The 254,532-nt window shown below is 41.8% G+C and overlaps 2 protein-coding genes and 1 pseudogene across 18 annotated transcripts; 2 read left to right on the top strand and 1 right to left on the bottom strand.

Annotated features, from left to right (window-relative positions):
* Positions 1–5,341: 5,341 nt before the first annotated feature.
* Positions 5,342–53,524, bottom strand: ASCC2 (activating signal cointegrator 1 complex subunit 2). Of its 5 annotated transcripts, none has more exons than XM_053588000.1 (20): positions 53,395–53,519; positions 48,606–48,703; positions 41,979–42,137; positions 41,444–41,614; positions 38,929–39,058; positions 33,304–33,371; positions 32,465–32,575; positions 30,964–31,076; positions 25,559–25,633; positions 24,812–24,919; positions 24,517–24,585; positions 24,240–24,314; positions 22,626–22,818; positions 21,093–21,307; positions 19,534–19,653; positions 12,611–12,704; positions 12,394–12,524; positions 11,488–11,590; positions 10,097–10,176; positions 5,342–8,924 (listed from the first exon to the last, which is right to left on the bottom strand). In XM_053588000.1, the coding sequence occupies exons 2-20, from the start codon at positions 48,684–48,686 to the stop codon at positions 8,753–8,755; spliced, it is 2,268 nt and encodes a 755-aa protein (XP_053443975.1). In that variant the 5' UTR covers positions 48,687–48,703; positions 53,395–53,519; the 3' UTR covers positions 5,342–8,752. The 5 variants fall into 5 exon arrangements, with proteins under 5 accessions (XP_053443975.1, XP_053443976.1, XP_053443977.1 ...); XM_053588001.1 differs by having other exon boundaries at positions 41,979–42,131; positions 53,395–53,508; XM_053588002.1 differs by lacking the exon at positions 41,979–42,137 and having other exon boundaries at positions 53,395–53,524.
* A 35,322-nt stretch (positions 53,525–88,846) lies between these two features.
* On the top strand, positions 88,847–250,781 carry MTMR3 (myotubularin related protein 3). Of its 12 annotated transcripts, none has more exons than XM_053587991.1 (23): positions 100,888–101,103; positions 123,593–123,654; positions 175,373–175,429; positions 180,211–180,295; positions 194,523–194,612; positions 195,199–195,315; positions 198,176–198,208; positions 203,988–204,070; positions 208,532–208,698; positions 222,772–222,868; positions 226,155–226,268; positions 230,417–230,622; positions 231,714–231,845; positions 232,835–232,946; positions 236,119–236,314; positions 237,077–237,262; positions 240,150–240,320; positions 241,509–241,654; positions 242,316–243,717; positions 244,989–245,099; positions 245,569–245,657; positions 246,411–246,437; positions 248,569–250,781. In XM_053587991.1, exons 4-23 carry the CDS (start codon positions 180,293–180,295, stop codon positions 248,738–248,740), a joined length of 3,654 nt encoding a protein of 1,217 aa, XP_053443966.1. In that variant the 5' UTR covers positions 100,888–101,103; positions 123,593–123,654; positions 175,373–175,429; positions 180,211–180,292; the 3' UTR covers positions 248,741–250,781. The 12 variants fall into 12 exon arrangements, with proteins under 12 accessions (XP_053443967.1, XP_053443966.1, XP_053443964.1 ...); XM_053587989.1 differs by lacking the exon at positions 175,373–175,429 and adding an exon at positions 167,313–167,366; XM_053587992.1 differs by lacking the exons at positions 100,888–101,103; positions 175,373–175,429 and adding an exon at positions 88,847–88,975.
* On the top strand, positions 204,078–205,539 carry LOC128583629 (60S ribosomal protein L5-like; annotated as a pseudogene). The gene has a single exon (XR_008379508.1). The product of XR_008379508.1 is annotated as a 60S ribosomal protein L5-like (transcript).
* Positions 250,782–254,532: the final 3,751 nt, after the last annotated feature.

Raw genomic sequence — 254,532 nt, 5'->3', positions numbered from 1 at the left:
TGTCTGAACAGACTTGTGTACAGGCCTCTGATGGTAAGGGCCACCTCCTGCCTTGGGTCTGCAATTCCATGTGATGCCTGATCTCTTCAGCTCACTCAGCTTTTCTAGTGAGTCACCTCCTTCCAACTCGGCCCTCCATGGCACATTCCTTCCCTCCATTGGCAGGCAGGGGAGGTTGAGGAGGCAGCAGAACAGATTGGAGAAATATAGCTTCACAGCTTCCTACTTTTGTTTTTCCCCTGCCCCTCTGTCAATGAAGTGACTTACAGTGTAAGTTATATTGGCAGAAATATGGTATTTCTTTATTTCTTTTTTTTTTTGTAGAGACAGAGTCTCACTTTATGGCCCTCGGTAGAGTGCCGTGGCCTCACACAGCTCACAGCAACCTCCAACTCCTGGGCTTAAGCGATTCTCTTGCCTCAGCCTCCCGAGTAGCTGGGACTACAGGCGCCTGCCACAACGCCCGGCTATTTTTTTGGTTGCAGTTTGGCCAGGGCCGGGTTTGAACCCGCCACCCTCAGCATATGGGGCCGGCGCCCTACCGACTGAGCCACAGGCGCCGCCCCTTTATTTATTTCTTTATTTTTTGAGACAGAGTCTCACGCTGTCACCCTGGGTAGAATGCCACGGTGTTATCACAGCTCACAGCAACTTCAAATTCTTGGGCTCAAGAGATCATCCTGCCTCAGCCTCCCCAGTAGATGGGACTATAATCTCCAGCTACCCTGTTTTCCCGAAAATAAGACATCCTCTGAAAATAAGACCTACTTACAGGAAAGATAAGACGTCCCCTGAAAATAAGACCTAGCGCACTTTGGGAGCAAACTTTAATATAAGACACTGTCTTATTTTTGGGGAAACAGGGTAGTTTTTTTTTCTTTCTTTATTTCTTTTTTGAGAGTCTCAAGCTGTCGCCCTGGGTAGAGTGCTGTGACATCATAGCTCACAGCAACTTCTAACTCATGGGCTTAAGTGATTCTCTTGCCTCAGCCTCCCAAGTAGCTGGGACAAAGGCGCCTGCCACAATGCCCATCTAATTTTTGGTTGTAGTTGTCATTGTTTGGCAGGCCCGGGCTGGATTCGAACCCTCCAGCTCTGGTGTATGTGGCTGGTGCCTCAGCTGCTTGAGCTATAGGCACCGAGCATAGTTCTTCTATTTTTGTAGAGGTGAGGTCTCACTCTTGCTCAGGCTGGTCTTGAACTCCTGAGCTCAAGGGATCCACCTACCTTGGCCTCCCAGAGTGCAGAAATAGGGTATGTAGAACAAAGGAGGCCATAGGCCCTCTTTTCTGTGCTGAGCTAACCACATGTGGAGTATTGTGGCTTCTGGTTCAAGTGCTAAGACATAGGGAAGGAAAGCCAGTGGCTGAGAGCATCGATGTGGGAGGCTGGCAAATCTGAGTTTGAATTCTGCCACTTTGTAGCTGCGAGCTAGTGACTTAACTTCCAAATGAGGCTTATAATCACACTTGGGTTTGCTTCAAGGATTCGGCGAGGTAATTTCCAGTCCCACAAGGCTGGGCGGGGCACCTCCTCTGGGCTCCCAGGGCACACTCACTGCATGCTTTTGGGCTGGATGGTGCCTGTCTTCTCTGTCCAGCTCCTGTGCATGCAGGCCATCTAGAGGTGAGATGCTCTTTCTGTAGGAAAGCCAGCTCAGAGGATTGGTGGAAGGTATCTGCCATCCCTGCTCTAGCCAGGTCCCTATAACCAGGGCCTTCTAAATTTACTAGCCTGTCTCATAGTGGGCCAGAACTGTACACGTGTTAGCCCAGCCACCAACCAACACCTCCAGTTCACAGATAAGACAACTGTGGCTCAGAGAGGTTAGGCCACCTTGCTCAAAGTCACAAAACTGAGGAGTGGCTGAGCCTAGCTTGGTTCTAAACTCAGAGCCTAGCTCCTGCTCTGAATGTCCAAAGGAAAAATAGGCCACCAGTTCAGAAGACCCAGATTCCCTAAGGAAAAGTTATGGTCCAGCCATTGCTTCTTACTATGAGTTAATACTATGTGGAAGAGATGGGGCCACCTCTTGCCCTGGGGCTACAATTCCATGCCTTTCTGTGTAGGCCCCTCCTGAGCATGGGAATGTGGTTTTCCTGGTATGATAGGCCACTTTTCCTTTGACTGGTCATTGAGTTGGTCCTTATCTGATGCTGCTGTCCTGTGATGGGTGCTGTCTGGCCCTGCCGACTGGGCTCAGCCCATTAGTTCTGTCCTGTGGCATCTATGGAGCCTGTCAGAGGGATGGGGGCAACCTGTCCTCTAAACAAACTATCCAAAGCAGTCTCAACAGGACACTCTTAGGCTCCCCTAGAGGTAGGGGCCTGAGATGAGGCTGTTTCATGACAGAACTTGCCCATGGAGGCAAAAGCTGTGGAGTTTAAGACATCCCCTGATTTTGTCCTGTGGGTGAGAACTTCCAGCCGAAACCCAGAGAGAGGCAGTTCTAAAACTGTTCATGTCCTTGGGACCCCAGAATTTCAAGTTTGGGACTGTGCCCCCTGGAAATGGCAGGTGATTTGTGCAATGAGGTTTCTGGCAGGGTGATTAAAAGAGAGGAGAGGTGGGCAGCACCTGTGGCTCAAGGAGTAGGGCGCCGGTCCCATATGCCGGAGGTGGCGGGTTCAAACCCAGCCCCGGCCAAAAACCAAAAAAAAAAAAAGAGAGGAGAGGTGGAGAGGTGGAGACTGCCCCAAATGCAGAGTAGACATGCTGCCAATCACAGGAGTTTCCATCTCTCACCTTTTGAATGAGATTCACTGTTTTCAGAGTGTCTCCATCCCCAGCTGTGATCTTATCTGACCCTCACAATTACCCACATCCATTAGGCAAGAGAGCAAGGCACAATGATCATCACTATTTCTCAAAAGAAGAAACTGAGGCCCCGAGAGGCCAAGTGACTGGCCCAAGGTCACACAGCTTATTGAAATCTAAGATCCATTCCCCAGCCTTCTGACTTTTAATCCAGTGCTTTTTTTTACTACCCCAGACCACATTTATGAACAAATTAACAATAAAAAGGATGGGTATGTTGAGGTCTGTGAGGCTGTGTGTGAAAGAGATGGGAGATGAGGGGGGAGTTTGTATGAAATTTGCATAAAGCAAATTCCTAAATTTATAGGAATAATTGGTGCTTGTCCCATTGAGGGCCCGTTTTTCTGTCTGGCTGTTCTGGGAAAACCACTTTAAGGAGGAGAAAACCATAATTACCTCCTTGGGATGGCAGAGCACTTCAGGGCATGTCAGAGAGCTGAGGGTGGGCTCTTGCAGCTAGAAAAAGCATAGTCACCTTGGTGTGTGTCACACTTTATGGGGGCAAGACATGATTGCAAGAGGGACTTTACCTAACAAATGCAATCAGTGTAACCTGGCTTATTGTACCCTCAATGAATCCCCAACAATAAAAAAAAATAAATAAATAAAAAAGAAAAGAAAAAGCATAGTCAGTGTCATATTTTCTTATTTGTAAAACTAGAATTAAGTACCCATCATTTTTGTACATTTTTGTAGTTAAGACCACAGCAGTGAAGCTGGGGTGGAACCTCTTGGACTGGGAAGAACCTAAAGAAGCCCAGTAAATTCTTAAGTAGGGCAAAGCTCTCTACCCCTGGGGAAGGAGTGGGTATCTGAAATTCCAAGGCCTAAGACTGGGGCCAGTTAGGAGTTTAAATAGGTCGAGGAAATCTGGACTAAATGCCCTTTAAGGTTCTCTGAATTCCATCTGTCTGTGTAAAATTATCTTTTTTTTTTGTTCGTTTGTTTGTTTTTGGCCGGGGTTGGGTTTGAACCTGCCACCTCCGGCATATGGGGCCAGCGCCCTACTCCTTTGAGCCACAGGCGCCACCCTGTAAAATTATCTTGTTGATTATCGATTGCTAGAAGAGAATTTTTACTATGACATGAAGGCAGAATTTCATGCTTATTTTAAAGATCCCCCATCCCATCCACGCATAGGGCTTGAGTTGATAACCTTTAGACGGAACAAAAAAAAAAAAATTTTTTTTTTACCTTGGTTTAGACTACAGAATTACAACAACACCCTCTGGCCACAGTCACTACCCAAGAGATCTAGATAAGACCAGACACCAAGATGACTTGGGGGAGCCTCCACTTGCATTCTGCCCCCACCTCCTTCCCCTCTGGGAATTAGCCTTTCCCTCTATGGGTCCCCTGGTACCTCCTGGGCTCCTGGAAACACCCCTCCTCACCTTTGAGCCCCCTCTTCCTCTCTTTCACTGCCAATTTTCTTCCAAGGACCCACTCTCCTGCCTTCTTGTCCATTCTTCCTTTTGGCTACCTCTCCACCACTTCCGGGTACATGCCCAGGACCCCACCGTCCACCTGACTTCTCTCTTGGCTCCTGTCTGATACTGCTACCACCCTTTGCTTCTGGAAGTCTCTTTGCTCTGGGCTCCTCCTTATTGATTTTGACTATATTCCTTCCTGTTTATTTCTTCACTCATTTATTAGGACTCAGCACAACTATTATTCATAATTTCCCTCAAATGTCTTATTTAACGTCAACATGGCCCTAGAATTGCAACTCCAGAAGGGCAAGGCCGGGCCTTCTCACACACACTGGGCACCCAGCAGATCTCTGGTGAGTATGCACTGAATAGATACACTTGTCTTCCACTTCTCTGACCCTCTATGCTGGGCTGACTACCCATTCCCTGAGCCCTGAGAACTGGCAGCAGACACGGGCAGCTGGTGCTCTGGACCAATGACTAGGCCATGGTCTGGTCTACCCTGTGGCACTAACTATGGAGCTCACGCCCTCTCTTCTGCCCTCTTTGTCCCCTACTAGGCCTCTACACTCCTCAGGTCTGTAGTCACCATCTCAAATGAGAGTGTTCTAAATTTCTCCCTTTTCCTGAGAGAGCTGAACACAAAAGTGAGAAATTATTCAATGGGTCAGCAGACCGGACACAAAGAGGGAGGGGTAAGTGAATGCAAAACCAGAAAAAAGTAAAATAAAATGCAACAGCATCTGAGATCTGTACAATATCAAACAGCCCAATATACATGAACTTGGGGTTCCATCATCCTGGCATGATGAAATGGGATTTCCCACCTTCTTGTACTGCAGCTATTTTAATTGTACTTTTTTCTTTACTGTAAGAATGGCAACAGGGTGGGTTGGGGGTCAGGCAAAGAAAAGGCAGCTTGTGGGCTTAGGGGTTTAACACCAGGGCTTTGGACTAAATCCCTCCATGGGCCCTTGGCAGAGTGATCTTATGCAAATCACCTAACCTCCCTGCACAGTGGTTTTCTCTGCTTTGTGAGGATTAAACAAGAGAATACAAGGAAAGAGCCCAGCAGAAACTCTGGCCGTGGTAAATGTTCAGTGCTTTTATTCTTATTACCAGTCATCACAGTCTCATGAGCATAATCACCCATGCTCTGTTACTGTCAGTTATGCACATTCCCTTCCATGCCTGTCCATACCCTTAAGCATTTTAAAAAACATTTTCACAATTATGGTGCATTACACTATCACGTATTCTTGTGTTTAAATTTATTCTTTTTTAAAAAAACAATTAAAAAACCAAATTATTAAATATTTAGTTTCCCATGTAGCTTCTAAGCCTTTGCCGACATCATTTTAAAGGGCTACACAACACTCCTCTGCATGTCTCCTGTGCTGGCGTTTATTCATTTTGGGGTATTTACCCAAGCTCCTGGTGTGGTGGGACATGCAGGTACTTGCTAATTATCCACTCTCTAGCAATTGGCTCTTTTAGAGGGGCAAGTCAGAAAGGATGGGGATCCACAATGCAGCTTACGCACTTTGGGCAAGTTACCTGCCTGCACCCACCACGGACTTCTGGCCCCTTTTAATAAACAATGATAGGATTTGCCCCCGCCACTTCACAGAGGCACAGAAACACATCCAAACACATCTCCGTCAGTATTGCCAACCATGGACTAGGAACAAAGACACTTAAGTTTTAAGTCTACTCAGAGACACGGGTCTTCAAAGCACCTGGGAAATGTCAGTGATAGTCGTGTTCCCTGCCAGGGCCCAGAGAAGGCACTTAGAAAACAACTGTGTAGCCATAGCTGGCGGGTTTGAAACCGGCTCAGGCCAGACAAACAACAACTGCAACAAAAAATAGCTGGGTGTTGTGGCAGGTATCTGTAGTCCCAGCTACTTGGGAGGTGGAGGCAAGAGAATCATTAAGCCCAAGAGTTTGGGGTTGCTGTGAGCTCTGACGCCACCGCACTCTTACCAAGGGCGGCATAGGGAGACTTTGTCTCAAAAAAAGAAAAAAGAAAAAAAAAAGTAAACACTTGGCGTAGGAACAGCCGTAGGATCCAGTGACTGAGCAAGTAGGGGCCAGAGCCCGTACTCCCCTTTACTTCTAACACCCTGCAGCTGCCAATCTTAAACTTTGGGGTCTCCTCAGAAGATTTGTCACCAAGTGGGAAGATTTCATCTGGTCTAACAGGCTCACTTTACAGATGGGAAAACTTGAGGCCCCAAGAGATGAAGGGGTATGCCTATGAGCACCATTCTGGATGGCCCCTGAGCTGATTATAAAGCGCCCTTGAAAAAGCATCCTCAGGGCGGCTCCTGTGGCTCAAAAGAGTAGGGCGCCGGCCCCATATGCCGGAGGTGGTGGGTTCAAACCCAGCCCCGGCCAAAAACCACACAAAAAAAATCATTTAAAAAAAAAAAGAAAAAGCATCCTCAAAATTTGAAACGGGTTCTTCAAGGGAGACTAACTTTGACCTGGCATTGAAACTACATGCTGACAAGTTTTGAAAAAACTTGCCTGTCTTCTCAAACCCTTCAAAACAAGATGTTCATGTGGGGCCTGAATGCCACTCCAGGTGGTTGTGAGGCACAGATGATCAACAGTTAAGACCAGTAAATTCGGCAGCTCCCTGACCCACCTCTCCTCACTGCAAGGACGAATGCTGGGTCTGAGGAGCTCAGGGAAGGAGGAAGGAAACAGCTCTGCCACTGAGCTCAGTCCCTGGCAAATGCTTATAAGAGGAAACAGTCTTCCTGTTGCCTGTCAGGATGGTTAATCCTGGGCCTGAGCTCAGATAACTTGGCAGCCAGAGGGGAGGACGCCACCCACATATCTGCTCTGCATCTCAAATGTACCAAAAAAAACTGGCAAGACACAGAGATATTGCCATTGATTTTCACTTGTGCGGGCTGACCTAACAAAACCTATTTGTCAAATGCCCGTCTGCCTCCTCTGCTCCTGACTCTCATCCTAAGCATGTGCAAATAAATTGCTCTAGCATCCAGGGTGATTTGTCAAGGTCCAGCCAGGCATGGGCCCTGGCTTCACTGATGGACTCCAGGCTGGGCTAGGAGCAGCCCTAGTGTCTCACCATTGATGGCAAACTTCTGGGAGCCCCAGGAATCGGGCGGCCTGGCAGCTGCTGCCACAATAGCAGCTGTTTGGCCATACCTGGGAGGGGGCTTTGAGGAACCAGGCCCAGGTGCCACTCTCTTCAATAGGGCTTGGCAGTGATATCCTCACTTGTCTCTTAAGGTTTCTATTTGAAACCTTGATTTGGGGGGATTTAACAGAGCATATGTGAACCATGAGGTGCAATGTTCTAGTACTGGCTCTTCCACTGGCCAAAAGTCCTCGGGCCAGCTGTTAGGAGAGAGCACAGCCCCTAGGGGTCTGGAACCCTACAAAGGCCAGGAGTCTGGTTCAGTGCTCATAGCTCAGCAGTTAGGGCGCTGGCCACATACACTGAGGCTGGCAGGTTGGAACCCAGCCCGGTCCTACAAACAACAATAACTACAACAAAAAAATAGCTGAGTGTTGTGGCGGGTGCCTGTAGTCCCAGCTACTTGGAAGGCTGAGGCAAGGGAATCGTTTAAGCCCAAGAGTTGGAGGTTGCTGTGAGCTGTGATTCCACCGCACTCTACAGAGGGCAACATAATGAGACTGTCTCAAAAAAAATAAATAAATAAAATAAAGGCCAGGGATCAGAATGAATGTCCAACTGTGCTCTGCCACTTCCTAGCTGTGGCCTGAACAGGCGCCTTCAGCGCCTCACTTTACCTGTCTGTACTATGGGGTTGAAAATAGTACCTACCTCCTAGATGGAGTTGTCAGAATTGGCTGAGATTAAGGAAAGGACCACAGGCCTCACACCCTCTAGCCCTTCATTCCATGGGTAGAGATTAGAGGTTCAGAGAAGGGGGCAATATTCTCAGAGTCCCACACTGGGAGGGGTTACACTGAGAGGCAAGTGTGACAGGTTGATGAGAAGAACACAGTGACCACTCTGGCCTCTTGTCCTCCAGCTGGCAGCTGTCCCTGAAGAATGAGACATGGGGGAGTGGGTGACGGGCACATCATGGATCACTGCTTAAAAAGGGCAAAAACTTTATTTGCAGGCCTTTTTTGTTTTTGAATATACAAGTGTCCTGCTGTCCAGAGAAAAAGCAAAGTGGTGTCTTACTTGAGGTTGGGGGGCTTGCCTTGGGGCTCTGTCCCTATCCCCTCCTCACCAGCGCAGCTGGGGAGAGGTGCCTACTTGCTGGCCCCACAGATTTCTCCACTGTGGAATAAGGCACTGTGTGTTCGCAGGAAGGCGCTCATGGCTGGCTGGTAGTCAATGAGGTGGCCTTCTCAGGGGCTGCAAAGCTGAGGCTGTTGAGGGGTTGAGTCGAACTTGGGGCCCTGGCAGGGGCCAACTTGTGAGGAGGCCCCAGGCTGTGAGACGGCAGTGTCACTGCCTCCCTGTTGGCCCTGGGGCAGTGGCCTCAGGATGGGATCATGCCTTTGCTTCTCTTGCGGTCGGCCATGGTTCTCCGGTTGTGGTTGGCCCTTGTTGCCTTGCTGGCTTCCTTCCTCCTGCGTTCCTGTGTTGTCTCACGACTCTGCCCATGGCCCCGGGGGCTGCCAGCCACTGTTGTTGAGCTGTCATGCCGGTATCTGAGGGAGCAACAACCCATCCCCAGGAGAATCTATCACTGAAAGTGGCTTTGATGGGAAGAACCAACAAACCTGCCTTGGTGATCCCTGGGAGAGGACAGACAAGTTGGGCCAGGCTGCCAATGTCCCAACTGCAGATGGGAGAAGAAATGGAGTCCAGAAGAGGAAGGGCTCTGGCCAGCCCTAAGCCTGGTACTTTCTCTTCTCTGAACTCTGGCTCCTGATGGACCCATCCCTGTGCTATGGGGGAAGAGGAGCTAGTGGGGTGACTATATAGCCCATGAAGAGGGAAAGAGAGTTTAGGGTAGGTGCCCTCCTTTCTCCATCCATGGCCACATGCTACAGGTGAGACATCATTCCTGTTCTACACCCCAGGGTCTGGCTTTGTGGTCTCCAAAGACCAAGTACAGTCACAGACATGACTTAGGCCCTTTTCAGACCATTTCAACTGCTGAGATTAGAATGAACCCTAAATACCTTCCCTTATAGTGAGGCCTCCTGTACCCAACAGGTAGTGCTAAATGAGTCCCAGGGCCAAGAAGGGGGAATGGCCTTCTACCCTTGGCTTGGCTGTAAGTGGAGGCAGGTGCTTGGCCTCTCTGGTCTGTTTCCTCACTGGGAAGAAGAGGGGTCTGGATCAGAGGAGTCTCTGGCTACCCACTCCCAGGTCCTTTCCCTGACCATACCTGCACAAGTTCTTGCCTTTTTGCTCTTGCATCACAAACTCCTCTGCACCCTTTTTACCCTTAAAGGCCCAGCTCAAGTGTCCCTGTCTTTACTGTGCCTCTCTCAACCAGAAAGGATGTGTGTCCAGCTGCCTGAGATTTCTCACATTCTACACTTGCCTGATACCAGCTAGCCCTCATACACTATGTTCCCGCCCTGGGTGATAAACCCGTATCATGTTTGTCAAGTAATGGTTATCAGCATGGGCCCCAGAGTGGAGCCATCTGGGCTCAATCTTTGCTCCACTACCTACCAGCTGTGTGACCTCTGGCAGGTAACTTAACATCTCTGGGCCTGAGATTTTCATTTGTAAAATGAGGATAACGATAATAGTAGCCACTTCATAGGGTTTTTATGAGAAATGATGCACATAGGGTTTATGTGTGGGCTTCCTGGAGTATTGGCTGGGCTTCCCCATGTGGGTCCCCTTCTACCAGAATGTTTACCCTTTCCTGGTGAGAAAGGCCATGCGCCTGGCTTCTGCCTTCTCCCTCAGCACTGCAGGGTCCTGTACGAAATGGTCGGGCTGTGGAGGAAAGAGGAGACAAAATCTGTTCTTGTGTGGGGCCCATTTCCCTAAGTTGCAGTGAGACCCTGCTTACGTGAATCTTGTTCACACCTTCAGTGGGGGGGAGCTACAGCACGGCAGAGCAATGCCCAGAATGGAGCGGCTCACTGTGGTCTGAGGTTCCCATGAGGAACGCCACAGTCACCTTATCCCCCAGGGGGAGGCAGCAGGATGGAACAAGACAGTGATGTGGGAGTGGGTGAGGGGCAGGCAGGACGGGCACTGTGAGAAGGCATGCAGGGCCCAGAAAGCCAGGAGAGCTGCCTTTGGAGGCCAACTTGTCCTGGTTGCTGGAGGCCTAGGCCTTACTCTGGTGCCACTAGCCACATGCTGTGGGAGTGCCCACTCTTCAAGACAGCCTTCTGTGCCAAGAGCGTAAGAAGCCTGGACTAGTGCAGGAGAAAACTGCAACCCAGGGGCCACAGACAGGCTTTGGTAGTCAGTGTTTTTTTTAAAAACAAAAAACAAAGAAAACAAGTGGAATTAGTAACATGTGAAAACTGGTAGATTTTACATAAAAATCTGGGCTAACCCCTTGCCTGGTAAGAAGAGAAATCTGTGGAAACTTCAGGTCTGGGCTTGCACTGGGGAGCCCCTTGGGCAGACTAGATGCTTCCCACCACTCAGTGCAGTTCCCACAAGGCTCTGCTCCTCTTAGTCACCTGGGTCTGGAAATATCTGAATACCTGGTGGAAGGGTATGAGACAGTGCAAGGGGTCTAAGACTGCTGCCCCGTTCTGTTTTAGTTAAGATTTCATTTGAAGAATAAGTTCAGCTACTAAAAAACAGAATTTTCAAACCCACTAGTCTAGATGACCTCCCAGGGCCCTTGGGCACTAACTCCTCTCTGAATTTAAGAATTGCTATCCTGGGCATGGAGGTTGACAGCTACCCTTCCCCAGCTCCCAGGCTCCTGGGCCTAATGACCCTGGCTTCCAAGTCCCCTGCTATCTTTATTTTTTATAAAGAGGGGGTCTTACTATGTTGCCTAGGCTGCTCTTAAACTCCTGACCTCAAGAGATCCTTTTGCCTGAGCTCAAAGCTTTAGCCTCTAATCTGTCCCCTGGATCCTTACTGGGCAACAGAAGCAAGTTCTAAGTCAGCAGCTCCCCAAGCAGGCATCATGGACTTAAGGGAACCCCTCTCATCCCCAGCAGTGGTGCTGGGGCTGCCTTATGGCCAGAGGCAGGGAGTGGTAGGGAGTGCAGGGCTCCTCATGCTCCTTGAAAACTGTACCATCCCCTTCATCTGCCCCTGCCAAAGAGGTACCTTGGAGGCCTCATCTTCAGCTTCATCGTCGTCGTCATCCTCTTCCTCCTCCTGCCCTTCTCCGGGCACTTTGGTTCTCAGCACCTGAGGGATGGTGAAGGGCCTAAGAGTTTGGAGAGAAAGTTGAGATCAAAGATTAGGTTCAGCCTGGAGATAGAACTTTAAGGAGAAACTCAGCCAGGTACAAGGGGCCTGCCAGGATGGAGACAGGCCAAGGTGCTATTTTGTTCTAGAGTTTTGCTCTAGCCCCCATATTCTTTAAGGATATCAGGATTTCAAAGGGGAGGCTGAACTAGGGCCCTGGGGGTCTCAGTCCTCTAACAGTCAGGGAAGCTCTGACTGTTTGTTTTTTGTATTTTAGAATAGGGTCTTCCACTTGGTCACCCAGGCTGCAGTGCAGTGGTACAATCATAGCTCACTGCAGCCTCTTGGGCTCAAGCAATCCTCTTGCTTCAGCCTTCCAAGTAGCTAGAACTATAGGTGTATAGTGTCCCCTGTCTTTATTTTTTGTAAAGAGGGGGTCTTACTATGTTGCCTAGGCTGCTCTTAAACTCTTGACCTCAAGAGATCCATTTGCCTCAGCCTCCCAAATCACTGGAATTACAGGCATGAGCCACAGTGCTGGCTTCCCTGCTTTGATCTGTGCTGGGGAAGATTCCGCTGGGAAAAGTTTTCTGCAATTATGAGGAAAAATTGCATGTGATAAATGCTGCCTGCTCAGGGTGGGCTGGGTGGAAGAACACTGGAGTAAGAGTCAGGAGGCCTGGGTTTGGGCCCTCATGCTGTCACTGACTTGCTCATGTGACCAGGGCTGTGGCTTCCTTATCTGTACAAACAGAGGCTGTGGGGGGCCCACGTGCCTGGGAGCTGCTCTGCCCTGGAATGTCACCTGTCCTACAGCCTCACCTGCGGCTGATGAGCTCGTCATCTGAGTCCGCATCGTTGGCGCCAATCTGGTTGCCATCATAGGTGTCATCGTACTCATCTTCATAGTTGTCACCATGGTAGGGGATGCTCTCACTTGGCTGTAGGGGCACCTACGAGAGCAAAACCATGGGTCAGAGGGACTCAGAGTCTGGCCCAGTCTCTCCCGCCCAGCGAAGGCCCAGCCTTGGGTGTCTACCTCCTCCACCACCACACTGTACTGTTCGTAACGCTGCCGCTGTGCCACCACAGCCCGCTTGTCGTTCACCAGGCTCCGTGTGTTCTCTTCCTTCCTGGTGCCAAGGTGGAATGGCAGGGAGAGAAGAAGGAAAACCATCAGGCTTGGATGGCTGTAGAGTGCAAAGGGTCTGGGGAGACCATGGGCTCACTTCTCTACCTCCTAGACTGACACAAACTGAGACAAGTGAAATTGAGCATTGGTGAGGTGCCCCTGGGGACAGATCCAGCCACTTCAGAGGGCATCCCAAGAGCTGCTATTAAAATGTGAAACATATTACATCTTTTGACAGAGAATCCTCTTTCTATGGCCAGGTGCAGTGGCTCAGACCTGTAATCCTAGCACTCTCAGAGGTTGAGGTGGGAGGATTGCCTGAGTTCACAGGTTTGAGATCAACCTGAGCCAGAGCAAGACCTTGTCTCCAAAAATAGCTGGGCATTGTGGTAGGTGCCTGTAGTCCCAGCTACTTGTGAGGCTGAGGCAAGAGAATCACTTGAACCCAAGAGTTTGAGGTTTCTGTGAGCTATGACGCCATAGCACTCTACAGAGGGCAAAAAAGTGAGGCTGTCTCCAAAAAAGAAAAGAAAATAAAACTCTCTTTCTAGGCATCTGTCCTAGAGAAACACTGGCTATGTGTACAAAGAGGTCTGATTGGGGATTTTCTCTTCCGCATTGTTTGTAACAGTGAAAATGTTTTGTTTTTTTTTTTTTTGAGACAGAATCTCACTACGTCACCCTTGGCAGAGTGCCGTAGTGTCACAGCTCACAGCAACCTCAAACTCTTGGGCTTAAGCGATTCTCTTGCCTCAGCCTCCCAAGTAGCTGGGACTATAGGTGCTTGCCACAATGCCCAGCTATTTTTTTGTTGTCGTAGTCATCATTGTTGTTTGGCAGGCCTGGGCTGGGTTCAAACCAGCCAGCTCAGGTGTATATGGCTGGTGCCCTAGCCACTGAGCTACAGGCGCAGAGCCAGTTAAAATGTTTTTAACAGTTAAAAACGGAAAGCAACTACTGTCCATCAAGAGTGAAATGTTAAAGCATGCTACATCTGTATTACAAATCACTGTGTGGCAGTTCTCAAGAAAGACATTATCTATTTGTGATGATGAAGGAAGAATTCTAAGACTTACTCCCAAGGAAAAAAGCAAGCTACAGAAAAATGCAGATAGTATAATCCTCAAAGCAGATGATAACTGTTTCTTTGTCCACATATCTATGTATATGTACATAAATGCACAGAGAGGGGGCTAGTAAGCCCCCACACCAAATGACAATGGTTATTCCTGGGAGGATCCTGGGGTTTGAATTTTTTATTTTTTATTTACTTATTTATTTTATTTTTGAGACAGAGTCTCACTTTATCACCCTTGGTAGAGTGCTGTGGTGTCACAACTCACAGCAACCTCCAACTCCTGGGCTTAAGCGATTCTCTTTCCTCAGCCTCCCAAGTAACTGGGACTATAGGCGCCTGCCACAACACCTGGCTATTTTCTGTTACAGTTGTCATTGTTGTTTAGCTACCCTGGGTTGGGTTAGAACCCACCAGCTGCAGTATATGTGGTTGGCGCCGTAACCACTGTGCTACAGGAACCAAGCTGGGTTGAATCTTTTAAAACAAACAAAAATTTAAGAAATTGTGAGGCAAGGAGGGGCCCTGGCTGCTGCTTCTCACCCCTGCTTCACCACAGCAACCTTCTATCTGTTCCACAGTTCAAGCTTCCATGTAAGATTTCACTAGAACAAAAAGTCTGAACGTTTAGCTCCTGTCATGTCACACGTCAGGAAATTTGGGTACAGTGGAGTCAGAGGGAAGGGACTTGCCTGGGGTCATAGCAGGCAGTACCACAGCCCTGGTGGGGACTCAGGCCTCTTGACTTGTGGCTTTGTAAACCTGTAAAAAAACCCTGGCTTGTCAGACACATACACAGGCCTGTGGAATGCAGCTTCTAGCCACTGCAGGGGAAAGTCAGTATGAGATGCCAGGCAAGAAAATCCAGCTTAGCTGTGAAATCAGGTCTCCGGAATGTATGAGGGTAAGGGGTAAAAAAAAAAAAAAGAGAGAGAGACAATGCCGAACACAGCTTTTGTAAAAATCTTCTGGCTTCTGGGGCAGGGAGGGGCAGGCGTCTAAGTCTATTTGAGTGGGGCTGTCTGCCTGGGAGCCAGGAGCAGGTTAGGACTCCTCCACTTCGGCAGGTTAGGATCTGCCTTCCTTCAGCAGTCTTTGTTAAAGGCCTACTATGTACCATGTAGGGTAGAAGGCTGAATTGGGGAGAACAGATTCAGAAACTGATACAATATAACTCTGCCCTCATGAACTCACAAGTGTAGTAGGAGCAATGGACAAGCAAATGACAGCCAACACAAATGAGGCTGTCTGCCCTGGAAATGAATGAGAAAGGAGCTCTGGCTCAGGGGGTCCAGCCAGGGCCTGGAGAAGAGGATCATGGAATCTCTATGATAGGGGACATTTGATCAAGCCTGGAGCCCCTAAGATAACATGGCATGAAGGATGGTACATTCGATTTGCAACAGGGAGAAATCTCAGCACATAGGAAGCACATCTACCAGGGAAGGGGGCCTGTAACTGTGGCCTTGGCCCTGTATCTGGCTTTCTTCACAAGGTTGGGAAAGACGTAGAGAGGAAATGAAAGGGAACCAAGCTAATCTAGGTAGTTGATGCCATGTAGAAACACATCCATGCAATCCACATATATTTTTCAAGGGTCAGGATCTGGGCTGGGCCAGAAGACAGGACAAATGAGAGGTGTCAACATCTTTCTTCCATACCTTTGGTTTCTAGTCCATCCCACCCCTGGTTCTGGGCAGTGGGACAAGTTCTTCCATGCTGTGTGGCCTCTGGTTAAGTGGCTCATTGGCAAGGCCAGACAGAGAAGCCTGGCAAACTCCACTTGTTCTAGCTATATGCCATGGGAGAGGACACATGGGTAGGGACAGTGAAGCCTGGCACCTGAGCAGCCTGTCCAGGGAGGTGTGGCTCTGGCCTACGGCCTATCTGGAGCCAAGAAGGAAAAGAAAAATCAGGAAAAATCTTCTCCAGCTGAGAGAAGACCTGTCAGAGGGCCAGAACTTCAGTCAAGTCTGAAGATGCAGGCGACAGTGGCTTCAGACTGTCTTCAGAGGACATAGCTTCCTTGGCCTCCTACAAGATGGCAGCAAGCCCAGGGAACACGAGAGCTCCTCCCCTGACACCTGGCCATCTTTCCCTTTCTCATCTTCTCAAGCCTGTCCTTCAAGGCCCAACTCAAACTGGTCCTCAAGGGTGTGACTCCTGCCTTTGTACTTCTTTTTTTTTTTTTTTAAAGACAGTGTCTTACTTGGTTACCCTCGGTAGAGTGCTGTGGCATCACAGCTCACATCAACCTCCAGCTTTTGGGCATAGGCAATTCTCTTGCCTCAGCCTCCCGAGTAGCTGGGACTATAGGCGCTGCCACAACGCCTGGCTATTTTTTGCCTTTGTACTTCTAAAGGGCCTAGAGAGGCTTGGCGCTCGTAACATAGTGGTTGTGGCGCTGGCCACATGCACCAAGGCTGGCGGGTTTGAAACCGGCCAGGGCCAGCTATACAACAATGACAACTGCAACAAGAAAATGGCCGGGCATTGTGGTGGGTACCTATAGTCCCAGCTTCTTAGGAGGCTGAGGCAGAAGAATTGCTTAAGCCTGAAAGTTTGAGGTTGCAGTGAGCTGTAATGCCACGGCACTCTACCAAGGGTGACATAGTAAAACTCTGTCTCAAAAAAAAAAATAAATAAAATAAATAAATAAATAAATAAAAATAAAGGGCCTACAAAGGCAATAAATCCCTCCTTTTCCAAGAGAGCAATCAGGGGATCCAGAGAGGTAGAGAGACATTCTCAAGGTTACACAGCTTCTAATAATAGAGCCAGGGCCAAATGCAGATCTCCTGACTCAGGTTTGCTCTGCCATTTCCTGAGCCATGTGACCACAGGCAACTCCTTTATCCTCACAAAGTCTTAGTTCCTTTTCTCAACACCTCTAGGCTCAACAGAATGAATCCTGTTTCTTTTACCGCAGGACTTGTGAGGGCCTTTAATATGCTGATGTGCTCTGACTCCCCCCAAAGCAGACAGTATGCACTGACATTTTGGGGAATAGAACCTTTTTTGAGGGAGAATACTTATCTTCCAGGGTACCATGGAACACTCCAAAGGCATTAGGGGACCCTGCCTTATGCACGCTGCCTCCTTCCAGCCACACGTGCCTGATGTCCACCCACCAGCCATGCTCCACCTCACCCACATTCTGAACAGATCCCCATTTTGTTCAGGTTTTTCCACTTCTCCATTCCACATTGGAGCTCTAGGCTTCAACCCTGTGATTTGCTTCTCCTGACAAGATAGAAGGGGAATCTGAAAACTTCTGGGAAAGGTTCCCTGCTCTCTAAAAAGAGATACAGAAAGACCTTATCTGGACTTTCGCCTGCATTGTTGTTTCTAGAACCCATAGCTGAAACAGTTGCAGCCTCTAGGGAACTTACCTGACCACCAGGTGAGGGCTCAAGAGACAGAAAAGATGCATCCTGGATGACACTGTTGCACCACAGGTTAATTAAGCCTCCATGCCCTTGCCTTACATAGCTCCTTGTCATGCAAGGGAATGGATTTTCTTACTACTTAAGTCACTGAGTGTATCCTATCTGATTCAACAACACACACGTTTTAACTCAAGTATAATCTCCCTTGTGCTACTACTTAATTTCTCATATGCTCTCTGAAGGCAGGGCTCTGAGCCTCTCTCCCTTGCCTATGTTAGGACAGGTGTCCCTGCTGAAGTCCCTGTGCACCCCACCCCAGCACCTTCCCATTGTCCTTACTTGTTTAATGGTCTCTTTCCCATGGTTGCTGTGCCATGTGAGGGCAAGGCCTGGGCATCTGGCTCACCTTGTTTCCCTGGTGTCTAGCATAGGATCTGGCTCTAATAAACTGCTTAATAAATATTTACTGAATGAATAATGAACACATGAATGGAACCTTTACCTCCTTGCAATCCCCAGCCCCTGAGCTACACAGTGAATCTCTTTGCCTGCCTGACTGACAGCTGAGACTAGCCCCTCGTGGGTGACCTATGACCTGAGTAGGGTGACTGGAGACTGGACCTTATATACCATGAGACCTGGGAAAAGCCATTGATCAGGTCAAGGGGTCTAGAGATGCCTAAGCTATGTGTGGAACCTGTCGTTTGGGCTCCCAGGTTGGAGCAAGGGTCAGCCCTGATCCCTTATCTACCTCCTTCCCATTGCTAGAGCTGCAGGGGGTCATGCTGGCCTGGAATAGCAGCCGCCTAAGCTTTGTGTGGAACCTATCATTTCGGCTCCCAGGTTGGAGCAGAAGTCAGCCCTGACCCCTTATCTACCTCCTTCCCATAGCTAGAGCTGCAGGGGGTCATGCTGGCCTGGAATAGCAGCCGCCAATATAGGATAACATCTCTGGCCTGGGATCTGGGGATGTCACAATGTTGCAGGATAACATCTCTAGCCTGAGATCTGGGGATGTTGCAATGTGTATGACTAAGCAGTATGCAAGCACTTCCTGTCCAGCCAGCCAGATGGCATCATAGCTGCCCTGTGCCTGCTCCTTGAGCTGTTGGCCACACATTCAGCCCTGGATAGCCCCAGAGAGGGGAAACAGCACAGGGCCCTAACTGAAACAGCAGCTGGGGCTCCAACCACAAGCAGGAAGCTGGTCTCCTCCTTTTCTGAATCTCACCACTCCAATCTACATGATAGGGGAAAGGGCAGGCTACACCTGCCAAGAGGTCCCCTGACTTCTGGATTCCACAAACCAACACCATTAAAGAACTTCAGGGGACTAACATAGTGTTGTCAACATCTTATTTTGCCTTTCTCTACTTGGATGTCATACTCTCTACCATCACTTCTGATTCTTGGTCCTCTGATGGGTCAACATTCCAAAGATGGGTGATTTTTTCAAAACATAAAATGTGTCAGCTCAGGGACACATTTGCCAGGCTCACTATGGCCTTAGGACCACTGCCCCTCTTATTCACGCTGCTTGGAAAGCTTCTTCTTCCCCCCATTTCAGAAATGATATCCCCTCACCGTTCAGCTCTCAGTCCCATGTCATTTTCTGCAAGGAGCTTTTTCTGCCTGGGGTGAAGCCCCTACCAAAGGCTTGGAAATCTATGCACCTCTACCTCGTAGTACTTTTTCTATCTGCAATTTGATGTTGCTTGTTTGATGAACTGATTAATGTAAACTCCATGTAGGCAGGGGCCATATCTGTTTCACTTCCTACTATATCCCTAGAACCTAATTAATCCAGGGCCTAGAATGCTGTGAGAACTAGACAAATATTTGTTGAATGAATAATCAATCACAAATGAGCTTTTCAATCCCTTAAAAGTAGAAAGGACATAAACTAAAAATAAATATTAAACAGAAAGGTCTTAAAATGGAACATGTCACCTTCTGAAAAGTTCTCTCAGTGCAAGTCCTCAATTTTCTCATTTTGTTACAACCTTGGGAAAATCAGGTCAAAGAGTGGCTTCTGGGACGCGGAGTCCAGCTCTACCACTCAAGAGAGTTGAGGGTCAACAACACATTAAAAGATGTAGGAAGGAGGGAAGAGGGGGATGGTTTTGACTCTTCTGACCTTTTGCTATCAACAAGGAGGATTTACCAACACCTTCCCGCCCAGAATCAGAGCCTGAAGCATAACCATTAAAGAACCTGCTTGGGAGCCCAGAGGGCCAGGGCTGCGGAGTGATCCCCAAGCTGAAATTCCACCACCAATTTCATACACATGGCACCCTTGGTTGCTCTTACTCTCTCTGCATTTCCAGGGCTGGGGTAGCTGGAACCCTGCGCCCCACGGCACTCACCTCCTGCCTTTGTGCACCCGGCTCAGGTCCACTGAATCCCTGCTGAACACATCAAACTCATCATTCTGGAAGATGTTGTGACGAGATGTCAACAGGGGCGTTGGGTCTGGTTTCGCGTGTCTAGGTGGAAGTGGGAACACAAAGGTCAACTTAAGGAGCTCCTGGTAGCTGATGCCCACCTGTACCCCACTTCCCCACTGCCATGTTGTATCAGTGAGATTTTGCATTCTCCTTTAACAGCATACCTAGGACACAATCTAAAAAACTTTAAAGGGAGAGACAAGGTCCTTCCCTACCCAGTCCCTGCCTGGGTATGCAGCCACACCTTACATGCAGCTCCCCTTCACTCCCTGAGTGCCATTCATGCAGGTTTTCTCTCCATTTCTTAAAAGCTTGCCCCGGCTTGGCACCTGTGGCTTAAGTGGCTAAGGTGCCAGCCACATAAACCTGAGCTGGTAGGTTTGAATCCAGCTCGGACTCAAGAAAAACAATGACGGCTGCAACAACAACAACAACAAAAAAAGGGCCAGGCGTTGTGGTGGGTGCCTGTAGTCCCAGCTACTTGGGAGGTGGAGGCAGGAGAATTGCTTGAGTCCAGGAGTCAGAGGTTGCTGTGAGCTGTGATGCCACGGTACTCTACCCAGGGTGACAGCTTGAGGCTCTGTCTCAAAAAAAAAAAAAAAAAAAGCTTGCCCCTCATTTAAAGCTCACAACAGCCCTATGATCAGGCAGTCATAGATCACTCATCTACATTGCCTCAGTGCCCCTAAAATGAGGCACAGAGGTTGAAGAGCTTGTCCAGAGGCACAGAGCTAACTCCACTCATTCACTTGGTAAACATCATTTGTTCATAGAACAAAACACCATCTAGGCACTGGTTCCTACTGGCCTGTGGGTCCTTCAGGGTAGCACTGAGCCAAATTCTAAAAGGGGAGTTGTGAAGGAAGTGAGAAGCTTTTGTCATCCTCTTTCAGGAATCCATTGGGAAGGTGGTAGTGACAGGGGCCAGTCAGGAACTCAGGAGCTCTGAAGGGCAGAGCAATCCTCTGTCATATCTGTGTCTCTAATCATCCTCCACACAAAGTGTAGCAGGGACATCTAGTTGTATATACTCCCTGCCCTGCATAGGATAGGTGAGAGCCTCCTGGATGACCCAAAGTTTTTTTTTTTTTTTTTTTTTTTTGTAGAGACAGAGTCTCACTTTATTGCCCTGGGTAGAGTGCCATGGCTTCACAGCTTACAGCAACCTCCAACCTCTTGGGCTTAGGCGATTCTCTTGCCTCAGCCTCCCCAGTAGCCGGAACCACAGGTGCCCCCACAACGCCCAGCTATTTTTTTGTTGCAGTTTGGCCGGGGCCGGGTTTGAGCCCACCACCCTTGGTATATGGGGTTGGCACCCCACTCACTGAGCCACAGGTGCCGCCCTGATCCAAAGTTTTTATGTAGCCCCAAAGAGGGCGTTAGTGATGGTTGGGAGAGAGACAGCAAGCTAAGTCCTGGGCCCCCCCACCGCAAGGCAGACTGGGCCTGGGGAGCCTCTTCCCACCTATCTCTCCCACCTGTCTAGGCTTCGGTCCAGCTGGCTGAGGGGTGGGGCCAGCCGCTCTTCCAGGATGTTGTTGATCACCTGCTCCGGGTCATAGCAGTAGTGCTCCAGGCAGGCCAGGATGAAGCCCTCACCGAGGTCTGGCAGCAGGTCTTTTACTTGGGAGATGAGTGAGTCCAGCTCCACACCACACACAGCGGGGCCCATGGCAGCAGCTGCTCCCATGCACTGTCCCAAAAGCCAGAGTGAAGGAGGGAATGGCTAAGCCAGGCAAGTGGGAGGGCAACAGGCCCCAAACAGCAAGCACTGGACTTGGTGTCAGGGGCTCTGGTTTGAGTCCAGGCCCTGCCCCTCCTGTGTGACCTTAGCCAAGTGACTCAGGTCTCTCTGAGCTTACATTTCCTCTTCTTGTTAAAAATGGGGTCTATGACTTACCAGCTGAGCTGCTTCTGGCTATGTGACTTTGGGCAGTGTGCTTCCCCTCTCTGAACCTGTTTTCTCCTTATAAAATGGGCACACTACCACTCCTCTCATGAGGTTGTTTCACATAGTTCAAAGAGAAGATGTACATAAAGCAGGGAACACAAGACCTGGCACTCACTGGGCACTCCACAAATGGCTGTGGTTTCTATGAGTCAAGAACTTTTTCCTTCCCTATAAAGTTCTTTGGTTAGAAAAAAAAAAAAAGAACTTTTCCATCTCTAACAAAGTTGACTGATGCTAGAAGGGAACAGCATCCATGCGATTTTATATATTCTCAATGTGGATTAATTTTGTTAGCCTTCTAATTTAAGAAAATTTAAAAATCACAACAATAAAAAACTCCATGACTCAGATCAGCATTTGTTAATGGAGTATGAAGCCAGCCAGGTTCAGAGTGCTCCACACAACAGCTCTGAGAATCTGAAAACTTCATGGAGGTGAGCACTGCATCAATCCCTATCCTACAGATGAGGAACTGAGGCTTGAGGTGAGTGATATGCCTAATGCCCTACAGTGGCAACTGGCAGGGCCAGGTTATGCCATCAGCTGCCTGTGCCTAGATCATACTGCCTCCCAACATGCAGGGAAGGGTTCTGGGCTCAGAGGCCAATCAGTGTAGCTGCAGACTCAGCTAGATCTGGAAAAGTCAGGAGAGAAGGCGCTAGATCTGAGGTTTCCAAATTTGTTCAGTGGTGCCCTGCAATCCCAAGGAGGGGCTTCCAGGGAAGCCAAGAGAAGCCTGGCACTATTCCCAGCTGCAATCAAAGGAACTCCAGGAAGTATTCACATGGGAAAAGCTTCACCTTTCCATTTTATAGAGGGGAAACTGAGGCTTCAACAGCTTAAACAACTTGCTCTCTTCTCACACCCCCCGCTGTGTCCTCAAGCTTGAAACCCTGCAAAGGTAGCACAGAGCTGACCAGTAGCTTGAGGCTGTCAATTCCAGAAGAAACCTTTTCCCCTGAGCTAAAAACAAAGAAGGGAGGTTTCCTGTTGCTGGAATCTCTCAGATATGGACAGGAGGGCCAAGGAGGCAAAGGAAACCACCATCCCAGACCCACACCTCCTTGTCCTCCAAGTTCTCCAGATGTGATGACATTTGACCGACTGGCTCTGCTGTTACCATGACCCCGTTAGGTTTCCCATTAGGCTCCTCAGCCACTGGTGGGTCTTTAGTATCCACAGCTTTCTGTCTGTCCACCCCTTCCCACGCGCTCTCGACTGCCTGGAGGATGTAGGCAGTCCGCGTCTCATCCCTGTGAGGGCATGTTAAGGGTTCTATCTTGAGTCTCATGGCCTTCTCTGTCTCTCTAGCTGAGGCAGCATAATTACTCAGTTCCTCCCCAGCACCTGACTGAACAGCTTCTGCCAGGGGCCTTCTGACCTGCACACCGTGAACACTGTAGGCACCTAGGCTGCATGGGGAAATGGGCCAGACTACAGCCACCCACCCTGCAACCTAGTACATGCCACTTGGAAGAAAGCAGCTCTGAGTAAAGACAAGGCCAGGGCTGCCATCACAACGTCCTGGGACATGAGTTTGGATGAACCAGCAGTGACAACGAGTGACAGGGCCACTGCCATTGGGCCTCTGGTCCAAACAGGGCCACTGCCATTGGGCCTCTGGTCCAAACAGCTGAGGGCATTCTGTAGAGGTTGGCAGGGAAGCACAGGCCTGCTCCTTCCTGCCCCTTCCTCTTTACCACCCTGGGCACTGTGAGGACAGAAATCTGAGTTGCCTTACACTCCCTCACTCCACTTCTAGTCTAAACCCTCATTATCCATGCCTGGACACCAGCAACAGCCTTTCCCAGGCCCTGAGCCTCATAGTGGTCCCAAGCCAGTCCATTTTCCTCCCTGTGCCAGACGGAGCTTTTCTAAAATATATAACTTATCTGGCAGCACCTATGGCTCAGTGAGTAGGGCGTCGGCCCCATATACCAAGGGTGGTGGGTTTGAATCCAGCCCCAGCCAAACTGCAACAAAAAAATAGCCGGGCATTGAGGAAGGCGCCTGTAGTCCCAGCTACTCAGGAGGCTGAGGCAAGAGAATCGCCTAAGCCCAAGATCTGGAGGTTGCTGTGAGCTGTGACGCCACAGCACTCTACTGAGGACAACAAAGTAAAATAGGGCAAAAAATAAAATAAAGTATAGAACTATCCATGTCACCTCCTATTTCATGGCCTTCCGTTCTCCCCAATGCTTGCAGGACACAACCTAAACTTCTTATTGTGTAGGGCTGTGCAGGTTACTAGCCCTCAGCTCACCTGCATGGCCCAACCCCGTTATGGGAGAATCCTATCCTGTATTCTACACTCTGTGGGCTCCTTGGGGAGCCTGCTCTGTCCTCCATCCATTGGGAACACTCTTGTCCTTGCCTTTAGTACTTGGCTTGGCCTTCTATTCCTTCTGCTATTCTTGGGTTGGACATCACTTCCATCTGACACCCCCATCCCAAGCTCTCTTTGGTGAGGTGCCTCCCCTGGTTACCCGCCCTCTGAATTCCTCCCATTCCAACTGCCTGATTACTCATCCGCCTTCTCTCCTGCAGTGAGGTCTATAAGGGCAGGGCTAAGTTCATTTCAGTCACACAGGCCCAGATACTCAAGAAACACCTTGAGAAGACTCTGATCTAGGTAGGCTGGTCTCCATCCCAGTGGGCCGTGGTAGAAGGATACAAGACTGATGAAGCCTGCTGTAGCAAGCTGATGTCTTCAGCTACAGGGAAGAGCGTGTCATAGTCCCGAAGGAACCTGTGGGGTGGAGAGCAAATGAGAAAGACAGGGCTGGGACCACATGGACACTGTTCTATTGCAGGGTACTTCCAGTGTCTATTGCCAGGACTTTAGAGCTGGGGTGAGCCTATGGTGGGGGCTCTGTAATGTGATGCCTCATGGGGACTGATAGGAGGACATGAGCCTGTCCCACTGCTAGTTCCAGGTCAGTCACACTCACCTCTTCTCCTGCAGCAAGGAGCTGAAGATCTGAAGAAACTCTTCAATGAAGCCCTGAACACTGTCACTGCTGGAACAAGACACCAGGGAAGATGAGCCCACCTAATGCAACATGATCTGAAGTTCCCCTTCATGTCCACCCTGCCCCCCTGCAAAGCTGTGGCCCATTAGAGCAAATAGACATTTTTCTTGATTTCTATCTGTTTAGCCAATCCCAGAACAAAGGAGGAGGCCAAGGTGAAATGACAGAAACTCTCTCTGGGTTCTTCCAACAGGACCAATTCTCAAGGGCTTACCTGCTTTCTAGAATGGGAAGGAGGCAGATCTGGTGCAGGATTATGTGAAAAATCTCCATTAGCTTCTTCCTGGAATGGGAGAGCCTTTGCCATAGGTCACCGAGCAGCCTTTGAAGGCCAAAGAGAAAAAAAAAAAGCGATTCAGGAGACAAAAAGGCAACAAGGGTAGCAGTTGCTCCCCCCAGAAGTTGTAGGTGCCTCCCTAGGGCAGAGAAGGCCTCAAAATTCACTGCTGAGAGCAGCTGGCAAAAGGCCGTAGGCCAGGAGTGGCCATCTGATTCCAGCACTGCTTCTCAGTTCAAACAGTGGCTCAGGAACCAGCAGGCTAGTTATCAAAGAGCTTGAACAATGCTGAGGGGCAGGCTTTAATGCAGGGCCCAGCCATCATAATGTCTTTGAAGCTACAGGGTTAATGAACTTAATAGCCTAGGTACATGCAGGACTTTGAGACAAATCTCCTTTGTGCCCTTTGGTAACATTTAACTCTCTACTTGTCACAATCTTTCTCCTTTGGTCCTCTCATAATTCCTTACAGAGCACTATTTTGTTTTTTAATCTTAAGAATTAAAAAAAAAAAAAATGCAGTGGCCAGGATGCAGTGAGGTAAGGACACATGAGCCTAAAGCTGCACAATCCCTGGTCTTACCCCTGTCTTAGAGAAGGGTATGGTGAAGTCTGGGGAAGGCAGAGCCCATGCTTGGGCCTCTCTTTCCCAAAACCACATTCTAAGTTTAGTCCCGGCCTCACTTGCTATCTTCAAGCCTCCTCTTCTTAACTGCAGACTCCATTTCGGGAATTGCCACTTCATAAAAGCTAGCCAGCCTGCGGAGCACACACAGGTAAAACACTGGATTAGTTCATAAATGTCACACTTCATGAGAAAGTCAAAGCAAAAACAAGCAAGTAGAATGGTCCATTTCCTGTTTCCATACAGTTTTCTCCAAGGATTCCCCTGACTCCTCCCTGTACCCACCCCAGACTGACCACTATGGCTGATCACAGGAACAGCCTTGTGGGAAGTGACTTGTTGTACTTTGTCCCTCATTCAGATGAGAAACCAAGGCCCACATAGGTTCATTCTAACACAGTAAGCAGATGACCACCCAGAACTCCTGAAGTGTGAGAAATAAATACAATGTTATTCTTTTTGCTTACTCAAAAACTTCCAGCTTTACGTGCACAGAAATGTGCATTTATATAATAATCTTTCTTAGATTGGTTATGTGATAGAAAAAAAAAAACCTTACCTTTGGCAACAAAAATAGTTTTGGCATGATTTGGAATCTTTAAAAATTGTTTTTTGTTTTTTTTTTGGCCAGGGCTGGGTTTGAACCCGCCACCTCCAGCATATGGGACCGGCGCCCTACTCCTTGAGCCACAAGCGCTGCCCTAAAAATTGTTTTTTATTTTTATTTTTTTTTGAGACAGAGTCTCACTCCGTTGCCCTGGGTAGAGTGCCATGGCGTCACAGCTCACAACCACCTCAAACTCCTGGGTTCATCCTCTTGCCTCAGCCTCCCAAATAGCTGAGACTATAGGTGCCTGCCACAACACTTGGCACTCCATTTTATAGTAGAGACAAGGTCTAGCTGTTGCTCAGGCTGATCTCAAACCCCTGAGCTCAAGTGATCAACCTACCTAGGCCTCCCAGAGTGCTAGGATTCCAGGTGTGAGCCACTGTGCTTGGCTTTAACATGAAAATGTCAACATAATATTTGTATTTGTTTATAATAGGCTAAACGTTCTCATTACTTAAATGCAGCATATTTTTGGGGGGAGGAAAGAGTCTCACTATGTCGCCCTCAATAGGTAGAGTGCTGTGGCATCACAGCTCACAGCAACCTCAAACTCTTGGGCTTAAGCAATTCTCTTGCCTCAGCCTCCCAAGTAGCTGGGACTACAGGCACGCACCACAATGCCCAGCTAAATGCAGCATTTTTTATATTTGTTTTGTTTGTTTATTAAGAGAGTCTTGCTCTGTCAGTTGGGCTGGAATGTCATGGCCTCAGCCTAGCTTATAGCAACTTCAAACTTCTGGGTTCAAATAATCCTCCTGCTTCAGCCTCCCAGAGGGCTAGTACAGGGGTGAGATACTGTGCCTGGCCTTTTACATTGGTTTATGAGTTAAGTCAGTTAGCCCCGTTTCTGTAACTTTTTAATTAATTTCTTGATACAAGGTTGCTATGTTGCTCAGGCTGATGGCTCAAACTGTCAGACTGAAGTGATCTTCCTGCCTCCTCCTGCTGAGTATATGGGATTATAGATACCCATCTTATAACTTTTATAAAATTAAAAATGATATAAGATCCTTTTTTTTTTTTTTGTAGAGACAGAGTCTCACTGTACCACCCTTGGGTAGAGTGCCGTGGCGTCACACGGCTCGCAGCAACCTCTAACTCCTGGGCTTAAGCGATTCTCTTGCCTCAGCCTCCCGAGCAGCTGGGACCACAGGCGCCCGCCACAACGCCCAGCTATTTTTTGTTGCAGTTTGGCCAGGGCTGGGCTTGAACCCGCCACCCTCAGCATATGGGGCCGGCGCCCTACTCACTGAGCCACAGGTGCCGCCCGATATAAGATCCTTTTCAAGGGCGGCGCCTGTGGCTCAAGGAGTAGGGTGCCGGTGCCATATGCCAGAGGTGGCGGGTTCAAACCCATCCCCGGCCAAAAAAAAAAAGATCCTTTTCAAATACATGTAATTATACTAACAAAAAACAAAAGAAAATAGCTACCATTAGTTCCCTGCCTCCTCGGACAGCAACCCAGAATTCTTCTCTCTCATATATTCATACGTAGCATTGTGTAGCCAACCTATGTCTCACCTCGGGACTGCACACATACCCCTTTCCCAACTCCAATTCTAACACTTTATCCCAGCACCCAGCCCTCCCACAGATTAACATTCCCACAGCCCTCTGGCTTCCTCTTAGGCCAGCCCTGCCATAGCTCTCCACATCTTCCCCTTCCTCCTCCCCCTCTTGGCAGCATTCCAGACCTACCCCCCTCCCTATGCACTTCCATACCCTGCTCATCCACAGGATTGCTCTATCCCAGGACTAGATGCAATGCACCTAGAACATGTCGCCCTGACAACCGAAAACAGTTACCTCTGTTCTATAGTGTAATTCTTCCTCTGAAAATTTTACACTTCCCAAAGCCAAAACTGTGGCTTTAAGTGCCGAGGACAGTGCTCAGTTTTTCAGCAGGCACTCCATAAATAATTGTCAATTGGCTCGTTTCTGGTAACAGCTATCCTACTGGAGCAGAGGGTAACTAAGCCAAAAGAGGCAGGCCCTACTAGGCTCACAGTATGGCACCAGAAGAAGACAGAGAGGGCAGTTTGGCCCAAACAGGTTCAGTTGTTGCCAGGATACATTGCTGGTGGGAGGGTAAATTGGAACAACCCCTATAGAGGGCGATTTGGCAAGATCTATGAAAATTAAAAATGCACATACCATCTGTCCCTCCAATTTTACTTCTAGGAATTATTCCTCAGATATACTTGCAAAGGTACAAAATGATATGTATGTGCAAAGACAGTATTTGCATTATTTTTTTTTGTAACAGTAAAAAAACCCAAGAAAAAAGACCTAAAGCACCATCTATTCACGCTGTCTGCAACTACATACCTGCCATACCAAAGACAGAGGGTGCTTCATGCACTCACATAGCATCACCATTAAGCAAAAAAGTAAAATGCACATAGACATGTAATACTAATATGCCAGCATGATTTTTTTTTTTTTTGAGACGGAGTCCATGTTGTGCTTGGTAGAGTGCTGTGGTGTCACAGCTCACAGCAACCTCAAACTCTTGGGCTTAAGTGATTCTCTTGCCTTAGCCTCCCGAGTAGCTGGGACAACAGGTACCCGCTACAATACCTGGCTATTTTTGGTTGCAGGTGTCACTATTATTTAGTAGGCCAGGGCCAGGCTCGAACCCTTCAGTGTATGTGGCTGGCACCCTACTCACTGAGCTATGGGTGCTGAGCCAGCATAAACTTTTTTAAAGGGGGCAGATACATAATGTGTATACTTGCTCATATATGCATATGGAAAATTCCACAAGAGAATTAATGACAACAGTTGTGTGTGAGGAATGGTACTGGAAAAGGGAGACTTTCCACTGTATATTTTATACTTCGTGAGTTTTGAACCATGTGAATGTATTATTCATTCATAAAATTAAAAGAAAGAAAGAGATATTCTTTCCAGATATTCTTGGGTAGATGTGAGAAAAAGGAAGAAGATTGTTATGAGAGGGACCAGCAACTGAGCTTTCTTGGGCCACTGCAACCCCTTTCAGAGAGTTCTTGGGGAAAAGAGATGGCTGCATTTGCTAAGAGGGTATGTTCACATATTGACTCCAGCACAGTGTGAATAGGCCGGGCCAGCCCCAGGCCGTTTGTGGGTCACTTTTAGTCAAAAGTGCTTCCCTTTCTTCTCACCCCTGCCTCTGCAGCTCCTTGCAGGAAAGTCAGCTCTTCCAAAACTTATACCCGTTCTATCTCCAAAGACCCTTGCTAGAACAATTTGTGTCACATTTGGGGAGATGCTTGAACAAAATGGGAAAATATCTATGACAAGTGGAAATAAGCAGGGTACAAAATTCTAAAACTAGTGTGATCTCTCATGGTGATATGAATTTTCAACTTTTCCGTATTTTCCAAATTTCCAATAAGCATGTGCCACTTGCTATCTACAGTTCCATCTCAACACCTTTCTTCTGGGGAAAATGCTGATCAACACTTTATTCTAATACTCTCTGGGAGGCTGATCAATCTTAAAGCCTGATTTCCAAAAGCTGGGGAACCAGGGAGGGGTCATGGCACCAGCTGCCATCTCAGGCACATGTCAGTGCTAGATAAATGTTTTGTTGAATGGGAAAGTAAATGACAGAATGGATGGATGACTGCATGAATGGGTTTGGGCAGCTCCCAGAAAGTGCTGTGAACGGGAGGGAGAAATGCCTGGCAAGAGTGACAATCAGAGGCACTGAGAACTGGCGTGTTGCTGGACGATATGCAGACTGCCAGTCCCTTTACTACGGCCTGGGAGCCCATGCCCACGCTCCCCTTTCTTACTGAACAAGGAACAGATACTCATGGTGCCAAGATGGCAAAGTGTTGTCCCCCGCCCTGTCCCATATTCTCTTCCATGTCTGTCTTCATCCCAGCAGGATCTTTCTATGACCCCAATGGATAAAAGCCTCCAGTGGCTCCCAGCTGCCTATAGAATAAAGACCCTGCCAGCACACACAAAGCTCCTCCCGATCTGACTTCTACTGACTTATCCAAAGTCAGCTCTTGTTGTTGCTGGCTCGTTTTCCTGCTCTCCTAATGTCCCCAGCCTGTGCCTCCTGTAGCATTCTGTTCCTTGGCTCTCCTGAGAACATACTTGGGGCCTTTGCCTGTTATACTTCACTGACTTAGTATGCTCTTCCTGCCACTACAGCTTTTCTTTGTCTGGAAGATTCCCATTAATTCTTTAAGACTTACTTGATTGACTGATTGATTGAAAGGGTCTCACTTCATCACCCAGGCTGGAGGGCAGTGGCACTACAACCTCAAACTCCTGGGCTCAAGCGAACTTCCTGCCTCACCTTCCCAAGTAGCTGGGACTACAGCCAGGTGCTATCATACCCAGCTTATTTTTTCTATATTTTGTAGATATGGGGTCTTGTTATGTTGTCCAAGTTGGCCTTAAACGATCCTCCCACCTCAGCCTCCCAAAGTGCTGAAATTACAGGCATGAGCCACCACGCCTGGCCTTCAAGACCTCTTTTAAGGGTCACTTCCTGGCCCCTGTACTTGTTTCCTTGTCTGTGTTCTGCCCTGGGCTAGATGTTAAAGTCCTCAGACCATTTCTTATTATCGTGCCCTGTGCCTGCACACAATAGGGGCTTTGAAACAAAATGATGCGAAACTAAAACTACCCTTGGTTGTGTTATTGGTTTCCTTCTCCGTCCTGTTCTTAGCCAAAAATGAGAATGTTGCTAAAATGCTGGCTCCATGCAAGCAGGTGGCTTATCTGTCTCCTTTACTGCTATGTCCCCAGCCTGGAGGAAGGACTAACATATTCTAAGCATCCAGCAAATATATATTTCTTAAATGAGTATGTGAACCAGAACTTCTACTTCGAAAGCTACTGCCGTACCTGTAACAAAAGTCATGCTTCTGGAAGGTTTGGCAGGCCAAAGGGAAGATATCAAGAAAGGCCCAAAGTGTAGTGGAGGTATCACAAAGGTAGAGTACAATGTCCTTTAACTCCTGTTGTCAAAAGAAAATAACACATTATTCTCCTCTGCCCTCAGATACAGATCTGCAATGAGTCTGAGACAAAGTTGACAAATTTGGAGTCTCCAACAGACAGGGTACAGCACAGGAAGAGAACACTGGAGGTTCTGGGCAAAGCATGGCTGATCCACCTCCAGGAGCACAATCTGGGCAAGTCACCTAATCCTCTCTAAGCTTCAGGTCTTGCTATGGCCTTACACCCAATGTTCTCCAGAGTTACTCCTAGTTTTAAGATAACAAGAGTCTCTCTTCTAAGCTGAAGGAAAACTAAGCCCTGAATCTAAAGCCAATACCTCTGGTCCCATGCAGAGAAGGAACATCCCAGTGAGGATAAATACCAAGCCCACACTTTTCTCACACTTTGAAGAGGAGATATAGAACATGAAGTACTATCTCACTTTCCTGATTATCTTGACACCTCTGTAAAGACAGCTGGGCAGCTTTAAGGATCTCCATTTTATAGAAGCTTCAGAGGGATAAGATAATTTGCTGCTGCAACACCTGGCATGTGCTTTTCTGAAATGAGACTACAGGCTCCAGGAGGGCAGCTCATGGTTACCTTGCTCAAGCTCTACCTCCAGGCCTTAGTTAAGCACCCGATACATGTCTAGGCTCCTCCACTGTTTGCCTTCTATCATCCTCATGGACTCTATGTTCCACGAGAACAGGCACCTTGTCTGCTTTTGCTTACTGCTTTACCCCCCAAGCATACAGGGCCCGCCACATGCTGGAGGTTCTCAATATAAATCTGCTGCATGAATGATGAGCTCAATGAATAATGCACAAATGGGCCTGATGAGTGAAATAAGTGCGGACTTGACCCCCGTCCTCTGTTTTCTTTCTTCCTTTTTTTTTTTTTTTTGCAGAAACAGAGTCTCACTTTATCACCCTCAGTAGAGTGCTGCAGCGTCACACTCCTCCAGTTCCTGGGCTTAGGTGATTCTCTTGCCTCAGCCTCCCGAGTAGCTGGGACTACAGGCGCCTGCCACAACGCCCAGCTATTTTTTTTGTTGTAGTCAGCCAGGGCTGGGTTTGAACCCACCACCCTTGGTATATGGGGCCGGCACCCTACTCACTGAGCCACAGGTTCTGCCCTAGACCCCTGTCCTCTGAATTCTAGCTCCCTGTTCTTTCCACTACTCCATAAATGAAGCTCCTAGAGAGAATTGCAAGCCTGTTGAAAGTGTTCTAAACCTGAGTCAAGGGAATACACAGCTACTCACTGAGCCCAGGAAAGAGGCTGTGAGTAGAAGTGGAAGCCACTGGGTCCTCCTCTATCAGAGTAATATTCTCAGCCTTGGGGCAGCCAGGTTTTCCCTGGGAACTGGCAGGAAGGAGGCTGGGCTGAAGGGCAACCTCACCAGGAGAGGCATGTCGATGGGAGTCAACCGGCCCCTCTCCCCGAGCTTCTGAGGTGTGGTGCTGGCCCCATCCCCTTGCAAACCACAGTGCTGGAGGATATTGCTGAAGACCTGTGAAAGGCAAAAAGGACACATCCCACTAAACCAGGGCTAGGACCAGGGCCTGCAGCCAGGGTCAGGTAGTAAGAAAACTGCTTTGGAATCTTTGGAATTGGTAACAATGTCCCCAGGATACTAGCTGAGGAAATCATCTCAGAGAGCAGGGTCAGAATAAAAACTGTGTTAAGATGAGCATAATGGGAGCATCCTTCTTACAGGATTGTGGAGAGAGCTGAAAAGACAACATATATGTAAAGTTCCCAGAATCTGACAGATACCATCTAGCTGGATAGGCTGAGCAAGTATCTGGGTATAGTAGATATCTCTTGCTGGTGGGAAAATGGAGGAAAAATAATATTCCTCTTTCTTTTTCTAATATTTTCCAAATTTTCTACAATGAACATTATTTCATGAAATGGTTTTGTGAAACTTTAAAGCTCTTAGACCTGTGGAGAAACACAGATCTCTTAGAGGGATATCCTCAGAGGCATATGGCTATTGGCAAGCAACACAAAATGCAAGCCAAACTCTTTGTGTGAGGACCAGGCAGCCCTTAGATTTCAGTCCTGTTCAAGATGTGGAAAGGGTAAATTCCAAGGGCTGTGGTTGGGGAAATGAGTTGGTGGGGGGGATAAACATGTTCTCCAGCTCTTCCAGAAAAGTCAAGAAACACCATCAAATAGAGTGAAGAGCTCTGCCTCCCAAGTGTCCCCTCCCCTGGGCAGTGCGAAAGTGGGTACCTGAAGGATGGTGGGCATGGTTTGATCCAGGTCATTATAGTAACTTGGCTGCTGGGTAAAGATGTTTCCTAAAAAGAGAAGAGAAAGGTAGGAATTGGAAATTGGGGGGTAGAGGTGGGGCAGTGAAAATGACAAATTATCAATGGTTGCCGGCATGTTCTGTGATCTTTTTCCCTCTTCCTAAACTTGTCTGTGGCTAGGACCTAGGACTAGTTTTGGTCCTAGGCCTTGCTGGCACTAAGCCTTGGCCCAGCCTAGAAACCTCCCCAGGGTGGGGAGGGACCTTATTCAGTACAGTTTAACCTTTTAAGTACCTCTTGCCTAGTGAATTACGTAAAAGACCTGCCCTGATCAAACAGGCTTACCCTGATGATCCCCACCGATTGATCACATGTGGGCACTGTGCCTCCTATGACAGCTTTGACTTTGGAAGTGGGAGTTAGTCATCCAGGAAAATTAGAAGACATAATCTCTCTGCTCAAGAAACCTGGATATGATAATCCAGGATTCCTTCCAGGGAACACCTACAAAAATGTGAGGAAATTCCAGGGAGAAATTTCTCTGGAAATTCTTGCACCTTTCCCTTTGGAATAGGCTGGTCCTACTAATCCATCCCATTTTAAGGAGAGACCTGACAGACAGCTACAGATAGATTCACCACACATTTTCATTTGTTCCTACAAGATGAGCCCTGTCTCCAAGTGTTTACTATACCTCAAATGTTGCTGCTGTGAGTGCGCAGGTTAGAGCATATGGTAACTGGAACAGATACGAAGTGTTCCACCTGCCCAAATGGCAAGGAAGGGGAGAGGAATGAAGGGATGGAAGGATGGATCACAGCTAGCTTGTGAAATCCCAACACCAGTAAGAGGCCAGGACTCTTCGTCCCACTGTGACCCTAGCATCCTAACGCTAGCTGGTACAGGTGTCCCCTGCCTTTGTTCAGATCTGTCCTTGGTTTCCTTACTGATGACCTGGTACCTCTTGCCAGACCCCAGGAGATGAAAAATGAATGAGATTAAAAGCCAGATGGGGCTGGGTGAGTAAGCAAGTCATTGGGTGGCTGAACTTTCTGTAAACACTTTCCTGGATGCCACTTAGTTCCTTGATTCCAGAAAGCTGAGTTTTACCAGCATGGGCTTGCTCAGCACCTCCCATCTCCAGATGGGTGATGATCCCCACAACCTGTGAAGGTGTACCCAGACCATCTGTACCTACTTCCCACTCCTGACAAGCAAGGAATAACTGAGCTATTTCCCTACCAACCTCTGTTCTTCCTTGTAAAACCTTCTTATACTTATCCTAAGGTCAAATCCAAACTCTTGGCCATGGCACAAAAAGGCCCTGTGAGATCTGTTATTGTTTTTTTTTTTTTTTGGTTTTGGGCCAGGGCTGGGTTTGAACCCACCACCTCCGGCATATGGGACCGGCGCCCTACTCCTTGAGCCACAGGCGCCGCCCGGCCCTGTGAGATCTGGCCCCTCCTGGCATCCTAGACTATCTTTTTCCCCTTCTCCACGTTGTATTCCTCCCTTGAACTATCTTCAGTCTCAGACAACAAACCCTGTCTCCTCCTCTGCCTGGAGTAACCTCTGAGAGCTACCGCCACTATAAGACAGGTGTCACCTCCTCCAGGCAATACCTCCTAACCCAGGGATCAAGATAAGTCTCCTTCCACAACTCCCAGGGCCACTCTGTGTTCCCCTTGTTATCCTGACCACACAGCATTGTGGACACTCTCTTATGAGCCTTTCCGCATTAATGCCTGAGTAACAGCGAGATTTTACAAGCATCAATACAGATCAAATTTCACAATCTATCCTTGGCATCTTCCAAATCACCTTCCTCTCCTTTTTCTGATTCCAGTGATAGTAAGAATCTAACTTTTGATCTCCTGAAGAAATAATAAACTCATGGTGAATGGGAGATATTGCAAAATGGATCACTGTAGTCTATAATAAGGGCAAGAACCGATTTATTCCTGATTTGCAAAGCAGCTCCAAGAAAGTCCAACTGAAAGGCTTGCTTTCAAAATTACACTTGCTGATTCACAATATCAGCTTTGAGGGTTTAAAAAAAACAAAAAAGGGGGCGGTGCCGGCCCCATGTGCAGGAGGTGGCGGGTTTAAACCAAGGCCTGGCCAAAAACTGCAAAAAAATAAAAAAATAAAAAAGGAGGGGGGCAAGGTAAAGACTGGGCTTCTGCTTATAGGAGAGACAACAGTTCCCCTTCTCTTACCTTCTCTTCCTGTCAATCCTCTTACAAGTGATTACTTTGCCCAAGAGTTTCTGTGGCATGGAAAGTGGAGGCCTGTTGTGCCTTTTGCTCAAGGGTTTAAAAGAGTGCCACATATGCGTGTGAGTGAGTGTGTGTGAGACTGCAGGCAACTTATCTGTACCAACTACTGTCCCCCACTCCCTTCAAACACACACACAGTGAAGGGGTTCCTAATGCCTGGTCCTGATCTGTTTTGTGTTAACCATCTTCTAAAAACCAAGTAAGGTTTCTCCGTAATAAAACAGTTTTATGGGAGGTTTTGAGAAACACTCTGAAAACACTTCAAAATCTATTAGGGGTACATTTTTTCTGGAGAGAAGCTTTAATCTGGAGTGAGTCAGTGAAGGAAAAAAGAGTAGGAACCTAGGCAGCAGGCAGAGCTTCCTTGCGCCCCCCACCCCCATCAGCTCCCTCTGGCTCAGTAAGGCTATCTTACACCCAACACTGACCTCTCCTCACTCACAAGCCCCTCCCCGCACCTCTCAAAGGCCCTTTTTCTGCAACCAACACCAGTTTTCTCCAGAACTATTAAGATCTTTATTTCCAGCTGAGCTTCTCAAGCTCTGTTTCTGCCTCTTGAATGATCTTTTCCACCCAGCAGCCCAACCAGGCCTTTTACCTTAAAACCCACACTGACAGTCCCACCTCCTGCCTGGCCTCCTGTCCTACGCTCCCCACCTGCATGCTGCCAGATTAACTTTGTTACCAAATTGCTCTTCACCCTGCTCCAAACTCCTAGAGGCTCCATGGTCTCATCACAAGAGCTCAAATTTGCCTGGTGCTTGCAATATGCCAGGCACTGTGCTGTGCACTTGACTCACACCACCTCATTTTTATTTATTTATTTATTTATTTTGAGACAAGAGTCTCATTCTGTTGCCCTGGCTGGAGTGCAGCAGCATCAACATCATAACTCCCATAACTCACTGCAACTTCTAATGCCTGGGCTCAAGCAATCCTCCTGCCTCAGCCCCCTGAGTACCTGGACTACAGGGATGCGCCACAACGCCCAAATAATTTTTCTACTTTTAGTAGAGGTGGGGTCTCATCCCTGCTCAGGCTGGTCTCAAACTCCTGAGCTCAAGCAATACTCCCATATTGGCCTCCTAGAGTATTAGGATTACAGGCATGAACCTGTGCTTGGTCACACTACATCATATTTAATTCCTATAGCTACTCTATAAAGCAGGTATCTTTATTTCATTTATTTGTTTGTTTGTTTATTTAGAGATAGAGTATTGCTCTGTCGTCCAGGCTGGACTGGAGTGCAGTGGTTCCATCCTAGCTCACCACAGCCTTGAACTCGCAGGTACAATCCTCCTGCCTCAGCACCCAAGTAGCTAGGACTGTAAGTGTGCACCACCATAGTTGGCTATTTTTTGTAGAGGTAGGGTCTCACTATGTTACACTAGGCTGGTCTTGAACTCCCGGCTTCAAGTGATCCTCTTGCCTCAGCTTTCCCAAGTGCTAGAATTGCAGGCATGAGCCACTGTGCCCAGTCTCTGTGAGGTAGGCATCTTATCAGTCTTCTCATTATGCAGATGAAAAAACTGAGCCTTAGTTACTTGACTAAGGTGACACAGTCAGGAGCGCTGGGATGTGAACTGGGCAGTTCCATTCCAGAACCTGCCTTCTTAGCCAACCAAGCAGTACCATTCTCCAAGAGCTAAAAACTGCCATGGGGCCATTCCCGATATGGCTCCAACTTCCCCCTCCCCCTGTCTCCTGCTGTTGTCCCCTACAATGCTCTACTCTAACCAAAATGACTAACAATTGTTTCTCTAACCAACCAGTGCCTTTATTCATCCCATCCTCTCTGTCTACGGTAAAATTATTAAGAGTCATTCCCTGAAAAAAATTAAAAAAGATTAACTGATGATCAGGCAATAATTAGACTTGAATGAGAAACCAGAGGCTGTTCCAATAAAAAGGCTGGATGCAAAATTACATATACATTACAATCAAATTTTAAAAAATACAGAAAGAAAAGACTGGATAGAAAAAAAATAGCTAAATGGTTGTCCCTTGTTAGGAATTTAGTAATTGCCTTCCTGCTTCTTAATAATTTATGCCGTTCTAGAAGTTTCTAAATTAACATACATTGCCTTTATCATTAGGGGAAAAAAAGAAAGAAAGGATGAGAAGAAGGAAGGAAGAAATCAAGGAAGGGGACCATTACGAGGGATAACCCAGTTTTGTAACTAGGTAGTTAGAAGACTGTGTCCTATGATCTCAGGGTGGCAGGTTGTTCAGGGCAAATGCTGTTCTGTGCCAGCCTCAACTACATGAGCCACCAAATGGTAGCATTCCATTCCAACAAGGCTTCCATTTCTGATAGAACTTTTTGGCCCACTGCCTCCTGATAAGATCAACTGCTGACATCTGTTCCTTTCACAACCCAAAAGAGTCCTCTCTGAACTCTGTCCCTTCCCAACTGCTCTCAGTGGCAATACAAATCATGACATTTTTGAGATAGCGCCATCATCCCTGAAGCAGGCAGCAGCAAAGAGCAAGCGCTTGAGTCAGGTTTACACGGACATATGTCTCTGCTGGACCAATTATTAGTCATGTCCCCTGAGGCAAAATCACTTATATTTTAACCTTGGTTTCCTTATTTGTAAATGGGGATGATGACAGCACTCATCTCATAGGGCTGCTGTGAGGACACAATTGAGATAACATATATGGAGTGCTCAGCAGAGTGCCAAGGCCCCGCAATACACCCAAATAAAGGTTAGCTACCACTATTGTTCTTACTCTCATTATGAAAGGAAACTTTCCCATTTCTTAATTTGTCATGTGACCTAATATAATACTGTGATTCTCAGGTCCTCGAGGAACTGTCTGATACACATTTTTGCAGGGGGAAAACAGGGTCTTGCTCTTTCACCAGGCTAGAGCGCTGTGGTGTCGTCACAGTTCACTGTAACTTCAAACTTCTGGGCTCAAGCGATCCTCCTGCCTTAGCCTCTCAAGTTGCTATGGCTATAGAAGTGTGCTACCACACCTGGCTAATTTTTTATAGAGATGGGGTCTAACTGTGTTGCTCAGGCTGGTCTCAAACTCTCCTCAAGTGATTTTTCTGTCTTGGCCTTCAAAAATACTAGGATTATAGGAAGGAGCCAGTAAGCCCAGCCCCTGGTACACAGTTTTGTCTCCCCTCTCTCATAGACACTTAATCGCTCCTTTTGAGTTAACATTCATGTATCTGTTTAGCAATTTCCCAGGACTATCTACCCCTTTGGTGCTGAATCCCCTTGTACAATCTAAGGATTAGCCTTTGCAACCTCTCATTTAGCACATGGAAGCTGTCTCTTTGCAACCTTCCAGCTCCACATCCTACACACCTATCATCTTCTGGAGCAGCGGTGAGTTCCCTTTTCCAAAGAGCACGCAGAGGTCCAGGATCTTTGGGATGTCAAAGAGGAAATTATTGTAGAGAATTTCTCCAAATGCAGAGGGGGAAAAGAAGTGATCCTAAGGAAAAGTGCAGAGAGAAAGGATTGAGACTTTCTGAATGCTCATATATTATAAAGTAATAGCAAACTCATGAGAAACAACCTTTGGGTCCATCAACTGGAGATTGGCTAATCATTGATAGTCTGTGGACATGTCTGAGCCTCATGCACAGATCTGTAACAACGGCCATTCTCCATTTTAACGTAAAATGAAGCAAAAGCACACTAGAAAACAGTCAGCTAAGGATTCATTCTGCAATATCCGTGGGGGCTCGGCACCCATAGCACAGGGATTATGGCACCAGCCATCTACACTGGGACTGGTGAGTTTGAACCTGGCCTGGGCCAGCTAGAATAATGACAACTGCAACAAAAAAAAATAGCCAAGCATTGTGGTGGGCGCCTGTAGTCCCAGCTACTTGGGAGGCTGAGGCAAGAGAATCACTTTAGCCCAAGAGTTTGAGGTTGCTGTGAGCTGTGATGCCACAGCACTCTACCGAGGGCGACACAGTAAGACTCTCTCTCGAAAAAAAACAACAACAGCAAAAAGAAATATCTGTGGGTAAATTAGTATGATGTCTGGGATTGCTTTAAAATACTCTAGGGAAGGGTGGTGCCTGTGGCTCAAGGAGTAGGGCACCGGCCCCATATACTGGAGGTGGTGGGTTCAAAACCAGCCCCAGCCAAAAACTGCAGCAACAACAACAAAAAAATAAATAAAATAAAATATTCCAGGGAAAAAAGAAAACTCAAGTATGTGGGATTCACTGTACTTTGTATATGAAAATTTTGTTTCTACAAAGACTGAATGTGTATGTTTGAAAGTTTCATACTAAAAAGTTTTTTAAAAAGGCAAGATCCTATTTTAAATTTTTATTTATTTATTTTTTGAAACAGAGTCTCACTACGTCCCTGAGGCTAGACTGCAGTGGTATCAGCCTTGCTCACGGCAACCTCAAACTCCTGGGTTCAAGCAATACTCCTGGCTCAGCCTCCTGAGTAGTTGGGACTATTGGTGCCAGCTACAACACTTGGCTAATTTTTCTATTTTTGTAGAGACAGGATCTCACTCTTGGTCAGGCTGGTCTCAAACTCCTAAGCTCAAGTGATCCTCCCACCTGGGCCTCCTGGAGTGCTAGGATTACAGGTGCGAGCCATTGTGCCAGGACAAGATCCTATTTTTTATTTTATTTTATTTTTTATTTTTTTGTAGAGACAGAGTCTCACTGTACCGCCGTTGGGTAGAGTGCCGTGGCGTCACACGGCTCACAGTAACCTCTAACTCTTGGGCTTACGCGATTCTCTTGCCTCAGCCTCCCGAGCTGCTGGGACTACAGGCGCCCGCCACAACGGCCAGCTATTTTTTTGTTGCAGTTTGGCCGGGGCTGGGTTTGAACCCTCCACCTTCGGCATATGGGGCCTGCGCCTTACTCACTGAGCCACAGGCGCCGCCCAAGATCCTATTTTTTAAATACACATGCACATACACATTCAAAGACAAAAAAAAATTCCCCAAAGGAGCATGTACCTTAATACCGATTATTTTAGGGAGAGGGGATTTTGTGGGTAACATTTACTATCCATATAATATTTCTGTAATGTCTAAGTTGTTCAGAGACAGTATCATTATTTTTAAAGTCGAGGGAAAAACAGTAAAGATTTTTTTTTTTTTTATAGAGACGGAGTCTCACTGTACCGCCCTCGGGTAGAGTGCCGGGGCGTCACACAGCTCACAGCAACCTCTTAACTCTTGGGCTTATGCGATTCTCTTGCCTCAGCCTCCCGAGCAGCTGGGACTACAGGCGCCCGCCACAACGCCCAGCTATTTTTTGGTTGCAGTTTGGCCGGGGCTGGGTTTGAACCTGCCACCCTCGGCATATGGGGATGGCGCCCTACTCACTGAGCCACAGGCGCCGACCCACGGTAAAGATGTTTTAAAAGAGCATATGAGTCTACTCGGGAGGCTGAGGCAGGAGAATCGCCTAAGCCCAGGAGTTGGAGGTTGCTGTGAGCTGTGTGACGCCACGGCACTCTACCCGAGGGCAGTACAGTGAGACTCTGTCTCTATAAAAAAAAAAAAAAAAAAAAAAAAAAGAGCATATGAGTTCCTTCAAAAAAGTCAGAATTAGTGCTTTTCCCTTCTGACGCACAAGTGAAGGCAGTCATGTGTCAGCTGGCAAGAGGCCTTGCCATTGATGAAAACACTGAGTGTAATGCAGACCCATCTGGTGAATTAGAGAATAAGGGAAGTGGCACAGATTTCTTTCCCAGCGGTGGGAATAAAGGTGGAAGGGAGACAAAGAGGAAACCCAATGCTTCCAGAGCTTTCCTCCCCCGGGTTAGAGAGCCCAGCACAGAGGTATTAGGTGTCAGGTGGCAATCTGTCATGGGATCAGAGGCTTACTTTGGATTCCTTGTGAGTGGACATGCGGAGGAAGATAAGAAAAACACTTCGATGGAGGTGCTTCTGCATGTCAACAACCTCAGGGGCTGGGGCCACCCACTCGTCAAACTTGCGGGGGACATAGCGCAGGTAGGAATCTAGGCACTTCTGTAGGGTCTCATCGAAGATAACCTAAACCAGGCAATAGAGGAGACAGAGGATTTATCCCTGAGCTCTAGGGCTTTGGGGTGGATTGTGCAGGGGCTCACTGTCCATCAGCCGTGGCCTATTGCAAACACTCTGACCCCAAGGGACCAAACAGGCATGAATGAGCCCAGGGATAAACACAACTTTCTAAAAATGACACTCTGCAAGGTGAGTCCATCGCTAAGACTGTGATTCAAAACAGAGTAATCCAAACCACAATTTGCTGTTAAGGATCCAATGTGAGAAGTAGACAAAAAAAGCAGCCCCTGGAGGAAGAAAAACAACCACAGCAACCAACCAACAGCATGTCATGTGCTTTGTTTTAGCATTAATTTTGATAGAATGTTACCTGGCACCAGAATTTATCGTGAGGCAAGGCCAGGAGCCAGTCGAGGTCATTGGCTATGAAGGTGGCACGTTCCAGGTACTCCTCCACTAGGGCGGGAATGTTGTCTGTAGGGGGTGGTTTGTATAACACAAAATACCGCTCTGCCTTCTGGTCCTGGTGCTAGGGATCCAAAAACCACGTGTTAACGTGGCAGAGGTTAGTCAGTGAGGGTCCATTTGCCAAACCACAGCAACGACAACACTTGGCTGTTCTAACCAGTGACCCTCCAAAGAGCTTTTAAGCATAAAGAACCAAGTGTATGTAAGAAAAGGGCAAGGATGCATCCAGGGAACATGGGGCAGCCATTTAAAATTATGTTTTTGGAGAGAATTTAATGACATGGGAAAAAGCTTAGGAAAGAGAAAGCAGGATACAAAACTCTCTAATATAATCAGGCTTTGAGTATTTTTTTTTTTTTAAAGATTATACATATACATACATACATAAAATCTGTGCCAGTGTTCATAGACACTGGCACAGATTTTTAAAAAAGTGTTCATATACACTGGGGATTTTAAAAAAAGAAGTTGGAAAAAAAACAAAAGAAGTTGGGGGCGGCGCCTGTGGCTCAAAGGAGTAGGGCGCCAGCCCCATGTACCAGAGGTGGCAGGTTCAAATCTGACCCTGGCCAAAAACTGCAAAAATAAACAAACAAATAAATAAATAAATCTTAAAAAAAAAAAAAAAAAAAAGAAGTTGGAGGGACAACACCCCAGAGCTAACAGTGGTTATCTCCAGTTTTGGGGGGTGGGTTGAATATATGAGGTTATTTTCCATTTTTTAAAAATGAACACGTGGGGTGGCACCTGTGGCTCAGTCGGTAAGGCGCTGGCCCCATATACTGAGGGTGGCGGGTTCAAACCTGGCCCCGACCAAATTGCAACCAAAAAATAGCCAGGCGTTGTGGCGGGCGCCTGTAGTCCCAGCTACTCGGGAGGCTGAGACAAGAGAATCGCTTAAGCCCAGGAGTTGGAGGTTGCTGTGAGCTGTGTGAGGCCACAGCACTCTACCAAGGGCCATAAAGTGAGACTCTGTCTCTACAAAAAAAAAAAGAACACGTATAACTTTTAAAATTAATTTTTAATTATACAAGTGAGACATGAGCACCTTTTCTTTCAAAACATACAATGCTACAGAGAAGATGAGTCACCTGGGACCAATTCCCAGTCTGTGTCCCCTAAAGGTAACCACTCACCATCTCCTAGGTGTCCTAGAAGACCTCTTCTAGGCATTTAGGTTAAAATATGCATTTGTTTAGGTCTGTTTTCTTTCTTACACAAATGGTATCACCCTGTACCTATCACTGTGCTATAACCTTTTTATAACCAGAAAAAAAAACACCTCAGTAATTTTTTTAAAGAAAAAATTCTAATCAAGTAACTGCAAGTCTCAGCTTAGAATCACAAGCTCCCTCAATCCAGCCCTTACTTTACCATTAACAAACCTTACTTTGTTCACCACAAAGAGAAGATGGGTTTACCTACATAAGGGTTGCTTTCTCTGGGAGAAGTAGAAACACAGGACAGCCAGGCAATACCTCAGCTGTTGTCAACTATAACCCACTCACTTCCGGGTCTGTTAGTCCAGCAGGTATAGGAAAGTTGAGACTGATGGGTTGGTCTCCTCAAGAACCACCTAAGCCTATTGCTTTTTTTTGAGACAGAGTCTTACTATGTTGCTCTTGGTAGAGTACCATTGCGTCCCAGCTCACGGCAACCTCAAACATTTGGGCTTAAGCGATTTTCTTACCTCAGCCTCCCAAGTAGCTGGGACTTTAGGCGCTTGGCACCATGCCTGGCTATTTTTCTGTTACAGTTGTCATTGTTGTTTTAGCAGGCCCAGACTGGCCTCCAACCCGCTAGCCCTCGTATATGTGGCTGGCACCATAACCACTGACCTACGGATGCCAAGCCCCTTCCTGCTGCTTTCTGCAATTTTTCAAACTGTGGAGTCTTCAGGTTCCATAAGAATCCTTGGATCATTTATCTGCAGGACATCCTCCCATTTAAATAAAATTTATACAGCAGAGTTTCAGGCACAAGTCTGTTGAAAAATGAATTCTGCTAACTGAAACAAATTCAAAACAACTGTCTAAACTAAAGCCTAAATCCATCTCCTTGGCTTTCAAGCTTCCTCCCACCTTTATATGTTGACACTTTACCTCTTCATGTCAACTCTCAGGCCAAGCTACTCATTCCCCTGACAAACACCCTCTCCCCCCCAAAAGAATTCTACTTTCCCTACAATCCTATGGGGGGGAAGATGCACATCTAAGCCACCAAGTGAGCACATAACAGCAGAAGTGACAACTCAGACCTAGCAGAGGGTCTGTGGGAGTACAGAAGGGAATTAACAGCCCCTGGAGAATAAGAAACGGCTTCCGAGCAGGCAGCATCTGAGCTGAGCCTTGGAGGATGGGAAAGATTTTTTTAGATGGAAGAAACAGTTTTTACAGAGGCATAAACATGGGCCGTAAAAAAAGGGGACGGATTGTACTGGGTAGTGGGAGATGGATTTGAAGAATGCAGAAATGATGACAATGAAAGTCACCACTTATTGAGGACCTGCCCTGTGCCAGCTGGTCAGCAGACATGTTCCACAACCTACTTCTTTTTAACTACAACAATTAAAAGGGATAATATTCACCCCATTTTACAGAGGAGGAAACAAAGACTCAATAGGTTCAGAAACTTTCCCAAGGTCAAGGGGTTAAGGAGACAACTGAGGCCAGTTTTAAACTAAAAGCTTATATTGCAGACCTACTCAATGACCTACAATATCCATATGTCACCTCAGTCTGGTCGCTTGTCCTTCAGATCCCAGCTCTGACTTCACTTCCTCCAAGAAGCCTAATTCTCACCCCAACTGGTTTAGGAGCTTGCCTGAGCTCTCCCCTTGAACCTCCACTCTGTGCTTCCCTTGACTATATCAAGTGAACAGCATCAAAGTGTTTACAGATTAGTGGTCACTGGGGACAGGAAGAGAGGAAGGGATGGGTTAAAGAGAGGCACTAGGAAACATGGTGGTTTCCAAGTGGAAATGTTTATTTTCTTGACTATGGTGATGGCTTCGGGGGTGTACAAAGATGTCGAGACCAATCAAATGTTCTACTTTTTTTTTGAGACAGAGTCACCTTCAGTAGAGTACCATGGTGTCACAGCTCACAGCAACCTCACACCCTTGGGCTTAAGCAATTCTCTTGCCTCAGCCTCCCAAGTAGCTGGAACTACAGGCGCCCGCCACAACGCCCAGCTATTTTTAGAGATGAGGTCTTGCTCTGGCTCAGGTCGATCTCGTAAGCTCAGGCAATCCACCTGCCGGGTACGAGCCAATGCGCCCAGCCCAAATGGTCTACTTTAAAGGTGCTGTTTATTGTCCTTCAGTGACGCCTCAATAAAGTTACATAAAAGAGAAGGGCCGGCCGGCCTGCCTGCCTTCTCAACTGTCTCCCTTACTAGCCTGTGGGTCTCTGGTGATAGTCTGAGCCTTGCTCACCACAACTTTCCCAGTCCCTACTGTAGTGCCTGACACCAAGTAAGGTCTCCATATACATTCGCTAGCTGAACAAAAGAATAAATGAAGGTAATGAATGACCAGATTCTACCAAGGTCTTTAAAGGGCATTGACTGCCCAACTCAAGTGTGGGGTTTTACTCTGGAGTTAATAAGGGACCATGGAAGATTTCAGAGCAGGGGAGTAGTAGACTCCAGCTATGTTCTCTCTCTTATCCCAATCCGTCCCACCACTCAATGAGGCTTTCTAAGATCCTACCTCTTCTTTGAAGCTATCAGAATAGTCTCTGCCCATCAAATTTCTAATTTCAAATAAAAAACCATTTGGCACTATTTTCCAAATGTTGTACCAGTCTTGTTTTCCTTAAAAGTCCACTCATCCATTCTGGCCCAAGACTTTTTTGTTTGTTTGTTTGTTTTTTAAGAGACAGTCTCACTCTGTTGCCCTGGGTAGAGTGCTGTGGCATAATAGCTCACAGCAACCTCAAAATCCTGGGCTCAAGCAACCTTCCTGCCTCAGCCTCTACAGGCACCCACCATAACGCCTGGCTAGTTTTTCTATTTTTAGTAGAGATGGGGTCTTGCTCTTGCTTAGGCTAGTCTTGAACTCCTGAGCTCAAGCAATCCACCTACTTTGGCCTCACAGAGTGCTAGGATTACAAGTGTGAGCCACCACATCCAGCCCAAGATTATTTCTTTTGAGCCTTAAAGTATAGTCATTTGAATAGTAGCTATTCGACCAACATGACTTCTACTTATTACCCAACAAAGGCAGTATAGTGACTACCCCAAGTTGAGATTAACGTGAAGAGATCTTACCCCAAGTTGAGATTAACGTGAAGAATATAGGGCAGGTACATATCTTAGGACAGTCTTTCAGAAGTTGCAGAGCAATGCTCTTCAGTATGGCCAACAAGATGCTTCCTTGATCAGTCATCTGTCTCCCTCAGCTCATCCCTTTTGTCACCCTACCTCCTACTCAATGCTGCTGTTGCAATGTCTATTGTCATCACAATCCTAACTATAATTTATTCAATGCTTACCATGTTCTAAGCGTAGTGCTAATTCAGACATCTCATTTAATCTTCACAACCCCTGTACCCCCAAAGCTGAGCCTATTACTACCCTTTTTGGATCCTTAGGCTTAGAGAGGTTAAATAACTTGCCCAAAGGCATACAGACAACTATGTGGGAGATCAACACAAAGCCTGTGCTTGGTAATTCTGCTATATTGTTAGCTACCACTATAAGTAACTTGTGGTTGGTGTAAGAGTCAGACTCTCTCAGGACTCCAGGACTGACCGCATACTCCAGTCCTCCAGCCAGATCCACCCTTCTCCTGTTGCTCAGCCTGGTTAGTGTTATTCACCCTTCATACCCAATTCAGAATCCCCCCCTTTCAGGAAGTCTTCCCTGGCTGTGTGCCCTCCCATCAGCCCCAAGACTTCTCTCTGTCTACAAACCCCACTGGTGTGGATCAGAGGCCCGGCCTTTGTACTCAGCCTGGATTTCCTTCCATCATAACACTGATCATACTGTAGAGAAGCTACTGGTCTGTTTTTTTACTGGGCCAGAATCACATCTTTTGTCTTTGTAGCTTCAACACCTGGCACGAGGCCTGGCTGCAGTCCCTGACTCATTTATGGAATGTTTCCTGAGAGCTACTACAATGGGTAAGCAGGAGTGAAAGGCAAAGACCAGGCCCCTGCTCTCATGGTGCCCACAGCCTAACAACCCCAGTGTCTGTTCAGTACGCAGAGGGAGGAATGAGGTGGAATGTCAGACTCAACCACCCCAGGAGCCTGTCTCCACCAATACTGTCCAACAGAACTTTCTGTGATAAAGGAACTGCTCTATATCTTTGCTGGCACTTACCACATGGACCTATTTTAAGTGCATTAAAATTTAACAAAACATCCAGTTCCTTGGTTCACATTTTAAGCACTATCCACATTACAAGTGTTCAACAGCAACATGTGACAAATGGCTACCTATTGGGTAGCTAGTATAATCAATAGGACAGTTCTAGATTTTCTGATAAATATTCTCTATACATAAAAAAAGTGAAAGGAAACGAGAGGCTTCATAGCAGAAAGGTTAAAGGTATGGGCTTCAGGGTCAGCCTAGCTGGGTTCCTATCCTGGCTCCCCTAATTTTCTAGTTCTAGGACTTGAATTCTCAGTTTCCTCATCTGTAAAATGGAGACAATCAGAATACCTATTCATTGAGCTGTGATGTGGCTTAAATGAGATAATCCAGGTGAAGTGTTTTTATGATTTGGCACAGGGCGAGTACTCTGTAACTGTTAAGTACTATTATAGAGAGTATTTAGGAAGTAATAAGAAGGCATCCAAAAGGCAGGACATAGAAGACTAAGTTCCTGTTTCCCACGACTTTACTCAATCCCCTAGAAAACACTTCCTCCTACCTTGTTCAAGTAAGCTCATATTCTTGGGAAAACAAGTGGGCATGGGAACTCCAGTCCCAGCATCTGTCTCCTTTAGTAGCCTGGCACCTCTCCATGGCTCTAATCTCTCTCGGCAGCTGGGCAGTTGGTAATCAGCATGTTCACAGCCTCCTTATTTTTCAGTCTCACAAGCCCTGACGGAGTCTCAGTATGTGGTGCTTTTTATTCCACTTGAGATAAAAGACACCTCAACCTCTGAAATCAGCATTCCCACCAAAGTATGGATAGCAGCTTAGATAGCACAGAAAAAGTCCTACCTGAAACCTGAATACTCTGCACAGGGTCAAATCCCCAAACCTGGCTCTGGGCTGGGTCCATTTCTAGCCCAACTCAAGCTGAGTCAGAACTGCCAACAGACTGATTCAAAATTAAATGCTTTAGGGGGAAGGTGGAGGGTGGTAACAAGGGAAATACTGTTCAAATTCAAGCTGCTTCTCAGAAGGAAACTCCTACCCTAGGCCTGGAAAGGCCTAGTAGTGTCCTGGCTACTGAATCATTGACCATGGTCCTTGGGTCATTCTTGCAGCAGATAAAGAAGGAATTTACTTTTTGCTTCTGAAATCGCAAGATTGAAATATCAGGCTGAACGGCCTCAAGGCACCAGCTCACCAGTGCAGGTGAAGTCCTCAGCTTTCCTGTCTTCGGGTCCTTGTGGGTGAGCTGGAGTTGGTCCAGGGGCAGAGCTGGCATCGTGCTGCGTGACCCTCCTGAAAGGAATATGGATGGGAAGAACAAAGCAGACACATAGACTCTTGGGGGTAGGGCCTGCTCTAGGGCTTCAACTTCTGGCCTTAGGAAGGGGTCTCCAATGCACCTACTAATCCAGATATGGTAACTTTTAAAGCAGTTCTCAATTGTGGAGGAAAATACTTTCCAGGTGACTCCTGATAATGTAGTCCCACCCGCTTTGAGAAGGAACTAGATCATTGTTATTATGGCTCCAGCTCTATTTGCTCAGTAGTCTGTGAGCTCTGTGAGGACAGTGCTCCATGGCTCTCCTTCCCTGTGACCAGCACAGGCCTAGTACAGAATATTTGATAATTAGGCCCCATTAAACATTTGATAATTAAATGAATACAAGGACACTCTTATTACAACTATACCCAGATTTTAAGTCTCCCCGGGTTGGAGCCCTGACCTTTCCTCACTCATAAAGGGTGTTAAGATTTTACAACCTCTCCATGCTTGAAGGAAGGACACAGATGAACAGAATAACCAGGGAGGAAGAGAGAATTCACAGAACACTGTCATTGTAAGCTCCCTTCCACAGGGGCCCAAACTGGGATCAGTTACTGATAGTCCTCAGGCCTTCTGTCTTCCTATCCAATGTTCTTTTTACAATATCACTTAGCCTGACCCACAGGAAAGACACCCATGTTGGTTGAATTATAGAAAGTAAATTAGGCCCCTCACAAGACATGCCATAAAAGGCTGGCACAATCTCAATGATAATGTGATGACAGATTGAGGCCAGGATGAAAAAATTGTCACCTCCTGGGCCCTCAGAGACAAGTTGCAGGGCATGGTGAGCAATGAGCTATTAGCTGTCCTGTGTCTCAGACTTTAGGCCAGGTCTAATGATATGAAAAAAGACTGCTAACCCAAGGTCTCTAATGTAGAGGAGCTCACAGTGCAGTGTTAACAATGATGACAATAACAGTAGCCCCAACATGATTATTAGATGCTGGAGTGCTCTAAGTGCTTTTCTCAGCATTAACTTACTTTGTCCACATTAACTCTTGCTTTACATGTCTTAATGCTCACAACATCTCTAAAGTTCATTTCATTATTATCTTCATCTTATCAATGAGGAAATAGATACTCATGGAAGGTAAGAAACTTGCCCAAGTTCTCACAATTAGTAGGTGATAAAGCAGGTTAGCTCTTGACCACTCACTATACTGTGTCTACTCTAGATGAACTTTGGGGTAGGGTGGGGTGGAAAGGAGTGGAGTGGCTGTCAAAGCATTCTACAGGATGGTTTAAGGAATCAGAAGTTCAGTAGTCTTGATAACGGAGACCAGCCAGGGAAAAAGGATGCTCCAGGCAGAGGAAATAGCAGTGCAAAGGCAAGGAGGGAAAAGCAGCTTGGCACACAAGGAAACTCGGATTTGATTGTTTTAAAGACTTTGAAGGGCTGGGAGGAGTGGCTCAGACCTGTAATCTTAGTGCTCTGGGAGGCAGAGGAGGGAGGATCCCTGGAGCTCAGGAGTTTAAGACCAGCCTGAGCAAGAGCTAGGCCCCATCTCTACTAAAAATAGAAAAATTAGCTGGGCATTATGGTATGTAATATAGCTACTCAGGAGGGTGACGCAGGGAGATCATATAGACCCAAGAGTTTGAGGTTGTTGTGAGCTAAGACGCCACAGCACTCAACCGAGGGTGACCAAGTGAGTCTCTGTCTCAAAAAAAAAAAAAAAAAAAAAGAAAGAAAGAAAGAAAAAAGGAAAAGAAAAGAAAAAAAAAAACAACAGAAGGCAAAGTAATAAAGGGCTGGGGGTAGTTTTAACTTTAAGTTTTGCAAAGCATAATGCCTGCTGTGCTATGTGTATGTTTTTTATAATTGAGTTACTATCTTACTAGCTTCTCACAAACCAAGGATTATTATTTTTATATGTTCAAAGAACAGCCCTGATCCACTCAAGGCAAATACATTAGTGACCAAACTGAAGCTGAAGCTCAGCTCTTTACCTTGGCACCTAGGACTCTTATTCTGAACACATTAAAAAATAATTTTTTCCTAACTGTCCAGCGATGTTGGAAGGGCAGCTGGAAACACCAGTGCAGAAATCTAAATAACTCACAGGTCCAGTTTTTTCCAGGCTCACCTGCCAAAGATGGCAGTGGTAGTGTCAGGTGTGGGAACACAGGGTGGAGAAAGAGTCATGAGGAAAAGGCAGGTCTCTGTCCTTTAAACTGTAGGTTTCAGAGTCCAGGTCTAGACAGGTAGAGACAGCATCTGCTTTCAGAAGAAATTCACTCCTACAAGCCAGTGCCTATAAGAGCAGTTAAGGAACAGCCTGGTATGGTGGTTGAAGAGAGCTCTATAGTTCTGCAGCCTGTAGAACTCTACTGTAGAGTAGAACTCTACTCTACAGGCTGGGGGAGCCTGTAGTTCAATCTCTACTTTTTCTTATCCATTTGGAGAACTGAACCAATTCTTTCATCTCCCTACCCTTCACCTCTTTCTCTGTAATAACAGGATTGTAACAGGACACGATTTCTTTTCTTTCTTTTTTTGAGACAGACTCTCACTCTATTGCCCCTGGCTAGAGTGCTGTAGTGTCATAGCTCACAGCAACCTCAAACTCCAGGGTTCAAGCAACTCTCCTGCCTCAGCCTCCCAAGTAGCTGGGACTACAACCTGCTACAAGACCCAGCTAATTTTTCTATTTTTAGTAGAGACAGGGGTCTTACTCTTGCTCAGGCTGATCTCAAACTTCTGAGTTCAAGCAATCCACCCACCTCAGCCTCCCAGAGTGTTAGGATAACAACCGTGAGCCCTTATGCTTGGGCAGTACACAATTTCTTAGGGTTGCCATGAGAAGTAATCAATGCTAAGTATTTAGCACAGTACATAGCACAAAACAGAAATTCAATAAAGTATTGTTGTTATCCCAGTCCTAACCATGGCAGGGCATTTTGGGCTGCTTCATTTATTCAACAAACACTGATAGAATACATCCTGGGTCCTGAGCGTGTAAATGTCTATCATTTGGTATTACAGCTGTAACAGGAAATTTCCAAAATGGAGCACTGCAGAGAAATGGAGGCTGTTATAGAGAAGATAACCTACAACCTGGATGCTGAAGGACAGAAGGAAAAGATGGGCATTCCAAGCAGGCAGCAAACATGAGCAAGCAAAAGCTCAGAGCCTTAAAAAGTGTGACCTTGAAGAAAATATTTGGTGTTGGTGAAAACATAAAATCAGAAAAATCAGAAAGGATGACCAATGTGAGGAGAGAAGAGGCTGGATAGGGAACATAGAGCCAATTTAAAAAGAGGCTCAAATGCTATCTTTAAAATGCGGGCCTTTAATCTGAAGGCAAAGAAGAGTCATTTAAGTCTGTGTGTAGGTTCATGATTAGAAAGAGATGATGATAAATTGGTGGCAGAGAGTTTTTTTTTTGTTTGTTTTGTTTTTGAGACAGATCTCACTATGTTGCTCTCGGTAGAGTGCTGTGGCATCACAGATCACAGCAACCTCAAACTCTTCAGCTTAAGCGATTCTCTTGCCTCAGCCTCCCAAGTAGCTGGGACTATAGGTGCCCACCACAACACCTGGGTTTTTTTTTGTTGTTGTTGTTGCAGTTGTCATTGTTGTTTAGCTGGCCAGGGCTGGGTTCGAACCTGCCAGCCTCTGTGCCTATGGCTGGTGCCATAACCATTGTGCTATGGGTGACAAGCCCAGAAGAGATCTCTTATGAACCACCAGAGAGGCAAATACTCTTAATAGCTAATTCAATCAAAGATTTTTGAGTACCTACTACGTGTCCCAAAAATTCTAAGGTGGCCAATAACAGACCTGGCCCCACCCTTCATAGAGCTTACAATCTTTATGGGAAAGACAGATATATATCCAATAGCCATACAAGCAAAAATCAGTACCATGAAGTATGCTGTGTAGGTAAGGTTTATGAGGCTATGGCAGCATTTAACTCAGACTTGAGAAAGGGTGATGTGAAGTTTTTGTCTAAAGTATGGGTAGAAATTAACTAGGCAAAGTCGAACTTTAAGTTTCAAAAGAACAAGGACAACAGCCAGGTCTATGTCCGTGTTCACCACTGTATCACCCTGCTTGGCAGGGCAGCAGAAGCCAAAAGTTAGGAAAGGTCTTTCTTCAGGAGGGGAACTCTGCAGAAGCACCAATTATAATGTGGCCTGGCAGCATCCCAAGGGCTACTGCCCCTTCAGTTTTGTCACTCTTCTGGTTTCAATCCAATATTACTCTCTTCAGAGACCTTTTGATAGCCCTACCTAAAGTATTCACTCTCCCTCAGCTTTAATTATCTTGTGCATTTACTCGTCGTTGACTGTCTCCTCCTACTAGATTGCAATCTCCAAGAGTGCAGCTACCTGATCTGTCTTGCTCTGTACCCGCAGTGCCTAGATCTGTGCCAGGCATGCAAGAAGCGCTCGATTAATATTTGTTGAATGAGTAAATGAACCCTGAGGAAACTGAAGACCTGTGGAGGTGGGCGATCCGTGGCTGGTCCAAAGCCATTCTTAGGGCCAAGCCTATGGAGGGGCGGGGATGAATCATGGCCCCTGGGGCAGCGTAAGCCTCTGCTCTGCCGTCGAAGCCTGGGGCTGGGGGAGCCGAGGCTGCCCCAGGTACAGCCGCTGCTCCTCCCAGCCTTCGTGCTTCGCATCCGGCAAGGCCTAGCCACGCACTCACCTCGGCGGCTCCACCACCGGCACTGTGCCGCTGCTGCCGCCGCCGCCGCCGCCGCCGCCGTTCACGGTGACGCTCCCAGAGCGCCCGCGCTTCCGGAGTCAAAGGGCGATTCCGCCGGCGCGGACAGGAAACCTCGGCCTGGGGCCACGCCCCTTTCCAAGATCCCGCCCCCATAAGTAGTTGGCGTAGTTATAATCACGCCGCCTTCCTCTGCCAGCTCCCCTGCTGCCTTCGCGGAGGGCATAGGCTCTATAGGTCTATGAGTGCCACATGAGTATGCCGGGTCAGCCGAGGGCATGTTATGTGATTTCCACGTCTCGGAAGAGCCGAGCTTCGTACCCCGGCTTCAACTTCCTTCCCAGCCTTCTCAGTCATAATTGGACAAATTTAACCCAGAAGAGAAGCTTGAAAAATTCAAAAGCATAAACATGATGTTGAGCAAAATAAGACAGAGTAACAAGTACATACTACAATTTCATTTATAGGAAGTTCTAGAACAGGCAAAACTAATGAGTGGTGATGGTGTTAAGACGGTGGTTACCTCTGTGGTTGGTGAACTGGGAGGGACCTCAGCTAAGTCTTGGGTCATCCCTTGTCTCCTTCTTGGTGTTACTGGACAGAACGGGTAGGGCAGCCTGTCACTGTCCAGCCAATGTGTGTGTGTGTGCGCGCGCGCGCAGAATATAGGTCCAATATCTTTATTCTTAGAAAACCATCGATTGTGGAGAATAGCCTCTCCAAGACTGTCATTTCATTTCCAAAACCACAGTTGTATACATAAAAGTGAAAAGCAAAAACCTAACCTTTATCTTAAGCAACAGTAATTAACACTTAGCTTAAACAAGAATAACCCTTTTTTAATTAATTTATTTTTATTGTTAAATCATAGTTGCATACATTAGTGCAATCAAGGGGTACAATGTGCTGGTTTCATATACAATCTGAAATATTCTCATCAAACTGTTCAACATAGCCTTCATGGCATTTTCTTAGTTACTGTATGTAGGCATTTGTATTCTGCATTTAGTAAGTTTCGCCTGTACCCATTCTAAGATGCACCATAGGTGTGGCTCCATCCATTACCCTCCCTCCACCATGACCTAAGAAGAACAATCCTTATCTTAAACAACAATAATCGGCATAACCTACTACCCAAATAGTATTTCTAATTCAAAAGTTAATCTCCTAAATCAATTGCCCTAAACTACTCAAGATAGACACTTTTAGGTTAAAGCTGAATTTACAAAACAAGAAGGATGGAAAACAGGAGGTGAAGGTCAGGAGACTGGCTAGACCAGGTGTGTGGTCTTGACCTTAGCCTAATTGACTCCATCTTATTGTCACTACATGTGCTATCATTGGTAGTGGCTACAGAGTTGTGTTCACTTAGGAAAATTTATCAAATTAAATACTTAAGATTTGTGCACTTTTCTGTCTGTACGCAGTACAATTTTTTTTTAGTCAAGAAGGCTTGAGAGTAGGATGTGATTTTTGTACAGAAGGTTTCAGGTGGTGTAAGGTAAATGATTCCCAAACCTGGCTGTAAATCAAAATCATCACAGAAATCTAGTCAAGAATGCACATAGGTGGCTTCATGTCAGTCTCTGGCACATAGCAAAGGTTCAAAAACAACCACCATCATTATCAGGGTGTTGTGGAAACTCTTGTTGGAGTGTATAGCTCAACCTGGGCGATCATCACATATTACTCAGCACCCTTTTAGTGCCAACTATCTGCACTGGAGCTACAAGAACTGTTTAGTACAGTGTCTGTCCTCAAAGAACTTGCAAGGTAGAGATGCAAAAAAACCAATAGCTGTGAAGCAATGTGATAAATGAAAGATACTAAGGAAGTAGGGGAGATGGGCACTAAACCAGAAATGGGATTAGAGGGATTGGGTACTACATGTAAATAGCTGTGTAACAAAATATCACTGACTTTCTGCTTATAACATCAGATGTTTATTATCTCACATTTTCTGTGGATCAGGAATCTGGGCATGGCTTAACTGGCTCCTTTGTGTCAGGGACTCCCGTGAGTCTGCAATCAAGGTAGCAGCCAGAGCTGGAGTCTCATCTGAAGATTCAACTCAAAAAGGATCTGCTCCCAGGTTCACATGGTTGTTGGCCAAATTCAGGTCCTTGACAATTGTTGCAGTGAGGGCCTTCCCAAGTTCCAAATCCTAGCTGGATTTTTGGCCAGAACTCCCCCATTCCTTCTCATATGGACTTCTTCAGTATGGCAACCTGCTTCATCAAAGCATGCAAGCTGAGGAGGCAATAAGGAGAGTCTGCTAGCAAGATAAAAATCACAATGTTTTTAGAAAACTTTCTTAGAGACAGGGTCTTGTTCTGTTGCTCAGACTAAAGTGCAGTGGCACAATCGTAGCTCACCATCTCTGTATCCTCAAATTCCTGGGCTTAAATAGTCCTCCCACCTCAGCCTCCTGAGTAGCTGGGACTATAGGAATGTGCCACCACACTCAGATAATTTTTTTTTTTACATTTAATTTTTTGTAAAGATCAGGTCTCATTATGTTGCTCAGGCTTAAACTCCTGGGTTCAAGAGATCCTCTTGTGTTGGCCTCCCAGAGTACTAGGATTACAGGTGTGACCCACTGCACCTGGCCAGAAATCACAGTCTGATTTAACCAGATTCCCAAGGTGATACCACCTTTGCCATATTCTGTTAGTTAGATGTGAGTGCAAATCCTAGGTCCTGTTCATAGGGGATTATACAAGGGCATGAAAAACAAAAGGTGGTGCCAGTTCGGGCCATCTCAGAGTCTGCCTGTCACAGATATTTATTTATTTATTTTACATTTGAGACAGAGTCTCACTATGTTGTCCTTGATAGAGTGCTGTGGCATCACAGCTCACAGTAACCTCAAACTCTTGGGCTCAAGCAGTTCTCTTGCCTCGCCTCCCAAGTAGCTGGGACTATAGGCACCCACCACAACACCTGGCTATTTTTTTGTTGCAGTTGTCATTGTTGTTTAGCTGGCCTGGGCAGAGTTTGAACCCACCAGCCTGGGTGTATGTGGCTGGTGACCTACCGATGGAGCTACAGGTGCCACCCTGCCACCGACATTTAGAGGACACAGGTCTGCAGCAGAGAAAGTGGAGGTGCAGGCTTGGCGCCTATAGTTCAGAAGCTAGGGCACCAGCCACATACACCAGAGCTGGCAGGTTCAAACCCAGCCTGGGCCTGCCAAACAACAGTGACAACTACAACAACAACAACAACAAAAAGTAGCCGGGCATTGTGGCGGGCGCCTGTAGTCCCAGCTACTTGGGAGACTGAGGCAAGAGAATCACTTACGCTCAAGAGTTGGAGGTTGCTGTGAGCTGTGACACCATAGCACTCTATGGAGAATGACATAGTGACACTCCCCCTCAAAAAAAAAGAAAGTGGCGGCACAGAGAGGTAATGTCCACATTTGTCACACCCTTACTTCACCTGGGTGCTGGAATGAGCAGTTTACATATATTATCTCCTTAACTCTTTATAAGAATTGTAAGAGATAAAAACTATTATTATCCCATTTTATAGAGAGGTATAGAGACTAGACCAGAGTCACAGAGCTGATAAATGGGTAGAATGGGTATTTGAACCCAGTTCTGCCTGCTCCAGAGCCTGGGCTCATAACCACCACCCTGCCAACAGCCTTCCCAAGTTCCAATCAGGCAAGTTTAGAGGGTCTCAAGTGCCACAAGCTGTGTCAGATAAGTGGATAGTCCCCTTTATTACTGTCAATTTTTTAGGCAAGCTGATTCTCTACTGACATGGAAGGAAGGACAGAAAAAAGTGCCAGAAACTTTGTCTTTTTCCTCTATCATCACATACATTGGGAACATAGAAAATACAATCTGGCTCAGCGCTTGTAGCTCAGCGGCTAGGGCACTGGCAACATACACCAGAGTTGGCAGATTCAAACCCAGCTGGGGCCTGCCAAACAACAATGACAACTGCAACAAAAAAATAGCTGGACCTTGTGGCGGGCACCTATAGTCCCAGCTACTTGGGAGGCTGAGGCAAGAGAATTGCTTAAGCCCAGGAGTTGGAGGTTGCTATGAGTTGTGACACCTCGGCACTCTACCGAGGGCAACATAGTGAGACTCTGTCTCAAAAAAAAAAAAAAAAAGAAAGAAAGAAAAAGAAAATACAATCTATCTTGGTGATTGGCAGCCTTTGGTACTGAAAAAAGTTAAAATGGGACTTCTGGAAAAATGTATGCATTGGTTTCATCTTGCCCTATGGGTGCAAAGATATTCGTCACTGAGATTTTGAAGCTAAGTAACATGCCTGGGAAAAGAGAAAAATATACAATAAGACTTCTTTTTTTTTTTTTTTTGTAGAGACAGAGTCTCACTGTACCGCCCTCAGGTAGAGTGCTGTGGCGTCACACGGCTCACAGCAACCTCTAACTCTTGGGCTTACGCGATTCTCTTGCCTCAGCCTCCCGTACAATAAGACTTCTAACTTCTCCAAGCATAACTAAGTTTCCTCATCTGTGAAAAAGGCTCATTAGCCAGATGCAGTAGCTCATGCCTGTAATCCCAGCACTGTGGGGAGCTGAGGTAAGAGGATTGCTTGAGCTCAGGAGTTTGAGGCTTGTCTGAGCGAGTGAGACCCTGATTCATGAAAAAAAATTGAAAAAGCCCAGCCGGGCACCATGACGAGCACCTGTAATCCCAGCGGCTTTGGAGGCTGAGGCAGCAGGATGCCCACAGCCTGAGTCTGAGGTTGTAGTGAGCTGTGATGCTGTTGCACTTTGCTCAGGGCATAGGGTAGAACTCTTGTCTCAACAAAAAGAAGAGAAAAAAAGAAAAAGGGTCATTAATATAGCCTTATCATCATTAGAAGGCTTAAATGAGATAATATGGACAAATGACAAGCACAGAATAGGTGCTAGAGAAGTTCTAGTGGAAAAGAAAGGAGGAAGGGAAGGAGGGAGGAAGGAAGGCTCCAAATTGGTTGGTTTCTTTTCTTTCTCTCTTTGCCTAAAGAGCTTAATGAGGAATGTGAGCTTCCAAAGGATGCATTCTTGTCTGACTAGCATGTGTCCAGCAGAAATCAAATTTAAAATGCAGTTTATTGGCTCACTGCCCATACACAGTGGTTATGGTGCCAGCCACATACACCAAAGTTGGTGGGTTCCAGCTAAAACAACAATGACAACTGCAACAAAAAATAGTTGGGCCTTGTAGTGGATGCCTGTAGTCCCAGCTACTTGGGAGGCTGAACAAGAGAATCGCTTAAGCCCAAGAAGTTGAGGTTGCTGAGAACTGTGATGCCATTGCACTCTACCAAAGGCAACATGGTGGGACACAGTCTCAAAAGAATAAAATGTAGTTTATTTATTTATTTTTTTGGTTTAACTATTTTTTAATTTTCACTTTATTCAAATTAATATGAGGATACAATATTTAGGTTACATTGTCCTCACTTCCAGGGTAAAGTTTTATTTGTAGAAGAGCCCCTCATCTAGGGGGCGCGTTATACACCCTTACAATGCGCACAGTAGATAAGATCCGGCCTCATGCCCTCCCGCCCTCTGGCAGTCATCCTCCTCCCTCCCACCTCCCACTTCTCTCTACCCCCAGACTGGACTATAATAGTGTTTTATTGTCCTTATGAACATGTAATTGTTTATATATTGATTTCATATTAGTATGGGGTACATTGGATATTTATTTTTCCATTCTTGAGATACTTTACTAAGAAGACTATATTTCAACTCCACCCAGGTAAATATAAAAATGTAAAGTCTCCATCTTTTTTAATGGCTGAATAATTTCCATGGGATGCATATACCACAGTTTGGCACTTAGGTTGCTTCCTTGGTTTGGCAATTATGAATTGAGCTAAAAATGAAGTTTAACAGGGGAAGCCTCAAACCATGCATGTCATTTGCAAACATGTAAACTCTGAGGGATTTCTTGGCCTATGTTCTCTTCTCTCCTCTAGATTAAAAGCAGAACAACAACTAATTTACTTTAAGAGCAAATATTTGGATCAGTAAAGGAGGAGAGTGCTCATAATATTTATAACTAATCATGTCTGGGGGTAACTAGGGAGAAAACTGTAAGTAACTGAAGCTAGAAAAGAGGCAGAGGAATATCTGGATCTAAGTCTTGCCGGGCCCAGACACTTTGAGTCACCTCAGAGGAATAGCACTGCCTTTCTTGGCACTTCAGTCCTCTAGCAAGCATGCGTTTGCAGAACATGCTTGTTGAGATTAGCTGTTTGGCCTATCCAGTATTCATTTCCCACCAATAGCAATTTGATTTCTCCCTCCTGTTCCAGTCCATGTGGAATGGGGTTGATTCCTTACCCAGAGTTTGGGGGTTCAAAATTGTGTATCATTTAATGCTGTATAACAAACCATCTCCAAATGCAGTGGCTTTTAAATAGTTATGATAACATATTATCTCACATGATGTGTGTGGGTAAGGAATTCCAAAGTGATTTGGCTGCGTGGTTCTGGCTCAGGGTAACTCAGAAAGATGCAATCAGGTATCAGCTGGGTCTGCGGTCATCTGAAGGCTTGCTTAGAACCAAAGGATCCACTTCCAATGTGAATTGTTCACTCACATGGCTGGCAACTTGGTACTGGCTGTTGGCAAAGAGGCTTCAGTTCTTGTCTATGTGGCTGCTTGAATGTTCCCACAATATGGCCCCTGGCATCTCTCAAAGGGAACAATTTAAGAGATCAAAGAAAAAGCAACAATTCCTTGATGAGCCAGCCTCAGATGTTACATGCTGTCACTTCAGCCATGTTTCTATTGGTCACATAGGCCAGCCTGGGCTGAATCATACATATTATGAAACAAATAATAAAAAAAAAAAGACTAGGCCAGGCATGATGGCTCATACCTGTAGTCTTTGGCAGGCCAAGACAGGAGGATTGCTTGAGTCCAAGAGTTTAAGACCAGCATGAGCAAAATAGGGGTACTCCATTTGTACAAAATATAGAAAAATTGTCCAGGTGTGGTGGTGCATACCTGTAGTCTCAGCTATTCATGAGGCTGAGGGAGGATGGTCACTTAAGTGCAGTCGTTTAGGTTACTGTGAGCTATGATGGTGCCACTTCACTGTGGCCTGGGAAACAGAGTAAGATCCTGTCTAAAAAAACACACACATACACACACCACCACCACCATCAACAGCAACAACAAACCCATGATGGGCCAGCCTTGGTTCATTGTGGAAGGGACTATACGAGGGCATAAATATCAGAAGGTAAGATTATTGGGGGCCATCTTGGAATCTGGCTGCCACATCATTCTAACCTGAGCCTGGACAGTTAGCATTATTTTAAACCTTCAGCTATAGTGATTGGTTCAAGAATAGATACATGATCCAAAGCTATTCAATGACACCCAAATTCTGGGATAATTATTTGGAGGCCAAGGGAAAGAGAAACTCTATTCTTTGTGAGTAGTTAGCAATAAGAATGAATTAGACCTATAGCAGCCAGAGTCCAGTACCTGGAACCTGACACTGAAGCCAACACAACGAAAAGCAGAGCCAAGGAAAGGAATGGCAAGCAGGGGGAGAATGAAAGAGAGAGATGATACCGTCTGGGCCCTGGATCCCAGTGCACCCGAATTCAGATCCATCTAGAACAGGCGTCCTCAAACTGCGGCCCGTGGGCCACATGAAGCGGTGTGAATTGCATTTGTTCCTGTTTTGTTTTTACTTCAAAATAAGATATGTGCAGTGTGCACAGGAATTTGTTCATAGTTTTTTTGTTTTTTTTTTAACTACAGTCTGGCCCTCCAACGGTCTGAGGGACAGTGAATTGGCCCCCTGTTGAAAAAGTTTGAGGATGCGTGATCTAGACTTTACTCATTCCTATTTTGCTTAAGCCATTTTGAGTTGGGCTTCTGTCCTAACACAATTTCTAGATGTTCAGTCCTTCTCATGTATAGTTGACCAGCCTTTTCTAAGCATTATGGCTAGCACCCATTGAGGAAAGAAGGATGAGATTGCTAGCTGTTGAAGCTCATGACCAGTGGAGCTGGCATTATAAGTCACTACATAGAAATAGGGAGACATTTTGGGCACCCACGGATTGGTACTCTTTTTTTTTTTTTTTTTTTTGTAGAGACAGAGTCTCACTTTATGGCCCTCCGTAGAGTGCCGTGGCCTCACACAGCTCACAGCAACCTCCAACTCCTGGGCTTAAGCGATTCTCCTGAGTAGCTGGGACTACAGGCGCCTGCCACACAATGCCCGGCTATTTTTTGGTTGCAGTTTGGCCGGGGCCAGGTTTGAACCCGCCACCCTTGGTATATGGGGCTAGCGCCTTACCGACTGAGCCACAGGCGCCACCCGGATTGGTACTCTTTAACTAGACCTAGGGAATTCAGAAGAGGTCCATAATAAAAAGGTAGGAAATGGATTGGTTGTGGAGTCTTATGGTCTATATGTTAATTCCAATTATATCTCCTACTCGCTGAGCAACCTCGGACAAGTTACTTAGCTTTGCTAAGCTCCCATTTCCTTATCTGCATGATGGGAATAGTAATATTTGTTCAACCTACTATGTTAACTCAGCAAACATTCACTATGTGCCAAGTGCTATCAATAAAGCAATGAAAGAATCAATTCTAGCCTTTGAAGTTCATAGTTTTGCTTGGAATATGAATAAAATGGGTGGCGCCTATGGCTCAAGGAGTTGGGTGCTGGCCCCATATACTGGAGGTGGCAGGTTCAAACCCAGTCCCAACCAAAAAAAACTGCAAAAAAAAAAAAAAGAAATATGAATAAAACACGAGTTACAGCATGGTTTGAGAAGTGGTGCTAAAGACATACACTTTGTGCTCATACAGGTAAAAACACCCCATATATTGGGATATGCATGGACTTTCTAGAAAGGATGCTATACAAATCTGAGTTTTCAGGAAATCTAGGAACTGACAGGTTGGAAAAACATAACGTGGAAAGAACACAGCCTAGGAAAAAATCCCAGAGGTATAAAAGATGGGGGACCATTCAGGAAATTGCAAGTCGATATGTATAGCTTGAATCCCAGGAGTTGAGGGTGTCTTAAAGAAAAGGCAGGTTATAGAGGGCTTTGTAGACCTTGATGAGGAGCTGATGGGGAGAAGATCCTGGGGTTTGAATACAGCTGAGAAATTTCAGAAAAGTATTTTATTGGTGGGGCGCAGTGGCTCACACCTAGCCACTCTGTGAGGCCATGGCAGGTGGATTACCTGAACTCAGGAGTTCAAGACCAGCCTCAGCAAGAGCAAGACTTCATCTTAACTAAAAATAGAAAAACTAGCTAGGTATGGTGGCCGGCATCTGTACTCCCAGCTACTTGGGAGGCTAAGGCAGAAGAATCACTTGAGCACAGGAATTTGAGGTTGCTGTGAACTATGATGCCACAGCACTCTACTCAGGGGTGACAGAATGAGACTGTGAAAGAAAAATATTTTCTTAAAAGAAATTTTTTTTTTTTGAGACAGGGTCTTTGTCTGTCACCTAGGCTAGAATGCACTGGTATAATCATAGTTGACTGCAGCCTTGACCTCTTGGGCTCAAGAGATCGTTCTGCTTCTGCCTCCTGAGTAGGTGGGATTATAGGCACATGCTACCACACCTGGATAATTTTTTAATTTTTTGTGGAAACAGAGTCTTGCCATGTTGCCCAGGCTGTTCTCTGGCCTCAAACGATCCTTATGCCTTAACCTCCCAAAGTGCTGGGATCATAGGCATAATCTGTCACATCATGGGACAGAAAGGTATTTTAGAAAAATAACTCTAGTAGCCATTGTAGTGGAAAGTATGGATGGTAGGAAGAATGGAGCTAAACTTGTGTTGCAATTATCTATTGCTGCATAAAAAATTACTCCAAAACTTAATGGCTAACAAAGATATATTATTTCTCATGATTCTGTGAGTTAGCAGGGCCCAGCTGAGCAGTTCTTCTGCTCCTCATGGTGTCAGCGGGGGTTATCATTTGATTACATTCAGTTGAGTACTTAATTGGAGCTGGAACATACAAGACCACTTCACTCATATGTCTGTCATTTCAGTTCGGGTGTCTAGAACAGCTGGTAGCTGGGTGAGCCTCTCTCACCACATGATCTCTCATCAGTCCAGTGGTATTCAAGTGACAGTGATTTTCTCCCGCAGGTTCCACGTGTCAATTTCTAGAGACATTTTTGGTTATCACAACTGGAAACTTAGGGAATAGAGGCCAGGGATGGTCCTAAATATCCTACACTGCACTGGATAGCCCATCACCCCAAAGAATTATCTGGCCCATTGTCAATAATGCTAAGGGTGAAAAATCTTGGTCTACCTAGCTTGAGCTTTACATGAAGGTTTGGACCCCAAGAGTATGAAAGTGGAAGCTGCCATATTTCTTAAGGCCTATGCTCTGGAATTCACAAAACATCGCTTTCTCCACATTTTGTTTTGTTCAGACAGAGTCTCCCTCTGTCACCCTTGGGTAGAGTGCTGTGGTGTCATAGCTCAGAGCAACCTCAAACTCCTGGGTTCAAGACATCCTCCTGCCTCAGCCTCTGGAGTAGCTGGGAGTATAGGTGGCCGCCACAATGTCCTGCTAGTTTTTCTATTTTTTTTTTTTTTGAGACAGAGCCTCAAGCTGTGGCCCTGGGTAGAGTGCTGTGGCATCACAGCTCACAGCAACCTCCAACTCCTGGGCTCAAGCAATTTCCCTGCCTCCCAAGTAGCTGGGACCACATGCACTCGCCACAACTCCTGGCTATTTTTTGGTTGCAGCCGTCATTATTGTTTGACAGGCCTGGGCTGGATTCGAACCCGCCAGTTCAGGTGTATGTGGCTGGCACCTTAGCCACTTGAGCCACAGGCGCTGAGGCTAGTTTTTCTATTTTTAGTAGAGACAGGGTCAGTCTCACTCTTGCTCAGGCTGGTCTTAAACTCCTGAGCTCAAGCAATCCACCCACCTTGGCCTCCCAGAGTGCTGGGGTTACAGGTGTGAGCCACTGTGCTGGCCTTTTTTGTTTTTGTTTTTGTTTTTCAAAAGATGAGGTCTCAATGCCACCTAGGCTGGAGTACAGTGGTGTCATGATAACTCTCCAGAGTAGCTGGGACTATAGGTGTGAGCCACCCTGCCCAGCTCTACTTTCTCCTCATTCTATTGGTCAAACCAAGTTACAAGGCCAGCTATGACCTAAGTGGAGAAGAATTAGTCCTCCTCCCCCATCCACAGGCAATCAGTAATCTACTTTCTGTCCCTATAGATTTTTGGTGTTCATTTTTACAGACAATTCTGCTAGAGCCAGGAAGACTACTGAATGAGAGAGATTCATCTGAGAGGTGATAGTGGAGAGCTCAGGCATTGGCAAAGTGTCCTCATGGGAAAATGAAAAAAAATTGTAGTTAAAATCTCTTTTCAAAGTGTTACATAAATATACTAATTTCATAATCCAGACTGTCCTTAGCCAGGAACTGCTGTCCCTAGCAGCTTTCTGTTAAGCCGGGCTTTCTCTCAATAGGCCTCTGCTCCATGACTGTCCAATCCCCCTGCCCTCTGTCGAGTTCATCAAAGCTTCTGCTGACTCCAGAAGAATCTAGAGAATGATCACTGCAGTGAAAGTCTCAAATCATCCCCCAGGGCCCCTAATAACAAAACATCTGCTTGTCATTCTCTCCTACCCCTCTGGGTTTTAGTGAAAAAACAGCCTTTAAATGATAATAATGGTAAACAACTTAAAAACCAGACCTTCTGGCTTCCAAGAAGGGAGGTTTAATTTGAAGGCAGCTAATTATCCACTCGTTATAATTTACAAAGAGTGGTTGTCTTGCCTCCTGTCCCTGGTCTGTGAACAATAGAAAGATGAAAAAAATATCTGAGTCAATACACTTTAGAAATCAGAGGGCAGAGAATCCCCAAGTTGAAGAAGCATCTTACTGAACATGTAATCCAAACCTCTCATTTTATTGATGATAAAAACTGAGACCTAGAAAGGGTTTGCCCAGAGTCACCAAGCAACCAGGTGGGTAGCAGAATGGGCACTGGAACTAAAGTCTCCACACTGGCTCTAGTCTAAAGCCCTGCCCAAGTCGATGAAAGGATAGCTCCATATGCCCCAGGCAGCCTGGGAGACTGCACTCAGACCACCCATCAAAGTAGCAATTGATGCATCCCAGTTTCTCCATAATAATCAGTGTGGGACGACAACCCAGGAGGTAGAAATAATTCCTCAAGGGCTGGAAAATGGTTTAAACTGCAGAGGGGCCTCTGGGTCAGGGAGATCTTTGCTTCACATTAAGATTTAACATGTTTAATTTGGTAGTGTCCTGCACTGTTTTTTTTTTTTTTCTTTTGCATCTTATACTTTCTATGTAGGATCTGAGAGGAAGAACTTTCAAGACATTTCTAGCTACACTGATGATGGGAAAGACTGATGCGTGATGTTTTTTAGCCATTAAGCCTGGGGTTTCAATCCAGTGAAATATCACCAACTCTTTAACTTTTCTTGAAATGAAAAGAAATTCTGAGAAGAGAAGACTTGAGCTTACTTCCTCTTCCTGGGTGTCTACCCTCTGGGTTTGGACAGTCCACAGAGGACTCCAGAATATAGTTGCTGTGACAGTGCAGCCACCTCTCACATTTCCAAGGTACTAGCTCATGCTGCTGCTTCTGCCTGCAATTCCCCCCTGCACTCCTTGTCACAGTAAAATCACTACTTCATCTGATCTTTCCCCAAGTTATAATCATTCCTCTGATATGCACATTCCTAGCTATTTCTCTTCATTTCCTTTGTATAGTATTGATCATAGCTTATTATATTGTATTTATTGTGCAATTATTTAATGAGTGACTGACTCTCTTTTTTTTTTTTTGAGACAGAGTCTCACTTTGTCACCCTTGGTAGAGTGCTGTGGCATCACAGCTCACAGTAACCTCCAACTCCTGGGCTTAAGCGATTCTCTTGCCTCAGCCTCCCAAGTAGCTGGGACTACAGGTGCCTGCCACAATGCCTGGCTATTTTTTGGTTGCAGTTGTCATTGTTGTTTGGCAGCTTGGGCTGGATTTGAACCCGCCAGCTCCAATGTATGTGGTTGGCACCCTTAGCCACTGAGCTAGCCATGACTGACTCTCTTATTAGATTATATTTTCTGATAAATTAGGCACCTCATCTGTTTTGTCCACCAACCTTATCCCCAGTGTTACCTGGCATGTAATAGTATGCTATAAATATTTGCTGAATAAATGATTGAATAAAAGTGTCAGTGCCACTCAAGAGGGTGAGGCAGGAGGATCACTTGAACCCAGAAGCTTGAGGTTGCTGTGAGCTAGGCTGATGCCATGGCACTCTAGCCCTGTAGCCCCAGTGATAGAGAAAAAAAAAAAAGAGAGAGAGAAAGAATAAAGTGGCAGGATAATCCCAGCAGTTCTCAACCTGTGTGTAGAGACTCCTTTGGGGGTCGAACGACCCTTTCATAGGGTCGCCTAAGACCATTAGAAAACACATATTTCTACACACATGAAGTAGCAATGAAAATAATTTATGGTTAGGGGTCACCACAACATGAGGAACTGTATTAAAGGGTCATAGCATTAGGAAAGTTGAGAACCACTTGTATAGACCAACTCTTTTGATTCCAAATAAAAAGTAAAGAAATTGTGGCCCAGAGATGAGCAATGATTTTCCCAGAGTCACACAGCAGGCATCTAATAGCTCCTTGCTGATTATTCACTTCCTTTAAATACCTTGGCCCTGGGACAGGGCCATTTTGAGGAGATGGAAAGCTGAGAGACTGAGCTGTTTGTTTGTGCTGCTATAATGGAACACCTGAAACTGGGTAATTTATAAAGAATAGAAATTTATTTCTCACAGCTGGGACGGCTGGAAAGTCCGTGATCAAGGTGCTAGCAGGTTCAGTTGTCTGATGAGGCCAGCTCTCTGCTTCCAAGATAGCGCCTTGATGCTACCTCCTCTGGAGAGGAGGAAGGCTATGTCCTCATGTGGTGAAACGCAGAAAGGCAAGTTTGAACTTCCTCCATCAAGCACTTTTATGAGGGCACCTAATCCCATTCATGAATGCAGACCACTCTTATGACTTGATCACCTCTTAAAGGCCCTACCTCTTAATATTATCACATTGGCCACACCTGAATTTTAGAGGTGACACATTCAAACCATAGCACAAGATGTGGACAGTTGTAGCTCCTTTCCTTAACAGAAGGCTCCCCATCAGGTAGGAATTCTGAACCCTGGTCCGTGGAGGGGCTCCCAGGATCTATGTACCCCCCTGAATTATATGCAGGTGTGTGGGGGAACATTTTTCAATAGAGAAGGTGCAAGGCTTTCATCTGATCCTCAAAATAACATTTTCAACATGTTAAGAACTACTCATACCAGTATTTTGCTGAAACTCTTCTTTCCTTCTAGCTAGGAAACTCATTCCAAGGGTCAAAAATCTCTGGTGACTGAAATATGGCTTAGAGTAAGGTTGTGTGGCAAGCAGTGATCAGAACAAAGCAGCTAACATACGGGATCAGAGAGAAACACATTTTCAGCTTCAGTTGATTTGGGTTATCACGGAAAGCTGCCAAGTAAGCTGGGGACTGAGGAGGTTCACAAGGCTGGAAGTGATGTAGGGAAGGGAATAGAGTCCAGAATTCCCTTCTGGCAGTTCCGATGTCTTCATCGACTCCCATGTCCAAAAGGAGAGGCTATTTAAATTGTCCAGTATTGGAGTCATTTTTGTTCCAAGACAAGCCTGGCTATAGAGCCCCCTCGCCCCCCCAACTTTAGAAGAAAACATGGGCTGATTTTTGTGATGCCAACCATTGCCAGTGGCCCTTTGTCTCCTCTGTTGAATTATTCATCCTGTCAAATGAATTATTAATTTCCAATTTTGTACAGCAAATACTAGGCAAACAGGTAGAAATGGAGTTGGGACTCTAGGCATGAAGCCACAGGTTCTCTCGAAGCACAGGCCACCAGGGCCAAGAAATTTCACAGAAATTCTACAAGGGCTCACCCTGGAATGCACTTGACTGAGGGTGAAGCTGGCACAAGATTGTGGTGGCCCTGAAGTGGATGGACTCTGTTATCCTCCAACTCTCAGGCCTCTTGCTTTCCTGAGCCTTGGCTGCAGCACTCCTAGCTGGCTCTGGCACAGGGCTGCAGTGCATGTGCAGAGTGGGCTCAAGCAGCTTTCAGTACAGGGACTTGGGCTTGCATCTGAGTCTACCATCCAAGTGACCGTTAGTCAAGCAGTGTTTCTAAAGCTTGGCTCTATTGAAATTTTGGCCTGGATTATTCCTTGTTGTAGGGGACTATTCTGTGCACTGTCTGATATTGAGAAGCATTTCTGGTTTTTAGAAGTTCCACTAGAAGCCAGTACTATAGCTCCCCCTGATCCTAGTTATGATAACCAAAAATGTCTGTGTGCCCTGGTCCACTGGTTCCCTGGGGGGAAAAGTTACTCCTGCTTGAGAACCACTGGTAAGTGCCTTCACTTCGTTGAGTCTCTTTTTCTCATCTGTCAAATGGTCTTAGGATGCTCTCCAGCAATGGAAGGTACCATCGGCTTCCTTCTTCCCTTCAGTGGCAGAAAAAACTTATCTGTTCCAGAATTCCAAGCAGGAGTCCTCAGAGTCAGGCTGGTTAGGCCACCTAGGTTATGTGCACTCTAAAATTAGTGCCTCCATTCAGTGGAGTGTGCTGGTTAGTTAAAGCCTATCAGGTCCTGCCTGTAGAACTTGAGATGGAATCGCATCCCCTAAATATATGGTGAGATGAAGCCTTAAGTGCTGAGAGGATCCAGTGACTATTCCTAAACCAATTATTACAGCTGGGAGGGGGAACAGAGTATGTTGCACCTGGTACTTGACTAACATTTAGAGTTGGGGAATGGGGAGGTGGGGACATTGGCCTCACTCAACCACAGGGACTGGAATTAGGGGAAGGTTATGTTTCTACCAGAAAAGAGGGAATGGATGCTGGATAGGTATCTTGGTTCATTCTGTGCTGCTATAACAGAATGTTTGAGATGGATAATTTATAATAAATAGAAGTGTATTGGGTCACAGTACTAGAGGAAGTCCAAGATCAAGGGGCTGACATCTAGTGAAGGCCTTCTTCCTGCATCATCCCACGGCAGAAGGGCAAAGAGAGGGTGAAAGAGAATACAAGATTGAACTGGCAGCCTCAAGCCCTTTTATAATTGGCATCAATTCAATTGTAAGGGTGGAGCCCTCAGGTCCTAAACAGCTCCCATTAGCACCCCACCCCCCCCCAACACTGTTGCTTTGGTAATTAAACTTACAACACATGCTTTTTGAGGGACATAGTACAAGAACCAAGGTGTTTCCTGCATGGGGACAAGAAAGGGCCACTGGGGAGGGGAGCATGTTAGTATATCTGTGTAGAGTGGATCAGACATGTCTTGTGTACTGTTTCTGATCTGCTCGGAATAACCTTTTACTCCAACTGGTGATAGGTGCTCTCAGGGCAACTTGATAGCACCTCAATTCTCATGCCCTGAGGGTGTGGGGTACCTGCCAATCTCAGTGCTCACTCTTAAGCAACCAAGAAGTGTAGGACACTAAGTCCCATGAGTCAACTCTTTACCAACAGGGATGGGAGCAGATGGATAAATGCTTCTCCCTTTATTCTTCAGAGGGGACATTTCTAAGATACATTTCCTAAGGCATCTCAGAGATCTTGAGGTATTGAGCACTAGTCAGTCACCCAGATCAGGGCCATTCATGGCCAGTTCTTATCTTGGCTCTTGCTCCTTGCTGGCCCTTCACTCTTGCTCCCTGGGGCCACTTCCCGCATTAACTATTCACATAGAAACCTTTGTCTTGGATTCTCCTTCTGGGTGAGCCCAAGATAAGTCAAAGATTTTAGCTAGTTTGAGATTTAAATTTGTCTTTGTACACGTACTCTTTAGCTATGTGAAAAACAAAGAAAAGTAAGTTGTGTGCGGGTTAATAGGTCTCTGCCTGCTGATTGGGGGCTGTGCTCAGAGGACACTGCATGAAGGGGCTGAAAGTCTTGATTCTGGCAGTGGGGCCTAGGCCTTTCTTGGCAGGAGGCAGCTGCCTGCCATCTGCTGTGCCCAGGGTAGGCAGGTGGGTGGCAGAAGCTTTTCATGATGAGCTACTGCCAGGAGAAAGTTATCAGGAGATGATTGCAGAGGCCTTGAGAACTTTATCAAGATGTCACAGTCAAACAGGGAAGGTGCTCTGCCTCCACCTGAGCCTCTGTGATTCTGACTTGTTCCCAACACCACTAAGGCATCAAGTGCTTACTGGTGACAAGGCACAAAGCAACTTTTGCAGAGATAGTCAGAGGGGCTAGAGAATGGGCTGCCCCCTGTCTCTGGCAGCCTTGCCTATCCCCTACTGACTATAGACACATGCTCAATATGTCTCTACTTCTTAATCCCCTGGGCTCAGTTTCCTCTACTGATGCCCACTGATAATCCCTGACACTGTTCAGATGAGTGCCTCATTTTCTCAGCCCTCTGGCCGCTCTCAGCCACCTTTTCTCAGCCTCTGTGCCACAATCCCAGCAAAGCCATCAGCAGCCTCCCCAGGTTCAAACCTTGCTCCCTGCTGATTGCCAATGAGGTCAACAGGCCTAGTACTTACTTTTTTTTTTTTTTTGAGACAGAGTCTTGCTCTGTTGTCCTAGGTTGAGTGCTGTGGCATCATCATAGCTCACAGCAACCTCAAACTTTTGGTCTCAAGTCATCCTCTTGCTTCAGCCTCCCATGTAGCTGGGACTATAAGTGTCTGCCATGACACCTGGCTAATTCTTTCTATTTTTAGTAGAGATGAGCTCTTGCTCTTGTTCAGGCCGGTCTCAAACTCCTGAGCTCAAGCAATCTACCCACCTTGGCCTCCCAGAGTGCTAGGATTACAGGCGTGAGCCACCATGCCCAGCCAGGTACTTGTAACAGCCTTTAACAATTCTCTAGTTTCTTAGTAGAAAACCCCTGCAGTGCCAACAGGGCATGAAGGCAATTTATGGTCAGGCACACCTGGGGAATTTCAGACACAGCTGAATAGCTATTGATTAGCCCCAGATTGCTATTTTTCAGTGACTCCCCATGGCAGTTCAAGGGCCTGTGTATGGCATTCAAGCCTCGTCAACATCATTTTCTCTTGTCCTACGACCACTCACCACTGAATCATCTGTAGCTCAACATTCATCCCATTCTCCCTCTAGCTCTCATGCCTATGCTCCAGCTGGTCCCCCTGAACTGGAGGCTCCTATTACCCTTTTATCTGGCATATATATATATATATTTTTTTTTTGTGGTTTTCTTTTTCTTTCTTTCTTTCTTTTTTTTTTTTTTTTTTATTGTTGGGGATTCATTGAGGGTACAATAAGCCAGTTACACTGATTGCAATTGTTAGGTAAAGTCCCTCTTGCAATCATGTCTTGCCCCCATAAAGTGTGACACACACTAAGGCCCCACCCTCCTCCCTCCATCCCTCTTTCTGCTTCCCCCCCCATAAACTTAATTGTCATTAATTGTCCTCATATCAAGATTGAGTACATAGGATTCATGCTTCTCCATTTTTGTGATGCTTTACTAAGAATAATGTCTTCCACTTCCATCCAGGTTAATACGAAGGATGTAAAGTCTCCATTTTTTTTAATAGCTGAATAGTATTCCATGGTATACATATACCACAGCTTGTTAATCCATTCCTGGGTTGGTGGGCATTTAGGCTGTTTCCACATTTTGGCAATGGTAAATTGAGCTGCCATAAACAGTCTAGTACAAGTGTCCTTATGATAAAAGGATTTTTTTCCTTCTGGGTAGATGCCCAGTAATGGGATTGCAGGATCGAATGGGAGGTCCAGGTTGAGTGCTTTGAGGTTTCTCCATACTTCCTTCCAGAAAGGTTGTACTAGTTTGCAGTCTGGCATATATATTTTTTTAATTTTCCTTTTTAATTGTTTGGGATTTATTGTACCTGGCATACTTGGAATCATCTTTTAGGTCTCAGCTGAATGCTACCACCTCTAGAAAGCTTTTTTTTAACCTTCTCAAACTGAGAAAGGCTCCTCTTGTAAGTTCCCAAGTTGCCTAAAATAAACCTTAGCACATTGCCTTGTACTCATGTTTATGTATTTATCTTCTGCAGCAGGTGATGAATTGTTATACATTCAAGTATTATTTCTAGATCATCCATCGTGTCCTCTGGGCCAAGCCCTGTGTCTGGCACAAAGAAGGTGCTCAGGATTTTTTTTTTTTTAAGAGACAAAGTCTTAATCTGTCATCTGGCTAGACTGGAGCACTGTGGTGCCATGATAGTTCACTGCAGCCTCAAAGTCCTGGGCTCAAGTGATCTTCCTGCCTCAGCCTCTCAATTAGCTAGCACTACAGGCATGTTCTGCCATTCCAAGAGAATTTTATAGAGTCTTACTTTGTCACTCTTGGTAGAGTGCCATGGCATCATAGCTCACAGCAACCTCAAATTCTTGGGCTCAAACAATCCTCATTTATTTATTTATTTATTTATTTATTTATTTTGAGACAGAATCTCATTATGTCACCCTCAGTAGAGTGCTGTGGCATCACAGCTCACAGCAACCTCAAACTCTTGGGCTCAAGCGATTCTCTTGCCTCAACCCCCCAAGTAGCTGAGACTACAGGTGTCTGCCACAATGCCTGGCCAGTTTTTGTTGCAGTTGTCATTGTTGTTTAGCTGGGCCAGGACCAGGTTTGAACCCGCCACCCTCAGTATATATGGCTGGCACTATAACCCCTGTGCAATGGGTGCCTCAGCCTCCCAAATCACTGAGACTACAGGCACCTGCCACAGTGCACAGCTATTTTTAAAAGACAGGGGTCTTGCTCTTGCTTAGGTCTAGAACTAGTGAGCACAAGCAATCCACCCACCTCAGCCTCTCAGAGTGCTAGGAATACAAGCATGAGCCACTGTGCCCAGACTAATTTTTTTTTTTTTAATTTTTTGTAGAGATGAGAGTCTCACTGGGTTGCCCAGGAGGCTACAAATTTCTGGCCTCAAGTAGTCCTTCCACCTTGGCCTCCTAAAGTGCTAGGATTATATGCATGAACCACTATACCTGGCCTCAGTAAGTATTTATTGAATAAATGAGCATCTAATAATATAGTGTCTAATAGTGACTTGAGGGTATATTGTAAGTAAATGAAATCTCAGGTTTTATAGACTATGGAAAACAGTAGAAAAATAATTCATGTTAATATGGTGTGTTAATATTATTGAGTTATTACATCAAATACATATTTACATAGGCAATTATCTTAAAATTCATATAACCACAAAGGTTTTGTTTTTTTTTTTTTGAGACAGTCTCACTCTCTCACCGTGGGTAGAGCACTGTGGCATCATAGCTCACAGCAACCTCAAACTCTTGGACTCAAGCAATCCTCCTGCCTCAGTCTCCTGAGTAGCTGGAACTATGGGCGCCTATCACAACACCCTGCTAGTTTTTTTCCTACTTTTAGTAGAGATGGGGTCTAGCTCTTGCTCAGGCTGGTCTCAAATTCCTGAGCTCAAGCAACCCACCCACCTCAGCCTCGCAGAGTGCTAGGATTACATGCGGGAGCCATTGTAAGCCCAGCCATCCACAATTTTTTAAAAATACTGTATTATTAAAAACAGAAAGAAATATGGGGCCTGTGGCTCAAGGAGTAGGGCACCGGTCCCATATGCCGGAGGTGGCAGGTTCAAACCCAGCCCCAGCCAAAAAAAAACAAACAGAAAGAAATAAATATGCACCAATCTAACAACTCATTGCGTTATTTTCCTCTAGCCTTTGCCCCTCAGCAACTATATTTTCCTCAATCCTAGTACATGCTCTTTCTACCCTTTCACTTAACATTACAACATCAACATTTTCCTTGTTGGAACCATGACCTTTGGAGCTAAAAAGAACTTTAGAAACGATCCCATTCACTGCTTTATTTTAAATAGTAAAGGAAACTGAGGCCCAGAGGGGTGAGTGATTTCAAGTCTCCCAACAAAGTGACAATTCCAGTTTTCTCACTTCCTGACCTCTGATTTGGCCTTCCTGCCTGGTAGCTTTTGGGATTTTCTTAAGACACTTTCTCCACTTTTGGTTCTGAACGGAAAAATACTTTGATATGAGAACTCTGAAGCTCAGAAGGATCAGAACTGGACTTGTATGCAATCATTTGTTGGAGTTTAATGACATAATAAAATTCTATATTCCTATGGGAACTCTCAAGCATTGCTGGTGGGAGAGTGAATTAAATTGGTACAATCACTTTGAAAAACTTGAGAGTATTTCCCAAAGTTAAACATCCACCTACCCTATGGCCAGAAATACTCTCACCGGAAATGAGTGCTTAGGTCTAACAAACAGTAATGTACAGGAATGTTCATAACTTTTTTATTCATAGTAGCCCCAAATTGGTCACAACCCCCACATCTCTCCATAGTAGAATGCATAAATCATTGTGGTCTATTCATCCAATCAAATACTAGACAACAATGAGAAACAACAAACCTCTGCTATGTATCAAATCACATACGAGTCTCAGGGACATAATGCTGAGTGCAAGAAGCCAGGTATAAAAGAGTATATCTGGGGCGCAACCTGTGGCTCAGCAAGTAGGGTGCTGGCCCCATATACTGAGGGTGGCGTGTTCAAACCCGGCCCCGGCCAAACTGCAACAAAAAATAGCTGGGTGTTGGGGCGGCGCCTGTGGCTCAGTCGGTAAGGCGCCGGCCCCATATACCGAGGGTGGCGGGTTCAAACCCGGCCCCGGCCAAACTGCAACCAAAAAATAGCCGGGCGTTGTGGCGGGTGCCTGTAGTCCCAGCTACTCGGGAGGCTGAGGCAAGAGAATCGCTTAAGGCCAGGAGTTGGAGGTTGCTGTGAGCTGTGTGAGGCCACGGCACTCTACCGAGGGCCATAAAGTGAGACTCTGTCTCTACAAAAAAAAAAAAAAAAAATAGCTGGGTGTTGTGGTGGGTGCCTGTAGTTCCAGCTACTCAGGAAGCTGAGGCAAGAGAATCGCCTAAACCCAAGAGCTGGAGGTTGCTATGAGCTGTGATGCTACAGCACTCTACCAAGGACAACTAAGTGAGACTCTGTCTCTAAAAAAAAAAAAAAAAAGAAGAGTATATCTGTATGATTCCATGTATAGTTTGTCAAGACAGGACAAACTAACCTACAATGAGAAAAGAATAGTGGTTATGTAGGAAGGTAGATATAAACTTATAGCTGGTAAATTGAAGGCTGATAATATTCTATATTTACATAGAGGTGTTGGTTACATGGGTGTTTACATACATAAAACTGTATCAGACTGTGCACTTAAGGTTTGAGCGCTTTAAGCACAGCATGGTGGCTGATGCTTGTAATCCTAGCACTCTGGGAGGCTGAGGTGACTGGATTGCCCTGAGCTCACAGGTTCTAGACCAGCCTGATTCCAAGAGTTGGAGGTTGCTGTGAGCTATGATGCCATAGCACTCTACCGAGGGTGACAAAGTAAGACTCTGTTTAAAAAAAAAAAAAAAAAGGGCTTGGCGCCTGTAGCTCAGCGACTAGGGCACTAGCCACGTACACTGGAGCTGACGGGTTCAAATCTAGCCCAGGCCTGCCAAACAACAATGACAACTACAACCAAAAAAATAGCTGGGCATTGTGGTGGGTGCCTGTAGTCCCAGCTATTTGGGAGGCTGAGGCAAAGAATCTCTTAAGCCCAAGAGCTTGAGGTTGCTGTGAGCTGTGACACCACAGCACTTTACCCAGGGGTGACATAGTGAGACTCTATCTCAAAAAAAAAAGAAAGAAAAAGAGACCAGCCTAGGCAAAAGGATGATATCGTGTGTCTAGAAAAGAAAAAAAAAAAAGATTTGAGTGCTTTATATGTGAAATAAAATTTTAAACATACATTACAATTCTCAAACTGGTACAATCTGAGTAAAGTCTGTAGTATTGATAAGTCAATTAATTTACTGATAATGCTCCATAGTTATGTGAATACTGTTTTTTTGTTTTGTTTTGTTTTTTTGAGACAGAGTCTCACTCTGTTGCCCAGGCTAGATTACAGTGCTGTAGCATTAGCGTAGCTCACAGCAATCTCAAATTCAGGGCTCAAGTGATCCTTCTGCCTCAGCCTCTCTATTAGTAGTTGGGACTACAGATGCTCACCACAATGCTCATCTAATTTCCCTATTTTTTTTTTAGTAGAGATGAGGTCTTCCTCTTGCTCAAGCTGGACTCAAACTCCTAAACTGAAGGGCTCTCCTGCCTTAGGCTCCTAGAGTGCTAGGAATACAGAGGTGAGCCACGGTGCCTGGCTGTTATGTGAGATGTTAATAATAGGGGAAGTTGGGTGATAAGTACACAGAACTTATCTGTACTATTTTTGCAAATTCTTGTGAGTCTATAATTACTTCAAAATGCAAAGTTAACAAAATCTTATCCTCCCTTTTCTTCATTAAAAAATCTGATAGTTTGGGGCAGCGCCTGTGGCTCAGTCGGTAAGGCGCCGGCCCCATATATCGAGGGTGCGGGGTTCAAACCCGGCCCCGGCTGAACTGCAACCAAAAAATAGCCGGGCGTTGTGGCGGGCGCCTGTAGTCCCAGCTACTCGGGAGGCTGAGGCAAGAGAATCACTTAAGCCTGGGAGTTGGAGTTTGCTGTGAGCTATGTGATGCCACGGCACTTTACCGAGGGCCATAAAGTGAGACTCTGTCTCTACAAAAAAAAAAAAAAAAAAAAAAAATCTGATAGTTTTAGCCAGGCGTTGTGTCAAGGCACAGTCCCAGCTACTTGGGAGGCTGAGGCAAGAGAACTGGAGGTTGCTGTGAGCTTTGACTCCATAGTACTCTACTGTGGGTGATAAAAGTAAAACTCTGTCTCTAAAAAAAAAAAAAAAAAAAACCAAAACCAAAAAACCCCTGATAGGTTAAATATGATATTCTTTCAATCGTATTCATCCTCATCTTTAACCAAATTTTTGGATCAAATACATTTATCGGTACTTCTTTTCTAAGTAGTTTCAGATTCTTCCTTCTGTCTTCCTTTCCCCTTCCTTTCTTTGAGTATCATTGAATTTGGCCTGTTCCTCATTTCGGTCCCTTCTAGATCATCCCACCTTGGTGAATGCCTGCTCTAAGAAGCCATTTCCACTTTGCTGCCCATAGGTTCTTACTACCCCACATCTTGGTGACTCCGAGAGCTGGGAAGTCTAGAATTCTTAATTCCGCTCTCCTCCCTGCTCCAACCCCTGGTGACCTGTGGGCAGGTGTTTCATTTCTAAGTCTGGGTTTACCTGTTTGGAAAATGGGTTGAATAATAGATGCCTCCCTCACCAGGGTGTTGAACTTTAATTACTGTTTGCAACATTGCTTAAGATGTGGAGATGAAAGGCAGTTTTTAAAGTCCATGTTATTGGCATTAGTAATAAAGCCGAGGAATTTGTGAGTTTGTAAGATTGCCATAACTGGGAAAGAGAGAAAAAAAGGTTGATTTTATGCAGAAATACTGTGCCCCCAAAGCAGCCACAGATCCTAGTTGGTATAAACAGCAAGAGCATGTTGTACCTCAAAGTAGTGCAAATTGCACATTCTTCTACACCCATGAAAATATAGAACCCACAATTCCACAACTGAAAATAAGGACTTTACCTGGGGTTACAAGGCAGGAAATTCAGGGCCGATGTTTGGCTGAGACCATTCTCGGATCTCTTCTCTATTTACAAGAAAAATACAGTTTCAGCACAGACTTATTTTTTACCAACAATACTTTTCTTTTTCTTCTTGTGTTCCGATCACATTTCTACCAATATCTAACAAGAACTTTTAGAAAACTACCATTTTTAAAACACTTTATACAGGAACACTATATATACTTTATATAGAATAAAATAAAAGGCTAACACTCAGCTCAAGCCCTCAAAGAATTTACCATCAAACCAGAAGATAAAGAGGAGCGAGTGGCCTATATTTAGAATTTACTTCATGGTGCCCTGTTATTAATAATAACTGCCCCCTTTGGAGTGTCCAAAGCTCTTTAAAATGCATTACTTCATTTGATCCACTGACAGGGCTGGAATTACAAGCTCTACTTTAAGGGTGAAGAAACTAAAACTCAGATAGAAGTGACTTTTTTTTTTGTAGAGACAGAGTCTCACTTTATCGCCCTCGGTAGAGTGCCGTGGTGTCACACAGCTCACAGCAACCTCCAACTCCTGGGCTTAGGCAATTCTCTTACCTCAGCCTCCCGAGTAGCTGGGACTACAGGTGTCCGTCACAATACCCGGCTGTTAGAAGTGACTTTTCTAAGGCCATATAGCCTGAGAGTGATGGTCTTAAGACTTAAAGTTGGTTTCAAGAATTAGAATAGTCTAGCTAGGGGAATCTAGTAGAATGATGTAGTATTCTTTTTTTTTTTTTTTTTTTTTTGTAGAGAGAGTCTCACTTTATGGCCCTCGGTAGAGTGCCATGGCCTCACATAGCTCACAGCAACCTCCAACTCCTGGGCTTAAGCGATTCTCTTGCCTCAGCCTCCCGAGCAGCTGGGACTACAGGCGCCCGCCACAACACCCAGCTATTTTTTGGTTGCAGTTTGGCCAGGGCCGGGTTTGAACCCGCCACCCTCGGTATATGGGGCCGGTGCCCTACTGACTGAGCCACAGGCGCCGCCCATGATGTAGTATTCTTTCTACTGTATTGCCACTCCTGGTAGTGACTCAAAAGAGATCCTTGGTCTTTTGTCCAAGGCTTATGTGTAGTCTAGGCCAGAGACCAATGTCACCTGGCACCTAATCAGAGGTGGTATGTGGCATAGAGGTTAAGGGTATGGGCCTTGGACTCTGAGGCTTTGGTTTCATTCCTGGCTCTTAAATGCCTATAAGAATTGGGGCATATAACTTTACTTTGCTGAGCTTCATTTCCTTGTCTGTTCAATGGATATATATGTGTATAATAACATGTCACTAGGTTCTATTAAGAGATAATCTATGGAGAGCACTTAGCCCTGTGCCTGGCAGACATAGGCTTTGCTAAAGGTTATCAGGTGATAATAGTAGACAAATGAATGGTCAATGCAGCTTAACCCCTGAAAGGAAGCATCTTGGGCCAAGAACCCACAGGAATTCAAAACCAAACCAAAATACCCCCCCCCCTCTCTTTTTTCCTTGTTTTTCTTTGAGACAGGGTCCTGCTCTGTTGCTCAGGTAACTATAGTATATATCATGACCAAGAAATGGATACTGATGTGATCCACCCACCTATTCAGATTGCACCAGTTTTACATACATTCGTGCTTGTGTTTGTGTGTTCAGTTCTCTACAAGGTTATCACATGTAGATTTGTTTGACCATCACCACAGTCAAGATACAAAACGGATTCATCACAAAGATCCCCCATGTAACCCTTCTGTAGTCACAGCCTTCTCCCTTTCTCCCTGCATTTCTTTTTTTTATTTTATTTTATTCTCCCTGCATTTCTAACTCTGGCAACCACTAATTTTTTCTCCATCCCTATAATTTTGTCATTTCAAGAATGGTATATAAGTAGAATTATACAGTATGTGAACTTTTGAGATTGGCTCTTTTTACTCAGCATAATTTCCTCAAGATCAAATAAAGTTGTTGCAGGTATCAATAGTTCCTTCCTTTTTATTGCTAAGTAATAGTCGTCTGTGGTGTGGATACACCACAGTTTGTTTTGCATTCACCCATTGAAGGACATTTTGTTTGTTTCCTATTTGAGGCTTCTATGGATAAAGTTGCTTCTGAATAATCATGTACAATGAAAGTTCTTGTGTGAACTTTTGCATTTCTCTGGGATAAATGCCCAAGAGTATAATTGTTGGGTATTTTTAAATGTATGTTTAGTTTTGCAAGAAACTGCCATACTTTTTTTGCCGAATAACAGCCATTTTGCATTCCTACTAGCAATGTATGAATGATCCAGTTTCTCTGTACACTCACTAGCATTTGGTGTTATCATTTTTTTAAATTGTAGCCTTTCTGATAGATATAGTTAAATCTCATTGTGGTTTCAATTTGCATTTCCCTAATGACTAATAATGCTGAGCATCTTTTCATATGTTCATTTGCCATTTATATACTTTCTTCAGTCAAGTGTTTGTGCATGTCTTTTGTCCATTTTTTTCCTTCCTTCCTTCCCTTCCTCTCTTCCTTCATTCCTTCCTTCCTCCCTCCATTCCTTTCTTCTTTCCTTCCTTTTTTTTGAGACAGAGTCTCACTCTGTTGTCCAGGTTACAGTGCCATGGTATCATCATAACTCACAGCAACTCAAACTCCTGGGTTCAAGCTATCCTCCTGCCTCAGCCCCCTGAATACCTGGGACTATAAGTGCCTACCACCACACCTGCCTAGTTTTTCTATTTTTAGCAGAGATGGTGCCTCACTCTTGCTCAGGTTTGTCTGGAACCCCTGAGCTCAAGCAATCCCCTTGCTTTGGCCTTCTAGGATTATAGGCATGAGCCATGGTGCCTTGTTTTCTAATTGTTTGATTTTTAATGGTTGTTGTTTTAGAAGTGGGGTCTCATTATGTTGCCCATGCTGGATTCCTGGGCTCAAATGATTCTCCTACCTGAGCCTCCTGAGTAGCCGGGACTGTAAGCCTGTGCCACTGTGCCCAGCTTTTGAGTTTTGTTAGTTCTTTGCCAGATATGTAGTTTATGAACATTTTCTCTCAGTCTGTAGGTTATCTTTTCATCCTCTTCACAGGGGCTTTCACAAAGCCTAAGTTGTGTTGTAGTCCAGTTTATTCATTTTTCCTTTTATGGCTTGTGCTTTTGCTGTCATCTTTATAAAACTTTTTGCCTAGTCCTAGATCCCAAAGATTCTCTCCTATGTTTTTTTCCTTAAAGTTTTATAGTTTTGTGTTTCACATTTAAGTCCTTATCCATTGTGAGTTAATATTTGTCTATGGTCCAGGTTCATTCTTTTGTCAGCGGATGTCTAATTGTACTATTTATTGAAGGAACCATATTTTTCTGTACTGAATTGCTTTTGCACTTTTGTCAAAAATCAATCAGGCAGAGTTATGCAAGTCTTTTTCTGAGCCAGGAACCCAAAGGAAATTGACTCAAATGTTGAACTCAGGTGAGCAAAGCACAAGAACTCAATCCATACAGAGACTGAATGAAGACTAATATGTGAAACATTTATCTAACAACCTAATGCCCTATGTACTTAAGTATGAAACTATAAGAAATTGGCTACTAGTACCTTGATCATTCAAATGTAAGCACAGGGAAGTGGTTCTAATCAGTACGGTATATTGAAACAAGCCTTGACTTTGGGGCCAGAGACGTGTAATTAGACTGTGATTCCCTCATTTATCACCTGAGTGACATTAGGTAGGTAAGTAAGTTAACTAATTTCCTAGAACCTCACTTTCTGCATTATTGAGAGGAGACCACACAACTTGCCTTACAGGATTATTTGGTAGATAAATGGGATGTGCGCCTGCAACATGGCTGACACTAAGCTTGGTCCATAGCAGTTAACAGCAGGGGCACATCCCAAGGATGGTTTGGAGGGTTTTATCCCATGCTCTCTATCAGTGCCTTCCCAAACATGCAACGCAAACACCCAATCTAAGTAAAAATTGTGTGCTGTGCAAATATGCCTTATAAATGAAGGTTAGAGACAAGTTCCCTGTCCCTTCTTCCAACCTAGCTACTGCTCTTAAACTGTGTCTCATAGAAATTGCAGAGACACTACACATTTACAATATAGGTTGGCCATCTTTTCTGTTGAGCTCCCAAGCCTGGTGCATTACTCTTAGGGGCTGGCATTTAAGGGTCTCCGTTTCAGTGCCTTTGGCCACTGAGGCACCCTACAAATGAGGTTCTCATTGTCTTTCTCTGGACACCAGCTTTTCCATAGAAAGGAGAAGAAATTTGGTACCTACCTTCAAAGGAAGAACAATAAATAACAAAATGCAGAATAAATGGCAGATTTCCTCACACCTTCACTGTTGAGCAATCAAAAAGATGAAAGATAGCAAGTGTTAGCAAGATGATAGTGAAAGGGAAGTCTTATCCTTTGTTGGTGGTATTGTAAAATAGTACAGCCATTTTAGAAAACAATATGGAGGTTCCTCAAAAAACTGAATAGAACTACTGTATGATCCAGCAATCCCACTACGGGGTATGTATCCAAAAGAATTTAAATCAGCATGCTGAAGAGATGTCTACCCTTTCAGGTTCACTGCAGCTTTATTTACATTGCCCAAGATATGGAAACAACTGAAGTGTCCAGTAGTAGATGAATGAATTTTTAAAATGTGGCATATATGTGGACAATGGAATACTATTTAGCCTTTTTAAAAAAAGGCTGGGAACAATGGCTCATGGCTGTAATCCTGACAATTTGGGAGGGCAAGGCAGGAGGATTGCTTGAGCTCAGGATTTCAAGACCAACCTGAGCAAGAACAAGACCCCGTCTCTACAAAAATACAGAAAAATTAGCCAGGAATGGTGGCACACACCTCTAGTGCCAGGTAGCTGGGAGGCTGAGGCAGGAGGATCACTCAAAGCTCAGCAGTATGAGGTTGCAGTGACCTATGATGATGCCACTACACTCTACACAGGATGACAGAGAGACCCTGCTTATAAGGTCTCAGCTGAACACACTGGGTTTGGTAAGGTCTCTTTACTCTGGTTGCTCAGAACCAGAACACCTGTGTAAGCTCTGGTACTTCTGTTTATAGTTCCCGAGTAGTTGCTTGTTACCCAATGATTGTTCTTTGCCCACCCTCGTGGAATTGCACCCAGTAAGAGTGCCCCACAAATTATAGCTGTCTCAGCCTTCTGAAACTTATTGAGTTTCTGATTGAGCTTCTGCTCTGCTTGGATTCTCAGTTCTGTCTTTCTGGCTGGGGTCTAGAGAGTGCCTCAAAACGCAAAGCTTGGTCAGTAGTGTGGCTCAGGTAATTTGTTTCATTTCTCTTAAGGAATCACAATTCTGTGCTATTGTCCATTATCTAAGACGAGCTGTTTCCTGTATCTTGTCCAGTGTTTTAGTTGTTTAAGGTAGAAGGACTGGTCCCAAACAGGTTACTCCATCATGGCCAGGCTGATAGAGCCTTTTGTAAACAGATACAGGTTTCTTTCTGTATTATGGGTGTTATTATAGCATATTTTTAAGTTCCATATTATCCTCTGTAGGCAGCCTTTGCAGCTGCTGTCATGGCTTGGCCAATATTCATGTTCTAATTGCTCATTGCAAGATTTCATGTAAATTAAGCAATGTTTAGCCTCCATGATAGGATTGTAAATAGTACCCTGGGTCTACTGCTTAACCAGTTTCTCCCCAGTGTCTTCAGTTGTGCAGAATTGTTTCACTGGCCCCAGACCTGCAGTAGCTTGAGCCTTAAGATATAAAGTCATTAATTGATTATTGATTATTCTGTTCTTAATTCTATACTCTCTCATGACTTTTAGTAAAAGATTTTGTATTGGCTCCCACCAGCTGATATTTATTAGAATGTGGAGATAATTCAAATAAGAGGACTAGGCTATGTTGGGTGCGGTGGTTTAAGTCTGTAATCCTAGAATTTAGGGAGGCTGAGGCGGGAGGATCAATTAAACCTAGGAGTTTGAGAACAGTCTCAGTAAGAGTGGGACCTGGTAGCTACAAAAAAATAAAATAATTAGCTGGAGATGGTGGTGCATGCCTGCTGTCCTAGCTATACAGGAGGCTGAGGTGGGAGGGTGGCTTGAGCCCAGGAGTTTGAGTTTCAGTGTACTATGATGATACCACTGCACTCTACCTGGGGTGACACAGTAAGATCCTGTCTCAGTTAAAAACAAACAACAACAACAAAACTCTTGTCATTTGCTGTTGCATGGATGAACCTAGAGGATATGATATTAAGTGTAATGAGCCAGGTACAGAGAGAAAACTATGGGAAATTTTAATTTTTTTTTTTGTAGAGACAGAGTGTCACTTTATGGCCCTCGGTAGAGTGCCGTGGCCTCACACAGCTCACAGCAACCTCCAATTCCTGGGCTTAAGCGATTCTCTTGCCTCAGCCTCCCGAGTAGCTGGGACTACAGGCGCCCGCCACAACGCCCGGCTATTTTTTGGTTGCAGTTTGGCCGGGGCCGGGTTTGAACCCGCCACCCTCGGTATATGGGGCCGGCGCCTTACCGACTGAGCCACAGGCACCGCCCAACTATGGGAAATTTTAAAAAGTGAAACTCACAGAAGTAGAGAGTAGAATACTAGTTACCAGAGGCTGGTGAGGACAAGGAGGTGGACAGGGAAAGGAGAGAAGTTGGTCAATAGATGCAAAGTTATAGTTAGATAAGAAGAATAAGTTCTGGTGATCTATGGTGCAGAAAGACTATAGTTAATAATAACCTATTATATACTTCAAAATAACTAAAAGGATTTTAAATATTCTCACACCTTAAAAAAGTGATAAATATTTGAGGTGATTGTATGCAAATTACCCTGATTTGATCATTCCATAATGTATGTATGTACTGGAACATCACATTGTACTCTATAAATATACACTATTATTATCTGTCAATTAAAAATAAATTTAAGAAAAAGCCAGGCACAGTGGCTCACATCTGTAATCCTAGCACTCTGGGAGGCCAAGGCAGGCCTGAACTCAGGAGTTTCAGATTGCCTGAGCAAAGCAAGATCCCATACTAAAAATAGAAAAACTAGCCGGGCATTGTGGTGGGCACTTGTAGTCCTAGCTACTGGGGAGGCTGGGAGAAGAGGATTGCTTGAACCCAAGAGTTTGAGGTTGTTGTGAGCTGTGATGCCACAGCAGTCTATCCAGGGCCACCGAGTGAGACTCTGTCTCAACAAAAAAATAAATAAATGAAAACAAAGTAAATTTGAGAAAGAAAAAAGAAAGAATTCGAGGAAGGAAGGAGATGCCATAGAAATGTATGTGGCTTGCAAAGCATAAAATACTTATTATCTGATCCTTTATGAAAAAAGTTTCTTGTCTCCTATTGCAGAGCTTAAAAATGAGGTTCAAAAAGGGAAGAATGTCCTATACCTGTGGTCAAACAACAAGGTGATGGGGTGAGGTGTGGTGGCTCATGCCTATAATCTCAGCACTTTGGGGGCCAAGGCAGGAAGAACACTTGAAGGCAGGAGTTTGAGACTAGCCTGAGCAACAGAGCAAGACCCTGCCTGTACCAAAAACAACATCAACAGGAAAATGGTCAAGCTATATATCAGTTCATCCATGCAAAATTTATAGATGGAGCTCCTTTTATAGATAAGGTTATAGACCCTTATAAAATCCTGGGGTAGGGCAGCGCCTATGTCTCAGTGAGTAGGGCACCGGCCCCATATACTGAGGGTGGCAGGTTCAAACCCGGCCCCAGCCAAACTGCAACAAAAAATAGCCGGGTGTTGTGGCAGATGCCTGTAGTCCCAGCTACTTGGGAGGCTGAAGCAAGAGAATCGCCTAACTCCAAGAGCTGGAGGTTGCTGTGAGCTGTGATGCCACGACACTCTACTGAGGGCGACGAAGTGAGAATCTGTTTCTTAAAAAAAAAAAAAAATCCTGGGGTAGTTAGTGGAATGTTTGTTTCCCAAAGTGGGCTCCAAAAAGCCTGGATCTCAAGAGCTATCCAGAAGTGTGTCTGCAGCTCAAGCAAGTTCTGGAAACTCCAAAAACTTTGTAACCTCTTCTTCCGAGATCACTATGTGCATCAGCATATTGAGAATCTGAGTCTGCAGCAAAGTAAAAAACCTGGTTATTTTTTTTTTTTGACCCAAGCATGTCCCAAATTTTTTCAGATGGGAATCTCTTTTTTTGTTCTGTTTTACTTTGATGATAGCTACGTAATGCCAATCCTCAGAAATATTTGGTAAATTCTCAAGTCAGAAGCCAATCACCTGGGTTTGAAAGCCACCCCAGGCACCACTTTGAGTGGAACCCTCAGGAAGTCACCTGATCTCATCTGTGGGAAGTGGAGACTCATTTTCAAGCTACATCTCTGATCCCCTGGTTCCTGCACTGAGGGACGTATTTCCTACAGTGGTGTTTGTTGGCAATCTTCCAAGCCATTGGCCTTGGGAGTAGAAAATGAACCTTATTTTTCCCCGTCTAGTTGGAAAACCAATGCCTCCATACCACGCTGGCTGCCCTTTCATGCCATGTATGCCCTGATTAGGGAGGACAAAGTGGGTCAGCTTCTGGAAGACTAGACCTTAAAAAGACAAGAATGTGGGACCCAGGGAGACAAATGGAATTCGTCCAATAAAAGGATTTGTCAACATCCAGAGACTTGTTGGGACAGGGTTGATTATTTCCTAGAGGCACCTATGAAGGATTTGTAATATTGAAAGAATGTAACCATTGTGGAATCTAGCCTGCACTGCGTGATTAATACCACATTAAATCACAAAATTTCAACAAGATTCTCACCTTAGAATGGTGAGCTAGCCTCACAAAATGATGCCCAAATAAATAAACGTATTTTGGGACAGAGTCTCACTCTGTCACTCTCAGTAGAGTGTTATGATGTCATAGCTTACAGCAACATCAAACTCTTGAGCTCAAGCGATCCTCTTGCCTCAGCCTCCCAAGTCGCTGGGACTACAGGCACCTGCCATAATGCCCAGCTAGTTTTTTAGAGATGGTATCTTGCTCTTGCTCAGGCTGGTCTCAAACTCCTGAGCTCAGGTGATCCACCCGCCTTGTCCTCTCAAAGTCATAGGATTACAGGTGTGAGCCACCGTGCCAGGCCTTCCCAAATAAATATTAGTATCTCCCTCTTCCAATTACTTGGTTTGGTGAATAGACCAACTCTCTTTTGCCTTTGAGTTTTTGTGTATACCATTCCCTCTCCTTGACTCATCTTTTCCCTTGAGCTCTGCCCAGTTAACTAGTACCCTTCCTTTCTATCTCTGCATAAGTCTGGGGTATGTTGCTCTACATAATTGCTGCCATAAATCCTGTATCTTCTCCAACAGAGCACTTACTTGGGCTTCTGTTGACTTTCTTTTGCCAAGTAGACTGGAAGCTTCAGAAGGGCAGAGATTGGTTTTGATTTGTTTATTGTTGCATGGGCAGAGCTTCTCTTGGTTCTCAATAAAGGAAAGGTTCAAGAAGCATTTGCAATAAAGAGATTGAGCGAATGCATGCATCTCCTTGAACTCCTTGGCTCTTAGATACATTGGGGAAAAACTGAGGGAGCTTAACATACACCATAGAGGTGTGGCAGGGAATGAAATCAAGGTCTTCTGACACCAGATGTGAGACTCTTTGTCATACCCCTTAACGGCTTCTTAAATTCCTCCCTAGCAGAGCTTCCATGGCCTTACTCTACTCTCTCCTGTCATCACTGCAGAGGTTCAGACTGTTTCAGAGGATTATTTTATTACAAATGGGATCTGGGAGTATGGGGAAATTTATCTAACTCTCGGCGGGGGGGGGAGGGAGAAATGTGTGCCTTTGGACCTTGAATTTAAATGAACCGCAAATCCTCACTAATTCTCTTCCCTTGCTGTGTCCCGTCTGCTTCATATTCAGCAAAGGAGAAAGCCAGCTTGTGTCACCTATGATTTATGCTCTGCTGTTTGCTCTTTTCTCCTAGAACATTAAACACCATGAACAGAGGGGGAAGAGGTAATCTCAGGATGCCTGGCTGCCAGACAGGTGTCTGGGGGTGGGGAGCTCTCTGTTCTGTTGGGAAAACAGATGAGGTTGAAAAGCTTAAAAAAAAAAAAACCCACAGGGCTTCTACATAAAAGGAACAAGAAAGTCTCTGTTTGCCTTGACCTCTGTAAAAACAATTGGCCTCTAAGCCAAGAGACCTGGGTGCTTGATGCACTCATTTACTGAGTATCTTTGGGCAAGACCTTCCTTTTTCTGGGCCTCAGTTTCCCTGGCTGTCAAAGAAGATGGTTTGCGCTCCTTATAGCTTCCAAAGATCTGGACAAATGCAGTGTAGTGGGGGGTGGTTATCTATGTGGACTCCAGTCTCCTGGGTGGGTTTAGACTCTAGCTCTACCTCTCACTGGCTGTGTAGCTCTGGGCAAGTTAACTTGCCTCTCAGAGCTTCAGCTGCATAATGGGGTTGGTTAATCACCAGGACCTTCCTCATTAGATGGCTGGGAAATAAAGCCAGGCTCTTGCTGTGGTACTGTCACTGAACAGCACTTAGTAAGAGACAGCTGTTATTGGAACAGCTACTATTGGAACTGTTGTTTCAGAAATGGTCCTTAACTGTGAACTTGGTTTCTCTCTACCTAAGTTCCTTGCTTGGTGCCCACTTGGTGGGGGCAGAGTGTCCTAGCAAGCACTTGGAAGTTCTGGGCAGAAGAAAGGAGGAGTTATTTTCAGTGGTTTCTGATTCTATTTGTAGCTGGTGAGTTGGCCCAGGTTACAGGGAAGCTTTGGGCAAAGCAAGCTGGGCACTGAGAGGGGTGTGTTGTCTTACATTGGGGAGACGAGGAAAAGGAGAGAAAGGAAACAGAGAACAAATGGAGAAGAAAAGGAAGGAAGGCACTTGTACCCCCCCCCATAGCTTTCTAACCTCTTCTTGCCAGTTTCATCTTCTGTGCCATTGCTAGAGGAATTTGGATACCTGAATTTTTAAAGGTGGGTTTTGTTTGTAATATGAAGTGATCCATTAATCCGTTTAACAGTGTTCCTATGCTAATAGCATTGATTTTCTCAGACTGAAATGGGACTTGTATCCCCAGCAGAATTTGGGGGTATTTGTTATGGTGGGTGTAGTTGCTAAACCATCAGACACCTAAGTAATTTTTCAAAAAAATGAGGAAGCAATCTCATTTCCCTGTTGGACACTGGGGCAGAACCTCCTGACTTCCTCCCCAATAGCCACCCTTTCTGTGTGGCTGAATAGGTTGTTTAACCTCTCTGGGCCTCAGTTTCCTCATTTATGAAGTGGAGCAGAGGTGCCAGGGAGATGTGTTTGGTGCTCTTGAGTCCTTTCCAGCTGCGATTCTGCAATTCCATATCACAATAATCATCAAGGTGAGGCTGATCCTTTAATCAGAGGATGGATGGTTGGTAGGGAGAGGAGTCTCCAGAGAAAGGATGATATCCTACTGTGTGATTTTTCTGGCCGAGAAAACTGAAGCCTTGAGGGTGGGGTCAGAGCAGGCAGGAGTCAGTGGCTCAGCTGGGTCAGTAATACAGACCTTTCCTGACACAAGACTGCAGGGTACCTCCCTCTGGGAGCATGATGGGCACCACATCTACTGAGTGCTACTGTACAAATATTATGTTATTTAACCCCTATGATAATCCACTTTCCAGATGAAGGTCATCCATACAGTAAGGAATGGTGGCAAGTTTACCTGATTCAAAAGCTCAAAGTCTGGTCATTTGGGTACTATCTTCATGCATTTTTTTTTTTGAGGCAGAGTTTCACTATGTTGCCCTCAGTAGAGTGCCATGGCGTCACAGGTCAAAGAAACTTTGGCTTAAGTGATTCTCTTGCCTCAGTTTCCCAAGTAGCTGGGACTACAGGTGCCCACCACAATGCCCGGCTATTTTTTGGTTGCAGTTGTCATTGTTGTTTAGCAGACCCAGGCCGAGCTCGAATCTGCCAGCCTTGGTGTATGTGGCTGGTGCCCTACTTGCTGAGCTACAGGTGCAGAGCCATCCTCATGGATTTTTGACATATTTTGCTTTATATTAGTATTTATTTCATATTTTTCTTTAAATTCTTTTTTTTATTTGGTTTGATATATTTTTTAGTGACAGAATCTTGCTCAGTCACCTAGTCTGGAGTGTAGTGGAATCATCATAACTCACTGTAACCTCAAAACTCCTGGGCTCAAGTGATCCTTCCGCCTCAGCCTCCTGAATAGCTGGGACTATAGGTGTATGCCATCATTCCCAACTAATTAAAAAAAACAAATTTTTGTAGAAATGACTTCTCATTTTGTTGCCCAGGCTGGTCTTGAACTCCTGGTTTCAAGCCATCTTCCCATTTTGGCCTCCTAAAGTACTGGAATTATAGGCATGAGCCCCTGTTCCTGGTCTATCATTTTATATAAATTTAGTCTCATCCTAAGAAAAGGTATCTGTGACATTAAGTTTGATCTACATTTTTCTAAATATATATTAAATATAACTAAATAAAAAATCCATGTACTCAGAAAAAATGTCTTTGCTGTTGAAAAATACCAAAGAATCCTCCATATCAGTGGCTTCCAAACTAGTTGGTTTCTCAAAAATTGAGGACACTAAAGAGCTTTTGTTGGTTGGGTGCAGTGGCTCATGCCTATAATCCTAGCACTCTAGGAGGCTGAGGCAGGTAGATTGCCTGAGCTCAGGAGTTTGAGACCCCCCTGAACAAGAGTGAGACTCCATCTCTAATAAAATAGAAAAACCAATCGGTTGTGGTGGTGGGTACCTATAGTCCCAGCTACTGGGAAGGCTGAGGCAAGAGGATTGTTTGAGCCCAGGAATTTAAGGTTGCTGTAAGCTATGACGCCACAGCATCCTACCCAGGGTGACAGAGTGAGACTCTGTCTCAAAAAAAAAAAAGAGCTTTTGTTTATATAGGTTATATCAGTGGATATTTACCTTTGTAGAAATTAAAACTAGAAAATACTGTGTTTATTTATGTATTTATTTTGAGACAGAGTCTCACTGTCACTCTTGGTAAAGTGCTGTGGTGTCACAGGTCACAGCAACCTCAAACTCTTGGGCTGAAGCAATTCTCTTGCCTCAGCCTCCCAAGTAGCTGGGACTACAGGTTCCACCGCAACGCCCGGCTATTTTTTTGTTGTAGTTGTTTAGCTGGCCCGGGCTGGGTTCGAACCAGCCACCCTCAGTGTATGTGGCTGGTGCCATTACCACTGTGCTACAGGTGCCGTGCTGTTATTTATTAATTTATAAATATTTTTTCTTTTATAAATTTTTTTAGATTACTATTCCCCACCCTCCAACCCCTTTTTTTTAGAGACAGGGTCATGCTTTGTCACCCAGACTGGAGTGCAGTGGCTTGATCATAGCTCACTGCTGCCTCAGATTCCTAGGCTCAAGAAATCCTCCTGCCTCAGCTTCTGGAGTAGCTGGAATATGGGCACTCACCACTGTTACGGTGTGAGCTAGCAAACGTGTGTTTTGAGAAAGATTTATCTGGATAAGATTGGGCTAGAAGAAGTTTATTTACTTTTTCCTGTGTGTGTGTGTGTGTGTGTGTGTGTGTGTGTGTGAAGGCCAACATGATGAAAGAGAGGGAGATAGTGTTGGTAGAGAGAATCAGGTACTTTGGCTTTTTATTTAGGGGATGAAAAAAGTTTATGGCTGTAGCCAAAGTAACAGGGAACAGTGAAATTGCTGCATCCACAGGCAGATAACAGAAGTTGGGGCAGGATGTTTAAGTTCAAGACTTGGCTCCCTCCTTGGAGAAGGGATTATCACAGGAGATAATACTCTGCCCTAGAGATATGGCTGAGCCCTGAAGTTTGTTCACCAGTGACTCTGTAAAAGCAGATTCTCAAAAGCAATTCTGAAGAGAAAGATTTACATCTCTTTTCTGTCTGTTCAGCTTATTTCAGAAGTTGTGCAAAATAGAACTCCCACACAGGGTGCCTGTTATTGAGAGAATTCATAGGATAGAAGCGATTATAGCCTATCTTTAAGTGTTACTAGGAAATTACAGAATTAGGTATTTCTTATTATTTTCTGCAAGTATGCCCTTTCAATCACCACATCTGGCTAATTTTAAACATATATTTTTTTTTGTAGAGATAGAGTCTCACTGTATTGCCTACACTGGTCCTAAACTCCAGGTCTCAAGGGATCCTCTTGCCTCAGCCTCCCAAAGTGCTGGAATTATAGGCATGAGCTACCGCAACTGGCCAGCATACTATTTTTTAATTAACTGCTTGACACATTTCTATAATATATTTTCCCCATGATATTATGAATGTTCTTTGAATATCTTTTCATATGATGATTTGGTGGTAGTATTTTTTTCCTTTTTTTAGTTGACAAGTAAAGAGTGTATATATTTAGGGCATAAAACATGATGATACATTGTATAATAGCTAAATCAAACTGTTTATGCATTACCTTAAATGCATACTTACAATATTTAGTGGTCAAAACCCTTAAAAATCTATTCTATTAGAAATATCAAGTATGCAATAGATTGTTTATTATTAACTGTAGTCACAATGATGTACATCTCTTGGACTTATTTCTCTTGTCAAACTGATATTTTGTGTCCTTTTATCAGCAGCTCTCCAATTCTCTGACTCCCCAGTCCTTGGGAACTACTATTTTTCTCTGTTTCCATGACTTCTATTTTTTTTCACATTCCACATATAAGAGAGATCGTTTTGCTATTTGTTTTTCTGTGCCTGGCTGATTTCACTCAGCATAATGTCCTCTAGGTTCATCTATATCATCTCAAATAAGAAGATCTCCATTTTAAGGCTTAATAGTATTCCATTATGTATACTTGTGTATATATACCACATTTTCTTTATCCATTCCTCCATTGATGGGACACTTAGATTGATTCCATATCTTGACTATTGTGAATAATGCTTCAATGAAGATGGAATACTGATTTCATTTCCTTTGGCTGTATACTTAGTAGTAGGATTGCTAGATAATATGGTAGTTGTATTATTTTGTTTATTTATTTTTGAGATATGGTCTCCCTCTGTCTCCCAGGCTGGAGTGCAGTGGTTCAATCATAGCTCACTGCAGCCTCCAATTCCCAGGCTCAAGTGATCCTTCCAGTTTAGCCTCCCGAGTAGCTGAAACTTTAGGCATGAGCCAGAGAGCCTGGTTTCGTTGCAGTTTTAATTTTAATTTCCCTGATAATTAGTGATGTTGAGCATTTTCTAATAAACGTGTTGGCCATTTGTATGTCTTCTTTTAAGAAATGTCCATTCAGGTCCTTTGTCCATTTTTCAACAGGATCATACAAAAAAAAAAAACAAAAACCTCGCAACAATAAAAATAGCCGGGCATTGTGGCGGGCCCCTATAGTCCCAGCTGCTCGGGAGGCTGAGGCAGGAGAATCGAGTAAGCCCAAGAGTTAGAGGTTGCTGTGAGCCGTGTGACGCCACGGCTCTCTACCTGAGGGCGGTACAGTGAGACTCTGTCTCTACAAAAACAAAAACAAAAAAAAACCTCGCAACAGGATCATTGATTTGCTTACTAGAGAGTTGTTTGAGTTCCTCATGCATTTTGTATATTAACTCCTTATCAGATGTGTTGTTTGCAAATATAGTCTCCCATTCTGTACGTTATCTCTTCATGGGCAAAAGCCTTTTAGAAGCAGCATATTCTAACATAATATGACATAACCCCATTTGTGTATTTTTGCTTTCGTTGCTTGTGCTTTTGGGTGATGTCTAAAAAAATCATTTTCCAGACCAATATTATGGAGATTTTACCCTGTTTCTTAGTTTCAGGTCTTATGTTTAAGTCATAACTCTGTTGTGAGCTGATTTTTGAATATGGTATAAAATAATGGTCTAATTTTCTGCATGTGGATATCTAATTTTCCCAGCACCTTTTTTTGATGAGACTGTCCTTTCACTATTGTGTTCATGGGATCTTTGGTGAAAATCAACTGACTATAAATGTGTGAATTTACTAGCGGGCTCTCTGTTTCATTGTTCTAGGTATCTGTTTTTATGTCAGTGTCATGCTATTTTGATTATTATAGCTTTATAGTAGATTTTGAAATCTGGTAGTGTGACGCTTCTGGTTTGGTTCTTTTTACTCAAGATTTCTTTGAATATTTGGGATATTTTGTAGTTTCATGTGTATTGGATATCTTTAGTCTGTGAAAACTGTCATTGGAATTAAGATAACATTGAATCTGTAGATTGCTTTTAGTAGTATGGATACTTAACAATATTAATTTTTCCAATCTATGAGCCAGGAATATCTTTCAACTTATTTGTCTTCAATTTCTTTCATGAATGTTTGATAATTTTTAGTGTACAGATTTTCTACCTGGTTAAATTTATTCCTAAGTATATTTTTGGAGCTATCATGAATGGGACAGTTTTCTTTCTCTTTTTTTTTTCTTTTTTATTGTTGGGGATTCATTGAGGGTACAATAAGCCAGGTTACAATGATTGCAATTGTTAGGTAAAGTCCCTCTTGCAATCATGTCTTGCCCCCATAAGGGACAGTTTTCTTGATTTCTTTTTTTGAATAGTTTATTGGTAATAATGCATTGGTCACATGGAAAATACTGGTATACTGGGTTATGTCCCTCTTCTGAATGTTGGCATGTTTGTGAAGCTGTCAAGCTTATGGTGGGACACTCAAATTTTCCAAAATTATCATTAAGCTCAAATTTAATCAGTAACAAACACTATCAGCTATTTCACTTGGAGTGACAAATTCACTTCACATATTTTTGAGAAGACATATAAAATACCCAAATATGAATAACTATAGTTTGTGTGTTAGCCATTTTTTCAAGTAAAAATAGTATTTCCTGCCATGCATGGTGGCTCATGCTTCTAATCTTCATCGATTTGAGAGGCGAAGGCGGGAGGCTGTCTTGAGACTGGGAGTTCAAAACCAGACAGGGCAACATAGCAAGACCCTGTTTCCACAAAAAATAAAATTAGCTGGATGTGGTGGCATGTGCCTGTAGTGCTAGCTATTCAGGAGACTGACGTGGGAGGATTGTGTGAGCCCAGGAATTTGAGGGTACACCGCGCTATGAATGTGCCACTGTACTCTAGCCTGGGCAACAGAGTGAGACCCTGTCTCTAAAATAATAAATAAACAAATAAGTAAAATGCTTAATTTTATGTAATATGAATTTCATCTCAACTTAAAAAGTGAAAAAAGGGCCTTATGTGTATAGGCAGTTACAAATATCTGACTGATGTACAACTCCCACTTATGAATGGAGGCTATTACGGGTAATAGGTAAATGTATCTTTCCAACTTACATACAAATTCATCTTAAGAATAAACCTATGGAATCTATCCTGTTTGTAACCCAGGAATTGCCTATAATTTCCTTTCCATCACCAATAATAATAAAAAGACTTATATTCAGGGCGGCGCCTGTGGCTCAGTTGGTAGGGCGCCGGCCCCATATACCGAGGGTGGCGGGTTCAAACCCGGCCCCTGCCAAACTGCAACCAAAAAATAGCTGGGCGTTGTGGCGGGCGCCTGTAGTCCCAGCTAATCGGGAGGCTGAGGCAAGAGAATCCCTTAAGCCCAGGAGTTGGAGATTGCTGTGAGCTGTGTGATGCCACGGCACTCTACCAAGGGCCATAGAGTGAGACTCTGTCTCTACAAAAAAAAAAAAAAAAAGACTTATATTCAAATGTCTAGATTTAATAAAATCCCTTTTTTTTTTTTTTTTTTTTTACTGCTTCATCAAATACATTCTCAAGTGAAATTGGCATTTTGTTTACTACCAGTGTATGTTGGTGAAGATTACATGACTATGAGCACATATTGTCCTACTGCCTTGATTTGGGACAAAGTGCTGGTAATTTTACCACCACTACTTTTGCACTGTTAGCACAAATGTCAACCCAGTAAAAAAAGTAAATAATTTTTTTCTTTCAGACAAGTTTTTGCTCTGTTGCCTGAGCTAGACTACAGTGGCACCATCATATCTCAACCACAAATTTCTAAGCTCAAATGATTATCCTGCCTCAGCTTCCCCAGCATCTAAAACTATAGGTACATGCCACCACACTTGGATAATTTTTCTATTTTTTGAATAAAGGCAGGGTCTTGCTATGTTGCTCACCTAGTCCTGAACTCCTGGACTCAATTGATCCTCCCACCTTGGCCTCCTAAATTATTAGAATTATAGACACGAGCCACTGTGTCTGGCAAAAAAGGCACATAATTTCTTTCTTTCTTTCTTTTTTTTTTGTAGAGGCAGAGTCTCACTGTACTGCCCTCGAGTAGAGCGCCGTGGCGTCACACGGCTCACAGCAACCTCTAACTCTTGGGCTTACGCGATTCTCTTGCCTCAGCCTCCCGAGCAGCTGGGACTACGGGCGCCCGCCACAATGCCCAGACATTTTTTTTGTTGTTGCAGTTTGGCCGGGGCTGGGTTTGAACCCGCCACCCTCGGCATATGGGGCCGGCGCCCTACTCACTGAGCCACAGGCGCCGCCCAAAAGGCACATAATTTCTTAGTATTATTATGAAAATAATTTTGGCCTCAATAGAAACTTGAAACAGTCTCAAGTTCCCTCAGGGACCTCTGGACCATGGTCTGACAACTACCGCTCTACTCTGAATTGGAGTTGAAATGACTACCCCACAACAAGGGTACAGCGTGGTGTCTGGAAAATTCTGGGAAATTTTGAATCACAGAAACATGATTCAATTTTAGTTTCTGACCCTAGGCAAATTGTTTTTCAAAGTCTGAAAGCCAGAGTTACTGCTGCCTGCTAGCTGAATTGGGATATGAAGGCAATGCTGAAGCATTGTGAGAGTTTGGGGCTAATCCATGCAAAGCATTCACTGAAATGAATGACTTTTATAAGTAAGCAGCAGGACCTAGTGTTGAGAAGTCTGCATTTTGGGGGCCTGAGAGACTCCTACCTTCCAGGGACCCTACATTATTTTGGGAATTCGCCATTCTTTATCAGTCATCTTAAGCTATTTCCAAGAGTCTCTGGGCAGCTTTCTATCTATCTAATGCTCCTTCTGAGAGTCTCTGGGCAGCTGGCATAATATTTTCAGCTTTGACGATAGCATGGGGAGTAGGTAAAGCTGAAAGGACAGCAGGAAAAAGAGTGGAAGGCCAGGCTGGGAGAGGTGGCCCCTCACATGAGAAACAGGGGCCACCTGTTTGTGAGAAGCCCTCATTGAGCTTTGATTGGTTTTCCTTCTCTTCCTTTGACTCACTGCACAAAGTTAGGGCATCCTGTCCATTAATTTGGCTTTTCATAGGATACAAAGTGTTTTCAAACCCATTATCTCAAAAAACCCTTACACACTTCTGTAAGGTATAAGCAGAGTACTGATTACAACCTCACAGAGCCATGAGGAAATTGAGGCATAGGAAAGGAAAATGAGCATCAAGTATGTGGAACCATCAAGATTCAAATGTAAAGACTCAGAGCAGCTTTTTTTCCATTTGTTTCCTTATGCCCTTCTCCTTGAGGTGAATATTCAAGGCCATGCACCAGTTTTCTCTTTCTTACAATTTTTTTTTCTCAGTTTTTTGGCCAGGGCTGAGTTTGAACCCACCATCTCCGGCACAAGGGGCTGGCTCCCTACTTCTTTGAGCCATAGGCACCACCCAATTTTTTTTTTTTTTTTTTTGAGACAGTGTCTCACTCTGTCACCCTGATAGAGTGCTGTGGCATCAACATGGCCACAGCAACGTTAAACTCTTGGGCTGAAGGATCCTTCTTCCTCAGCCTCCTTAGTAGCTGGGACTATAGGCACCTGCCAGAACACCTTAATAGTTTTTTCTATGTTTAGTAGAGATGGGATCTCACTGTTGCTAAGGCTGGTCTCAAACTCCTGAACTCAAGGGATCCACCTGCTTTGGGTTTCCAGAGTACTAGGATTACAGGCATGAGCCACCATGTCCATCCCTAACTTAGAAATATTAATAATTTTCTAAAGTCTATCTTAAAGGTAGGGCAGGTGGGCAACAGTGGAGATGAAAGCAATAGTATGAAATTTACAAGAATGTACTTGGAGTCAAATCATGTGGTTTCAAATTCCTACATTACTTTTCTTCATGGGCAAAATGGAAGAGAGTCCCAATACCTGCTCATAAGATTGCTAGGAAGATTACATTAGATATACATATATAGAGAGAGCTCACATTCTGTATACAATCAAAAGGTTTAATCCAGCTAGATGCATTGTCCCATAGTTGTAATCTCAGCTACTTGAGAGGCTGAGGTAAGAGGATCAATCACTCAAGCCCAGTATCAGACTATAGGCCTGTGCATAACCCCTGCACTCTAGCCTGGGCAACATAGTCTCCATCTGTCTACAAAATGAGAAAAAAAGGTTCTTTCAATCCATCCAGGCTAGCTATTATGAGAGCAAGGAGGGGCAAATTGTATTATTTCAGGGGCATAGAGAAATTCCTTCCACATCCTGCTGGTTGAGGATTTAATCGAAGATTGTGTACCTTAGGTTAAAAGGCAAGCATCCTGATATTCTGTCTAAAAAAGATCAAAGTGATACATCAACTCTTTCAGTCTCTCAATGCGGATTCCCAGGGAATTGCGGGATTGGCTGAGTATATATTGACTGCCTATTGGCTGAACTCTTTGCCCTGAGCTATCTCATTGGGAACTAGCTAGCTTCCAGGTATGCTGTACCAGATTCAGGTCCAATCATGGGCCACCACGTATGAAAATCCATTCTTGGGGGCGGCGCCTGTGGCTCAAGGAGTAGGGCGCCGGTCCCATATGCCGGAGGTGGCAGGTTCAAAACCTAGCCCCGGCCAAAAAAGAAAATCCATTCTTGGGTCTTTCCCGGCACAGAGAAGGGTGGGTAAGGTAATTTTTGCTCAGAGAGGACTGGTGGATGGAAGGAACCTCAGTTTTTAGGACAATGGGAAAAACAAGTTGGAAAGCTGTTTAATAAAATTTTTAACTTTCATTTTTTAATTTAAGTTATTCATCTATGTATTTACTGTTTCTTTTCCAATTATATATAAGCTATAATCATATAATGGAAAGGAAAATCCAGGACAGCAACATGTAAAGGTGCAAAGTTGAGGCAGGAACAGACCGAGGGCCATCAAGAAGCTGCTATTGAATTTCATTGGCTGGGTTTTCTGTAAACCAAAGGCAAAAGAGAGACACAATCAGCCTTACGAAACTAGTTATCAGGTTTGGGGCTTGTAGCTCAGTGAGTAGGGCACCCGCCACATACACTGAGGCTGGTGGGTTTGGGCCCAGTTGGGACCTGCTAAACAACCATAACTGCAACCAAAAATAGCCGGGGGTTGTGGCCGGTGCCTGTAGTCCCAGTTACTGCGGAGGCTAAGGCAAGAGAATTGCTTAAGCCCAAGAATTTGAGGTTGCTGTGAGCTGTGACACCACTGCAAGCCACCGAGACTCAGTCTCAAAAAAAAAAAACAACACAAAAAAACAAAAGACGAAGTATCAGAAAGGAGGAGGTGCGCCAGTTTCTCTGTGAGTGGAGCAAAGGCTTTCCTAAGTGACTGGGCTATGCATTGAGCAGTCTAACCTAGTGGGTGAGGGCATGAATTTTTTTTTTTTTTGTTGTTGTTAGTAGGTTTGAGTTTGAATTTTGTTTTGATATGTACAGTTTATTTTGGGCTTCACTTTCTTCATCTGTAACATGGAGATAACAGCTACCTAATATAGTTGTGAAGATTCAATTAGATGGGTCGTATAAATAAATGTCAGCTATTGGTCACTTAATCAAGAAATTTGACTGCCTACCACTTCTCCTGCCCGGTTCTAGTGCTGGGGAAGTAGTGATGAAGGGGACAAACAAAATCCTTATCTTCAAGTAGCTTTTACGTTCATTGGTGTCAAGAGATAATCATTAAAAACAAATAATTTCAGGAGGTGTTATGGAAAAAACTTAACAAATGCAGAAGTTATTTCTTTCTTTCTTTTTTTTTTTTTTTTGTAGAGACAGAGTCTCACTTTTATGGCCCTCGGTAGAGTGCCATGGCATCACACAGCTCACAGCAACCTCCAACTCCTGGGCTTAAGCAATTCTCTTGCCTCAGCCTCCCAAGGAGCTGGGACTACAGGCGCCCACCACAACGCCCAGCTATTTTTTTGTTGCAGTTCAGCCGGGGCCGGGTTTGAACCCACCACCCTCGGTATAGGGGGCCGGCGCCTTACTGACTGAGCCACAGGCGCCACAAACTTAGTTCTTTCAGTTAAACTTTTGATTATGTGCTGAGGTTGAAACAGTTTGAAATTGTGTTCAGAGTACCAAGTTGGACAATTAAGTTCGTAAACTCATCCTAGAAAAAGTACTGCATACCTCAGTGGTGAAAATCACCAAGGTCACCTTCGAAGTACTCCTTTGGTAAGCTTTGCACCATCGCCAGCACCTAGCCCACCTTTCAAATCTACTGTTTCTAGGATGAGTTCGAAAACTTGTCCAACCTCGTATAATCTTTAGCACACTCTATTTACATGTCTTGTATTAAATTAGTTTTATCCTGAGCACAAACGCAGATGAAAGATACCACTATTACTCTATTTTCCGAGTAAACAGAGTGAACCATGTTTTGCCCAGGGTTAGAGAGCTTGGAAAAGATGCCTCCTAAAAATCTGTAGGATCACTTTTGGGTTTCTTCTTTCTGATAATTTTGTAACCCTTCTTCCTCCACGCATCTTCCATCTAGTCCTTCTTCCTCGGCTGTGGGGTTACACCGTGGGCCTCTCCGGTGCAGAGGGCGTTGGGCTGGTTTGCACCCCGGTCCTCCTCCTGGGGCGTGACTAGCCGCCTAGGCCCCGCCCCCATCAACTCGCAGCGGGCCACCCCCTTTTTCGTGACCGCCTGCTGAGCGCCCGAGCGTGTGCGCGTGCGTCCCCGCTCGAGGCCCAGCTCGGCGTCGGGAGCCCGCTCTGTGTGGCCGCTGCCGCCATGTTGTTGTGGTTGTGAGAAGGCGGCAGCGGCAACAGAGGAGCAGCCGGATAAGACAGTTCAGCGGCCTAGGCGCTGCCCCCCCCCGCCGGCCCTGGCTGGGAGCCTCCGTGGGGTGGCAGAGGAGGCCGCGCGTTGTAGGCCTCGCCATGACCTGCCGCCCGGTAAGAAGCCCACCCCCACCGGTCTCCTTGGGGGTGTGAGGAGGAGTTAAGAGGGGGGCCGGCCTTAACCCCGGAGCGTTGGCTGTCACTGTCTGGGGAGGCAGCGGCTTGTGGGGGGCTGGGGACAGCGTGCAGGGCCTGGGTAGGGTTGTCCCGGTGGCCGCACCACCGCCAGGGGGAGGCGCGGGAGTGGGAGCGCAGAGGTTGGGCTCGGCCGGACCCTGAGCGCGGGGGAGGCGGGGTCCTGGGCGCTGGCGGCCTTCTCAGATGTGTTGGGGACAGGCTAGAGGGGCTAAGGGCGTGGGGCGCTGTGCCCGGAGCCTCTGGAGAAATGTCCGCTGAGCTCTGGGAGGTGGGTGTGTGCCCTTACGCCCCGTCGGGTCGTAGGGGTCTACGGTGTTCAGAGGCCAGAGGTCGAGAGCCATTGAAGCCCTGGGGCGAGCGGCGTTGGCTTGGCCTTGTGGGAAGGAGGAGTGGCCGACTGACTGCAGCAGGGCATCCTTCTGACCTCGTAGTTCTTGGGTGGGAAGGATGGTCCGGGGGCGGTCGAGGGAGCTCTGGGAACACTGGTAAAACAGCTCCGCAAAAGATTACATTGTTATTTCTCGGGTAGAAATTTTGCTTGATGTATTGCATCTCAGGACGCATAAAATGATATTGTTGGCTGTACTTTGGGCTGGAAAACTTATCTCAAAATTACGTGGTAGATTTTACGGCCACTTTGGAGTCTGATAATCTCACTTTGTGTGAGTTTGCGTGTGGGCTACTGTTGGTGTCTGTTCCAGACCCAGGCCTAAATTATTCTATATCTTGACATCTACTTTGTTAAGTTGGGTCTATTTTTTCACAACTGTCACACACAAAACAGGGTACATAGTCTTCTAGTTAGTTTCTCATAATGTGAGCTATTTGTCAGAGGCCTGGGTTGAATTACAGGAGATGTGAAAGGTTTGTGATTTATCCATGGAGAGGTGGCACAGACCTGTTTCAGTTGGAAAAGAGACATTGATGGCCTCAAGGAAGTCTTTGATTCTGAGGCCTATGACTTGGTAGAAGAGTTTACAAATGACACTATTTGAATGAACTCATAGGGTGTTTATGTAGGCATTTTTCAGCTCTGATTGCCTCCTTCACTTTCAGGTGACCCAGAGCAGTTCAAGTGACCAGTGAAGTGGTGCAGCCCCACTTGTAGTTAGTGGCAAGCATAGGAGAATCAGCCCAGGCTGTATTCTTTAGTCAGTGGTTACCTAGTTATTTGTGTACAAGCCATTAGGAACACACTTGATAAAATTAGATGCTGCTTAACCAGAGATACACTGCATCCAGAGATATATTGAGGAATCCAGAGGAAAGAACTGGAGAGGCTGCTTCTGGCTCACGAGGGGTTCATCAAAAATGCTTCCCAACATGCTAATGTCATGGCTGCTCCTAAACTATATGACTCAGATTTCTAGTAAAATGGAGAGTAGTATGGGTGTGTTGACAATCATTTGAGACTGAGCTTGTGAACCAGGAAGATTTACTGTGAATTGTGAAAAGTTCTTGCAATTTTTCCCTAGGCCATGAGAAGTGGTAAATTCAATATAAAAATCTGCCATAGCTCTGGTTAACACCTTCACACCTTCTTTGGTAAAGTGGAATGCTGAGTTATCAGAGGAAATATTCATGTTTCAGAGGGGGTATGGTGAGGGTTGTTATAGTTATGGAAGGTAGTGAAAGAGTTTGGTAAATATCTTGCCAAATCATACAGTATTTTAGAGAAGTGCATTTAGCTGTCCATTGTGAGAGCCAGAGGCCATGTCTGTTTGATCTGTGGTGTTCCCAGTACAGTTCTCGGCATACTCTATGGTTTCATATTTTTTGAGTAAATGGATAGTATTGATATGAGAAAAAAAGTTATTGGTTGTAGTTATTAAAATCTACTTGATATTTTGCATTGAGTTAAAGAGGCACATTTGGAACTTTTGAGATTCCTTTAAGAGATTCTTCTAAAGACTGTCAGTAAGGGTGGGCTAGCACCCTGGGAGGCTGAGGTGGGAAGATTGCTTGAGCTTGGGTGTTTGAGACTAGCCTGAGCAAGAGTGAGACCCTGTTTCTATAAAAATAGAAAAAGTTAGCTGGACCTTTTTGTGGGTACCTGTAGTCCCATCTTGGGAGGCTGAGAGTTTAGCTTGAGCCTAAGAGGTTGCTGTGAGCTATGATGATGCCATGGCACCTACTACAACGCCTGGCTAATTTTTCTATTTTTAGTAGAGACAACAGGGTCTCATTCTTGCTTAGGCTGGTCTCCAAATCCTGAGCTCAAGCAACCTGCCTGTCGTGGCCTCTGAGAGTGCTAGGATTACAGGCGTGAGCCACCGAGTTTGGCCAAGGTATCTTAAGTTTTTAGATGTTAGTGTCTTTTTTTTAAGAGCACATTCAATAAAAAAAGTGTAGAGTACTGGGAAGTTCTGAATTGTCAGATTGTGATTCCATCTGTGTCATTAATTGGTATTGGGAATGTCACTTAGCTTCTCTAGGGTTCAAGGACTTCAGGTAGCTTCTCTAACTTGATCCTGCAAATCTTTAGCAATTTCTAATTATGTTATTTGGTATTTATCTCATAGAGGTAGATGAACTTTTTAGTTCAAAAGATACAAACAACGTTCTGTCTTCAGTTCTGCTTTTAGGTTATAGATTTTAGATGTTCAAAAGTGCTCTGGAAATGAATGTATGTTGTAAGTATTATGTAGAACAACATGCTTATGCTGTTGTAATTTACTTAGTGTTGAAATCAAATTGAGTTTCATATAGGGAACTTCGTATTCGTAATTTAGTGTGAAGCCACAAGACTAATAAGGGTTTGGGGGAACTTTGTGCAATTTATGTGGTTAGTTGTTTTTGATAGACTACCCAATTTTGTAATTTTTTTATGGTGAATTTATAATTTTATCAGCGAAACATTGATTTAAGACAAAGTATGAGATCAAATTCATACTGGGTTGAACTAGGACTCCTAGTAATTTTAGAGGCTACCAAAGTTATTAACATGTCACTGTTATTTATTTATTTTTGAGACCAAGTTCTCAGATCTCTGCCTCCCGAGTAGCTGGGACTACTGGTGTACCACACTTAGCTAATCTTTCTATTTTTGGTAGAGACCTGGTCTTACTATGTTGCTCAGGCTAGTCTCATACTCCTGACTTCAAGTGGTCCTCCAGTTGTGGCCTCCCAGAGCGCAAGGATTGTAGGCATGAGCCCCCGGCTAGCTATTTTTAATCTTACGATAGCTGCACCGGTATCATCCTTTCATCTTCACTTTTTTAAAAAACATTTTTACGGTAGCCTTCTATTTTTTACAACTTGTTATGCCATGAATTCATAGGGAATAGGTTACAGCAGGTCAGGGTCCTTTCCATTGGCTGTCACAGAACATGCCACGCCTATTTGTCTACTTTGCCACGGATTTATAAGCACCTTACATCCAGCACCTCACATCCCTTTTCACCTGGATCTTGTGTGCTATGCAGGTACGCCTATCATGTCATGAATTTATCGGGAATAGGTTCCAGCAACTTAGGCTCCTTTCCCTTGGTTCTCACAGAGTGCACTTCTCTGGGTGGAGCAGGCTGGTGCTTCAGCTGAACCTAGGTACCTTTCTCTTTGGCTTCCTTTTTCTGATCATTTTCCTTCATGCATTTCAGGAAGCTATCTTGGCTCTTAGAGTGCTTAATAATGTGCACAATACGAACATTATTCCTTTTGGCAAGAATCTTGCCCTTGTTTGTTTACAACAGTGCCAATAGTGTGCTGTAGATTCCTCCAGTTTTGCCAAGGTAACATTTGTGTGACATACCTTGTTGAAGAGTACCCATTCCTTTGATGTCTACAGTGTCACCTTTCTTGCAGATCTGCATGTATGTGGCCAAAGGAACAATTTTATGTTTTCGAAAAGGCCTAGAGAACATATATTGGGTGCTTTTCCTCTTTCTTTTTGTGTTTATAGTTATGATGAATTACTGGAAGATGGTGTCTCTGGCTGAAAGGAAGCTTACCTTCACTTTTGTATCTAGAAACTTAATATACCTTTTAACTTTGTAGTTGTATCAGATGTTGAAAATGAAAATTGTAGCAAGAGAGTAGATAGAGTAGTTAGTCTTGGGTTCTAGACTGGATAGTGGGGGGCTGGGAGCAGTGGCTCACACCTGTAAGTAACCCAGCACTCTGGGAGGCCAAGGCAGGTAAATTTCTTTCTTTCTTTTTTTTTTTTTTTGAGACAGCCTCAAGCTGTCGCCATGAGTAGTTGAGCGCTGTGACATCACAGCTCACCGCAATCTCCAACTCCTGGGCCTTGGCCTCCAACTCTTGCCTCAGCCTCCCACGTAGCTGGGACTACCGGTGCCTGCTACAACATCTGGCCATTTTTTGGTTGTAGTTGTCATTGCTGTTTAGTAGGCCCAGGCTGGATTCGAACCTGCCAGCTCTGATGTATGTGGCTGGCACCTTAGCCGCTTGAGCTACAGGCACCCAGCCAGGTAAATTTCTTGAGCTCAGGAGTTGAGACCAGCCCGAGCAAGAACAAGACCCTGTTTCTACTAAAAAAAAAAAAAAAAAGGCAAAAAATCCTAGCCAGGTGTTCTGGCAGGTACCTGTAAGTCCCAGCTACTTGGGAGGCTAAGGCCAAGAGGATTGCTTGAGCCCAAGAGTTTGAGGTTGCTGTGAACTGTGATGATGCTGTGGCATTCTACCCCAGGTGATAGAGTGAAACTCTGTCTTGGAAGAAAAGGACTGGATTGTGTTCTTCATTAGCTCTGTTTCTGGCAAGCCACATAACTCCTCTGAGCTTCAGGTGCCTCCTTAGTAAAGGGAAGAAGAGCCTCTCTGCTTATCTCACTAGGCTGTCGGGGAGGATCAAATGCAATGGTGTATAAGAAAAGCAATCAAAAAATGTAAGAGACTGGTATTAGAATCCTGTTTTTTCTTGAAAGGGTTGACTTGAGGAGCAGTGGTAAACCTGATACACGTTGTCAAGTGCAGAATTTACTAATGTCAATGATAGGGCTGCAGAAAAGGTTTCTGCTTCCATAATCTGCCTGGAGAAACCTTTCAGCATTGCATGCTGTCTGCGAGTAGCAGTAGTCACAGTGCTATGGAGACTTCAGAGGGATCTGGCATGTCTCATGTTTATCTGAGTTCTGTACTTTGGAATAGACTTGCTAGATTTCACCTGTTTTCTTAGGTCGGAACCATGGTAGAAAGGTTAGAGGCTCACAAAGGGGGTAGGAGTAAGGAGCTTAGCACATTCTGTATAAAATTTTAGGGCTGTGTTTTCTAAATAGCAGGTGGCAGTGTCATAGAGAAATGAAGTCAGTGTGGTTATTTAAGAAAGTTAAAGAATATATCAGTGCAATGCATAAGGTAAAAGGAAATATTGATTTGAAAAACTTCTGTTTTCTTTTTTTCTTCTTTTTTTTTTTGGCCGGAGCTGGGTTTGAACCCGCCACATCTGGCATATGGGGCTGGCGCCCTACTCCATTGAGCCACAGGCGCCACCCCTGTTTTCTTTTTAAAAATGTGTTTGTGCATGTGTACTGGGTACTGTAAATGTATTTTTTCTAATAGGTTGTGGTAAAACTTTGAAAGCCATTGTTTAGAGACATAGTACCTGGGCAATGTAGGTAGAACGTCTCTGAGACAGAAAAGCAAAAAACAAACGAAAAATTGAAGAAAATTGTGAAATAGGATTACCCAAAAGTTACTCTGTTAATAGTGAAGTATTTCCTAGCTTTGTTATAAATTGTTGATTTAATGAACAAAGTATAAAAATTTATGCTCATATTAAGTACTCTTTTCCCTTAGGATGGAATACTTGGTAACTACAGAGGTATTATTTTGTTGCCGACTATTACAGAGTATCATCTTGGATATGGCCAGACTTGGATCTATTAAGTGCTCATTTGAGTCTTCACACAATGTTCAGAATGATTCTATTATGAGAGATGGTAGCAAACTTTTCTGATTCCATTCATCTGGGGTTTAAATTTAATTTCTTTAGTAACTAATGCTTTTGTAGTTGCAGAAGAGAAATAGAAATTCATTTGGTTCTGTGCATTATTCATAGAGTAGTAATCTGGGCAAAAATGTAAGGAAATTATAAGTATATTGATAAATCCTGACATAATTGGAAAGAATTGGTGTAAAGACAAAATAGCTTGAAATAGGGTTGTTATTTCTTTGTTCAGTACCTATCATTTTTCTGTAAGATAATCCAAATATATAATTGTTAATTATTTAGACTGATTCCCATAAACCACATGGGAAAGCGGAATTAGTTCTGGGGTCCTCAGACTACGGCCTGTGGGCCACATACAGCAGTGTGATTGTATTTGTTCCCATTTTGTTTTTTTAACTTCAAAATAAGATATGTGCAGTGTGCATAGGAATTTGTTCATAGTTTTTTTTTAAACTATAGTCCAGCCCTCCAACGGTCTGAGGGACAGTGAACTGGCCCCATGTTTAAAAAGTTTGAGGACCCCTGTAAGAATTGTCCTATGCTTTGGATACTAGTACTTTAGAGTCTTTTTTTTTTTTTTTTGGAGACGGAGTCTCACTTTGTCACCCTAGGTAGCGTGCAGGTGTCATATTAGCTCACTGCAACCTCAGACTTGTGGGTTCAGGTGATCCTCATGTCTCATCCTCCCAAGTACAACGTATCTACCCACAACGGAGGTTAGTTTTTCTATTTTAGTACAGCTGGGGTCTCACTTTGCTGAGGTTGGTCTCAAACTCCTGAGCTCAGGCAGTCCACTCACTTTGACTTCCCAGAGTGCTAGGATTACAGGCATGAGCCACCATGCCCAGATGCTTTAGTAGACTCTTAACATTTAATATTGGGCATTAAATATTGAGCCTATAACCAAAATATTGCTTTTGGGCATTTCACTAGTTTTGTGAAAGATCCAGTTTCCTTGGATTATGATAGTGTTTTAAATGTCCTATATTCTTGAGAGTCATATTTGTAATACTGGTAAATATACATTTAAAGCATCAATATGATTCTTTTTGTCATTGTTGAAGTGGCAGAATTTGAAAAGGACAAATCATAGGATAGGAACCAATCTAGTCTACTTCTGTTAGATATGAAGAATTGATATTGTATATATTTTAAAAATCTATGCTTTATGGAAAGCAGATGTATATATTCCCTGTTTTAAAAGAGCTTAAGTCTAACAGACTGAGTGAAGGGATGAATAATTGCTACTTGCTTTCCTTTACTTGCAAAGTAGCACAATTAACCTGTCACTCTAATTCCATTTGGAAGAGCCTGAGCCTATAACATTTTAAGAATGTTTTCTTCGGCTAAAACTTTCCATAATGATTCTTAGATTAAAAGATAACTTTCTTCTTGAGTTTAAATAAGTTGTTTTTGATTTGTGGTTGCCCACCCTCCCCTTAAGTTATGCAGTTAGGGAATAGTACTTTTCTTTCTCCCTTTCTCTTTTTTTTTCTTTTTCTTTTTTTGAGACAGGGTCTCACTGTGTCTTCAGGTTGGAGTTCAGTGGCACAGTCATTGCTCACTGCAGTGTGGAACTCCTGAGCTCAGGCTGTATGCTGCCTCAGCCTCTGGAATAACTGGGACTACAGGTGTGTGCCACTATGGCTGGCTAATTTTTAAATTTTTTGTGAAGACAGGGTTTGTTGTGTTGCCTAGGCTGGTCTCAGGCTCCTGGTCTCAAGCAATCCTCCTACTCCTCAGCCTCTTGAGTCTCTGGGGTTACAGGCATGAGTCACCATCCTGGGCTTAACCTTATTGGTGGCTTTTTGTACTAGAAAAAATGAGTCTGTCTCCCCTTAGCATGGGGAACTTAATTTTAGTTATTTCATATGGATTGACACAGAAAGATAATATTAAGTATTAGAGATTGTGAAAGATAATATTAAGCAATTTGAGTGATTATTTTTTGCCAGTAAAAGAAATGAAATAACTTATACTGAGGATGATTGCTGTATACAGTGTTTTGGACAAAAGGCCACTTTTCCACCTGAGGTAACACAATTTATAAGGTACTTTCAGATGTACCTTATGTCATCACAAGGATTTGAGACCATCATTTAATTAGGGCTATTGTGACTTGCTTGAGACCACATGCCTAATGTTTGACATCATGTTTAAAGAGATACACTGAAAGTGCTGCAGGGATGTGGCTTTTCTCTCCCTCACTCCATAGCCCCTAATGCTGCCTTGTGTAGAGTAAAGCTATCAATATTTATAGACTGTTTAAAATCTTAAATATTTATTTACACATGTAAAGTTATGGCTTTATAAAATCAATATTTAAATTTTCTGTGGATTGTTCCTTTAGTCTGATGTGCACACAAAATATTTTTGTGAGAGAGGGCATTAATTTTAGATTAACCTTTCAGATATTTCTTCACTTTTTTTTTTGAGAGAGAGTCTCAAGCTGTTGCCCTGGGTAGGGTGCTGTGGCATCATAGCTCACAGCAACCTCTAACTCTTGGGCTCAAGCGATCTTGCTTCAGTTTTTCTATTTTTAATAGAGACTGTGTGTGTGTGTCTGTCTCACTTATGCTCAGGCTGGTCTCGAACTATGAGCTCAAGCTGTTCACTTGCTTTGGCCTCCCAGAGTGCTAGGATTACAGGCGTGAGCCATAGCGCCCAGCCTCTTTCTTTTAAGATATTTTCAAGGTGTAAAAAAATTAGTCTTGATTTAAAAATTAAAAAATTAGTCTTTTTTACTATGTGGATCACTCATACTGGCAAGACTGTATATGTGCATATATGTATTATTTATGTAGTAGGCTGCTATTTAAAAAGGAAACATACTCATTAGTTGGTCTTTGCATATATAGTGGTTCCCAAAACATGGACTCCGTGAATGAAAAGGAGCAAGTATGATTCTCCTTACATGTCATTCTCTCTCATTCCCTGTACACATGGTTTTTACTGACTTAAAAAATATTGAAGAGGGGCACCTGTGGCTCAAAGGAGTAGGGCGCCAGCCCCATATGCCGGAGGTGGTGGGTTCAAACCCAGCCCCGGCCAAAAACTGCAAAAAAAAAAAAAAAAAAAAGAAGAAAATTAATCTTCCTAAGAACTTCTCCCCTTTTCTGTAGTACTTAAAATCCTATGAATGAACTACTACACTTTTACACGGGATAACCTGGAAGGAATTGAATGCAAATTTTAGTGATTCATTTTATTGCTGTCTGGTGGGGTAATGAGACTTTTTTGCTCCCTATTCTTTTGTAGTTTTCCTTATTATAATAAGCTTGTATTTTTTTTTATAATTAGGAAAAACTGCTGTTTTAAAGTCTTTATTTTTCGCTAGATGTCTTATGAAAATTTCAGTCCCAGTCACTAGTGAGATAGTGGGTGGTTAACTGGCTTCAGTTCCTAAGTAGAGTGGTGGCTGTAGGAAGTGTATGGGAGGAATGGGGCAGGCAAGCTGGTTTGAACTTCCATCATAAACTCCACTATGACTGAAGATAGTCTGGGCTTTGATCATAATTAAACACAAGAGGACTTCCAAGTAGTTTTTCTCTTCACGTTGATTGAGAATTATGACTAATAACGTCAAAAAAAAAATCAGGTAAACACAGGACTCCTTTTGGTACTGCCATGGCCAAAACAAACAAAAACCTACAGGATTCCCAATTCTCTTGCTAACTTATTGTGTGGCCTTCAAATCTGCTTACGCGTGACTTTTAAATATCAAGTGGGGTGATAGCAACTCAGATGTGATACAGATTTTGCACATGTGATGTGAATTGGAAGGTAGTTAGGCAAATTGAATAGATTCATTGACGTTTGAGGGCTAATACACAGTTGGGAGTTGAGCCATGGTAAGTTTACATACTCATGTTATTTTAGGAAGATCTATGTAATATATCCTTTAGGGTATAGAGCTTGTCAGCTTTTGATGTTTACTATACATTTGAATCATTCAAAAAAGTTAGATTTCTCAGTTAAGACATATGTCCTTATCTATCCTTACACTGTTCTTTTAAGGAATAAGATTAACATTGAAGAGTAGTTCCAGTGTATGGTGCCCCATGATCGCATTAACGTACACAGCTATGATTTAATAAAAAAAAAAAGTAGTTGAGGGAATAAAGGTAGGCACTATATAAATTTTGGGGTTTTTTGACCTAGAATTTTTTTTTTTTTGCAGTTTTTGGCCGGGGCTGGGTTTGAACCCTCCACCTCCGACATATGAGGCTGGCGCCCTACTTCTTTGAGCCACAGGTGCCACCCTAACCTAGCAATTTTTTTTTTTTTTTTTTTTTTGTAGAGACAGAGTTTCACTTTATTGCCCTTGGTAGAGTGCCGTGGCGTCACACAGCTCACAGTAACCTCCAACTCCTGGGCTTAGGTGATTCTCCTGCCTCAGCCTCCCGAGTAGCTGGGACTACAGGTGCCAGCCACAACGCCTGGCTATTTTTTGTTGCAGTTTGGCTGGGGCTGGGTTTGAACCCGCCACCCTTGGTATATGGGGCTGGCGCCCTGCTCAGTGAGCCACAGGCGCCGCCCCTAACCTAGCAATTTTATAGTAAATAATAGCCTTCTTAGAAAAAAGTTACATAGAGAAATCCACTAAGCCTATTTTTCTGTCTTCAAATTCCACAACCCTGCCTTATTTTTCTTAAGTAAAATTCAAGTATTTCAAAATTTAGAAAAAATATGGGAAATGATTTAACAAAATTATATATTTATAATAGATACTTATTTAATATATTTGTTGGTATCTTTTCAGATTTGCCTCAAAGGTGTATTTATGTTTCATTTTTAAAAATTAAAATTGTCTGGGTGTCTGTAGCTTAGTGGTTGGGGCTCTGGCCACATGCTCTGGGGCTGGTGGGTTCGAACCCAGCCAGGCCTGCTAAAAAACAAAACAAAACAAAAAACAAAGCTGGGCATTGTGCTGAGCATAGTCCTGTAGTCCCAGCTACTAGGGAGGCTGAGGCAAGAGAATTGCTTGAGCCAAAGAGTTGGAAGTTGCTATGAGCTATGACACGATGGCACTCTACCTAGGGTGACAGTTAAAAAAAAAAAAAATAGGGCGGCGCCTGTGGCTCAGTGAGTAGGGCGCGGGCCCCATATGCCGAGGGTGGCGGGTTCAAACCTGGCCCCAGCCAAAAACTGCAACAAAAAGAAAAAATAGCCGGGCGTTGTGGCGGGTGCCTGTAGTCCCAGCTACTCGGGAGGCTGAGGCAAGAGAATCGCGTAAGCCCAAGAGTTAGAGGTTGCTGTGAGCCATGTGATGCCACGGCGCTCTACCCGAGGGCAGTACAGTGAGACTCTGTCTCTACAAAAAAAAAAAAAAAAAAAAAAAGTATATATATATATAGATATAGATATAGTCTGAGTCCTTCTTGCCTTCCTCCTTTCCTTATACAGAGATTGATACTTAATTCCTACAAATACCTGTGTGTATTTAACATGTAGTATCATTGTGTTTCAAATACATATGGAGTCTTAGTACATATATTCTGCAATTTGAAAAAACTTAGACTTCATTTATGTTGATGCATGTTAAGTTAACAAACATATCCTAGAAAAAGTGATGCATACCTCCTTGATTAATATCACTGAGGTTACCTTCGTAGTACTCCCCTTGGGAAGTTACGCACTGATGCCAGTGCCTAGTACACCATTCAAAACACTTTTTCTAGGATGAGTTTGTGAACTTAATTGTCAAACCTTATATGATGACAGCTTGGATGGCCATTCCAGAAAGAGAGTTACAAAATTGCTTTGAACGGTGGATGAGAGAGACACTGGCACGGGTGCATGGCTTCCCAGGAGGAAGTTCTTTGAAGGTGACTGAAGTGATTATCCAGCAATGAAGTATGTAGTACTTTTTCTAGGATGAGTTCACGAACTTGTCCAACCTCAAATGTTTACTTCATATTTTTTTAATAGGTGTGTGGTATTCAGTTGTATGAATAGAACATAATTTTAGTCTTCTATTGATAATTGTATGCAACAAACATAGAAATGTAAAAATTTTTTCTTAAATAGGATCAAACAATATATATAGTTCTATAATTAGTTTTTCTCCCAATAATAATAGTGTATTATTATAGATATTTCACTCTATCATAAAATGTAGATTTATCTACTTTTTTTTTTTTTTTTTTGTAGAGATAGAGTCTCACTGTACCGCCCTCGGGTAGAGTGCCGTGGCGTCACACGGCTCACAGCAACCTCTAACTCTTGGGCTTACGTGATTCTCTTGCCTCAGCCTCCCGAGTAGCTGGGACTATAGGCGCCTGCCACAACGCCCGGCCATTTTTTTTTTAGTAAAAAGAACCTGAAAAAGCCAGTAATTTTCATAGGAAATTTTAAATTGCTTAGTAAATTTCACCCCTAAAAAAGCCTACTCTGGAATGAGCATAATCTATTTAATATAAATAATCTTGTAGTGTACACTTTAAATCATTAGAATTTTAAAAAATTAAGCAAGTGGGATACATACTTATTAAATAGATAAATTTATGTGTAAAACTCTTCAGTGCGTAGTTTCATATTTTTTGTTCTTAGTAACTCTTAAATTACAAGTTGCTTTCTTTTGTTCCTCTAGATAATGTAAGATAATATAAGTAAACCATAGTTGAGAAAAATTCTAGCACCCCAGAGTTCTCTTTTCTTCTCTCCTCCCTCAAGATGTATGGTTTAACTGCTTAACCTCCCTGTGATCTTGGGCAAGTTCCTTAACTTCTCAGTTTTAAAATGGAGACAACAGAGCCTACTTCTTAGGGCTCTTGTGAGGATTCAGCAAGTGCTTATAATGGTAGCTAATCCCTAGTAAGCACCACATATTTTTACTTGTTGTGGTGGTTGCTACTCTTACTACCATGATAACGCAATAACATACCCTCTTGCTACTAAGGATCAGTTTTAAGGAGTTGAAAGATGGTAAATGCAGAAAGCAAGAACAGCGAAAGATAGTATAGTAAGTAGCAAGGGGAGTTGATTTTGGCAGGAAGGTGAATAGTTTTGGTGTGTGTGTGTGTGTTTTGGTTTTAAATGTGGAAACAGTTGGACAATGAAGTACAAGTATATTAGGCATTTGGAGCTCTAGGGACAGGATTGAGAATGAGGACCAGTGCTAGAGGTAAACTTTTTAATCTAGTATCATGGATGACATATGGAAATTTAACATTGTACCAAGATTTAAATAGCACCAGTTTGCTTCCCTCTATTACTTACTCTTACTTAGAGTGTTTGTTATATCAGAATGGAGTAAGAAGCTTATCATACATTTTCCGTTCTTAATGGTTATGCAGAGAATCATACAGAAAGCACATATCCTATAGTTGTTCATCTGTATACAAGGTTGGGCAGTTAAGTTTGTGAACTCATCCTAGAAAAAGTGCTACATACCTCTTGAGGAAATAATATTATGGTCACCTTCAAAGTACTGACCTGGGGAAGCTATGCACTGGTGGCAGCACCTAGTTCCTTTAAAGCAATTAGAAAAAAATTTTTTTTTATTGTTTGGGATTCATTGAGGGTACAGAGAATTAGGTTATACTGATTGTGGTTGTTTCGTAAAGTCTGTCTTGTAATTATGTCCTGTCCTTAAGAGGTGTGCTATATACACTGTAACCCACTGTCCCCTTCCCTCTTCTCCTCTCCTTGATCCCCCATTCCCCTATCCCCACCTTGTATTAGATCATCTATTGCCTTCATATTAGAATTGAGTATATTGGATTCTTACTTCTCTATTCTTGTGATGCTTTACTAAGAAGAATGTGTTCCACCTCTATCCAGGTTAATACAAAAGATGTAAAGTCTCCATCTCTTTTAGTGGCTGAAGGGTATTCCATGGCATACATCTACCACAGTTTGTGAATCCATTCCTGGGTTGGTGGGCATTTAGGCTTTTCCATGTTTTGGTGATTGTAAATTGAGCTGCAATAAACAGTCTAGTGCAAATGTCCTTATGATAAAAGGATTTTTTTTTTCCCCCTGGGTGGATTCCTAGTAATGGGTTTCCAAGATCAAATGGGAGGTCTATTTTGAGTTCTTTGAGGAAAAGGTTGTATTACTTTGCATTCCTACCAGCTGTGTAAAAGTGTTTCCTTCTCTCCACAGCCACACTACCATCTGCAGCTTTGAGACTTTGTGATATTATTCCCACTGGAGTTAGGTGATATCTCAGGGTGGTTTTGATTTGCATTTCTCTGATCAGGGATGATGAACATTTTTTCAAATGTTTGTCAGCCGTTTGTCTGTTTTTGTCAGAGAAGGTTCCATTCATATCTCTTGCCCAAAGATAGATGGGATTGTTTACTGTTTTTCTGCTGAATAATTCGAGTTTTCTGTAGATTCTAGTTATCAAGCCTTTGTCAGATTGCTAACCCTGCAAGTATCTTTTCCCATTCTTTTAGCTTTACTTGTTGTGTCCTTAACTGAAGAGCATACCATGCTATTGGCTGGGAAGAATCAACGTTGTCAAAATATCTATTCTACCCAAAGCAATCTATAGATTCAGTGCAATCCCCATTAAAATACCAACATCATATTTTGAAAAATTGGAAAAAATAGTACTTCATTTTGTATGGAACCAGAAAATGCTCCGTATAGCTAAGACTATTATTAGCAATAAACACAAAGTTGGAGGCATCACCCTGTCAGACTTCAGGTTATATTATAAGTCCACAGTAATCAAAATAGCATGGTATTGGCACAAAAATAGATATAAGACATATAGAACAGAATAGAAAACCAAGAGATGAAACCAGTCTCTACTTGCCATCTGATCTTTAATAAACCAAACAAAAGCATACAGTGGGGAAAAGAATCCCTAGTCAACAAATGGTACTGGGAGAACTAGATAACCACATATAAAAGACTGAAACTAGACCCACACTATTCACCCCCTTACAAAAATTGACTCAAGATGGATAAGAGACTTAAATCTAAGACACGAGGCGGTGGGACTTAATTAAGCTGAAAAACCTTCAAAGTACTTTTGGAATTCTTTCTGAAATGTCCACCAGAGCTATCATCATATGAGGTCTGACAGTTAAGTTTGTGAATTTATCCTAGAAAAGTGCTTTTTTTTTTTTTTTTTTTTGTAGAGACAGAGTCTTACTTTATGGCCCTCGGTAGAGTGCCGTGGCCTCACACAGCTCACAGCAACCTCCAACTCCTGGGCTTAAGCGATTCTCTTGCCTCAGCCTCCCGAGTAGCTGGGATTACAGGCGCCCGCCACAACGCCCGGCTATTTTTTGGTTGCAGTTTGGCCGGGGCCGGGTTTCAACCCGCCACCCTCGGTATATGGGGCCGGCGCCCCACCGACTGAGCCACAGGCGCTGCCCTAGAAAAGTGCTTTTAAGGATGGACTAGGCACCTGGCATCTGTGTATAGCTTCCCAAGGGGAGTATTTTGAATGTGACTGTAGTGATTCAGCAATGACATATGTAGCACTTTTTCTAGGATGAGTTTACGAACTTAATTGTCTGATCTCATACATGGGGGATTGGCTTCAGAACTCCCATGTCTACCCAAATCGGCACATACTCAAGTTCCTCTATCAGCCATCTGGAACCTGAGTGAGTGAAAAGTCAGCTCTTCCTATTTGTGAATACTTACTTACTGTATTTTCAATTTCTGTTTGGTTGGGGAAAAAAACCCAATGTAAGTGGACCCATACTGTTCAGATCTGTGTTGTTTAAGGATCAACTGTATAAATAAAAAGGTGATCTATTTCTTTAAAATTTCGTAGACAAGTGAATACTTCTTGAGCTCCTTTACCATGTGTATAACTCTTAAAGGGTAGAGAATTCTGAATTATAAATTAAGATGGTTGTACCCTTTGGTGCTTGGGTCTTGTTTGGATAAAGTACTTCCTTGGTGTAAGATAACGTTCTTTGAAGAATTCTAAATTAAATGCAAGTTGTTTGAATTTACTTGTTAAGGAATATCTTGCCTTTAATATAATAACTGCTACATGGAATTATATATTTTATGTAGTTAGTGTTTTTGAACTTGTGTCTTTTTTTTTTTTTTTTTTTAAGTTTTTGGCTGGGGCTGGGTTTGAACCCACCACCTCTGGCATATGGGGCAGGTGCCCTACTCCTTTGAGCCACAGGCACTGCCCTGAACTTCTGTCTTTTATTATTGGGTTTGTATGGCTTCCCCTTCTTTATTAAAGCAACTTTTATGGGTTTTTGGTGGATATTTTAAACTTATGCATTAGAAGCTTCATAAGCATATTTTAAATTTTGGTAAATTTCTTAAACCTGTTAATCTGAATATACTATTAGCTTTTTTCAGAGTCATTATATATCTGTTTACTGTCGAACCTGAAGTAAGCTCTGATTCATCCTGAGCTTTTGCTTACATGGTGGTTTTGTTTTTTATTTATTTTTGAGTTGGGGGTCTTGCTGGTCTTGTCAAGTGGTCCTCCTGCCTTAGCCTCTGGAATAACTGGGACTACAGATGCCTGCTACCATGCCCGTATTGTTTTTTAAAGTTTATAGGAAAAACATTAGTGTCTTCTGAAGATACCAGTCCCATACATGAGTATTCATTTCACTTTGTATACTCCAAAAGCATTATTCCCATTTATTTTGTTCAGAGCTAGGAGCTTTCGCATTGCTACTCTGTGGAACTACTTCATTTGCCCTGTATTTACCCTTTTCCCATTCCCAACATTGTTTCACCTTCTAGAAACTAAGAATTACAAACTTTTTTGTTAATGGGTTCCTCTAAAAAGGTATGATAGAGTAGATTTTTTTTCCTTCGTTGAATATTTGATGAAACTTAAGAGATTTCTGGAGTATCTCAAGCTTTTATTAACTTCAGTGTTCTTACTTGTTACGGAAAAGTTAAGATGACTTTTTCCTCAAAGGCAGAAAAATTTTAAATAAACCTATTTGCATAAATCTCCATCATTAGGACAATTTTGGATACGTGTGCATAAGAGAACTGTTAAACATGAAAACTGCTTAACCCTCCCCCTCCTTGTATTCATACTCTCTTTTATTGAACAGCTGAGTGGCTTGCTTAGATATGTATCTGTATCCTTTCTTTGATTAATACTTTGAGGGAGTCTTTTGAAACACATGAAACGCATGTTTTGGCCACCTTTCCAACTCTGCAGGAATATGGTTTCATGATAAAACCAAACAGAAAGCACATTGGCAGGGGTCCAGGAGCTGACTCACTGTGCAGTAATGATAGACACTTTGAAGGGAGTGACCTGCCTCAGGATCATATTTCAAAGCTTCATGCTATGATTACATCAGTAAAAGGCAGCCAAGGAATCAAGATGAGATCTTACTCTTGTACCTCCTGGGAATAATGGTACATAGGTAGGAAGTACTTACATAGTAGGATGCAAGTAAGATTTTTTTCCCTAACAATCTTGTAAAACTTGGGAGTGGGGAGCACATTGAGGATTCACTTTGTGAATAATGACCTTTGTGGGACTGCAGTGCTATTTCCTTCTCTGTGCCTGGATGAGAATAGCCTTATAGTGACTAAGGGTTAACTCAAGAAGCTCAATGCCATATCAGTTTTCTGGAGCTAAGGGAATATACTTAGCTCAGTAGTAAGCACAAGTATCATGTTCATGTTGGACACTGTAGCTACAGTCTGTTTGAACAGACCAGAAGAAACCAAAGCAAGACCAGACTCAGCTTGGTTCTGAGGAAAAGACCCTTTGGCTTATTAGCATCACGTTAGGAGTTAAAAATAGTGTGAAAGTGGACTTGCTTCAGTGCTGTGAAATAGATACTGATTATTTTTGTGGATTAGAGTGATTGTTTGTAGATTAAAGTGATTGATTGCAGCTTCAGTTATAAATCCAATTTCGTAGCCTTAAGTTTTTCTAGGTGGCAAATTAATCTTCTCTAATCACTACAAAGATCACTTAACCGTTGCCCTCTGGAAGTAGTAGCATGAGTATACCTTTTTAATGTTGTTGAAGTTTGTCTCAGAGATAAGAAAACACCTAAATACTCTGAAAACTAACTTTCCATTCCTAAAAACTATGCTTGAATGAATATAGCAAATAGCTAAAAGCAATTGGCTATAATTTTTCTATAGTAAAGTATTACGTTTAGCATTTTTTTTTTTTTTTTTTGTAGAGACAGAGTCTTACTTTATAGCCCTCGGCAGAGTGCCGTGGCATCACACAGCTCACAGCAACCTCCAACTCCTGGGCTTCAGTGATTCTCTTGCCTTAGCCTCCCGAGTAGCTGGGACTACAGGCACCTGCCACAACGCCCGGCCATTTTTTTTTTTTTTTTTTGGTTGCAGTTCAGCCGGGCCGGGTTTTGAACCCGCCACCCTTGGTATATGGGGCCGTCGCCCCACCCACTGAGCCACAGGCGCCGCCCCACGTTTAGCATTTTTTAAGTGTAATGAGTTGACCTATCACTATGGTATATTCACTTAGCCTTATCTCTAAAGAGTATTTTTAAAGTTTCATCTTGTATTTAATATGAGCTTTCTCCAAAATGTGCTTTTCAAAAGTTACAAGTATTTTTCTTTAAGAAATGTTACTTTTTTTAAGAGACAGTCTCACTTTATTGCCCTTGGTAGAGTGCTGCGGTGTCACAGCTCACAGCAACCTCTAACTCTTGGATTTAGGCAATTCTCTTACCTCAGCCTCCCGAGTAGCTGGGACTACAGGTGCTCGCCAGAATGCCTGGTTATATTTTTTTTGTTGTTGCAGTTTGGCCGGGGCTGGGTTCGAACCTGTATACGGCCAATATATGGTGTATTATACAAAATATACTTTTGTATAATTTGAGACTATAGATTGTTCCCCTCCCTTTGTAATTTGAATTTGGTTTCATTTCACTGAGAGGAAAAAAAAAACCTTTGCTTCTTAATTTGTGCTGCTTTTCTGCCTTTTTGAGATCGAGTGCCTTGACACTGGCTCTTTTTATTTTTGAATTTGCCTTATGTATACTATTCCTGCTTAATTTCTTATATTGTCTAAACTTGTGTCATTTATTAGCTAGCTTTATGACTTGGGCAGGTTTCCTAATCTCTGTGCCTTAGTTTCCTTCTTTATAAAGTAAAGAAAATATTATTTACTTACATTGTAAGGTTATTGTAAAATTAATGACTAATAAATGGTGAAGCAGGTTAGAAGATAGCTATGTGTTGGCTGTTATAGTTATTATAATCAGTGACCTTAACTTCTCCCCTATACTTTTTGTAACTCTTCATTTTTGGATTTTTTTTTTTTTTTTTTTTTTTTGAGACAGAGTCCCACTTTTTTACCTTTGGTAAAGTGCTATGGTGTCACAGCTCACAGCAACCTCAAACACTTGAGCTTGAGCGATTCCTTTCCCTCAGCCTCCCAAGTAGCGGGGACTACAGGCGCCCATCACAACACCCGGCTATTTATTGTTGCAGTTTTCATTGTTGTTTTTAGCAGGCCTGGGCCGTGCTCGAAACCACCAGCCTTGGTGTATGTGGCTGGTGTGGCGCCATAACCACTGTGCTACCGGCGCTGAGCCATGTTTTTTTTTTTAATAGCCTGTCTCTCAGAATTGAACTGAACTTTGTATTAAGAAATAATAAACATTACTATGTATTTTTTTATTATATATAACCATAAATTTGCTACATGTTAAAAAGTCCCTCCTTCCTTCCCTCCCTCCTTCCTTCTTTCCTTCCTTCCCTCCCTCCTTTCCTTCTTTCCTTCCTTCCCTCCCTCCCTCCCTTCTTTCTTTGCCTTAGTTTGAGCCTGAAAGGTAAGAAGTTAATAGAAAGTGGACCCTAACCTATGTCTTAGAGATACCCATATGGTACTGAATGTAGGTCGTTTGAATTCTGAGTGTATATTCGAATCTAGTCCAGTTGTGTAGAACAGAATAGTTTGCATGGGACTGGAAGTACTATTGGAAAGGTAACTGTAGTTGGGAAAAAAAAACAAACCCCTCAAACCCTCTGTAGTTGGTAGCAGACTTCATCAGTTAAACTAAGTGATGGATCAAAGAATTTGGGGTTGCTTGTTTTTATTTAACACTCAATTGTTTTGCAGATTACCCTTGAAACAGAGTAAAATTTAAAACCTAAATACGCTGAGAAATTTCAGATTCTTTTCTACATCAAAAAACTCTTTTGAATGGCTAGGCGCCTGTACCTCTGTGGCTGGGGCGCCAGGCACATACAATGGAGCTGGTAGGTTCGAACCCAGCCCGGGCCTGCCAAACAACGACAACAAAGATAGCCGGGCATTGTGGCAGGTGCCTGTGTCCCAGCTACTGGGAGGCTGAGGCAGGAGAATCACTTGAACCCAAGAGTTTGAGGTTGCTGTGAGGTATGAAGCCATGGCATTCAACCCAGGATGACTAAGACTCTGTCTCAAAAACAAAAACAAACAGAAAAACTCTTTTGGATAAGGAAGCATTTCTTTAGAGATATTTAGCTCCCTGAATGCTATATGTAATTTTAGACATTGCTTTGGTGATAGTATATACTAACCAAAAGTAAGAATGTCATACTTTTGTTTGATTGATGCCTTTTTTTTTGGAGACAGTTTCACTACGTCGCCCTGGGTAGAGTTCTGTGGCATCACAGCTCACAGCAAGCTCAAACTCAGCCTCCCAAGTAATTAGGACTACAGGTGCCCACCACAACGCCCGCCTATTTTTTTGTTGTAGTTGTCATTGTTTGGTAGGCCCGGTCTGGGTTCGAACCCACTGGCCTCAGTGTATGTGGCCAGTGCCCTAGCTGCTGAGCTACAGGTGCTGAGCCTGATTGATGCCATTATTGAGTAAATTTTTAAAATGAGATTGTCCTGTTTTTTGCTAATTATCATATAAGATAAGGGCTCATATAATATATGGCTCTTTTCTTTTTTTGCCCTGTGATAGAACTTTTCTGTAACAATAGGTTAGTCCAGCATACAAAAATGAGAATTAGATTTTCTTATTTTTTACATTTAGTAGGATTATTGCTAATTCCTAGATTGTATCCTTAAAATCAGATTTTTTTAAAAAAAATATTTGGGGATGTACTCTTAAAATTTAATTGTATTAGTAAAAGGAACAGGGTATTCCCTGGATTTTTTTGTTCTTGATATCCTTGCATTTAATTTATGAAATAAAAATAAGTTAACTTATAGATAGTGGCAAGTCATTGCTTTTAGTTTATTCAGTAAGGCTTCTTATTCCACATTTTCTGGTGGTTTAAGGTTTGAACATGTGTACCAGGCCCAGCTAATTTTGTACTTATCCTCCTTGTAGTACTGATTGGCATAGGGATTAATATTTGACACAAAAGGCCAGTAGGCATTTTTTACTGGTATTTTTTTTTTTTGTGGTTTTTGGCTGGGGCTGGGTTTGAACCCGCCACCTCCGGCATATGGGACCAGCGCCCTACTCCTTGAGCCACAGGCGCCACCCTTTTACTGGTATTGATATGGAAATGCAGAAGCAAATTTTCTTTTTTTATTTTTTTTCTTTCTCATTTTTTTTTATTTATTTATTTATTATTATTTTTTTTATTGTTGGGGATTCATTGAGGGTTCAATAAGCCAGTTACACTGATTGCAATTGTTAGGTAAAGTCCCTCTTGCAATCATGTCTTGCCCCGACAGAAGCAAATTTTCTTCTGGGCTTGTGAAGCTGGGACAACTTCCAGCTGCTCCCTGCTCTTCTTCCCCAGCAGGAGGACTGTCTGTAGTGAAGAGGCACATGATATAAAGAGATGGATCCAGTGGCACCAAGTCTTTAGAGGTCTTGGTCCTAAGGTTCTTTTTCTGTTTCTGTGTACTACCTCAGTGTCCTGTGAGCCAGTAATTTCTGATTTTAAGTTAGTTTGACTTGGGTTTTTTTCCCCCTAGAGTTCTAATCTAATATCAGTCATTCCTACAGTGTGCTAAGTATTTAAAGATAAATTGGGACTTTAATCTCAAGGTGAGTATTAAGTATATATAAGTAAACTGAGTTTATGTATGAATTACTACTCAGGATCAGTGGGATGAAAATAATAAAATATCTTCCACCTCCCGACAGCCTTTTCTTAGAAAAGTGTTTAGAATGTATTAGAATGAATCAGTATTCCTTTCCCACTATGTATATTTATACAGTGTAGAACTTCCCTTTAAAGAGATTATCACCATAAGTAGAAGAGTCAGATTGTAATCATTTCATGGATTAGGTATATATATACCCTTTATTTTTTTTCTTACTAAGTAGCTGAAGTAACTATATAAAAGGGGCACAAAGAATGAGAAGATAAATTGGGTGACAAGCAGGACAAATAAGAGGAAATGAAGAGATGAGGGATGTATGCTAAGCATTAGTGAACCATTAGTAATTGCTTTAAGTTCCATGGATTGCCTGATTTTTAGATACTTAACTCTTGCAGTACGAGACTCCTGCAAAATGAATTGGTGATAGAGATGAGGAAGAGTCTTACTTTGTTTTCTTTAGGCAAGTTGATGTCGTTAATTAGCTTGTCTTGCTAATACTAAGCTGTTGCCCTTATGTTTTTGTTTTTTAAAAGCTGGTTTTTCTACTTGACCCTAATTGCGTAGGGGTAACACATTAGAAGAGTGAGAGCGAAAGGTGAGTACTCAAAACTTTCATAATTGTTGCTTTGGAGGCCTTTGATTAATGGGAGTAAAGTGTAGGAATTGCAAGGAATATGAAGAGCTTTGAAATATTCCAGTCCCAAAATAAACTTGACCATTGTCAGAAGTGTGGTAAGCCAAGTATTTGAGATGTCTTTGTTACACTATCCAAACTTTTAGCCTAATCTGTTTCAGCTGGCTTGCCGTAAGTAACCTGAAACTTCCCTAATGCTTCCTTGTGGATTAAATGCAGTTTATGAAGCTCCACTGAAAGGGTCTTAGTCAGGGGTCCTCGAACTGCGGCCCGCGGGCCACATGAGGCAGTGTGATTATATTTGTTCCCGTTTTGTTTTTTTATTTCAAAATAAGAAATGTGCAGTGTGCATAGGAATTTGTTCATAGTTTTTTTTTTTTTTTTAAACTATAGTCCGGCCCTCCGGCCCTCCAACAGTCTGAGGGATAGTGAATTGGCCCCCTGTTTAAAAAGTTTGAGGACTCCTGGTCTTAGTTATACAGCTCTTCATGGTCACCCCTAAAGCATATATTCCAACTTTAGAGTTTCAGTAAAATGGTCGGTATCCCAAAACATAGTTCTAATAATGTTATGATGTTATATATGTTAATATTATATGTTACATATAATAATATTATGTTATATATGTTAATGCTATATATGTTACAAATGGTATAATTTGAGGCTAGTCATTAACTTCTCAGAGCCCTACTATAACCAAGATTTAGGGAAAATATTTGTCTTACCCAGAGTATACATGTATATCTTTGACTTCATTTGTTGCCAAATGGTTAAAAAAAAAATCACTAAACCCAACTTTATAGAGGTATAATTTGCACGAATTTTGCCTTTTTATCTAGGGTGTTGTATAAGTGGAATCATACAGAATGTACTGTTTTGTGTCTTTCCTCTTTCACTTAGTATAATGCTTTTAGATTTATCTATGTTATCAAAAGTGGTAGTAGTTTATTCCATTTAATTGTTAAGTAGTAGTCTATTGTGTGGATATTCCACAATTCCTTTCCTTCCCTTCCCTTTCTCTTTTTCTCCTCTCTCCCTTTCAAGATAGGGTCTCTTTAGGCCGGGTGTGGTGGCTCATGCCTGTAATCCTAGCACTCCGGGAGGCCAAGGAGGGTGGATTGCCCTGGCTCAGGAGTTTGAGACCAGCCTGAGCAAGAGTGATCCCTCTGTCTGCTAAAAATACAAAAACTAGACAGGCATTGTGGAGGGCGCCTGCAGTCCCAGCTACTTGGGAGGCTGAGGCAAGAGAATCACTTGACTCCAAGAGTTTGAGGTTGCTGTGGGGTATGAAACCATGGCACTCAACCAGGGTGACTGAGTGAGACACTTCTGTCTCAAAAAAAAAAAAAAAAAAAATAGGGTCTGGCTATTCTTTTGGTTGGGGTAGAGTACAATGGTGTCATCACAGCTCACTGCAACTTGAAACCCTTGTACTCAAGTGATTTCCCTCCCACAGCCTCACTGTAGCTGTGACTACAGGTTGTTGTCACTGGGCCCAGCTAATTTTTAAAATTGTTTGTAGAGACAGGGTCTCACTGTGTTGCTCAGGCTGGACTTGAACTCCTGGCCTCAAGCAGTCCTCCTGCCGTGGCTTCCCAAAGTGCTAGGGTTACAGGCACAAACCACTTCTCTGGCCAACAGTTTATCCATTCACTAGTTAATGGATAATTGGGCTGTTTCCAATTGTCACCTGTTGTGAATAAAGCTCCTGTAAACATTTCCGTACAGGTCTTTGTATGGACATACGTTTTAATTTCTCTTGGTTAAATACCTAGGAGTAGAAATTGCTGAGTTGTATGGTAAGTATACGTTTGTTATAATTTTATAAGAAACTGCCTGTTTTGCATTCTCACCTGCAATGTGTGAGAATTCCAGTGCTCCCCATCCTTGTCACTTGGTATTGTCAGTTTTTATTAACTTTAGTCATTCTAGTGAACCTGTAGTGATTTATCATCATGGTTTTAATTTGTGATTTCCATATGATAAATGATCATTTTTTATTTGCTTATGCATATTTGGCATTTATATACCTTTGGTGAAATGACATATCTGTTAGGGTGGGCACTTACGTTATGGGCTGAGAAAGATTTCTCACAACAGAGATTAAAATACTAAGAAGTTAAGTTTATTTTATCTTAAAGACTGGAATAGTTTTATTTTTAATTTTTAAAAATTAAATCATAGCTGCGTACATTAATGTAATTATGGGGTACAATGTGCTGGTTTTATATACCATTTGAAATATTTTCTTTTCTTTCTTTCTTTTTTCTTTTTTTTTTTTTTTTTTTGAGACAGAGCCTCAAGCTGTCGCCCTGGGTAGAGTGCTGTAGCATCACAGCTCACAGCAACCTCCAACTCCTGGGCTCAAGCGATTCTCCTGCCTCCACCTCCCAAGTAGCTGGGACTACAGGTGCCCGCCACAATGCCCGGCTATTTTTTGGTTGCAGCCCGGGCTGGATTCGAACCTGCCAGCTCAGGTGTATGTGGCTGGCGCCTTAGCCGCTTGAGCCATAGGCACCGAGCCCCATTTGAAATATTTTCATCAAACTGGTTGACATAGCCTTCACCGCATTTTCTTAGTTATGTGTTAAGACATTTATGTTCTACGCTTAGTAAATTTAACATGTACCCTTGTAAAATGCACTGTAGTTGTGTTCTCACCAATTACCTTCCCTCCACCAATTCTCCCCCCTCTGCTCCTCTCCCGCTCCTCTCCCGCTCCTCTTTCCCCTTCTTCTTGGGCTATAGTTGGGTTATACCTTTTTTTTTTTTTTTTTTTTTGCTGTTTTTGGCCTGGGTCGGGTTCGAACTTGCCACCTCCGGTACATGGGGCTGGCGCACCACTCCTTTGAGCCACAGGCGCTGCCCCACCTTTCATTATTTTTAATTTTTTTTTTTTTTTGGTAGAGACAGAGTTTCACTTTGTGGCCCTTGGTAGAGTGCCATGGCATCATACAACTCACAGCAACCCCCAACTCCTGGGCTTAAGCGATTCTCTTGCCTCAGTCTCCCGAGTAGCTGGGACAAATGCCCAGCTATTTTTTGGTTGCAGTTCAGCCGGGGCTGGGTTTGAACCCGCCACCCTCGGTATATGGGGCCGGCGCCTTACCCGACTGAGCCACAGGCGCCGCCCTATTTTTAATTTTTTTTGAGACAGAGTCTCACTATGTTGCCCTGGCTAGAGTGCTGTGGCGTTACAGCTCACAGCAACCTCCAACTCTTGGGTTTAAGCGATTCTCTTGCCTCAGCCTCCCAAGTAGCTGGGGGCTACAGGCACCTGCCACAACATATCTCTCTCTCTCTCTCTCTCTCTCTCTCTATATATATATATATATATATAGGTAGTTAGATGTATATTATATATATATATATAGTTATTGTTGTCCTTGTTGTTTAGCAGGCCCTGGCCAGGTTTGAATCTACCAGCCCTGGAGCCCGCGAGCTTTGGGGCACAGAGCCAGATTAGAATAGTTTTAAAGAATGAAAGTTAATTTCACTTCCCAAAGGTGGGAAGGGCACAACACAAGAGAAAGAAGTGTTGGTGTTGAGGGTAGGGGTTTCGGTGCTTTTATTATGGGGACATAGAGAAAGAAAAAGAGTTATGGCTGTCAGCTGACAATAGTAGTGGAGCAGCTGTGGTTTTTTTTTTTTCCCCTTTTTTGTTGTGGACTGAATGGCAGACAGAGCAGTTGGCAGCTCTTTATGCTTGAGGAGGTGGGAAGCTTGGACCCCTGCTGTTTGCTTAGGAACTCTAAGGTTAAGCTGGAAGACAACTAGTTGAGTCCCAGGGGTTTAATCAAAACAAAACAAGGGGCAGTTGTGCTGTGAGTTTTCTCTTCAAAGAGGCAATTATGTGGTGAGTTTATTCTTCTTACTTTTTGTTTGACAGTTTATTTTCCTTTATTAACAAAACCATCCATTTAGTATCTTCAGTGAAGTGTCTGTTTAAATCTCTTCCCATTGGAAAAAAGTAGGCTGTTTGTTTATTGTTAAATTGCAAGCTTTCTGTGTATCCCAGATGTGAGTCCTTTATCACAGGTTTTGTAGATACAGTCTTGTACCTTTTTGTTTTAACAGTATCTTTCAGGTAACACAAAATTTTAATTTTTATTTAGACCAAATTATTATTATTATTATTGTTTATTATTTTGAGACCGTCTAACTATGTCGCCCTGGGTAGCTGTGGTATCATAGCTCATAGCAATTTCCAACTCTTGGGCTTAAGCGATTCTCTTGCCTCAGCCTCCTAAGTAGCTGGGACTACAGGTGCCTGCCACAACGCCCAACGCCTGGCTATTTTTTTGTTGCAGTTGTTATTATTGTTAGTTGGCCAGGGCCGAGCTCGAACCTGCCACCCTCAGTGTATATAGTTGGCACTGTAACCACTGTGTTACTGGCGCAGAGCCAAATTATTGTTTTTTTTAATGGTTCATAGTTAATGTCTTTTAGCCTTTTTTTTTGGAGACAGAGTCTCTCTTTTGTTGCCCTTAGTAGAGTGCTGTGGTGTCATAGCTCACAGCAACCTCAAACTCTTGGGCTCAAGAGATGCCCTTGCCTCAGCCTCCCAAGTAGCTGGGACTATAGGTGCCCCCCACAACACCCAGCTCTTTTTAGAGACAAGGTCTCGCTCTTGCGCAGGCTGGTCTTGAACCTGTGAACTCAGGCAGTCCACCTGCCTCAGCCTTCCAAAGTGCTAGGATTACAGGTGTGAGCCACCTTGTCTGGCCTTGTTAATGTTCTTTATATCCTATCTGAGTAATCATTTCTAAACCTAAGGCCACTGATATTTTCTTCTGAAAGTTTTATAAATCTTATAGTTTTATGTCTGTTTATGCTGAAATCTGAAATACTACAAATTAAAGATTATATAATGAGTGAAGTAGGGGTTGAAGTTTGTCTTTTTGTATATGTAGATTATCTAAGTTTTCCTCTAAGCAGGGCTTTAGTTGTATTCCAGAAAATAATGTATTGTGTACTGCAATTCAGTTTGAAATATTTTTTTTTTTTTTTTTTGTAGAGACAGAGTCTCACTGTACCGCCCTCGGGTAGAGTGCCGTGGCGTCACACGGCTCACAGCAACCTCCAACTCTTGGGCTTACATGATTCTCTTGCCTCAGCCTCCCAAGCAGCTGGGACTACAGGCGCCCGCCACAACGCCCGGCTATTTTTTTGTTGCAGTTTGGCCGGGGCCGGGTTTGAACCCGTCACCCTCAGCATATGGGGCCGGCGCCCTGCTCACTGAGCCACAGACGCCGCCCCAGTTTGAAATATTTTCTAATGTCTCTTGTAGTGCTTTGTATGGCCTGTGAATTATTTAGAAGTATGTTTTATTTTCACATATGTGGGTTATTCTAGGTGTTTTATTGTTACTAATTTCTAATTCCATTGTAGTGAGAAAATATACTCTGATTTCAGTGTTTTGAATCTGAGATTTGTTGGTGAGGCATATGGTCTGTCATGGTGAATGTTCTATGATTTTGAAAAGAACGTATTCTGTAGGTGGTTATCAGTTATTGGTTAGTATTATACTGTATTTGAGTTATCTATATCTTAATTTTTGTCTACTTGTTCTATTAACTGAAAGAGGAGTGCTAAAATCTGTAATTATAGATTCAATTCTGCCAGTTTTTGTATCTTATGTCTTAAAGTTCTTTTTAGGTGCATAAATATAATGAATTGTTATGTCTTCTTGGTAAATTTGTCGTTTTATCATTATGACTTTTTCCACTTTGTTTTGGTAATATTTGCTGTCCCCAACACTACTTTGATATAGCTCATGTAGCTTTCTCAGGACAAGTAATTATGTAGTGTATCTTTTTCATGTGTTTCTTATAATTAGCGTATGTTAGGTCTTCCTTTTTTATTTTAGGTTAATAGTATCTACTTCTTAGTTTTGTCTTTAAAAGGATCATTTACTTTTAATTTAAGCGTCCATATGGTTAGGTATAAGTCTACCATCTTACTGTTGTCTGTTTTTTTTGTTTTCCTATCAGTTTCCAGATTATTTTGTGATATTTCCTTTTATCACCTCTGTTGGTTTTTCTGTGGCTATTCTAAAGTAGGCACATTCAAATTATCACAGTCTGTAGCATTTGATGTAAATAAGAACTCGATCTGTTTTCCCATCTCTTGTTCTGTTACTATTATACATTTTACTTCTGGTTATAAAATCCATAATGCATTGATAGTATATCTGCTTTAAACAGTCACCTGTCTTTTAAAGAGAAACATTTTATTTATTTAAATTTTTCTGGGCTTGTTTTTATTTAAAACTTAGGGTGGCCTGAGAGAGAAGTCTTTACTCTGGGGCTAGTTTAGCTCTGTTTATATGGTCTCAGCTGAACACACTGGGTTTGGTAAGGTCTCTTTACTCTGGTTGCTCAGAACCAGAACACCTGTGTAAGCTCTGGTACTTCTGTTTATAGTTCCTGAGTAGTTGCTTGTTACCCAATGATTGTTCTTTGCCCACCCTCATAGAATTTCACCCAGTAAGAGTGCCCCACAAATTATAGCTGTCTCAGCCTTCTGAAACTTACTGAGTTTTTGATTGAGCTTCTGCTCTGCTTGGATTCTCAGTTCTGTCTTTCTGGCTGGGGTCTGGAGAGTGCCTCAAAACAACAAAGCTTGGTCAGTAGTGTGGCTCAGGTAATTTGTTTCATTTCTCTCAAGGAATCAACAATTCTGTGCTATTGTCCAATATCCAAGACGAAGTGTTTCCTGTATCTTGTCCAGTGTTTTAGTTGTTTAAGGTAGAAGGGCTGGTCCCAAACAGGTTACTCCATCATGGCCAGACTGATAGAACCTTTTGTAAATAGATACAGGTTTCTGTATTATAGATGTTATTATAGCCTATTTTTAAGTTACTATATTATCCTCGGTAGGCAGCCTTTGCAGCTGCTGTCAGGGCTTGGCCAATATTCATGTTCTAATTGCTCATTGCAAGATTTCATGTAAATTAAGCAATGTTTAGGCTTCATAATAGGATTGTAAATAGTACCCTGGGTCTACTGCTTAACCAGTTTCTCCCCAATGTTTCAGTTGTGCAGAATTGTTTCACTGGCCCCAGACCTGCAGTAGCTTGAGCCTTAAGATATAAAGTCACTAATTGATTATTCTGTTCTTATTCTATGCTCTCTCAAGACTTTTAGTAAAAGATTTTGTGGGGTGGCACCTGTGGCTCAAAGCAGTAGGGCACTGGCCCCATATGCTGGAGGTGGCGGGTTCAAACCCAGCCCTGGCCAAAAACTGCAAAAAAAAAAAAAAAAAAAGATTTCGTATTGGCTCCCACCAGCTGATATTTATTAGAATGTGGAGATAATTCAAATAAGAGGACTAGGGTCCTCTTATTTGGGTGTGGTGGTAAGCCTGTAATCCTAGAATTTAAGAAGGCCGAGGCAGGAGGATTGATTAAGGCTAAGAGTTTGAGACCAGCTTGAACAAAGGTGAGACCTGGTAGCTACAAAAAATAAAACAATTAGCTGGGTGTGGTGGTGCATACCTTTAGGCATAGTTATTCAGGAACCTGAAGTAGGAGGGTGGCTTGAGCCCAGGAGTTTGAGTTTGTAGTGAGCTATGATGATACCACTGCATTTTTACTGGGGTAACAGAGCAAGACCTTGTCTTTAAAAAAAAAAAAAACAAAAAAAACTAGGCTCTTAATGTACTTTAACATTAGAAGAGGAAAAGTGGCTGGGCATGGTAGCTCATGGCTGTAAAGCTAGCACTCTCGGAGGCTGAGGCAGGAAGATCACTTCAGCCCAGGAGTTTGAGGTTGCTGTGAGCTAGGCTGAGGCCATGGCCTTCTAGCCCAGGTGATAGAGGGAGACTCTTGTCTCAAAAAAAAAAATAAAAAGCAGTGGCTCAGCTCCTGTAGCTCAGCAGCTAGGGCACCAGCTACATACATTGGAGCTGAGGGGTTCGAATCTAACCTGGGCCTGCCAAACAACAATGACAACTATAACCAAAAAAATAGCCAGGTGTTGTGGCGGATGCCTATAGTCCCAGCTACTTGGGAGGCTGAGGCAAGAGAATCGCTTAAGCCCAAGAGTTTGAGGTTGCTGGTGAGCTGTGACGCCATGGCACTCTATCCAGGGTGACATAGTGAGACTTTGTCTCAAAACACACGAAAAAAAAAAGAGGAAAAGTGATTGTTTCATATAAAGGAAGCATTAAATTTTTGTATTTATTTTTTTTGAGACAGTCTCACTCTGTCACCTTGGTAGAGTGCCAGGATTATAAGCATGAGCCACTGTGACTAGCTCCATTATATAAGGTTTGAAAAATTGCACTGGAGGAGTTGGGCACAGTGCTACATATCTATAGTCCAGGTGTTTTGGGAAGCTGAGGTGGGAGAACTAAATCACTGGACCATAGGAGTTTGAGGACAGTGTGGGTAACTAGTGGTACCTTGTCTCTTAAAAAAAAAAAAAAAATTGAGATTTGCATGGAAAGTTTCAATATCCACCTAATAATTTTGTAATCATAAATGTCTAATTTTTATTTGCCTTTTTATTTTTTTGAGTTTTTTATTTTTATTTTTTATTAAATCATAACTTTGTAAATTGATGCATTAATGGGGTTGAGGGTACTGCTTCGATATACAATGTGAAATGCTTACATTGAACTAAGTAACACATCCATCACAATTATACTCATTTCTTAATAGTTTTGAAATGTACCATTGGATCATGCACATTAGGTGAGGTCCCTCCCAAATACCCTTCATCCTCCCATATCCTCCCTCCCCTCCCCTCTCTCTCCTGTCCCTTCTACTTTCTGGACTATAGTTATGTTTTGCCATTCATGTGAGTGTGTAGATGGTTATATATTTATTTCATAGTAGCATTCAGTACATTGGATACTTTTTTCCCCCATTCTTGAGATACTTTACTTAGAAGAATATGTTCCAGCTCCATCCAGGTAAACATAAAACATGAAGTCTCCATCTTTTTTTATGGCTACATAGTATTCCATGGTGTACATATACCACAATTTGTTAGCAGTGAAGACAGTGGGGATCCTTGCCTCATTCCTGATCTGAGTGGAAATGTTTTCAATTTTACACCATTCAATATGATATTGGCTGTGGGTTTGCTGTAGATGGCCTCTATCAGTTTATGAAATGTCCCTTCTATGGCTATTTTCTTAAGTGTTCTGATCATGAAAGGATATTATCAAAGGTTTCTTCTGCATCAATTGAGAGAAACATATGGTCTTTTATTTTATTGATGTGATGTATTATATTTATAGATTTGCATATATTGGACCAAACCTGTAACCCTGGAATAAAACCAACTTGTCCTAATTCTTTAGACTCCACCTTGTCCTAATTCTTCAGCAAGGCACATTTTAATTCTTAATATTGTAACTATACCTACTTAGATTAAAAGTAAATGACATTTTTTCTTGCTGTGGATTTCTTGCTAACATTATCAGGTGAAGTGATTTAAACTGCCTACTTTTACGTACATTGAAAACAAAAGCTTGCTAAGACAGGAAGTTTTCTCCGTAAGAGGTTAATAAAAATTAACTGTTTTAAAACAGTGATACATACTTAATAAGACATGACTGTTGAAGTTGAATGTGTATTCTGAACTGTTTATATTCACTCTTGGGCATACTTCCGGTTTCAGTTTTAATGTTTAGGAAGTATTTTTCTGGATTAAACTCAACCCAATATAATTATGTTTACAATGTATTTCATATATTTAACTTTATTAGGATATAGGCTGATGACTTCATATGTACATCTTATTTGTGCTTTTATTCTTTTTTTTTTTGCAGTTTTGGCTGAGGCCAGACTCAAACCCGCCACCCCTGGTATATGAGGCCAGCGCCCTACTCCTTCAGCCACAGGCACTGCTCCTTTTATTCTTAAGATTTAGGAAATTTGCTTCACAAAATTTAATCAGATAACTTGTGAACTTATTAGTTAATTTTTTTGCTAACAAGGATTATTAGATCACTGCATACTGTGTTAATTGAGGTGACTCATTTCTACTAATTAAACTATAATAAGCTAGAGGAAAGAACAGTTTGCTGGGGTCTTACTATGTAAAACAAAGCCCATCAGGAAATTTATGGCTAATATTAAGACTCTAGGACAGAGGGTCTCAACCTGTGGGTCACAACCCAGAAGAACTTTTATTAAAGGGCTGCAGCATTAGGAAGGTTGAGAACCACTGCTGTAGGAATACAGGTGCTTAAGCTGAAGTCTGGATGTGAGATTTCAGTAAAATATTTTGCTGGACTTTTGTGTGTGTTCAGTTTTGGTAACAAAGATACGTTGTATTTAGAAATTTCACTGTTAGATTTTGTTTGGATATTTATATTTTGCATCTACATAAAAGGTATGGTTGATATTTCAGCTTTTTGGGGGACTGTCCATAGTATGTGCTAATTGTTTATTTAGCCCATATATACATGTTTCATGAACACAGGTCAGTGACCAACTTGTATGTAATTCACCTCAAAGCAATTTCTTACTCCAAAATACCTTTGCATTCTGAAAGATAACTAGCTTTCCTCATGTCCTGAAAACCTTTCATGGAATCATAATTTGTATAGACATCTGCTTATGTCTTCTTTCTTGGTTCAGCCATGGCAAACTTAAGAGAGCTGCAGCTCCTATAGATACAGTGAATCTCCAACGATAGGAAATCACCAACACCTGACTAGAAAGCCATGTATCAGAGGTTTCATTATAGCACTAGAAACCATGGTAGTCCTTGATAGGTATGTCAGTCATTAACACATCCTTTCTGGCTAATGGAGAAATGAACTGCCTTAAACTTTTTAAGTGGTTGGAAAAGAATCTTAGGCAAGGGAAATCATGTCAAGACCAGTGTTGTAGACCTATTATAGATAAAGCTATTTAAGTTTTTTTATTTTTCATTTATTTTTAGTAATATATTTTCTGCTGAACAGTCCAGGGTAAAAAGTTGTTTTTTGTTTTTAAAACCTATGTATAAATCCTCTATAAATTGCTTAAGCTTTTACATACAGTATTAGGTATAAATTGCATTTGGTGTCAATATAAAGATTGACACCTCCAAATACTAAAACTAAACATTAAAGACTTTGCTTCTGGGGTGGTGCCTGTGGCTCAAGGAGTAGGGCGCCGGTCCCATATGCTGGAGGTGGCGAGTTCAAACCCAGCCCCGGCCAAAAACCACAAAAAAAAAAAAAAAAAAAAAAAAAAAAAGACTTTGCTTCTGCTTCTGATTTTCTCATGCTTTTTTTAAATTAAGATTTTACTAAGTTTGTTTGTTCTAAATACTTAAAGCTTATAAATTTAATGTGTTGGAATCATAACAAAAACTCCATTGTGTTTTTTTTGGGTGGGGGTTGTCTTGTAGTAATGCTGTATTATTTTAATGAACATCCTGTTAAATTTTTTATTTTTATTTTTATTTTTTTTGAGACAGAGTCTCACTATGTTGCCCTTGGTAGAGTGCCGTGGCATCACAGCTTGCAGCAAGCTCAAATGCTTGGGCTTAAGCGATTCTCTTGCCTCAGCCACTCAAGTAGCTGGGACTACAGGCGCCTGCCACACACCGGCTATTTTTTGTTGCAGTTGTCATTGTTGTTTAGCTACCTGGGCTGGATTTGAACCCACCAGCCTTGGTGTATGTGGCTGGCGCCATAACCACTGTGCTACGGGTGCCGAGCCCATCCTGTTAATATTTTGGAGTTTCTTTTGGGAGAGAATAGGATCTTATTTTATTTTTTAATGGATTATTCATTTATTTTCTGAAATTTTTGTTTCAGTTTACTGTTTTTTCAATTGTATAGTTCTGTGGCGTGTTCATTGTTGTGCAACTGTTACCACCTTTTGTCTCTAGAATGTTGTTTGTCCCAACTGAAACTCTGTATTCATTAAATACTAATTCCCTGTTAGCTCCCTCTAACTGAACTTTTTTCCCTTTGGCAGCCACCATTCTACTTTCTGTCTGTGGATTTAATTATCCTGTCTCTGTATAAGTGGAATCATACAGTTTTTGTCCTTTTGCGACTAATTTCACTTAGCATAATATCTTAAGGATTCATCCATGTTGTATCAGAATTACCTTTTTTTCCCCCCATTTTTTGGCTGGGGCCGGGTTTGACTCCACCACCTCTGGTATATGGGGCCGGCGCCCTACTCCTTTGAGCCACAGGCACCACCCCCAGAATTCCTTTTTAAAGGCGGAATAATGCTCTTGTGTGTATACACCACATTTTGTATATCCATTCATCTATTGATGGATAGACATTTCGGTTGCTTCTACTTTTTGACTGTTGTGATTAATGCTTCTGTGAACATTGGTGTACAAATGTTCATTTGTCATGTCCCTCTTTTTACTACTTTCGGGTATATACTCAGAAGTGGAATTGTTTGAGCATATGATAATTCTATGTTTAGTTTTTTGAGAAGTCTCCATACCATTTTCTACAGTGGTTATACCAGAGGTGGAACTGTATTAATGGCTTGCAGCATTAGGAAGGTTGAGAACCACTGGGCTATACCATTTTACATTCTCACCAGCAAGGTGCAATTGGTTCAGTTCTCCATTCATCTTAGCCAACACTTAAAAAAAAAAAAAATTAAAACAATTTTAAGTAGCCATCTGAATAGGTGTAAAACAGTATCTCATTATGGTTTTGATTTGCATTTTCCTCATGGTTAATGATGTTGGGCATCTTTTCTTTTACTTGCTGGCCTTTTGTACTTACTGGTCTTCTGTATTCTTTTAGAATAACATACATTCAAGTTTGTATTAGTCCTTTTAGGCTGCCATAACAAAATGCCAGAAGCTGAGCAGCTTTAACAGCAGAAATTTGCTTTCTCACAATTCTGGAAGCTAGAAAGCTCAGGATCAGAGTTCCAGGAGGGTTTGGCTTTTGGTGAGGGTGCTCTTCCTAAAGAATGTGGTCTCTGGTGTCCCTTCTTATAAGCACATTAATCCTATTGGATTGGGGCTCCCTTGTGTGACTTTATTTAACTTTAATTACATCTGTAAAGGCCCCATCTCTAAATACAGACATATTGGGAGTTAGAGCTTCAACATTTGAATTCTGAGGGGTCACAAAGCAATAATAAGTTCCCCTACTTTTGGAGACTGTTATTGTTGTAGAAATTTTTAAATGTATTCTGGATACTAATCGCATATATCAGATATATGATCTGCAGTTATTTTCTCCCGTTATGTGTGATTCCTTTTTATTGATGGTGCACTTTGGACAAAAGTTTTTCATTTTGATAAAGTACAATTTTTTATTTTTATTTTTTGCCTGTGTCTTTGGTGTTATATCCAAGAAATTGTCAAATGCATTGTCATGAAACTTTCCCTCTATTTTTTAAAGACTTTCATAGTTCTAGCTCTTATGTTTAGATCTAGGATAAAGATCTAAACATAAGATAATGCTTATATATGGGTATCCAGTTTTCTCAATAACATTTGTTGAAAAGATTGTGCTTTCCTCATCAAATGGTTTTGGTATCTTTGCCAAAAATCATTTGAACATATATGCAAGGGGGGTTTATTTCTGGACTATTTTATTCCTTTGGTCTGTACTTTTTTCTGTTTCTGCAGAAAAAGTCATTGGGATTTTGATAGGGATTGCATTGAATCTGTAGATCACGCTGGGTAGTATTGACATGTTCACAATATTAAGTCTTCTTCTAATCCATGAACCTGAGATGTGTTTCTGTATATTCATGTATTCTTTCATTTCTTTTAGCAGCATTTTATAGTTTTCTTTTTTTCCTCTTCTTTCTTTCTTCTTTTTTTTTTTTGAGACAATCTTTCTCCATTGCTCTGCCTAGAGTACAGTATTGTCATCAGAAGTCACAGCAATGTCAAACTTCTGGGCTCAAGCCATCCTCCTGCCTTAGCTTTAAGTAGCTGGTACTATGGGGGAGTGGTACCATGCCCAGCTAACTTTTCTATTTTTTGTAGAGAAGGGATCTCGTTCTTGCTCAGGTTGGTCTCAAACTCTTGATGGGAAGGATCAAATCAACTCTTGATTTAAACTTGAGTAATTAGAGTAGATATTTGCAAATTCATGTTAAAAGGATAATCTCATTGATGTAAGCATTCCAAATTGTATATAAAATCACATTGTACCCCATAAATGCATTAATGTACACAGTTAAGATTTAATAAAAAAGAAAAAAAAGAACCAAGAAGTAAAATGCAAAATTGTTACTTATTTTTGTTTTCCTTTTATAAAAAACAGCTTTTTTTGAGATACAATTCATAGGCCATAAAACTCAGCCTTTCAAAGTGAACAGTTTAGTGGTTTTTACCATAGTCAGAACTACACAGTCATCACTATGAAATTTCAGAACGCCCAGAAGTTACCTTATAGTCTGTAGCTGTTCCTTCACTTTCCCATGGATTTACCTATTTTGGATATTTTAAATAAATGGAATCATACAATATGTGGCCTTTTGTGTCTGGATTCTTTAATTTATCATAATTTTAATATAGCACTTAGATAACATTGTAGCATGTTATCGGGACTTTCATTCTTTTAATGGCTGAGTAATATTTTGTTGTGTGGGTATACCACATTTTGTTTATTCATTCATCTATCAAAGTATAATTGGATTGTTTCCTTTTCTTGAAACTGTTACGAATACTGTTGCTTTAAATCTTTATGTACACATTTTTGTGCAGACACATGTTTTCTGTTCTTTTGAGTATTTTGGAGGGAAATTGCTAAATCATATTTTTAATTGTATGTTTAACTATTTGAAGAGCTACCAGACTCTTTTCCATAATGGAATTATTATACCATTCCTACTAGCAATATAGTATGGTTCTAATTTCTCTACTTTTTTTTTTTTTTAACTACACTTGCTATTAAGTCTTTTTGATCTTAGCCATTCTAGTGGGTTTGAAGTGGTATCTCATTGTAGGCTTGACTTGTGGTTCCTTAATGAGGAAATAGGTTTATTCAGATCTTTTGCCCATTTTTTATTTAGAACTTAGCTTGTTGAGTTATGTAGTTCTTTATAAATTTTGATACAATCCTTTATCCCATGTTGTCTTTTTTATTTCTTGATTGTGCTCTTTAAAGAACAAAAATGTTTAATTTTGTTGTACTTGCTGGCCTTTTTACTTTTTTTTTTTTTGTAGAGACAGTCTCACTTTATGGCCCTTAGCAGAGCGCCATGGCATCACACAGCTCACAGCAACCTCCAAGTCCTGGGCTTAAGCGATTCTCTTGCCTCAGCCTCCCGAGTAGCTGGGACTACAGGCGCCCGCCACAACGCCCAGCTATTTTTTGGTTGCAGTTCGGCCGGGGCGGGTTTGAACCTGCCACCCTTGGTATATGGGGCCGGCGCCTTACCGACTGAGCCACAGGAGCCGCCCAGGCCTTTTTACTTTTTAAAGTCAATTTATTAAGCTAAATTTGCACAAAATTCAGTGTATTTTGAAAAATGTATATACTTATAAAATCCCTACCCAGCAAGATACAGAATATTTCTATCACTGCAAGGAATTTCAAGTGCCCTTTTGCATCACTTCTCCTTGCTCCAGCAATCCAGATTTGATTTGTCATTAGGTTAGTTTTGCCTCTTATAGAATTTAATATAAATGGTCATTCCCAGACCTTTTATGTGGACTTCAGAGCTTATGATTATATCCAGTTTGTTATTAAGAATGTGAACTTAGGCTCGGTGCCTGTGGCTCAAACTGCTAAGGCACCAGCCACATATACCTGAGCTGGCGTGTTTGAATCCAGCCCGGGCCTGTCAAACAACAATGACGACTGCAACCAAAAATAGCCAGGCATTGTGGCGGGCACCTGTAGTCCCAGTTACTTGGGAGGCTGAGGCAGGAGAATCGCTTGAGCCCAGGAGTTGAAGGTTGCTGTGAGCTTTGATGCCATGGCACTCTACCCAGGGCGATAGCTTGAGGCTCTGTCTCAAAAAAACAAACAAAACAAAAAAACAAAACAGAATGTGAACTTAAAAATGATTAACTTTAGGATGGTGCCTGTGGGTCAGAGGGGTAGGGCGCTGGCCCCAAATGCCGGAGGTGGCAGGTTCAAACCCAGCCCCGGCCAAAAACTGCAAAAAAATAAAAAATTGGTGGTTTAAAAAATTTCAATTTCTCTAGAGTTGAGGGTTGTTTCTGAATGTGACTTGGTAGCTTCACTAGTAAAGATTTTTTTGCATTGAATTCTGCAGTGGAAATACTGACACAACAACGTTAACAGTACTTGAATCTCTGAAATGAGATACAGCCCAGTGGAAGGAAGATAGCAGTAGCTGATCTACCATATCTATTTCCATACTTGCCTCTTAAATATTAGTTTCATGGTACTGTTATCCATTACATATTTTTTTGGTTTATGTTCTTTACATACAGATATTGCTTTAAACAAAGGACAACATTCAGAGTTACAAAGTATCTTTGTGAAAGCTCTGTTTAAAAAACATTTTTTTTCTATTTCCATAATCCTCTCCAAAAGGGAGAAGGAATCTTCATTTTCCTTGTCGTTGTTTTTTTTTTTTAAAGGAGAGTAAAACAGTGGAGAGGGGAGGAAGGAAGAGACAAAGTATATCTAACTTGATTTCTAGCCTTTTGTAAGACAAAATAATGTTCAGATTCATCAGGATTTCGTGTTTGGTATAAGCTCCTGACAGCCAGGTCTTCATTTTTCTTTTTCTTTTTTTTTTTTTTTTGTGTGGTTTTTGGCCAGGGCTGGGTTTTAACCCGCCACCTCCGGCATATGGGACCGGCGCCCTACTCCTTGAGCCACAGGCGCTGCCCCCTTCATTTTTCCTTACATGTACCTTAGTATCACAGCACACCTTCTACTCAAAATTCTGTAATGGTTATTCTTTTGGAAAAAAATGTCTGTCTCAATGTAGTCTCATGCTGACTACGATTACAAAGACTGGTTATAAATCTAAATGCCAGTGTTATCTATTTCAATCTGTTACATTGTAGGTTTTGGATTTGAACCAGGAAGTTCTCAGTACCCTAAGCACTTCTTGTTTGTTCTCTAATTAAATTGAGATATGATATACATATAATAAAGTATAAAATTTTTAAAGCTTGATAATTTTTTGTATGCCCATGTAACTACACCCAGATTAAGATATACAGAACATTTATATCTCTGCCCCTTAAGGTTCTCTTCTATTCTTTCTCAGTCAATACAAACCCTTTAAGAATAATCAGTTTTGTCTACTGTCACTATAGTGCCTTTTATCCCCTTAGTTTCATGGTAAAAGTTCTTTTCAAAATGTTTTTTTTTTTTTTCTGATTTAAATTTAACAGCACTGAATTGTGACATAACTAACCTATTAGTTAAGATATGATCAAAGGGTTGCTTGGAAGGCATGGAAGGGAGCAAGACAAATTACATGATTTAGACGATTAATAGCATTGTTCGAAGATCGTCTTATGCAGCATTCCTTATGGCCAGAGTGAGTGTACATAGAACTAGAGTACAACATTCTTTTTAATTTGGGTTTTATCATAAGGCAAATACCCAAAAAGTAAAAGAATAGTGAATTAATATAATGAACGTTCATGTACCTCAACCTAATTTGACAAATATTTGTCTTCTGTCATTTCTTTCAAATTAAAAATACTTATTTTTAGAGACAGAGGTCTCACTGTGTTGCCCAGATGGGATTTGAACTTACAGGCATAAGGGATCCTTCTGTCTCAGCTTCCTGAGTAGCTGAGAGGATAGATGCATGCCACCTTCTACCATGTCCCCCAGTTGTTTGAGATTATTAAAAATAATTTTTTGCTATAGTATAATTTGAAATTCATAAAGTTTATAGAAATAAGGAATTCCTAGTCGTCTTCATCATTGGTTGCTTACATTGGTTCATATGCATTATCATTTCTCTTTCCCTTTTTCCCCTGAATTATTTGTAAGGGAGAGGCACTGTGTGCCCCTTTGCCTTAAATATTTGAGAATTTAGGGCGGCGCCTGTGGCTCAGTTGGTAAGGTGCCGGCCCCATATACCGAGGGTGGTGGGTTCAAACCTGGCCCCGGCTGAACTGCAACCAAAAAATAGCCGGGCGTTGTGGCGGGCGCCTGTAGTCCCAGCTGCTCTGGAGGCTGAGGCAAGAGAATCGCTTAAGCCCAGGAGTTGGAGGTTGCTGTGAGCCGTGTGATGCCACGGCACTCTACCGAGGGCCATAAAGTGAGACTCTGTCTCTACAAAAAAAAAAAAAAAAAATTTTGAGCATTTATTCCCCAAGAATAAGGACATTTTCTTATATAACCACAATCTCTGTGGGAGATGAGGGGAAGGAGGGTTTTTACAGATTAATTTTGAGGATGATTTATATCCACGTTCGTGAATATATCTCACAGCTTGCAAAGTGTTCACACATTACCTCAGATTCCTATACCGTAAGAATTTTTAGTGTGTTTTTAGTCACCTTAACTAAATGTAAATGTCGCTTCTTTAAGTCTTTTTTTTTTTTGTGGTTTTTGGCCGGGGCTGGGTTTGAACCTGCCACCTCCGGCATATGGTACCGGCACCCTACTCCTTGAGCCACAGGCGCTGCCCAAGTCTTTTGATATTTGAGAATTAACATATCTTGTTGACCTGCATTTGTGTTTCATTGGATGGTTGTCCCTGGGTATGCTATCTTCTAGTATATTCACATAGTTTTTGAACTAAGAGATTGTAATCAGATTTTAGTCTGTCGATGGTAATTTTGTCTTTTGTACATACAGATAATGCCATAACCTCAACAGAGCAGATATTTCTTTTCCTTTCCCTCTCTCCCTGTCCCTTCTCCTCCTTCCGCTCATCTCCCACAAAGATGCTCCATTTGTGCTTATCCAGCCACCTTTATTTTCCTACCTGTTCTCCCTATAATAGTATGTTTTTTAGGGTAGTTGATTTATGAATAAAGATGTTTATATTATGTATAATATCTATGGAAGTAAATAAACTTGCTTGTGAAAATGAAACTCAGGACGCTAAAGGTCTTAGCACATATCTAACCAAATGAGCAACTGTCAAGTACTTAAGTACTCAGAGTACTTGAAGAAGGTCATGCTCTGTCTGGGTATCGCAGAGCCCAGTTTTTCTCTTGTGCCTATGACTTCTGGAGTTTTCCCTTGCCATATTTGGGTTTTAATATAAAGTCTGTAATAAGAGATCCCTTTTTGTTAGTATCTAAATCTCAGTACTTTATTGAAGATTGTAGTATTTGGAGAATTTGAGAAAACTATCATTGTTTTGGGAAAACTGGGGCGTGCAGATCTCATCACATCATGATGCGGTATCCCTTGTACTCTGACATTTTAGAATCTAGAAACATTCTAGCTCTTTGACCTTGGGCAAGTCACTTAATCTTTAGGAAACTTGAAGCCCTTACTGTTAGAAGGGGATAAGTAGCACCTACTTCAGCAGCCCTATGAGGATTAAATGAGCTAATGCATGGAAGTACATAGCACGGTGATTGGTACATAGTTCAAAAAATATGCTCAAGTATGAAAATATTTATTTGGAGTTTGGTTTTGCTTAACAAAGTAATACTTAACTATCCAGAGTACTTTTTATTAGGTATATATTCTATTATAGTATTTAAAGAGAAGTTTATGTGGAATATGTTTTAATTGTAGTTCTCTTGTGAACTAAGAAATGGACAGTTCTATAATAAAGACCTTTTAAGAGCTTTTAAGATGTACTGTAGCTTGTTTTCCAATAATCCTATGAGATTGTTGGTTCAGAGGAGATAATATTTGTTTTGAGAGCTGAAAACATACCTAGAGAGTATATAGTGTAACTAATTATTGCTCCACAACAGGACAGTAGTGGTAATAGCTAATATGTATGTAATTATTAAGTGCAAGGTACACTTCTAAGTGCTTCTATGTATTAGCTCACTTAGTCCTCAATATAGAACTGATAGATGCCTGAATTGGGTTTTGAGGCAGGGGTAGGCTGAATCTAAAGCTATGTAAGTATGTGTTAAAAAATATTCTTTACTCTGCCAGTACACGTTTTTAATTCTTATCTTAAACACTAGTATTCCCCCGAAAGCTTTTTTTTTTTTGAGACAGAGTCTCACTTTGTCACCGTTGGTAGAGTGCTGTGGCGTCAAAGCTCACAGCAACCTCCAGTTCCTGGGCTTAGGCAATTCTCCTGTCTCAGCCTCCCGAGTAGCTGGGACTACAGGCACCTGCCACAATGCCCGGCTATTTTTTTGTTGCAGTTTTAACACAGGAGGAACTGAAGTGGTAGGGCAGAGTAAAAGGGAAAGTTATATTCTTCTACAAGGCCATCTGAGGTAAAGAATACAGCCACAGATCTTGGAGAGTAGAATAAAGGAAGAAAAGCATGGTAACTAGTCTTAAATCCTAACCTTTACAAAATAATTTGCTTTCTGATGAAGTTTACTGTCCAATTGAATAATCTTTTCTCTCCTGGCTTCCTTTGAGGAGGACAGTTTCAAAGAACACAGAACTTAGTGATTCATTCTGAAATCCCTTAGATAGGTTTGCATCTCTTTCATTTTTTTACCTGCAATTGCAATGTAGAACAAAATTAGGTTCAAGAAGAATAAAAGATTCTTTAATATGGCTAATGTCTAACCCCACAATAATATTTTTTGGAAATTTAGATAGTTTGATCATGTTTGGTAACTTTTAGGTAGTAGCTGCAGTCTCCTTTAATATACTGGTCACGTGAACCATATTGTCTTATCCAGTCATCTTTTTGCTTCTTTGCTCTTATATTTGCTCTGTTTGTGAGGGTACCCATAACATCGTAAACTTACAGCCCAGTAATGCAGGGCAAGTAGAGTTCCTTCCTGCTTTGGAGCTTTTTCCTGTATTAGATGCCACCTCCAAAGATGGTGAACCTGGGAATTTATGGAAAACCTGATTTCTTGACTCTTTCCGGTTAGATTGTGTAAATGCCAAAGTAGGCTTAAGAAAGTGGGTAGAAAGCAATGCATGGCTTGAGGTTATTTAATAAACATTTAGTTTTAGAATGGATTTCTTGCTTTGTTAACTTCTTGAAAATGCCAGTGGCTTTAATGTTACTGTTTAATAGTGGTAATCTGCAGTAGAACATTACTTAATGGACATCAACTTTTCAATTCAATAGCCATTTATTTGCCTTGGTAAATTCTCTATATTTTTCTCTTATTCTGTACTGCGTTGATGCTTCAATAGGAACTGACCTTTCTGATTCTGATTTGGAACCATATTTGTATTTCTGGTTATATTCAGGAGAAAAAAATTTATATTGATTTGTGAGCCCAGGGATGAATTTTTCTTCATTAGTGTAAATTGTTTTCCTATTTTTCTGGCAGAAGTTTCTTCTCAAGGCTAGCTGTATAATGTGCAGGGTGTTGTTTGCTCAAAAATAGTTCAGAATTTTAAAGTGGCTACAGCTGAATGTTAAACCAAGTACAGATGGAACCTTATGTGACTACGTGGGTCACCTGCCCATGAAGGTGGCCTTGTACTGTTTAATGGATTTAGTTCTTTAGGTGATTTAGAAAACTATATTTTCTAATTTTGTTGCATAATTATATATTTTGTGATGTTTTGTTGAAAAAAATACATCTGTACTAGAATTTAAAATAAACTTTTATAGTATTTTGTTTTCTAACTTAAGATCTGGTTAAGGAATATCATGGTTCAAACTATTCTTGTTATGGGTTTACATAAGATAAATACAAAACACTGTGGATCCAAAAGATGGGAAAGGGACTTTACTGAGACCTATAATTTATTATATTCAGGCATTGAAGTCTTGTAGAGTTGTGACTTTCATAACCTCCCTGTTGAGATAACCCTATCAACGTTTTCAGGGATGGTAATTGAGATTAGCTGAAACTGCTTTTGGTAATAGCCACATGCTAGTTTTTCCAGTGAGTGAAATTGATTTCTGGAGGTGTCATGTTTCAATGAAACTGTTCAAAGTTTTAAAAGTAGACAAAATCCTGGAGTGACTTTTTATGTGTATGAAGGTATATAACATGGCCATTTTATACAATAAGGAAAATAATTGGTAGGGCGGAGCCTGTGGCTCAGTCAGTAAGGCGCCGGCCCCATATACCGAGGGTGGCGGGTTCAAACCTGGCCCCGGCTGAACTGCAACCAAAAAATGGCTGGGCGTTGTGGCAGGCGCCTGTAGTCCCAGCTACTCGGGAGGCTGAGGCAAGAGAATCGCTTAAGCCCAGGAGTTAGAGGTTGCTGTGAGCTGTGTGAGGCCATGGCACTCTACCGAGGGCCATAAAGTGAGACTCTGTCTCTACAAAAAAAAAAAAAAAAGTAATTGGTGTGGACTTTCAGATAGCAGCTATAACTGTTAATAATAGTATTACCATATGTATATTTATTTTTATTTATTAAAATCATAGCTGTGGGGTGGCGCCTGTGGCTCAGTCGGTAGGGCGCCGGCCCCATATACCGAGGGTGGCGGGTTCAAACCCAGCCCCGGCCAAACTGCAACCAAAAAATAGCCGGGCGTTGTGGCGGGTGCCTGTAGTCCCAGCTACTCGGGAGGCTGAGGCAAGAGAATCGCCTAAGCCCAGGAGTTGGAGGTTGCTGTGAGTTGTGTGAGGCCACGGCACTCTACGGAGGGCCATAGGGTGAGACTCTGTCTCTACAAAAAAAAAAAAAAAAAATCATAGCTGTGTACATTAATGCAATCATGGGGCACCATACACTGGTTTTATAGACCGTTTGACACATTTTCATCACACTGGTTAACATAGTCTTCCTGGCATTTTCTTAGTTATTGTGTTAAGACATTTCTACATTTACTAAGTTTCACATGTACCCTTGTAAGATGCACCATAGGTGTAGTTCCACCAATCACCCTCCCTCCTTCCATCTTTTCCCCCTCCCTCCCCTCCCTTTCCCCCTTCCCCCATTAGGTTATAACTGGGTTATAGCTTTCATGTGAAAGCCATAAATTAGTTTCATAGTAGGGCTGAGTACGTTGGATACTTTTTCTTCCATTCTTGAGATACTTTACTAAGAAGAATATGTTCCAGCTCCATCCATGTAAACATGAAAGGTAAAGTCTCCATCTTTCTTTAAGACTGCATAATATTCCATGGTGTACATATACCACAATTTATTAATCCATTCATGGATCTATGGACACTTGGGCTTTTTCCATGACTTAGCAATTATGAATTGGGCTACAATAAACATTCTGGTACACCATATGTATATTTAATGGATAAGAAATTTGATGGGAACTGAAGCTAGAACCCTTTTTATTCCTGTCAATTAGGAAATTAGAACATCTCTAAAGTCTAACTTTCTTATTCCTTTTAATTTTTTAAATTATTGCTTGATACCGACACACTAGCAAGTGATTGAACACTTGACTAAAAGTACTAGGTGACTGATGCCATCATAAAGCACTGTCCTTGTATGTCATGAACTTGATCTCCTTGGAGTCTAGTTAAATTTATGGAAATTTTAGTATCTTCAAGGAGCCTTAGACTTTGTCCAAAACTCCGGTCCCCTGTAAATGATTACCCATTTGCTTAGAGGGGAAACCAGGAATTCATATGCATTTCCTGAGAGAGAAAGATTTGAAATAGATAATACTGGCGACCTTGGGAGAATAGTGCACATGATCTTATGCATTCTTTTCTAAAGACACCACACTACTTTTGGTTTAGGGTTAGTACAGGGGTAGGGAACCTGCAGACTGAAAACCGAATCTCCTTCTAGGTCCTGAAGTTTGGCCTTTTGACTGAATCCTAATTTTACAGAAGAGATACTTTTATGTTACATTTTTGTTTTTTATATTTTTATTTTAAAATGAACATATATAAAATACCAAAGAATAAAATAAGTTTCAATGAAATAATCCTTCCAGATTGACCAGCATAGTTTAGAACATTAGGGCTAAATTGACGGCTACTAAATGGACAACTGCTACACTGGTAATTTAGTTTTTTTTTTCTTTTTAATTTTTTTTTTTTTTTGTAGAGACAGAGTCACACTTTACCACCCTCAGTAGAGTGCCATGACGTCACATGGCTCACAGCAACCTCCAAGCTTTTGGGCTTACGCGATTCTCTTGCCTCAGCTTCCCGAGCAGCTGGGACTACAGGCGCCCGCCACAACGCCCGGCTATTTTTTGGTTGCAGTTTGGCTGAGGCCGGGTTTGAACCCGCCACCCTAGGTATATGGGGCCGGTGACCTACTCACTGAGCCACAGGCGCCACCCTGGTAATTTAGTTTTAATTTCCCTGCCTGATGGTGTCGCTGCCACACGAGGCTGGTTGGTGAGAGTTTATGAGAGTAGAGTATGCCCGTCTGTATTAGCTTTTGACAGTGGTATACTCTGTTTCTATTTGAAGTGGAATTTGTGAATAGTTGCTCAGCTCAACAGTTTTTTAAAAATTTTGTCTGTTTAATAACCCATTGTGTCAAAGGAGACTGAAATGCTGAAGGAAGAAAATAGATTTTTTTAATGAATAGGAGTTCAAGACTAGACTAGGCAAGAGTGAGACCCTGTTTCTAAAAAACTAAAAAAAATTAGCTGGACATTGTAGCAGGTACCTATAGTACTACTTGGGAGACTAAGGCATAAGGATTGCTTGAATCCAGGAGTTTGAAGTTGCTGTGAGCTAGGGTGACGCTGCCACACTCTGTCTAGCCCAGGCAACAGAGTAAGAGACTGTCTCAAAAAGGGCGGGGGGAGGAGGAAGCGGGAGATTCAGTCTCATTAAGCACTGAATTTCATCATAAGGACTGCAAGTATTTTAAATTAGAGAGAGAGAGATGGGAAAGGTTGTATTACAGAAATTAAAAGATGAAAAGTGAAGACAATGACAATTCTTTCAAGCAGCAATAAGACCTGGAAATAATGCCAGGGAAATAATGCCCTTTATTTGGAAAAAAAGGGAAGCCATTTAGTGTTGTAGAAATTGTGAAAGAATGCATTGTTAAAGTTGTAAATAATGTTTCAAAATATAAACAACTGCCTCTTTCAAGGAGAACCATAACTTGATCAGCAGCATGAATTAGCCTTCAACTTAATAGAACAACTTTGTGTAATACCCTGTTTCGCCGAAAATAAGACTTATTTTAAGGTGTGCTCCCAAAGATGCGCTAGGTCTTATTTTCAGGGGGCGTCTTATCTTTCCTGTAAGTAGGTCTTATTTTCGGAGGATGTCTTATTTTTAGGGAAACAGGGTACTTTAAAAGGAAAATACATTTTTCAGTTGCTTTGGATGAATCATCTGATACTCCCGACTCAGTGTAGGTTTATACTTAATTGGAGTCATAACAGAAGATTTTCTTTGTTACAAAGAGTTACTTTGGGGATTCTTGAACAGAACACAGGGACTAGATACTAAGATAAATGTCAAAATTGGACTGAATTTGGTAAACTTAGTGATGGTGCACTTTCTGTGACAGGAAAACTTGAAGGGAAAACATTGCAGTAGTTCCTAACCTTTTGGCACTAAGGGACCATGGTTAATTCATGGAAGATTGTTTTGGTGGTTTCGGGATGATTCAAGTACATTACATTTAGTGAACACTTTATTTCTATTACTATTACATTGTAATGTATAATGCAATAATTTATATAACTCACCTCAATGCAAAATCAGTGGGGGCCCTGAGTTTGTTTTCACACAACCAGACAATCTCATCTGGGGGTGATGGGAAACAGTGAACCTTGAAGTGTGTTGCTTATGTCCTCAGCTTCTCCTCAGATCATTAGGCTATAGATTTCTCATAAAGGAGCACACAACGTAGATTCCTCGCATGCACAGTTTGTGGTAGGGTCCATGCTTCTGTAAGAATCTAATACCCCTGCTGATCTGACAGGAGGCAGAGCTCAGGCAGTGATGCAAGTGATGGGGAATGGCTATAAATATAGATGCAGCTTCGCTTATTCACCTGCTGCTCACCTTGTGTGTGTGGCCTGGTTCTGGTCTGCAGCCTGGGGGTTGGGGACTGCAGGTTCATTGCATACATAACAAAGTATTAAAAGACCCAGAAACTAAAGATAGAAATGGACCAAAATGGAGAAACTGATATTTTAAAGCAAATAATCATTGTCATCTAGAGGTAGAAATATAGATGTTTTTCCTCAAAAAAAAAAAAAAAAAAAGACCCAGAAACTCTCATTTCTTTTCATTGTATCTTACATCGTGAAAATCTCTAAAAAAGCTACTTTTTTTTCCCCCCCTTGAGACAGAGTCTCACTATGTTGCTATCAGTAGAGTGCTGTAGTGTCACAGCTCACAGCAACCTCCAACTCCTGGGCTCAAGCGATTCTTGTCTCAGCCTCCCAAGTAGCTAGGACTACAGGCGTTCATCACAACGCCTGACTATTTTTTGTTGCAGTGGTCATTGTTGTTTAGCTGGCCCGGGGTGGATTTGCAACAAGTTACGTATCGTTAACTATATTAGTGCAAATACAGTCCAGTGGCCTCAGTTTAGTAATATGCTAAGAAGTTGAAGGATGCGGTATTCAGTAGGGATTGCCATGGCAGGGATGGGTGTTGTTAACCCAGAATTTTATCTTGGCAAGAACAGATACGAAACCTTATGAAGGACAGAATCAGTGGTGTGAATTATTGAAAGATTTATACAGGAACGCAGCATTTCTGTGGGATACCCTGTCAAATCAAAACAACTTGAATATTTATTTGGAAGGTAAAATTGTGTGTATGATACGAGGCAAATCCGTGTATTTTGAAAAAAGCTGTCATTTTAAAAAGCACTTCATTTTCCCCAGTTAGCAGAGGTCATTGAGCAAGGTGACATACGTGAATCATTTGAACATGCAGCTGTTATAGACATATTAATTGGAGAATACAATTAAAGTGTCTATTACTGTTGCATTGTAATGTATAATGAAATAATTATATAATTTGCCTTAATGCAAAATCAGTGAGGGCCCTGAGTTTGTTTTCCCACAACCAGACAATCCCATCTGGGGGTGATTTGTTGTACCATTCAAATCACCTGATATGTTCATCTGAAATTTCCTTTTGAGAAATTTGAGAATCCTAACGTCACACTCAAATTACCACTTTAGTCTCACCTAGTTGTTATCACCAAACACCTAAAGAACTTTAGACTAGATGACATTTTAAAGTCATTATTTGATGCTAAGAAAGAATCAGTTGAAATATGGGGAAAATGTGGTAGAAGATCCACACATTCAGCAATATGCTCGAAAAATGCTTTCTTGCTTTGAAAATACAAGAATGCTTTCTTGTTTATGAATCTACCATTCTCTTACCTAACCCAATGAAGATGCTCTGAAGGTCACAGATGACCAATATTCATCTCAAAGATTGACTAAAGCTCTGTGCTGCAACCAAATATTCAAATGCTTTCCAACACAAAGCAGGCACAGCAAAGTCATTAAAAGATTAGTTAACTTTAAAATTATCAAGAAAATCCCAAAGTAAATAGTCTTTTGGCCATTTGAGCTAACCAATTTCCTTTGGATTACTAAAAGTGTGCTTTAGCAGATCTTTATGCAAAATTATGTTTATCACTTTTTTTTTTTTTTTTTAAGAGATGGAGTTTTACTTTGCCACCCTAGGTAGAGTGTCATGGCATCACAGCTCACAGCAATCTTCAGCTTTTGGACTTAGGTGATTCTCTTGCCTCAGCCTCCCAAGTAGGTAGGACTACAGGTGCCCACCACAATGCCTGGCTATTTTTTGTTGCACTTTGGCTAGGGACAGGCTCGAACCCACCACCCTCGGTATATGGGGCCAGTGCCCCACTCACTGAGCCACAGGCGCCGCCCCATGTTTATCACTTTTTAACTTTAAATAAATTATATAATGTTAAAAAGAAGTTACATCACTTTTGCTTATAGAGTTAATTAATTACTTTCTGAGCATTTGCCTTAATGATGAATTTGGAAGGAAGGCCTTCTAGTGAAAGCTGTGTACTTTTTTTTTGAGACAGAGCCTCAGTCTGTTACCCTGGGTAGAGTACTGTGACGTCACAGCTCACAGCAACCTCCAACTCCTGGGTTTAAGTGATTCTCTTGCCTTAGCCTCTTGAGTATTGTTCGGCAGGCCTGGGCAGGATTCGAACCCTTCAGCTCTGGTGTATGTGGCTAGAGCTTAAGCCACTTGAGCTACAGGTGCTGAGCCGAAAGCTGTGTACTTTAAAAGTACATTTTATGTCATTGATGCTTTGTGTCATCTTCAGTTAAAAAGTGATTGTCATCTAAAAACTTAAGTTTTCATTTTTTAAAATTAAGTACATAGTAAGCTTTTACAAAATGTACATTTTTAAGTGCACAAATATCTAATTGAAGTTCCTTGAATGTGTCCTTATTTGATTACAGCTAAATTAATGTGAGTTTCTGACATGAAAAACGTTCCCCACCCCTGGGCTAAAGCCTGTGTTTTAGGGCACTATTCTAGGATTTTAAAAGTTAAAAATACAATTTACATAGTGAAATGCACAGATATAAGTATGTAGTTGGTTTCAGTAAATGTTTACAGCAGTGTAGCTAATTCCTCAGTCATGATATAGAACTTTTACTTCACGAGAAAGAGAAAATTCCTTCAATTTCCTTTCTGGTTAGTCTCCCTTTCCCCCACCCCAAACTACTATTGTGGTTTCTACCACTGTAGATTAGTTTTGTTTGTTCTTGAATTTCATCCAGATGGAATCATACAATATTTATTCTTTTGTAACGTGTTGCTTTGAGTCAACAATACTTTTGAGATTCATTCATGTTAAGTATCAATAAGTAGCTTTTTATTTTTATTGCTGAGTGTGGTAGTCCATTATAGGAATATAGGACAATTTGATTATCTGATCATTTGTTACTGGATATTTTGGGTTGTTTCCAGTTTTGGGCTCTTATGAATAAAGTTGCTGTGAACATTTGTTCAAGCCTTTTTGTGAGTATGTGCTTTTTACTTCTCTTGAGTTAATACCTGGGAAACAAATTACTGAGTTATAGGATAGATGTATGTTTTATTTCATAAAGAGTTGTCAAACTGTCTTCTACAGCAGTGATGCTATTTATTTTATACTTCATGAGCCATGTATGAGTTTCAATTACTCAGTATTCTTACCACCGTGATTCTTGCCTGTCTCTTTAATTTTACTTATTCCAATGGATTTAAAAGGGTATCTGATGGTGGTTTTCATTTGCATTTCCACAATGACTGATTTGTGAATATTTCTCATATGACTGTCCTTTTCATCTTAATGATATCTTTTGATAAGTAGAGGTTTTTAAAATTAAAAAAAAAATTTGTGGGAAAATATATGTAACAAAATTTACTGCCATATAACCATTTTAAAATGTGTAATTCAGTGGCATTAAGTAAATACACAATGTTACATAACTATTACTACTACTTCCAGAACTTTTTCATTATCCCACAGAATCTCTGTACTCACTAAACAATAAACGTTTTTTTTTTTTTTTCTTTTTGAATAGAGACAGGTTTTCACTACATTGCTTAGGCTGGATTAAAACTCCTGGGCTCAAGTGATCCTTTCGAGTAGCTGGAACTAACAGGCACATAGCAAGATAACTGGCCAGAGGCCTTTTTTCCCCTCTGGAGACAGTCTTGCTCTGTCTCCCAGACTGGGGGCTAGAGTGCAGTGGCATTATCAGTGCACCCTCAAACATCAAGGCTCAAGTGACACTCTTGCTTTAGCCTCCCAAATAGCTGGGATTGTAGGTGTATGCTGCCAGGCCTGGCTCATTGTTTTATCTTTTGTAAGAACAGCGTCTCTCTTTTTGTTGCTCTGACTGGTCTAGAACTCCTGACCTCAAGCAATCCTCCTGCATTGGCTCCTAAAGTGCTAGGATTATTTATGAGCCGTTGCACCTGGCCTTTTTTTTTTTTTTTTTTTTTTTGTGGTTTTTTGCCGGGGTTAGGTTTGAACCCGCCACCTCTGGCATATGGGACCGGCGCCCTACTCCTTGAGCCGCAGGCGCCGCCCATGCACCTGGCCTTTTAATGTATTCCTTAAATTCATAAACTCAATCAAGTTTGCCTTTTGAATGCCTTTAAAGTTTGAATATATTGGCCCTTCCATGACACCTCTGGCTATACGATGTGTGTATTTTTTTTGTCTACCTTTGCCACTCATTAAATATCTATAAGTTAGTGAAGGTTTTCCTTCCCTTCATAGAAATTTTAGCTGAAGATTTTGGGAAAAGCATGTTGGACCAAGAAGGAGTTAGTATATTATGACTATTGCAGGTACTCTACTTTGAATTTGTATCCCATGACTTAAAGGGTTATTTTATTATGTCTCAGTTCTTATTATAGCTCAGAATATGATAGAGACATGATACTTACTGGCATTTTGCTTTTATTCCTCCTCTCTTCCTCCTCATGTGGGCAGCCTATTTAAGGCAAGAACTAGAAGGGTCTTAGAGCTCAGAACAACCAGAATAGTGTTAAATGGTTGCTTTTGATCATGTCTTTATATACTTATTCCCTTTACTCTTATTCACCTCAAGAACTTGTTTCAGGGGAGAACTAACTCGTGCTGCTGTATTTTTTTTTCTTTCTTTTGAGGCAGAGTCTTACACTGTCACCTAGGCTGAAGTGCAGTGGCGTGATTATAGCTCACTGCGGCCTCCCACTCAAGAGCTCAAGTAGTATTCTGTGTACCACCATACCCAGCTGATTGTTTTAGAAATATGTTTTGTATATATGGGGTCTTGTTAATTATGCAATATTTTACACTTGCCCAAGAAGCCTCACATGAATTCACGTTTTGGTCGTGGTAGGGGGAAATGTCTGACTTTGTTTCTTTTCATCTTAGGGGGTAGGAAGAAGACAAGAAATGAATAGGGAGATACTGAGTCAAGTTGGGTAAGCATAGGGCAAAGATAAACCTCCAGCCAACCAGGTTTATCTGTGCACTGCCCAAGCGAAAGCCAATATCCAGACAGCAGGGTTTATGTCAGAGAAAGAGTTTATCTCTCCTAGTGCTAATCAGAGAGACAGGAGGAATTTCTCAAATCGTCCTCCCCAAGAATTGGGGAGAAAAAGTTTTTAAGGATAGTTTGATAGGGGAGATTAGGAAATTAGGTTTGTTATTTGGCTAAGTTGGGGGCATAATTATAGGAGTCTGAAAATTATCTTCTTGTACTTTAGCTTCTGGGGTTATGATTCCAATCAAATTGGTTGGTATGAGCTGCTGGTCAGGATGGGTTAGCTAATTCACTGGAATTCAAGGTCTGGAAGATATCTTAAAAACTTCCTTTAGGGTTCCAAAAGGTAGTGTTACCTATAGAGAAAAGTTAAGAATCTTTGCAAGTACCAGATTATGTGGAAAAGGTTATAACTACTAACTGGATGAAAACAAGGAGGCACTATTACCAGGCAACGAGGGGATGGACAGTGGCTGATTATCATCATTACTTTAGCTAAGCCTGTGCCTTCAGAGTTTGGTGGGGGGGTCCCCTTGTTCTTCTCTCCTTGCACTCCTTCATCAATTTGTAAGGGCGATTTTAGGATTTGTGGTCTTCTGAATGAATACCACTATCCTCAGGACATGCACAGGCAGCATGACTTTTGCAAAGTGGGCACTGTTCTTTAGAGTTGTGAAATTTATTTTGCTCTCTTCAGTGTTGTTTTATTTCCCCACTCCCATCCCATAAGACCTTGTTCCCTTTCTCCAGAGTTAATTGAAGTCCCTCAAATCTCCTTCCCTTGCTCCAAAAGTTATACCACCACAAGTTTCATCTCCCATGAAAGTTATACCACCCATGCATTCATCTCTCTTTCTATGTTTTTTTGTTTTGTTTTCTGGGGAGAACAGAGTCTTAATCTGTCATCCTGTCTAAGAATGTATTATGGCAGCTTATCGCAACTTTAAACTCCTGGGCTCAAGCAATTCTCCTGCCTTAGCCTCCTGAGTAGCTGGGTCTACAGATGTGCACGTGCCCAGCTAATTTTTCTATCTTGAATTCCTGAGCTCAAGTGATCCTTCTGCCTTGGCCTCTCAGACTGCTAGGATTACAGCCAAGTTGTCTTTTTTAGCATACCTTTTATAGTAAAATATGATATACATCAAAGTGGGTGAAATGCTGTTGTATATACAGTGTAATAAATGATTATAAAATGAGCACTCAATGTCACCATCACTCAGGCCAAGAAATAGGATATCACCTGCAGACAGAAGGCTGCTTTGGCCTCTGTTCCTTACTCATATCCTTCTCTTTTCCTCTGAGAAATAACTAACCACTGTCCTGGTCTTTGTGGTAATCATTGGTTTTTATTTGTCTTGTTACCCATGTATATATTGCCAGCAAGAGTTTAATATTGTCTGTTATGAATAGAATCATTTTGTACATATTTTCTGTCTTTTGTGCATTCCTGTGTGGTAGTGTGTATTCCTCTAATGTATTCGTTTTTATTGCTGTTCTATAGGGTGTCCATAAAGTTCATGTGCAATTTAAAATAGTTTAACATAGTAAATTGCACACCAACTTTATGGACACCCTGTATGAATATACTACAGATTTTATTGCTCGACATTTGGATGTTTCCAGGTTTGGGCTACCATGAATAATGCTGCTATGAATATTCTGTTTCATCTGTTATATAGGGTGGACATAAAGTTCATGTGCAATTTAAAATAGTTTAACATAGTAAATTGCACACCAACTTTATGGATACCCTGTATATCTCCACTCTAGGGTATATGCCCAGGAACAGAATTAACAGGCCACGGTATATGTGTATCTTTAATGCTGTGTTGTTTTCCAAAATGGCTTTTCAATTCACTTGCCCTTTGGTAGTATATGAAAATTCCTGTTGCTCTGCATCCTCATCAACATTTGGTGTCTCCACTGTTTTTAACTTTTGATAGTCTACAAAGTATTTAGTAGCACCTTAGGTTTTTAATTGGAATTTTCCTAGTTAAAATTTTTGTTTTCCGTATTTTAGGAATTTTGATTTTTTGAGTCTTTTAGTTCTTTGTTTTTAAGAAAATTTTAAATATTTTGTACAGCTTTTAAATTTATCTTCAGTAGGACTGGTGATATGAATTACTAAATATGTCTTAAACTATTGTTTTCTGCTTAGAATTCTGTAATATTTTGTGTGTATGAATTCTGTCCAGCTAAAAAGTGGGCTTTGATTATATAGGTAGACTTTAAGGAAGTTACCTTGGGATGTAGGATAGACTGCAGTGAGGGTTACAGTGTGAACTGATATGCTAGAGGTCAAGGTGTACTTTTAAGATATTTTGTGAAATACGGTGATCAAATGCATTATTGTGACTTCATCCTACGGTGAAAAGTGTTTTAACTTACACTGTATAGTCTCATTAGTTTTATAGTGAACTAAAAGGCAGCTTGACCCTTTTTATTTTTTCCCAGACAGTCTCATTTTGTCACTCTTGGTAGAGTGCCATGGTGTCAAAGCTCACAGTACCCTCAAATTCTTGGGCTCAAGTGATTCTCTTGCCACAGCCTCCCAAGTAGCTGAGAATACAGGTGCCTACCACAACGCCTGGCAGTTTTTAGAGATGGCGTCTTACTCTTGCTCAGGCTGGTCTTGAACTCCTGAGCTCAGGCAGTCCCCCGCCTTGGCCTCCCACAGTGCTATGATTACTGGTGTGAGCCACCGCCGCCTAGCCAGCTTGACTCTTCTGTATCTAGGTAGAGAAGCATTAGATAAAGAATGGAAGCAGGAGAAACATGCACCAATGCTGGAATGAAGATCCTTGGACAAACGTTGAATCACTTCAAACTGCCATCTCATCCTGGTGATAATCTTAAATATTTTTTAATATACTAAAAAAAAATTATACCTCTGTTCAGGTTGCATGAAAACTTAAGATGAAATTAGAATTCTAAAAAAACTTGAAGTGGTTCTTGGATCTTCCCACTGAGTGGCAAAGGAATAATTTAGAAGATGGATCGTCAAAACATAGGGGTTTAAAAAATTTGTAAAGTGGTTTAATAGTAGCTGAGTTGGATGTATGGGGAAAGATGAAAGCCAGATATGTTCTAAACTGGGAAGTCAAGAGTTTGCATTGAGCACTGAGAAGTGATTAACCTAAATTTATACGTAGGTCCCATTGTTATAAAGGTCAGTTGATTCTTCTTCTAATTGCACATACCCCAGAAGCCTTTTTCCTTCTTCCTTCACGCCCTGCTCCCATTTCCTCTATTTAATTCTTGTCTGAATGATAGTGGCACCAATAGACTGTTTGCAAACGCCACTTGCTGTATCTTAAACATGCCCAGGTTACTGAGTTCTGTCTCTGCCTTTCTGTTTTGTTCCTCTCAAGTAAATGTTTAATCTATATATTTCTCTTCTCTCACTTCGTCTTTAGCCCTGATTCTCTCTTGGGAAGGTTGAAATGCACATTGACAGTCTTTGGAGATGTCCACTTAAGCTTTTAAACATTTTAACTCTTATATTTTACCCTAGAAATCTCATCAGATCAGTTACATTGTGGAAGAGGCACTTTCAATCCTATTTAAATACATTGCAGTAATACTAAGTAGGTAATAAATTATTAAAAAATGCTATATAAAAGTATTTGTCTAGGAGAAATATAAACAGAGCCAAAAGGCAAGAAATATGACAGAAAAGCTTACATTTCATGTTATAGAAGAGGACTAAATACCTGAATACATATAGAGTATCTTTGATCAGTAAGACATATCTTTTTTTATGTGGACAAAGAATGTGTGGATATGAATATGGATATTCTGTGGTAACGCGATGAAAGATTATTTCTTCAGATGATAGTAAAATGACAAAAAAAGAACAAGTTCATTGTTAGGATTTTTTTGAGGCTGGCAGGTTTCAGCCAGGCAGAATACCAGGTTAATAGTAAATCTGTTATAAAACTTTATTTGTAGTCTGTATAAACTCTTAGATCATAGAACATGTAAATTAATTATAATTGCCATTCTTAATGTATTTCTGATTTAACCTTTTCTCAATTTTAGAAATCAAGAAATCTGCCTTTATATGTAAGTATATAATTCATTTCAGTTATTTAGTTACAATTAATGAACTATAAATTGTGCTCATTGCTGAAATTGCTGCTGTGTGTGATTTATAAATAATAGATTTCTCCATAAATCAAAATAAAGATGTACAACATTTTATTACTGGAAATGAATAGTTTAAATATTAAAGTAAATATTTGACTTTTAAATTTAGAATATTTTACTTTCTTAAAAATTATAATTTTTGAGTATATTAGAATTCTAAATTATTTAGAAATGGTCTAATTTTTTTTTTTTCTTTTGTAGAGACAGAGTCTCACTGTACCACCCCCGGGTAGAGTGCCGTGGCATCACACGGCTCACAGCAACCTCTAACTCTTGGGCTTACGCGATTTCTTGCCTCAGCCTCCCGAGCAGCTGGGACTACAGGCGCGCGCCACAACGCCCGGCTTGAAATGGTCTAATTTTTAATGTTACTGTGAAAGAGATGTGGCATAGTTTATATTACCATGTTATGAAACATTAATTCAAATGAGTATTTTTTTGTTTAAACTATATAAGAAGACTAAGAACATGAAATTTGGGGGCAGCACCTGTGGCTCAGTAGGTAGGGCACCAGCCCCATATACCGAGGGTGGTGGGTGTGAGCCTGGCCCGGCCAAACTGCAACAAAAAATACAGCTGGGCATTGTACAGGCTGAGGCAAGAGAAATTGCCTAGGCCCGGGAGTTGGAGGTTGCTGTGAGCTGTGACACAATAGCACTCTACTGAGGGCGATAAAGTGAGACTGTCTCTAAAAAAAAAGAAATTCTGTTGAGTATGCAATATCTAATAGATAAAGCCTAATGATTACTAGGAAAAATACCATGTTCAGCTCTCAGGAAATAGTAACTGGAGTAATACTCAATTGAGTTATAATAAGGCCCTAATTCTGTCTCTTTGATGTTTTTTTTAACCTGATATATATTATTCAAAAATGATTAAAGAAAATCAGGCCTGGCCTGGTACCCATATTACAGTGGTTAATGGTGCTGGCCACATGCATTGCAGCTGGCAGGTTTGAACCCAGCTCTGGCCAGCTAAATAACAATGACAACTACAACGAAATAAATATCCAGGCTTTATGGTGGGTGCCTGTAGTTCCAGATATTTGGAAGGCTGAGGCAAGAGAATTGCTTAAACCCAAGAGTTTGAGGTTGCTTGTGAGCTGTGATGCCAAGGCACTCTACTGAGGGTGACATAATGAGACTGTCTCAAAAAAAAAAAAAGGAAAGAAAATCAGGCTAAATGTGTGAATCATTTGATTTGTTATTTAGGACTCTATGGTGACAAACTCAGAGCTTAAAGGGGAGGTGTGGTTTTATTGACAGGGTACTAAAGCATCTTAGATAATTGAAGGAAGAATTGTAGCAGGAGGTTTGTAGACCTTGAGGACTGGAAGTGGGGGTACAAGGTTTTAAGTACTCCAGCTTTGTATCTCTGGGCATTGGTGTGATTCTCTCAGGATTCTCCTGGCTCATGGATTCACAGTCCAGACTCTCTTCTTCCAACTCAGTAATTTTTTCCATAGTTCCTCTATGCTGAAAGAAATAACTAATGGTTCTATTTATTGAGTAGTTAGGATCAAACATCTGAAATATTTATATTCTAACATTTGAACTATTAGAAAAATTAATATACATAATTGAAAGAAAACATTATTTCATTGTGTGCCGGTGAGATACTGTTCAGGTTCTCACACCTTGGAATCAGATTAGATGTTGCCATTTCCATTTTTTGTTTGTTTGTTTCATGTTGATTTTTATATAGCACGGGCCTTTTTCTGGGAATTGGGTTCAGGTTAAGACAATTTCTAGTCTTTTGGGCATTTAATAGTCTGAGGCGAACTACTTAGAAACTAGAGTAGGTGTTTGAGCTCATCATTTAAACAGAGCCTACATTGTGGTGTGTGGTTATTGGAGGTTACTTATGTTTTTATTGGCTTATTTTCAAAAATGTGAGTAGTCCCTTACCTAATTGCAAGAATATAAATTTTAACTAGGCCAGTAGAAGAGGGGGGTTCTTAAAATTTCACACAGCCTCTACTGTTTGAATTTTGTTCCTCTTCTCTGAATATACCTCTTGGGTAGCTGGTGTTGGACAACTTTTAATTCTGATGACAACAGTTAAAAATTTAAATCTCTTCATTGTTAAGTTGTATGCTTAAAGGATGGGTCTGAATTTTAGCTTTTTGGTCCTTGTCCACTTTGATATTTGTTACTTTGGAAGGAGCCAGAAGTTGTGAGAGTCTATTTGTTTACAGATGGAGAAAGGAACAGTAACATTCCTAACAAAACATTCATCTGCTGATAACCAATATGCAGATTAGCTAGGTTTGGGATACAAATAGCTAATTTTTGAGTGTAATTTACTTTCTTATTTTTTAGAACTTTCATTTAATATCTTAAGTACGTAGGCAAAAGAGGAAAAGCATTCTGGTTTATATGTGAGCATACTCTTGTTCCTTTTTGGCACCTGTGAGAGGGGTGGCGTAAACAGGGAGTTTGGAGATTGTTTTTTATGGCAGAATCTAGAAGCAAAACATATCAGAACAAGCAGTGTAACTTTGACAAAATGACATTGGTTTTTTGTTTTTATAGAGACAGAGTCTCACCTTGTTGCCCTCGGTAGAGTGATGTGGTGTCACAGCTCATAGCAACCTCCAATTCCTGGGCTTAGGCAATTCTCTTGCCTCAGCCTCCCAAGTAGCTGGGACTACAGGCGCCCGCCACAACGCCCGGCTAGTTTTTTGTTTGCAGTATGGCTGGGGCTGGGTTCGAACCCACCACCCTTGGTATATGGGGTTGGCACCCTACTCACTGAGCCACAGGCGTCGCCCAAACATTGGTATGTTTTTATGATGAATTTTGCCTAGTGTTTTAGTTGCCTTAAAAACGCCACACATTTTTTGGTGTTTGTTACCTATCACATTGATTAGTTTTTTTTCTGTTGAATATATAAGAGATATGGGAACTCTTAATTTAAACCTTATTTTAAGAAAACTTTTTGAATCTATTTTTAAAACTCCTTTTCATAGGGATTGATCATTTTGGGTCTTTTGCCCAAGAAAATGCACTTAAAATTTTATTCTTTGAATGGTGGGAGGCAGGAAGGACAGAGTCTGCAGTGTAATGTTATTTAAGATATAAATAATTACATATATATGTTAGGAGGGGCAGAAGTTGTTACAAGATTATAATTGGGAAAATTTAAGTTTCCATGTGGAGGTATGAATTTTTGGAATTTAAATCCTTCCCCCTCCTTTTTTTTTTTTCCCTAAAAAATCCATTTGGTATACACATTGTTGGTTACTACTCTGATTTTGAGGCTAGAGAAGAAAAGAGGGAGGGTAGGGGAACCAGAGTTACTTCTTTCCTCTTCACTGGAGGTTAATTGAGAACAAGTGGCAGGACATTAATGAGTGTGCAGGAATTTGCCTTCTGTTAATTTCCCAAAGGTAGACCTTGGAACTAGACAAAGAAGTCAGGAAAACTTTTTGTGAGGATGGAGCTAGTTTTCTGATCTTTCTATAATAATTATAGGTATTAAACTACCTGTGGCACATAGATAAAATGACCCTTCTTGGCCATTATTATTATTATTATTATTTATTTTTTTTTTTGTAGAGACAGAGTCTCACTTTACTGCCCTTGGTAGAGTGCCGTGGTGTCACACGGCTCACAGCAACCTCCAGCTCTTGGGCTTCCGCGATTCTCTTGCCTCAGCCTCCCGAGCAGCTGGGACTACAGGCGCCCACCACAACGCCCGGCTATTTTTTTGTTTTTGTTGCAGTTTGGCCAGGGCTGGGTTTGAACCCGCCATCTTTGGCATATGGGGTTGGTGCCCTACTCACTGAGCCATAGGCGCCGCCCCTTATTTATTATTTTTTGAGACAGAGCCTCAAGCTTTTGCCCTGGGTAGAGTGCCATGGCATCACAGTTTACGGCAACCTCCGACTCCTGGGCTCAAGTGATTCTCCTGTCTCCTTCTCCCAAGTACTGGGACTACAGGTGCCCGCCACAACGCCTGGCTGTTTTTTGGTTGCAGCCATCGTTGTTGTCTGGCGGGCCCCGTCTGGATTTGAACCCGCCAGCTCAGGTGTATGTGGCTGGCGCCTTACCTGCTTGAGCCACAGGTGTGGAGCCCCCTTCTTGGCTTTTAATTCAATTACTTTCTAGTGATTGAATGCTTGGATATCCTATTATCTTTTCTTGCCAACTGAGTCTTTTTTTTTTTTTTTTTGTAGAGACAGAGTTTCACTTTATTGCCCTCGGTAGAGTGCCGTGGCGTCACACAGCTCACAGCAACCTCCACCTCCTGGGCTTAGGGGATTCTCCTGCCTCAGCCTCCCGAGTAGCTGGGACTACAGGCGTCCGCCACAACGCCTGGCTATTTTTTTGTTGCAGTTTGGCCGGGGGTGGGTTTGAACCCGCCAACCTCGGTATATGGGGCCAGCACCCTGCTCACTGAGCCACACGCGCCGCCCACCAACTGAGTCTTAAGTATTTCTTTTGTTGTCTGTTAAGTTATAAAGGTTTTTTTTTTCTTTCTTAGGAGATAGGGAACATTTCTTCACTTCAGATAGTGAACCTAAATGCTGCTTTATACAATTAGAAATTAAGAATTTAAAATCTATAGTGAAATGGTGCTTGCTCCGCGATCTTTCACAGAGGGCCTGGAGTCAGAAAACGACATCACAAATTGCTCACAGTGCCTTGGTGCCTGTAGCTCAGCAGCTAGGGCACCAGCCACATATACCGGTTTGAACTGTGCCTGGGCCTGCCAAACAACAATGACAACTACAACCAAAAAATAGCTGGGTGTTGTGACGGGCACCTGTAGTCCCAGCTACTTGGGAGGCTGAGGCAAGGGAATTGCTTAAGCCCAGGAGTTGGAGGTTGCTGTGAGCTGTGATGCCACAGCACTCTACTGAAGGCGAAACAGTGAGACTTTTGTCTCAAAAAACAAACAAACAAAAAACTCAAATAACAAACAAAAAAATTGCTCATAGAACTTATTGTCATATTAATGATTTAGTATATTTTAAAGTATGAAGTGAATATTTTCTGCATGTAGAAATGATTGTAAAGAGCAAACCAGAACATAATATCTTTACATTCTTTGTTAAAATTTAAAAGAATGTAACCACCTTTGGCAGATTGTATATTATCTTTGATTTTCATCTCTTGTGTGTCCCGTGTATGTACAGGTTCAGTTTAAAAGGAAAATGCTTGTAAAATAAGTGATTTAAAAGGGCCCCAATGAAATTAATACGAATTTTTAAAAAATTGGTTTGGTTGCAGTTAATCTTTTCTGAGAATAATACTGTCAGAACTTCTTCCCCTTCCATACTGAAATGGGAAAAGCAGTAAGGTCCATGTGAAATGCAGCTATCTTAATGTTTAAAAATGCTAGAGCATAATTTCTTTGCTTGTGACTTCTAACATGTTTGGGTCCATATTGGGAAAAGCAGCTGTTAGCAGTTCAGCTGCCAAAAGAAGACAAATAATCTTAAGCATCGAAGCATCCATCACTAGCCAACTGTTTCAAATTCTGTTGCAAGCTTTCTTTAGATAATGTATTTAGAGCATTTGCTGCTTTTAAAAATCAATTTATATAAATAAAAAATTTACCACATATTCTTCACCACTAATGTAGGGTCTAGAATTATACAAAATTGATCTTTTGGTCATTATTTCTTTCTTTCTTTTTTTTTTTGTCATTATTTCATTTGTTACAGTGAAAATTATCGTAAGTGGGGCAGTGCCTGTGGCTCAAGGAGTAGGGCGCCCGTCCCATATGCCGGAGGTGGCAGGTTCAAACCCAGCCCCGGCCAAAAAAAAAAGAAAATTATCATAAATGTTGCTAGTTCAATAGACTATTAGCAATAAAGTTCTTTGATACAGAAATGTGATTATAATTTGGAGTTCAGCTGTTTCTGACAACTTACTAGAATTTTTTTTTTAAGGAAAGGATGGTTGTTTTTTGTTTAGGAAATGATAATTAATATTTTAGCTGCTGATCTGTGCCTCACAGCTAGCAGAGAAATGCCATACTGATCATGAAGTTGTGTCTGGAACCTTGAAAACTCCTAGACTTTAATGTTTCCAAGGAGGTAGAAAAGACACATTAGCTTCTGGTTTTGGGTGCGAGTATGTGTGTGTGTTGTTTGTTAAAAATTATGTTGTTTGCAGGTCTCACTGAGCCAGGACACTGATTCAGTTTTTATTTACTATTTGTTTTATCTTTTTCAACGGATGGTGGTAAGTAGGGGTAAAAAGTCACACTAGAAACATTCAGCTCTGAGAATAGCGCAGTTGACGATAGAATGCAGCTGCTTAAGGGTAAGAACTTTGCCTTTTGTTCATTGCTGCATCCCCAGTACCTAGAATGGTGCCTACCCAAAACTTTCTTGAATGAATTGCACATCCACACTTAGGACATTAGCTGAATGAAGCTATACTTTTGAACTCTCTCATTTCTTTTTTTTGAGAAGAGTTTTGCTCAATTGTCCTGTCCTGGGTAGAGAGCTCTGGTGTCATAGTTCATGGCAACATCAAACCTGTGGGCTCAAGAGATCTTCCTGCCTCAGCCTCCTGAGTAGTTGGGACTACAGGAACCCGCCACAATGCCCAGCCAGTTTTTTTATTTTTAGTAGAGATGGGATCTCGCTCTTTCTCAGGCTGGTCTTGAACTCCTGAGCTCAAACAGTTCATGTGCCTTGGCCTCCCGGAGTGTTAGGATTTCAGGTGTGAGCCACCGTGCCCAGCCTTCTTTCTATTTTCGTCTATAGTTGATTTTAGCAGTAAAAGTTAAAGAAAACTTGAGGTTTAGGGAGTAAGACTAAGCTAAGCCTTAGTAGTTTTATGTGGGGTTTTGTTAATGGTAGTGATTAAATTATCTCCCACTATGGAATAATCTTACCCATATGCTATAGAATCCTAGTTTCTGGTATGTGAAAAGTTAAATAGACATAAATTAGGAAGCACTAAAAACTGGGGAAAAAAAAAATCACCCAAAGTAGTGGCAGCTGTAGACCTACTTCTCAAAATTGAACACTTAACGAATTTTTAAAAATATTGCCTCTACACACTGGTTTTGCTCTTTATCTGTTTAATATTCAGTGCATGTGCATGAAAATCCATTTGTTTTTACATAAGTGAAAAGAAGCCAGCTCTTCAGAGTTGCCTTCTTAAAGTTTTGAACTCACAATTATCATGCATTTGAAAAGTGAGATAGGAGTATGGAAAAAGCATTCCATTTTTCTTTAAAGTTAAACTGTATCCCAACAAAGAGGCTTTAGCCTCCCTTTACCTCCCAAAGGTTTTTTTTTTTGCAGTTTTTGGCGGGGGCTGGGTTTGAAACCCCCCCCCCCATCTCCAGTATATGGGGCTGGCACCCTACTCCTTTGAGCCACAGGCACCACTCCTCCTAGACCTCCTTAGCTTTTCCTGGTGATTTTGACACAACCTGATCACTTTTTTTTTTGTAGAGACAGAGTCTCACTGTACCGCCCTCGGGTAGAGTGCCGTGGCGTCACACGGCTCACAGCAACCTCTAACTCTTGGGCTTACGCAATTCTCTTGCCTCAGCCTCCCGAGCAGCTGGGACTACAGGCGCCCGCCACAATGCCCGGCTATTTTTTTGTTGCAGTTTGGCCGGGGCTGGGCTTGAACCCACCACCCTCGGCATACGGGGCTGGCGCCCTACTCACTGAGCCACAGGCGCCGCCCAGCAACCTGATCACTTTTATAATTGGGGTTCTTTTGTTATATAGATGGTCCAAATTAGTGTGCCTTTTTGCCTTTGTTGAGGTCAGTGTGGTAGGTGGCACATACGTGATCACATAGACTGTTCTGCACAGGTGCTAAATATGTCTGTTTTTTTGTTGGCTTTCTTTGAGCCTCCATGCCTTTCCTCTTAGTTATTACATCATTATTATGTGACTTCATGTCATTTAAATTATTAGTTTGAATCAGTTGTGTCTGCAGATATTGAGAGAAATTGTTGCAGCAATCAGACTGTCTTTTATCTCTAAAGTTCAAATTGTTGTCTAGTCATGACAACAGTTCTTTGTGTTTGTGGTATGTGGCACACCTCTTGGGAGTGGGACACGATTATGAGAGGGACTTTAACAAATGCAATCAGTGGAACCTAATTCTTTGTACCCTCAATAAATCCCAAGCAATAAAAAAAAAAAATTCTTTGTGTTTAGACAATAATTCCCTTGCCTTTTTTCTTAAATAGATCCCATGGTAGAAGCCAATTATATGTACAAAATACCTTAAACTCTAAAGACCCACCCTAATGTGGCTATAATATTATTCTTTAAAGTACTTTTTCCTGTAGTGGCAAAAATTTCCCTGAGGAAGCATCAGAAATGTTTGCTTGACTGAGAAAAACTCTTCTTAAATAGGTGTATTTATAGGTTTCTAGAAAGCTCTGTTCTGTTTGTTCCACAATTTCTAAAGGCTTGTAGAGGCCTAACTGGGTCTTTTCTGTGCAATTAAACATTTTAAAATCTGTGATTGATTAGTCCACATTGTAATAATTTAAAAATCTATTGTCATGGTATTTTAAGTTGTAGAGGAAAGTCTTAAGGGGAGATCTAAGTGTCTTGTGATATTCGTCATTAATAAGTTGACTGGTTTTTCTTTTGCAGATTTCCTTGTGATAACCTTCTAGTAGAAAAAGTTATTGGGACAGACTTCATTTGGTTAGTTCATTTTTTTGTTACTGTTTTTTTTCCTTTTTCTGCCCTGTACTCCCTGTACCGTGTTGAGGCAGGAAAGTTAGTTTACAGTTTGATTCTAGGGGTATGTTTGTCCATGTTCATAATTGTTCAGGTGAGTTTTTCTTCACTTTAATGTCTCCAAATATGTTGTTTTCACTAGGACTTATGCGAGGTCATTTCTCCCATATATAATTGTGCCATAAAACAATGCTTTGTGCCTGAAAACTTGTATTTAAGTCACCTCCCAAATGAGGGAGTCAGGGACTTACCCCACCAGTGGTTTTTGGTATATTTGTTTATATGGGACAGCAGAATATTCAAAAACAAAGCATCAGTGGGGTCAGGGGCTTACATATACACCCCCTTCTTGCTTGAGATGTGACCGTTACTGAGCTAGGTAGTACCACTAATCTTTTGTCTAAAATAAATATTCCCTGTCGATCTGTAATTCTTTTGCATTGAAACTTGATTCTTTTTTTTTTTGAAAATTAGAGAATTTTTTACTTTATTTATTTTTGTATTGTTAAATCATAGCTGTGTACATTAGGGCAATCAAGGGGTACATTGTGCTGGTTTCATATACAATCTGAAATATTCTCATCAAACTGTTCAACGTAGCCTTTATGACATTTTCTTAGTTACTGTATTCTTGTTTTGAGTTTTCTTAAATTAGTATATGTCTGTATGAAAATCAAGACTTTTTTTTTTTTTTTTTTGTAGAGACAGAGTCTCACTGTACCGCCCTCGGGTAGAGTGCCGTGGCGTCACACGGCTCACAGCAACCTCTAACTCTTGGGCTTACGCGATTCTCTTGCCTCAGCCTCCCGAGCAGCTGGGACTACAGGCACCCACCACAACGCCCGGCTATTTTTTGGTTTCAGTTTGGCCGGGGCTGGGTTTGAACCCACCACCCTTGGCATATGGGGCTGGCGCCCTACTCACTGAGCCACAGGCGCCGCCCGAAAATCAAGACTTCTTATTTACTAGAATTAGTTCAGTAGTTCTCCCCATATCTTTGATTTTGTCTTCAGTTCTAGTTATCTGAGGCCCAGAAATATTAAGGGCCTTGAAAGAGAGACATCACATTTACATTGTAATTGTTCTATTTTTTTTTTTGGCTGGGGCTGGGTTTGAACCCGCCACCTCCGGCATATGGGACCGGCGCCCTACTCCTTGAGCCACAGGCGCCGCCCATAATTGTTCTATTTTATTATTGTTCTTTATCTCACTGTGTCTGATTTATAAATTAAACTTTATTATAGGTCTATTTATATATAGGAAAAAACAGATATATAGGCTCAGTACTATCTTTGGTTTCAAGCTTCCACTGGGGGGGGTCTTAGGATGGATCCCCTGTGGATGTTGCGGGGGGGACTATGGTAGTACAAATCTGAGTCATAAAGAGAAAAACAAGTTGCTAGTCATTTCTTTAATGTAGATTGCAATCCCTGTCTTGTCTCATAAAATGTCTCCTCCTTTTCATAGACCTGTGTGTATCTGTTACTACATAAGTCTTTATTAACTGGCTCTTGTTTTTGCTATCTGTTTAATTTAGGGAATTATGATCCAGTTTTATTGAAAAGAGAAGTTAATGCTTTGGTTTAGGTTTCCAAATCCAAATCATTTCCTTGTTTGGGAACCTTTGGCTTGTTAATGCCTCTAGAACAAGGATCAAGATCCTTAGTGTGGGGTGGTGCCTGTGGCTCAGTGGCTTATATACTGACAGTAGTGGGTTCAAACCTGGCCCCAGCCAAACTGCAATTAAAAAAATAGCCGAGGGCGGCACCTGTGGCTCAGTCCGTAAGGCGCCAGCCCCATATACCAAGGGTGGCAGGTTCAAACCCGGCCCCGGCTGAACTGCAACCAAAAAATAGCCGGGCGTTGTGGCGGGCACCTGTAGTCCCAGCTACTCGGGAGGCTGAGGCAAGAGAATTGCTTAAGCCCAGGAGTTGGAGGTTGCTGTGAGCTGTGTGATGCCATGGCACTCTACCGAGGGCCATAAAGTGAGACTCTGTCTCTACAAAAAAAAAAAAAAATAGCCGAGTGTTGTGGCGGGTGCCTGTAGTCCCAGCTACTCGGGAGGCTGAGGCAAGAGAATCGCCTAAGCCCAAGGCTGGAGGTTGCTGTGAGCTGTAATGCCACAGAACTCTACTGAGGGCCACAAAGTGAGACTGTCTCTTAAGAAACAAACAAACAAACAAAACAAAACACGTACAACTTATTTCTTGGGAGGCACCTGTGGCTCAAAGGAGTAGGGCGTTGGCCCCATATGCTGGAGGTGGTGGGTTCAAACCCGGCCCCACCAAAAACTGCAAAAAAAAAGGTCCTTAGTGTGACAAGAGATCAGCTGTTTTCCCTGTGCACTTAGTGCACCTCTTGTAGCCACGCTGACCACTTAAATGTGTCTCTTATACTTTGCAAGATGCTTTTTTTGTCTTCTGCTGCATGTATCATTCCAGTCCCCTTTGTCTCAATAGCTCTAAATCTGTCTGCTTCAGAACCATTAAAACCTTGAGTCTTCTACAAAAGCTTCCTTTTGCCCAGCTCAAAATCTGTCTTTTGCATTAACATGGAATCATATGTCTACATCTATTAACACACACTGTCTTATTTTATTTGTCACTTGTACAGGATTGTCAACGCTTTGAAGGCAAGAACCATCTTCATATTTGAAGTGTCAGTTCACTGAAAACATTCCTTGAGTCCAGGGATACCAATGCCTTCTCACCATGAATTCCTCTTGATTAGGGCTTTTTTTGTTTTGGCAAGAATAAGAGGAGAATAGATTGGTTCTAGTAGAGATTGGTTATCATAATCTTGTTGATTCAGTTCCTGTTTCTTTCTCCCCTTTCTGTGTAGTGACAGTTTATCTAGTATGTATAATCTGTGTCCTTGTAGTCCGTGTTGCTCAGTATGTTACTTGGTTTTATTGTTCTTGTTTGCAAATATAAATTTTAGTTTCTGAGTAAGGAATTAATTTTTCTTAAACAGGCACCTAGAAGATGAGATACTGTGCTCTGTAGAAAGATTAAATGATGCTTTTGCTTTATTATTGTAAAGATTTTTGAGAAGTCATATTGTGGGGTAGTACTGATGATGGAGCAAAGAGCCAACTGTCAGGTCTCTGCTGTCAAATTCTCATATCTTAAGAAAAAGAGAAGTCTTTTTCTCTTTTGATCTTGAGGCTTGGAATAAGAATTTTATCTTTCATTTGGCTCAGGGAGTTTGTAGATTAAACCTTTACAGAAGGAAATGTAATCCTAACATATAACTTGGCTCTGCAGCATTTAATATTTATATTGCTATAATGTAAATGTTTACTGATTTTAGACTTCAGAATCCATCTATAGATAAAACATCAAAGACCTACATTTACAAAACAGAATGAAAAAATGTTAACATTCTTTTTATTTATTTATATTGAGATAGTCTCACTTTATCACTGTCAGTAGAGTGCTGCAATCTCAAACTCTTGGGCTCAAGCGAGTCTCTTGCCTCAGCCTCCCAAGTAGCTGGGACTACAGGTGCCCACCACAATGCCTGGCTATTTTTAGAGACGGGGTCTTGGCTTTTGCTCAGGCTAGTCTCAAACCTGTGAGCTCAGGCAATCCACCTACCTTGGCCTCCTAGAGTGCTAGGATTACAGGTGGGAGGCCACAGTGTCTGGCCAATGTTAATATTCTTATCTGAGGAAACATCGAGGTTTGGAGGGAAAGATGTGGATTTATTAATTTTGATGCCAGGAACATATCATTTAAATTAATATAACATCTATCCCAAATTAAAAGAGACTAAAGGGATATGACAGATTCAATAGGTGATCTTGGTCTGGGTCCTTTATTTTGGGGGGGGTGGAATTCTGTGAAGAATATAATTGGATCAGTTGACAAAATTGTAGTAGAGAGGATAGATTAGAGTATTCCATCAATGTTAAATTTTATGAATTTGGAAGTAGACCTGTGATCATACAGATTATTTTGTTAGGAAACACTACTGAAATAGTAAGGCTTAAAGAGACTATTAAAAGTAGTAAAGGTTAAAGAGACATTTAAAAGACAACCCTTTTTTAAATGGTTGAGGAAAACATAACTGCATAAGAGAGTAGGTGTACAAAAAGAAAATGTTGAACTATCCTATCCAAATTGTTTGTAATGGAACAGTGTATTTAATGAGGTATAATTTTTATCTCCAGAACCATGTGTTGTCATGTAGATGATTGCTATATACCTATTATTTTAAAACTGCTTATTATATAGTAGTACTTATACTAAACATATCATATACACTGTATCTTTTAATTCTTGTAACTTTTTGGTACAACTGTTTTTCTCCTTGTGTTACAGATGAAGAAACTGAGTCTCAGAGAGGGAGCATGACTTGCCCTCAAAGTCAAAGAGTTAGTGGCAGAATCAGGACTTGCATCTCGTCTGCCATCAGAGGCATAGTTTTATATCCCTATTTGTTTTTTCTTTATCATTATCTTTGTTTTTCTAATTATAAATATAGTGTTCTAAAAGTACAGAAACAAAGTCCCTACATCCACTCTTCCTAGAGCAGTAACTGTTATGAACAATCATATAATTTTTCTTCACTCGTATAAATGTGCTTTGGAATTAATACAAATAATGCTTATTCATATTTTAAGTTGTTAAATTACAGAACATTTAAAACTTCTACCAAGTTGATAGAGTATGTGTGTATAATCGCTGGCAGTAATAACCCCTGTGCACGTACAACCCAGTTTTATATCCTTTTGTGTAATAAATTTGTTAAGAATCAGAGCTACAGAAATAAGAACTTGTGCAGAGATACGAGTAAGGATGATTATAGTGGTGTTCTTGGTGGTAATGGAAAAATGGAAACAACCTAAAAGTCTTAGCAATTGATGAATGGTTGGGTTATGGTATACTGACAGACTGCACCGCCACATGTATGTGTTGACATAGGAAGGATTTGCTATATTGAGGAAATTAAGTTACAGAACAATAAATGCAGTATGATACCCCCATTTTGGAGTGTAGGATTATGTGTGTCTTTGTACAGTCATGAGCTGCATAATGATATCTCACTCAGCGACAGACTATGTATATGACCGTGGTCCCATAAGATTTTTTTTTTTTTTTTTTGTGGTTTTTGGCCGGGGCTGGGTATGAACCTGCCACCTCCGGCATATGGGACCGGCGCCCTACTCCTTGAGCCACAGGCGCCGCCCAGATTTTTTTTTTTTTTTAAATAAGAGATAGTCTCACTTTGTCGCCCTTTGTAAAGTGCTGTGGCATCACAGCTCACAACAACCTCCAGCTCTTGGACTTAGGCAATTCTCTTGCCTCAGCCTCCTAAGTAGCTGGGACCATGGCCCCACCCCACAATACCTTGCTATTTTTTGTTGCAGTTTGGCTGGGGCTGGATTCGAACCCACCACACCCTCGGTATATGGGGCCAGTGCCCTACTCACTGAGCCACAGGTGCCACCTGAGGTCCCATAAAATTTTAATGGTGCTGAAAAATTCCTCTTGTCTGGTGATGTTGTAGTTGTCATAATGTTGTAGTGCAGTTACTTTATTTTTTACATATATAGTGTAGCCTAAGTGTATAGCAGTTACAAAGTCTCTACAGTAGTGTACAGTATGTCCTAGATACTTACATTTACTCATGACTCTCACAGTGACTCACTCAGAGCAGCTTCCAGTCCTGCAAGCTCTATTCATGTTAAATACCCTATGCAGATGTCCTGTTTTCTGTCTTTATACCCTATGTTTACATATACAAATGGCTTACTGTTACAATTGCTTTTACAACACTTAATCAGATGGTCACATACCTTATAGGTTTGTAGCTTAGAAGCAATAGGCTATACCATATAGACTAGGTATGCTGTAGGCTTTCCCATCTAGGTTTGTGTAAGTACCACTGTGTGATGTTCAAACAGCAATTAAAACTCTAATGATGTATTTTTCAGAACATGTGTTAAGCCATGTGTGACTATATACATAGTGAAATGTCTGAACAGAACTATACAATAATCAACAGTTGTCCTATTTATGTGTAGGCTGTAAGTAGTGAGAAGGGAACATTTACTTTAAAAAAAGTTTAATTCAAATATATTAATAGATATAATTCATGTACCATATAGTTTACTCAGGTAAAGGATACAATTCAATGGCTGTTTCTCCCCACCCCCCTGCAGTTTTTGGCTGGGGATGGGTTTGAACCCGCCACCTCAAGCATATGGGGCCAGCGCCCTACACCTTTGAGCCACAGGTGCCACCCCGGTGGCTTTTAATATATTCATGAGATGTGTACCCATCATTTCAAAAGGAGAAACTCCATACCCTTTAACAGCCCCCTTTTACCCACTCAGCTCTCTTTGCCTTTTCTCCCCTCTTTCTTTCTGGACTATCTTTGTATTTTATCATTTGTATGAATGTGTCTTTGTATATTGGTTTCATAATAGTGTTGAGTACTTTGGGTATTTTTTCCCCCATTCTTAAGATACTTTACTATGAAGTATATGTTCAGGCTTCCACCAGGTAAACATAAAAGATGTAAAGTTCCCCCCTTTTTATGGCTGTGTAGTATTCCATGGCAAACATATACCACAATTTGTTTACCATTCATGGATTGATGGGCATTTAGACTGGTTCCATGACTTGCCTATTGTAAATTGGGCTACAATAAACATTCTGGTGCAAAAATATCACCTAACTCTAGTAAGATTAGCCCACATAACAAAATCCCCAGACTACAAATACTGGCATGGATGTGGAGAGAAAGGAACACTTCTACACTGCTAGTGGGACTGTAAACTAATACAGCCTTTTTGGAAAGAAGTATGGAGAGTTCTCAAGGCACTAAAGTTGACCTACTGTTTGATCGTTTAGTATCATTGCTAGGTATCTACCCAGATGAACAAAAATCTTTTACAACAAAGACATTTGGATCAGAATGTTTATTGCAGCCCTGAATATTTCTTAAGGGTTGGTCGTATTTGTTTTGTTCTTCATAGTTTTAAAAGGAATCATTAGCAGGTGCTTGATTCACATAGGCTACAGAGTTACTCTTGATCTTGGCTTTTTTTTTTTTTTTTAAATGTGGAATTCCTGTAGAAATTTTATCTTTTCTCATGTGCTTAAAGCAGCACCTCTTTGAACTGTTTTTGTCTGTTATCTTAATCTCCTCTCCACACACCTCATTTCTAGGTTTTTACCTGGTCCTATTAGGTATACACCAAAGTACCTTTCACTTTTATTTTATCAAAATACCTTATGTTTTAATTTTATCTGTACTGTCTGCATTCTAAATCAAGTCACCATTCTCTTCCTGAAATTATCTCTTAATTTTCTTATTCTTCCACCACATAGCAACCAGAGTAATTTTTCTTTTTGGAGACAGTCTCACTTCGTGACTGTGGTGTAGTGCGGTGCCATAGCTCACAGCAACTTCAAACTCTTGGGCTCAAGTGATTCTGTTGCCTCAGCCTCCCAAGTAGTTGGGACTACAGGGACCCACCACAACACCGGGCTGTTTTTAGAGAGACAGAGTCTCACTCTTGCTCAGGCTGGTCTCAAACCTGTGAACTCAGGCAGTCCACCCACCTTGGCCTCCCAGAGTGCTGTAGAGTAATCTTAAGATCAAACAATGCCATCCTCCTATTTAAAACTTATCAGTGGCTCCTAGTTGTACTTAGGTTATATTCTTACTATTTACATGATCTTTTCCTTGTATGTTTCTTCAATTTGTGCCAGTCTTCTTTTCTGATATAATGCATTTTAGTTACAAGAATTTCCTCTTGGTTTTTCCAAATCATCAAACTCTTTTCTGTTTCAGGAACACGTGCTGTTCCCTAGTCCAGAAACTTGCCTTGCCCCACAGGATAGTCTTTACTGAATACTTTATTCCCTGTAGCCTAGTTTCTTGTGTCAACATCCTGCTTGTTTCCTTCATTACATTTAGTATAATTTGTAATTGTCATTTTCTATTTTCTGCAGTGGGACCTAAGTTGCATTAATGCAGAACCAGCACAGTGTTATTCTGACTGACACATGGTAGGTTCTCTGTAATTTTTGACTGAAGTACAGCACAAAATTTTACAGTCTTTATTTGGTTTAGACATGGAGGGCATCATTTATGAGTGATGACTATATTTAACTTGACTGAGACTTTTTCGTTTTTGAGACAAAGTCTCAGTATGTTGCCCTCGGTAGAGTGCTATGGTGTCACAGCTCACAGCAACCTCAAACTCTTGGGCTTAAGCAATTCTCTTGCCTCAGCCTGTGGAGTAGCTGGAACTACAGGCACTCTCCATAACACCTGGCTTTTTTTGTTGTTGTTGTTGCATTTGTCATTGTAATTGTCATTTGATTTCTCGTGCAGTGTAACTAACTTGAGTACGTTACATTTCATTTGGAACATCTAATTGTGATGTCTGTGAGGGTTTTTCTTTAAAATTTTCTGAGAAAAAACCCCTCTGAAATGACTCCAGTCCATATTGATGTTTACTGTAAAAACTAGTTTTATGACAGCTAAAACTTTGACTCCACCAGTCTTTTTTTTTTTTTTTTGAGACAGAGTCTTTCTCTATTGCCCAGGCTAGAGTGCTGTGGCATTGTCATAGCTCACTGCAACCTTAAACTCTTGGGCTTATGTGATCCTTCTGCCTCAGCCTTCTGAGTAGTGAGACTTACAGAGGGATGCCACCATACCTGGTTAATTATTTTTTGTAGAGACAGGGTCTCACTATGTTTAGGCTGGTCTTCAACTCCTGGCCTTAAGTAATCCTGCCTCAGACTTCCAAAGTGCTGGGATTACCACCACCACACTTGGTCCTAAACTCTTTTTTTTAAATCCATCATCACACACAAAAACCCATAACCACAGCAAAATTGTCAGTTATATAGAAGGTTAGTAATGATTCCTTAATATCATAAAGTATTTAATATGTGGTCCTATTTCTCTAATGTCTCAGTTTTATTTTTAAACTTTGAATCAGGATCCAAATAAGGTCCATATGGCAGTGGGGTGACATGGTCACTTAAGTCTCTTTAAATTTGTTTCCCCACCATCTTTTATCTTGTAGTTTTGTTAAAGAATTGGAGTTATTTTCTTGTAGTTTCCCACGGACTAGGTTATATTTTATCCTGTATTTCAGTAGTAGTTGTAAGGTAGTGCTATTCAGTTATTTCCTTCATACATTAGATGGAATACTTCCCTCATCAACTACTTGATTCTATACAGGTTCAGTTTGGGTACAGGAAGGCAGGATAAATAATTTTTTTCTCTTATTTACCAGTTTTCAAAAATAAGAGGTTGGTTTCTTAGCATCTTCCAGTGGTGAACTCTGTGTGTGCGTGGGAGGGGAGGATGAATGTGTTTCATTATGAACTTACATTTAAAACATTGAAACTCAGTTCGTTGCAGTGTTCTATTTTCACTGAAATTATCCCATTTTTGGCTAATGGATATCTTCAAGTTGGTTCCAAAAAGTCTTTTTGACATACCTTCAGTAGTATTTGATGGTTTTCTTGCTTTCCAATGTAAAATAGATGTTCCAGAACCAACTTGTGCATTTTCTGTTCTAGGCCTAAAATTGTCTATTTTTTTCTCAGGATCCTTTTCAAGTGGGAATTAGTCTTTCAAGATCATAGTTTAGGTGCATAGATGGTCATTGCTGCTGGGTTAATACCATAACTTTCTTGCAGTAAGATTATTTTTATTTCATGAAATATTTGATTATATTCTATACGCCTATTTTTTTTTATTGAGCTATAATTCACATCACATAAAATCTATCCTTGTAATGTTGTACAAACATTACTGTTTCAGAACAATCTTATCCTACAAAGATACTAAGTTCCCATGAGCAGTCATTTCCTGTTACTGGCAACCACTAATGTACTTCGTTTTTCTATGGATTCACCCATTCATATAAATGGAATCACACAATATATGGCCTTTTGTACGTCAAGTTCTTTCACTTAGTGTAATGTTTTCTTTTCTTTTTCTTTTTTTCTTTTTCTTTCTTTCTTTCTTTCTTTTTTTTTTTTTTTGAGACACTGTCTCACTATGTTGCCCTCGGTAGAGTGCCATGGCATCACAGCTCACAACAACCTCAAACTCTTAGGCTTAAGCTATTCTCTTGCCTCAGCCTCCCAAGTAGCTGGGACTACAGGTACCTGCCACAGTGCCTGGCTATTTTTTGTTGCAGTTGTCATTGTTGTTCAGCAGGCCTGGGCGGGGTTCGAACTTGCCAGGCGTGGTATATGTGGCTGGCACCATAACCACTGTGCTACGGGTGCTGAGCCAGTGTAATGTTTTCTATCCATGTTATATCATGTATTAATATTTTATTCCATTTTATTATTGAATAATCTGTTATATGTACATTGTGTATGCAGAATGTACTACATTTTGTTTATCCATTCATCATTTGATGTATATTTGGGTTTCCAGTTTCTGACTATTGTAAATAATGCTGTTGTGTACAAGTTTTTGTGTGACCTGGGAATTGATGGGACGTGCAGTGACTCTGTGAAACTTTTAGGAACTGCCAAACTTTTTCCACAGCAGTTGAACCATTTTACATTCTCACCAGTAATGATGAGGATTGGTTTCACATTCCCATTCCATGTACATTTTTGGGATTAGTACCTTTATCATTGGAGTTAAATTTTGAGTTATTTAAGGGTTTTGCAAAATATATCAAATTCACTTCCATATAATTTGTTTCAGATACTGTATATGAATGATGTTGTCATTAGACATTTTATCCTAAAACATACTTTTACTGTATAACATTAAAAAAAATTCAGTAGGTGTTTCTTTTTTTAAGATTTCTATATAATAGCATCCTATTCTTCTAGTGATTTCATAACTTTGGAATGAATAATTTGTTTGCCTTTGTCCCTCTCCTTTTTAATTCCAACAAGTGCCGCCTTTGCACACACTTATCTTCCTACCTAAAACAGCACTATGTTTTTACTGTCTGTCTCCAAAGTGACTTTATTTTCTTTGCAATACTCACCAGCTACCTAATGTTAGATATTTCTTTGTTTCTAGTGGGGAATACAGTAAAATTAAATTCCAATGACTTCTTGCTCACAGCTGTCCTCCTAATGTCTAGAACAGGGCCTGGAATATAATAGGTATTGAGTAAATATTTATTGAAATGAAAATAAATGAGGATTTTATACTAACTTGGGTTCTCTTGAGCTGGTCAAATAACTAAGTTTTGACTTGATTTGGAAGAATGGAGAGAATGATGACTCTGATTTGTTATATATACTGAACCATTATTCCAGCCTCTAAAAGATGGAGTGTCCCAAGCCCCTCTCCTTGGTCTTTTTAGCCTCTCCACTTACACCTGTCTTGTGTTTGGTTCATATGCCATCCACACACTGCTTTTTCCCACATTATATTAATATATCTTGCTTCCAGGCAGAGATATCAATATCTTTTGATCTCCAGGCAGCCTGTAGCAATATGCCAATCCAGGCTGGTTTATCGACACTTTACTTGGCATTTTCATTTGGATATCTGATAGGCATCTCAAAAATAATGTGTCTCAAACCCCTCAATTCTTGTTCTTTCTCCTCTATCTGTACATGGGGTGGGGCAATCACTTTTCTTACAGATGTTCCTCATCAGTAAATGAGAAATCCTTGCTTCCAGTTGCTGAGATGAAAAGCTTAACTTCTTTTTCCTCTCATATTCATTAGCTCAAATCCTAGGGGTGGTAACTTTCAAAGTATAATATATCCAGAACCCAGCAATATCCTACCACTTCTACCACTAATACAGCGGTTCTCAACCTGTGGGTCGCGACCTCTTTGTAATAATGAAAATACATCGTGGCATTAGGAAGGTTGAGAACCACTGCACTAGTACCTTTTAAACAGTGTACTGTCTCTTGTCTGGATTATTGAAGTAGCCCTCAAATTGTTCTCCCTTCTTCCTCCTTTGTTCCTCACTCCCAGCAGTTTTGTCTATTTCTCACCCAATAACCAGAGTGACTCTTGGAATCATCTCAAGCCACTCCTCTGTTCACCCCCCTCCCCCATGGCTTGATAAGACCTGGGACCTGCTACTACTTTGTCTTCTGTTCACCCTCACTTACTTTGCTTTTAAAGAGTTTATGTTGAACATTGAAGCCCAAGTTCCCTAAAGTATCCTCACTTTATGGAAGTTTAGCAAACCAGAAATGTTAGTTTTTTATGAGAGTAATCAAAAGAAAACATTGACTCAGTCACTTTTTTACTAGCCCGTCTTTGGGTTTCTAGTTGGGTATTCTTCCTGTTCCTTTTTTTGTTTTTAAAAGACCATGTAAAGGTGTTAGCATGGTTCATTAAGTTTTCAGAAGAACATACAATATTTGGTTAATAAGGCAGTTTTTCATATATATCAACCCAAGTCAGTTTGGTTTCCACAGATGGGGGTTATATTTTGAGCTTGCAGATAATCACAAAACACTCCGAAATACAAGAATATTGTTTTTGTATTTGCAGGTTCATTTTAACTGTTCCTTTATAACTCCCATCCAAGTTTTATTTTTCTATTACTGTCAACTTTAGAAATCTTAGCCTTTGCTACATTTTTGCAGAAATCAGTTAAGACCAAAAGAATTTTTACAAATGAATTATGGGGTTTGGATTTGACAACTGGGAATTGCCTGGGTGATGCTCAAATGTTTCTTGTCTGACTCTGGTTTTTAGGGATACACACACACACACACACACAGTCACTTTAAATAGGGGAAAAACTATTTCCAATTAGGGGAAAAACTATTGCCAATTTTGTCCCCCTTACTTCCCCCCCCCTTTTTTTTTTTAAGATCTCAGCATAAGGGAAAGAAGATCCTTGTCAGACAGTGAAGAAGGGAAGAGGATTTCTCCTCCTAATCTGGGCCTCCTGTCATGGTAAGTACAGGAAATAACAAAGAAATTGGAGTGAAGAAACCTCTATCCTGAAAATAAAATGAACACTAATTTATAGTTACCCAGTTTTTTGTGAGAAATCATTTAACATTTCCTAGATCTCTCTTGTCTCCTTTTATTGTTTACTTAGTAATAATAATTATAGAATACTCCACAGTATAGAGTAGTTTAATTTCTATTCATTGTTTTCCTGTGAGCTTCACCTAGATATTATCTCTCATCTTTTAGTCAGCTAATAAGTAGAATCAGGACTAAAATACATGGTTCTTGGATGCCAGGGTTTTTTTTATTCCTTTTTTGGGAAGTAGCATATGGTAGAAGCAATGTTTGTTGTATATAAGTGAATTGTGAGAGGGTCATCTGCATATTTAATTTTCTTGATGAAAATTGTATAGTGTACAACGTGTTTTGAAATATGTATATACGTTATAGAATGGCTAAATCAAGTTAATTGACATATACATTACCTCACATAGCATACATACTTTATGAATTTACCTTTCTGTAAAGAAGCAATCCCTGTCTTCCTTATTCTGTCTTTTCAAGGCACTATTGTGATCCCATAGAGCTGAACCCCAGTGAAGCAGCTCTGCACAGCCCCCTTCTCCTACACCTTTGACCAAAAAGAGCATAGAATGGACATTTCAGTGTTGGGTGGATCATTTAGGGCCCAGTCCAAGCCAAGAAGATGGAAGAACATGCCAACTACATTTTCATCAGTCCTGAGGATACGTAAATAGTGCTCCAAGGCTTAAAAAAAGAAAATGATTGACTGTAATATTGTCCTTCTACCTTGTGACATTTCCTAGATCCAAACTGTTTTATGCTGGTGCACAGAGAAGGAATTGAAAAGGCCATGTTAATTTCAAGCTTCATTAGGGATTTGTAGGGAAAATGCTTTTCAAAATTAAAAACAAAGTAAAACAAAGCAAACTGGTTGTGCAGAAATGTCATATTAAAAGGAAGAGAAAGGTAACAGCTCAGACATTAAAGCTGGGCCATTTTTCCCCTTAGTCTGTGGACATTACAACTTTCTGATTTATCTCATATCCAAACATTGACTTTTACTATTATTTCTCTAGACTGTTTATTTTATGGGTTTTCCCACAGAGTTTTTAATGAATTGAAAAGTTCTTGTCTATTATTCATATGGTATGTATGACAGTGCCAATGAATAGCAAATGATGGGCTTGTGAAAGAAGTTTGGTTCTGTATTGAGGGTTATACATATAGCTAGCAACAGCATGGTGGTTCTTTTCTTATTTTTATTTATTTTTTTTTAGAGACAGAGTCTCACTTTGTCACCCTTAGTAGAGTGCCATAGTGTCACAGCTCACAGCAACCTTCAGCTCTTGGGCTTAGTGATTCTTAAGAATCTTAAGAGTTATGCCCAAGAGCTGGAGGTTACTGTGAGCTGTGACTACAGGCTCCCAAGTAGCTGGGTCTACAGGCTCCCACCACAACACAACATCCAGCTATTTTTTCTTTCTTTCTTTTTTTTTTTTTTGTTGCAGTTTGCTGGGCCGGGTTTGAACCCAGCGTCCTACTCACTGAGCCACAGGCGCTGTCCAGCATGGTGGTTCTTGTTGCTGCTGTGGTGCCTAGCAATCTTCCCGTTATCCCTGGCCCTGCCAACATGGCTTGAAGATGCTTTTGTGTGCAAATAGTTGGGAGCAGCATGGCCACGTGTCTTTTAAATTTTTTTATTTCTCATAAAGCAGCATTATAACAAATTTGTAAAAATTCTCATTTGTAGTTCTACCACCAGAACTCATGATTGTATTCCTTTTTAACTAGTCTGTTATATATGTTTTTCCTTTGTTATATGTTTTATATAGTTACAGTAATGACATGAAATTTCTCTTTTGCTTATTTCATTAAACGAAGTAAACATTTTTCCATGTTGACTCATTGGATGCTTAATGATCATTTTTACTAGCTGGGTAACATTTTTACAGGTTGAACCATTGGTTTCACAATATGCCATATTGTTTTAGCATTTAGATTGTATGTCCTAAATCCCTAGTTTTTGTATAGAGAATTCAGGAGCACTGAAATTTCTTTTTGTTTTTAATGCATACCTCTGTACTAATTTAAGAGTAACATCCGGGCGGCGCCTGTGGCTCAGTCGGTAAGGCGCTGGCCCCATATACCAAGGGTGGCGGGTTCAAACCCAGCCCCGGCCAAACTGCAACCAAAAAATAGCCGGGCGTTGTGGCGGGCGCCTGTAGTCCCAGCTATTCGGGAGGCTGAGGCAAGAGAATTGCTTAAGCCCAGGAGTTGGAGGTTGCTGTGAGCTGTGTGAGGCCATGGCACTCTACCGAGGGCCATAAAGTGAGACCCTGTCTCTACAAAAAAAAAAAAAAAAGAGTAACATCCTCTCTTCTGTACTCTTAAAAGTTCTTAAATGAGGTTGAATTCTGACTTTGAGAGGTTAAGCATTAGGAAAATGTTTTCATATTTTATTATAGAAAAGCTCAAGCCTAAACAAAGAAAATACAACTAACTCTCATAGATGCATCATTCAGCTGCAAAAATGATTAATTCATGGCTACTCCTGTTTCATCTGATTTCGTCACCCTTGCCCTTTTGAATTATTTTGAAACATTTTATAGCCTTTAATACTAGTCTTAGGAATAGTGACTGGAATTGACAGCGAGACTGGTAAATTATACTTACACTTTTAAATTTTGCAAATATCAACCCTAGATGCAAATTTCGTTAATAGGACTAATCGACTGGTCATCAGTATCTCCTCCCCACGTTTAAATGTATCTATAATGTTAACTTCTTCTTTGAGGTATATACCTCCTGTCTTACCTGCATAGTTTAGCCAATAGCAGAAACTAGCCTGGAACTGTGGTGACTGGTCCTTGTCTTTTCAGGATTTTGTGAGTGAGCCCTCTGAGTTTAGGGAGGGGAGCTAGGTGGAGACCATGAAGTGCCAGATTCCACAGTGCTTACTGTTCCTCAGCAATCCCAAGAAACTGATGATGTGGAATACATTCTGATATTAATAAGTTACTGTGTTAGCCTAGAAGAAATTTGTTTCTAAGACTTTTATCAGACCAATAGTTCCCTGTGTTTTCTTTCCAACTCCCTACCTTGTTAACTATCTCAAGTTTGACCTCCTTTTTTACTTGTGAGACTGACAGAAACTGTAATAAATTCAGGCTGTTAATTCAACTACCAAATTCAGCTGTTTAGCCAAGGAATATTTTTTGGATAAAATTTTGTCTAGAAAGTCAGTGGAGTTGGTCCTTACGTTAATTAAGTTTGTGAGGATTAAATGCATTTTTGTGTACAAGGGGAAAAAGTTTAGAAGCCTTACAGGTATTATGAGCTGAGATAATAGCTTTTAAAAAGAACATTTATTTGATTTGACTGTGAAAAATAAGTCCTTCGAACTCTTGCCTTGCTGGCCTAATTCTCATTTCTCTTATGTTGAAAATCATTTGTTTTCAGTAGCTACTTAGGTTACATGCATTGGTCTGGATTAGTACCCAGGTGAGTATGCCAGTAAGAATGAATAGGTAAATGGCTTCTCTTTATATTTTGTAAAGCCTGCTATATTCAATTCTATGCTAAAGGTCAACAGAAAACTAGGTTAGGGGATCACTTAAAGAAGTAACAGGTACCTTGGTAAAATAATCTTAAATAGAATAAGAGTTTAGGCCTTATATACGTTTATGTGAATTAAAATTAAAAAGGTGGTTTGGGCTGGGTATGGTGGTTCATATTTGTAATCCTGTAATTTGGAAGGCTGAGGCAGAAGGATTCCTTCAGGCTAAGAGTTTGAGACTAGCCTGGGCAACATAGCAAGACCCCAATCTTTTTTTTTTTTTATTGTTGGGGATTCATTGAGGGTACAATAAGGCAGTTACACTGATTACAATTGTTAGGTAAAGTCCCTCTTGCAACCATGTCTTGCCCCCTGTCAAGACCCCAATCTTAAAAAAAGAAAAAAGGCTGGGCATGGTGGTGTATGCTGGTAATCTCAGCCCTTTAGGAGGCTGAGGCAGGAGGATCACTTGAGGTCTGAGTTTGAGACCAGCCTGAGCAACATAGCAAGACTCTGTCTCTATAAAAACAAATGAGAGAGCAAGATGGCGGCCGAGTAACAGCCTCTAGCATCTGAGCACCATGAGTCTGGGGAGATGGGACTCCAGGCATCTGGCTGGTGGGATCTGCCTATCATCACCCCTGTGAGGATACAGGGAGTCAGCAAGAGACTTCTGGACCCCAAGAGGAGGACTAAAACAGTGGAAAAATGGCACGAGAACTTAAAGAGCAAGAGGAAGTGAAAGGAAAATTAGGGCAAGGAAACAGATAAAAGAAATCACTCATGAGGAAGAATCAGCAGAAAACTCCAGGCAACATGAAGAACCAGTCCAGAACAACCCCTCCAAGGGACCATGAGGTAGCTACTGCAGAGGATTCTACCTATAAAGAAATGTTAGGAATGACAGAAAGGGAATTTAGAATACACATGTTGAAAACAAAGAAATGATGGAAACAATGAAGGAAACTGCTAATAAAGTGGAAAATAACCAAAAGGAAATCCAAAAACAGAATCAAATAAGAGATGAATGATATGAAGAATATAAAAAGGATATAGCAGAGCTGAAGGAACTGAAACAGTCAATTAGGGCACTTAAAGATGCAATGGAAAGTATCTGCCACAGGTTAGACCATGCAGAAGAAAGAATTTCAGAGGTAGAAGATAAAGTTCTTGAGATAACTCAGATAATAAAAGAGGCAGAAAAGAAGAGAGAGAAAGCAGAACGTTCACTGTCAGAATTATGGGACTTTATGAAGTGTTCCAACATACGAGTTATAGGAATCCCAGAAGGGGAAGAAGAATGCCCCAGAGGAATGGAAGCCATACTAGAGAATATTATAAAAGAAAATTTCCCAAATATCACCAAAGATTCTGACACACTGCTTTCAGAGGGATATCGGACCCCAGGTCGCCTCATCTCTAACGAAGGTTCTCCAAGACACATTGTGATGAACCTGTCCAAAGTCAAGACAAAAGAAAAGATTCTGTAAGCTGCCAGGAGTAAGCGCCAGTTGACCTACAGGGGCATATCCATCAGAGTGACTGCAGACTTCTCTAATGAAACTTTCCAAGCAAGAAGACAATGGTCATCTACCTTTAATCTACTTAAACAGAACAATTTCCAGCCCAGAATTCTATACCCTGCTAAGCTAAACTTAAAAATTGATGGAGAAATCAAATCATTTACGGATATACAAACATTGAGGAAATTCACCACAACAAGACCAGCTCTACAGGAAATGCTTCAACCTGTTCTGCACACTGACCACCACAATGGATGAGCAGCAAAGTAAGAACTCAGAAATTAAAGGACAGAGCCTAACCTCCACACTGATGCAAAAAATAAAACTAAGCAATGGACTCTCACAAAATAAGACGAATAGAATACTACCACACTTACCAATTATCTCAATAAATGTTAATGGCTTGAATTTCCCACTGAAGAGACATAGATTGGCTGACTGGATTAAAAAACACAAGCCATCCATTTGCTGTCTGCAAGAAATACACCTGGCTTCAAAAGACAAATTAAAGCTCCGAGTCAAGGGTTGGAAGACAATTTTTCAGGCAAATGGAATTCAGAAGAAAAGAGGAGTTGCAATCTTATTTTCAGATACATGTGGATTTAAAGCAACTAAAGTAAAAAAAGACATAGATGGTCACTTTATATTGGTCAGGGGAAAAATACAACAAGATGTTTCGATTCTAAATATTTATACACCCAATTTAAATGCTCCCAGATTCTTGAAACAGACTTTACTCAGTCTGAGCAATATGATATCTGATAATACCATCATAACAGGGGACTTTAACACTCCTCTTACAGAGCTGGACAGATCCTCTAAACAGAAATTAAACAAAGATATAAGAGATTTAAATGAGACCCTAGAACAACTGTGCTTGACAGACGCATATAGAACACTCCATCCCAAAGATAAAGAATATACATTCTTCTCATCACCCCATGGAACATTCTCCAAAATTGATCATATCCTGGGACACAAAACAAATATCAACAGAATCAAAAGAATTGAAATTTTACCTTGTATCTTCTCAGACCATAAGGCACTAAAGGTGGAACTCAACTCTAACAAAAATGCTCCACCCCACACAAAGACATGGAAATTAAACAATCTTCTGTTGAATAACAGATGGGTGCAGGAAGAAATAAAACAGGAAATCATTAACTTCCTTGAGCATAACAACAATGAAGACAGAAGCTACCAAAACCTGTGGGATACTGCAAAAGCAGTTTTGAGAGGAAAATTCATCGCTTTAGATGCCTATATTCGAAAAACAGAAAGAGAGCGCATCAACAATCTCACAAGCCATCTTATGGAATTGGAAAAAGGAGAACAATTGAGGCCTAAAAAGTAGAAGAAAAGAAATATCCAAAATCAAATCAGAGATCAATGAAATTGAAAACAAAAGAATCATTCAGAAAATTAATGAAACAAGGAGTTGGTTTTTTGAAAAAATAAATAAAATAGATAAACCATTGGCCAGACTAACGAGGAATAGAAAAGTAACATCTCTAGTAACCCCAATCAGAAATGATAAAGGGGAAATAACAACTGATCCCACAGAGGTACAAGAGATCATCTCTGAATACTACCAGAAACTCTATGCCCAGAAGGAAATGGATCAATATTTGGAATCACACCCTCTTCCTAGACTTAGCCAGGAAGAAATAGAGCTCCTGAGATTTCAAGCACTGAGATTAAAGAAACAATAAAAAATCTTCCAACCAAAAAATGCCCTCGTCCAGATGGCTTCACACCAGAATTCTATCAAACCTTCAAGGAAGAGCTTATTCCTGTACTGCAGAAATTATTCCAAAAGATGAGGAAGAAGGAATCTTCCCCAACACATTCTATGAAGCAAACATCACCCTGATACCAAAACCAGGAAAAGACCCAAACACAAAGGAGAATTTCAGACCAATCTCACTCATGAACATAGATGCAAAAATTCTCAACAAAATCCTAGCCAATAGATTACAGCTTATCATCAAAAAAGTCATACATCATGATCAAGTAGGCTTCATCCCAGGGATGCGAGGCTGGTTTAACATACACAAGTCCATAAATGTTATCCACCATATTAATAGAGGCAAAAATGAAGACCACACGATCCTCTCAATAGATGCAGAAAAGCATTTGATAAAATCCAGCATCCTTTTCTAATTAGAACACTGAAGAGTATAGGCATAGGTGGCACATTTCTAAAACTGATTGAAGCTATCTATGACAAACCCACAGCTAATATTTTACTGAATGGAGTAAAACTGATAGCTTTTCCTCTTAGAACTGGAACCAGACAAAGTTGTCCTCTGTCCCCTTTACTATTCAACATAGTGCTAGAAGTTCTAGCCAATACAATCGGGCAAGACAAGGAAATAAAGGGAATCCAAATGGGAGCAGAGGAGGTCAAACTCTCCCTCTTTGCTGACGACATGATCTTATACTTAGAGAACCCCAAAGACTCAACCACAAGACTCCTAGAAGTCATCAAAAAATACAGTAATGTTTCAGGATATAAAATCAATGTCCACAAGTCAGTAGCCTTTGTATACACCAATAACAGTCAAGATGAGAAGCTAATTAAGGACACAACTCCCTTCACCATAGTTTCAAAGAAAATGAAATACCTAGGAATATACCTAACGAAGGAGGTGAAGGACCTCTATAAAGAAAACTATGAAATCCTCAGAAAGGAAATAGCAGAGGATATTAACAAATGGAAGAACATACCATGCTCATGGATGGGAAGAATCAACATTGTTAAAATGTCTATACTTCCCAAAGCAATCTACCTATTCAATGCCATTCCTATCAAAATACCAACATCATATTTTCAAGATTTGGAGAAAATGATTCTGCGTTTTGTATGGAACCGGAAAAAACCTGGTATAGCTAAGGCAGTTCTTAGTTAATAAAAATAAAGCTGGGGGCATCAGCATACCAGATTTTAGTTTATACTACAAAGTCGTAGTGGTCAAGACAGCATGGTACTGGCACAAAAACAGAGACATAGGCACTTGGAATCGAATTGAAAACTAAGAAATGAAACTAACATCTTACAACCATCTAATCTTCGATCAACAAAACAAGAACATAACTTTGGGGGAAAGACTCCCTATTCAATAAATGGTGTTGGGAGAATTGGATGTCTACATGTAAAAGACTGAAACTGGACCCACACCTTTCCCCACTCACAAAAATTGATTCAAGGTGAATAAAGGACTTAAATTTAAGGCATGAAACAATAAAAATCCTCCAAGAAAGCAAAGGAAAAACACTGGAAGATATTGGCCTGGGGAAAGACTTCATGAAGAAGACTGCCATGGCAATTGCAACAACAACAAAAATAAACAAATGGGATTTCATTAAACTGAAAAGCTTCTGTACAGCTAAGGAGACAGTAACCAAAGCAAAGAGACAACCTACACAATGGGAAAGGATATTTGCATATTTTCAATCAGACAAAAGCTTGGTAACTAAGATCTATAGAGCACTCAAATTAATCCACATGAAAAAAGCCAACAATCCCATATATCAATGGGTAATGGACGTGACTAGAGCCTTCTCTAAAGATGACAGACGAATGGCTAACAAACACATGAAAAAATGTTCATCATCTCTATATATTAGAGAAATGCAAATCAAAACAACCCTGAGATATCATCTAACCCCAGTGAGAATGGCCCACATCACAAAATCTCAAAACTGCAGATGCTGGCGTGGATGTGGAGAGAAGGGAACACTTTTACACTGCTGGTGGGACTGCAAACTAGTACAATCTTTCTGGAAGGAAGTATGGAGAAACCTCAAAGCACTCAAGGTTGACCTCCCATTTGATCCTGCAATCCTATTACTGGGCTTCTATCCAGAAGGAAAGAAATCCTTTTATCATAAGGACACTTGTACTAGACTGTTTATTGCATCTCAATTTACAATCGCCAAAATGTGGAAACAGCCTAAATGCCCACCAACCCAGGAATGGATTAACAAGCTGTGCTATATGTATACCATGGAATACTATTCACGTATTAAAAAAAATGGAGACTTTACATCCTTCGTATTAACCTGGATGGAAGTAGAAGACATTATTCTTAGTAAAGCATCACAAGAATGGAGAAGCATGAATCCTATGTACTCAATTTTGATATGAGGACAATTAAGGACAATTATGGTTAAGGGGGGGGAGTAAACGCAAAAAGAGGGACGGAGGGAGGGGGATGGGGCCTTGGTGTGTGTCACACTTTATGGGGGCAAGATATGATTGCAAGAGGGACTTTACCTAGCAATTGCAATCAATGTAGCCTGGCTTATTGTACCCTCAATGAATCCCCAACAATAAAAACAAAAACAAAATAATTTAGCCAGGTGTGGTGGCATATACCTGTAGGTCTAGCTCCTCAGGGGACTGAGGCAAGAGGATTGGTTGAACTTAGAAGTTTGAGCTTGCAGTGAGCTATGATGATACCACTGCAGTCTAGCCCAGGCAACAGAGCAAGACCAGGTTTCCAAAAGAAAAAAAAAGGGAAAGAAATTAAGTGGGCGCAGTAGTGCACACCTGTGGTTCTAGCTACTTGAGAGGCTGAGGCAAGAGGATGGCTCAAGCCCAGGTGTTTGCGGCTGCAAGAGTTATCGTTGCTCCACCATCCTCCAGCTTGGGTGACAGAGCAGGACTCTTTTCTCTTTTTTAAATTATTTTGATGTTATACTGGGAAGGTATGTTTAAAGTGTACTAATATGTAAGAATTTTTAAAAGCTTCCCTGCCCTTCATGTTTTTGTGGCATTTTCTGCCTATCACATATTAGTTTACAAGAAAAATCTTCCCTAAGTCTACATTCTCTACATCTTTTCTCTTTAGTTTTCTTTAAGTGTTATTATTCAGTGTTCTTTATGTCAGGAGCTGCCTCTTAAAAATGAAACTGATGGGCGGCGCCTGTGGCTCAGTTGGTAAGGCGCCTGCCCCATATACCGAGGGTGACGGGTTCAAACCCGGCCCCGGCCAAACAGCAACCAAAAAAAAAAAAAAAATAGCCGGGCGTTGTGGCGGGTGCCTGTAGTCCCAGCTACTCGGGAGGCTGAGGCAAAAAGAATCGCTTAAGCCCAGGAGTTGGAGGTTGCTGTGAGCTATGTGAGGCCACGGCACTCTACCGAGGGCCATAAAGTGAGACCCTGTCTCTACAAAAAAAAAAAAGTATGAAACTGATTTTTTAAATGAAAGGCTAGCACTTACTGAAAAATGGGTTCCTTTCAAATGTTACTCTGCCCCTTTTCACTCCTTCACTCATTCATTGACCTCAGAAAGTGAGAGGAAAGGAATGAAATGGTACAGATTGACAAAGCTTTAATCCAGCAAGTTATGTTGGTGTGTATAGGAGTGGAGCCATTTACAGACCCTTGCATATGTTAGATAATTATACTTTTGGAGACCCCAGGCCACATCATATCAGCCTTATTAAAAAGTATATCAAATTCATTCAACATTTTTTTTGATGCAAAAAATCAAAAAGATCATTGTAATTTTGCCTTTGAAATTCTTTGGTTAGGTATAATTTTATTTATTTATTTTTTGAGACAGAGTCTCCCAGGATAGAGTGCCATGGTGTTGACTGAGCTTACAACCTCAAACTCCTGGGGGTTCAAGTAATCCTCCTGCCTCAGCCTCTTAAATAGCTGGGACTATAGATATCCACCAAATGTCTTGACTAATTTTTTCACTTTTAGTAGAGGTAGGGTTTGTTTTTTTTTGAGATAGGGTCTCACTTTGTCACCCTTGGTAGAGTGCTTTGACATCATAGCTCACAGCAACCTCAAACTCTTGGGCTCAAGAGATCCTCTTGCCTCAGCCCTCTGAGTAGCTGGGAGTACAGGTACCCACCACAACACCTATTTTTAGATATGAGGTCTCACTCTTGCTTAGGCATTCCTCGACTCCTGAGCTCAAGCATCCACCCACCTCAGCCTCCCAGAGTGCTGGGATTCCAGGCGTGAGCCACCGCGCCTGGCCTACAGGTGGGGTCTTGCTCTTGCTCTTGCTTAGTCTGGTCTCAAACTCCTGAGTCAAAGGATCTTCCTACCTCCTACCTCCTAGAGTGCTAGGATTATAGGTGTGAGCCATTGTGTCTAGCCTGTGTATAATTTCTTAATCATGATGAATACTTAATCCTAGGAAAATTATGCTAACATATAGCATGTTTTAAAATAATAAAGTCTGTATTTAATGACTGAAGTTTTATAATTTTTTGTTGCATTTCATGGACAATTTATAACATTGGTAACATTTTATTGTCATAATTTGGAACCACTCATTTTTTCCTCAATTTTTAATAACAAACTTTTATAAAGGTCTTTAGAAGGCTTATGTCTCAATGTGAAATGAACTGTGAAAGGGCTGGGCTGGGGCTAGTCAATTAGCAAAGGTGCTGGATTTGTGGGTGGGAATTGGGAGGGGTGGGGTGGTTATTCAAGTCTGTGTGGCTTTTTCTATCATAAGTCAGCACCAGGAAAATGGTTTTAGGGAAAGCCTGATTTTTGGAATGAAGTAGCTTTAATTGGCATTTAATATTATAGTACAGTGGAGCAGCGGTTCTGAAACTCTTTGATCTCAAGACCTCTTCTTTATAGTCTTAAATTATTGAGGCCCTTGGTTGTTTATGTGGGGTATGTGTTTGTTAATAATATTAGAAATTAAAACTTAGAAATCTTAAAAGTTTTCGTAATTTCATTTAAAAATTACAATCACAAAGCATTCACTGTGGTTAACATTTCTTATGAAAAATAACTTTTTTTCTCATACAAAGATATTAACATAAAGAATGGCATTGTTTAACATTTTACATCTCTTTAATGTTTGGCTAAATAGATGATGGTTGAATTCTTATATCTACTTTTGCATCCAATCTGTTAACAATGTTTTGTTTGAAATATAAAGAAAATATGGTTTCATGTGGTTATGTAGTTAGAAAAGCAAAGAATATTTTAAGTTTTCCCAGGTAATTGTTTATATTTTTCTTTAATACTACACCAAAACTTGACCAGTGGTAGTTCCTGTAAGGTTAGTTGCAGTATGGTATCTGAAACCATTATCAGTGAACTTTTTGTATTGTTACATTAAAGCTATTAGTTTTTCTTACAGTTTGAATGGATCTTTTATCTATTTGTGATTTTGTAATGTTGTACATTGGTTGCTAGGAAAGTAATGAGTTCATTGAATAATGTAGATCTTCCAAATGTTGACATACTTCCATGATATAATATTTTAAAATCAAGATTTAATAACATCACTACCACTTTTGTCGTGAAAGTCCTAACTCTTGTGCAACTGTCAAGTTCATGGTGGGAGATGACAACAGGTCTAATTTTTTGCATAAAAACTGTATCATTGGCAGCTGACATCATTCTTTGGAGAAAAGGTCTGCCAGATGCCTTAGTCTAAATTACCATGTTTGTTCATTAATTGTTCTTTCAATTAAATTGGTATTTAATGAAGAAGTGGCTAGTTCTGCTTGTAATTGATGCAGTTGCACAAGTGCTTTACCTCGAGATAACCATAATACTTCATTATGCAGCAAAAGTGTTTTACTTGTATTTCCTATGTAAAAATGACTTCTACTTATTAAATGGGTCAAGATTTAATAAAAATTATAGGCTCGGTGCCCGTAATATAGTGGTTATGGCGCCAGCCACGTACTCCAAGGCTGGCAGGTTCGAACCCAACCCAGCCCAGGCCAGCCTAAACAACAATGACAGCTGCAACAAAAAATAGCTGGGTGTTGTGGTGGGCACCTGTAGTCCCAGCTGCTTGGGAGGCTGAGGCAAGAGAATCGCTAAAACCCAAGAGTTTGAGGCTACTGTGAGCTGTGAGGCCATGGCACTCTACTGAGGGTGACATAGTGAGACTCTGTCTCAAAAATAAAATAAAAATTATAATTTTTCCTTTATCCAGGTCATTGTTAGTGAAATGAGTGCCACTGTCTAGATTGTGCTAAGGTGTCAACTGTTTTACACATCTATTTTGTTTGTACTATTAGTATAAATATCAATATAGTATTAATATTACGAAGGTAGTTTTGACCTCACAGAGCCCCTGTAGAGTGTCTCAGATTCTGTGGATTTCTTTTGAGAGCCACTCTACTAGAGTATTACCATTTTATGATTATAGTTGCTGTTAGGTAAAACCATAAGTGTTCTTTATAGGTAGGGTTTTTTCCCACTTTTTGGGGAGAATTTACAAAATTATTGGAATTATTGTGGTAAATTGCATATGCAGAAATGATTAATAACTGGTGGTTGTAATTCTTAGTGCTGTAAGTTGAGTGTGATATGACTTTTGCTCTTTCAAAAATTGCTGTGTAAACATGCCATTATCATTATAGTCAGGCTTCCTAATATATGGCATTTCTCTTATGTCTTCCTCTATCATAAGAATTCACAATGTCAAAGACTATAAATTATAATTAGTTTAAGTGCCATGTAGATGAGAATTTGTTGCTGTTTCTTTTGAAATCACCTTTATAGAAATACGTCTAATTTATAATGTAAGACAGAGTAAATAAGAAATAGTGGTTCAACTTGGGAAATTGAGATCTTAAGCTTAACTTTATCTTAAAAAATTTTTTAAAGCTCTGCTTTGGAAATTTCACAAGTAAGTAAGTAGACATAATGGTATAGTGAACTCCTTCTTACCCAGTTTCATTAGTAGTTAATTCATGGACAATCCTGTTTCCTTTATGCCCCACATAATTCGTCCTGAAACTGCCCCCCTCAAATTATTTTGAAACAAATTTCAGACATCGCATTTTATTCTTAACTAATTCAGCAAAACAGGAATTCGAGAGAAGGTAAGCACCGTTCTCTTGAAAGTAACATACTGACTTCCTCTTAGTGCCTAATAGAAATGTTCTAACCTCTGACATATGTTTTTGCATCAGTGAATGTATTCTGAGAATAGAGACATGTACTATCGTGGATGGAACACTTTTTGGGATAAATATTTTTTCCTTCAGCTTTTCTGCCTGTTCACGCTGGTGTTTGGACTCTCTTTATGATTATGCTAGTAGATATGGCAGAAAAACCAAATGTGGATGATTGGAAGCTTTGAAATTATTTTAAGGTTTTGGACTTTTCCAGGATGAAGAGACTCGGCACAGCATTGAGTGCATCCAGGCCAATCAGATCTTTCCCAGGAAGCAGCTGATCCGGGAGGATGAGAATCTTCAGGTAGTTATAGGTCACTTTTGACTGTAAAGTATTTTTCATGATAGTAACTATGTAGCGAAGCTGATGGATTGAAGAGTTACACTATATAATGTACATTTTCCTAAATGATATGTGTAGGAAAATGCAAGCGAGAAAATAGCTCACATTTTAGCAAGACTTATTTCCTGAGAATTCACTGTTTAAGATGATCTTTTCTGATAGCCGGGCGTTGTGGCGGGCGCCTGTAGTCCCAGCTACTCGGGAGGCTGAGGCAAGAGAATCGCTTAAGCCCAGGAGTTGGAGGTTGCTGTGAGCTGTGTGAGGCCACGGCACTCTACTGAGGGCCGTAAAGTGAGACTCTGTCTCTACAAAAAAAAAAAAAAGATGATCTTTTCTGTGTCATTCCTTCAGTAGTCTAGAATTTGAAGGATTAGGTGTATTTGAACTCGGTGGGTATAAACCTGTCTTCTTTGAATTCTTTACCTGTTTACATACTGTTTTTTCAACTTGGGTGGCAGAGGATTTATGCTCCATTCACTTGACCTTTGTTTGAGGACTTTGCTTTATGGCTTTGAAACTCTGAAGGGTTTTTTCTTTCAATTTGAAGGTCCCTTTCCTTGAACTTCATGGCGAGAGCACAGAGTATGTGGGTCGTGCTGAAGATGCCATCATTGCCCTTTCTAATTACAGACTTCACATCAAGTTCAAGGAGTCTCTTGTCAATGTAAGTGATTAGCAAAACTCCTTCTAAGGCAGATGGAAAAAGAAAGTAAAAAACTTGTTAATGTTCTTGAAGTTAAGTGTGAAAACATTGTATAGTGTGCTTTACTCTTAAACTGGCACTCAGGGGACACTACGCTAGTTAGCAACTTTTATGCCTGATTTTAAAAAAACATACATGTAGTTGTCAGCTGAGGTGTCCATTGTTTAGTTAACACTGAATGATTTGCACTACATAATGCTATATTATGCGGGCTTTTACTCAATCTTTCGTAGTTACCAACTGCCTCAGTTGGGATAATTTCCTGGGCCTTAATGTCAAATGATGAGATGTACTTTGAGCTCCCTGCAGATTCATTATAGGATGAAGTTACTGTAATGGTGCCTTAGTGGTATAAGTATAGATGTTAAGTACAATGTTTTTTTGCATAATGGACTGTGTATTACCAAAGAAAAGGAAGGCTTTCAATTCTCAAGAGTGCATTTGCCCTTTTTCAGTTATGAGGGTCCTCTTAGTGAACTGGTTCTTCTAATGCACTGTTACCATGAGTAGTCTTAAATGAAACCCATAAAGGCCTGAAAGTTCATGTGTTTCCCTTAAATGAACACCTTCTTCTTTCTTTACTTTCCAGTATTGTGGCTTTCTGCATGTTGGTTTTAGCATAGAGAAGTAAGTGTATTATGAAACCTTATAATAGCTCAGTACTGTAAGTCCATTCAGATCATGTTTTGGGTTTACTTTGGGATTCTTTGAAACTTGTTCATTTTACTCAGTAGTCTAAAAGTTACCTACCTTCTCAGTTACATCCTTTCATTTGTTAAAAGACTCAGTGGTTGTCATTCTCTTTGTAATTAGCATTTATTATTTATTCATAGTTAAAGCATTTATGTCTAGGAATAATTTTGGCCTTCTGGTTTCTAGATGTGGGCTATTGTTGTAGCTTTTATGTCATTAGCTGAAAGTACATACCAGATTTATTAAGGAAAGAGGCAATGCTGTTGTTTCATACTATGAGCACTCTGGAGGGGTCCATTTGGATTTGAGTGGTTGTGATGGGGAATTGAAAAGGTGGAATTTCCTATAGTCCTAATAAACAAAAATTCCCTGCAAGTTATGGAGAAGTAATGATAGTAAGAATTAGATAGAACTTCACAATTTAATTGTGTTCTTTCAATGTTTAAATAGTTAGAATCAATGAAATTATAATTAAATTGTATGTGGGAATGGTAGAGTTTCATATCATTGCATTTTCACATATCATTCCCTATTTATCAGCTTATTAGTTGAAGACCAAGTATTTCAGAGACTGTTTTTTAGATCTGAATGGGAATAGGGTCTATTGGAAAGAAGCATGGAACTGATGATGTCATTCAACAGCTTAGAAAGCCGTTCAGTGTTCCTTTACTACTTCTGTGAAGGAGATCAGATACTGGGGGTGATGTAAGGCTGTTTGTGATCTTTGGCTCCTGCTAGCTTTTCTGTCTGCTTCCCTCCTTCCCCCCTTTCTCTTTGTACTTGCAAAACCAGCCTCCTTGTACTATTCAGTCATACCTCACACCTCTGCATTCTCTCTTCTCTCCTGCCCAGGGAGCTTCTCTTCAACTGTCAAAACTCAGTCCAGGTGATAATTTCTTCTGTGGAGCCTTTCTTAGTTCCTTTTCCTTCTGTGATAGTTAATTATCCTCCTTTGGCATCTTCTGTATCTTGAACACAACTTTATAACATTTATCAGATATGTTGTAATGTTTGGTTATTTGTTTTTGTATCTTCAGGATCTAATATGTCTCCTGCTGCCATGATATTCAGTGAATGTTAAATGAATTGAAGTTAATATGGGGTTGAAGTGGTTGTTAGACCATACCCCTTTTTGGATTGGAAGCTCATATTAAAACAGTATACTGTATTTCTGTGTGCACAGACTTGTGTCATTATCTCTAAGGGTAACTGAGGTTTTGTTTACTGGAATTATTAGTCCCCTTTGTGACTGAGATACAGTGCTTAAGGAAACTTACCACTGTTCTTATTATTTAATTCCTTATCTGAAAAACATTTTCCCTGCTACTTAGCATTATAAGCCTCTAAGAGCTTGCATGTCACTTAAAAAGCCCAAGATAATGGGTTTGCACAGAAAAATGATTGTTAAAAAGTATTTTGGCATTGGTGACTTTCACTATTTCAAGTTGAGAGAGACTGGAACTTCTCCACATAAATAAATTAATCTCATCACAGGGGTGAGGTTCCTGAAATGTGGGGTTACTGCAAGAAACAGTGGGCCCTCTTGTATCGGGTCCTGGATAGAGCCCAGAGAGTTGGTAGGTGTGATGTCATCCTCTCTTTCCTTAGTAGATAGTATTTCAGTAAAATGTGTGAGATCAAGAGGCCCCCTTTAAAGGTTATTACATCTAAATCAAACACATTTAATCCATCAGAGCCCTAATGTGCCAATATATGTTGTAGCCCATGCTCCAATTTGTATCATTTTGTATGCTTAAATCAACACATTAAGCACTTTAGAAAATGACTCCATGAAGTTTTACATAGCTACCCAATATCATATATTCTGTTTTAATTTCACAGCACATTTAGTAAAATGTGTTTGTAGATTTTGATGTCATAAACATCCTAACTTTAATCCACAAACTATTCACAGAATATCAAGTTTCAATTCTTGGGGTAAAGAATCTCTGTAGTAGAGTTATGTATAACATTTAAAGTAGTATGAGTCGCTCCTGTTCTGTGCTTTTCACAAACTATATTTTCACATTTATGGGCATATTTATTTGAAGCTTAATTTATAGTGTTCAAGTGGTATTCATCAAAGTTTAAAACAATTATTATTATTATTTTTTATGTAATTCAATAGACTGCTTCTCAATCTGCTGCTTCTGAAATCCCAGTAAGTAGCATGAGAGTCCTAGAATGGTTGCTGCACCTATGCTTGGAGCAGATTGGTTTTGAGTGTCAGATGCTTACCTTGCAAATCAGCAGAATGTATCTTCTCTGCATGAGTCCCTTTCCTCCTACCAGACAAAGTTCTAGTGGTACACTATGGTGAGAATAATTTATGGAGTAGAGAATAAAGGCCCACGGTTTATATATAAGCAGACAGAATTGTGACCATCAAAAAATGTAGACCAATTTTAAACCAGAAACAATTTGTAAAATCAACATTAGTATTTAAAAGGGCAATAAAACTTCTGTTTCCAGGCTGGTCTGTGAATGCTTCTTAGGAAAAAAGTAGAAGTGTTGCAGCTGAAACACCTTTCCTTACCACTTCTTTACGTTTTCCCATTGTTTGACTATAGTACAGTAATCATCTTTGTTCCCTGTACACCAGAATGAAGTTATTAACACTAAACTATACTTTGGCCTTGCACTCTTACACCAGTGGAGGCTTCTGAAACCAATGCAAGGGGGTTGTAAATGTCAAAGGTGACCAGTAAAGAGTTTGAATCTTTAACCTATGACAGTCTTCTTCCTCTGATTGGAGGAATTACACAGTTTATTATAGATTTTAGATTTAGACTCATCACTTTATTTTTACTCTTATTATTGCCATTTTTACTTTAGGTATGTATATTCCCATTCAGACTATAAAAAGGTGTTTGTTTTTAAAAGGGTAGCAGTTATCCTACTTTTTAATTCTGGTGCTTAAAAGTAAAGCACTTGCATGCATCTGCCCTAAATATAGTAAGGTGTAATGTTATCAGATCCCTCTGGAATGTGACAGTACTGTGGATGTTTAATACCTGTGCATGTCTGTTAAAGTTTTTAACTGCTATTCTTCTGTGTTTTGGGATTGATGCACTTAAGTGTTTTAGTGCCCATGATACAACTTTTGGCCTTCTGAGGAATTGTTTAATAGCACTGAATGTATTTGATGCCTTGTTTGAGCATGGGTATGGTATAATTAAGAAAAGCATTGTAAAGGGAAATAGAATTACCTAGCAGGCAGAAGATGGAGGAAAGGAGCAAAAAGAAAATGAGTTGCTATGAGACATTGAATTGGTGGGCCAGAGACGATTTGAAAGTGATTTCAACAAATGGAATTTGTTCCTCTACAAATGGAATTACCTCTAAGGAATCTTAGTTTAAATTTTGTTTTCCTCTTGAAGATCCCTGGTGGAGGAGGCCACTTATTTGTGGAAGAAAAAATAAAGGCGAGCTCATATAGAAGAGAAGGACAAATCATAGAGGAAGAAAGAAAGGCATACCATATATGGTGGAAGGCACCCATGGTGGAGGATAGACATGGATTCTGGTTCTGACTTTGCTGGTATCCCAGCTCATAGCATAGTTTAACTTTCCTGGGCTACTAAATGGAGTGGCTCCTGAATCTGTAATTTTTGCCTACGTGGGTTGGGTATGTCTAGTTATAGAAATGGTAAGAGATTGTTCTCATATGAGGCCTGACAATTAAGTCCATGAAACTCATCCTAGAAAAAGCGCCACATACCTCGTTGCTGGCTGCACTACGATCACCTTTAAAGTACTTGCTTTGGGAAGCTATGCATGGATACCAGAGCCTAGTCCAGCCTTCAAAGCAATTTTGGGATTCTTTTTCTGGAATGGCCGTCAAGAGTTGTCATATGAGGGCAGATAGTTCATGAATTTGCCATCATGTGCTTACATTAGCAGCATTGTACAAACAACTCGGTAAGGTTTCGTAATCGTAGTATATCAGTGTTTTATAGCTGCATTCACGTCAATGTGTGACGGTATCTTTTGTTGTTGTATATTTTTGTGTGCTGTATGATGACCGCTCTGATGGTCATCCCTGAAAAGAGTTCCAAAATTGCTTTGAAGGGTGTATAGTCACTGGCATTGATGCATAGCTTCCCAAGAGGCATACTTTGAAGGTGACCATGGTGATATTCAGCAGTGAAGTATCTAGCACTTTTCCTAGGATGAATTCACGAACTTAATTGTCATACCACATATGTGAGGAAAGTTGAGAAACCTAAAGTAATAGAGTGGGCCTTAAAAAAGTGGAAAAATTGTAAGTTTTGGTTGGATGTATGGAAATAAAACCAGCAGTTCTGCCTTTTTAGAAGAAGAGGCCATTTGTGGAGGAAGTACTGAAGGGAAACACTGGGGTAGAAAGAAGTAAAAAGAGATGCATTTGATAAAAGGTCATTGTTTCTCTTTTGTATGTCCTTATTCTTGCTGCACATTAAATTTCCCTGCATGTGACATTTTGCATGAATATTAAAATCTGCTCTTCATATTTGTGACTTGCATACACGTGGTTGTTTTTGGTCACTTGACAGTAGTATCTGCAATCTGATTTGAATGTATAGAAGTAACATTTTATTCTTCTTTAAATTTGCAATGTTGAGATACATGAAAATTCATACACTGAATTCATTTTATGTAGCAAAGACAGTAGAAGTAGAACCTTGGTGGTAAGTTGACTAGCAAGGAACTGTAACAAACTGGTCAGCATATGGAGGTGGTCAGCATATAATGAACTAGGCCTACTGTAGTGATACATACATGTGGTGCCATGTCCGGATTATGAACAATCAGGTCAATTTAAGGAGGTGGTCAGCTATGGAGATTCCACTGTGTTTTGCATGATCTGGGGTATTTTATTACTCTTTAAGTTTGGGCATAGGTCCTTGGGCTCTGGTTCAGTTGTAGGGATACAAAACTTATCTATTCTTTGAGGTAAAGTAACACAGGCCAATCTGTTCCCCCAGCTCTGCTGATAGCATTAGCTGGTTTTCATATTTTCTACCTATAAGAAAAGGCAGTTGATTCAGGTAATTTCTGGGAGAGCAACCTCTCTGTGGATTTGTAAATTAGCTTACTCTCACAGTATTGCAGGCCCTTCTCAGGCCTGGTGCCTCAGATTTCTTAAGTTGTGATCATGCAAGGTTCAAAAAGCAGAGGCTGGTAGCATACAAAAAGGTTGAAGGTTCACCCAAAGAAAGTGACAAAATTTTAATTGGTAAGATTTTAGAAAACTGAGACCTAGGACTCAGGCTCTTAATCCCCTAATTGGCAGTCTGGCAGTCACTTTGTTGGGAGTAGAGGGGATAAGACAGTTAAGGGAGTATGTTTAAAAAAGTGATAATGTGAGAATCTGTTATAGGGCATTCAAAGGACTGGCCTGAGAACAAATCAGTGCTATTTTCTAATCTCTTATCATCTTAATCTCCGCATTTCTCCTTTGTAATGTATCTTTACTGATACTGGTTATGTACAGGTCTTGAAAGATTTCTTAGCCACATCAGCTATAGTTCCTCATAGCACTTTGGGGTTAAAGACATAAACAGAAATAGCAGGCCAAAAGCTCCTTTTATCACAGAGCACAGGCAAGATTTCTTAGTCTTTCTTTTATTCTCAGTTCTATTACATTTGTAAGGGAATTTTTATAGATTATATAGACTTAGAAGCAAGCAGACTTTAGTATTGAAGTAGAAACTCCCAACTGATTATCTGAGTAAAATTATTTTGCTTTCTTCTCTTCTTTAATCTCTGCCCCAGTTTCTTTGTCCCAGACTTCCAGTGTTGGGCTTTTTTTTTTTTTTTTGAGACAGAGCCTCAAGCTGTCGCCCTGGGTAGAGTGCTGTGGCATCACAGCTCACAGCAACCTCAAACTCCTGGGCTCAAGTGATTCTCCTGCCTCTGCCTCCAAGTAGCTGGGAGTACAGGTGCCCACCACAACACCCAGCTATTTTTTTTTTTTTTTTTGTTGCAGCCGTCATTGTTGTTTGGCGGGCCTGGGCTGGATTCGAACCCACCAGCTCAGGTGTATGGGTGGCTGGCACCTTAGCTGCTTAAGCCACAGGCGCTGAGCCTGGGCTGCTGCTGCTTTTTTTTTTCTTAATTTTTTTCTTTATTAAATCATGACTATGTACATTAATGCATTTATAGAGTACAGTGTGCTGAATTGATAAACAGTGTGGCATGCTTACATCGCACTGATTAACATAACCACCACCTCACTTATTTGTTATGGAAAAACATTTAAACCCTATAAATAGTTTTGAAATGTACCATTGTATTATACACCTTAGGTGAGTTCTGATCCCTGCACCTTTGTTCTTGAGAGTTCTTTGCTGACTCTGGCACCTGCATGGCAGGTTTTTAGGAAGCCTGCTCCTGAAATTGGCTCAACTAACAGGAGAGCTACCTTGTGCAGGCATCACTGGCTCTTTTTTTTTTTTTTTTTTTGGTCTGCTTTTAAGGACATTGCCTTCTTTTTCTCTTTCTCATGCTAAACACAAATTGTTGAAATGTTAATTTGCAACTCCCAGAGGCACATCTTGGCTGGGCATGAAGTTGGTAATGAGATACAGTGTAACTTGACAAATGACTCTTGGGCGGAGCCCATAGCTTAGTGGGTAGGGCGCTGGACATATACACCCAGGCTGGAGGGTTCAAATCTGGCCTGGGCCAGCTAAACAATGACAACTGCAACAAAAAAATAGCCGGGCGTTGTGGCGGGCACCTGTAGCTGCATCTACTTGGGAGGCTGAGACAAGAGAATCACTTAAGCCCAAGAGTTTGAGGTTGCTGTGAGCTGTGATGCTACAGTACTCTACTGAGGGTGTCATAGACTCTGTCTCAAAAAAAAAAAAAAAAAAAAGAAAAAGACAAATAACTTTCCCTATTTTCAAGGAATGAAAAAGTATCCATTAACTGTTTTACCAGGTTCTTTTGAAGGTCTTGAAATTGAATTTTGAAGTCAAGGGTTAAAACAGGATGATTTGAGGGACAGGAGAATGCTTGTTACCTTGAGGATTTGGCACCTCATCTAGGTGCTTCCCTTCTACTCATCTCCTTTCTCCCTATCCACTGTGGTACATAATTCTGTATTTAGTAGAGTCTGCTGACCAATTGGCAGGAGGGGAACCATTCTGGCTTGCTCAGACCTCAGGCCCCACTTGGTAAACAGGTTTCCTAAGTGGTCTGTGGAAGCAAGTCAGACAAGCTGTTTTAAGATCTTTGATCACACTCTGGCCTTCTCCCTCCTCTTTGATACCTTTGGGTCTATTCTACCAAGGTAATAGCCTGACCAGCAGCTACTGTCCTGTCATCATTTCTGTGCAACCTAAAGGCATTTTAGACCTCCATCCTTTTTCATGAGCCTCCTTTGATAACACCAATCCATAAGTCCACGCTGTCATTTGGGGCAAACAACAGATACAGTTGAACTTGCATTTTGATCCGTAGTTCTTTTTTTTTTTTTGTGGTTTTTGGCCGGGGCTGGGTTTGAATCCACCACCTCCGGCATATGGGACCAGCACCCTACTCCTTGAGCCACAGGCGCTGCCCTTGATCCATAGTTCTTTTCAATAAGCAGACAGGATTGCCATTCTGGTTACCTTCAGCTGCTTTGACATTGCAAATCATAGCCAGCAATAGCATCTATAGTGCTCTGATCTTGTGCATTTGCTACCTGAAAGATAAATTCCTTTTTTCCTCCAGAGGTGATGCTGCCTCTTTGTTCATTGTCTTCATGCTATGACATGACTTGAGGCCGTTGATTTAGAGATAAAAGGAAGCCCTAATTCACTCTGTAGTAAATCTCTTGAGTGCTATTGATCCAGATAAGTTTTCTTCTTTCCTCTGTAGAGCTTTCTAATCAGTGGTTTTGGGCACATTGAAGAACTGCAGGGTAAATGCCTTTTTGACTAAGGGGACATCATCTTTTTTAATTACAGGTTCCATTACAGCTTATAGAAAGTGTTGAATGCCGAGATATATTTCAGCTTCACTTGACTTGCAAAGACTGCAAAGTTATCAGGTATGTGCAGTATGCTTATGCTTCTGTTTAGTGTGGAAAATATTTTTGAAAGAATGGATCTCTGGTTTGGTAACTTAGCAAAACTCTTTTTGAAGGAGCCTTGTTAGGCATATTTTCAGAGTAGTTAGTACCTACAGTATTTTATTTTTAGGGTACTTTGTTATGGTGAAAGCTGTTTTTTTGTTTTTTATTTGGAAATAATTTTAAATTTACAAAAGTACAAAAATAAAAATAGTACAAAGGACATCAGTATACCATTTATCCAGATTCATGTATTATTGTTAACACTTTACTCTGGCTGGCTTTATCATTTGCAGAGGTGTGCGTGTGTATGTGTGTATGTGAGGGAGAGATTCTTTTCCTGAATAATTTGAGAATAAGTTACATAATCAAGGCTCTTAACCCCCAAATACTTTAGTGTGATTTCTTAAGAATGCCTATCCCCCTCCCCTGCAGTGCTGTTGGGCCTGCAAGTTTGTGTGGGGCCACAGACACAGGTCTCTTATTTTGCAGGATGGGGTTTGTTAAAGTTGTCAAGAATAAGGCCTAGTTTAAGGGATACCAAGTGAAATTTAGAAGATGACAAGAGGGTAAAACTGATTACTATGCTTGGAAACACTTGGTAATGCAAGATAAAAAAAAGTACAACACACCCAAATATAGAATGATAGTTCATGTGACTAACAGAGACGTCATTTGTCAGATTGCGTATGCCCGTGTTGAAGGGGGATATGATAGTCTGCGCAGCTTATGCACATGAACTACCAAAAAACGGTCTGCAGGTTGGCCGACAAATTATGGTGCAGCATACTGTACTGGCCTGCTGCTGGCCCTCAGGCTCTTCAGTAGGTTTGGCATGGACAAGATCTATGAAGGTCAAACGGAGGTGACTGGTGATGAATACAATGTGGAAAGCATTGATGGCCAGCCTGGTGGTTTCACATGCTATTTGGATGCAGGCCTGGCCAGGACTACCACTGGCGATAAAGTTTTTGGGGCCCTGAAGGGAGGCTGTGGATAGAGGCTTATCTATCCCTCACTGTACCAAACTATTCCCTGGTTATGATTCTGAAAGCAAGGAATTTAATGCTGAAGTACATTGGAAGCATTATCATGGGACAGAATGTTGCGCATTATATGCGTTACTAAATGGAAGAAGATGAAAATGCTTACAGAAAACAGTTCTCTCAATACATAAAGAACAACGTCACTCCAGACATGATGGAGGAGATGTATAAGAAAGCTCATGCGGCTATACGAGATAACCCAGTCTATGAGAAGAAGCCCAAGAGAGAAGTTAAAAAGGAGAGATGGAACCGTCTCAAAATGTCCCTTGCCCGGAAGAGAGATCGGGTAGCTCAAAAGAAGGCAAGCTTCCTTAGAGCTCAGAAGCAAGCTGCTGGAAGCTAAACCAAACAGCAATTTTATATAAGTGTTTTCTGATTTGAAACAACAAACTTATTAAGCAAAAATAAATAAATAAGGATACACATTTTCTTATATAACCACAGCCTCATTACCAACTTCACAATTTTACATTTACAATACTTTTATCCAATTTACTGTACATGTTCCAGTTTGGTCATTGGAGCTAATAATGTCCTTTATAGTATTTTCCCTCACCTCCTCATTCAGTACAGGATCCAGTCTAGGTCAGATATTAACATTTAGCGTCCATGATTTATAGCATACTTTAATATGGAACATTTATTTTACATGTCCTTTTTTTGTGTTTTATGACATGCACATTTTGAACAATGCAATCTGTTATTTTAATAGAATCATTTTTTGTCAAATATTTCCCTAATTGAGCTTATGCATTCTTAGCTGGAATACTGTATATATGGTGGATACTTTTCAGAGTATTGTGTAACATCTGGAGGCTAACAGTGTCCACTTATCCCTCAGTGGTGATGTTAATTTTGATTACTCCAGTCAAGGTATCACCTGATTTCTGTATGATTTCCATATTTTCTCCCTTACAACTAATAATCTGTGGGAGACATTTTGAGACAGTGCAAATGTCCTACTTGTCATAAAAATTTCTTTATAGGGTTAGCATCCATTGATGACTTTCTTTTTTTTGAGACAGAGTCTCACTATGTCACCCTGGGTAGAATGCTGTGGTGTCACAACTCACAGCAACCTCTGACTCTTGGGCTTAAGCCATTCTCTCGCCTCAGTCTCCTAAGTAGCTGGGCTACAGGCGCCCAGCTACTTTGTTGTTGTTGTTGCATTTGTCATTGTTGTTTTTTTTTTTTTTTTAGCTGGCCTGGGTGGAATTTGAACTCGCCAGCCCCATTGTATGTGGCTGGTGCCCTAGTCTCTAAGCTACAGGCGCCGAGCCCCATTGATAATTTTTACCTGATCTAATTTTAACTATAATGGTGGCAAAATGGCCTGAAATACATTTTGAAATGTAATAGCTCTAGAAGTTTCACATTCCGCATGTTTTTACTTTATGCCTTTGATCTGCTCTGGAGTGCCAGTAAACATTGTGTGTTGGCATTTTTTCTTACTAAGTCATATATACATAGATCATGAATACATTTATGCCTTTGTGGGATTCAATGTGTTGATTATTTGTACAAATTGGAGTGCTTACCTCCTACTAATTAACATAGTTTTCACCTCATTTACTTAATCACAGTGTTAAGACATTTGTGTTCAATACTTGATAGATTTGACTTGTACTCTTGCAATATGCTCCATAGGTGTGGTCCCACCATTAACCCTCCCTCTTTCAAACCACCCCCTCCCTTCCCATCCTCCTCCCCTTCCCTTCTTCATCCTGGGCTATAGTTGTGATTCATCTCTTATATGAAAGTGTGAGTGATTATAAATTGGTTTCACAGTACTACTGAGTACATTGGATATTTTTTTTCCGTTCCTGAGATACTTTACTAAGAAGAATATTTTCCAGCTCCATCCATATACACATAAAAGAGGTAAAGTCTCCATCTTTTTTAATGCTGCATAGTATTCCATGGTATACATACACCACAATTTATGAATCCATTCGTGGGTTGATGGGCACTTGGACTTCTTCCAAGACTTGGCAGTTATGAATGCAGTGAACAATCTGGTGCAAATATCTTTGTAGCCAAGTGATTTTTGGTCTTCTGGATATGTACCTAGTAGAGGAATTGCAGGATCAAACAGCAGGTCTACATTTAGATCCCTGAGTGTTCTCCAAACTTCTTTCCAAAAGGAACGTACTAGCTTGCATTCCCACCAGCAGTGCAGAAGTGTTCTCTTTTCTCCACATCCACGCCAACACCTGTAGTTTGGGGATTTTGTGACGTGGGCTACTCTTACTGGAGTTAGATGATATTTCAAAGTGGTTTGGTTTGCATTTCTCTTAATGATTAAAGATGATGAGCATTTTTTCATGTGTCTATAAACCATGTGCCTGTTTCAGAGAAGCTTCTGTTAATGTCTCTTGCCCACAATGAAATGAGATCACTTGTTCTTTTCTTATTAATAAGTTTGAGTTCTCTGTGGATTCTGGTTATTAGACCTTTGTCGGAAATATAACCTGCAAAAATCCTCTCCCATTCTGAGGGCAGTCTACTTGCTTCACTTACCGTGTTCTTGGCAGTGCAGAAGCTTTTTAGTTTGATCAGATCCCAGTAATGTTTGATTTGTGTGTTGGCATATTGATGAGCCACATTCATTGGGATGAGGAAGAGGTTTAAGTGATCCCTTAGTTTAAAAGTAAGTATGTAAGTTACTTTTCAGTCAGTAAGATTTGGCCTTTTATAGATACTGGCTACAACTCATAGTTTAAAAAGCTTATTATTACTCAGTTTTTAACAACTGCATTTGAAAAGGCAAAGTATTAAATAAATTCTTAGGAAATCAGTTTGCACTGATTTTTTTGACCTCTTATATATACTGAAAATCGCAAATGGTAATAGAATTATTTGGTTTTCTGTGTGGTCACAGCTGAAAATTTCAGTATAATCTGTCTTATTTTAGACCTGATTTGTCCTAATTGCTAAATAGGCAGATAATGAAATTATTCCCTAACTAACTAAACGTAGTGCTGTGGCTTATTTTTTTAGCTTCGTTTAATGTATGTCGTTATGAAAACAAAAGGATTTTTCTAAATGTATTCCTTGAGAGGGACAACCATAAAACTTTGATGGAAGAAGTAGAATGAAACCCCATTCATTGAAAGAGAGTAATTACCATTTTTCTGTAATTGTCATTAATCTCAAGAGATTTCATTAGTCTATAAAATAGGCTTTCCATATATCCAGTTTTTTTTCAACACTTTACATCATTGGCTAAAACATGTTGAGTTCTTTTTTTATTGTAAATGATGAATATGTGAATGACTACCTCTGATGCTTTCTTGATTGTAGTTCCCACTGCACCATGAGTAGGCACATTGGAAATGGTTGCTTTTCTTATGTTTTATTGTCAACTCTTACTACTTTTTTGGCTTTACAAAAGGTGTCAGTTCTCAACTTTTGAACAGTGTCAAGAGTGGCTAAAGAGACTGAACAATGCAATCCGACCACCTGCTAAAATAGAAGATCTCTTCTCATTTGCATACCACGCTTGGTGCATGGAGGTCTATGCTAGTGAAAAAGAGCAACATGGAGACCTATGCAGACCAGGTAGGCCTTTCTAACATGTGCATGTGGCTAAGTGCTTTGTTAGCCTACTAGTTGGAAGTACCTTTAACATAAAACAGGGTATCTAAGCATTCATATATTCAATCAATGTATATTTTATGGAGCACCTAGCATGTGCCCATCATTCTCCTAAACTTAATAGAACATGTTTCCTGCCTTCCAAGGGGAAGGGAAGAGCACTGGGTTGACATCACAATCTACTGACCCTGAAAATAACTATTAAGGGCTTCATGGTTATTATAGAAGCCTAATAGTAGCCATGACTTTTGTGTATATGTTTGGGAAGACTTCACATTAGAAGTGGCTTTTGAATAGACTTTGAAGGTTGAATGGGGAGTTTATTGGTTACAGAGTGGGGAAAAGAACATTAGCGAAAATATCTTGAACAAAGGCATGGAGGTGTGAGGATTGGCTGTAGAATAGTGGAATACAAAATGCTTTCACTGTCTTAGAATTTTTAAGTCATAGATTACCTGTTGCACCTTTTTATCGTATAGATGAAGAAACAGAAGTCCAAGAGGCCAAGTTCCTTCCTTAAGGACAGATCGAGATGTTGAGACTGTTCTGGAACCCAGACATCCTGACTTCTTATATAATCTTTGTACCATTCACTGTCTTTGCTTTGATGAAATTTGTTATTTCTCTGCATGTCGTTTTCTGAAACTTCATGCTGCCATAAGTAGACCTTGCTGGTCTCACACTGACTCAGTGTATTAAGCTTTAAGGCAAAGTCTTGAATTTCTTTTTTTTTCTTTTTTTTTTTTTTTTTTTATTGTTGGGGATTCATTGAGGGTACAATAAGCCAGGTTACACTGATTGCAATTGTTAGGTAAAGTCCCTCTTGCAATCATGTCTTGCCCCCATAAAGTGTGACACACACCAAGGCCCCACCCACCTCCCTCCTTCCCTCTTTCTGTTTCCCCCCCATAACCATAATTGTCATTAATTGTCCTCATATCAAAATTGAGTACATAGGATTCATGCTTCTCCATTCTTGTGATGCTTTACTAAGAATAATATCTTCCACGTCCATCCAGGTTAATACGAAGGATGTAAAGTCTCCATTTTTTTTAATGGCTGAATAGTATTCCATGGTATACATATACCACAGCTTGTTAATCCATTCCTGGGTTGGTGGGCATTTAGGCTGTTTCCACATTTTGGCGACTGTAAATTGAGCTGCAATAAACAGTCTAGTACAAGTGTCCTTATGATAAAAGGATTTTTTTCCTTCTGGGTAGATGCCCAGTAATGGGATTGCAGGATCAAATGGGAGGTCTAGCTTGAGTGCTTTGAGGATTCTCCATACTTCCTTCCAGAAAGGTTGTACTAGTTTGCAGTCCCACCAGCAGTGTAAAAGTGTTCCCTTCTCTCCACATCCACGCCAGCATCTGCAGTTTTGAGATTTTGTGATGTGGGCCATTCTCACTGGGGTTAGATGATATCTCAGGGTTGTTTTGATTTGCATTTCTCTAATATATAGAGATGATGAACATTTTTTCATGTGTTTGTTAGCCATTCGTCTGTCGTCTTTAGAGAAAGTTCTATTCATGTCTCTTGCCCATTGATATAAGGGATTGTTGGCTTTTTTCATGTGGATTACTTTGAGTTCTCTATAGATCCTAGTTATCAAGCTTTTGTCTGATTGAAAATATGCAAATATCCTTTCCCATTGTGTAGGTTGTCTCTTTGCTTTGGTTATTGTCTCCTTAGCAGTACAGAAGCTTTTCAGTTTAATGAAGTCCCATTTGTTTATTTTTGTTGTTGTTGCAATTGCCATGGCAGTCTTCTTCATGAAGTCTTTCCCCAGGCCAATATCTTCCAGTGTTTTTCCTATGCTTTCTTGGAGGGTTTTTATTGTTTCATGCCTTAAGTTTAAGTCCTTTATCCATCTTGAATCAATTTTTGTGAGTGGGGAAAGGTGTGGGTCCAGTTTCAGTCTTTTACATGTAGACATCCAGTTCTCCCAACACCATTTATTGAATAGGGAGTCTTTCCCCCAAGGTATGTTCTTGTTTGGTTTATCAAAGATTAGGTGGTTGTAAAATGTTAGTTTCATTTCTTGGTTTTCCATTCGATTCCAAGTGTCTATGTCTCTGTTTTTGTGCCAGTACCATGCTGTCTTGAGCACTATGGCTTTGTAGTACAGACTAAAATCTGGTATGCTGATGCCCCCAGCTTTATTTTTATTACAGAGAACTGCCTTAGCTATACGGGGTTTTTTCCAGTTCCATACAAAACGCAGAATCATTTTTTCCAAATCTTGAAAGTATGATGTTGGTATTTTGATAGGAATGGCATTGAATAGGTAGATTGCTTTGGGAAGTATGGACATTTTAACAATGTTGATTCTTCCCATCCATGAGCATGGTAAGTTCTTCCATTTGTTAATATCCTCTGCTATTTCCTTTCTGAGGAGTTCATAGTTTTCTTTATACAGGTCCTTCACCTCCTTCGTTAGGTATATTCCTAGGTATTTGATTTTCTTTGAAACTATGGTGAAGGGAGTTGTGTCCTTAATTAGCTTCTCATCTTGACTGTTATTGGTGTACACAAAGGCTACTGACTTGTGGACATTGATTTTATATCCTGAAACATTACTGTATTTTTTGATGACTTCTAGGAGTCTTGTGGTTGAGTCTTTGGGGTTCTCTAAGTATAAGATCATGTCGTCAGCAAAGAGGGAGAGTTTGACCTCCTCTGCTCCCATTTGGATTCCCTTTATTTCCTTGTCTTGCCTAATTGTATTGGCTAGAACTTCCAGCACTACGTTGAATAGTAAAGGTGACAGAGGACAACCTTGTCTGGTTCTAGTTCTAAGAGGAAAAGCTTTCAGTTTTACTCCATTCAGTAAAATATTGGCTGTGGGTTTGTCATAGATAGCTTCAATCAGTTTTAGAAATGTGCCACCTATGCCTATACTCTTCAGTGTTCTAATTAGAAAAGGATGCTGGATTTTATCAAATGCTTTTTCTGCATCTATTGAGAGGATCATGTGATCTTTATTTTTGCCTCTGTTAATATGGTGGATAACGTTTATAGACTTGCGTATGTTAAACCAGCCTTGCATCCCTGGGATGAAGCCTACTTGATCATGATGAATGACTTTTTTGATGATAAGCTGTAATCTATTGGCTAGGATTTTGTTGAGAATTTTTGCGTCTATGTTCATGAGTGAGATTGGTCTGAAATTCTCCTTTTTGTTTGGGTCTTTTCCTGGTTTTGGTATCAGGGTGATGTTTGCTTCATAGAATGTGTTGGGGAAGATTCCTTCTTCCTCAATTTTTTGGAATAATTTCTGCAGTACAGGAATAAGCTCTTCCTTGAAGGTTTGATAGAATTCTGGAGTGAAGCCATCTGGACCAGGGCATTTTTTGGTTGGAAGCTTTTTTATTGTTTCTTTGATCTCAGTGCTTGAAATTGGTCTGTTCAGGAGCTCTATTTCTTCCTGGCTGAGTCTAGGGAGAGGGTGTGATTCCAAATATTGATCCATTTCTTTCACATTGTCAAATTTCTGGGCATAGAGTTTCTGGTAGTATTCAGAGATGATCTCTTGTATCTCTGTGGGATCAGTTGTTATTTCCCCTTTATCATTTCTGATTGAGGTTACTAGAGATTTTACTTTTCTATTCCTTGTTAGTCTGGCCAATGGTTTATCTATTTTATTTATTTTTTCAAAAAACCAACTCCTTGTTTCATTAATTTTCTGAATGATTCTTTTGTTTTCAATTTCATTGATCTCTGATTTGATTTTGGATATTTCTTTTCTTCTACTGAGTTTAGGCTTAGATTGTTCTTCTTTTTCCAATTCCATAAGATCTCTTGTGAGATTGTTGATGTGCTCTCTTTCAGTTTTTCGAATGTAGGCATCTAAAGCGATGAATTTTCCTCTCAAAACTGCTTTTGCAGTATCCCACAGGTTTTGGTAGCTTGTGTCTTCATTGTTGTTATGCTCAAGGAAGTTAATGATTTCCTGTTTTATTTCTTCCTTCACCCATCTGTTATTCAACAGAAGATTGTTTAATTTCCATGCCTTTGGGTGGGGTCGAGCATTTTTGTTAGAGTTGAGTTCCACCTTTAGTGCCTTATGGTCTGAGAAGATACAAGGTAAAATTTCAATTCTTTTGATTCTGTTGATATTTGTTTTGTGTCCCAGGATATGATCAATTTTGGAGAATGTTCCATGGGGTGATGAGAAGAATGTATATTCTTTATCTTTGGGGTGGAGTGTTCTATATGCGTCTATCAAGCACAGTTGTTCTAGAGTCTCATTTAAGTCTCTTATATCCTTGTTTAATTTCTGTTTAGAGGATCTGTCCAGCTCTGTAAGAGGAGTGTTAAAGTCCCCTGTTATGATGGTATTATCAGATATCATATTGTTCAGACTGAGTAAGGTCTGCTTCAAGAATCTGGGAGCATTTAAATTGGGTGCATAAATATTTAGAATTGAAATGTCTTCTTGTTGTATTTTTCCCTTGACCAATATAAAGTGACCATCTTTGTCTTTTTTGACTTTAGTTGCTTTAAATCCACATGTGTCTGAAAATAAGATTGCAACTCCTCTTTTCTTCTGAATTCCATTTGCCTGAAAAATTGTCTTCCAACCCTTGACTCGGAGCTTTAATTTGTCTTTTGAAGCCAGGTGTGTTTCTTGCAGACAGCAAATGGATGGCTTGTGTTTTTTAATCCAGTCAACCAATCTATGTCTCTTCAGTGGGGAATTCAAGCCATTAACATTTATTGAGATAATTGACAAGTGTGGTAGTATTCTATTCATCTTATTTTGTGAGAGTCCATTGCTTAGTTTTATCTTTTGCATCAGTGTGGAGGTTAGGTTCTGTCCTTTAATTTCTGAGTTCTTACTTTGCTGCTGATCCATTGTGGTGGTCAGTGTGCAGAACAGGTTGAAGTATTTCCTGTAGAGCTGGTCTTGTTGTGGCGAATTTCCTCAATGTTTGTATATCCGTAAATGATTTGATTTCTCCGTCAATTTTGAAGCTTAGCTTAGCAGGGTACAGAATTCTGGGCTGAAAATTGTTCTGTTTAAGTAGATTAAAGGTAGATGACCATTGTCTTCTTGCTTGGAAAGTTTCATTAGAGAAGTCTGAGGTCAATCTGATGGATTTGCCCCTGTAGGTCAACTGGCGCTTACTCCTGGCAGCTTGCAGAATCTTTTCTTTTGTCTTGACTTTGGAGAGGTTCATCACAATGTGTCTTGGAGAAGCTCGGTTAGAGTTGAGGCGACCTGGGGTCCGATATCCCTCTGAAAGCAGTGTGTCAGAATCTTTGGTGATATTTGGGAAATTTTCTTTTATAATATTCTCTAGTATGGCTTCCATTCCTCTGGGGCATTCTTCTTCCCCTTCTGGAATTCCTATAACTCGTATGTTGGAACGCTTCATAAAGTCCCATAATTCTGACAGTGAACGTTCTGCTTTCTCTCTCTTCTTTTCTGCCTCTTTTACTATCTGAGTTATCTCAACAACTTTGTCTTCTACCTCTGAAATTCTTTCTTCTGCATGGTCTAACCTGTTGCTGATACTTTCCATTGCATCTTTAAGTTCCCTGATTGACTGTTTCATTTCCTTCAGCTCTGCTATATCCTTTTTATATTCTTCATATCGTTCATCTCTTATTTGATTCTGTTTTTGAATTTCCTTTTGGTTATTTTCCACTTTATTAACAGTTTCCTTCATTGTTTCCATCATTTCCTTCATTGTTTTCAACATGTGTATTCTAAATTCCCTTTCTGTCATTCCTAACATTTCTGTATAGGTGGAATCCTCTGCAGTAGCTACCTCATGGTCCCTTGGCGGGGTAGTTCTGGACTGGTTCTTCATGTTGCCTGGAGTTTTCTGCTGATTCTTCCTCATGGGTGATTTCTTTTATCTGTTTACTTGCCCTAATTTTCCTTTCAATTCCTCTTGCTCTTTAAGTTCTTGTGCCTGTGGACTAAGGGTTACAGGACCAGAAGGGTGAGAAGGTTTAAGAGCAAAAAAGCGATGAAAGAAATGAGGACCGAGTGATAAGAAAAAAAAAAAAAAAAAAATGAAAAAAAAGAAAAATAGAGAAAGGAGAGTGGTTGGGTGAAAGGAATATTGACAAAAAGAAGAGAGGCACAGAAAGAGGGAGACAGAGCAATATAGGTGTACAGTAGGGTACTTTGATACAACCTTAAAAAAAAAAAACACCTTCTGGGGGTGCCAAGTGGGGTGGTTCACTTGAGGTCAGCAGCTCTTTGCTAACCTGATCAGACACAGTACCCCACCTCCACCAAGTAGAGAGGAAAGACAAAAATGCTATAAATCAAACCAAAACAAGCAAACAGAAAACTTTACGGGATAAAATTGGCTGGAAAAACCAAATAATAGTGGTAGAAACACTAACAAAAATGAAGTTCTGATTATTGAAATAGGCAGCAATGGGAAATTATAATTAAACTAGAAAAATTGAGAAAGAAAAAGGATCTGTATGGAAAAGGTTGAACTTAAAAAACAAAACAACAATCTAGAACGTCAAAATAAACAAAAAAAAAAACCAAACCAGAAAAAAAACCAAACAAACAAACAAAAAAAAAAAAAAAAAAACACACACGCAACCAAAAACAAAGCAGTATGTATATGGAATTGAATATTGTCTGGGCAACACGTGGTCTTCTGGGGTATGAGATGTTAATCACAGTTCTGATACGACTGGAGGCTGCTAGTTTCTCGAACCCCAGCAGGTAGACACCCTAAATCTCTCTTCAGCCCACTTAAAAGGCACTTTGAACTTGTTCACTTACTGAGCAGAAGCTTTCTCAGGGAAGTGCTTGTTGCTGGAATCACTGCTGAAGTGGCTATCCACTTACCCTGTGTGTCAAAACTGGTCTCCCTCTGCCCCCGAGGGTTAGGGCTGCAAGGCGGCTCAGACCCCGCCCTTAGGCTACTTGGTCGCTGGGTTACCAGCTCCCACCCAATTCCAGCTCTGCGACCCTGAGGGCGGAGCTTGCCAGGGCAGATCGCTCACAATGTCTGCCTGTGACCCAGAGCCAAACTCTATTAGCTCCGTCTGGCTCAGCGGCTCAGACTGGGGCCCTAGACAAAGGCCAGAGTTCTCCGCACTCCCGCTCAGGGTCTCCCCAAGGCAGTTCAGCTGAGTGCCAAGTCCAAAGACACCAAAACAGTTCACAGGTAAGGCCTTTCTGGTTTGCAGTCTCGCTGCTACTGAACTTACAGTTGCGGGCAGGTTTAGGCGGATTGAACACACGCGACCACTTGCCGGTTTTCCACTGTTTTAGTCCTCCTCTTGGGGTCCAGAAGTCTCTCGCTGACTCCCTGTATCCTCTCAGGGGTGATGATAGGCAGATCCCACCAGCCAGAGATGCCTGGAGTCCTATATCCCCAGACTCACGGTGCCCAGATGCAAGGAAGCTGTTACTTGGCTGCCATCTTGCTCCACCCTCTCAACCCAAAGTCTTGAATTTCTAAGCAGTGAAAAGTCATGAGCCTCCCTCAAGTAAAGTTTACTCTTGGGACTTTTTCCTTTATACTGGACATTTTAATCCCGAATCTTCAAACTTATAAGTCTGCTCTGGATTCATTTTAAACATTTGAGGCTAATCTAGCTATACTTTGTTCCCTGGTCCTTTGGTGATTGAAGCTTTTGGTTCAGGTTCTTGAGTGCATCCTGCTGCATTATGTTATATAAGAACTTTGAGACCCCTAATTACAGGAGGCATTTCCTAATTTTGGGTTGCCAGCATTTAGTCAACAAGGCTTGCTTTTTCGTTTTTTTTCTTTTCTTTCTTTCTTTCTTTTTTTTTTTTTGAGACAGTGCCTTAAGCTGTCATCCTGGGTAGAGTGCTGTGGCATCACAGCTCACAGCAACCTCCAACTCCTGGGCTTAAGCAATTCTCCTGCCTCCGCCTCCCAAGTAGCTGGTACTACAAATGCCTGCCACAACGCCCAGCTATTTTTTGGTTGTAGTTGTCATTGTTGTTTGGCTGGCCCTGGCTGGATTTGAACCTGCCAGCTCTGGTGTATGTGGCTTGTGCCTTCGCCGCTAGAGCAATAGGCTCCGAGCCGCTTGCTTTTTCCTATCCTATCCTCTTACAACTACAGACTGAAACATTCTCATCTTTTTAAGAGGACTTTTCTATTTCCTTGATAATTTTAGTTGTTTCTTTTGGATTTCAGCCAACTCTTAGGCTATTCCTAAGAGGTACCAATTGAGAACCAACTCTTGTGATTAATGATGGGTGACTTCATCCTGAGGTAGAATGACTTTAGTCCTCAGGCCCTTCCTTTCCTGATTATATCTGGTATTCTTAGGCTACCAGAACACAGAGATATTCACAGTGTCCTGTCTTTTTTTATAATGCATGAGGTGTATTGGGGGAAAGTGTAAAGTACTGATTTAGGAATTAGAAAACCTGAATTGACACGTGTACTCAATTATTTTAAGTGGGGAAAAAAAAAAACACTGGGCAAGCCATTTTTCCTTTCTGTACTTTAGTTTCCTTTGTACTTCAAACTGGAACATTCATCATCTTCTCACCCAAACTGATCTGGGTACTTGAAGATCATCTCTGTTAATGCACAGTTCAATTCAATAAATATTTGAGTACTGCTTCTGTGCCATGCTTGTGAAAACAGTTTGGAAATTATGCAACTCAAGGTAATGCTATCATAACTGATTTTTTAGAAAATACTTTGAGTAAGGATTGCATTTTATTTCTCCCCAGTGTACATAGCCACACTGAAGTTAATTTGCCACCACTAATGGAATCTTACTGTATTTCAGTGACTTGGTTGAGCATATGTTAGATACAGTTTTTTCCTTTTCTATATTTTCTTTGTGGAGTACAGAAGAAAAGCTTGCTTTTAATTAAAAAATAAAACAAAAACACGCACCCCCCACCTTGGTGGCATTTTAAAAGTTAGTTAACCTGGTTATTTTGTCTCTACCCCGAATTGTTGGATATTGGTTTTGGCTGTGGCATTACTCACCAAATATGAGTATGCCAGACAACCACATTCTTATAAGTCATCTTTAGGGTGAGACAACACTTGATATTTCAGTCATGCTTTTTTATAATCTTCCCCAGTACATGAGATCACAAGCATAGATTTGTGAGGGATAGAAATTTAGTCTTTCTGCAGTTAATAGGCTAGATAGAGAAGAATTTTAAGTAGAACGTATCAGAGAGGAGAGAAATGGGGCAACTACATCATTGCCTTGGCATTCACATAAATCTTAGTTTGTAGCTGTTCAACCTGTCATAGTTAAGCTGGCCATACTGGCTACAGCTCTAGGTCTCAGTCACCTTTGGAAGAAGTCCCAATATTGCTGTTGGAGTTCACCTGTGAAACCTGCAAAAGCCTATGCAAAACCCTTGACCCTGCTCTTAGCACCTTGTGCTCTAGAAAAGGAGTAGACTTAAAGCTAAAAGATTTTTTTCTATGTCTTCAACTTCCTGCTCCTCATTGCTGCTGCCTTCTTGGTGATGGCTGTGTACTGAAGTCCTGATAGGTGACTGGTCGATTCAGCTCTAGTTGGCATTATCAAGCCTACCTCTGTGACCTCTCTTGTGAGAAACACCCATCAAACACATCTTGTTTACCCACAAATAGCATATGACTCTGGGTCTTTCACTGCTGTGCGGCTGCCTACTTTCCTGTCTTGTGGGTTTTAATAAAGCCTAGGAAGTGTGCATTTAGAGTACTTTTGAAACCTTTTTATATAGAAAAGAATAATTCCTTTTTCCATATTTGAAAATGTGGGAGGGTCATTTCTCACCTTTCTGACTTTGGTACTGGTCTTCTTCCTCACATGCTGGGTAAGGGCCTGCGCCTTCCATCCCAGGCTTTTAAGCTGTGTGTAATTGTGGACTTGAATACTCAGATTCAACTAGGGAGTTAGACTTTTTTGGAGGAAAATTTTTTAGACTACCAGTTGACACTGGGTATGATAGGGGTTCATTGCTTTAAAAAGTTACCATTTCCACTAATACAGGAATTGCTGGAGTATATTTGTAATGTTAAGAAATACTATGACTTGAAAAATGACAAATCCCCATTTGGGGATGGGGAGGCAGACAAGAAATGGAAATATAATGCCAAACAAAAACCTTATGTACCAATATTTAAATAAATTGGAATATTACAGTTTATCTAATGTTGAATCATTTGAGACATGGGATTCTGAGATGGAAATAAGGAGAATCCAGAAATTGATATATTTGTATTCACTTTTCTGGCTAAACATAAGTGAACATCTAACAGTTATTTTCAAATTTCAGATTAATGTGAGGGTACAAATGATTAGGTTACATTGTTTGCGTTTGTTAGGTAAAGTCCAAGTTATAGTTGTACCCCTTTCCCAGAAGCTGTGCCATATACCCTTACATTGTGCCTGTTAGGTAAGAGTATACCAATCTCCCCCTTCTCCCACTTGAGTTTAATTGTGTTTTTCTCTTGTGTGGGTGTGTATTTGTTAGTCTACTGGTTTCATATTAGTATTGAGTACATTGGATACTTGCTTTTCCATTCTTGTCTAACACAGTTTTTAAAAGCTTATCAAATTACTCATGTATATAAGATCTCCTAGACTTTTTTCAAGTGGTGGCTTTCAAACAAGTTGTGATCCAGTAGGCAGGGGTCCTCAAACTATGGCCCGCGGACCACATAAGGCGGTGTGATTGTATTTGTTCCCGTTTTGTTTTTTTACTTCAAAATAAGATATGTGCAGTGGGCATAGGAATTTGTTCATAGGTTTTTTTTTAAACTATAGTCCGGCCCTCCAATGGTCTGAGGGACAGTGAACTGGCCCCCTGTTTAAAAAGTTTGAGAACCTCTGCAGTGGGTTATGAAATCAAATTTTAAAGACATGAAACAGAATAGAAAATTATCAAAATATGTCACATACATAGTAAGAGTAGATATTGTTTGGTGAAACCCTTTTTAAAAATAAACATATTGTGATGTAAAACAGTTTTATTTGGGATTGTGGTTGTCATTTTCAAAGTTTATGAAGTCACTGCTTTAAAGGATACAAAGATAATTAAAACTCCTCGTTCTTAAGGCTCACAACCGTAATCTCAGCACTCTAGGAGACCAAGGCAGGTGGATCTCCTGAGCTTACTAGTTCAAGACCAGCCTTATCAAGAGCAAGACTTTGTCTCTAAAAATAGCTGGGTGTTGTGGTGGGCACCTGTAGTCCCAGCTTCTTGGGAGGCTGAGGTAGGAGGATCACTTGAGCTCAAGAGTTTGAGGTTGCTATGAGCCATGATGCCACAGCAGTCTATTGAGGGCGACAAAGTGAGACTGACTCCAAAACAACAAAACAAACTCCTTGTTCTCAAAGAACTTGAAATAACAGATTTTTTTTTTCTTTTCTTTTTCTTTAGACAGAGTCTCACTATGTTGCCCTCGGTAGAGTGCCATGGCGTCACAGCTCACAGCAGCATCAAACTCTTGGGCTTAAGTGATTCTCTTGCCTCAGCTTGGGCTTAAGTGATTCTCTTGCTGGAAAAAGCACAGGTGCTTGCCACAGTGCCCAGCTATTTTTTGTTGCAGTTGTCACTGTTTAGCTTTCTCCGGGCTGGGTTTGAACTTGCTGGCCTTGCTGGCCTCAGTGTAGGTGGCTAGTGCCGTAACCACTGTGCTACGGGCACCAATCCTGAAATACCAGATTTTTTTATACTTGCTACTCAGTTTCTATTTCTGTCTGTTGCTCAGAATTTCATGCTCTGGATCATGGTTCTAAGCCCCTCTTTAGGTTATGGTTCTACAAAGTAAATTTGCTAGTAATGGTAGTTGTCATTGCTATTATTTTGCTGTTGTTATTTTTAGATCACAACATTCTTTTAGGGTATCTATGTGTTTTACCCTGTGATAGAGGTAGTAACATAAGATCTTTTTTTTTTTTTTTTTTTTTGAGACAGAGCCTCAAGCTGTCACCCTGGGTAGAATGCTGTCACATCACAGCTTACAGCAACCTCCAACTCCTGGGCTTAAGCAATTCTTTTGCCTCCACCTCCCAAGTAGCTGGGACTACAGGTGCCCACCACAATGCCCAGCCATTTTTTAGCTTGTAGTTGTCATTGCTGTTTGGCAGGCCCAAGGCTGGATTCGAACCCGCCAGCTCTGATGTAGGTGGCCGGTGCCTTCGCTGCTTGAGCTACAGGCACCAAGCCAAGATCATTAATAAAAGGACTTTCACCTTTTACAAAGACGTGGCACTATATCCCCAGGTGGAAGAAAAAGCCTTCTTTTTAATTAATGAACTTGTAAGTTGTCACAATTTTACAGCTTGCAGATGGGCATTATGAATCAAAGATTCCTTGTCTAGTATTCTTTTTCTTTTTTTCTTCTGGGGACAGGGTCTTTACATATCACCCAGGGTAGAGTGCAGTGGTGTCACCATCATTTGAGGTACTACAATCTCAAATTTCCTGGGCTCAAGCTCACCTCCTATCCTAGCATCCTGAGTAGCTGGGACTATAGGCATGTGCCATCATGCTTAGCTAATTTTTCTATCTTTTGTACAGATGGGATCTCACTCTGGCTGGTCTTGAACTCTCTGCCTCAAGTGATCCCAAAGTGCTAGGATTATAGGTGTGAACCACTGCGCCTGGCCTCCTTGTCTGGTATTCTTGATGGTCAATATTCCTTGCAATTTGTAAGGATGGCATCCTAATCCAGATAGCTTTTTTCCTATTGGGAAGCCTATTACATTGTTTCTAAAACTTTTCTGAAATGGGATGGATTCCGCTATTATTTCTTCCTGCATCTGTGAACTTTATCTTTTTATAACTCTTCTTCAGGAAACGTATAATACCTAGCTTAAGCTTAAGAAAGGTACTTTAAATGGGAAGTAGTTTTATAGAATTGTCTTTCATTCAAGTAATTGCTGTTCCTATTGTGTAAACTCCTAGCCTAGGGAGAGCAAAGCTTTTTACCTTGATCACCAAAGCAGTCTTATTTTGTGCTTTTCTTTGTTGTGGCAGTTTCTCCCAGCCCACTAGCACTTAGTTTATAATCTGTAACACTGTATATTAGGGGTATTGCTTAATGTTTTATAAAATAAAATGAATGCCTTAGAACTATATGTATTTTAAAGGAAGAAAGTTATTTCAGAACTACTGACATTTATGTTAGGTTCATTTCTACCTCCTGTCTCTTAAGAAAAGCCACATTCTTTTGCTACTTAGTAGTGTACTGTTTCCTGAGATTCTGGGTACTAGCAATTATGATTCCATGACATTTTACCTGCAATTCTATAAACTGAAATGCTCTGAAACCAAAAGATTTGTCTTACTCTATATGGTGGCTTACCCAGATCTGAGCTGACATGTGGCTATTTGCTGCTTTACTTACCCAAGTTGGTGTGAATTATCCATACATTTCATTGAAGAAATAATAATGCTTGAGTAAGTAGAGCCTTCTAAGAGTATGAACCTAATATTAATGTAGCATATGTACCATCTTACCTTTCTAAAATTTGGGAAATACTCAAGTTCCTGAAAGCTGGACCATAAGAGTTTTGGATGAGGAATTGTAAATCTGCACTCTGGTGCTCTCTTCATCAATTTTATTTCTTAGTATGTATACTGTGAGTCTGAGTGTGGAAGTAGGAAAGTAGCCTCTATAGTGACAAGAGCTTGGGGTTTAGGGTCAGACAGAGCTACCATAATTTTTCTCAGTTTTGGTTTTGTCTTTTATCACGTTAAGTTCATTGATGCTTCTCTCAGAATTGATGATAGTGATTAGAAAAGATAGTATAATTCTTAATGAAAATTAGTTTCTTTGCTTTTTATGGTCTTAGCCTCACAGAAATCTTATAAAACTAAAGCTTTATGTTATTTTATTATTTAACAATTCCTGCCTTAAAATATATATATATATAACTAGCTGGGTAACTGTGGTTTTATTCCATCTATTTTTTTTTAATGGTTGGGGATTCATTGAGGGTATAATAAACCAGGTTATACTGATTGCATTTTTTAAATTCCATCTGTTTTGCAAAATAGTATTCATTTCCTCCTTTTTGGTGTCTGTCTTTGGCCCCTAGGGGAGCATGTAACGTCAAGGTTTAAAAACGAGGTGGAGAGGATGGGTTTTGATATGAACAATGCCTGGAGGATTTCCAACATCAATGAGAAATACAAGTAAGTAATATAGGTCCCTGTGGACTGTGTTTCATAGCCATTGCCTTTGCAGAAACCCCAGTTCTTGTGTGGCAGAACATTTGAACTTGGGCTTTTTCCTGTGAAAAAGAGTTATATTTATTAAATGTAACTGCATGATCTTCAGAGTACTTCTTGAACCTTCTGTTCTCAATGCTATCATTGGAGTAGAAAGAGATCCTTACTTAACAGGATCCTGGAACCTTCCTTTCTACCCACTCCAATTCTCTGTTATTCCTGGCATATACATGCCTAGATAATACTGTGTTTACTTGTAGGCCGTTTAGGAGACATGAGGTAGAAATGAACCTAACATAAACATTAGGCGTCCAGTTTCAATTATTCTCATCAACACTTAGCATCACATTAAAGTTTAGTCATCTCATAAGCAGTGACGGAACACTTAGGTGTTAGTTGTTATGACTATAATTTTATTCCAGATTCTAGGAAATAAACATAAGTACAGGTTGAGTATCCCTTATCTGAAATATTTTGTATCTTTGAGTTTACTAGCCTGCAGGATGTTGAATGTCCTTCATACTACAAAAGAAAAAAAGAGTATAAAACAAAACATAGCTCTGATATAAGACTTTTTTGGATTTTGGAATATTTGCATATACATAATGAGATTTCTTGGGGACGAGACCCAAGTCTAAATACAAAATTCATTTATGTCTCATATATACCTTGCGTGAAGGTAATTTTATATAATTTTTAAAATTTGTACATGAAACAGCCTTTTGACTGACTCATCACATGTGGTCAGGTGTAAGTTTTTCCATTTGTGGCATTATGCCCACACTGAGTTTCAAATTTTGGAAGATTTCGAAGTTTTAGATTAGAGATGCTCAACCTATATTACTCAGTCCTTTAATATGTTGGTCTGGCTTCATAGTTATGATCATTTAACCATTAAATATTAATGTAACCATTATTACCTATTTCCTTAAAACATAAGTGCTTTGGTGGGGAAGAGCAGTTAACTACTGTGATTTCTGGGATCCAAGTTTTTTTTTTTTTTTTTTTTTGAGCCAGAGTCTGACTTTGTTGCCCTCAATAGAGTGCTGTCGTGTCATAGCTCACAGCAACCTCCAATTCTTGGGCTCAAGTGATTCTCTTGCCTTAGCCTCCCAAGTAGCTAGGACTATAGGTACCTGCCACAATGCCTGGCTGTTTTTAGAGACTTGCTAAAAGTAGTGGCTCATACTGGTCTCAAACCTGTGAGCTCAGGCAGTTCACCTGCCTCGGCCTCCCAGAGTGCTAAGATTATAGACTTGAGCCACTGCGCCTGACTGGGAACCAAGTTTTTATAAAATAAAAGAAAGTTGTCAAAGATACTTAAATTAATATATCCTTCTCCTAAGTTTCTCTGTAGCACGAATTATTCTGTGGTGAGGTGCCTCAGATTATGATAACGTTTTTTCCTGGTCTGTTTGTGGTTGGCCATTGAGTGTTTTGTTTTCATTTAAAAAGCTGCAGCTAATTACTAAACATAGCTCTTAATGTGATCTTTGGCCAAGGATTTAAGAACCCAGAGTGCTGTGAGGAGTCAGCAGGTGCAGACCTATCTTACCTTTGCCTATTCTCAGTGATAAGTCAAAGCAGAAGGAAGGTAGAGCCAGGAGGAAGGAGGGGCCTCAGAGAGCCTGAGGCTGCCCTACCCACCTTTCCTACACAGGACACTATGTATCCACAAGAGAGGGCTGGTGCTTAGTAGAATAGTATGATAGTGTGGAGTACCTGTAGGCCAATGAACTTAATGTTCAGAAACTGAGATAGAAAACTATAAATTAAGCCAAGTTTGTTAATTTTTTTCTAATTAATGTGAGTTTGAAAAATTAACTTTTTATCTTTGAGTTTACTAGCCTGCAGGATGTTGAATGTTCTTCATACTACAAAGGAAGAGAGTATAAAACAAAAGAAACAAGACTCACATTTAGAGTATTAACCATTATCACTGTGTTCCTGGTTATTTTTAGAAGTTATGTGGGTAGGTGTTAGGAAGTTTGTATAGCTATTCTTGGTCCCATTCTCCTTGTTCATGGGCTATTAAAGTGCCCATACTTATTTCTGGACATTGAGAATAAGACAGAGGTTTAGCGAAAAATGATCAAAATCTAAAACTCATAAGCCAATTTGTGTTTTTCTGCCTCTTCTTTTAATTTATAAGATAGGCTAGAGCAGGGGCAGTTTGTGTATGGGGCGGGGGAGTTCGTATGTTTTAGGATTTGGATTAAAGGCTTCATTACCCTCACTATTGAAAAGATTTGGTTACCCATAAAAAAAACATTGTCGTGTAAGTGTAAACCTATCAGCAGTACTACTTCCCAGGACATCAGCTTGACTTAGCATGCAGCTGCCATCTATCTTTTCTAATGAAAAAAGAGCCCTCCCCGCCCAGTATAGTTTGTTCTGAAGTATGTTTTATAGCAGTTATAATTAATAGTAATTAATCGTAGACATTATTAACCTGGCTCAATGGTTTGTGTATGCAAATAGACTGGCCTTTCATATTGGTTCCACGTACCCATGGCTGCCCTTGTTACCCATAAGTGGGACACACTGTTTGGTTCAAATCAAAGAATAAGGGTGGTGCCTGTGGCTCAAAGGGGTAGGGGGCCGGCCCCATATGCTGGAGGTGGCGGTTCAAACCCAGCCCCGGCCAGAAACTACAAAAAAAAAAAAAAGAAAAAAAGAAACAAATCAAAGAATAAATTAGTTAATCCTATGAGGTATTTAGAAACTTAAAATTGTGAGCTTTTGACCTCCTACATATTTCCCTTTCACAAAAGCCTAGAAGATTGAGGGTTTTGTACAGGTCCCACAGACCCTCAGTTCTATAATTGGTCTGGGCACTTGTAGAGTTAGAAATGATCTATGTACAGGGTATCTATAAAGTTCATGTACAATTTAAAATATTTTAACATAGTAAATTGCACGTGAACTTTATGGTCACCCTGTATTTGTTATGAAAGAATTACAATGGAGAAGAGATTGCCTGCCAACTTTTTTTTTTCATTGATAGTTAAGATTGCCAGATTCCTGAAAGGCAGCATCAAATGGAATGATTCAAGATGGTATCATTTGATATATACATAAATACTTAAAGCAACTAATTCTGTTGATGTACCAAAATTCAAGTAATACTCCTCATTGCCTTTAACTAACTCTGTGGTAGCATAATCAACATCCATGTGCTGGCTCACCTATAGCTTCCTCCCCTCTGTCCCTCTCTTTTTCTCTCCTCCTTTCTCATCTTCCCTGTTAGGTTATGTGGTAGCTATCCCCAAGAGCTCATAGTTCCTGCCTGGATCACTGACAAAGAACTAGAAAGTGTAGCAAGCTTCAGGTCTTGGAAGCGCATCCCGGCTGTCGTCTATAGGTAAGTACGCTGGACAAGCCCCAGCTTGGGCCGGTGCTGTTCCCACTGTGTGTGGTCTGTTGCCTCTGATGCTGTAACCTGGGAAGGGAGGGGAAGAGTCAGAGAACTTTTAGGCAGGTCTGTACTTATTGCTAAACCTCCTCCTATAACACACAGTTCCTCACTGAATCCAGAACACTAGCGGTGGTTCAGTTAACACAGAACATTTTAGTTAAAAAGTAGCTGGTCTTGCTATTTCAGGATCCTTCTTATATTTTGTGAGAAGATAATGTGATCCTGCATTTAGCTTCAGATGTTAGCAGGGCTTTTGGATTCAGAGAGATGAGTCCTTAGAAAGTGAGAATTGGGAATATCTTTGTGGTTGAAACTTTGATGCATGGAAGAACTGGGTTTTGAGAAGAAGACTGGGGCTTGACTAGATGAATAATTTTAGAGATCAGAGGCATGAAAGCCGAGAGTGCAAGTTCTAGATTGAGATAGTGGCATGATGAATGGAGAGCAGAATTTGAAGACACAGACATGAGTTTAAATGTATTCTGACACTGTTTACTGTGACACCTTAGATAAATTCCCTAACTGACCTAAGTCTGTTCCTAATGAATAAAATGGGAACACTCTTTCTTAGCTGATAGGCTGTCATTCAGCAAAGAAAGGCTTCTCTTAGCAACATTGAGAGTAGGTTGTATCCCCAAGTGTTGCTTTTTATAATTCAGTGACTATCTCAGTTCTCAAAGAATTGTGTTAAATTTTTCAGAAGTCATTACTCCTCCTTTTGGAAATGTTTCCGATGTCATCATCTTATTATGTTTAGTGTTTCCATTTTATTTTCTTAGTTTGCAGACTTTTTTTCTTTTTCCTTTTTTTTTTTTTGTTGCATTTTTGGCCAGGGCCAGGTTTGAACCTGCCACCTCCGGTGTATGGGGCCAGCGCCCTACCCCTTTGATGTACCAAAATTCATTTTGCAGACTTTCTAGATTCTCCTCGAGTGAGGCTTGCTTAGAAATAAGTCTTTCATCCCGGGAGGCATTCTGCTGAAATTTTGAGGAAGGGATTTTTCTCCTTGGGGATTTCCCACGGAGGTAACCAGCTTGTTCATTTAGTCCACTGAAGGCAAATTCTGGTGCCCACCCTGAAGGGAGAGAGAGGGAAAAGTATTTGCTGTAGCCCAGTGGAACCCATTTAAGTTTTCAATCTCAGTTTTCATCACTGTTGTTTCCAGAAACCCCTAGAAAAGGAGGTCACTGGATTTACTTACCATTCAAGTGGTAAAGATGATACAGGAATTAGAAAGTAGTGAAAACTAAAGGGATTTATGAGTCTTGTCATTGATCAGCCCAAGTGGAATGGGGAGAGCAGCCAGTTGCTGCTGTGGCCAACAGTTTTGTTAGATCAGCAGCCCAGCATTTGTGGGGCTTGCTGACTTTGAACAAAAGGGAGAAGTACTCTCATTTTTGGAGGGTGAGAGTCTTTAGGTGAATTCTCCCCTTTGGCAATGCTAGTTGAAAAAAAAACTTCTTAGCATGTAATAAAAATGGGAAAGATTCCCACCTCCCCTTCTGAAATTTATTCTAGAGGGCATGGGGATTTTTTCCCCCCTTTCTAGAGACCCTAGAGGATATATAAATAAAAATGTTTGTTTGCAGTTTTTTTGGGGGAAATCTTCTTTCAAAAGATTACAAATGAAAGTTCTTGGTATAATCCATGTAAAATCAGACGGGTGTCTGTCTCAGAGCATCTCTGAGCTCCAGCCTGGGTTGCTGTATTATTTGGGAGTTTTGTAAAAGTGGTATGTTGAATGTTTGGGACATGCTACCCCTCTCTGCTTTGCCAGCTTAGGTGGCAGCATGCCTCTGAATCAGGCATACATTTACTGAATTTAGTTTTCTGTAGGCTACAATAATTCTTGAGTTTGCTAGCAGCAATTACTTGACAGTACCACACTGAACCAACACTTGATTAGGGTTTTCTCCTACTGTGATGAGAGAGCACTTAATTGGATTTATTATTGAAAGCATAGATTGCTCTAATACAGCAAGATGGTGCAAAGAGCACCCATCTGTAGGGCAGTTTACAGCTCCCCTTCATGCATGTGATAATTATTGGAAACCCCTAGTCATTTAGGGAGCTTGCCTAAGTCTAAGTTGGGGATAGTTAAAACAATTATGTTTCTATATAAAATGGAAGCATTCATTGTTTTAGTAGAAGACTTACCTATTAGACATCTTGATTGTTATACTTTTCCTGGTTCTGTTTGTTAAAGTGATAGAAATGCTTTTCTTCAGTGATTTTTGACTGTAGTGTTTGAATTATTTTTCATGCTGTCTAAATCTTCTTAGGGAACTGCAGAAAATATAAGGGCTAGTTGCAGTAGCTCATTTGAAATCTATTTATGCCAGTGGCCCTTAAAAACCTAAGATCCAAGCTGAAGAGTGCCATCTACTGTTCCTTTTGGGCACTGCTGGGAATCATTGCAGAGGAAAAGGATGCTCGGGAAGGGCCTCTTGTGTGAAGGTTTGGAATCATTCAGCTCAGTGCCTGAATATCAGCTAGGGGATATTTTAAGAATCAGTGAGATTTTATTTATGGTTTGGCTCCATTCAACATGTGAGCCAGTTGAGCATGTTGGCAATACACAAGTACTTTTAGCTACTTGTCACTGAATAAAGGGAGGATTTTAACAAGAAAGCTGGTGGTTCCGGTGCAATCTGATTATCACCAAAAAAAAAAAAAAAAAAAAAAAAAAATTTTTTTTTTTAAGAGACAGAGTCTCACTTTATCATCCTGTATAGAGGCTGTGGCGTCACAGCTCACAGCAACCTCCAACTCCTGGGCTTAGGCAATTCTCTTGCCTTAGCCTCCTGAGTAGCTGGGACTACAGGCACCCATCACAACACCCAGCTATTTTTTTTGTTGCAGTTTGGCTGGGGCTGGGTTTGAACCAGCCACCCTTGGTATATTGGGCCAGTGCCCTACTCACTGAGCCACAGGTGCCGCCCAGCTAGTTACTTTTATTAAAGGAAAAAACCCAGTTCACCCTGGGTACAAGATAGTGCCTTATGCTTTACTATATTCTAAATTGTGTGGTTATCACCACAGTCAATTTAAGAATGTTTTCATCAACTAAAGAAGAAACTCTATACCCATTAGCAAGTCCTTATCCCCTACCCAACTACCCTAGCCATGGGTAACCAGTAATCTACTTGCTGTTTCAGTAGATTTGCCTTTCCTGGACACTTCTTACAAATAGGATCATAGAATATGTGGTCTTTTGTGTCTGGCTTCTTTCACTTATCATAACTCATTCAAGAGTCATTGATATTGTAGCATCTATCATAACTTTATTCCTTTGTATTGCCAAATAATTTTTTAACTTTTTAATTGCTAAAATTGCCTAATTAGGAATAGCCTGGGTTTTAATAGCAACTTAAAGTATACTATGAGTACAATTTCTGGTCTGTCTTCTTGAAAAAGAATCTGCCAGAGTATTCCATACTGAGGTTGGTGCTGCTGCTTTCCTTCGAAGGAAGAGTGGCTGGCTTGGTAGCCTCTCTGCCTATAACAAAAAGCAGTTTGTCACACACGAAGTTGCAAGAGATTTTTGTAAAGCAGTTCGATGTGGGCCACATAAATGTTTTAATCGTAAAGGTAGGATCTTGTTTTGAGAAGAATCCCCAAGCCAGGGTTCACAGTTGCTGCAGTGGACCTTCAGAAGTCAGTGAGGGACACGTTCTTCTCTCTTTTAGCATCTGTTTTTGCCAGGACATTCAGGTTGAATATTAAAAGAAGGGATTGATACTTCACTACTGGGTAGTAGAATTAGTGTATATGTAGATCACATTTATTTTTGGAAAATAAGGTAAAAAAAGATTCAAATGTTTAAATTGTGAATATATTCTCAAAGAATACAGTCATTTTGTTGGTAATTTTATAAAACTGTCTATGATAATGTGATGATTGAGGAAGATACATGCATAGGTTTTATTCTTGTTGATGTATAAGACTAATGCCCTCTGAGAAGACGTGAAGCTAACTTAGGCTGTTTATTAAAACACTTAAAATTCAGTACTTTCACTTTTTGTGTAAGTACAAGGTGCCTGAGTTGGGGGCCCTGGGATGGGTACAGTTGTTTTCTCTTGTTCCCCACACAGGCATCAGAGCAATGGAGCTGTCATTGCCCGCTGTGGACAGCCGGAGGTTAGCTGGTGGGGCTGGCGAAATGCAGACGATGAGCACCTGGTGCAGTCAGTTGCAAAAGCTTGTGCCTCTGACTCTCGATCGAGTGGCAGCAAGCTGTCAACTAGGAACAGTTCTCGAGACTTTGCCAGTGGGGGAGACCTTTCTGATGTGGAGTTTGGTAAGGTGGCAGTTTTTATAGCAACTTAAGAACTTTTTCTTAAAATGATCTTTTCCTTAGAAGACAAAGTTAGGGTTTTTCTTGTTCTGTTTGTTTGTTTGTTTGTTGGAGACAGAGTCTCACTTTGTCACCCTTGGTAGAGTGCTGTGATATCAAACTCTTGGGTTTAAGCAATTCTCTTGCCTCAGCCTCCCAAGTAGCTGGGACTATAGGTGCCTGCCACAACACCCAGCTTTTTTTTGTTGTTGTTGTAGTTCTCATTGTTTGGCAGGCTCAGGCCAGGTTTGAACCCACCAGCCCCAGCGTACATCGCCGGTGTCCTAGCCACTGAGCTACAAGCGCTGAGCCACAAAGTTAATTTTATAGAAGAGAGAGTCTTATGCTTCATTTGATTCGATTGTTTGAGGAATCATGGGTCTTGGCAAAGACTAGGAGTGTTGTCTTGCCATTGTGACAAGAATTGGAATGTCTATGTGATAGGGAACTTGCAGTGTCCCCAGAACATGGGGGCCAGTATTTGGCTTCATTAGAGGACTATAGGTATAGAAATGAAGTATAGAAGATTGGAATGGGTGAACTCCATGTGTGCTCAGGGAGGTGGTTTTTTTTTTTTTTTTTTTTTGTAGAGACAGAGTCCCACTTTATGGCCCTCGGTAGAGTGCCGTGGCCTCACACAGCTCACAGCAACCTCCAACTCCTGGGGCTTAAGCGATTCTCTTGCCTCAGCCTCCCGAGTAGCTGGGACTACAGGCGCCCGCCACAACGCCCAGCTATTCTTTGTTGCAGTTTGGCCGGGGCCGGGCTTGAACCCGCCACCCTTGGCATATGGGGCCGGCGCCTTACCGACTGAGCCACAGGCGCCGCCCATGGGAGGTGGTTTTTTGAGAATAAATTCTCACCAACTTTTATAAGAAGGCAAGATAGAAAATAAACTGAAGAGAGAACTCCTTCATATCAAAGGTTCCAGTTTGGGGGTTGCATTATGTTTTGTTTTTTTTTTCTTTACCATAGAATGTGCCTGTGGTTCTAGTTTTGCACGTTTTGGGGAGACTTCTGGTTCATTTAGTTTCCCCCTCTTTTTATGTCTTCAGATTCTTCTTTGTCAAATACTTCAGGAGCAGAGAGTTTATCTGTTCAGCCGCAGAAGCTTTTGATCTTGGATGCGCGCTCCTATGCAGCAGCTGTGGCGAACCGAGCCAAAGGAGGTGGCTGCGAGTGCCCAGGTGAGGGGGATGGTGCTTTGTCCCTCGTGCTTTGTCCTTGAGAGTCTAGCCCTAGCCAGTGCCCAGCTGAGACTTAGTTCTCTGTTTGAAATGAGTGGCAAGCCATATTCCTTATCTTGTCTTAACAGGATTTTTAATACTGTATGCTTGTTTCTGGGGAGAAATGGAAGAGGAGGTGCGGTGAAGCCACGTAACTTTCCTTTCCTGTGCCAACTCTTAGGTGATAAGGAAAGTAGATCCTCTTCCACAATAAGGCTTGTTCATGTTCGGAAGCTGCTGCTTTAGTGGGCTTAATTTCTCAGCCTTCTAAAAGCTTTTTGTTGCCTTTGACGAAGGGTATGCTCTTCCTTCGTATCCTAGCAAACTCCTCACACAGCCTCGACTCAAAAAACCTGGGGTGGAAATTGAAGCAATAAATACAGAACAGTAAGGTGCCTGTGTTCCAACTTGTAGCACTCTTATTGGAGTGACAGCTTTCTTCAAGGACGGAATCCTCTCCCCCTACCCTGGGCTAGCTGTGTGCAGATAGTATAGGCAAAGGCACCAGGCTGCTTATTCAGATGTGATCTAAGCTGGAAATTGAAAGCATCTATACCAAGGCGAAATTCCAATACATAAAGGAATTGTTCTGCTGGGTTTTTTTCAAAGAGATTCCAGAGCCACAAGTTAGATGAGGCCCAAGAAATAAACATGGATAAGTTAGAAGTTTATAGGTCTTTCTTTTTAAAAATGAGTTTTTATTTTATGTCAGTATCTTCTTTACAGATCTAACCTTTCTTTTTCACCCTTTTCAAAAAGATGGCTAAAATTCAAAAGCACTATTTTCCTCTTATAATAAAGCACTGGGGTAACAGTCAAGTGTCAAAACATTGTAGTTTCATTAGCAGCTGCAATGGGTATGTTTTATAGCCAGTTTGGTGCTTTTAATTTGGCCATGTGGGCCTTAAATTCAACATATTTATTTGTGTTCTCTTCATTGTTCTTTCCAGAATATTACCCGAACTGTGAAGTTGTATTTATGGGGATGGCAAACATTCATTCTATTCGGAGAAGTTTTCAGTCTTTACGGTTGCTATGTACTCAGATGCCAGATCCAGGAAAGTAAGACCTTGACCTTGGCTTTCATTTTTCACTACTCCTCAGAAAATGATTTTTGGACGTGCCTTTCCTTCTATTTCTTGGTAAACTTCAGTTACACTTTCAGTCTGTGTATCTCCTTCCTGAGTCAGAAGGATGATAGCACAGAGGAAGAGCTGGGAGAAAAATCTCACCCTTTGAAAACTTTGAACAAATTTCAGCCCTTAAAACAGAAGTGTTGCCTTCTTGTTTTTTGTGGGACCTCTCCCTTCCCTTCCACATTGCTTTCAGCCCAAAGTAATTTATTCTGTAGTGATACTTTCCTGGTATGAACTGAATGCTTTACCGTGAAGATTGAGAATATATTCATCATGTTTGAAAAGGGTTAAACTAGTCATTAGGTCAGTCCATGTTACATCTGTCCCCAGTTTCTAAATTGATCTCTCTTATTTACTCCAAACATCATCATGATTTTTATTGCTTATTAAAAATGAATGGCTGGTATTTGCAGTGAGGAAGGTGAAATAATACCTCCTCCAAGGGTACTATTTGAATACAAGATAAATTAGTAGTAATACTCTTGAAAACACATACTGACCAATAAATATTTAAAACCCCCTGTTTTGCTTTTTTGGGAAGCCAGAGATACAATGCTAGGGAAGACAGGATTTCTCTTTTCTAGTGTTTGTTCTGGAGCCTATAGTTGTTTCCCTGGGTCCTGTGCTATAAATCTCATGATCAAATCAAGTTTTGCTGCAGTCTTTATTTATCAAATCAGATGCTGCTTGAACCACTTGAACTGACTTCCAGTAGCAAATGATTAAATTTATCATAGTTGCAATCAGCCCAGAGGATGAAGCAGTGTCCTTTGGGAAAAGCCTGACTGAAGAAATGAGCTTGCTGCTTTCCTTTGGGGACAGCCACTTTTATCTGCTGCACAGTTCCAGGACCCGGCTAGCAGCACTCGTTCCCCTAAGGTGGTGTGTGGAAGGAGTCTGGCTGAGGACCCAGGAGATCTGCCATAAACTGACTATGTGACGTTGGCCAAGTGGCTCAATTACTGTGGGTCTCAGTTTTCTTGTCTATAAAATGAAGAGGATATGATCAACATTACATGATCTCTAATACCTTCCATATATTAAAATTCTTTCTTAAGCTGTTTTTAAAACTCAAGAGTCGAAGGTATAATTAGCCCTAATCTGGTCTGCATTAGTATCTGGGGGATTTTATTAAAGAAGGAGGTAATGCTTTTATGTATTTGGCAGCAAATCATAATGCAGTATTAATGTCTTCCTTGTAGATTAAAACAGCTGTGGTAGTGATAGGACATCTGTGAAGCCCCAGGCCCGTGTTTTGGGCTGTGGAGGGATAATGTGCTTCTACTTCAGTTGGAGAGTAGGACATGGGAGTTTGGGGTCTCCTAGCTGGCAGAGTTTAGAGTACAGTTTCTCTGTTAGGCATGGACAGCATCACCTGGTATTGAATAGTGTTTTAGTCTGGTTCAAGAGAACCTCACACTGATTCTCTTGTTTATTATTTCTCCAGGGACTAGGAGGTAATTTAGTATTTGTTCCCTTAAGCTTTATCTTTCAGTTTCTTTCAGGATGTGAGGACTGCGAATAAATAATTGATCCATCAGGGGAAAAAAAATGTTTTTCAGGTACCTATTAGAAGGTAGAAAGTCTTGAGGTTGAATTTTAACTCACAAAAGACTTAGAATTCATTAAACAGTAGGACTCTTTACTGTATGCTAGGCACTGTGCTAGAGTCCAGTTGTGACTGAGATAACAGTGTTAGCTCTTTGAGGAGTCACAGTCTATTGGTAGACCTAATCTATATGAAACCAGTGCATACGCACCACATTCTGTTGTCAGTTTGTCTGGCAAGTCCCCCCTTCTTATATTATTCCAGAAATTCATAATCTATCCCTAATGTTTAGTAGGCCTTTATAGCTTTCTTAAAGAGTCTAGAGTCCCCTGGCAGAAGCATTTATTCCTTCCTTATAGTCAGTGTTTGAAGGGCTAGATTGTGGTCTTAACTACAAACTTGGTCTCACATGGGAAAAATAGAACTCTTTCTTAGGGATTAGGAGGGGTGGGGGAAAGCACAGGAAACAAAATGTCAACATGATTTAAAACAAACAATTGTGATCAGTTTGTGATTGCTCATAAGGGGCAATTCTTGCTATCTGATACTCCTGAAAGGCTTTTCATAAAAAGATTCCTCTAGATCCCTGCTGAATCTGGTCTGTGTTAAGCCTGGCAGTACTTGGGGCATTGGTGGTACTGATCTGCATAAGTCTTAATCATTAGATTGGGCCTGTCCAGTTTTAGTCAAGACTTGAACAGTGGGGAGTGTTAGGGTCTGGGAAATAAGTGATATTGTCTGTACCATTCTTGCATATGACATACAGCTTTTATCTTAATTATATACATATTTATATTTAAGTTTGTGTTTTTGAGTTTGTTGGGTGGAGTTGCTGATCATTCAGTACAAATATTTTCTGTTTTACATCTCAGAAATGGCTACATTTCCTTTAGAACATTCTAGAACTACTTTTCTTATACTTACCATGGACTGAAAATATTAAATATTAATTTTCTTTAGGAGATCATCCATACAGATTTTGGAACAAAAGGTGGTCCTTTTAATCACAGCGTCTATTTTTTTTTATTTAGTAGTGTCTGTTAAGGAGAATTTATCTTTTTTTAAGAGACAGGTCTTGAGCTGTTGCCCAGGCTGGAATCCAGGGTATAGTGGCAGTCATAGCTCACTGTGAAATCCTGAGCTCAGGGGATCCTCTTGCTTCAGCCTCCTAAGTAGATTAAGACTATAGGCACACACCAGCAAATTTTTTTTGTAGAAATGAGGTCTTACCTTATTGTCCAGGCTGTTCTCAAGCTCCTGGCCTCAAGGGATCCTCCCGCCTCAGCCTTCCAAAGTGCTGGGATGACAAGCATGTGCCGCTGTGCCTAACCTATAGAGTCTATTTCTGAGGCCCTCCTCTGTTGTATAGTAGGGCTTGGGTCTCATCCATGGATATGCTTTGAAAACACAAAGATTTTTCTGTTTGTTTTGACAAAGTTATATTTGGAGAGAGAAATCTTTAGGAATTGCTTGTTAATTTGACAGGCATCGGGCATAATGGAATAAGTTATAAACATCAGTATTTCCTTTTCTCCTCCTATTTTTGTAGTTGGCTCTCAGCTCTTGAGAGCACGAAATGGCTCCATCACCTGTCTGTGCTTCTGAAATCAGCACTTCTAGTGGTGCATGCTGTGGATCGTGATCAGCGACCGGTGCTAGTGCACTGTTCAGATGGCTGGGACCGCACCCCTCAAATTGTGGCATTGGCTAAGCTTTTGCTGGACCCTTATTACCGAACCATAGAGGTAAGCACATCCAAAGAACAAGGGTTGGTACTTCAGGATGAGTGGGAGAAAGGTCTCTGGGGGTTTATGATCAGGTCTAAAGAAAATGAAATTTCTGCATTTTTAATTATTGTTTCTTTACATTGAGCTAAATTGTGGTGGTGCCACAAGTTCTTGTTCCTTGTAAAATGGTGTATATTGTGGGTAACAGGTACTTAAGAATGTAGACATACTTTCTTTTGCAGCCTACTTGGGAAAGTTATAGCTACTCCAGAAAAATGGGGCTTCTATAAAAGAATCTTGGCATGCTTATTATGATAGAGATCTTGATATTACCACAGAGCATCTGTGGAGAGGAGACCTACCTAAAGATACAAGAGAACCTGTAAAGTGCCCTAAAATATGTGTGAATATTAGTAAAAATCTGAGATAAGGAAGACTTTGAAGGCAGAAATTTTAAAATAAAAGAGAAATTTAGAAAAATAAGTGTAGCTTTTATATAGTGAATGCAGGAGGCTAAAGATATAAACAGACTCAAGAAAGGTTTAGATAAATGCATGGTTAGTACCCTTTCAATGACTATGGAATAGAGATGAAGAAATTGAGAACTTTCCCTAAGCACATGTCCCATCCAGGAAAGAGCCTTTGGCTGAGGGCCTGGGCTAGATGAGCTTACTAGAAGGAAGACTGTTAAAGGGGATTGCTGTCTGTGACATCAGGCTCAGGACTGTCACAATCTGGACAGTACAGCACAAATAGTCTTTCCTGGGTGCTTCCCTGCAGGGTTTCCAGGTCCTCGTGGAGATGGAGTGGCTGGATTTTGGCCATAAATTTGCTGACCGGTGTGGTCATGGGGAGAACTCGGATGACCTGAATGAGCGTTGCCCAGTGTTTCTGCAGTGGCTTGACTGTGTTCATCAGCTTCAGAGGCAATTTCCTTGCTCTTTTGAGTTCAATGAAGCATTCCTTGTGAGTTTGGGTTTGTGATTCTTCATTTCAGAGACTGTCTCAATTTGAGGAGGTGTCATTACACGTATTAGTGGGCCAGTTTGCACATGAAACTATGTGACCTTTTTAGAGTTTAATAGAGGGATGATTTTTTTCCTTCCATATTTATTAAAGAAATAAACATTGGCTGAGTGTGGTGGCTCATGCCTGTAATCCTAGCACTCTGGGAGGCTGAGGCTGGTGGATCGGCTGAGCTCAGGAGTTCGAGACCAGCCTGACCAAAGCGAGACCGCATTTCTACTGAAAGTAGAAAAATTATCCAGGCATGGTGGCAGGCACCTGTAGTCCCAGCTACTTGGGAGGCTGAGATAAGTGGATTGCTTGAGCCCAAGAGTTTGAGGTTACTGTGAGCTATGATGCCACGGCATTCTACTCAGGGTGACAGAGTGAGACTATCTCAAAAAAAAAAAAAAAGAAGAGGAAAGAAGAAAAACTTTAAAACAGGCATTTGTTTACTCAGTGAATCCAGAGTTAGGTTGTATAAAGTTCTTTAGTTTTAAGTTTAGCTTTTAAAAGGGATGATAGAAAACTTAAATAGCAGTTAGAAGCAATCAGAATGTCCCATGTTCCCTCCATCTGCCAACTCCCCTTTATGTCTGTACCATGTGCTGTGCCCTCTCCTGTGACAGAGGATGCACCTGATTCTTGCCTTCTTCCAGCCCTCTGTTCATGTGTACATCAGCTCCCTTTCTCACCTGCTCAGCTGACCAGCCCCTGCTATCTCCTCTCTGTCTTCTGTGTCAGCATGTTTCCCTCTCTCCCAAGATTGTGGCCATCAGCATATGAGGTGGGACGATTAAGTTCATGAACTAATCCCAGAAAAAGTACTGTGTACCTCATTGCTGAATATCACTACGGTCACCTTCAAAGTACTCCCTTTGGGAAGCTAGACACTGATGCCAGTATCTAGTCCACTTTTCAAAGCAATTTTGGACCTTTTTCTAGAATGTCCATCATAGCTGTCATCATATGAGGTCTGACAGTTAAATTCATGAACTCATCCTAGAAAAAATGCTACATACCTCTCTGCCATATATCACAACAGTCACCAGATGGCCAAGGGGAGCACCTCAAAGGTGACTGTAGTGATTGATAGTCAATGATATTCAGCACTGAGGGTATGTAGCACTTTTTCTGGGATGAGTTGGTGAGCTTAATTGTCTGACCTCATACAAAAGTGGTGTAGTGTCTCTAGTACCCTTCCTTGGTCCTATGTTCCTCTCTAGCCTACCATTGCATTTCTCAGTTCCGCTTTACAGCAGAGCTCCTCAAATCTGTCACCCTTGCTATCTCAGATTCTTCCCTTTCCATGTTCTTAAACCCATTACGATCAGGCATTTACCCTGCCACTTTACCAAAGCTGCTCTTGTTAAGATGACCAGCAACCTTCCTGTTGCTAATGCAGGGATCAGTTCTTAGGCTTCATCTCTCATCTGTCATCACCATATGGCACAGTTTAACACTTCTTTCTTGAAATGCTCTCTTCGGTTACCTTCTAACACTTCCTTGTTCTTACTTCTCCTCTTACCTTAGTGGCTGTTCCTTTCTGTCTCCTTTGTTGATTCGTCCTAATCTCAGTTCTGAGTGTCAGAATGCCCAACAGCTCAGCCTCCAGGCTGCTTCTCATCTACACCCTTCTCAGCCGGTCCAGTGGCTTTAATTGCCATCTCTATGCTGAGGAGTCCTACACCTTCAGCTCAGACCTTTTCACTTAACTGCAGCCTCAGTATCTCCACTTGGATGTCTTAATGTTATTTCAGACTTAATCAGTTCAAAACTTAATTCTTGATTTTTCTATCTCCCTACCTTAAAACCTAATCTTCTAGAAGTTTCCATTTCACCACACAGCTCCTTCATCCTTCTAGTCATTTAGGACAATAAAGCTTTTTGCCATCCTCAACTCTCTTTTATACTCTACATTGTTTGTCAGATTCTGCAGGTCTGCTTTCAAAATATATCTAAACCCTGATTACTTACTGCCACTTCTCCAGATGCCACACTGGTCTAGCCACTATCTCCTGTCCTAATTTGACAACCCAGCACAGAGTTTTCTCCTAAAATATAAGATAGACAGTGTCATTCCTCTGCCCCAAAACCTCTAGTGGCTTTACATTTCACACAGAGTAAGAGCCAAAGTTTTTACCATGGCCTTCGGGGCCCTCCTAAAGTTACTCATCTAGGCTTTCTCCTGGTGCAGCCTCTGTGTTGATACTTAAAAATCACAAGCATGTGTGCCTGCGGTTGCCTCTTCTGGAGCACTGTCCCTCCATACCCATATGCCTGTTCCCATTTTCATCAGGTCCCAGCGGTAAGGCCTTCCCTTTCCATACTGCTCCACACCTGTTCCTCTCACCCTGCCTCATTGTACACAACAGTGCTGGTTACCCTTTACCTACAACTAGAGCAAACTCTGTCAAGGCAGAAGCATTGGCTGATTTTTGCTGCCTGGCCAGCACCATAGTCATGTCTGGGGAGTGTGAAATCCTCAGTGATGATTTGTTGAATGAACAAGTAGTTTTGCAAGTGTACTTTCCACTCAGACTTGAGTTGTACCCAGACCTGCTCCTGTACCCAGTTCATATGCTCTGTTGCTTGTGAGAGTGGCTGTTAACTCAGAATCTCAGAGACTGTTCATCAGGGAAGCTAAGAGGAGTGAGAGTGCCAACAATCTTGAGTCAGGAGTGATGGTGGTTAAAGTCAGGCCCTGGAATTGGTATGAGGAGAAGGCTATTGCATGGCTTGTTGGGGTCCCCCAGCAGAGTGAGCTAAAGCATTCTTGGGGATGTCGGGATAGGGTCAGAGAATGCATGTCCTATTGCTTAATTTTTGCCTCATTGGACTTCCATAGGTGAAACTGGTGCAGCATACCTATTCTTGCCTCTTTGGAACATTCCTGTGCAATAACGCTAAGGAGAGAGGGGAAAAGCATACACAGGAACGGACGTGCTCTGTGTGGTCACTTCTTCGAGCAGGGAACAAGGCTTTCAAAAACCTACTGTATTCCTCTCAGTCAGAAGCCGTATGTATTTTTTAGCCTTTCCTTTGTGATCAGCAGAAGGAATTTGGGGGTGGGGGGCGTATGGGAGCCTTTCAAGTAGTGATTACTTTTATGACAGCGTCTGTGCTATCTCTGGGTAGGCTGGTGCCATTTCCCCCCTACCATTCTGTCCTAAGAAAGCCTGCTTCCTGGTGATCCTTGATCTTCGTCTGACTGCTCTCTGCTCAGGGTTGTTTGGTTGAACATACACCTCTACTTTGCCACCTTAAACCTGAGATTTTCTGGCACCCCTGCTAGAGCTTATTTGTAGCATGTTCTATCTAATGGGTAGAAGAGGCAGCTGTTTCTTGGATGCCACCGATAGCTCAAAAGGTGCTGCCACCAGGCTCTCCCTGTGTCAACAAACAGTGGTATCCACTGCCGCTTCTGCCTCTAGAGAGCAGGAAACTGTGTGTGACATTGGTATGTGTGTTTTTGTGAGTCTCTGCTCACATGGAGACTTTGTTCCCCAAAGGAGTACCTTCCATTAATCAGAGAAAAAGAGGCACGTACATCTGTGTGAAGACATGATAATGTTCCCTTTGTCAGCATGCATCTTAAACCCTAAAGAAGTCAAAAGGAGGCTAATTAGAGGTTTTGTTACTTTGCTGGACTATTAATATACTTCTCACTACATTTAAGTCATCCAGAAAAGGGAAGAAGCTAACTGCTTTTCTCCCCTTTACTGTGTTGGCTGGGGAAATAGCAGTACAGGAAGAAAATTCCCTCCTTTTCATGTGACTAATTTAAATTGGCCTATAAAACAGGTTTGACAGTGTCTACTGAAGCCAAGCTTTTGTACCAGAGAAATAGATAATCACCGTCTACCGGAATGACTCTCTTATGCAGTAAAAGCAACAAATCAAGCTCCTAAAAGTCATTCATACAATGAAGGTGACACGAAAAATAGTTAACATGAAAGGAGTCTTTAAAAAATCCTTTAGATATTCATACCCACCAGGGGCTCTAGGTGGACAATGTTGCCATGTGTTGTCTCAAGGTATTGGTATTGGTCTTTTTGGGAAATATAGCCACTGATGCTGCCCCTTTTGGAGACCCTGCTAGCCCTGTTGGGTATTCAGCTGGGTGCCTATTCTTGATCCTCATTCCAGACATTTCTAGAAGACTTATCGGGACATTTTAAACCCTTGTTCTCCCCTCTCTCTTCAGGTGCTGTACCCTGTCTGCCATGTGCGTAACCTGATGCTGTGGAGTGCTGTGTACCTGCCCTGCCCATCCCCGTCCACCCCTGTGGATGACAGCTGTGCACCATACCCAGCCCCAGGCACCAGCCCTGATGATACCCCCCTTAGCCGGTGAGCCCAGGCATGGTCAGAGATCGTGCCGTGATCTAACTCTGCAGCATCTTTCTTAGATCTCCGTAGCTTTAGGGGGATGTTATAATGATTTCTGACCTATGAAGCTGTGAAGTGAGCTAGGCCCTGTTGTTCTTTATTCTTTTACACATACTGAGCAGTTTCCCAGTGATGGAGCAAATTCTTTAGGTTTTCCTTGAGTCCCCAGTTTTTGTTTCACCTTCTGCCCTGTGCTGCTGCTTCCTTGCCATGAGTTAGTCATCTGAGACTTAAAGGGCAAATGTAGTCAGATGATAGAAAATTTGGCTTTGCCACTTCTGACTTAGCTTTATTAAATTCAGACTAATAGATAATACATTAATTTAAAATATTGTAATACGAAAAAATCAACAATGCTACTTTGCCATAAGCTGAGAAATAGCAGCATCACTTATTTGTATGTGTGGGTATGGGGCGGGGAAAGTGTGAGGAAATCTGCAGATACGAGGACTCTGGAGCCTTGCTGCTCCAACAGTCTGAGCTTCCCTCCAGAGATGTCACAGTTCCTTAAGTAGCTGTAATGGGCCCAATTAAGAAGCAACAGCTTGTTAAAAGCTATCATCTCCTACTTCCTCTGAATAGTCTGTGAGATTCTCATTTCACTCAAACTCCTTTCTTTTAGGCTACCAAAGACTAGATCATTTGACAATCTGACCACAGCCTCTGACAACACGGTGCCTCTGGCCAGCCGGCGTAGCAGCGACCCCAGCCTGAACGAGAAGTGGCAGGAGCACCGGCGCTCGCTAGAACTGAGCAGCCTGGCTGGTCCCGGAGAGGAGCCTCTTGCTGCTGACAGCCTGGGAAAGCCTACCAGAGTGCTGGCGGGTGCTGAGCTGTCTGTTGCAGCTGGAGTGGCTGAGGGGCAGATGGAGAATATTTTGCAAGAAGCCACCAAAGAGGATAGTGGAGTAGAGGAGCCTCACAGAGGGGACAGTGAGATGCAGGAAGTCACAGAGGACACTCTCTTAACAGAAGAGAATGGAGGGCAGACACCTGAGGGCTCAGCAATGGGATTTCATCAGGACCCCGAACTGAGTGATGCCGCTCTGAGGAATGAACCAAGCACAGGCCTATCTCTGTTCCCACAGTGTGCTCCTGAGCAGCAGGGTGGGTACAGTGTTCTCCCCGGTTCTCTCCAGGCCCCACCCAGGGAAGAGAATTCCCAGGAGGTCCCTGTAGAGCAGCCTCGAACAGGAGAGACTGCAGAGGAAAGGGAGGAAACAGTCCTTCCAGTCCTAACAGATGCAAAAGTTGGCTATGATACCTCTCAGTCACATTCTCTGCTACCTTCTCAAGTCCCATTTGAGACCAGAGGACCAAACCTGGACAGTTCCATGGACATGTTAATGGATGATAAAGTGAAGTCAGAAAGTGGGCCCCAAGGCCACCATATACCTTGCCTGGTGAACAGTGGTGGGTTCAGTGGCAAGGATGTGCTTCCCCAAACTGTGGAACCCAGGCCTTTGGAGAGGAGCCTGGTAGAGAGGCCCCAAGTGGTGGGATCTGTGGTGCACAGGACTTCCCTTGGCAGTACCTTCAATCCAACACGTTCCCCTCGTGCCTTGCCTTTAGCTGAATGTAAAGAGGGACTTGTGTGCAACGGTGCCCTGGAGACTGAAAATAAGGCCTCAGAACAGCCCCCAAGGCTTAGCACTCTCCAGAAATACTCTGCACCCAATGGGCACTGTGCCAGTGGGGAGGTAGCTAGGAACAAGGACTCACTGAGCTGCCAGCTGTCTGCTACAAGTTGTAGCTCAAGGAACTTGCACCACAAGTGGCTACACAGCCACTCTGGAAGACCGTCTGCAACCAGCAGCCCTGACCAGCCTTCCCGCAGCCACTTGGATGATGATGGCATGACTGTGTACACAGACATGATCCAGCAGCGCCTGCGTCAGATTGAGTCAGGCCACCAGCAGGAAGTGGAAACTTTGAAGAAACAAGTTCAGGAGCTGAAGAATCACCTGGAGAGCCAGTACCTGACCAGCTCCCTACGCTTCAATGGGGACTTTGGTGATGAAGTGGTGAGTGGCCCAAGGTTCCTCCATAGCTGTCCAAGGAGATGGGGCACACTGAGGGGGGCACCCATTGCGCTCCGTGCATGGTGATTGGTACAGATTTCTAAAAGGATCGGAATAGTCCAGAGCAGTCTTGTTCAGAGAGGCTGGATATTAGCCTCAGCCATGTCAGTGGCAGCTTGCCTCTTCTTTTTGTTTTGCTTACTACTTTCTGCAGATATCCTGCAGGAAGAGAGTTAGCACATACTTTATAGTTGACCGAATCTTTTCACGTCTTCAGAAAGGCTTGAACTCCTGGTCAGAATGACATTAGTAGGGCAACACCAAATACTCCTGTCAAATTGTAGTACTCATCCTACCTTAGTAGCTAGTAAAAGTATTAGCCCTTCCAGACGTGGGCTGTAACTTTGAAGGTTTAATTTGTTTATTTGTTTGTTTTTAAAGAGACACAGGTCTCACTGCATTGCTTAGCCTGGCCTCGAACTCCTGGCCTCAAGTGATCCTCCCACTTTGGCCTCCCAGAGTGCTGGGATTGTAGACAAAAGTCATCACTCCCAGCATGGTTTAGTTCTCTTTAAACAGATATGGCACCATCCATGTGGCAGTTGTTGACATTAGAACTAGAGAGAAGGGATTGGTTTCTAACAGTGTTGAGTTAGCCCTTATGGGGCTCAGTGGCTACAAAAGAGGGTATCAGAGGGGATGTTCTCAGGGAGGTGCTGCCTTCTCTGGGCGGGTCTGACTCAGCAGGCTCAAGTGTAAGTGTGAGCTTGGCTCTGAAATGGTCAGCGTACATTAAAGGCGGGCACATCCAATGACTTTCAATTCAAAGTGACTTGTTGGCTTTTCCTTCTTGCTAGTGATGGTTTTTCATGTTCCCAAAGAGTCCTCTGAGAAAGGAGGCCATGTCCAAAGCACTCAGCTTTAACTAAATGACAGGGTTTGATTGACAGCCCTACTGGAGCAGCTGATACTGTAGAGTTCCCATTCCACGTTGGTCACTTCTTGCTTGTTTTCTAGAACCCTAAAGCCTATCTTTCTACTCCAGTGTCACTACATACAGTCACTGTATACAACCTGTATATCCCTCTCCCAGCTAAGCCCAGCCCCATCTCTGCACCTGTCCAACCCAGTTCTTCATGACTGATGCACCTGCAGGCTCAGCAGCTCTACCACTCAGGCCCACCCAGAGTCTTCAGTGTTCCCTCCTTTCCCAAACCCTTTCTTTTGGGAGGAGACCAGGTTCATTCCGTTCAGCTGTGTTTGTTTGCCAACAGACCTCAATCCCCGACTCGGAAAGCAATCTGGATCAGAACTGTTTGTCTCGCTGCAGCACAGAGATTTTCTCTGAAGCCAGCTGGGAACAGGTGGATAAACAGGACACAGAGGTACAGGCTTAGCCCCTGCTCTGAGTGCCATCTATACAACTATTTTGTGGTTCTTCTCCAACTCCATCCCTACCCATGTCCCTGGCCAAGGAAGAACCTCATAGCATAGTTAGCTTTGAGCCACTGGCATCTTCTAAGTTCCTGTGAACCCACGTCAAACTTAGAATTTCTGAGCCAGGGAGACTGACCGAGCTGGTCCTCCCTCTTCATTGCTTCTATGAACTGAAACCTTGCCAGCTCTCACAGGAACCCAGGGTGCTGCTGCCTGCCATTTCATCTCAGGGGAGATGGAATCCCCTCCAGGGAAACAATTTGAACGCCTTTCTTGTACTGTTGACATCAAATCTGCTAGACTAGTGCCATTGGAGCTTCTGTGGTCCTTGTGACTCTTGCTGGCCCAGCATAGCTCTGATGGCTCTAGCTGTATGGCTCATCTCCTGTCACTAACCTGGTCTCTCATGTTTTGCAGATGACCCGTTGGCTTCCTGACCACCTGGCTGCCCACTGCTATGCGTGTGACAGTGCCTTCTGGCTCGCCAGTAGGAAGCACCACTGCAGGTGCGTTGGGGGGTGCGGTAGGGTGGGTTGGGTGTGGAGGCTAATGTCTGGCCCACAGAGCCTGCAAGTGGAGAGCTGTGGGCATCTGGCTGGCAGTGTTCTGTCTAGCAGACCCGTAGAGTCTCATCTTCTGTGTTTTTCAGAACTGTGTTTGGTGTCTTTGTTCTAATTCGGAATGATGACTATTAAATTTTGAAATGTGCAAAAGATAGCCTTTGTTGTTTTATTTCCCAGATTAGTATAACAGCCACCACTGAAACCACCATTTCTTTATTCTCAGTATAAAATTTTTTCCTATTTAACATGGCTGCCATGAGCAAAAATAGTTCTGTTCTAGGCAGGGAACTTCATTTTCCTAATGCTTCCCTGCTCCTTGACTCCAAACTAGTCCTCCCTTGTGCCACAAGTAGAAGCTCTAAGTGGGGGTAGCAAGAGGGAGAGGTAAGGATAGTCTTCCAATCTTTAAGGCTCCTGATTTCTTTCTCTTGCTGGGTAGGAGTAGTGAGTTACTAGAGATGCTTTGCCCCAGCTGAGATGGTAGCTACCTGGTGGATGCTCAGTGTTCTTGGGATAAGAAGTTTATCTGAGTTGTGCCGTGGGTCACCCACGTGGGTGAACCTGGGTTGAAAATGGAACAACAACTTTGCCTAGTAATGGTGCTTTAGGACATACACCATATCTCCACACCCTTCACCCCACACCCAAATGCCTTTGGTTGGCTTCTCCTCTGAGCTCTTTTTCCCCTCCTTGCAGGGACACTGACCGTGTTGATCAAACGTGGTGAGCATTTGCAACAACCTGTCTGTGATGTCTGCACATCTACAGTAACTTCACACTAACACTGTCATTCCCCTTTCTCTGCACTCATGGGGTGAAACCTTGGGGTTAGGGTATATAAGCAGGCAGGTAGGTTTGGGGGGTCCAAAGCAGTTGATTGAGGAAACCATTAAGAGTGAGTCAGGCAGCTGGGCGTTGTGGCAGGCTCCTGCAGTCCCAGCTACTTGGGAGGCTGAGGCAAGAGAATTGCTCAAGCTCAAGAGTTTGAAGTTGCTGTGAGCTATGACGTCACGGCACTCAACCCAGGGTGACAGCTTGAGACTCTGTCTCAAAAAAAAAAAAAAAAAGAGCCTGCAGTATACACAGGTCGGCCAGGCCATCTTGCTTGTGACAAAAAGTGGTGTTTCAGCAGAGGCTGGTCTTGTATGGGAGTCAGTTGGGTTGTCACAGCTATTTCTTTTGGATTAGTAATTCATTAAAGTGTCCAGAATGATACTAGTAACATCCAGGTCAAATAGTATCACTGCTCCTTTTTTTTGTTTGTTTTAAGAGACCAGGACTGAACAGAGGTGATCTTTCCTGAGAATTGCTTTAGCATGAAGATTCCACTTAGGGTCAGAAGAAGTCAGAGAAGTTTAACTAATCAAATTGATGTTAGGCTTTTGAGCTGAACTCCAGAGGGATGTTAAATAAATGTAAATATTCAGATTTTTTTCTGTGTAACCATGGTTCTTGCTGACTCATGCTTTTTAGAAGCAGAGTTATGAAGTACTTAACTACGTTCTAGAGCAGCGGTTTTCAAGCTGTGGGTCACGACCCCTTTGTAACAATGAAAATACATCCTGCATATCAGATATTTACATTACGATTTAAAACAGTAGCAAAATTACAGTTATGAAGTAGCAACAAAAATAATTTTGTGGTTGGGGGGTCACCACAACATGGGGAACTGTAGTAAAGGGTCGCGGCATTAGGAAGGTTGAGAACCACTGTTAGAAGATGAAATGTGTTTTAGTCTCTGTCCTTCCATTGCACTGTCTCGCTTTTTCCTTTTGCAATATTCTTTTGTCCCCAAATGGTCTTCAGTATTCTCTCTTTGTGCCTAAGTGGCCTTAATGCAGCAGTAGCTTTGCATTCTGAGAAATATAAATGGAAAGTTAGTGAGCGATGCTGGCTAAGGAGGAGTGTTTCCCTTTAGCTGTCTTCTCCCTAGTCTTTGGTGAGGTTGTCAGGCTCTTTGGAATTTCTTGTTCTTGGGCTCCTTGGGATTGATTTGTACTTCAGAGTCCAGGAAAAGCAAAGTGGGCAGAAACTCATCCTCTTCTAGTTCTCTTTTAATTAGCCATGATGGGCAGCTGTCTGGGGTGTATGGATCTGTGTAGCACAGATGCATCAAGAGCTAGACTTGCAGAGGAGGAGGAGTGGGAGGCCTGGGTATAGTCAAGCCTTTTGGTACAGTTGTGATTTTCCTGGGCAATGCATGGAGCAGGGGAGTGAGCTGTAATTGACTGACACCTATCTAATAAAGGGGTGTGTATGTGCCCATATGTTCATCTGTGTGCTTGTCTTTCCACCTCCCCTCTTTCACTCTGAGCATGTATCTTGGGCTGCTTGTCCCCTGGCTTTGCATGCTGCTGGCAGAGCAGTCCAAGATGGCAGCAGTCTACTCTGTGTTGCTGCTTCAAAGCCCATTCCCCAGCTGGATTGTAGTTGTTTCTCTCATCTGAAGGGCCCAAAGCCTGCTTCATTTGACTCTCAGTGAGCACAAGCTACACAGAAGCCATTGCTCAGGTGGGTGTGGCCACTGGGTTTTCCTGGATCAGGATTTACCCGGTATTGGGTCCGTTTGTTCTCACACATCTCTCTTGAGCAGCATCTTCCTGTACACTTGGAAACATAGAGTCATTGTGGCGAGGCAGCCATGGAGTAAAAGTGGCATATGATTCTGCTAGGTAGGGATGCCCTCCCTGCCCAGTTTGTTCCTGGACTAGAGAAATCAAAGTGTTTGATCTCTGAGAGGTCTCCAACACGTCCAAATCACATATAGCTAAGTCTGTCTTTTGACCTTGAGTCCCCCCACTCCATACCTGCTAGCTAAAACTAACACTATTTTGTTTCTTCTTCCCATCTCAAGGAATTGTGGGAATGTATTCTGCTCCAGTTGTTGTAACCAGAAGGTTCCAGTTCCCAGCCAGCAGCTCTTTGAACCCAGTCGAGTGTGCAAGTCTTGCTACAGCAGCCTACATCCCACCAGCTCCACCATTGACCTTGAACTGGATAAGCCCATCGCTGCCACTTCAAACTGAAGCTCAAGTGACCTGGGGTGGGCAGAGGCCAAGATGCTATTCCTCTGAGAGGCCCACACTGCCTGGGCAGACTGAGAGGCCCATGCACTTTGGAGTAGGGACATGGAACTACCTATACAGAGTGACAGAAATTTGGGATGTACCACTGGATTGTAGATTGATTTTCTTTTCCTGTCCTTCATCGCCACCCTCTACCTTTCCCATCCTCTCTGCCTTCAGAAGAAACAAAAGTCCTCTCATTGTCTTAATTTGTTTTTTTAATGGAAGACCAGAGGTTGCCAGGCCCCTTGTAACTGCCGAGCTACCTGCTATCAGGTGATGCTGAGAGTTGGCTTGGTTCTGGGTTGGGAGGAGGCTGGTCAGAGCCAGGAGTGAAGATATGAGACAATAAGCTGGGAAGAAAGACAGTGCTAACATTGTGACCATTCCTCACAATAACGGCCACATCAGGGCTGATTGGAAAACCTTTGCTGTTAGGGATGCTGAAAGTGATTGCCCCAAGAGCATGCCGGGTGCCCCTCTCCCTCCTGAGAGAGGTTGGGCCAGCCCCACCTCACAGACAAATAAATGAGACTGACACTTGAAGGGAGGAGCACAGGCCTGCCTCCCTTTAGGGAAGGAAAGCATTTGCTACTTTGAGGCCAGTGAGAGGGGCTGGGCACTAGCATGTTATCCCCTGTGGGATTCTGTTTTTAACTTGACTCAGATTGTCTGGGGCTCCCTTAAAGGGTTACCTCCCTGGACCAGGCTCTGTAGTACTTCCCACCCTCAGGCATAAAGAATGAAGACTAGCCAGAATGTAATGGCCAAGCCCAAAGCTTGCCCTGAGCCCAGGCACACCGCCTGCGTCCCCCTTCTGGGGCCTGGACCCCCACATAATCTCTCTTCCTCGGCCAGCATAGGGAAATCCAGACTCAGGGTTCCAAAAATTCCCCATTCCCAAAACAAACAAATCATGGATCTCCCCCTTAAGGGGTAGAATCAGCCTTTAGAGTTACAAGCCTCTGGAAAAGGGAGCAAGTCCCCATACAATCAGCTTCCTCCTCCTCCCTTTCTTGGAGCAGGAGGAAGGACCCAGTAGTCCTCTTTCCTGCTCCTGGCTGCCTGACTAAACATGTGTCTGGTTGCTGGCCCGCAGTGAAGGGCCACTTGGTGACTCTGCAGGGTTCCTTAGAGAAGTGACATGGTCTAGAGCAGATTTGGGGCACCTTTCCTTAGTGAGTTTTGATATGGTCCAAAAAGAGCCTTAAATCAAGAATAGTTGTGGAGGAGGTGAGCATGGAAAGGATGGAGAGGAGCTGAGGTTTGTGCTTGGTAATCTTGGTATCCATGTTTTGTGCCTGCCCTCCCTCTTGGGGAAGGGCCCTGCTTGGCTCTGTGGAAAGCTGCTAACTGGTGGCAGGGCAGATTATGGTGAGGGGTGGGGGTAAGGGCAGGGAACACCTAAGTTCTGACCCTGCTCTGTACTCTCCTGCCCCTTTAGAAGCAGTTCCCTGGCCAAGGGCAAGTTGCATCTCAGGAAGGTGGCTCCTGTGTGTGCCCAAGCATGGTTAAGGTATGGCCCAGAAGCCTTCACTGACACTGTCAGTCCAGGCAAAGCCCAGAGCATCTGAGCATGTCTCTGACTTCCAGCGGCAGCAGGTTGCTCAGAGTTTGAGTTTAGGAAAACAAGGTATAGTTCTCCACACTGTGTGGTCTGGTCATGCAGATCGGGATAAGTCGGTCTAATTGAAGATTGTGCAGTTCTTAAAGACAGGTGCCAAGAGGTTATGATACGGGTTTCTTGGGTCTGATGTACAGTGTGAATAAATGCTTGCAACTTTTAGCCCTTTTTTGATCAATGAAGCACTTTTTTATTAATATTTTCCTTTGTATGTAAAGGAGGAACCGTAACTCTCCGTAGCTGTACATATAACCCTTTTCTCCTAAAGAGGAGTCAGTCATTGCTCCTATATTTTTCATTTTTTGTCACAAGAAGTAAATACTTTAGAATTGTTAAATATATAAATAAAGCGAATAAAGTTGAGTGTTCCGCATGGTAGCATTTGCTAACACGTTCTAATTCTTTGCCCTGTGGTTTATCCCCTCTTCATCTCTTCTCCCTCTTATACAGAAGTGGTTAGAGGTGCTGCTGAACTGGCCTTTGGCAAACTACAGATTTCTTTTCTACTCTAGACCCTGACAAGGAGTCTCACCATGATTCCCAAGCACCAAAACACATTTCCTTAATTTTGCCCCAAAGATCTCCTAAGCTAAAAGAGGGCAAAATCTCAGCCATCAGCTGTTCTTCCGTATCTAAAGAATTGCACATCAATTATAAAACTACCTCTGGCCTCTGGGCCTTTTCTTTTCAGCTGCTGCTCTGATTTCAGGGCAGCCACTGCTTTGGCCTCATAATCCCAGCCCACCTCAAGAGCAGAGCCGGGTGGTGCAGCGAGGAGTGGAGGAGATGAAGGGTGGGGATCAGAAAACCCTCCTGTCTGTTGTTCTTGGATGACAGAATATGGGCGGGCAGAGAAAGAACATGGGGGCAGACACGGAATTGGATGTGATTGGGCTATTAGAGGTTTACACACAGACACACATGGAGGAACCTCTGCTTCTTAGATCTTTGACTTGCACTCCCAACCAAGCAAGGCCGTAGCATCTACTCACTTCTAGACTAGTTCTTAGCTCTTCGCTGAGGTAGATTTTCTTTCTCCTGCATCACTGTTTGGCATCCTGCTCAGCCCAGGGGTCTGTGCATGTATCATGCAGTACCCTCCTCTGCAAAGTTAGCATTGTGAGGTGCCCAGCTTTGAGGTTGTCTGCTCCAACCTCTGTGGTGAGGAGGTTGGGCCCAAAGAGTGATGTATGCAGAGCCCTCCTGAGGGCCTTAACAAGTCTTTGAAGGCAGTCTCTCTAGTGTTACTTTCTGGATGCGCCCTCTAGCTAAAGTACCTACCACTTAAAAACAGCCCAGGGGGTTCCAGTCTTAAAGGCTGTGAGCAGTCCAGCAGGTGTTTTGAGAACGACCCTGTCCTTATCCTCTAGGGGACAAGGGCACACCTCAGCTGTCTTCAGTTGACTGGGGACCCAGCCTGTGTTAAGACCAAGTTGTCCGCAACCTGCGTGCCATAGCCAGCAGTGTCTACACACAGCCACTATTGTTCTGAGGTCTAATGGTTTATCCCCCAGTGAATTAAGAGACTGGCACAGCCCAGCAAGGCTGTTGGGGACCCTAAGTGGAGAGTATCTGGGGGTAGGCAAGGAAGCTGGTGAGATAAGCACAGTGTGCATCAAAGGCAAGGAATCGCCCAGATGAAGGTGGCCGCACATGGACAAAGGCATTTCTGTGGGCAAGGCCAGCTCTCTTCAGGCTGTCACGCAGAGGAATTTGCTCTGAAGCAGTGGGGTACTAACAGTGACCTTGAGCTGCCAGCATGTCTTCATCTCAGAACTCTTACTATCCTGGCACTCCCATTATCTTCCTTCTTTTAATACTTTTGTCTCTGTAATCTTCATCCAAAAAAAATGATACTGCTGCCTTAATCGACTGAGGTTTTCTAGTGAGGATATACAGAATTATTTTTCTCTAGTAATTTTGCTAATATGCTCAGTTACTTTCCATGTTAGCAAAGAATATTTTACAATTAACGACGGTACTGTGGCAGATCTAAAAGAGAGTGAACAGAATGGTGCTAGAAGATCTGTTAACCAATCTCCAGCTATTAACAAATGTCAGAATGGGAATTGAAGGTATATGCTAGAATAAGATTATAGGCTATTGTCCTTGAGATAGCTGATAGATTTGGCTGCTTGCACTTGAGGTTAGGAGATCGCATGCGTATTGAAGTTAACTCTAGCCCTGACCTCTAATCTTTAAAGAATGAAGGTTGATTGGAAGGTGCTGTTGCAGAATTTCATTTAGCTGGTGCCAATTCAAGTGACCTGTCCCCAGGGCTGCAGCTGTTATCTATCAAATTGCGTTAGTGGAGGATAGGGCTCAAAGCAGAGTTAAAAACGGGGCCTGGGCTGTGGAGCAAAATGACTGATTTTCCATTTAGAATTTTGGGTAATGCGGGAGGAGTCCCACCTGATTAATTGCTCATTACATTTTCAAGTTGAGGTTAATGAGATCATTGACAAGATTTCTCAAGGGCATGACTAGATTTCCAACAGGCTTCTTATCAGGAGTAGGAGGTGACCTGTACATACTTGCACTGAATCCCTGTTTCTCCTGGCTACTGTAGAGTTCATCTGCTGCATGTTCTGTGAAAATAGCAGTTGCCTCTCTGCTAGAACCAGGCCTCGGTCTGGGATAGCAGGTGGTAGAGGCATGGGGGATTATGGGCAGTGGAGGGGCATCTTCTGAAATGGGAATTACAAAGTTTTTAAATGCTGCTATTGTATTTTATTTACCATTTAAGTCTTTTCTACTATATCCAAGTTCTTAGTCAACTTTTCTTACATTGCTCATAGCAGTTGCATTTGAATTGTATTTTCGGTGAAATTTGTTTTACATTGGCATTTAAAATTGGCCTTTAACTACTTCCCAACTGGTTTATAAGATTTTTCTAAAAAATGAAAACGTAACCCATGAGGCTTGGATGCTGTTTAAGAAATAAACTGTGTGTTGCTGCTGACAGTAGTGCTTGCCTATTGTAACAGCATTTATTCTGCTATGGCCTCAGTGATCATTTAAATTGAATAAATCTAATTTTCACCCACAAACAGTTGTTCAGCCCCTGGATTTGGATTGCTACTCTGGTTCTTCAGCCAGGGCTGTGATGCAGCATCTTTGGGCAAGGGTTGGAATCAGCTTATCCCCGTAGTTCAGGAGGGAGGAGCTCAGCAAGGAAGTGGATGGTAGGGGTATTTGTCTTCCAGTGGCAGAATACATGAAATCTTGATGTTTAGAGGTGGGAGGGACCTTAAACCACCTGCTTCCATTGCTTTCATACTGTTCTATGGGGCTACTTCAGGGAGGGAGTCCCCAGGCCTACTCAAATATTTATTAGACTTCTAAGTAATATCTGATACGAAGAAAAGTTTTGGTGCTTAAAATAAGTCTGAAAACCCAACCCAATTTGATCCAACCTCTCCCTTTTTCAACTGAGGAAACTAAGAGTCAGAGAGGGGCAAAGACATCAAGATTACCCAATGATTTTACAGCAAAATTTAAATAAAAAGACCTTTACTGACTCCGTCCTCCTATTGTGCTCTTTAGCTTCCAGAAGACAGCCTTTGAGTTAGCCACGCCAGAAATCTTGGAGCGGAGCTTAGTAGTTGCTACCAAAAGGCATGAGCCCTCTTCTCCCTCCTAACCATAACTGAAAGGTTATGATAGTATTACCCAATGTTTTTGTTTTCCTTTAACATTTCAAATACATAAGTGATGTTATTAAGAATCTTCTACATTCAGGGCGGCGCCTGTGGCTCAGTGAGTAGGGCGCCGGCCCCATATGCCAAGGGTGGCGGGTTTGGACCCAGCCCCAGCCAAAATGCAACAGAAAAATAGCCGGGCGTTGTGGCGGGCATCTGTAGTCCCAGCTGCTCTGGAGGTTGAGGCAAGAGAATGGCGTAAGCCCAAGAGTTAGAGGTTGCTGTGAGCCGTGTGACGCCACGGCACTCTACCCGAGGGCAGTACAGTGAGACTCTGTCTCTACAAAAAAAAAAAAAGAATCTTCTACATTCAATTCATAAAATCTTGGGTGAGGGAGAGGATTTTTGATGAATGCAAATGACTATTGTGAACTGTCTTAGCATCTAATTTATTTCTGAATTTTGTTTTGGTTGTACAATATTTGGAA

This window comes from Nycticebus coucang, chromosome 4 (genome assembly GCF_027406575.1).
Source record: "Nycticebus coucang isolate mNycCou1 chromosome 4, mNycCou1.pri, whole genome shotgun sequence".
Lineage (NCBI taxonomy): Eukaryota > Metazoa > Chordata > Mammalia > Primates > Lorisidae > Nycticebus > Nycticebus coucang.
Note: the sequence above shows the minus strand (reverse complement) of the source record. Positions and strands in the feature narration are given on the sequence as shown.

What these genes read in the sequence shown, in the direction of transcription:
- ASCC2 (XM_053588000.1), bottom strand. Translation starts at nt 48,686, where the DNA reads ATGCCAGCTCTGCCCCTGGACCAACTCCAGCTCACCCACAAGGACCCG. An exon ending in ACGATAAATTCTGGTGCCAG is followed by an intron (nt 41,615 to 41,978) that starts GTAACATTCTAT and finishes TGCCTGGTTTAG; the next exon opens with GTTATCTTCGATGAGACCCT. An exon ending in CTTCCCATTCTAGAAAGCAG is followed by an intron (nt 24,586 to 24,811) that starts GTAAGCCCTTGA and finishes GTCTTGTTCCAG; the next exon opens with CAGTGACAGTGTTCAGGGCT.
- MTMR3 (XM_053587992.1), top strand. An exon ending in ATCCCGGCTGTCGTCTATAG is followed by an intron (nt 226,269 to 230,416) that starts GTAAGTACGCTG and finishes TTCCCCACACAG; the next exon opens with GCATCAGAGCAATGGAGCTG. An exon ending in ATTCCTCTCAGTCAGAAGCC is followed by an intron (nt 240,321 to 241,508) that starts GTATGTATTTTT and finishes CTCTCTCTTCAG; the next exon opens with GTGCTGTACCCTGTCTGCCA.